This window comes from Nomascus leucogenys, chromosome 21 (assembly GCF_006542625.1).
Source record: "Nomascus leucogenys isolate Asia chromosome 21, Asia_NLE_v1, whole genome shotgun sequence".
Taxonomy (NCBI): Eukaryota; Metazoa; Chordata; class Mammalia; order Primates; family Hylobatidae; genus Nomascus; species Nomascus leucogenys.
The window spans coordinates 28,189,971-28,478,328 of NC_044401.1; positions in this window are offsets into that span (position 1 = coordinate 28,189,971).

Genomic DNA, 288,358 nt, shown 5'->3' on the forward strand with positions numbered 1-288,358 from the left:
ATGGGCCTTTAGGAGGTGATTAGGTCTTGGATGGAACCCTCATAAATGGGATTAGTGCCCTTATAAAAAGAAACGGAGAGAGCTTGTTTTGTCTCTCTCTGCTGTCTGCCATGTGAGAAGACAACCATCCGCAAACCAAGAAACAAGTCCTCACCAGACACCTCCAGATCTTCTGGCACCTTGGTCTTGGAATTCCTAGCCTCCAGAACTGTAAGAAATGAATGTTTGCTGTATAAGAAGCAGTATATTTTTTATAGCAGCAAAAATTGACTAAGACAGGTACCATCTAAAGAAATCTCCCTCCCAATTTTTATCTCTATTGGAGATTAAATAGACCAGTGTCCATGATTAAGGCATCAGACTGAAAGAGAATTTGAATGCAAGAGCAATAGACTGACATTTGTTTTTATTTGGTTCTGTTCCTAATAAACAGAGTTACTGACCTTCATTTTTGGTTTCTTCAAGAATGATGTTATCAAGTGCCAGATGGAACAAGGAAAGACATTGCCCACAACAGAGTTTTTTAAAAGGCAGAAAAGCAAAGTGATCACGTGCGTGTCCCAGTTTTGCTCCATCCAAGATGCCAGAATACTGTTAGATAAGTGTGGGTGATGTGAAGGTTGAGGGCTTGGGTTCCTACTCAATTTTAAGGACTCAAAGGATATGATCTCAAAGCCACCCCTGTATCAGCTTCAGGTGTGAGATTACCACCTTAATGGTACATTGTTGACAACAGCGGGAGACTTTGAGGCTTAGCAGTGCCCTGCCTCTTTTCATTCCTCAGGTCTTAGACAAACAGTTGTAGATATTTTGGCAAATAATATTCCAAGTAAGTCTGCAATGGTGATATGAAATTGCTGTGTGCCTGCAACAGACAATGTGAGCTGGGAGACATAAGTCACAGCCAGATTCCAGGGCCCTATAGCACCAGCAACAGCTGGTGTCTAGGAAAGCCACCTGGCTTTCATTGTCAAAGAACATAACCAGGTCAGAATTACATCAGCTACAGATTCAATCACAAGGAGCAACTGAGTTGGACCAGGGATTGCAGGAGGAGATGGGAAGACAGAGGTCCCTGATTCTCCTGTTGCAAAGAGGATGAATAAACTTCCTCTACTTCCTACTTCCATTTTCCATTTAGAGGATACAAGCAGGGCAGAGTGAGGCTATGTAAGAAAGACACTAAGCAGCGGAATGTTTATTTTCTATATCACACTGAACAATGTCTTTTAGAAGTTTTTCAGTTACAAGATTGAGCCATATTTACAACAGAGGATTAAAAGTTTTATTTTGTTTTTTCCTTTTCTGGTAAATCATGGCAAAAACTTCTGAAGATGACCAAATTAGCTACATATACTTAAAATATTGTTTTGTTTGCATCTCTGAATTGTTGTTTGAAGTTTATACCAGTGCTTTGCATTAAAGGATTAAACTGCATGTTTTTATTGAAAAACAAAATCTTGTAGTTTAGTCATTTTTGTCACAAATATTATCTGCATATAAAGTGTCAGATGCTCCTTTTCAGAAAAAAATTTTTCTTGATGGAGCTAGGCTCTAGAGTTTTAACCAGTTCTCATTCTTAGCAAGCATTAAATATAGGTTTTAAATCTACAAGGTCATAGAAGCCATACTGCTTGTCTATTTACATGCACAACTTCTCTCACTGCTGATTTTTTAGATGCACTTGCTCACTTACACTCATTGAGATCTCAGAGCTTGAGAGTAGATCCTTCTCTAGATGGGTATTGCAACTAGGTTTCCAACTATATTGCAACTAGCTTCACAACTATATTGCTTTACTTTTTTAAAATATAATTTAAGTTTTAGGGTACATGTGCCCAACGGGTGCAGGTTTGTTACATATGTATACATGTGTCATGTTGGTGTGCTGCACCAATTAACTCGTCGTTTAACATTAGGTATATCTCCTAATGCTATCCCTCCCCCCTTCCCCCACCCCACAACAGGCCCCAGAGTGTGATGTTCCCCTTTCTGTGTCCATGTGTTCTCATTGTTCAATTCCCACATATGAGTGAGAACATGCGGTGTTTGGTTTTTTGTCCTTGCGATAGTTTGCTGAGAATGATGGTTTCCATCTTCATCCATGTCCCTACAGAGGACATGAACTTATCATTTTTTATGGCTGCATAGTATTCCATTGTGTATATGTGCCACATTTTAATCCAATCTATCATTGTTGGATATTTGGGTTGGTTCCAAGTCTGCTATTGTGAATAGTGCCTCGATAAACATATGTGTGCATGTGTCTTTATAGCAGCATGTTTTATAATCCTTTGGGTATATACCCAGTAATGGGATGGCTGGGTCGAATGGTATTTCTAGTTCTAGATCCCTGAAGAATCACCACATGGACTTCCACAATGGTTGAACTAGTTTACAGTCCCACCAGCAGTGTAAAAGTGTTCCTATTTCTCCACATCCTCTCCAGCACCTGTTGTTTCCTGACTTTTTAATGATCGCCATTTTAACTGGTGTGAGATGGTATCTCATTGTGGTTTTGATTTGCATTTCTCTGATGGCCAGTGATGATGAGCATTTTTTCATGTGTCTTTTTGCTGAATAAATGTCTTCTTTTGAGAAGTGTCTGTTCACATCTTTTGCCCACTTGTTGATGGGTTTGTTTTTTTCTTGTAAATTTGTTTGAGTTCATTGTAGATTCTGGATATTGGCACTTTGTCAGATGAGTAGATTGCAAAAATTTGTTTACCTACTCAAGCCTAGGCAATGGTGGGCACCCCTCCCCCAGCCCCACTGCCTCCTTGCAGTTTGATCTCAGACTGCTGTGCTAGCAATGAGAGAGGCTCTGTGGGTGTAGGACCCTCCAAGCTAGGCACAGGATATAATCTCCTGGTGTGCCGTTTGCTAAGACCATTGGAAAAGTGCAGTATTAGGTTGAGAGTGACCCGATTTTCCAGGTGCCATCTGTCACCCCTTTCTTTGACTAGGAAAGGAAATTCCCTGACCCCTTGAGCTTCCTGGGTGAGGCAATGTCTCACCCTGCTTCAGCTCACGCTCGGTGCACTGCACCCACTGTCCTGCACACACTATCTGACACTCCCCAGTGAGATTAAACCGGTACCTCAGTTGGAAATGCAGAAATCACTCTTCTTCTGCATCGCTCACGCTGGGAGCTATAGACCGGAGCTGTTACTATTTGGCCATCTTGACTCCACCTCGCCAGTGTTGTTATATTGCTTTTCTAAACACTACTCAGGGACCTATCTTCTCGTGTATAACACACACACACACACGCACAGTCTATTCCTAAATTTGTGTAAATTATTATAAAACATAGTTATGTTTTAGAGATAAACCCTTTAAACATTAGAGGAAAAATATCATGTAATTTGAAAAAATAATATAAAGATTAATTTAGAAAAAATGGACTTACACTAAAACATTATGAAAGCAATTTTATTAATTGAAAAGTGTGCTTTTCTATAGAATAGACTTTTTTGCAATTTTTATAAAGGAAAAATATAAGGTTTAGCTCTTAAATCCATTTGAAACGCAGTTTTGATGGCTTTCTTGTTTTCTGCTGTGACACATAGCATGCTCACCATGGGCATTTCGTAACTCAGATTTGGCATCACACAACTTTTTAAGGATTATGATTCTTATTAGGAAAAATGTTGCCTAGATGGACTTTTCAGTGGTCTGAGCTACAAGATATGCATATTTTTAGAGAAAATATGTTATGAGTTCTTAGTAATACTTCTAGTTCAAATTAAGGGCCAGAAAGATGTTATTAAACTCATCCATCTTACAATTATATTCTCCCTTTTCTAGTTCTCAATGACACTGACAAAATTATTTATTCAGTTTGTCCCACAGCACATGCGCACACACACACACACAGACACACACAGAGTAGACTTAAAATAAAACTAACATCACCACCAGAAAAAACAAACTACAGAGAACAGTTTAATATTTTTTGAAGTTCTTTTTCTTGTTAGGGCATAGCTACAGTCAAATCCCTGTGTTTTAAAGTCATTGTGCAAGTATGCCACTAACTTGATAGGCAATTTGGTTCATTTGTTTCACTTTGCTTTCAGTATTTATGAATAGCTTTTTAAAAATATAATTTTTATGTGTTTAAGGTTCCAAGTCAAATTGACATACATAGTATATGCAGAGAATTCCAGCTTCCCTTTGTTTTCTTTCCTGTTTCTCCATATGTACCACACACCTCCCCCGACAACTGTAGGTAACTCTTTATTTTAATGGATTTTGTCCCAGCTATTTCTGAAAAATATATATTTTGGGATAATTTCAATTTACAAAATATTTAGGAACTGCCCACCACTTACCCAGAGAGCTCCATTCATGGTGTGTCAGTTACCTATGACTATCGTAATGCTCTCAATCTCGGATCATGCAGTGCATACTGTTATGCCTTGCTCATTTCCCAGGTCCTCAGCTTTACTTGAAGCTAATGATCTTGGCATTTTTCAATCTACCATCCAGTCCTTTTGTAGAATATCACTCAATTTATATTTGTCTGATGTTTCCCCATGCATAGCCTTACGTTACCAATTTTCGGCAACAATAGCATAAAATTTGATGCTGTATTCTCAAGTGGCAAAGAATGTGGACTTAATTAAAAGAGATGGTCAAGTTTCTCCAACATAAAATACCTTAGTTTATTTGTTATTTGTCTTCATTGTTACTAATAATTTGTGGAAAGATAGCTTGTGATTATGTAAATATTCATTATATTATTATTGCTGTGGTGGTTGCCATATAGAGGTTATATAATTCCATCATTCTCTCTGAATATATCTTTGACATTCTCTGTAAAGATGGGCTGTCCCTACCCATTTCATTCTTATTTGCTATTTGTTTCATCTGTATGAACCCATGAAATTATACTGTATTCATTGAGTTATAATACATGTCTGTTCATTTACCAATTTTAAGCATGCCTTTAGATGAAGTTTGGTAAGTTTGTTATGTATTTCGATGATCTACTTCTTCCAGACTTGGCTGGGAGCCCCTTCGTGCTGGCTTCTATATTGTTTTGATATGTACCACTGCCCTTTGAGCCCTTCCTTAATTTCTGGTACAACAAGATGTTCTAGAGTCATCTAACACTTTTTCCATCTCAACTTAGATCAGTCATTTCTTCCAGAAGCCCTTGTTCTTTTTAATAGATGGTGAAATTTGGATTCCAAGACATTGGTATTTAGAAATCAGTTTGTCCTCATTGATACCAGTGTGTTCAGCATTGATGTATCAGTAGAGAGAGCTAGAAAATCTGTGCGTGTATATATATATAATATATATACATATATAATACATATAATATATATAATAATATATATGTATTATATATATGCATGTGTGTGGATACATACACACATGTTATGTATGAAATATATATATATGTACATTTGCATCTGTATTTATTTCTATAAGTATTTTTATACACTTATAACCAGAGGTCACAACAATGTCTACAATTTCTAGCCATTTCACTAGGTTCATTCTAGCCTTTCCTTTTCCATATTCTCTGTCATTGAGAGATCTGGTTTTCATTATTCTTAATATATTTACACATTTGCTCTGCTACTTGTAGGTAGTTGATCTCCCACTTCACCTGCGTACCATTAGTGTCTCTTCAATCTAACCATACCAATTGACACTCTGCTATCTTGGCCATAATTATTACATCCACTATATTAATTCCCTTTGAATGGTCCTGGCACACATTTATTGTCCCATTTATCCTGTCTGGTGTCTGTTGGTAGAATTATTTTGGAATGAAGGAAAAAATGATACTGAAGAGAAAAAAATATTGTAAAGGCCAAGAAGAAAGGCAGAGAAAGAAAGTAATATCCACATCTCTGCCTGGCCGCCCCGTCTGGGATGTGGGGAGCGCCTCTGCCCGACCGCCCCGTCTGGGAGGTCTACCACGGAGGCCAGAAGCAATGTGGGGGCTGAACGTGGTGGCTCACACCTGTGGTCCCGGCACTCTGGGGGGCCGAGGCGGGTTGATCACTTCAGGCTAGCAGTTCGAGACCAGTCTGGCCAACATGGCGAAACATGAAAAATACAACAGACAAACCAACCAACCAACTCAGTGACAACAAAACAGGTCTACCCTGGAGTCATACTCTAATTTTTTCTATTTTCCTCCCTTTCTGATCCTTTATCCCACTTTCTTTTTCTTCCTCTTCCTTCTCCTTCTTCTTTGTCAAAAAGAGGATTGAGTTATTATCACTGATCCATATAAAGTCCCTCTCTCATTTATTTTAATTCCCACCCCCCATTTCTATTCCCCGACTTCCCATGTGCAACCTTCCTAATATGTTTGATATGCATCTTTTTGTTTGTATGTATTTTTAGAAAATGTTTATTGTTTTGTGTGCAAAAAAAAATTAATAAAAAAATATAAAATATAGGCAATTAAGTAGAGGTTACCACCTTTTTAAAGGCAAAGAAGAGCAATTATTTAGACTCTTATTGATGCCAGAGGTCATTTTAATAGAAAGGTCAATGGCATAAACCTTAAAAAAAAGAGTGTGATGCCTCAGAAAAAGGGAATCTAGCTTTGTAGAGTATTCATAAACTTGTTTCTTGACTCTGTAAGGATCTCATGGGACATGTATTATGGTTCTTTAGAAAAACATAAACAATAGGATAAGATTTATTATAAGGAATTGGTGTACATGATTATGGAGGCTTAGAAGTTCCACAATCTACCATCTACAAACTGGAGACTCAGGAAAGCCAATGGCATTCTAAGGCCTGGTTGCTGGAGAGCTGAAGTGTAGATTTTAGTCCTGGCCTGAAGGCCTGAGAACTAGAGTTGCAGAGTATGCAAGATCAACCTCCAAGCTCAGACAGGCAGAGGGTGAATTCAACCTTCCTCTGCCTTTTTTTGTTTTATTCAGGTCCTCAAGGGACTAGATGATGTCTGCCACACTGCGAAGGGCCATCTACTTTACTCGGTCCACCAGTTCAAGTGTTAATTTCTTCTAGAAACACTCTCATAGTCATACCCATAAATAATGCTTAAGCAGATATCTGGGCATCCTGCACGCAGTCAAGTTGACCCATCCCATACAATTAATCCTCACAGGGTACCTGTTCAAAATTGCATCACAGGTGATCATAAAAATAACATTCATTATTTTAAACAGTAAATATAGTATAAATTGGTGGGTCATAGTTATGAGGATGGAAAATTTATATTCTGCATATACTAGCTGCTGAATAAATACGAACTCAATTGATACAATCATAACATTTGCATCTTAGGCTAACATTTTGTGTGTTTAATCTCGTATGGTATTTACATAAATACTTCATTTTAAGTAAGTAAAAAAGTAATCAATAGAAATCTCTCGATTATCTTTATTACTTCATGTTTTGAAGAAAAGCAAATATGTCATCACTTTAGAAAGCAAGCAAGTATCAAAGAGTTTATGATAATATCTTCTGTTTTTCACTTTAGTTATAAAGGGTTCAAACTTTCTCTAGCAAAATAAAATAGAAGTCAAAATGTATACACCAATGATAAATGAATATTTCTGGTTGAAATTAGGTATTATTGACTAAAGATCTCATCTTTAATAAGAACATTGAAATTATAAGTAACCGACTTGATTTTGCAAATTTAAAGAATTTTTTCCCTTGAAGGTATTATTGATTACATAACAATTTGTGCCAGGTACTGTTACACACTATTAAAATATATTTAATTCTTTATTTTTGACAATAGCCTTATGAGGTAAGTACTATCATTTTGTCCATTTAAAGGTAAAGAAACTGAAACCCAGAAAAGCAGAGTAACTTGCTCAGGGTCATACTGCTAAGTGGGTGAACCAGGAAATGACCTGGCAGTGTTGGTTGCAATACTCTCCTCAACACACGCTACTATAATGCTTTATAAGCTATAAATTAATAAATTATTGTTTGCCAAATATTACTGTAGTTTCTTGTGTCCTTCAAAACAATATCATATTTTATCTGAAAAATACTTTCATGCAGTGACTTCAAAAATAAATTTTTAAAGATAAAATGTAACATTTCAGCTTACTAAATGAATTCTTCTAGCTGAAGATCAGATATTATTTTAAGGTTTTATTTATTTTTAAACTTTTCATTTTAATTTTTGTAGGTACATAGTAGGTGTATATATTTATGGGTTACATGTGATGTTTCAATACAGTCATGCGATTCATAATTTTGCTTCATAATCCTCATAGAGGTTCTAAGTGGCAAGAAATTTGGATTCACTTTTGAGGTAGTACCTAATCTTTGTAGGTAACCCTTCTATTTTTTGGTAAGTTATAAAGTAAATTGGCTGTAACTCAAAAGGGAGAGAATGACTATGGATAAGTAAAAAGAAAGTAGATGAAGTGACTACTGTGGCCTGGCTCAGATTCATCCCCTCTGTTACTATAGTAAGCATTAATATTCTCCATATTAAAGATTTGGATGGTTAAACACTGTGATAAAATTGTATTCTTTATAAAATGCATTAATCTTAATGATCAAATCTGCCTATAGTGACAAACCTTTTGGATAGCTGCCTATCTTTATTTTGCCTAATAACAAACAAGTGCGGTTACTATCATCTATCCTAGATGTTATGGTATGTAAGAATACATCTTTGGAAGCAGAAAATAAAAAGTATGTGGCATAATGTGTCATATATTTGTATTCTGAATGAAGATATGCTTTGAGACAGTCAAGGTATTAGAATAAATAACACCAAAGCATCTTTTAGATATTCAAACTGGGTTTGGTTCATTGCCTGCTCAAGGGCAAGGAAGAAAGGATGAAAGACATTTATAAATATATGCCCTAAAGGTAGAATGTCAGTTAATCGGGCCCTCCTATTTAACTTTGTAATTTTTAATGTTTAAAAATCCATTTTTACTGGAATTTTTCAATATTGAAAATATGGCCACGTTTTAAAACAATATAAACATTTCTGTGAAAAAGGAACAAAAGAAAACCTGCAGCAGGAATCAAAAAGTACCTGGACCTGGGGCATAAATGGCCATTGATTATCAAGATTCTATTCCTATGTGTTAACAGGGATAAAAGCTCCTCTGATATGGTGGGAGACACCTCACCATAAAGACACACTCAGCTCCTGAAACCAGGACCTGAGGAGCTTCCATACTCAGGCTGGGAGGATAAAATAAACTGAACCACTACAGAGTGTCGTGGCCCCCACTGATCTACTTCTAGGGCCAGCATGAGGAAACAGAAACACGGTGGCATATAACAGTATCTGGGCAAGGCCACATCAAGGTTCTTGAGGGAACCTGCCTTATTTTATAGATGAATACCCTCAAGGTACCAATATTAGACCTAGATCTGAGCTAGGGACCATGTTAGGCTAGATGAAGAATTGTCAAACCACGAAACTGGAAAGCTCATACATAGGGAGATAGAAAAAATCCCATCTGTGTCTGCATTCATAGAAACATTTAAAATAGAAGCACACTACTGGAGATAACTGTTCAAACTAAAGTTCCAGAGGGAGTGGAGGAATGTTAGTTTTGTGGAGGATAGGCAATAAATAAATAAATAAATAAATAAATAAAGACAAAGTTTAGGCAGTAAAACCATAGAATAGTTGCTTTACTGGACTTAGTTGAAGAAATAGTTAATAGGAAGGTTGTATTGAGACATCGACACAAAAATCTGTACAGAAAATGTAGAAAATAAGAGAATGCTAAAAGAATGAAGCTAGGACTAGAATATCAATATCTAATGAAGCAGAATTTAAAATGGAAAACATTTATGCTGAAAAAGGTACTATATAATGAAAAAAGTAAAAAGTAGAAAAATACTCCTAAGAAGATGACTGATCAGAGGCACCCAGCACTCACCGCCTCAACAAAGAATGCTAAAACAACAAATAGATAACCAAATGTGAAACAGAACATCCCTTCAACAGTTCAACAGAGTCATTGAGGTGGGGTGGCTGCTAGCCGCTCTGAGCTCATCCCAGGCCCCTAGGTCTCAGGGTCACTCCCATTCTGACTGCAATCACCAAAACACAAGGAGGACCCAACGCCCAGTGCTCAGCCCAGGACACATTCGAGTTCACGTCCAGCCAAACAACAGCCCACGACCCCATTCCCCAGACTTTGTCTGACCCTTCCAGCCCTGAGGTCCAAGTGCCTTGCATCCCAGTCCCCCAAGCCTCGCCCAGTCCCTCTTTCCCTCCACTCACCCCTCCTGCTGTCCATCTGCAGCCCCCGTCCCTGCAGAGTCAAGGCACAGGGAAGCACTCTGAGGCAAGGCCATAGGATTGTTTGGGGCTTCAGGCCCCTGGAGTGCATAGAGGGGCTCCCAGAGCCAGAGAAGGGGTTTCCTGCAGGGACAGCAGCTGCTGACCCTATCCCTGTGGCCTCGTCCAGCATCTGGCTTCAGTGGTCCTATTTCGTTTCCTTTGGGTTTCTTAGTAAAGTTCCTTTTCACACACATACACACAAGCACCCCCCACCGCCAAAAGAAAAGAAGAGAAGAGAAGAGAAGAGAAAGAAAAAAAGAGAAGAGAAGAGAAGAGAAGAGAAGAGAAGAGAAGAGAAAAAAAAGAAAAGAAAGAAAAGAAAAGAGAAAAGAACACTGGAACTGAGCAAGAAAGTGACATAGACGCTCTGAGGCATGGAAACTTGAGATGGCAGCATGGAGAGAGAAGTAAGGCAGCCAGCAGGGATCAACTCAGAGAAAAGAGGGGTCCTCATTGTGGGGCAGGGGTAAGCAAAAGATCCCCAGCTGTTCACATTGCCAGACCCAGTAGTGCAGTCGTGTCTCTGCCGCTCAAGCCCATGTAGTGCCCTATGCCCCAGGAAATAGACAGTCCAGCACATCAGGGAGGCTTCTCCCAGGACACAGAGAGATAAAATGATACCCAGATTACTGCTATTGACCCCATCCTTTGCAGAGGTGGAACCACTGTATGCCAGTGTGTACCAGCCAGGGACTCAAGGATCAGTTCTCAGTGGGGCCTGCTGCCATCGTGATTGGTGTGCATGTGCCACCCTGGGGCCTGAAAGACAGTACACCTGGGACCCACTATTCACTTCAGTGATGGGGCTTTTGTGCAACTGCATGTACTCCCTAAGGGCCGAAAGACTGGCCTGCTCAGAATCCTCATGCAAGGAAGACGATCCCACAGCCTCCATAAACAATTGCAGTCGAAGCCACTGGGGAACTTGCAGGCACCACTGATGTTGACAACAGCCACAAAAAAAAAAAAAAAAAGCCCTCATATTGAGAATGCACGACTGTGCCTACCTTGAACCAAAGCCAAAGCACCCTACTCAACTGACACTCTAGATATATCTACAGGAAAATGTCTTTCCCTATACAAGCTACTTTATAAAATTAAAAGAAGTGACTTTTAATTTGCAGATATAATTCAGGGACACAGAAACATGATAAAGCAAGGAAATGTGACACATCCAAAGGAACACAAAAATTCTCCAGTAACAGAACCCCCAAAGAAGGAAATAAATAAAATGACTGAAATTGAATTAAAAGTTAAAATTAAAATTAAGGAAACTCAGTGAGATACAAGAGAACACATATAAACAATACAAAGAAATCAGGAAAAGAGTTCAGCCTCTGAATTAGAAATTCAGTATAGTCCTCATTAGACTGAACTAGACATTTATTTTCTTTTAAGTTCTGAGATACATGTGCAGCATGTACAGGTTTGTTACACGGGTAAATGTGTGCCATGGTGGTTTGCTGCACCTATCAACCCATCACTTAGGTATTAAGCCTCATCTGCATTAGCTATTGATTCTGATGCTCTCCCTCCTCCTGCAATCCCCCCACTCTGGCAGGGCCCAGTATGTGTTGTTCCCCTCCCTGTGTATATGTGTTCTCACTGTTCAGCTTCCACTTATCAGTGAGAACATGTGGTGTTTGGTTTTCTGTTCCTGCGTTAGTTTGATGAGGATAAGGGCTTTGAGCTCCATCCATGTCCCTGCAAAGTACATGATCTCATTCCTTTTTATGGCAGCATAGTATTCAATGGTGTGTATGTACCACATTTTCTTTATTCAGTCTATCATTGATGGGCATTTGAGTTGATTCCATGTCTTTGCTATTACGAATACTGCTGCAATGAACATACACGTGCATGAATCTTTATAATATAATGATGCATATTCCTTTGGGTATATACCCAGTAATGAGATTGATGGGTCAAATGGTATTTCTGGTTCTAGGTCTTTGAGGAATTGCTACACTGTCTTTCACAATAGTTGTACTAATTTACATTCCCACCAACAGTGTAAAAGCATTTCTACTTCTCCACACAGCCTTGCCAGCATCTGTTGTTTCTTGACTTTTTAATAATCACCATTCTGACTGGCATGAGAGGGTATCTCAATGTGGTTTTGATTTGCATTTCTCTAATAATTAGTGATGTTGAGCTTTTTTTCATGTTTGTTGGCTGCATAAATGTCTTCTTTTGAGAAGTGTCTGTTCCTGTCCTTTGCCCACTTTTTAATTGGTTCTTTGTTGTAAATTTATTGAATTTCCTTGTAGATTCTGGCTATTAGATCTTTGTCAGATGGATAGATTGCAAAATTTTTCTCCCATTCTGTAGCTTGTCAGTTCACTCTGATGATAGTTTCTTTTGCTGCACAGAAGCTCTTTAGTTTAATTAGATCCCATTTGTCAATTTTGGCTTTTGTTGCAGTAGCTTTTGGCATTTTTGTCATGAAACCTTTGCCCATTCCTATGTCATGAATGGTATTGCCTACATTTTCTTCAAGGGTTTTGATAGCTTGGGGTTTTACATTTAAGTCTTTATTCCATCCTTATACATTTGGATTAGGTGTAAGGAAGGGATCTAGTTTCAATTTTCTGCATATGGTTAGCCAGTTCTCCCAGTGCCACTTATTAAATAGGGAATCCTTTCCTCATTGCTTGTTTTTGTCAGGTTTATAGAAGATCTAACGGTTGTAGATGTGCAGTCTTATTTCTGAGATCTGTATTCTGTTCCATTGGTCTATGTGTTTGTTTTTGTACTAGTACCATGCTGTTTTGGTTACTATAGTCTTGTAGTACAGTTTGAAGTTGGGTAGCGTGATGCCTCCAATTTTGTTCCTTTTGCTTAGGATTGTCTTGGCTATGTGGGGTCTTTTTGGTTCTATATGAATTTTAAAGTAGTTTTTTTCTAATTCTGTGAAGAATGTTGTTTTAATTTGGTAGGAATAGCATTGAATCTGTGAATGGCTTTGTGCAGTATAGCCATCTGAATGATATATGTTGGCATATAAAAATACTTCTGATTTTTGTACATTGATTTTATATACTGAAACTTTGCTGAAGTTGTCAGATCTAGGAGCTTTTAGGTACAGACTTTGGGGTTTTCTAGGTATGGAATCATATTACCTGCATACAGAGATAGTTTGACTTCCTTTCTTCCTGTCTGGATGTCTTTTATTTCTTTCTCTTACCTAATTGCTCTGGCTAGGGCTTCCAGTATTATGTTGAATAAGAGAGATGAGTGAACATCCTTGTCTTGTTCTGGTTCTCAAGGGGAATGCCAGCTTTTGCCTATTCAGCAGATTGTCAGCTGTGGTTTTGTTACAGATGGCTTTTTATTATTTTGAGGTATGTTTCTTCAATGCCTAGTTTGTTGAGGATTTTTAGATGAAAGCATGTTGAATTTAACTGAAAGCTTTTTCTGCATTTATTGAGATGACGATGTAGTTTTTGTTTTTAGTTCCATTTATGTAGTGAATAACATTTATTGATTTATGTACGTTGAACCAACCTTGCATCCCAGGTATAAAACCTGCTTGATGATAGTGGATTAGTCTTTTGATGGGCTGCAAGATTCGGTTTGCTAGTATTTTGTTGAGGATTTTTGCCTCTATGTTCATCAAGAATATTGGCCTGAAGTTTTCTTTTTTGTTATATCTTTGCCAGGGTTTAACAACTAGCTGGTGCTGGACTCATAGAAAGAGTTATGGATGAATCCCACCTCCTCAGATTTTGGAATAGTTTCAGTAGGAATGATACCAGCTCTTCTTTATATGTCTTGTAGCATTTGGCTGTGAATCCATCTGGACCTGGCATTTTTCTGATTGGTAGGCTTTTTATTACTGATTCAGTTTTGAAACTCATTATTAGTCTGTTTAGGGTTTGAATTTCTTTCTGTTCAGTCGTAGGAGGTTGTTTGTTTCCAGGAATGTATTCATTCTTCAGAAATTAAGGAGAAATAAAGTCTTTTCCAGACAAGCGAAAACTGGGGAAATTTATTAACACTAGGTTGGCCTTACAAGAAATACTTTAGGCAGTCCTACATCTGGAAGTGAAGGATAATATTTATCCTGAAAATGCACAAGAATATAAAAGTCACTGGTGGAGCAGATACACAAATGAGAAAGGAAAATGAATAAAATGTGATTACTACAGAAGACCACCAAACGACAAAAATAAATGATAATAGAGGAAGAAAGGAAAATGGATATATAAAACAATCAGAACACCATGAAAAAGATAAGAGGATTAAAAATTCTTATTCACCAATAGGAACCTTGCATATAAATGAATTTAATTTCCTAATTAAAGTTATAGATTGGTTGTATGTATTTAAAAAAAACACAATATTATATGCTGCTTACTACAAACTCACTAAACCTGTCAAACCTCACATTGGCTGAAAGCAAAGAGATGAAAAAAATGTATTTCATGCCAATAAAACCAAAAGTGTACATCAGTAGTTATATCACACAAAATAGGCATTAAGTTAGTAAAAAAGAGACAAAAAAGGTCATTCTATAAATATAAAGGTATCAATTCAGCAAGAAGATATCACAATTATAATTATGTGTGCACTCAACACCAGGAGAGAATGAAACCCTTTTATTTGTGGCATCATGAATCAGCCTGGAAGACATTAAGTTAAGCAAAATAAGTCAGACCCAGCTTGATCAATAATGCATGTTCTTGCTCATAGGTGAAAGCTAAAAACAGTTTAGCTCATATAAGTAGAGAGTAGAATTGTGGCTATTAGAGACAGGGAAGTGTAGAGGGGAAGGGTGAATAGGGAGAAGTTTGTTAATGGATACAAAGTTATAGCTAGATAGGAGGAAGAACTTCTAGTGCTCTACAGGACTATAGGCTGCATATAGTTAACAATGATTCACTATATATTTTGAAAAATCTAACAGAGGATTTTGAATGTTCCCAGCACAAAAAATGATAAATGTTTGAGATGGTGGATATGGTATTACCCTGATTTGATCATTGCACATTGTATATGTGTATTGAAATCTCACTATGTCATAAATATGTAAAATTAATGTGCCAAATAAAAATAAAATAAAAAATATATATCCCAAATATATCTGTGACTAAAAATCATATATTCATTAAATATAAAAAAATCAGAAATTTAATAATCAAAAATTTTAAAATAGTAATCCTTGATGACATTAAAGCGCAAAAGATAAGTTTGACCTAATAAATGTATAAAGAATATGTATAATATATATTCCATACTAATCTATAGAGAAATATTAACATTAAAACAATCAATGTAACACAGATTGTATTTTTCAGTCAGTTAGCAATTAGATTAGAAATGAATGACAAAGTAATAATTAAAAATACACACCAAGCACATTTGAATTTAAAAAGAAAAATTGTATGTGATTCATCTATTTAAACAAATAACACGAGGCATATCTGTCTTAGAGACATAGATCTGTAATGTTTAAGGACTTTCCAAACCCAAGGTAAGAATAATTTTAAAAACCCACCGCCCTTCTTAAATCCTGAATTCTAGATAAAAAGAGAATGTTTTAAATAGTATAGTTCAAAAAAGAATCAGTTTATTATGATAATTCTCTTCTGTGACTTTGGAAACTATATGATGGTACAATATCTGCAGACTACTGTTAGAAAATATTTATCTTAAAAATATTATATACTTAGTCAAGATAAGCTGACATTCTATGTGTTTTAAATATGCAAGCATTTTTTTAACATGTTTCATGTGCTACATATTAACTCTTTGAGATAGCTCATTTTATTTTTCCCAATTTACAAATGAAGAAACTGAGGTGCACTTCAAAGTGTCACAGGAAGCCGTAGAATCTAGTTTCAGATTCAACATTAAATATATTGGCTTTTGTTTAAAAAAAAATCACTCATGAAACAGTGCAAAAGAAAGATAAGAACAAATTAACAGAAAAACCACCTTATCTATGGAAAATAGTTGAAGGATTACTCTAAACAAATGTAAATTTAGTAGCCAATAGTAAACCTTGACTATTTTACTGGAATAGTCAATGTTAAGTTTATTTATTTATTTAATTTCCAACTTTAATTTTAAGTTCAGGGGTACGTGTGCAGGATGTGCAGTTTTGTTACATAGGTAAACGTATGCCATGGTGGTTTGCTGCATAGATCATCCCATGACCCAGGTATTAAGCCCAGCATCCATTAGCTATTCTTCCTGATCCTCTCCCTACTCCCATCCCCCCACCCTCCACAGGACCCGGTTTGTATTGTTCCCCACCATGTGTCCATGTGTTCTCATCGTCAATGTTAAATGTACAGGGATGATAATAATGTGACTAGACTTTTTGCTTTTGAGGATAAAGATTTTTGAAACACCAGAGCACACTCTAAATATAAATCTCAAAAATCTAGAATTGAGAATCAACTCAGCTAAACCTTTAAGAATGAACACTTGAGAGGGAAGGGTGACAAAATGGAGAAAGAAAATAAAGATTTTTTACTAGTGGGTTTGGAAAGAAGTAGGTAAATGAAGAATCTTAATTGAAAAAGTATTTTTATTTTATTTTCATATAATTATTAGAAAAATTTCATTCTAGATATGAGAAATGTAAATGTAATCATTTGCAGAAATAAAAAGCTAGCAGAAATTTCCAAACTAACATGGGAAAAAGCAATAAAAATAAATGTAATCAAGAAACAAAATGTAAAAAAAAAAATTGATATTAAAATAGGAGGCAAGTTAGGATAAAATTAATTTAAAAATGAAAAAGTAATAATATAAATAACTTACTTAGTATGAATGCTGAAAATAGAGACCATTAATCTTGATTTTTAAGTAGTAAAATAATTGTTATAAGAAGCACGTTTAAGTAAGTGTAAAAAGAGGAGTTTTAAAATAAAATAAATTATGCTAGGAGAACGCAAACAAAAAGAATTCTGAAGGGGAAAGATTAACGATAAAAAATTTGACAAAAAAGTATTGAGGAAGATAATATGGATCGTTATTTAGTATTAAATTATACACTCACAAAAGACATAATAGAGTTGTAGACCATTGTAGATTAAAAAAATCTAGTGATAAAATATTTAAAGTCAAATCCAAGGAAAATTTGATTAAATGCCATTTTAAATATACATTTTTTATGTACTTTTATCATTAGATGAGGTAATACAGAAGACAGATAAAAAGCAATCAAGAAAACAAGACCTTAAAAATATAATCATTGATTATATGTGTTTTTTTTCTTTTATTATTATTATACTTTAAGTTTTAGGGTACATGTGCACAATGTGCAGGTTTGTTGCATATGTATCCATGTGCCATCTTGGTGTGCTACACCCATTAACTCGTCATTTGGCATTAGGTATATCTCCTAATGCTGTCCCTCCCCGCTCCCACCACCCCACAACAGTCCCCGGAGTGTGATGTTCCCCTTTCTGTGTCTATGTGTTCTCATTGTTCAATTCCCACCTATGAGTGAGAACATGCGGTGTTTGGTTTTTTGTCCTTGCGATAGTTTACTGAGAATGATGGTTTCCAGTTTCATCCATGTCCCTACAAAGGACATGAACTCATCACTTTTTATGGCTGCATAGTATTCCATGGTGTATATGTGCCACATTTTCTTAATCCAGTCTTTCGTTGTTGGACATAAATTAGGTATCGATGGGACATATCTCAAAATCATAAGAGCTATCTATGACAAATCCACAGCCAATATCATACTGAATGGGCAAAAACTGAAGCATTCCCTTTGAAAACTGGCAGAAGACAGGGATGCCCTCTCTCACCACTCCTATTCAACATAGGGCTGGAAGTTCTGGCCAGGGCAATCAGGCAGGAGAAGGAAATAAAGGGTATTCAATTAGGAAAAGAGGAAGTCAAATTGTCCCTGTTTGCAGATGATACGATTGTATATCTAGAAAACCCCATTGTCTCAGCCCAAAATCTCCTTAAGCTGATAAGCAACTTCAGCAAAGTCTCAGGATTGTATGTGTTTTACATATGATTGTGTATGTATGCATATGTTTATATAAATCATTGTTGTTGAATATGGGACTTTCCTGTAGTTATAAGCTAATAAGTTAGCTTATTACTATTTAATGGACACTAGCAGAAGACATGAGACTCCTGGATCGGAGCTAAAAGATTTATTCCTGATATCACAGTAAACAATGCGAGCACATTTGCATCATTTTCTTTTACCCTCTAAATCTTATGCAGTTGAAGTAAAAGGGTCAGTTGCAGGCTTGCATTTGCAGTGGATTGCATTACAGATATCAATCACAAGTGGTAGGTCCCCAGGTTACCCACAACGCTGTCTGACTTGGTTGTAAATCTGGGTTCCCAATCCCCTTTCCTGGAGTTCAGTCATTTTTAGAATGATTCACAGATTTCAGGGAAATACTTCACTATTTTTATCCATATATCCATATATTATAAAATGACACAACTCAAGAACAGCCAGATGAAAGAGAAGCATAGGTCAAGGTGTAGGAGAAGGTACAGGAACCTCCATGTACTCTCTGGGTGCACCGCTCTTCAAGCACTTCCACGTGCAGGGTGACTCAGAAGCCCTGAATTTTGTCCTTTTGAGTTTTTATAGAGTCTTCATTACATAGGCATGATGGATTAAGTCATAGGCCATGGGTTATTGACTCAAACTTTAGCACCTCTCCCTCCCTGGAAGTTGGGGTTAAGCCAGAAGTTCCAACTCTCAAATCTTTCCCTGACACGCAGCTCCCATTCTGAGAATATTTAGGAGCCCCTAGTCATCAGTCATCTCATCAGCATACAGAATGACACCACTTCTGAGATTCCAAGGGTTTTAGGAGCTGTGTGTTAGGAATCCAGGAATAAAGACCAAAATAGATGTCTTCTTATTTCTGCTAATTCCTCATCAAAGAATGGTCAATCTATCTGCAGCTACTTGAGCCCAAATAGCTATTTCTGCTCTTCTGGAGTTGTTTCATTTGTTCCCAAATTGGCTTCAGGTGTTCTTAGATTGGGACAGTTGATGATTCCCTCCCTCTATGTGTGTGTTTATTCCTTCTAATAGGCTAGTCTTTGAGAAAATGGCTAAGCATCTGTCTATAGCACACTAAGCTCTTAAGACAAGGCTGCCCTGAAAACATGCCCCCCTATGCTCTAAGGTAGCTTTCAGCTCCATCTTGGGCACAGACACTTCGAACACATTAGATAGACTCTGAGGAAAGAACGCCTGTGAAAGGGAGGAGGAAGGCAGGAGACAAGTACTCAGAACTGAGTCAATCTGTAAGACAAGGTGTCCTCTAAATGCCAGAAGTCAAGGTAAAGCAGAAGTACAATCTCCAACTTATTTTCAACTTCACAATGGTGTAAAAGCAACAGGAAATCCTACTTGAAGTACTCATACAACCATTCTGTTTTTCACTTTTAGTACAGTATTCAATACATTATATGAGATACTCAACATTTTATTATAAAATAGGCTCTGTATTAGAAGGTTTTGACCCACAGTAGGTTAATGTAAATGTTCTGAGCATATTTAAGGTAGGCTAGGCTAAGCTTTGATGTTCAGTATGTTAGGCATATTAAATGCATTTTTGACTCACGATATTTTTAACTTATAATGGGTTTATTGGAACACAACCCCATCATAAGTTAAGGAGCATCTGTATATACTTTTGACTGGGTAATCACGAAAAGCAAGAAACTATGAAAAAGTGAAGTAGTTTGTAGAAGTTTCTTTCCCTGGAAGATATCTGGGACTTCTAGGTGTCCTGACTTGGGTTGATATCATAGAATGAAGCACAAGAATACATTCAGAGTGAAGGGGTCAAGGGACCAGAAGGCCAGAGGATGTCCTTCACCATTGTTATAAATGCAGGCTGTTATCTAAACAGAGCATGTTTTAGGTTGAGTTATTTATCTATCACCTGAGTTGTGCCAATGATGTATTGCTAAGAGAGAAAATCAAGCTAACAAGTAATTTCTATAGTATTAATACATTTTCCTAAAAGGATATATACATATATACATTTATACTTGTATACTTTTAGAGTAGGGAAAAGACAATATTAATGATCTATTGGGGAGACAGATTGCAATGAAAAAGGTTTGGGGAGAGTATATATTAACTTTCGTCAAATACCTTTGCGTTATTTTACTAGTTCTTATGTGGAAGTATTATTTTTGGTAATTTTGGAAAAGTAATTTAATTAAAAAAATAAAAGAATGGTATATCTTTATGCCTTTTGAAGGGTGGTAGAATATGCACCTCCAAATATGCTAATCTGGCATGAGGATTATTTTGAGCTAAAGACACTTGGAAAATAGCAGATATGAAAGGGACACTTTATCTTCCCTGTACCAGGAGAGAAGAAACATTCTTATCACCAGATGGGGAGTCACAGCTGAGAAGAATCCATACAAATAGATCTTGTTAACATAACTCTTATCTTCCTTTATCCTCTTCATACATTTTAGTTAGTCTTCCATAGTTGACACTCTTTGTTCAATCTACTACATAAGAATTTAAATTTTGCCACTTCTTTGGGCTTTCTTTTTTTATGGGGCTCTGATATACATTTAAAATTTTGTATGCTTTTTTCCTGTTATTCTCTCTTGTGTCAATTTAATTCTCAGGCCTAGCCAGAGACTCTAAGAGGATAAAGTTTTGCCTCTCCTACATTTTTCACACGTAGAAGGAACAGCATGATGATCAATGGTTGAAACTATGCTGAAAGAACTCCCTTTCCTGTTTCAGTTGTATGCAGTAGAAACAACCTATAATAAAATGAATAAAAAGCAAACCAAACCTTTGCATCAGTTTAGACTTTATCTTGTTCATGCAGTTAAACTATCCGAATTTTGTTTCCTTTACCTGTCATGGGAGAAGGGTACTTTAGTGAACCTACTGTGAGGAACAAAGGAAATGCTACGCTGTTCTGAAATTAGATTTTAAGCTGGATAATCTTACTACAATACTTTCAAGATGGTAAAAATGATTTCATATTTTATTTCCAATTAGACTATACAAAAGGGAAAGTACGGGTGAGGTGGAAGGAGTTGCTTTTGAAGAGACTAGAAATAAATTACCGTTATAATTTTAAAGGGTTGCCTTCTCAACAACCTTCTCAACAACCATGTTGTGTAGTGCACATATTTATCTAGCCACATAGACATGTAAATAAAAAGTTAAATCAAAATACTATTTTTTCTGTAGGTAAATTCCTTCAGAGTAAATAAAATACTGATGTCTAAAAATAAAATATGTTAAAATATGAAAAAAGTTTTTTAGGATATATAGTTTTATATAATATTTATTTCCATGGAACATGTGCATCTCTGGAGAAAGTTTCTGCCCTTTAAGACTATAGGAAATTGAAAGAAACAAAAGAAAAGAGAGGTCTGAAAAAGCATAGCATGCTGGTCAGTCCCACCATTTCAGGCACTGCTTAACAATCTATTGAGAAAGCAACTTGAACCAAACAAGCAGCCACATTTTACTCGCTTTCCAAGAGCGACAGGTGCAAAGAAGCTTGAGAAAAAAAAAGCATTCATTATGGGCAAGGTTAAAATTAGGTACTTAAAAATCATCATCTAATTTAGGTCATTTATCATTCTCCTCAAAGCCCCTTTTGTACAATTGAATACTGAAGTGCTTAGTTTACTATTAGATCATCACAGCTGCTACAGTATCACTCAAAGCAGATGTTTCACAGACAGAAAGAGCCCAGCTAATTTTAACAGAAACATGGTAACTGCAAGTCACTTTTTGGCAGTTCCAACAGTGAATGTGAATATACCATGCAGGTGCAACTGTATGTGGTGAATTGTAGGAGAAATGATTTGAGAACGGGAAAGTGATATTGGTGAGAGACCCCCAAAGGGTTTTATTCCTGATGCATTAGAAATCCAGAGCTGTAGACTGTGATTCACTGTGATGCAATTCAAACTATTTGTTTCCTTTTATAGAGAAAGAACAAAACAAAATGCTTGGGCTAATTATAGCGTATTCTCTCAATTATTTTCCAAACTAATTTGCTCTTGGAAATAGGATAGTGAGGGAATTTCTTACACATAAATTATTAGCTCACACATTAATTTACTCTCAACTTTTACCCCTGGTGATATCAGGATTTGAATTTGTGTTTCTACATATTTAAATGTATGTATATGTGTATGCAAAGATCAGAATAAAAGGGTGACACTCTGAAATACAGGACACATATCACAAATTCCTTACTATTATAATTAACGGCAGGAAATTTCTGAAAAAGAGAAAAAGTTGTTTCCACTTTAAAAAATATGGTAGAGATGTCTGTGATAAGACGCTAATTTAATTTTTAGTGTTTTCAAGACAATTAAATATACTTGAGCCAAATGGGAGATAATCCCTTGCTTGATTATTTTTGATTAAAATATGAATTGCAACCATTACTTTTCAATTCTTACTGAATCACTGTCCTTGAAATAGGTATATGTATGTAATATTCCCCAAATATACATTTCCAAAAAAGGTATGTGCTAATTTTTAGAAGTTATTGTAGCTATAAAAACCTAGGACATTGTATTAGTTTCCCAAGGCTGCTGTGAAAATTCACCACAAACTGGGTGGTTTAAACAATAGACATTTATGTTTGTATAATACTAGAGATTGGCTCTAGAGAAGAATCCTTTCTTGCCTTTTCTAGCTTCTGCTGGCTCTAGGAGTTCCTTGACTTATGGTCACATAACTCCAATATCTGCCTCTGTCCTCACAAGGTATTCTCCAATTTCTCCCTGTGTCACCTTTTCTGTCTCATATAAAAATACTTGGATTCAGAGTCCATCCAGATAATCCAGAGTGATGTCATCTCAATAACATATTTTTAAAATTTTTTTAAAATTTTACTTTAAGTTCTGGGATACATGTGCTGAACGTGCAGGTTTGTTACATAGATATACATGTGCCATGGTGATTTGCTGCACCCATTAACTCGTCATCTAGGTTTTAAGCCCCACGTGCATTAGGTATTTGTTCTAATGCTCTCCCTCCCCTTCCTCCCACCCCCCGCCAGGCCCTGGTATGTGATGTCCTCTCCCTGAGTCCATGTGTTCTCATTGTTCAATTCCCACTTATGAGTGAGAACATGCAGTGTTTGGTTTTCTGTTCCTGTGTTAGTTTGCTGTGGATGATGGTTTCCAGCTTCATCCATGTCCCTGCAAAGGACATGAACTCATTCTCTTTTTATGTCTGCATAGTATTCCATGGTGTATATGTACTACATTTTCTTTATCCAGTCTATCATTGATGGGCATTTGGGTTGGTTCCAAGTCTTTGCTATTGTGAATAGTGCCTCAATAAACATATGTGTGCATGTGTCTTTATAGTAGAATGATTTATAATCCTTTAGGTATATACCCAGTAACGGGGTTGCTGGGTCAAATGGTATTTCTTGTTCTAGATCCTTAAGGAATCACCATACTGTCTTCCACAATGGTTGAACTAATTTACACTCCCACCAACAGTGTAAAAGTGTTCCTATTTCTCTGCATCCTCTCCACCATCTGTTGTTTCCAGACTTTTTAATGATTGCCATTTTAACTAGTGTGAGATGGTATCTCATTGTGGTTTTGATTTGCATTTCTCTAATGACCCTAATGACCAGTGATGATGAGCTTTTTTTCATATGTTTGTTGGCTGCATAAATGTCTTCTTTTGAGAAATGTCTGTTCATATCCTTCCCCCACTTTTTGATGGTGTTGTTGTTTTTTTTCTTGTAAATTTGTTTCAGTTCCTTGTAGATTCTGAATATTAGACCTTTGTCAGGTGGATAGATTGCAAAGCTTTTCTCCCATTCTGTAGGTTGTGTGTTCACTCTGATGATAGTTTCTTTTGCTGTGTAGAAGCTCTTTACTTTAATTAGATCCCATTTGTCAATTTTGGCTTTTGTTGCAGTTGCTTTTGGCGTTTTAGTCATGAAGTCTTTGCCCACGCCTATGTCCTGAATGATATTTTAATTATACCTGTAAAAATCTTTTCCCCAAATAAAGTCACATTTGCAGGTTGAGGGTTAGGATGGGAACATAACTTTTTGGGGGCCATTATTGAACCCATATATAAAGATTCATTCATATATGTAAATGAATACTTTTAGCAGTGCTACTCAAAATCTAATTATGAGATGGCTGCCAAATTCATGAACTTTTTGTTACTGATCCATGATGAAATAAGGAACTTGCCCCAGAATGTAAATCAATTTCATTACAAAGTACACTATTAGATTCAGCTGACATTCTTTTGGAAAGACTTTTTTTGATGAAGAAAACAGCGCATTAATTTATTTTCTAGGGCAAGCTCCTTATTTCACCATGGACCAGCGCTTTTTGAGTTGTACAGTTTTAAAATATAATGACCAAATTGATGTTACGTTTGTGTGTCTAATGTAGTCCTATTGGAATATGAGTCCAATATAATCACTATGGAAAGATTTTGGTAGTTGAGAATGGGGTAGGTAGATGAGATTCCTGATCATCACAAGAATCACTGATTTATTAGTTCAAAGGGCAAGTACCAAATATCCTCTGGCATGAAGCAATGTGATGTAATTAAAATGGAGAAAAATGAACATCAAGTGTTTGGCAACACGCTGTTGCCTAAACATGCATGTATCTGTTTTCCCTTGTTTACTATATTGCATATTTTGCATAAATAGTAAATATAATATGCAATACAGTTTGTAAAGTTAGTTTTTATTGCTGTTACATAAAAATACGCTGTTAGAATCTCAGCCACTGGATTTTCACCTCACCTATAAAACTGATGTCTGTCACCATCTCCACAGCATCATTTGTGAGCACCATCGGCAGGACCTTTCAAATTCATAGGATTCTCTCCCCTCAGTTCCAGTCTGGCTTTTGAAGCATCACCATCATTTACAAGGATTTTCCTATTTAAAAGGATATACCAACTTCATGAAAGCATTCCTCACTGAATCCGTCTTTCACCGATTTTTCCAGAACAGACCAGTTTCTGTTGGCTAAGAAAATTTAATTTGTCCTCAGTGTGTGCAAAGCCTTCCTCTCTTGGATTATTTTAAAATCTGACATGTTTCTTAAAGTTTTATAGCTAAGATAATTATCAGAAACTGCAGTAGTATTTCTCCATGTGATTCCATCTTTACTATTCTGTATCAATCATCAGTTTTTATTTCCAAGCATCTATTGCTTTTGCTAACCAGAATGACTCAGAGACATCTCCCTGTTCCACTGGTTCTTCAGCTTCACTCATTTATGTTGTGCATTTCTGTATTTATCTTATGATATAATGTTTTTATTTTCAAAGTTAAGAGCAGAAAATAGTATTATCCAAGGATAAAAGGGTCTAAATAAATTTCTCTAAAATATATTCTGAGAGTACCATTAAGTGTGACATCTAGCCTTATTGCACTGCTAAACTACCATTTGTTGAATCGGGAAGTTAAGATGTTAATGTCAGTCTAAATCACAAAATTAAAGTCTTTGGTCATCACAGTCCATTCAGAGTCGTCACTTGAGTATACAGTATATAGCATGTCCTTGTAAAAATCCCAACATATTTGATAAATAATTTCCTCTCTTTTTTCTCTGTCCCTAGAGAACAGTTTTAAGCAAAGTGTTTCCATATGGAAAGAGTGAGGAGATTTAACGGGTTGTATAGCCTCACTCATGAATAGTATTTAAGCCTCAAGAGCATACCTGGGACCTGAAGATTAGGGTGTATACAAGCATTTCATTGCCGAGTATGTTCATATGTTGTCAGGCCAGGAAACTCCACAAACACAAATATAAACAACCCCCAAAGTCATGTAATCAAGCCTACCATTACGTGATCTTGTTAGACCATGAGTATTCCATCATAATGCTAAAAAGGAAATCAACACAGGAGCTTCCTGGGCAGTTACTTTTGTGACAGTCAGGGCAGAACATGTATGTCAATATTAATATTTCCACAAGTTGAAAAGAATAGCCTGGCAAAGATAACCATTTTTATCATTAACAATGCAATATAATTTCTAGATTATTGAAATCAGAAAGAATGTACTTCCCTTCTATGGCTTTCTGTGAACTCAAAGGCAGGCAGTGATTTGTAGGTCTGAGTGCATAGGCGGCATGAGGCAGCTGATGAGCTTTAACAATATCATATTCTCAGGCTCCATGCCCACCCAAGATTTGGATTCATTTGGTTCAACTTTTTTGAAGCTCCCAGGTTATTTGAATGTGTTAGTAGTTTGGAGAAGCAAAGACTTGTTCAGGAGCAGTGATAACTAAATTCTAGAATATAAGAATCACCTGGGAATTCATAAAACACATATACTGGTGCCAAACTTCCAAAGATTTTGATAGAGTAGGGTAAAGTAGAGATTCCATAACCACATGTTTTGTAAGCATTCCAGGGGTTCCTATTCCCATCGTCCATGTACTGGTACAGTTGCATGTAAGTGAGGCAGAATTCTTAGGGAGATGGTCTTCAATTCAAATATTACTTCATATAACAGTGTTTCTTAAAGGAGTTTAATTATCTTGGCTTACGTAATCACATTCATGCTTAGTTTCCATTTATGGTTGGGAAGCATATTATATGAAAACCCAAATTTTACAAATGAAGAGACCTAGCCACAGAGTGTTAAAATGGCTTCCCATGTCACACCTAGGATTAATTCTGGTTTATTGTTTGATCAGCCTACCTAAGCATATCAAAGGTACTTGAGAATTTGAGTAACCATATTTACACACCTAAAGTTTCAGATTAACTAATATCCAAAGAAGGTTATAATTGCCTAGTCAGATCAAAAACTGAGGATAAAATAGGTAACCTAATATGGTACTGAAAGATATGTTAACATAAAAACTTTACACCTCTCTGAGAGGCAGAATATCTAACGGATGAGATCATGGGCTCTGGACTCAGAATGCAGGGTGAATCCTGGCTCTGCCACTCACCAGCTGCGTGATTCTAAGCAAGTTATTTAATCTCTCAGTGGCTCAGTTTCCTTATTTGTCACACAGTGATAATTCCTACCATAGGTAGTTCCTACCTAGGATTTTTGCAAAGGTAAATACTTTCTGTAAACTGTTGGAACAGTGGCTGTCATAACATTATGTGCTATATGGTTGTGAATATTGTATAGTTGGCTATTACTATTTAATAGATGATAATGGATTTTTTTGTAGGGTCTATATTTGGATGAGGTGCTGTGATCAAAGCCACATGGATAAAGTTACAGTTTTGTTTTTAGTTAAAGTTTTATCAAATTTCTGTTGTATTTGATCACAAGGTACATTGAAAACATCTTTCCATTTAATCAAATGAGTTGAAATTGCATATTAGGAATTTATTCCTGAAATTGTTGAGGCATTGGTTCTGTTGTTAGAGCGTTTTCCCTACTCCTCCAAAAAAGGAAAAAAAAAACAAAAACCTCTTTTTAGTTATGCAGCAATATTAAGAATAAAGGCTTGAACCTGGGAGGCGGAGGTTGCAGTGAGCCGAGATTGCGCCATTGCACTCGAGACAAGAGCCTGGGGACAAGAGCGAGACTTCGTCTAAAAAAAAAGAGTAAAGCCTAACAGATATAAAAACAAAGACCCCATCTCTACCAAAGGAAAAAGAAATATTTTCAGGCCCATTAGTAAAAGCTTGGGGTTCTGAGCTGAATTTTGTGCAATTACTCTGTTTGCAATACCTTCAGACACATAAAGTGTGGGTTCTAGGAGGGAAGCCAATTTTAGGTGATGTGTTCTTTACATAGTTCCAAAGAGTAAAATGAGTCAATCATTTTAGGCCACCCTCCTACACACAGTCCTAAAAGCTATACTGACATTCCTCATCAGCAGGGACACCCAAGAGCAACATCCAATCATCTTGACAAACAAAGACTCTAATGACATCGAATGGTGGTCACAAAGAGTGGAAACACAGTCAGTGTGATGAACAGTTTTGAAATGATGATAATTATGGTCCTATGAGTCTGAGAAGAAAGGTTTTAGAGCTTATTTTTAGTCTCTTCTAATGGTTATCACTTTTAGCAATTTCACTGGACCACCTGGTATGGCTTATTGGGCCTGGTTTTATAATTTTCTTTTTTTTATTTTCTCTTCAACCTAAGTCACTCAACTATACACTCAATTTTTTAAATAATATGGGTATTACTTATTATGTATGCATACATGTGTGTATTTGCGTATGTGTCACTCTGGAACAACGCACAGTATAAAAAAATATATAAAGGAACAAATATATTAAGAGGGATGAAAGAGTAGAATTTTGGCAATAGTGTCTGGACATGAAATATCTTGGTGCCACATTTTATACTGCTGATGGTTTGATGATTTGCCCTGTAACAGTGAAACTAATTTAGAAAATACATATCTATAGTTGCAAATTTCCAGAGGTAACATTTTTTTTACCCACAAATAATTCTGTCTTTACTGAGATGGGGAATAAATACTGTTATCTGCTGTTCTCATAGGGTAAATAATTTATATTTTCTTCTTCACAAAAAGAAAGTTTTGTTTTGGCTCAGTGTTGGCTATTTTATTTACTTTTGTTTTTGTTATTGTAGTTGCTTTATGAGAACAATAAGGATTTGTAGCATCAACTTAATAAAATTACTTCCTGAACATTGAGTTGGCAAAATAAGCCAACTCTGTATATTTAGGAACAAGTGGCACATACCTCATTATTTGTCATCATTTCTTTCCACTCATTTCAAATTCTGCTTATATGTTGCCAGGTGTTTTATACTTCCAAGTGTTTACTGCGTGGGTTGATAGAAACACTAGCTGATCTAACACTACTCGTAATACTAATAAATGTTTTAAACTAATGTTGTGTTCATCCTTTAGATAAAAATGAAAAGCAAAGGCAAATAGCAGTCCACTAAGCCATTTTTAGTGTGTTGTCCATTTCTTCTCTCTTTTTTTCCTGCTTTCTTTTTGCTGTATCTCTGTTCATATTTATGAACCCCTGGCTTCTTTTACTTGTCCTCTGTCCAGAAGACTATGTGTGGAAAGAAACATTTAAAAATGAATATTTTTAAGGTTAGGAAATATCTGTTTCAATTCTAATCCTCAAGTTCTGTTAAAAAAAGAAATGGATTTTCCCTAAGAATTGGGGACCTTAATGATAAACACTGGCGCACGTTTTAAATTAAGCACACTACTTTTTATTGATTACCTTTAAAGTCTAACTCACTATGGTTTTACTTGTAGAGCAAAGCATTCTCTAACCCAGTCCAGCTCCTCCCGTAGGGGTTCTATGGCCACTTGGTGGCGATGTTGTAGAGGGGATGCATTAATGGGCTGGGGGTTAGAAACCCGAGGCCCTTTCCAGTCCCTGGGCTAGCACCATGATTTACTGAATCACAGCCCTCTAGTTATGTCTTAATTATTTAGAGGGCCTCATAGCACAGCGACTGGCTCAAATTTCCAATGACAGAGTGATAAAACATGTTACATATACTTACTTTTAACAAAAATAGCTACCATACAAATGTACCAAAAGCTAGCAGAATTAAAGAAAATACTTCAATTTTTTTATTTTTTCAAAGTAATTACAAAGCACATGAAATGTAAAATAAATAAGTGTTTGAACAAAAAAGAAGAAATCCAAAAACAAAAACAAAACTGAGTTCATCTCATGTAAACAAAGGTTATGACATACCAAGTCCTATGAGGTCTGGATCTAATTTACTACCATAGCTTTGTATGGTATTCAATTTTCCCTATGAACATAATATTGAAGCCAAAGTGAGCTCATTTTCCCCTGCAGATTCTATGTCTTTTAACGCCTCCATTTCTACGTTTATGTTGCTTCCTCTAACCGGAATACCCTCCCATCCGTAGTCCCCCAAACCGCTATGAGTCTCCCCATCTTTAGATAGCTATCCCTAGTCTTCATCTGTTACTTACTCCTCAAAAAAACATTGCAAGTGTACTTTAATCAACTGCATGCACATCTGCTTTCCTAATAAAATATGAGTTTCTTAAGGGGAGGAACCAATTTCATTCTTTTTCTTGTTGCTTTCTTTGTTTCTTTCCTTCCTCCTTCTCCTCTCTCCTACTCCATAACTATGACATGGCTATAGCAGATCTGAAATTGTGTAGGTATTGCAGGTATGATAAGTACAATATGGTACGTAATCTTACGGTGTTTACAATCTAGCAAGAAACAGAGTCAAACAAATAAACAATTATCTGTATGTGCTTTGTTGGAGAACAAGCGTATGGCACAGTAATTCAGGGCCTGGAAATAATGATAAAAGTTAAATATACTAAGTAGTCACTGTGACACAAACACTTCTTAAAGATCTTACATATGTTAACTTTTTAATCTTGATAACAATCCATGTAGTAGACGCAATTATTATGCTGATTTTACATGTGAGGTTTTAGAGGCCTAGAGAGACGAAAATCATTTATTCTGAGAAAAACAGCTGGATTTCAACTAAGGTGCTTTGGCTCCAGAGTGTATACTTTTAGCCACTGTATATAGCACCTTTCATTTTCTATATACATACAGCAGAAATATGGATTAATTAATTAATTATTGAAACAATTTCTATGGTACATATGAAAATCAGTTTCTAATGAACAAGTCATAATATGACATATTATTCTCAGATTAAATAACATTTTTATGTATATACCATGCTTTTAATCTGTATTCCATGTACTTATTTTTTTCTCTGAATTATGCTTATATTTTTATAATTCCAGTTACAATGCAAATTTTTACAAAACACAGATGTCATCTAAGATTTTTTTTTCTTCAAATTCTAGCATGGTACTGAACACACAAAAAGTTTACAATAGAGACTTAACTAGTAATTGTTGTCTTTCCAATGTGATTTAAGCTTAACAAAACTTTTTCAAATTCATTCTTTATTGAATTGTTTTTAACAAAGACTGTAAATCAAAATTATCTGCAGTTTTTTTAAACAATATACATAATTAAGATTAATATCAAGATTCTCATTGGTAATAAGTACAGCCTTGGATCCAAATACTCAATTAAGAATAACTGGGTCTTTCTGCAAGAATTGAGGCTTGAGGAATCAGCTCAAGAAAATACTGACACTCTTGCTACTGCTATTACTGTGAATTATAACGCACTTTATCTCTGGCCTAGGAGTTTCATATTTTCTGCCAGCATCTATGAAATCATGGCAGGTTAACTTGTTAACTTGAAAGTAGGGTAAATCTTTCACAGTTATTGATATAACTTTTTCTGGGAGAGGATCATCAGTAAGAAATGAACATTCACATCTGATTTTAATTTTAACAAGGCCCATATTGAGATTTCATTTAGAATGTAAAGACTGGCTGATCTATAATTAGTTTAGCTTCTGAGTTAGCATTTTACTCAAGGAAATCTCCTATTCCAACAACTCTATCATTCAATATTTGACATCAACAATTAGTCTATGGAATAGGCCTTTTTGAACTGCAATCCTCTCTCATAATATTGTTACCCAACCCCAGCAACTTGTCCATTCCTTAACTCCTTTCTTGGACATCATATCCAATTGTATTAGTCAGTTCTTGCACTGCTATAAAGAATACCTGGGACTAGATAATTTATCAAGAAAAGCCTGTAGCTTAGGGTTCCACAGGCTGTACAGGAAGCATGATGCTGGCCATTTGTTTGGCTTCTGGGGAGGCCTCAGAAAATTTAAAATCATAGCAGATGGCGAAGGGGAAGCAGGCACGTCTTACCTGGCCAAAGCAGGAGGAGGAGAGAGATGCGGGAGGTGCTACACACTTTTAAACGACCAGGTCTCATGAGAATTCTACCATTAGAACAACACCAGCAGGATGGTGCTAAACCATTTATGAGGGATCCACCCCCATGACCAAATTACCTCCCACCAGGACCTACCTCCAACATTGGAGATTACAACAGAATGTGAGATTCTGGTGGGAACACAGGCCCAAACCATATAACCCCTGTTCTCATAAGCCTTCCCTTCTAGTGACTAAACAAACATTCCACCTGAAACCTTCAAAAAATACCTAAAAAGTTTTATTTTCTCTTCATCTCTATATTTTTTTGTGTGTGAGGGGTTAATAGTGGGAATTTCAGAGCATTATTTTTTTCTTTATATATATATATGTATATATATATATTTATTATACTTTAAGTTCTAGGGTACATGTGCACAACGTGCAGGTTTGTTACATATGTATACATATGCCATGTTGGTGTGCTGCACCCATTAACTCATCATTTCCATTAGGTGTATCTCCTAATGCTATCCCTCCCACCTCCCCCCACCCCACAACAGGCCCCAGTGTGTGATGTTCCCATTCCTGTGTCCATGTGTTCTCATTGTTCAATTCCCATCTATGAGTGAGAACATGCGGTGTTTGTTTTTTTGTCCTTGCGATAGTTTGCTGAGAATGATGTTTTCCAGCTTCATCCATGTCCCTACAAAGGACATGAACTCACCATTTTTTATGGCTGCATAGTATTCCATGGTATATATGTGCCACATTTTCTTAATCCAGGCAGAGCATTATTTGCACAGTAGTTACTATTATGCGTTCTCCGTTTTTAAATTTCAATCTCTTTAAGAACAGTAATGCAATTTTATTCATTTTAATGCTCTCTGTCTCTGATAGCCTAGCATAGTGACTTGAATTTAATTATTAGTAAATTTTTAAAATTTATTATTATTATTATTATTATTATTTAGAGATAGGGTTTCACTCTGTCACCCATGTTGAAGTGCAGCGGCCTAATCATAGCTCACTGTGGATTTGAAATCTGGAGCTCAATTGATCCTCCCACCTCAGCCTCCGGAGTGGCTGGGACTACAGATATGTGTCACCACTCCTGGTTATTTATTTTTATTTTTTTTTATAGGGACAGGGTCTCTCTAGGTTTCCCAAGGTGGTCTCAAACTCCCAGCCTCAAGCAATCTTCCTGCCTTGGCCTCCCAAAATGTTAAGTTTATAGGCATGAGCCACTGTACCTGGCAGTAAATTTTTTTGAATGAAAGAATTTTGAGTATATAATTAACATGTATTTATTGCTCGTTCACCACATGTGCAATATGATTTCAGTATAGACATGTTATTACTTTTTATATGCCAAAAAAATTAGACTATTGGTTATGTACCAGATTGACTAGAAAAGAGTTTTTTCTACTTAAAACAGTTAGAATAAAATACCAATAGGTCTTTAATATAATGTCACATGTATCTATTTAGTTTATTTTAAAAGTTCCATGAAAAGTAAAATGAATACATACACATCGCAGTTAACCAGACGCAATTATGTCTTATTAAAGATATGCTCTTAGACTAAGGCTTTCAGTTGATGACTCACAAATGTTTGTGTTCCATTCATCATCAGAGTTATTTGAAATCAGTGGTAGTTGCACTCACTTGTTAAAGGCTTCAATAACAAGATATCAAATACATCAAAGAAGTATGCACTATGTATATAAGAAGGGTTTTCTTAGTGAGTTCCATGCATCCTAACTTTATTATACATTTCATGTCTACGTGAGATCTTAGTTTTTCTGAATGTTACTCAAGATATTAGAACTGGGATCCAAAACATCTGAATTCATGTGTCTGTCCCAAATGTGTAATATATGAATTTAGACAGTTCTGTAGATTAGTAGCTGAAGAAATGACACTTCATCTTTTAGAGCTATGTTTACTAATTTTATCTTCAAATATGAATTACATAACTAAAATTGAAAAAACACATTATTTATTAAGGCTCATTAAAGCCTGTTTTTGTTATTCCATGGCAATATTTTCTTCTTATATAATGTGTAATTATATAATTTTATGTGATATGGAAGATGTTCTACCTTCTTGGAACATAAAGTAAATCAATAACAAAGAAGGTGATTCATAAATGTACTGGACATTAAAACATCTTAGACTGGCCCATCACAGTGGCTCTCACACCTGTAATCCCAGCACTTTGGGAGGCTGAGGCAGGTGGATCACTTTAGGTCAGGAGTTCGAGACCAGCCTGGCCAACATGGTGGAACCCCATCTCTACTAAAACTATAAATATTAGCTGGTTGTGGTGGCACAAACCTGTTGTCCCAGCTACTCTGGAGGCTGAGGCATGAGAATGGTTTGAACCTGGGAGGCGGAAGATGAACCTGGTGAGCCGAGATGGTGCCACTGCACTCCAGCCTGGGTGGCAAAGTGAGATTCTGTCTCACAAAACAAAACAAAACCCTTAGACTTAGGGAGACAAATATTTGTAATAGAAATGGGATTAAATTTTTAGTCTGAAGATCTGAATTTGAATCTTAGATCTGTAGGCAATGTATAATCAATGAAAGATGTAATATTGTATGACTTATATTTTATGAAAAAATAACTTTCTAGGTTATGTGGATGATATTTTGGTGGGATAAATGATTGCTGGCAAGAAGATAGTTTGATAGCTGTTAGATGTGAACAGAACAAGATATTGTATAAGTTGTAGGAAAAAAAATTCAAGAAATCTAAAAAAGAAACAAAACTACAGAGAAGAATGATTCTCAAGTCTCTGGTTTGACCACTGGTTGGGTAGAGTTACTGGAATGCTACATAAATTTTCTTAAATTTGCAAATAGTAACACTTACATATAAAGAAAATCATAATAAATCACTATCGTCACGTGATGGGAGAGCATAGTGGAGGGGACAGGATGGAAATAATATTTCCCTGAATATTACTTGTTATTCAGGATTGACCTTGGAATAATAAAGTTTTTTAAATACTCAAAACTAAAATGAAATGGAAAAGAAAAATCTATTGAAAAAAATTCCTAAAAGTGAAAAGCCAACTGAACAAATGTAACTATTTTTCCAGTTGTTGACATGATGCATAAAGATAAATGTATAAATGCATAAAGATGAAGACTTCAGGTGGGTTTTTTTCAGCTTATAAATAATAGAAATTTATTTTTCATAGTTCTGGAGGCAGGGAAGCTCAAGATCAGGCTCCAGCAGATTTGATGTCTGATTAGGGCCTGTTTCCAGTTCATAGATGGCACCTTTTCACTGAGTCCTCACATGGCAGAAGGCACAAGTGCTTTTTAGAATAGATTTGGGTTTCCATACTTAATGGAATATATTCCAAAAGCAAATAAAGAACTTACAAATGCATTCAGGAGACTTATTACCGGTTACAATATGGTATTATTATTTTGAAAATATTCTGTATATGTTGAGAATAAAGTAAATAAGTAATTATAGGTTTATAAATGTTGTTAGGAACCATAATTCATAATGTATAAAAAGAGACATATAATTACAAAATCAAAACGTTAAGACTCTAGGATAGTAATATGAAATGGAAATACCAGCATGATCTCATAATCAATATTGTTTTTTAAGTTAAATCATTCCAAATTCTGTATGCTGACAAAGTTCAGATTATGTTTTATAACAACAATTTTCCACTAAAAAGAATGAGGACTTCTGAGCAATAACTATTAATAATATGAGGTCCAGAAATATGCAGATAAAAGGTCAAAGCAGTTTGAAAGAGGTGGAAAGAAAAGAGTCTTAGATCTATTGGTTTTGAATTCCTCTAGGACATGAAATTATTAGGGGTTGTCAGAGTTCTGATTTTGGGGTCTAGGTCTGATATTTAGTAAGTATTCATTACATTTCTGTAATTTTAAAGAATGAAATCTAATAACCTTTAGGATACTGGTAGTTCTCAAAATTTATATGATTCAATATTTTCCACTTAAAGGTAAGTGACTTTAAGTAAAGTGACTATATTTAAGAAAACTCAGAGCTAGAACACTGGTGCTTGATTACAGGCACTGGCATAACCTCTCAAAATTAACAGGATTCAATTCCAGAGTCACTTTGCTGAATGAGTGATTTATATTTAGTAGGTTAAAAAAGTTTATTTAGTAAAACTAGTACTGCCTCCCTCCCTTTCACCATTTTTCATAATTCAAAATTAGTTTGAATTGCATGCTTTATTGTTTATTTTGGACTTGTGTTATTACATGTAAAAATAAGCAAGTCAAACCGAAAAATAATTGTGTATTCCGTTATTTTATATTCCACATTTAAAATGTGTATTAAAATTTCTTGAATCTTTACAGTCAATAATTTCGCTTTACCTTTAGCTTTTCTATTTAGACTTCCTTCCCAAGTATTTGTGATTCTTTTTATGAAAAAGTATTTCCTGACATCTGCCTTGAATTTCCGTTGTCCCCCGGTCCCATTCATGAACTCTCATCTTGTTATCTTCTTTAAGTGGAAAATAGTCTGCTTGACATTATTTCTATCATATTCAGTTCTGTGTATTTCAGTGAAATCTTTCTTAATTATGTTCTTCCCAAGAGAGTACTTAATCTTTTTTAGCCTGTCTTTATAGATTTTTACCTGTTGGCCCCAGGATAAACCCTATAGCTTTCTAAAGTAACTTTGATAGTTTCAAAGTCTTGGGTACTTTATTAAAAGAAGGCCCATTAAAACAATATGCACAAAATATCAAAACTAAATTTTCATGCTTTGGAAGAATTTGTTTTCTTTGACAATAAGCAGAACATCCAGAGAACAAAGCAGCATCAAACACAGTGCTGTCGCTTGTACATTTTGATTTCATCTCTTTCCCTTTTGTTTATTACCTTTAGTACCTTGAGGGTTCACACTGAATGATGAAACAATATTTTTAAGTGTTCATTTTCCTTTAATGTTTTTACTTTATACTCAACAGAGCAGAAAGATCTAATACCTAGAAGACATTAAAATTAAATTAATCTTTCCATGTAAGTTATTTCCTGTATTTATTAACCTTAGGTCAAAATGATAAAAGGGACAAGTAAAAAAAAAGATGCATTACAATAAAATGGAAAACCAATTCCTACTCTCATTGAAATGAACAATTAAGATAATAGCTCAAAATTCACAATGGGGTGAAACATAAGAGACAATATATGTTTCGTCAATCAATATTATTCTACTAACACATAATGTGAATTAATGACTTTCTATATAAACAAGAAAGAAAAAAGCTTATTTTTACTTTGTGTAGTGCTAAGTATTTTCTATATTAAGACATTCCCAGTTAAATCGATATTTTAAGTGAATAAACATAATGAAGCAATATTCAGAGTACGTAACAGTTGGCAATTTATCAAAGATTGTCAAACTGTGTGTAGTTTTCTGTATAAATGGCAGAACAAGTACACTGAATAGAATTAATAATCTTTAAAATTTGAGCATCAAATATATTTTAGTGAATGCTTTGCATGACTAGCTGTTATAATATGTATGTAAATTGGTCAACTTTACCAATTATCTCTATCAATAATATCATTAGGCATTCAATAGAACTTGTAATACTGGTCACACAGTCAAGCAAAGCAATTCTAGAAATTGGAGCCTTTATTTCTTTTCCCAGGAGAATTGAATTCAGCAAAGAAATCTGACCAACTCAAAGGAGATTGTTGCAGTTATTTTGGATCTGTAAGTTGTGCAGGGAAAAAATAAAACTGGCTTTTAGACGACAGCAAAAACAAACTATTCACTAAATGCTTCTCTGCAAAATAGAGAATTTATGTTCCACCTTATGAAATGGCTTCTGAACACACGTATATGTGAATGTCCTTGCTATCTCTGTGTAGGTAAAAAAATGAAGCAGATAAATGCATTATGTCATAAAGCTATGGTTAACAGTCTTCTGCAAGTTTCCTAAGCAATGATCAAAAAGTCTAATTAGATATTACTAAGGAGTACAATACAAAGTAAAGTTGTGGATCCTTAGCAGGTTATAAAACAAAGAACCATCCTTTTCCCAACTTTCAATGTAGAATAATTGGTTTAAAAATATATCAATCAACTATTTGTTTGTATCATAAAATATGAGTTTTACTTTTTAAACAAATGATCTATTAATGAGTTACTCATTCCGAGTTATTTGCATCTTTTCAATACAGAATACTATACTTTACAAATTTTTATCTATATGTTCACAGTAGCAAAAATGTAAACCACTCACTGTTCTTTATTATAAATCTTTTATAACTATAAAAATGTTATGAAAACTAGAACTTTGGGCTGTGTCATTGCTCTATCAACAAAATAAACCAGAAAAAAATAGTATACTGTAAAATATTGCAAATGAAAAATAAATAAAAGTGAATTCTAGTCTTTCTGCATTTTCTTGAACAGTAGATTACAGTAATAACAACAGCTACCTGAGTAACCCTTTACATTTAACAAGAGACCCTCTCTACTTCTGCTGCATTCTGAGTCACCAATAATTAGTACATTCCTTCTGCCATAATTGTAGTCAACTATATAATTTATTTACAAGATTTAATACAAAGTCAGATACTTTTCAGGTGTGAATTTAAGTCTCTTAAAGCTCAAATTTCCCTTAGTATTGAGATAGGCACAAAATATGATTTCTAATTATTAAGCTTTCTATACATGCTTTTACTAATTTTAGTTTAAATTAAGCTGGATGTGGGCAGATAACTATATACTTATATTTTTATAATCAGAAATATAAATTGTTTATTTTTTCTTCCTAGCTTTACCTTTGAAAAATCTGAAAACAACCGTTCAGCCCTAAAATTCACTCAAAAGATAATTTTAAAAAGAGAGCTAGTTTTGTAAGTTCTTGCGCCCTACCCTCTGAGTAAATTATTTCTCTTCTAGGGAAATAACTTGTCACTTGGAAATTATTTAGCTCTAGTTCAGCTCAATCCATTAAAAACACGAAATGACAAGGCAAAAATGGAAACTTCAGTGATTAGTTTTTGAGTCGCTCTTCCAGTGCTGAGCACCGTAAGTCAGAGGTCCCTTCTGGACACGCCAAATAAAAGTCAGCCCAAATGCAAGACCACTCGGCATAGACCTATCCTTAATTTTAAACAGTCAGAAATAAAAGCTGACAATATAAGGCTAGACTGTGGCTTCCTCCTTCCTATTCCTTATGTTTCTTTCCCAGGTTATTATTCCATTAAACAATTTCTTTATCCCACTAAATGCTTTTAAATCCCAGTTCTCTTCACACATCTTTCAAACTGAACCAATCTGTTTTCTCAGGCATGAATTTCTTTAGGCTTCTGTCATTGTTGACAATTCCTTTTATGTAATGTTTTCTGGTTTTTTATGCATATCAGTTAGCCTCTTATTTTCAAATAGCATGTTAATATTTTAAAGTGGCTTTTAAAACACTCCAGGGTGAAATATATAAAAATTATGTTCTTATGATATGGAAAGGCATAACCTCAGAACTGCTTTTTAATGTCTATTAAACTTTGAACAAATAATTTAACTTTTTTTAACCCTCCTTATCTTCACGTGTAGAGTAAGACTTCCTTTACCAAGTATATGAAAACATTGTTACTATTACTATGCAAATATTAATTATTCTTTTTTTTTTTTTTTTTTGATACAGAGTCTCGCTTTTTCACCCAGGCTGGAGTGCAGTGGCTCAATCTCGGCTCACTGCAAGCTCTGCCTCCCGGGTTCACGCCGTTCTCCTGCCTCAGCCTCTCCGAGTAGCTGGGACCACAGGCACCCACCACCACGCCCGGCTAATTTTTTGTATTTTTAGTAGAGACGGGTTTTCACCGTGATCTCGATCTCCTGACCTCGTGATCCGCCCGCCTCGGCCTCCCAAAGTGCTGGGATTACAAGCGTGAGCCACCACGCCTGGCCAATTATTCTTATTCTTATCTTTCCTATATATCTTCTCTCCAAGTCAACCATTAAAATTAGCATTGACTACAGGAAAGGTGCCAACTAAAAACAAACATGAAATTAATCTATTTTGTTTTTTCTTTTTCTTCCAAAACTAAGTTGATAATACTACGTATGCATAGTGACCTTGATTTGTAATCTTTCTACAGCTATAAAATTATCAGAGAGCACCTTGAGCAGCTGAGGTTTATATTTAAAGTCAGCTTGACAGATACATACTCTTGTGGGAAAATGGCCAGAGTTATCAAAGTGCAATGACACAATTTTGTAAGAGAATCCAGTTCCCTTTATTCCAGTTTTTATTCATCATGTACTTTATGACATTAGCTAATTTCACAAGTGATTTCTCAATCGTCAAAAGAAAGTTTACTGGCTATCATGCATTTCCTTATATACTCTTGATTCCCCTTGTTCAGTACCAGTTACAAAATAGATTTTTATAATCTGTAATGTTGATAGTAGGTGAAATACTAAGAAGTGGATTTTTTTTTAATACAATAATGAAAAAATAATCCGATTCAATTTTATCATTAGTGACTAGAAAGAAATAATTAAAGACAAGATCAACCCTTCAAAACCTTTACTCTATTTTGGATGTGCTATTAAGATCTGGCTACAAAATTGATTGCCACATGTTGACCTTATAAACGATCAATTCAATTGAATATGAGGTCCACCTCTATTTTCCCTGTAAGTGTGTTATCACTCCAGTGAATAAGCTCTGACTCACTCTCTTGGCTGAGACTCAAACATAAATATATTTAATCAGGTAAAATTATAAAATGCTTTATGAATGCACTTAGTATACCAGAGACTATATCTTTGGCTAGTGAATACAAATCAGGGATAGTTTTAGTATCCCCTTGGAATAGCCAATTTCAACAGATGTCCCAAAGATTTCATGGTGCTTTTAACTCCCACAGCACTTTGAGATTTGTGAAGGACCAGTAACCTCGTGTTATCAACCTGATTTGAATGTCCTTTCTATTTCCTGTTCTTATGGAAATTTGACTGTTTATTGAGGACAATTAGTCCGCAGCTTTCTCAAGTGTAGCTTTGTTTCTGTTTTTGTTTTTTTCTCTCTCCCTTTCACATGTTACCTCAGGTCCTAGGGATGAGTGATATGCTTTTGGCTTTCATTTTCTCTTTTTCAGATAAGTTCTACATTGTCTTCAACAGATATTCAGTTTTTCTAAAGTACAAACTATCAGACTAAACCTTTTTATTGAAGTCATCTACTTATATCCATGTCAGTTTCCACCTTCACGCCACATTTATGCAAAGCTTTCATGTCTAGATCACTGTGTTCCTCTTCATCACTACTCTTACCTTGATTTTGGTGTCTTCTGTAGGTAATTATTTGACCAAAACATTGACCCCTCTGTTACTTGTCTTCCACTCCACTTTTTTACCACTCTTAAGGATTAACTCCAAATATTTTCATTAACAATAATTATATTGCAGCTCGCATCTCAAATTTAGCCATTCTACTCTAATTACCTACTTTCAAGCTCACCTACACTTTTAAAGCACTCGACAATTTTTCTGCGTCCAAATGCAGAATTCATTGGTTTCATCATCTTTTCACTGTGTAACTTCCATTTTGTTTCCTTTCTTATGCAGCTAATATACTGTGATATGCTACCAAAATGTGATGGAAAACAACTTTTGCTGCTGTGCTCTTCCCTTCCTTCCACCTTATGCTCTGTGTCTCTCCACAGAAGACTCTCGGTCCTATTTTAAAGAGTGTCTACAGTTAATGCAAAGTGCCTACTGAATTTGGAAATTCTCGATGCAGGAGAAAAAGTGAATATTTCAGGAACAAATTCTTAGAATAGGTCTGAAAACAGAATCTGGTGCACAAGTGAGCATTTGGCCCAATTAGGTTATAAACACTCCGTCCATTAAAATGACATCTTTAGCTAGTGAATATAAATTAAGAGAAATATGAGCAAAGGTGTTGTGGGCATATTCACAGAATGGTTATAACAATGGGCCATGGAATCTAAATTAAGAAGGTAAGTGAGAACTTGAAGTGAGATATGGTGAGTATGTGATATGTGAAATGGAGATCCAGGCGAGTTGAAAAATGTTTAGTATAAGAGCATTACAGTTGTCATGCTAGGAGGATAAGAGTCAAATAATTAGATGGCAATGTCAAGGGATTGGATGCATGAAATCAAAATTTTGATGATGGAACAGTTATTAATAATAAGGTCTAGGTACAATTATAAGAGATAATTTGTGAATCAACACATTCATGTTGATTAAAAAACTTGCCTTACGAGAGTTTTCTTCTATAAGAAATAATGTCATAAGTTATATGCTGTTTTATAATCTGATCAAAAATTATTTCTTAACATTTAAAGGTACCCTTAGGTTTAGTCATCTACTAATCTAGATTCTAGAATAACTGCACTTATAATATCCTCAACTCGTTTCCTTAAGCCATGAGAATCTGATCAAACCAATATAAACTTTTCCCAGAAAATATGCTTATGTGTTAAATAAGGACACACACAAAATTTCAGATGATTCATACTCCTTCTGAAATTTATCATGAGATCTCTTAAAGATAAACGTTAACTGTAGAAGTGTTTGGGGTCACATTTTTAGTGTGTGTAACTGCTGATGAACCTGCCATTTTGAATGGTCAGCATCACATGTAAGATGACAAAGGCACTCTAATAGCTAAATTGCTATAGTTAAGCCATATTTTACTGACAAGAATTCTCCTTAAATAGAGAGAGGTGCATACTAAAACAGATTTTTCTTCTTTGTTCCACATCATGGGATTCCAAACTAAACTGAACTGTTGAACATAGAAAATACTACTGTCATATCCAAGAGGGTTCATTTTGCCTAACTAAAGATATTTGGAATCTTTATACTTCAAATCCAAGGTATATATTTTCTTTACTTCTAGGCTAAGCTTTCCATGGGTCCTTCTCTATCTCCATGGGGTCTTATAAAGCAGGCCACTTACTTAAAAATGCTCTAGGCTATGGCCTAAGAGATCTAATTTTTAACATTAAGTCTTTCGTTTTGGGGTGTGTTTCTTTATGTGTGTGATGTGGGCAACATATATTTTGATTTATTTACAGCTGATATCGTGAATGTTTTTCCTTTCTGAAACTCATGTTGAAACTTAATCCCCAATGTAAGTGTCTTAAGAGTTGGGGCCTTTAACACGTGAATGAGCCACGAGGACTCTGCCCTCATGAACTGATTAATCTATTCGTGGATTAACGTATTATCATGGGAGTGGGTTGGTTATCATGAGAGTGAGTCCCTTGTAAAAGCCAACTTGGCTATCTTTCATGTGCCTCGCTTGTGCTATGATGGTTTCCATTGTGTTATAAGGCAGCATGAGACCTTCACCAGAAAGTGACCAGATGCAGCCTCTTGACCTTAGAGTTTCCAGCTTCCAGAACTATAAGAAATAAATTTCTTCTGTTTGTAAATTACTCAGTCTCAGGTATTCAGTTATAGCGTCAGAAAATGGACTCAGACAATAGCATACTACCTACCTTACCTAGGGAGTGTGAATGGTAATCAATGTGAATATTCACTCACAATATAAAATGCTATGCATAAGCGGAAAAAATAATGTTGTATAATCTATCCTAACATAGTAACATGTCAAATAGCCTTCTTGAGAACATAACATTTAGGGCCTGTATGTCATAAATAAAATGTGAGAATGTTATCAATGACACTCATATTGATACTCCAAACAATTCCAATAAATAATCTATTTAACACCAGAAGTGGATAATTTGCAAATGATGTAGCACAATCTACTTCTGCAATTGTATGTGACTACATTAAATATCAAACTTAATAAATCTGTGGATACATTTATTAGGTACTTATGATGTATTAAATGCTACACTTTGTAGACACAAAGGGTAATAAAGACTGGAAAAAAAGTCAGTGTCCTCAAGGAACATATGGTCTATTTGAAAATAAAAAATTAAATATAAAATTTACATTTTTAAATTTATTAAAAAAGACATTTTAGGAAATTGTTTTAAATTTTTTTTATTTTTATTTTTTGGTGTATAGTCCTTCTTTATGTTTTTTTCTTATTCTACTTTAAGTTTCAGGGTACATGTGCACAACGTGCAGGTTTGTTACATATGTATACATGTTTGTGCCATGTTGGTGTGCTGTACCCATTAACTCGTCATTTAGCATTAGGTATATCTCCTAATGCTATCCCTCCCCCCTACCCCCACCCCACAACAGGCCCTGGTGTGTGATGTTCCCCTTCCTGTGTCCATGTGTTCTCATTGTTCAATTCCCACCTGTGAGTGAGAACATGCGGTGCTTGGTTTTTTGTCCTTGCGATAGTTTGCCGAGAATGATGGTTTCCAGCTTCATCCATGTCCCTACAAAGGACATGAACTCACCATTTTTTATGGCTGCATAGTATTCCATGGTGTATATGTGCCACATTTTCTTAATCCAGTCTATCATTGTTGGACATTTGGGTTGGTTCCAAGTCTTTGCTATTGTGAATAGTGCCACAATAAACATACATGTGCATGTGTCTTTATAGCAGCATGTTTTATAATCCTTTGGGTATATACCCAGTAATGGGATGGCTGGGTCAAATGGTATTTCTAGTTCTAGATCCCTGAGGAGTCACCACACTGACTTCCACAATGGTTGAACTAAATTACAGTCCCAACAACAGTGTAAAAGTGTAATATTAATCCACATCCTCTCCAGCACCTGTTGTTTCCTGACTTTTTAATGATGGCCATTCTAACTGGTGTGAGATGGTATCTCATTGTGGTTTTGATTTGCATTTCTCTGATGACCAGTGATGATGAGCATTTTTTCATGTGTCTTTTGGTTGCATAAATGTCTTCTTTTGAGAAGTGTCTGTTCATGTCCTTCCCCCACTTTTTGATGGGGTTGTTTGTTTTTTTCTTGTAAATTTATTGGAGTTCATTGTAGATTCTGGATATTAGCCCTTTGTCAGATGAGTAGATTGCAAAAATGTTCTCCTATTCTGCAGGTTGCCTGTTCACTCTGATGGTAGTTTCTTTTTGCTGTGCAGAAGCTCTTTAGTTTAATTAGATCCCATTTGTCAATTTTGGCTTTTGTTGCTATTGCTTTTGGTGTTTTAGACATGAAGTCCTTGCCCATACCTATGTTCTGAGTGGTATTGCCTAGGTTTCCTTCTAGGGTTTTTATGGTTTTAGGTCTAACATTTAAGTTTTTAATCCATCTTGAATTAATTTTTTTATAAGGGGTAAGGAAGGGATCCAGTTTCAGCTTTCTACATATGGCTAGCCAGTTTTCCCAGCACCATTTATTAAATAGAGAATCCTTTTCCAATTTCTTGTTTTTGTCAGGTTTGTCAAAGATCAGATAGTTGCAGATATGCAGCATTATTTCTGAGGGCTCTGTTCTGTTCGATTGGTCTATATCTCTGTTTTGGTACCAGTACCATGCTGTTTTGGATACTGTAGCCTTGTAGTATAGTTTGAAGTCAGGTAGCAAGATGTCTCCAGCTTTGTTCTTTTGGCTTAGCATTGACTTGGCAATGCGGGCTCTTTTTTAGTTCCATATGAACTTTAAAGTAGTTATTTCCAATTCTGTGAAGAAAGTCATTGGTAGCTTGATGGGGATGGCATTGAATCATTATATTACCTTGGGCAGTGTGGCCATTTTCATGATATTGATTCTTCCAACCCATGAGCATGGAATGTTCTTCTGTTTGTTCGTATCCTCTTTTATTTCATTGAGCAGTGGCTTGTAGTTCTCCTTGAAGAGGTCCTTCACATCCCTTGTAAGTTGGATTCCTAGGTATTTTATTCTCTTTGAAGCAATTGTGAATGGGAGTTCACTCATGATTTGGCTCTCTGTTTGTCTGTTATTGGTGTATAAGAATGCTTGTGATTTTGGCACATTGATTTTGTATCCTGAGACTTTGCTAAAGTTGCTTATGAGCTTAAGGAGGTTTTGGACTGAGACGATGGGGTTTTTCTAGATATGTAATCATGTCATCTGCAAACAGGGACAATTTGACTTCGTCTTTCCCTAATTGAATACCCTTTATTTCCTTCTCCTGCCAGAACTTCCAACATTATGTTGAATAGGAGTGGTGAGAGAGGGCATCCCTGTCTTGTGCCAGTTGTCAAAGGGAATGCTTCCAGGTTTTGCCCATTCAGTATGATACTGGCTGTGGGTTTGTCATCAGTAGCTCTTATTATTTTGAGATATGTCCCATCAATACCTAATTTATTGAGAGTTTTTAGCATGAAGGGCTGTTGAATTTTGTCAAAGGCCTTTTCTGCATCTATTGAGATAATCATGTGGTTTTTGTCTTTGGTTCTCTTTATATGCTGGATTACGTTTATTGATTTGGGTGTGTTGAAACAGCCTTGCATCCCAGGGATGAAGCCCACTTGATCATGGTGGATAAGCTTTTTGATGTGTTGCTGGATTTGGTTTGCCAGTGTTTTATTGAGGATTTTTGCACCAATGTTCATCAGGGATATTGATCTAAAATTATCTTTTTTTTGTTGTGTCTCTGCCAGGCTTTGGTATCAGGATGATGCTGGCCTCATAAAATGAGTTAGGGAGGATTCCCTTTTTTTCTATCGATTGGAATAGTTTCAGAAGGAATGGTACCAGCTCCTCCTTATACCTCTGGTAGAATTCGGCTGTGAATCCATCTAGTCCTGGACTTTTTTTGGTTGGTAAGCTATTAATTATTGCCTCAATTTCAGAGCCTCTTATTGGTCTATTCAGAGATTCAACTTCTACCTGCTTTAGACTTGGGAGGGTGTATGTGTCAAGGAATTTATCCATTTCTTCTAGATTTTCTAGTTTATTTGTGTAGAGGTGTTTATAGTATTCTCTGATGGTAGTTTGTATTTCTGTGGGAAAGGTGTTGATGTCCCCTTTATCATTTTTTGTTGCATCTATTTGATTCTTCTCTCTTTTCTTCTTTATTAGTCTTGCTAGCAGTCTATCAATTTTGTTGATCTTTTTCAAAAAACCAGCTCCTGGATTCATTGATTTTTTGAAGGGTTTTTTGTGTCTCTATTTCCTTCAGTTCTGCTCTGATCTTAGTTATTTCTTGCCTTCTGATAGCTTTTGAATGAGTTTGCTCTTGCTTCTCTAGTTCTTTTAATTGTGATGTTAAGGTGTCAATTGTAGATCTTTCCTTCTTTCTCTTGTGGGCATTTAGTGCTATAAATTTCCCGCTACATACTGCTTTGAATGTGTCCCAGAGATTCTGGTATGTTGTGTCTTTGTTCTCATTGGTTTCCAAGAACATCTTTATTTCTGCCTTCATTGCGTTATGTACCCAGTAGTCATTCAGGAGCAGGTTGTTCAGTTTCCATGTAGTTGAGTGGTTTTGAGTGAGTTTCTTAATCCTGAGTTTTAGTTTGATTGCACTGTGGTCTGAGAGACAGTTTGTTATAATTTCTGTTCTTTTACATTTGCTGAGGAGTGCTTTACTTCCAACTATGTGGTCAATTTTGGAATAGGTGTGGTGTAGTGCTGAAAAGAATGTATATTCTGTTGATTTGGCTGGAGAGTTCTGTGGACATCTATTAGGTCCACTTGGTGCAGAGGTGAGTTTAATTCCTGGATATCCTTGTTAACTTTCTGTCTCGTGGATCTGTCTAGTGTTGACAGTGGGGTGTTAAAGTCTCCCATTATTATTGTGTGGGAGTCTAAGTCTCTTTGTAGGTCTCTAAGGACTTGTTTTATGAATCTGGGTGCTCCTGTATTGGGTGCATATATATTTATGATAGTTAGCTCTTCTCGTTGAATTGATCCGTTTACCATTATGTAACAGCCTTCTTTGTCTCTTTTTATCTTTGTTGGTTTAAAGTCTGTTTTATCAGAGACTAGGATTGCAACCCCTGCCTTTTTTCATTTTCCATTTGCTTGGTAGATCTTCCTCCATCCCTTTATTGTGAGCCTATGTGTGTCTCTGCACGTGAGATGGGTTTCCTGAATAAAGCACACTGATGGGGCTTGATTCTTTATCCAGTTTGCCAGTCTGTGTCTTTTAATTGGAGCATTTAGTCCATTTACATTTAAGGTTAATATTGTTATGTGTGAATTTGATCCTGTCATTATGATGTTAGCTGGTTATTTTGCTCATTAATTGATGCAGTTTCTTCCTAGCCTCGATGGTCTTTACAATTTGGCATGTTTTTGCAGGGGCTGGTACCGGTTGTTCCTTTCCATGTTTAGTGCTTCCTTCAGGAGCTCTTTTAGGGCAGGCCTGGTGGTGACAAAATCTCTCAGCATTTGTTTGTCTGTAAAGGATTTTATTTCACCTTCACTTATGAAGCTTAGTTTGGCTGGATATGAAATTCTGGGTTGAAAATTCTTCTCTTTAAGGATGTTGAATATTGTCCCACACTCTCTTCTGTCTTGTAGAGTTTCTGCTGAGAGATCCACTGTTAGTCTGATGGGCTTCCCTTTGTGGGTAACCCGACCTTTCTCTCTGGCTGCCCTTCCTTCATTTCAACTTTGGTGAATCTGGCAATTATGTGTCGTGGAGTTGCTCTTCTCGAGGAGTATCTTTGTGGTGTTCTCTGTATTTCCTGAATCTGAATGTTGGCCTGCCTTTCTTGATTGAGGAAGTTCTCCTGGATAATATCCTGCTGAGTGTTTTCCAACTTGGTTCCATTCTCCCTGTCACTTTCAGGAGCACCAACCAGATGTAGATTTGGTCTTTTCACATAGTCCCATATTTCTTGGATGCTTTGTTCATTTATTTTTATTCTTTTATCTCTAAACTTCTCTTCTTTCTTCATTTCATTCATTTGATCTTCCATCACTGATATCCTTTCTTCTGGATGATTGAATCGGCTACTGAGGCTTGTGCATTCATTGCGTAGTTCTCATGCTGTGGTTTTCAGCTCCATCAGGTCCTTTAAGGACTTCTCTGCATTGGTTGTTCTAGTTAGCCATTCATCTAATCTTTTTTCAATGTTTTTCACTTCTTTGCCATGGGTTTGAACTTCTTCTTGTAGCTCAGAGTAGTTTGATCATCTGAAGCCTTCTTCTCTCAACTTGTCAAAGTCATTCTCCAACCAGCTTTGTTCCGTTGCTGGTAAGGAGCTGCGTTCCTTTGGAGGAGGAGAGGCACTCTGATTTTTAGAATTTTCCATTTTTATGCTCTGTTTTTTCCCCATCTTTGTGGTTTTATCCACCTTTGGTCTTTGATGATGGTGACATACAGTGGGGTTTTTGGTGTGGATGTCCTTTCTGTTTGTTAGTTTTCCTTCTAACAGTCAGGACCCTCAGCTGCAGGTCTGTTGGAGTTTGCAGCTGGAGTGGACTTGCAGGTCCACTCCAGACCCTGTCTGCCTTGGTATCAGCAGCGGAGTTTGCAGAACAGCAGATATTGGTGAGCAGCAAATGCTGCTGCCTGATCGTTCCTCTGTAAGTTTTGTCTCAGAGGAGTACCCGGCCGTGTAAGGTGTCAGTCTGCCCCTACTGGAGAGTACCTCCCAGTTAGGCTACTCAGGGTTCAGGGACCCAGTTGAGGAGACAGTCTGTCCATTCTCAGATCTCAAGCTGCGTGCTGGGAGAACGACTACTCTCTTCAAAGCTGTCAGGCAGGGACATTTATGTCTGCAGAGGTTTCTGCTGCCTTTTGTTTGGCTATGCCCTGACCCCAGAGGTGGAGTCTACAGAGGCAGGCAGGCCTCCTTGAGCTGTGGTGGGCTCTACCCAGTTCGAGCTTCCTGGATGCTTTGTTTAACTACTCAAGCCTTGGCAATGGCGGGCGCCCCTCCCCCAGCCTTGCTGCCACTTTGCAGTTTGATCTCAGACTGCTGTGCTAGCAATGAGTGAGGCTCCATGGGCGTAGGATCCTCCAAGCCAGGCATGGGATATAATCTCCTAGTGTGCCATTTGCTAAGACCATTGGAAAAGCACAGTATTAGGGTGGGAGTGACCTGATTTTCCAGGTGCCATCTGTCACCCCCTTCCTGGGCTAGGAAAGGGAATTTCCTGACCCCTTATACTTCCCGGGTGAGGCAATGCGTCTCCCTGCTTTGGCTCACACTCAGTGCACTGCACCCACTGTCCTGCACCCACTGTCCAACACTCCCCAGTGAGATGAACCCGGTACCTCATTTGGAAATGCAGAAGTCACCTGTGTTCTGTGTCGCTCACTCTGGGAGCTGTAGACTGGAGCTGTTCCTATTTGGACATTTTGGCTCCACTCCATTTTAAATTTAATTATACAGATTATAAATGCCATACTAGGTTGTGAGAAGAAATTCCTTTAGGTTATAGTAGTTCTACTAAATCCATTAGTTTATTTATTACTTTAAATTGTTTTAATTGAGCACCTATTATATGTTAGACATTTTGCTAGCCTTATGTGAAAAATCAAAAGTGACTAAGAAACCCATTGTAAAGAACAATGAAGAATCTGATATTTTTACCCTGTTTGCAAGTTAACATGTCAGCTTGGCAGTTTCATGGATAGTGGTAGAGGATACAAGACTCCTGAGTCTAAGATAAAGGTCTTTATGCTTATGGCACATCAAGAAGTAGGAGCTTCAATCTGCTTGCCCTTTGTGCTGGAGGAAGACATTTATTTCACTGCTCAATGAGCAAACCTGCCCTCAAGTTTTCAGAGAAATACTAATATTCCAAGGCTATTTGCCATATTGTCATTCAGGAAAAGATAGCCCAAAACAAAAGCCATCAGAGCCTGTATTAGTTCTCTGTTTCTATGCAACAAATCATGATGCATTCAGTGGATTAAAACAATGTATTTATAATCTCATAGTTCCTGTGAGTCAGCAGTCTGGGCACGATAACAGAGTCCTCTGTTTTTAATCTTATGAGTCCAAATTTAAGGTGTCAGCGAGGTTGAATTCTTTTCTAGAGTGCAGCATCTTCTTCCAGCATCAGTTGGTGGTTAGCAGAATTCAGGTTCTGGTGATTGCAGAAATGAGAACTCCCTTTTCTTTCTGTTTTTCATCTGGGAGCCATGCTCACCTCCTAAATGTTACCCATAGTTCTTTGCTGTATTGCTTTCTCAAAGGCCTTTTCACAATATGGCAGCTCATTTTCTTTTTAAAGCTAACAGGAGAGTCTCTCACTCCAGTCTGCTGAAATAGTCCTATACAAAACCATGGGAGTACCTAGCTCATCATCTCTGCCATATAACGTAAGTTAATAAAGGGATTGAGTATTCCATACTTTTGCCATATTCTGTTGGCTAGAAGGAAGTCAAGAGTTTCTTTCACCCTCAGCAGGAGGAGATTATGTTGGAGTGTGACTCGTTGGAGGTTACATTACGATGCTTCTGATCATAAGACATGCAGAAAAGTGAAAGATGAATGGAAAATTATCTCCCAAAAAACATAGGCCTTGAGAAAGGGAAGCTTATGTTTTATAGATCTTCCTGGTATTCCTATACATAGATTATATATATTCATAAGTAAACACATATATAAATTTAGTAATTAAGGAGTGTGATAAGTGATACTCAAGAAATAAACAGTGTAATAGAATAATAGAAGCATTATTTTGGAAATTTAAGAGATTCTTTGAGAATGTTATGCTTTAGATAAATAATGAATTGGGAGAGGATTGTAATTGGAATAGTACACAGAAAAGAGAAAGAAAATTACAAGATTTCAAGGGTGCTCACAGTGAGTGCTCAAGTTAAACTGAAGCATAACCATTGAAATGATAAGTAGTTACAATAAGGATGGGGATATTTCTAAACAACAGAACAAAATGTTTTGATTTTATCGTATAGGCAGTAAGAGAGTTAGGGAAGCTGGAATGGAGGGAGGAAGTGTGATTGAGAGAATGATATTTAAACATTTACACATAGGCTCTGTTTTGTAGGGTAGTAAGTTAACCAACTGGAAAATATTCAGCAAGTAATTAGAAATGAGAGATGGTAACTCTGAAAGAAAGTAAAGCATAGATTTGAGCACTAGGTGAAGAGTGGAGATTTCTGATGTCATGGGATTGGTGGAGCTACATAGAGAAATGTATAAAGAGAGAGAAATAGAAAGCTAGCAGCTAACCTGCTGACCACAGGAGGAAGACGAGTAAGCAAAACTGTTGAAGGTACTAGGAGGACCAGGATAATATGTCATAAAATTAGAAAACAAATGAAAAAAACTAAAATATTTGGAGAATTTGTGATTATTTTTTAAAGCATTTTTTTAGTTTAGAACTTTTTTCTTGTACAAATTTAGGGGGTATGTGTGCAGACTGAGATTTCAGTGTAACCATCACCCCAATAGCGTACATTGTAAGAATAGGGTATAATTTTGATTAGAGACACTTCAAAAAAGAGTAGGCTGAGGAAATTGCAACAGTAGAAATAGACCACTTTTTAAAGAAAATTTTCAGGGACGTGAAGACAATGTTTGGCAGGTAGATAGCACCACCGAGATCAGTATGATTTTGGCTGGGGCTAAAATATTCAGAGCACTTGAAAGTGCTTTGTAGATATAAACCTGTTTCTAGTATTTCATAAACAGGATATTGTGCATAACTTGTTACCCCTGGATAGATGGTAATAGAAAACTACCTATTGTATAGCCCCCAATCCCATGGCATCAGAAAGCTCCACTTCTCACCTAGCATTAGAATCTGCATTTTACTTTCTTTCAGAATTCCCATTACTCATTTCTAATTACTTGCTGAATATTTTCCACTTGATTATTTTACTACCCTTCAAAACAGAGCTTATGTATAAACACTTAAATATCATTCTCTTAATCATAGTTCCTCCCTTCATTCCAGCTTCCCTAACTCTCTTACTACTTATACAACAGGTGGATGGAAATAGAAAACATCTAGTGTTACTAGTCCTAAAATAACTAATCCTTCTGGGAACTGTCTGGGAAAGGGTGGCCTGAAGCACATCACAGACACTTAAGGGAAAATTACTGGCCTTATTTGCATCCAGGTACAACCATACAGACCAATTCTGGCTCCCTTTTGGGTCCGCATAGCAAAACTATATGTCCATGCAAGGGAATGTGATTGGATGATATTATTCCCACTCTAAAATACCTTTATGCATATTTTCTCTGATGATATTATAGTTACCACAAGATGCAACTTTGAGGTACAGATGTAGCCTGCTTTAAACAATGCAAACTTTGGGGTATTTGCTTTCAAATTTGCCTAATCTCTGATTTGCAAATTTCCCTGTCTTATATGGATATAATAACTTTCAGGAACAAGGTAAAATTGCTTTGAAATTCTTCTAAATTTATTGATGAATATCTAAATGTGAAAATGGAATAATACTGTGTATGTTAATACCAAATAGGATAGTGTATTTTATCAGTTTATTCTTATGGAACCCGTATAGTAAAGTGGAAAAAAAAAACCAGGCCTTCAGATATTGTCTATTGACCATTTCTATATAAAAATTTTGAAGTTTTGCCTACTATTGATATTACTTCTTTTTAGTCTCTGATATTTAAATTAATTTTGAAATGTTGGATAAATATAACATGGAGGTACTGAATACAAGAATTTATCCAAAGATCTTAATAAAATTACAGCCCATTGTTAACACACACACACACACACAATTTAAACCAAGTCAAGAAACAGTAAGTATGAATTTATTTTTGTAAAAATTGAATACTTGAATATAAACATGCATATACTCACATGCATATTTGTACTTACATTGAAAATGTCTGTAAGGTTATGAACATGATTACACCTTATGGAACATTGGATGAGGAGGTTTTTTTCTTTATCAGTTAAGCTTTATATTTAATAATAAGCATAATAAGCCCAAATAAATGCATTAGTAAAAATAACTTTGATTTGAAGTTATGATAAGAATGAAATGATAAGGATCTGAATTAGAATAGAATGTTATGCAGATTGAAGGATAGTTGACGAAGAGACATTTTTTGATACCAATACTTAAGAAGTGGAGCTGGCAGGATTTGGTGCCTCTGTAGACAAGATAGGCAAGGAAGATTTAGAGTTCATGGCATGACTAATTTGCCTGGTTAAAATATATTTCACCCTAAACAATCAGGCTATTGTTATTAATAAAGATTAATCAATAATCAAACACTCCGTAACACCCTCTTATTTAATGCAAGAAAAGTACATGACCTAAACATTTCTACACTGTTATTGAGCTAACACTTTTTTTTTTACTTTGACTAAAGAAACTGGCATTAGCTTAAGTTAGTTTGGAAATAATATTGATGACTGTGATTTTAATCTATAATCTCCGCTAGAAAACTAGAGTAGAAGGGATTTCTGATTACCTGAGTGAGCTTTTTTCTTTTTTCTAATCTGCTCTATATGCCAGGATCAGTGTTAGAAGTTCCGTGGGGATAAGATCAATTTATTCAATATTAAATCCAGTTAAGATAAGATACCTCCTATTTGATAAAGGTATGTATTTACTCTCTTAGAGACTTTATTTTTTTCCATTCAAGAATAAGCAGGGTATAGATATTCTAGGCAGTAATAAAGCAATTTCAGTAAGCAACATCTACTCTTCTACCAAGTACCTTCAACTATTAAGTTTTTCAGTGCTCAGAAATTTATTTTAATGTTTGAACTGAGTATCTTTGATCCATAGTTTTTGCTGAATTCTGTGACTACAAAGTAGTGTAGTTGATTAGCCATATCTTTTTTTTTTTTTTTTTTTGTGATGGAGTTTTGCTCATGTCACCCAGGCTGGAGTGCAACGGCGTGATCTCGGCTCACTGCAACCTCCGCCTCCTGGGTTCAAGCAATTCTCCTGCCTCAGCCTCCTGAGTAGCTGGGACTACAGGCGCCCGCCAACTCGCCTGGCTAATTTTTGTATTTTTACAGAGATGGGGTTTCACTCTGCTGGCCAGGCTGGTCTCAAACTCTTCACCTCAGGTGATTCGCCCCCGTCAGCCTCCCAAAGTGCTGGGATTACAGGCGTGAGCCCCCGTGCCCAGCCATATCTTAAGAAATATATTACTTGCTTATGAAAGCCTAGTTGAAATTTATGACTAGGTACAATTTGTCTTGCTTTTTAAAAAAATTTGTCATATGTAGCCCATGGAATATAAATATTTGAAAATAATTTTGAGTTTACATACTGGAAAAAGCAAGGGAAATGTTGATGGCTTAACTTTGCCCATTAAAAAAAATCGTGGAAAATTGATACTAGATTTGAGAGTGCATGTAATATGTGTTTTTATATTAATTTGCATGTGATTCTGAACGTTTTATGATAAAGTCTCTTTTGGGTCAAATGTGCGGTAGCATTATTTTAAATTAAAGATGAGAGGGAGTTCTCATACTACTTTATATTTGTTTCTGAAGAACATCTTTTATTCATTTTCTATAACACATAATTATAGTGCATGTCCCATAGTTACTTTCAGAAGTGTAGGAGTGTATTAAAAAGTTCATCTTTAGAAAACTCATTGTTCTAGTTTCAAATATCCACTGCTAATATGCAACCCTATCTTCAATTGCATTGTTTTGTAATAATAACCATTTGTTTGTGAAGAGAAAATTAATGTATTCAAAATTTCCAGGTGACCTATAGTTCTGTAAAAATAATTCTAAAGCAGAACTGGAAAATTTGCATACATTTCAGGATAAGAGTTAAAACCATTGTTTTAGTCTTTTAAAACATGTAAGGACTTGGAAGTTAAAAAACTACAAAAATTATAAAATCAACATAAACATAGATAATACATGCTTGTTGCTTAAAGTATGCTTTCTATAACAAGCACAAATTTTGAGTAACCAAAGTGTTTCCTCTTTCTTGAAGAAGGAAATCAATTTTATGATTACATTATTTGCTTATTTTCTTGCAGATTTTGTTTCATGGGCATTTTCCAATAATCTTTAAAGGAGAAATTCAGTCTTTCAATTTTAGCAGAATCAACTAATTTTCCTTCTAAGAATGTTTAGAAGCCATTTATCCTTAACACGTGCAATAAGTACTGCATGGTGGCGAAGAGTTCAGAATCTGGATTCAGAGTAACCATGTTGTAGCCCACTCTCTCTAGAGCTACGTGACCTTGGGCAAATATGTAAACTGCTCTGTGACTGCCAGTGCTTTCATGTTTAAAATCTAATCATTGATAATACTACTGAGATTGAAGGTTTGTTGTAAGGATTAAATGACACATAAAGAGATAAACATAATTCCTAGAATATTTCAAGTGTTCAATTAATAGCTGGGATTATTTTTGAAGTGTTTGAAATACATAAAATAATCAAATGGCTATGAAAAATTTTAGTAAATTATCAGTTGTCATGTATTTATATATCTAATAATAGAATTCACGTCCGTTTACCCAAGTTCAAGCTCCTTCACCAGTTGCCAAATGAACATATCTTCTTGGGTGGATTTCATCACAATGAACTTAACAGACACCAAAGCAAATATATATTTCCTATCCTAAATTAGTGCTTCTTACCAAATCTTCTCTCTCCATTAAGTTCCCAGTCACTTATGGGTTATATCTTGGATTAATTTTTGACATTTATTTTCTTTATTTAATACTTTAGGAGAGATTTGTGGTCTATCTTTTCCAATGGGACCACTTACCACACCTAGCATCATTTGCCTCTTTTGTTTTAACAACATAACTGTTTTTTTTTTCCGTCTTTTTATATATTGCTCTCCCTGGCCTGCCTCTAAAATTTTACCATTTTTCATGACTGTTATTGGCACACTCTGTCATTAGTCCCATCTATGATTTACTTTTCCTTGCAAACACATTCAACCCTGAGGCTTCAGCTCCCACTAAGATTTGTATCTCTATCTCCAATTTCTGTTCTGCATTTTGGCTCCATATATCCAATACCTACTAGATTTTAACAGAGATTGTGCCTTCAAACATATTTGGACACAAATGTATAATTTTTTCTAACCTCCAAAAGGTTTGGTGAGGTAGCGGTTTTCTTCTCATCTAGTTTTTTAAATTAGAAACTTCTGAGTCATTTTTTCCCAACTTTATCTCCTCTCATTCTTGAAATATAATCAATTAGTTTTCAAATCTAATTGATCCTATTTCCTACGTCTCTCTAGCCTTCATATCTACTGCTGCTACAGAGATTCAGAGGTCCTTCAACTCAGACTCTTCCAATTGTGTGATAATTGTTCTTCTCTTTGTACCTTTTTTGTCCCTTTCTAATTCCTGATCAACACGCTGGCCAGATTTCTTGAGTACATGTCATGTTAGGTAACTTCCTTTCTGGGATTCTAATTTTGAGGCATGGATGATGATTCATATATATATATATATATAAAGTAACCACACCAGCATTTTGGGAGGCCAAGGCAGGCAGATCATTTGAGGCCAAGAGCTTGAGACCAGCCTGGCCAACATAGTGAAACCTCATCTCTACTACTAACACAAAAATTTAGCTGAGCATGGTGGCACATGCCTGTAATCCCAGCTACTTGGGAGGCTGAGGCAGGAGAATTGCTTGAACTAAGGAGGCAGAGGTTGCAGTGAGCTGAGATCATGACACTGTACTCCAGCCTGAGCAACACAGCATCTCCAAGTCATTCCTAAGCCAAAATAACAAAGCTGGAGGCATCACGCTACCTGACTTCAAACTATACTACAAGGCTACAGTAACCAAAACAGCATGGTACTGGTACCACGACAGAGACATAGATCAATGGAACAGAACAGAGCCCTCAGAAATGATGCCGCATATCTACAACTATCTGATCTTTGACAAACCTGACAAAAGCAAGAAATGGGGAAAGGATTCCCTATTTAATAAATGGTGCTGGGAAAACTGGCTAGCCATATGTAGAAAGCTGAAACTGGATCCCTTCCTTACACCTTATACAAAAATTAAGTCAAGATGGATTAAAGACTTAAATGTTAGACCTAAAACCATAAAAACCCTAGAAGAAAACCTAGGCAATACCACTCAGGACATAGGTATGGGCAAGGACTTCATATCTAAAACACCAAAAGCAATGGCAACAAAAGCCAAAATTGACAAATGGGATCTAATTAAACTAAAGAGCTTCTGCACAGCAAAAGAAACTACCATCAGAGTGAACAAGCAACCTGCAGAATAGGAGAAAATTTTTGCAACCTACTCATCTGACAAAGGGCTAATATCCAGAATCTACAATGGACTCAAACAAATTTACAAGAAAAAAACAAACAACCCCATCAAAAAGTGGGGGAAGGATATGAACAGACACTTCTCAAAAGAAGACATTTATGCAGCCAAAAAACACATGAAAAAATGGTCATCATCACCGGCCATCAGAGAAATGCAAATCAAAACTGCAGTGAGATACCATCTCACACCAGTTAGAATGGCCATCATTAAACAGTCAGGAAACAACAGGTGCTGGAGAGGATGTGGAGAAATAGGAACACTTTTACACTGTTGGTGGGACTGTAAACTAGTTCAACCATTGTGGAAGTCAGTGTGGCGATTCCTCAGGGATCTAGAACTAGAAATACCATTTGACCCAGCCATCCCATTACTGGGTATATACCCAAAAGACTATAAATCATGCTGCTATAAAGACACATGCACACGTATGTTTATTGCGGCACTATTCACAATAGCAAAGACTTGGAACCAACCCAAATGTCCAACAACGATAGACTGGATTAAGAAAATGTGGCACATATACACCATGGAATACTATGCAGCCATAAAAAATGATGAGTTCATGTCCTTTGTAGGGACATGGATGAAAGTGGAAAACATCATTCTCAGTAAACTATTGCAAGGACAAAAAAACCAAACACTGCATGTTCGCACTCATAGGTGGGAATTGAACAGTGAGAACACATGGACACAGGAAGGGGAACATCACACTCCGGGGACTGTTGTGGGGTGGGGGCAGGGGGGAGGGACAGCATTAGGAGATATACCTAATGCTAAATGACGAGTTAATGGGTGCTGCAAAGCAACATGGCACATGGATACATATGTAACAAACCTGCACATTGTGCACATGTACCCTAAAACATAAAGTATAATAATAATAAAAAAATATCTTTAGAAGTTATCTTTAAAAAGAAAAAAAAAAGTAACCACAGAATTGGTTCTTAATATCATTACACAGTTAACATTAACTTTTATCTAATTTGAAGTTATTAATTTTTTAAGAACGCTACATATTTCAAACTACTTCTGTGTGAATATATAAAGGACAATTGAGGAAAAGAGCATGTATCATTAAGTAGTAAATTGATGAGAAGGAACAATATTTTTGTATGATAAATCTAATAGACCTGAGATTCATTGCGAAAAGGAATAAATCTTCAAACAAAAAGCCAAAGTTGTAGTCACCAACAAATTAAAATATATAAACCTTTGATAGATTTGACAGATATTTCCTAACAAATCTGAAATGTTTACGTTTTGGTACAAGCCCAACATCTCTTTTGAAACACATACATAAAATGGCTAATTTTTAATTTTGAAGTTTTTCCTGTATATTGTATCTTTAACATATTTTATTAAAGACAAACTTTTCTATATTCATTTACGATAAATATGGATTCAATCATATAGATTCACAATTGTAAGGAGATATTTATGGGGATGATCTACATGATCACTCATCACTATCACTATAAAAATTAAAATATGAACAACCTTGTTAATTAGAAATATCACATTTCTGTCTCATGAAATTATTTTTATTTGTAAACTTGGTTACAGGGTTGGTTTTAATCTATTCTTTCTAAATACCTGGAACAAAGTTACTTTTTGCTGATTTAAGAATTTATAGTTTTTCTTCATTTTTAACTAAACTATTGACATATTTGCTTGTTTTATTGTATCCATGACCTATAGTTTGTAATGTGAATCTTGCTGTAATTGTGTGAAGGTATGAAATATTCTTAATGTTTTTACTTATACATCCTTTAAAGTAGTTATACATTTTTATCTTAGCATAAATTATAATAATGTGATTTTTATTTTATCTGAGTTGAAGTGTTTCTATGTAAGCTATTCTATAAATTTTCCAATATAACTTAGAGTACTGAAATGTTTTTATTTGATAATATTTTAGGACAGAATTTTCTCATCAGTGGTCCAATATTTTTTAAACATTTATTTTTAGCTTACTTATTACATGTATATCTATGCAACAACAATATTGAAAATTACATTTAAGTTAAAATATGGATCTACTTCCTTTCAATTTAATAAAAATTTGGAAATAAAATTATTAATAAAAACCTTACTTCTAATTATAAATAATTGGACTAAAGTCAGTGGGACAAAATTTGACCAAAGGAATACTTATTTTTATTCACAAAACAGCAGTAATCCAAATTTCTAACCCATAGCACAACCACCTTTCCTGTGCAGAAGCTTTTTGGCTTGATGTAATTTCATTTGTCTATTTTTGCTTTTATTTCCTAAGCTTCTAATGTCTTATTAAAAAATCCTTGCCAGGACCAATGTTCTAAAACATTCCCTCAATTTTTTATTCTAATAGTTTTATAGTTTATGGTATTATACTTAAGTCTTTAATACATTTTGAGTTGATTTTTGTAAGTGGTGAGAAATTAGGGTCTAATTTCTTTCTTCTGAATGTGGATATTCAATTTTCCCAGTGCCATTTATTGAAGCAACTGTACTTTCCCCAATGTGTGTCCTTGGCACCTTTATTGAAGATCAGTTGGCTGTAAATATATAGATTTATATACATATTTAATGTTTTAATATGTGATTGTTTTTCTGGTCTATTTTTCTATGTGTCTGTTTTTATGCCAGTACCATACTGTTTTGGTTGCTATTGCTTTGTAGTATATTTTAAAGTCAGTGTGATGCCTCTCGCTTTCTTCTTTTTACTCAAGATTTCTGTGGCTATTTGAAGTCTTTTGGGGTTAATTTTAATCTTTTTTCTACTTCTGTGAAGAATGTCATTGGTATTTTGATGAGGATTGCACAAACTCTCTGTAATTGCTCTGGGAATTATGGACGTTTTAGCAATATAAATTCTTTTAATTTATGGACATAGGATATCTTCTGATTTATATCTGTTCTCTTCCATTTCTTTCACCAATGTTTTGTAGTTTCATTGTGGAGATCTTTTATCTGCTTGGTTAAATTTATTGCTAGGTATTTTATTTGATTGGTAGCTGTTGTAAACAGGGTTACTTTCTTGATTTCTTATTCAGTTGTTCACCATGTGTATCTAGAAATGCTACTGATTTTTGCACGTTGGCTTTGTATCCTGTAAATTTACTGAATTTATGTATTAGTTCTAATAGTTTTTAATGTATTATTTTAGCATTTTCTGTATATAATTTAATCTGCCAATGGAACAATTTGAATTTAAAAATGACTATTTGGAATGAATAGATAGTAAAGATGTAGACAATTGCACTGACTCTCACCACTGACAATAGAGATTGTATTGTATAGGTTTGGAAATAGTAGAGCATATTTGTGTGATGTAACTATGACACAGGGATGTATCTGACAGGAGGTTGAAGATCTAAATGTATGAGTCTTTACAAAATTGTCAAATGAAAACACTTTTGCATGAAAAAAATGGACTCTGCCAGCCACATGATCTTTCTAGCCTTCTCAAATCTGCATCTTAGTCTTCTATACTTGTTCTTTGTGCTGCAAATTTTAAAAAATAATTAAAATATTTATTGTTACCTTTTTTATCACTGTCTATGAACAGCATGCTGTAATTACCACATAATGTGTTGAATACTGACATCCTTATGAAGTAGGTATCATTATTATTATTTGAATTATATGAAAGAGAAAACTGAATCACAAATAGATTACACAAAGTCACATAGCCATGAAAAGGCATAGAAGGATTTCTTTAAACTTGTATTTCAGGTTCAGGGATATACGTGCAGTTTTGGTAAATCAGTAAACTGTGTGTCATGGGGGTTTGGTGTAGAAGTTATTTTGTCACCCAAGTAATAAGCATAGTACCTAACAGACAGTCATTTGATACTCTCCCTCTTCCAAACTTGTACCTTCAAGTAGGCCCTGGTGTTTGGTATTCTTTTCTTTTTGTCCATGTATATGCAAAGTTTAGCTCCCATTTGTAAGTGAGAACATGTGGTATTTGGTTTTCTGTCCCTGCATTAGTTCACTTAGGATTATGTCCTCCAGCTCCATTCATGTTGTGGCAAAGAACACGATCTTGTTCTTTGCCTGTATGGCATTCCTTGATGTCTATATACCACATTTTCTTTATCCCGTCTATCATTGATGGGTATTTAAGTTAATTCCATGTTTTTGCTAGTGTGAATAGTGCAGTGATGAACATACAACTGCATGTGTCTTTATGGTAGAATGATTCATATTGCTTTGGGTATATACCCAATAACGGATTGCTGGGTCAAGTGGTACTTCTGTTTTAAGTTTTTTGAAAAGTTGCTACACTGTTTTCCGCAGTGGATGACCTAATTTACACTCTCACCAATAGTGTGCAAGCATTCCTGTTTCACCACAGCTACACATGCATCTGTTATTTTTTGACTTTTTAGTAATAGCCATTCTGACTTGTGTGAGATGGTATCTCACTGTGGTTTTGATTTGAATTTCTTTAATGATTAGTGATGTTGAGGTTTTTTCATATGCTTGTTGGCTGTGTGTACATCTTCTTCATTAAGTGTCTGTTTATGTCTGCTGCCCATTTTTTAGTAGGGCAATATGTTACTTGCTTATTAATTTAAGTTCCTTATACATTCTGGATATTAAACCTTTGTCAGATGCATAGTTTGCAAACATTTTCTCCCTTTTTGTAGGTTGTCTCTGTACTCTGTAGATAGTTTATTTTGCGGTGCAGAAGTTCTTTAGTTTACAGCTCGTTCATCAATTTTTATTTTTGTTACAATTGCTTTCAGTTTCTTCATCCTAAAGTCTTTGCTAGGGCCTATGTCCAGATGGTATTTTCTGGATTATCTTTCAGGGTTTTTATAGTGTGAGGTTTTGCATTTAAGTTTTAAATTCATCTTAAGTTGATTTTTGTGTATGGTGTTAGGAAGGGACCCAGTTTCAGTCTACTGCATATAGCTAGCCAGTTATCCCAGCATATTTACTGAATATGGAGTCCTTTCTCCATTGCTTTTTTGGTCAAATTTGTCAAAAATCAGATGGCTATAAGTGTGCAGCTATAGTTCTGGTCTCTCTACTCTGTTCCCTTGGTCTGTATGTCTATTTTTGTACCAGTACCATGCTCTTTTGGTCACTGTAGTCTTGTAGCACACTTGGCTATTTGGGCTGCTTTTTCGCTTCCATATTTATTTTAGAATAGTTTTTTTTCTAATTTTGTGAAGACTGTCATTGGTAGTTTGATAGGAATAGCACTTAATCTATAGATTGCTTTGAGCAGAATGGCTATTTTAACAATATTGAGCATAAGGCAAGAGAAAGACAACACAATCAAATAGGCAAAGAGAAAGTAAAACAATTTCTGTTTGTAGACGACATGATTCCAAACCAAGAAAATCCTATCCAAAAGGGTGTATCCATGAGCTCAATACATTCCATGAGCGTGGAATATTTTTCCATTTGCTTGTTTCATGTCTGACTTTATTGACTAGTAGAATTAGTTATAATTATAATTAGTTATTTTAATTATTGTTGTAGAGGTCTTTCACCTGTCTGGTCAGTGGTATTCCTAGGTATTTTTTCTTTTTGTGGCTATGGTTAATAGGATTGCATTCCTGATTTGTTTCTCAGCTTGGATATTGTTGGTGTATAGAAATGCTACTGATTTTGGTACTTTAATTTTGTATAGTGAAACTTGGCTGAAGTTGTTTGCCAGATCTAAGAACTTTTGGGCAGAGAATACGTACACTCTTTTGGATGGGATTTTCTTGGTATAGAATCATATCATCTACAAACAGAATTTTTTTTACTTTCTCTTGGCCTATTTGATTGTGTTTTCCTTCTCTTGAGTCATCATTCCGACCATGAATTCCAGCACCATGTTGAATAGGAGCAGTGAGAATGGGCATCCTTGTCCTTTTCCGGTTCTCTAGGAGAATGCTTCCAGCTTTTGCCCATTCAGTATGATGTTGGCTGTGGGTTTGTCATTATGATTGTGGTGGCGGCCTGTCTGGAGCAGCCACTGTGGGGATGCCAGCTGCAGCACAGGAGGTGTGGCCAGGGTTGTGTGCTCTGTGGAGTCAGAGGGGGCCTGGAACAGAAAAGAGCCCCTCCCCCTACTGAGTTGGGGCAGGAGCCCCATGCTCCCGGGCACAGCTGCAGCTGCCCAGCAGTGGCTCTGGACCCAAGCATTCCTGCATTTTCCGGGGCCTGGAAAAACCCCTGCCCCTGCAGGCTCAGAAGTGCCTTCTCCCACTCCCTGGCATCTCCCTGTTCCTGGCACCCATTCCAGTGTGGAGAAAATATGTCACCAAGCCCCGGCACTATTGAGATCTGGGTGGGTGTGCTCACACATGAGGTGGTGCTGACATGCCAGCCCCTGCTGCCTTGACCCCCTCCAGACTTTGGGTGTTGACAATCAAAAGAAGGGTGAAGGGGAGTGAGGGAAGCTCAGCATGGGCCTGCAGGTGCCCCTCAGCATAAACAGCCTGGGTGCTGTGGATGGCATGTTGATTGTGAGAGGGAGACAAGTTTCTGGAAGGAAAGGATGGGTCACTGGTGAAACCCCACCTTCAAGCCAGGGACAGCCTGAAGCCTGGGAGCTGGACTGCCAGTTCTGAGTGGAGTCCATGGTCTGGAGTGAGAAATTATAATACTTTTCCTGGGCCTGCCTGTGAACCCGTCAACACACACTTCCTCCCTTCTGGGCCCATAAAAACCCTGGACTCAGACAGACTCACAAGGATGTCAGGACTACCACCTCTGGGAAGAAGCTACCCATTTTTGGTCTCCTCAATTTATCAGGATGACCTGACTGTGGAAAGGAGCTACCCACTATGGGTCTCCTCTCCTCCAAGAGCTGGACACTCTTCAGAATGACCTGGCTCCAGAAAGGAGCACTGACTTTGGGTCTCCTGAGAGCTATTCTATTGCTCAATGAAGGAGCTCTGCCTTGCTTACCCTCCAGTTGTCCATGTACCTCATTGTTCCTGAACATGGGGCAAGAACTCAGGACCCACTGAATGGCAGGATTGAGAAAGCTATAACACAAACCAGACTGAAATGCCCCCTGCTCACCACATTGTAGATGACAAGAAGGAGAGAAGAGCTGTGGCTCTTTTGGGAGCCCAGACCTAGGGACTGCCTTAGCCAAGGCTGTGACACCATCTTTGGGGCTCTATGGTTCCTAGTGTCTCCAAGCTTTGGGGTGCCACCACATTCCCTAGTGCTCGCAGTGAAAGCTACTCGCAGTATGCCTGGTCCAGCTTCTGCCTCGCACAGAGCTGGCCCCTGCACCAATCCCTGAAGCTGTCCACCCTGCTGCAGCTGGCACATCTGGCTGTGTACAGTGGCTGGAACCAGTGCTAACTCAGAAACCCCTTGCCACTCCACACCTGGCTTGCCTTTGGCAGGCACAGTATCCGGGCCAGTAGCATAAGCTGAGTGCAGCCTGCTGGGCTGAGTGGGCAGAACAAACCCAGCAGGCCCAAGCAAAACTTGGGAAGGTACCACCAGCCACAGAGGTTTCCAGCTGGAAAAGTAACACTCTGAGGATCCCGTGACAATACATTGCTCTACATAGCTCTTAATTTTTTGAGGTATGTTCCTTTCATACCTAGTTTCTGGAAGGTTTTTAACATGAAGGGATTTGAAGGCCTTTTTCATCATGTGGGCTTTGTTTTTAGTTCTGTTTATGAGATGAATCACATTTATTGACTTTCGTATTTTAAGCCAACTTTGCACCTGAAGGATAAAAACTTGATCATGGTGGATTAACTTTTTGACATGCTGCAAGATTTGGTTTGCTAGTATTTTGTTGAGGATATTTGCATTAATGTTAATCCGGGATATTTGCCTGAAATTTTAATTTTTGTTTTTTTCTCTGCTAGGTTTTGGTGTCAGGATGATGCAGGCCTCCTAGGATGAGTTAGGGAGGAATCTCTCCTCCTCAGTGTTTTGTAATAGTTTCAGTAGAAATGGTTCTAACTCTTCTTTGTACATCTGGTATAATTTGGCTCTTATTCCATCTGGTCCTGAGCTTTCCCTGGTTGGAAGGCATTTTGTTACTGATTCAATTTTGAAATTCATTATTGGACTGTTCAGGGATTCAATTTCTTTCTGGTTCAATGTTGGAAGGTTGTGTGTTTCCAAAAATTTATTTGTTTCTTCTAGGTTTTCTTGTTTGTGTGCATAGTAGTCTCTGAAGGGTTTTTTTGTATTTCTTTGGGGTCAGTGGTAATGTACCCTTTGTCATTTCCAATTTTGTTTATTTGGGTCTTCTGTGTTTTTTCTCTCTATTAATCTAGCTAGTAATCTAGTAATCTTATTTATTCTTTCAATGGAACAACTCCTAAAATCATTGCTTTTTTATGTGTATTTCTGCATCTCAATTTCCCTCATCTGTGTGGATAGATATTCCTACAATCTTTAAAATTGCTGTCCTTTGGATTTTTTTTTTTAAGCCCCTGGGGATTTCATCATGGTAAAAGCTGGGTTCAGTAGACTGACTTAAATTCTACTCTCCTCTTGGCTCTTGGAGGAGTCCCCTTCAATTACTGTCTTTATCCTGCATTTCTTTTGTTGAGTGTACTTGTCCATGGGGCTCCCCCAGGTGGGACCCACAGTTTGCATATATGCCATATCTTTGCTGGGTCAGCCTAATCTGCTGTCTGAGTGCTTCCTGAGAGAACATTGGGTTGTGTCTGTATGCAGAGTTCAGGCACAAGAAGGATCACTGGGCTGGAAGTCTGTCCTACAGGAGTTGCCTGCCTGGCTCCCAATAGCAGAGGCAAGCAGGGTCACCTTCTCTGTCATCTGAGTGTTTCCTGGAACAACAGAAGGCTGTGCCTTCTGGCTGAGTTTGCATGGAAGTGGGATTGCTGGGCCAGAAGCTCTAGCAGGCATTGGCTGCCTGGCTACCAGCAATTGGAGTGGATGGGGTCTCCTGCCCTGCCCTCTGAGTGCTTCCAGGACAGCAGGAGGCTGTGGCTACACGAAGATCAGGCAGAAGTGGGACTGCTGGGCCAGAAGCTCTAGCAAGTGTTGCCTACCTGGTTACCAGTGGCAGGAGTGGGTGAGGTCTCCTTCCCTGCTCTCTGGGTGCTAATGGAAAAGCAGGAGACTGTGCCCACTGGCTGAGCTCACACAAAAGTGAGACTACTGAGCTGGAAGCTCTTGCAAGTATTGCCTGCCTGGCTACCAGTGGCACGGGTTGATAAGGTCTTCCATCATGCTGTTCAAGTGCTTCCTGGGACAGCAGGAAGCTGTGGCTACACCAAGTTCAGGCAGAAGTGGGAGAGCTGGGCCAGAAGCTCCAGCAAGCATTGCCCTCCTGGCTACCAGTGGCAGGGTTAGGTCGGATCTCCTGCCCTGCTGTCTGGGTGCTTCCCAGGGCAAAAAGAGACATTGCCCACTGCCTGAGTTCACAAAGAAGTGGGACTGCTGGGCTAGAAGCTCTAGCAAGCATTGCCCACCTGGCTACCAGTGGTGGGGGTGGGTGGGGCCTATCATTCTGCCATCCAAGTGCTTCCCAGGACAACAGGAGGCTGCAGCTGCCAACCAAGTTTAGGTCAAAGTGAGACCACTGGGCTGAAAGCTGTTTCAGAGCCCCATCCAGTGAGGGGGTGTGGAGCAATCTTACTCCTCTCAAGCCCTGCAACTGCAACCTCTACTGGAGCTATGATGCTGGTACTGGTGCTCCAGGGCACACACTCCATCCACACACATATACACAGATCACATTTCATTAATGACAGGGACACATAGAAAATATACAGAACAAACATTGTATTATAATCTTATGAGAACACAATCATATATGGTACTTGTCGTTGACTGAAAAGTTATGTGGCATTTGACTGTATATTACACATTTTTAAATGACAGAGATAAAATATAAATAAAAATTATAAAACAAACATATGTGTATTTACCACCCACTTTTAGAAACAGCTAAACTTTGAACCTGGTTTGTCTCTTGTTGATCCCAACAGCTAATAGAACTAACATCAGAATCGTCTGAATCATTGGAATCACCTATTTCAGAAATATCAGATTAGCCAAATCAATCTGTGGCTAACTGTTTGAGAATGATGTTAACACCACACTAAGAATGCTACATTTTCCAGGGTTTGACATTTTCAGCAAATGAGAATTATTATATATAGTAAGTGGAGATACCACTACTGAAAGCAGAATGGTATAAATAAAATAATGTCTTTTGTTTGCAAAGTTGATATATTACAGCAATGCAAAAATAATAATAAAAGTGACATATTTTGTGACAGAGTTATCTTGGGGTAAACACTGTAGTCACAAGGACCATGGGCAAGTATTTTTGGGGCAGGTGGGAACATATTTATTGTATATGATTAATGTGTACTGTACATTATTCTATACTTTTTCATGAAGTGCTTGTTAAATTTGTTGCTCACTCTTTTTTAAAAATTTTAGTCTTGTTTTTAATATTTAGGGTTTCAAAATATATATCCTAGATATGTGTTTTCCTGTAAATTTTATGCATTACAAATATTTTCTTATTTTGTGGCTTATCTTTCCATGTTGTTTGTGGGATTTTCCGATTAATAGAAATTCTTAGTTTTAGTTATTCAAATTCATGTCTTTTTCTATATATTTTGTACTTTTTATGTAGAAAACCTTTTTTTAACCACAGTTTACAGTTACATCGCATATTGTTTATAAAAGTTGAATAGTTTTGCTTTTTATACTTGCCCTTAATCCATGGGAAGTTTTTATGGTATGGAGGAGGAATTCGTTTTATTCACTCTTTATAAGTTATTATATAGTGATTTCCCCTTGAGCCAATACAATTTGTTGTAATATTAAGATGATTATACCTGCATACTTTTAACTAGAATTTATATGTTTTTGTATATTTCAAAAAGTCTGCCTGTATCTGTTTAATACAGGTATATTTCAGATAATGAACATATTTCCAATTTTTAAAAATATGGTCTTAAATTCTTGTATTTTAACTAAAGAGATTACTCACTTATATTTATAATAATTACTGAAATATTTGATTCATGCCTATTTTGTTTTTTGGTTTACCTTTGTGCTATAGCGTTGTTGATATGGTTTGGCTGTGTCCCCACTCAGATTTTGTCTTGAATTGCAGTTCCCACGATCCCCAGGTATCATGGGAGGGATCTGGTGAGAGGTAATTGAATCATGAAGGCAATTACTCTCATGCTGCTGTTCTCATGATAGTGAGTGAGTTCTCATGAGTTCTGATGGTTTTATAAGGGGTTTTTTCCCCTTTGTGCAGCACTCATTCTCTTTCCTGCCACAATGTGAAGATGGACATGTTTGCTTGCCCTTCTCCCATGATTGCAAGTTTTCTGAGACCTTCCCCAGCCATGAGGAAATGTGAGTCAATTAAATCTCTTTCCTTTATAAATTGCCCCATCTCATGTATTTCTTCATAGCAGTGTGAGAATAAACTATTACAGTAAGTTGGTACTGGGTAATAGGGTGCTTCTGTAAAGATACCTGACAAAGTGGAGGTGACATTGGAACTGGGTAACAGCCAGAGGTTGGAACAATTTTGAAGGTTCACAGGAAGACAGGAAAATATGGGAAAGTGTGAAACTTCTTAGAGACTTGGAGGGCTCAGAAGTCAGGAAGATGTGGGAAAGTTTGGATCTTCCTAGAGACTAGTTGAATGGCTTTGACCAAAATGCTGATAGTGATAGGGACAATGAAGTCCAGCCTGAGGTGGTTTCAGATGGAGATAAGAAACTTTTTGGCAACTGGAATAAAGGTGATTCCTTTTATGTTTTAGCAAAGAGACTGGTGATGTTTTGCCCCTGCCTTGGAGATCTGTGGAACATTGAACTTCAGGGAGATGATTTAGGGAATCTGATGGAAGAAATGTCTAAGTGACAAAGCATTTAAGAGGAAGCGAAGCAGAGCACACAAGTTTTGAAAATTTTCAGACTGATGATGAAATAGAAAAGTTGAAATTCAAGCTGACTATAAGAATTTGCATAAGTAACAAGGAGACAAATGCTAATCACCAAGACAATGGGGAAAATGTCTCCAGGGCATGTCAGAGACCTTTACAGCAGCCATTCTCAACACAGATGTCAGAGGCATAAGACCAAAAAATGGTTCTGTGAGCCTTTCCCAGGGACCTCTGCTCTGTGCTGCCTCGGGACATGGTGCCCTGCATCTCAGCTGCTTTACCTCCAGCCATGGCTAAATGGGGCCACAGTATATCTCCATGGGTGCAAGTTCTAAGCCTTGGTGACATACACATCCTGTTGAGCCTGTGGGTGCATAGAAGTCAAGAATTGAGATTTAGGAACCTCAGCCCAGATTTCAGAGGATGTATGGAAATGCCTGAATGTCCAGGTAGAAGTTTGTTACAGAGGTGGAGCCCACATGAAGAACCTCTACTAGGGCAATGTGGAAGGGAAATGTGGGGCTGGAGCCCCCTCATGGAATCCCCACTGGGGCACTGCCTAGCAGAGCTGTGAGAAGAGGGCCACCATCCTCCAGACCCCAGAATGGTAGATCAGCTGACAGCTTGAACTGTGTACCTGGGAAGACTGCAGACTCTCAACACCAGCTTGTTAAAGCAGCAAGGAAGGGGCTGTACCCTGAAAAGCCACAGGGGCAGAGCTGACCAAGGTCATGAGAGCATGCTTCTGGCATTAGAGTGACCTGGATGTGAGACATGGAGTCAAAGAGGTTGCTTTGGAACTTTAAGGTTTGGTGATTGTCCTGTTAGATTTTGGACTTGCATGGGGCCTGTAGCCTCTTTGTTTTGGCTAATTTCTCCCATTTGAAATGGGTATATTTACCTAATACCTGTACCCTCATTGTATCTGGTAAGTAACTAACTTGCTTTTGAGTTTGCTCACTCATAGGTGAAAGAGACTTGCCTTGTCTCAGATGAAACTTTGGACTTGGACTTTTGGGTTAATGCTGGAATGAGTTAAGACTTTCAGTTGAAAGTGCACGATTCTGTTTTGAAATGTGAGGACATGAGATTTTTGGAGGGGCCAGGGGGAAAGATATGCTTTGGCTGTGTCCTTACCCAAATCTCATCTTGAATTGTAGTTTTCCTAATCCCCAGGTGTCATAGGAGGGACCAGAGGGAGATAATTTAATCACTGGGGCAGTTTCCTTGATCCTGCTCTCATGATAGTGAGTGAGTTCTCACAAAATCCAACGGTTTTATAAGAGGCTTTTCCCCATTTACTTTGCATTCATTCTCTTTCCTACCATGATGTGAAGAAGGACATGCTTGCTTCTCCTTCTGCCATGATTTTAAGTTTACTGATGCCTGCCCAGCCATGCTAAACTGTGAGTCAATTAAACATCTTTCCTTTATAAATTACCCAGTCTCGGGTATGTCTTTATTAGCAGCATGAGAACAGATGAATAGAGTTACGTAGTTTTTCTTTGCTTTATTTTGGATTAATTTTATTATTTCTTTTTTTCTTATATCACTATTTTTCTTCTGCTAATTTGGACATTATATGTGGTATTTGTATTATTTTAAGGAAAAATATTTTATTATGCATAGTAATTTTAACAAAGTATAAATGGAGTTTAGCTTTTCTACGTGACAATAAAACTATGATGACTTTTCTCCTAATGTGTTTATTATTCAATAATGTATATATTACCAAATATTATATATATACATATATATACACACGCACACATTACCAGGGCTTTTTTGCCTCATTATTTTTTCTTGTATTGCAGACTTTCCCTCTTGGTCATTTTACTTCTGCCTTAATAACATCCTTTAGAATTTTGCTTAGTGAGGTCTTATTTCTGCTAAATCTCTTATTTGCTGTTTGTCTGAATATGTGCCTATTTTATTCTTGTTCCTGAAAGGTAGTTGTATTAAAAGTATATTCTAGATGCACAACTTTTTTTTTCTCAGCACCCTTAAAATACTGTTTCACCATCTTCTGTTTTTCATGGTTGTTAACAAATCAGTCTTATTGTTGCTTCTTTACAAATAATTTTTTCTATCTAGCTACTTTTAGAATATTCCCTTTGTTTTGGTAATAAGCTATTTCAGTCTAAGCTATTCAGATGTAGATTTCTTTATCCTTGCTGTGATTGAGACACTTTGGTCACTCCGAATCTAAAGACTCATAGTTTTTAAATCAGTTTTGAAATTTCCCCAACATTATGTTTTCATCTAACTGTTGCTACCTTATTGATTTATTGTATATGGTATTACAATAAGCCAGAAAGATGAAAAATATATAAAATTTAGTGGCGGACGCCTTGTGGAATTTAAGTTTAGGTAAAACATAGCAATTTTTGAAACAGCTAGAGTTGTATTGATAAAATAGGGAAATAAAATAGAGAGGGTCTATCTCCTATTTCCATAGACATTCATGCAAGATGTGGTAGTAGATTTTTTTTCTGTACTTGGGCTTCATGGCATTAAATAAATTAATTCTTTATTTTATGAAATGATGTTTAAGTTTCACTCTCTTCAAAAAGTTGCTTTCTCAACTCAGTACTCAAGTCACACACATTCTTTGTTTTAGTCTGGAACATTTCGTTGCCTACTACATAAACTGTAATCAAACTTTCCCAATTTCAAGGAATGGCCATATCTAGGATTCCACAATGCTTTTTCTGGTCCAAAATTGGATTTAAAATGATATGCAGAAATTTGGAAAGGAGACTACCCTATATTTTTATTATTTAGGCATCATTATTGCATGACACACCTACCTACACAGACCCATTTTTTCCTGTGTGGATCTTTACTCCATTATTGTATTGATTTACATTTGCAAAATATGTTAATGTACATGTATTTAGCTATACTATTTGAGGTTTCTCTCTTTCTGTGTGTGTATAAACTTAAAAATACAGGTCATATATGATAAGTATTATAATTGGTAGTTAAGTAGTAAAAATAACATTTAAAATGCATGTACCAAAATGTAGTGTCCAGGGTATTGCTCCTCTCATATCTCACTCTGGATTAGAAAACAATAGGATTCATATATATATATATATATATATATAGTTCATATATATGATTCGTATATTTATATATACATATATATACACAACATTGCTTTTTACTACATGAATTTTAAAAGTTTTTTGTTGTCCTTTTACATTAGTAGCTGTATTAGTTTAAAGACTGAATATTTGTTTTGATAGATAACAAATGTGAATTATTCTTAATATGGGAAATATGCAGTTATATTACAAATCTTTGGGAGTGCTTACAGAAAATCTTCGTCCTTACGTGCCATTCTGTACAAACAAGATTATTGGCATTACATACGAATTAGCTCAGTACACACAGAGCTAATTATAGAACTAAATACAGAATTACATCTGCAATTCAGACAAATTGAAATATTAAAACAGAATTGTAGATTTGTCAATTCCATTGTAAAGAAAATAATATTTGAATTCTTCGTTTGAATTTATGTGCCTTTTCATAGACGTATAGATTTGTATTCTGGTTTGGTTTTTGGGAGACAGATTATTTTATAGTCTTATTACATGATAAATTTCCACTCATAAAAATCTGGTGAGTTTAATAACATTTTTTAAAAAATCTTGCTTAAGAATATACCTGGAAAGTGTGGGATGGATTTTGTATAGAAACAGGTGTTAGACATTTTTCTAGAAGAATGTGAATACAACAATTTGCCTCTCAAACTTGTCATTGCTACTGGCTTCAGTTATTCTCTTTCTTCAATTATTTGTGGAAATAAAAGTTCAAGAGAATCAAATTAGTTTACGATGTGAAAAGTAAGAAGGCAGAGCAAAGTATAGGGTAAAACAAGGAGATGCTAGAAAAATATTTCCCACATGAATTTTTTTTTTAGGGGAAATTGGGCTTTATATATTTTGCCTTCTTGATTTCTTTATTTGCACATTCTGCAATTCAGAAATATTTGTTATCACCTTATATATGCCATATTCTATTAAAAGTATTGGTAGATATTGGTTCTTACCCTAGCAAAGAATTGTGGAAAATCAGATGCTACTGCTGATATTTTGCATACAATGACTGCCAATTTTCTTTGTGTCATTTGACATCCAGACGAAATCATTCTTATTTACAATTAAGAAAAGCTACCATCACCTGTTTTTGTCCCTCTATAGTCCAACTAGTTTCTCTCATTTGTTTAGCAGCTTTTGATGTATCAAAGAAAATTTGCATCAGATGGATTTAAACAGGCAGAGAATAATTTAAGACTATTGTAATAGGGGACAGAGATTGAATTCAACTCTCTTGAAAGAAAAGGCGGGAGAGTTTGAAGCACTGGAAAGTCTTAAGCACTAAGATGAGCTAATGAAAAGTGCCGGAGGACTTTAAGATGAGGTTGATCGATGTGATCATGCCATCAATGTTTGCTAATTGGCACTTGAAGAATGTAGGCTCCTACCTTCCCGCAGAGACTGGGAGACGGGGACCCTGTCTTTCTTGATGATTATATTTCAAACGGATGGCTCCCAGATCCTTTAAAAATACATTCCTGGGTTGTAAAACTGCCAAAAGGATGGGAGATTAATATCTCAAAGGAGCAAAGAAAGAATTTACGATTGCCAATTTTTTTTTTTAAAAGTAAATGCTCTAACAAGAGGGAGGTAGGGGGAGGGCTACAGTCAGAAAGAAATCTGTCTAAAGTTCAGTCAGAGCAGAATGTTAAGGCTGTCTTGATCATTTGTACTGAATTAAAGCAGTTGGTAGTGTTTATGGCACAGATAAAAATGAAGATCTGAATTTGAGTTGGCCTAGGAAGACTGAGTTCAAAAATAAATTAATGAAATTTAATAAGTTGCCCTGAAAATAAGACACTTATTCAATTAGTGTATACTAATTGGGAAATAAAGCAAAAAGGCCGTTTTGGAGAATCTTTCAGAGGCTTACATTTCTTTAGGAAAGGTTAAACTAACCCACGTGCCTCACCAAAATTATTCATTTCTGTCTCTGATGTGCACCCTGTAAAACACGGGTTTCCAGTGTTCTAGTTTCTCTGCACGTAATAAAGAGAATTTCCCATTGCCGTCTATTCAGCAACTTTATTTCCTATAATCCAGTCTTTATGTGGAGACAGTTAATTTTAATTAATCCCTGGAGGAATTCTGTGCTTTATTGTGCGTCTTCTACCACGTAGATCCACATGGTTTGGTTAGAGTAACATTGAGGTATGTGAGTTAATGTTAATAAGATTGGCGAATTGTTGCATGTTTTTGTTTTGTGATTGTCAACCCTGTCCTTAGGGTATATTTTGTTGTAGAATTTATTTGAAATGCTGACTTCAATCACTAGAGGTAAATGATCTTTTTTTTCCTTTGTTGGAATAAAATGAAGTATTTATTTTTTATTTTTATTATGCTAGAAAAAAATAGACTCTACAAGTGGCTTCAGATTTACTGCCTCTGGTAAAAATGGATGGGGTTGATGTGCTATGTTTTGATTCAATGTTAAAAATTCTCAATATATATTATTGCTGTAGGAAAAGATATATGAAACATCAAATGGCTAAAGAAGCTGATAAAGCAATTATTTTTATTGGTAAAGCAATTATTTTTATTTTCTTGGAAGTGATATTTCTTCCCAACAAATAGCATGCATTTTTTTCCTCTGATGACATCACTGGAATGAAAGATTCTTAATAGACGTGGTCTCCCTTGCCGTGACTAAAATGGTCTCCCAAGGAAATATATTTTATGATTTTAGTCTTATATTAAATATTTAAGGGTATTTTAAATAACCTTGCTAAACTCACAAGGAAATTGACATAAATGTAGAGCTAATGTTTTAAAAAGGACAAAATGTGAAAAGACTACAAGGACTTGGTGTTGTCTAGGAGTCTCAGAAACTCATCACTGCTTGTGTGTCATGCATTTTATTGCCTCCAGGAAAGCAGGGGCCTTTATCTGAAGGACATTCTTTTGTTCTTTAATAGATGTTGACTATTCAGAGCACTGGAGAAACTGAACACATTTTCTAATACTATTTTTTCCTTTAACTTGACTTAATTATATGATAACACTTCCTATGCCTAGTGAGTCAAATTTCTTCAATGAATTATTTCAAAGGTTGTTCTGGATTGTTATAATTTTATTCTTTTCCTTCTTTAATACTTAGCATGGGTGCTTCAAGTTCCTGATACTAGAAATAAAATTGTAGTAAAGGTGCTCAAGGAGTAACATATCCTAGCTGGTGTTCTGTAAGCTCATCTACATAGTGTAATGATGTAAATGATACAGAGTAACGTTGCAATTGCAGGTGTTACTCTGAGGTTGAAAAGTAGGTTAGTGTCATGTACATTAAGATCTTGGAGAAGTGAAGGGCCTTTGCTGAAATTAAGAAATAACTTTGTTGAGTGATTAAACATAAACAAAATCAGAGTTTATAATATCTTCTACCCAAATGAAATTTACTATTATACTAATGTTTAATTACCATGAAATATTGTTCCCCCGTGTTGATGTGGCTTGTTGAATCTTCAGTCACATGCAGAATCTGCACTTCCTATCAAATGGTAATTTCATATTTTATCTCAACCTTTTCTTGTAGGCTAAGATTCAAACTAGTTTTAAGAACAAATTCGTAATTAATAAAATTGGCATAACAAAAGGAACTATATTAACATTTCTTGTAGCTATGAAATTATTAGTTTTGATTATCATTATTAAATAGACTTCAAATAGCTAAAAATTAAAACTTCCTGCGCTTCAACTTATGTTACTTTTGATCCATTTTTATCATGCTATATTCTGTAGCAATTCTTTAAAACATGTGAGTTTTATTATTTTCTTATATAAAGAAAAGAATAAAATCCATGGCCTATACTGCCTCTTATGCTTCATTTGCATACCACATCTTCACATTATTAAATATATTTGAATTTGCAGGCTTCAAAATTAGCATCTGTTTCTCATTAATCAACTTTCGTTTCCTCAGGTGTTAGTGATGTAATTACAGTCAGGTGTACACTCCTGGCTTCATGTATTCTTATTAGTGTGACATCGTTATTATCAATTTTACTATTTGGATTTAACTGCATTTTCTCTGATATGTGGAATTTCTATAAGACTTTTTATTGCATCAGCATTATTATATACACTGCAGTTTGACAAAATATATAGATATTTTTTAAAAATGTTATTTTAATACATCTTCTGAAGGAAAAAAATACTTTCTTTTCTATTTCTCACTCTGTAACCCTCATTCTCACTATATTTTACTTAAAGAATAGAATGTTATATATTTATACTTGTTTACACAATTTATTAAGATATTCTTGTAGTTCTTAGGGTGATTCTTATAAATTGTTTTCTCAAAAGAAACTCTTTCTGGGTTCCATGTCAATGGATATGTTATCTTTTGATTCCAGTTATCTGTACCTCCAAACAACTCCAATTATCCATGAATCTCTCTCTCTCTTTCTCTCTCTCTTTCTCCGCCCCCACCCCGCCTTTCCATCTCTGTATCTATATGTCCTTTTAGAAGTAAAGGCAACTTGCTCATACTGTCTCATTTGTGTATACACCGATTCTTCTGCTTGGATATTTGAAAGGTCATAAATGATTCTTAGAAAAGACATTTCCTTATTAGTTGATTCCCACTACACATATGTCCTGAAAACTACTTTCAGGTGCACCCTTACTCAATATAATCTCTTATGAGTCCTATTTTCAATTAGGATATTGGAATAATGCCAATCTAGATCATTTCTTTTACAACCATCAGTATCTTCTTCATCATTCTTTTCCTTTCTTTGGAGTATAACCTGGAAAATGGAAATGAACTCACTGTTTGTGTCATGTTCTGAAATCTTTGTATTTATCCAAAAACCGACATTTAATTTTTGTTTTATGTTAGTAAAAAAATGTTAAAGGAAGTCTCCTAATCAGAAGAATATCTATTTTATTTGATTTGCTCAATGTTTTCTTTAATTTTATTTTAACTTTTTAAGTCAAGACACTTAATATCTACACCATTATATGCTATATTTATAAATGTATTTTATCATATTATGTGAATAATTTTAAATATTAGTTATCTTATTATAAATATAACAATTAGTTAAAAACTTGAGTCCTCAGAGAGGCAAGATTTTTAAAAATCTCCGGCAGCTAATTCCAGTAGAAAATAGTTATTAAATGCTTGGTATTGCCTTTCATTTTTAAATGAATAGAGTTTATTGACTCCTATATCCATACTGCAAGTACAATTTTCAATTTTACTTTTTTGATACTATGACAATTTTTTTCTCATTATCATATATTTATTTAAAATGCTTACATTATTGCATAACATAGTAGTAGTATTTCATTTAGAGGGCATACCAAGAAGCTTCTTCCTCCTTTACTAAACACACATTTCTAAAGGCAAAATACCAGTATTTTAAAATTAACTTGGCCGAGTGCAGTTGCTCATGTCTGTAATTCCAGCACTTTTGGAGGCCCAGCCAGGAGGACAGGTTGAGCACAGGAGTTTGAGACCAGCCTGGGCAACATAGGGGGAGCCCCTCTCTACAAAAAAATAAATAAAATTAGCCGGTCATGGTGGTGCTTGCCTGTAATCCTAGCTACTTGGGAGGCTGAGGTAGAAGGATCATTTGAGCTCAGAAAGTTGAGGCTGAAGTGATCCATGATCGTGCCACTGCACTCCAGGCTGGCTGACAGGGCAAGACTCTGTCTCAAAATAAATAAATTCATAAAATTAACTAACTGAGTCAGAAGTTGTAAACAGTTGACATCTCTTGTGCCAGTGTTCGAGTCAACTTATTTTGCTATTTGCAATCATTGAATATGATTTTTCTTAAGTCTTTAGTAAATTGATATAAGGCAAGTACTTCTTATTATTTTATTTGGCATTTTTGTGCTCTTCTTAGGTGTCTCTGTTTATCATTAGCCACCAATGGTAGTCTTAAGGAATACTACTGCAAAACGTCCCTCTGTTGAGATTTGTCTAATGTTTTTCTCATGTTTGCATTGAAGTTATGGGTTTTGGGAAAGAAGACCATAAGGGCAAAATGCTATTTTATAACATTTAAACAAGAGTTCATACTATCAGCACGACTTCTCTGTTGATGTTGACCTTGATCACTGAGCTAAAATAGTGTTTGTCAGGTTTGTTCCTTGTGAAATTACTCTTTTTGCTGCTGTTTCTACACTGTACTATTTGGAAAGATGTCACAATGCACAGCTCACACTTAAGGAGCTGGACGTTCTACTCAACCTTTTGGAGGATGGAGTATCTATATGAATTAGTGGGAATTCTTCTGCATGGGAAATTTGTCCTTTCTTCTGCTTTATATGTTTATTTATTATTAATTTATGTACTATTAATTCAGCTGTTTATGTTATCTAATTTTTTGCTCACATTTTTCTAGCTTTGGCCATTTGGGGCACTTTTAGTTAGTTTTTTCATCCCTTTGACACCTTTATCAGTGTGTGTGTTTGTGACAGTATTTTGAGAACTTCCTAATTTTATGGCACTATAAGATGCTCCAGGCTCATCTTTAATCTGTCCTAGTTCCACGCCTAGAATCAACTCTTTCTCCAAGGAGTCCCAGTTCCTCTTATCTGCCTAGGCTTATTGTTCATGAGACAATGCATTCATTCGTTAGTTTTATGCATATTCTGTGTAATGCTTGCTATGAATGATCAGAACTGCTTTTCCCAAAATTCTTTTGAATGGGAATGTTGTCGTCAATTCCAGGATACACAAATGTCTCCCAGAAGTACAGAAAGAATCTGCACAGCCATAAGTGTTTCTTCTCCTGAAACAAACCACTTGAAAATTCAAGGGAGACAAATATTTTTAGCCCAGGTGAAATGTTTTCCAAAAATTTAGTAAAAAATATTTTGAGAAATTGAATAATAAAAAAATATGCCTTTTAAGGTAAGGATAAAGAAAATAAGGTTTCACTTTAAGGATACTGTAAAGGAAAGAGAGCCCGTATACAAAGAAAGGATGGTTTCTAAGGGAGTTCTATTTTTTTTCTTTCTTTCTCTCTGTTTTTTGAGACGGAGTTTCGCTCTGTCGCCCAGGCTGGAGTGCAGTGGCGCGATCTCGGCTCATTGCAAGCTCCACCTCCCAGGTTCACGCCATTCTCCTGCCTCAGCCTCTGGTGTAGCTGAGATTACAGGCAACCGCCACCACGCCCGGCTAATTTTTTGTATTTTTAGTAGAGACGGGGTTTCACCATGTTGGCCAGGCGAGTCTTGAATTCCTGACCTCAGATGATCCACCCACTTCGGCCTCCCAAAGTGCTGGGATTCCAGGCGTGAGCCACCGCACCCTGAATGAGTTCTATTTTCTAGAGGTGGAGGCCCTTCCTTCTGTTTGTAAAATCAGGGCTCTAAATCACATGACAGCTTAATATTGAATTTATTTAAATATAAATCACAGATGTAGAAAAAAATTACTTGAATAAAATAAACCTTAGAAAAACAAAACTTTGTTTTGCATATTCTAAGGGAAGAATTTATTCTTCTCAAGCTGTCTAAAAGAAAAAATGCTGCAGAAATATCCCATGGCAACATCATTTAGTAAACAAAAATTTACAAAGTCTATTAGCCTTATAAATACAAATGCATCAAAATATGACTGTGGAGAGACAGTTATATTTAGCATATGGAGGTACATAGGAAAGTGTATTGATATTGGAATATTGATGTGTTTAGAGAATTTATATATAAAATTCAGAATTTTATAAATAATAACAGTATTGCTTATCTCATACGATTTTTGTGACAACTAAATGAAATGCTGGATATAAATGTTGGGTCCATACTAAACACTTGATAAATCTTAGCCATTATAATTACTAGTAGTACCATCAGTAGTAAAATTAGCATTCATACGAAAAGGCAGGTACTTACAGCCCTCTCCATCTAATAGAAAATGAAAAGTTTAGGTTTAAACCAAAAATTTGTTGTTAGATTTTAAGTGGTCTACTAGGAGCTACCATTTTGTGTGAGTTTTAGAAATGGATGGATATATTGTGTCATTTTTTAAAAATAGTGAGTTATAGTAGACTATCTAAAATGATAGCATCAATTACATATGGTTAGATAAGTAAATGAATTCACAAGTCTACTCTGGGTATATTAGTGTATGACTTTAATAAAAATAATATGGTGAAGAAGGAGAAAGAAAGCAAAAGCAAGCATGCATCAGGGCATCTAGAGATTTCCAGGTGCAGCTCTCGAGGTTTTTTTTTAGGAACTGTTTAAATATAAAATCAAGAGCATTATGAAGTTTAAAATAACATTAAAATCATAATTTAATTCTTGGTTTTTCTGTTTTATTTTAAATCTATTTCTCACATTTATTTTCACTGATTTATATAATATCTATAAACTTTTTTGTTCTTCTCAAAAGTTTCTAGTGCAGCTTTCTCTCTCTTTCACATACTTCGTTTCTGTACAGTAGACATACGTCAACATTCTATTTTTTGGTACATTTTCTATAGATAATTATTTTACATTATTTCTATAGATAATTATTTACATTATTGGAAATTCTCAGCCTACATGATTGTGTGAACCAATTACTTATAGTAAATCATATTTTTGGGGTCTGTTTTTCTGGAAAACCCTACTAGAATTATTTTCTGTTCTCAGCCTTTGCTAAGATATGTGCATATGTATCAAGGATTGCTATCACACATTCAGTTTAGACAAGGTCGGTTTTTTTCATATATGAAGTTTATCATATTTATATTTGATTTTCTGTCATGAAACTACTGAAACTTCTATTGAAGCCTGTGAATACCAAGCTATGAAGAATTTGTCACTTTTGTGATTTTGCAATTAAAAGAGAGATGACCAGATAAATAATTTTAAAGAGGAGTAAGGAATAATTCTATTTTTCTTATGGAAAAAGCAAAACAGTTCTAGAAGAAAAAAAATACATAGGAATATTAAAATTTTTTGGCTGGGCTCAGTGGCTCATGCCTGTAATCCCAACACTTTGGGAGGCCGAGGCGGGCAGATCACCTGAGGTGAGGAGTTCGAGACCAGCCTGACCAACATGGAGAAACCCCATCTCTACTAAAAATACAAAATTAGCCGGGTGTGGTGGCTCATGCCTGTAATCCCAGCTACTTGGGAGGCCGAGGCAGGAGAATCTCTTGAACCCGGGAGGCAGAGGTTGCAGTGAGCCAAGATCGTGCCATTGCACTCCAGCCTGGGCAACAAGAGCAAAACTTCATCCAAAATAAATAAAAAAAAACTTTCTAAGTGATACTAACAATGATTCTAGATGTAATGTCTTTCAAACAAACAAACAAAACCCACAAAATCCTCTACTCATGATTTTGGAATTTTAACTATAATGAGAAGAGTACTGTCTAGGAATTGAAACAGATTTCACAAGAAAAGAATTTGATGATACATTATCTTAGATCCTTTTCAAATACACATCACTTAGTGTATATCTATTTGGTTTGCCACAGAAACACTCACTGAGTGTATGTTAAATTTCTACAGAATATTAACAGGCACACTGGACTTTGAAATCTGGTTTTTGGTTTGAAATAATTCATTTTTCTGTTGCTCCTGGTGTTTCTTTGTGCATTGTTTCTGAGTTCTTACATGAATTCAATGACAACAGAATATTAAACATATAACCATAGAAATGTCTCTGCTTCTGTAGTACTATTTTATCATGATGGCATTTTGATACCAATACGGACTGATTATAGTTTAATAAATGAAACTAACAAATCAGTGCAAAGCCTCCATGACAACAGAAATTTTGGTCGTGGAATTATTTTTTCCCACATTTTTCAATATAGACACAACCTAATAGCTTCTCTGCTGTAGCAGCATAAGTATTTATATGGTTGTTCACATGTTTTAAAAACATCTCCAAAGTCTCCATGTTTACGTGAAGTTTAAATAGTATGTAAAAAAAGAGTAAGGGAAGATATATAATGTGTTTTACTCTCCTAAGGCATAAACTTAGCAAACACACACTGTGCAAGAATAATTCGTTCTTAAATCTCTTTCAAAATCTATACGGTAACCCATAAACCCAGAGTTTTTAAATAGAAAGTGGCATCTGCCCACCAGGATACTTCATTTGCATATCACTGGCTAAGTCCTGTGTGAATGAGGGCAGTGCAAGTGCTGAGCGTGATTTCTGGATGAAGGTGTCACCTGTGAAATGACAAAAATTGACCCTTTATGTGCCTACCTCCCTGCTGTGAGTAACTGAGCAATACTGTTACTTGGCTGATTTCCTAATAAACTACAGGTGGGAGGGTGTTGAGGTTGTGCCATTACAAATCATCATCTGTTAGATAAAAGTGCAGAGGAAAGAACGGAAGCTGTGCAGTATTAATAGTACATTTATCTCTCCAGTCACTTAATAATTGGTGACTGGAGAATACTGGAATAATTATCATTCATTTTGCTGTTCTGAGAACATATATTAAAATCTGCCTTTGTATTTTTAACATTTGAAAATAAAAGCTAGTATATTACTTCCATTTTTATAAATATTTTCTCATATTCCACAGTTGCTGATATTTATCAGGTGCTTTCTGTTTCACAGCCAAGGGACACTGATCTAGACTTTTGTATCCTTATAATTCTCACAGCAATCCTTTTGTGTAGATTACTTTATAACTATAATCAATGTAATTACTTTATAACTATAATCAAATGTTGAAAACTTACAGGTTAAAAATGTTTGCTGTTTCCTTCCTGAGAGTCTTAAATGGTTAGATTGTTCTACTGGATGAAGAAATGTTTTTATGGTAATAGGCAAACAGAAGACTGAGGACAGCGCTCAGTTTTGGAGTGTTCTGGTGGTTTTAGAGTCTTATGTGCAACAATATGTTAATTGCTGAATTTTCCAGTGTATATTTTGATTCTACTATAAAACTTGGACTGCATTTGACTGTGTGTGTGTGTGTTTGTATTTTATAAAACTAATGAAGGCCTGAGAGAAAAAAAAAATGGGACAAGGAAACATTGTGAGATCTTATTTGTCTTGTATATAATGCTATGCACAGACTTGTAACCCAGCACTCTGGAGATCTCGATGAACTTGAATGAATGATAAGCTGCTTTTATATTGCTTTGCAGCCCTTCTTTGCCTAGACAAGCCAGATGACAGGTATATTTATAATTATTTTTGGACTTGCATTTTGTTGTTTCAAAGATAATGACTTTCTTGGCTTCGAAAATGTGACTACATCTGTCTCACTCTTAGATCCCAAAATGTAAATATTGAAACATATGGAGTCAAAAATGGAAAATAAGAGATATTCTACGGTTTGGCATTTCTCACATGTATTAAGGTAAATAAAGTAGTCTCCCCTAGATGTTCCAACTCTCCCAGTGGATACCTGAAGCCGCCAAACCCTATATATGAGGTTTCTTCTTATCTGATAAGTAAAACAGCTGCCAAGTGACAAAGGGATGGGTAGCATATATGGCATGGACAAAGGGATGGTTTCCATCCCTGCTGAGATGCAGGAAACCTAGACATATGCAGAAAACTGAAACCGAACCCCTTCCTTACACTTTACACAAAAATTAACTCTAGATGGATTAAAGACTTAAATGTAAAATCTGAAACTATAAAAACCCTAGAAGAAAACCTAGGCAATAGCGTTCAGGACATAGGCATGGGCAAAGACTTCAGATGAGATAGAGTGGGACAGCGTGAGATTTCATCACACTACTCAGAATGGTATGAAATTTAAAACCTACAAATTATTTATTTCTGGAATTATTTTCATTTAATATTTTTGGAATGCAATTATCTATGGGCAACTGAAACTGCAGAAAGTGAAACTTTCTATAAGGGATGGGGACTATTGTATAAGGCATTTTTCTTTCCTTCAGATTTATTCCCATTGCAAGCAGTGATGGAACATCATTTACAATTTGTAAGTATGTAAAAAATGCAAAATATATTGTAAGTTATGGAAATAATAAGCTTCCTTGTTTTTATAAATGTCTAAATATTTTAGTGCAAATTTGGCAGTTTAATTTTTATATAATTTTTAGAAAATAATTGTTCCTCCCATCTATTCAAGTGTGAGATCCTGTGGCACAGTGAATATCAATATATTTCCCGAAATAAAAAGATTCATTTTTATTCTTATTTTTTGTGTATCTTGAAATATGTCCCTGTGCTTTCTTCTCAGTCATTCAAACCCTAAAACTACAAACACACTTCAATAAGATGGAGATGCAGTAGTCTTCTGAAATTAGTGCTTGCAATTCCAGCAACTGCCATCAGAGGACAGTGGTGCCTGTCACAGAGATTATTAACCACCCACCCAAGTTGTATCTCTCCTTCTGCAGTTACAATCTCTCAGGATTGCATTGGAGATCAAGGCTAAAATACCTTCACCAGGCTTTCTTAAAGTCGAGTCCTGACTAGACCTTATCAAGATAATGTGATAGGAAGTCATGTGAATCATTTCTGAGACAAAGGCTTTTGAGATAGATATTTGTTTCCTTTATGTTCTCTCTTCATTTTTGCTGTCTGGCTAAAGATGACAATGATGAAATAGCAATTGAGGGGGAGCCACAAAATGTAAGGTGGTTGGGTCATTGAATATTAATGTGGATCAATACCTTCTGCCAACCAAAAACAAACACCTTAGACTGTTGCATAAAAAGGAAAGAAACATCTATTGCATTCCAGCAACATACATTCCCGAGTTTATTCATTATAGCAGTGTAATCTACCCTAAATAACACAGTGCCGATATATGAAACATAGACTAAAGTGATGAAGCCTTCTTCAAGGCAAACAGAGATCCAGGAGAGTCAATTATTGACTCCAGTCCATAAATGGTAGATGCTTGGAACTATTCAATAATGTTGAATAGATTTTGAGATTTCCTTAGGATTCAGCCCTACAGACTGCTGTCATCAATGGGCATGGTTATCATGGCAAGTGTGTATAGTGTTGTGGCAAGTATTTCACATACTTCCCAAACCTGATGTAGAGAAATCAGTGACTGCCTTATCTATAAAGTTAAAACATTGTTAAGTATTAACACACAACATCATGCAATATGGGACAGCTTTAGGAATTTGGAGGCATCAGTTTTTCTGTTTCAATATATTTGATGATCTTTGCATTAACATGTCTATTAACATCTCCTCCCTCTAATATCAGGCTTTCTTTCTTCTCTTCTTCCTTTTCTCCAATCTGAGAGTTTGGTAATTCAACATATAAAACTTTTCCTTCTGTATAGATTTAGTAGTTTAAAACTTACAATTTTTAAAGGTTTTGCCTATATAATCTATCAACACTCATATAATTTAACATAATAATGTAATGTAAGCTTTGAAGATACATTTATTACATCACATGTCATAAGAGAAAAAATGAATTGAGTTTAATGCATCATTCCCCAACCACATTCTGGAAATAAGAGAAGAGCTTCAAGTTTATTTAGTGAGGGGACAGTTCTCAGTGGATGTTTCAGACGTGAGATATTTTCACTAAATAACATATATTGTACATTTTTACTTCATTTCATGTTTTTCTATAACATTCTTTAACTCCATAACTTGTCTTGACTTGATTTACTCAGACACTGCCTTCTTGTTTAACATTTTCCATTTTCTGAAATTGTAAACAATGTTGCTAGGGTATTCACAACACTTCTATAGTATCATGATAAAAGAGCAAATGCACTTTTTAAGAAAGAAAGGAAAAATGATGTGGGATATTTGTGAAAAGGAGAGAATGCAAGGGAATAATTGGAGAAGTAGAGGTGATGACAGGGGCTGGCCATGAGGGAGATGAAGAGCCTTTCCTTTGGTAAAAAGCCCAGGAGTTTAGTGAGCCCACATCATGAATAGCACTGCATCACCTCATGACACCCAGGTAAGAGGTGACAGGACTTTGAAGAACAATGGCTCTACAATGTATCTAGGGAATTTGCACATAGGTGATGATGCTCCCAATATTGGCAGTTACAGAGCTGAGCTGAGTGTCTTCAATGAACCCCTCAGGCATGGCCAATGGGCATAATAGACGCTCTCATGCTGCATTGAATTATAAAGGTCTTGCCTTTATTTCTTTTAATACCACAAATTTTTATTTAGATTTCTCCAGCACTCTAATAGCAAGGAAGAGGAGAGTAAGCTTAAAACATGCGTGAGATAATAATTATTATTAAAGAGTGGGAGTTGGGAGTTACTTGATTTTTCTGAAAAATTCAGAGTGTGTTGTGAAATTTACTCTTGGCCCACATAAAAAATGTACAACCTCTGAACTGATCATGCGTTTCATCCAAAATCACTTCTATAGTATCAGAAGAGATAACTGTACAGTATAAAAATTCTATATTAATCTTCTTTGTTTTAACATTATATATAATCATTATATTTAGTTACTCGTTTTATTTTTACAGAGAAACATATTTTTGGAACCAAATGGGGTTACAAATTATCACAATAGAGAACACCCTCCATGTTACCCCAAATTACCCCAATACTTAATCCCAGAAATATGCCCTTTTAACATTGGATTCTAATGAAACATTTTAGTATGACTATTGCTGCTGGATCATAAGTGTAAAAGTTCTTCAATTTAAAAATTATAAAATGTTAATTCTAAGGCTTTATAATAAAGCAACAACCACTTATGTATATTTTTAATTTTTACTGCATATTTATTGCTATTTTTGTTTGTATTAACTACAGCGAAATATGAACCAAGGGATGGATGATAAAAGTGACAAAAGTATTTTCTTTTATTCTTTTCTTTTTTTTTTTTTTTGAGACAGAATCTCACTCTGTTGCCTAGGCTGGAGTGCAGTGGCGTGATCTCAGCTCACCACAACCTCCACCTCCTGGGTTCAATTGATTCTTCTGTTTAGTTTTCCCCAAGTAGCTGGGACTAGAGGTGCACACCACCACACCCAGTTAATTTTTGTGTTTTTAGTAGAGATGGGGTTTTCCTGTGTTGGCCAGGCTGGTTTTGAACTCCTGACCTTGGGCAATCTGCTTGCCTTGCCCTCCCAAAGTGCTGGGATTACAGGCATGAGCCACCGCACCCGGTCACAAAATATTTTTCTGATATCAGCTATGGTAAGACCTATACTGGGCTCATTGTTTCTAGGTATTTCACCAAGCATATCATAGGTTTATCTAAAAGATAACTAGATTAGGTCTTGTTCTCTAGTCCTTTTTTTCTTTTTTTTTTGGAGACAGAATCTCACTTTATTTCCCAGGCTGGAGTGCAGTGGCACAATCGCAGCTCACTGCCACCTCTGCCTCCTGGGTTCAGGTGTTTCTCCTGCCTTAGCCTCCCAAGTAGCTGGGATTACCAGCATGCACCACCATACCCAGCTAATTTTTTTTAGGGGGGTTTTTAGTAGAGACAGGGTTTTGCCATGTTGGCCAAACTGGTCTCAAACTACTGATCTCAGGTGATCTGCCCACCTCGGCCTCCCAGAGGGCTGGGATTACAGACATGAGTCACTGCGCCTGGCCACAACCTTTCTCTTTGAGTCAGTTTGTCAACAGAACTCTGGTTAGTTTGTTAGTATTTGCACTTGGGTTTTCCTCACATCCACACTTGGGGTTCAGAAAGTGTCGAGGTTATGAAAAACAAGAAAAGTCTGAGGAGCTGTTAGAGATGGGACAGATACTAAGAAGTATCTATAAATGAAAACATTGTTAATTAAATGCAATGTGGGATCCTAGGCAGAGTGCTGGAAAAGATAAAGGACATTAGTGTAAAATTAATGAAATACAAATAAGAGATGAAATTCAGTTAAGACTATGATACCAATGTTAATTTCCTGTTCTTCATAATTATACTATGGTTATGTCAGATACTAACATTAGGAGAAGCAGGGTGAGAGACAGAAGAAGATTTTCTACTATCTTGCAACTTTCTTAAAGGTCTAACAGTAGTTCCAAATAAAACATTAAAAATTAAATGATCCATGTGGCCCAGAGCCATTGAGCATATTATTGTAAAAGTCTCGGGCCAGGCGCGGTGGCTCACGCTTGTAATCCCAGCACTTTGGGAGGCCGAGGTGGGCGGATCACGAGGTCAGGAGATCGAGACCACGGTGAAACCCCGTCTCTACTAAAAATACAAAAAATTAGCCGGGCGTGGTGGCGGGCGCCTGTAGTCCCAGCTACTCAGAGAGGCTGAGGGAGGAGAATGGCGTGAACCCGGGAGGCGGAGCTTGCGGTGAGCCGAGATAGCGCCACTGCACTCTAGCCTGGGCGACAGAGCGAGACTCCGTCTCAAAAAACAAAAAACAAAACAAAACAAAACAAAAAGTCTCAATGGTCTTTACAGTCCTTACCCTAAACCATAGAAATATAACAAACCACTAAAATACAGGTTTATTAGGATGAGAGCGAGTTATCAAGAAATGCTTTCAGTCAAACTTCCACATTAGTACAAAAGTTAGTATTAAAAACATTTTTTAGGCCGGGCGCAGTGGCTCATGCCTATAATCCCAGCACTTTGGGAGGCCGAGGTGGGCAGATCACCTGAGGTTAGGAGTTCGAGAGCAGCCTGGTCAACATGGCAAAAACTAGTTTCTACTAAAAATACAAACATTAGCTGGGCGTGGTGGCGGGCGCCCATAATCTGAGCTACTCAGGAGGCTGAGGCAGGAGAATTGCTTGAACCTGGGGGGTGGAGGTTGCAGTGAGCCAAGATTGCGCCATTGCATTCCAGTCTGGGTGATAAGCGTGAAACTCTGTCTCAAAAACAAAACAAAACAAACAAAAAACATTTTTTAAAGGAGCCTTCAACAACCAAGGAATTCATTAAGGCATCATCCTCAAAGACTCCAGGCAAATGAGGTGTTTGTGTATGCATGTATTGATAAAAGGTGGTGGTGGATTATTGAAGTAGAAACATGGGAAGTTAGTAAGAAAATATATCAGAGGTAGGTGTGTGTTGCCTGAGACCAGAGCAGAAGACACTCCTCTAGGGTGTAAATCTCACCTGAAAGATGTGAGTGAGGCTGAGAATTTACTCTGGAGAGTATACAAGTGAGAAGTTAATATTGTTTATGGTAGAAAATCAAACTAAATTGTAAGAAGAGACTTGCCTCTGGTGTTGATGTCTCTAGGCGTTTATGGGGTGCTACTGGAGTAGAATTGACTTTAATATGAAATCAATGAAAAGTCATTGAGTCATCAGAATAATTAATTATCAAACAAGCCACATCTGAAGAAAATCATGAATATAGCAATATAGACTTAGGGATAAGAAATAGGAGGACAGTTGCATCAAATAGGAGTCACCTTAAACTATCGTAGCATGAAACTGTGCCCCTTCATCTAAAGATGAATTTAGAATTAGAAGAAAGTGAACCTGTGCTATCATTGACAACTGGTTAGTAGTTTACTAGCATGGAAATCCAAGGAGCCTCTCTCTTAGTTATACACTCTGGGATTCTGACTTGATTTCCCCACTGTCTCTTACCACAGTAGTTCAGAATGTATGGTTCTCAGGCGCGCTCTGTGACCAGCACCTGGAAACTTGTATGAAATGCAAATCCCTGGGCTTCGCCCCACGTCTACTGGATCAGCGTCTTTGACTGGGGATTGGGGGACAGCAATGTGTGTGTTTCAACAAGCACTCAGGGGCTTTCTGATGCAGACGGTGTGAGAACTCCTGTCTCAGAAAGTCGCCTCCACTTACACCAATTAACTTTATTCCATAGACACTCTCCCACAGTCCACTACTTAACCCTTCCTTCTGTACATAAATGCATTGAAATTCTATTCTAAATCTTTATATCAGGAACTTTTCAATCTAATCTGTTCATTTCCCCCTTGCAAATCCTTTCAGAATGACAGAGAGCATTTTGACCTGTCAGTTGTTACATTAGAAAAGCCGATGGTTGAAAAATAATAAAATCGTCAGAGTTACTGGAGGATGCAAAAAACTAGGGCTATTTTCATCTGTTAAGTAACTGATTGAATTGACAGCACACCAAAGATCTTGCCACATAATCTTGTGCATTAGGTGAAGTGAATTAATTTAGGAAAGAGTTCAGTATATTGCCATATATAAGCATTTCTAGCAGGACCTGACTTGCACCTGTTACACTATTTCGAAGAATAAAAATGCCTGTGCACTCAACCCAGGAAATGCTACTCACTGCCAACTCTATAGTGGGGTAACATGCAATTGACAACTTTCAGAGAGGTAAGCAACTAATTCATTCCCCAGACTGCTACTTAAAATAACCTTTTTTTTTTTCTGGTAGGAAAATAAAATTCAACCAACAATTCGTCACTCTTTTTATTTGCTTTTGCCAAGCAGCTGTATTTACAGAAAACAATGTCCTGATTTTTTTTTTTTTTTTTTTTTTTAGGTCTTGATTTCTTATCAAGCAGTTTGGTGGTCTAATGATTTTGGTTTGTGAAACTCATAAAATGCATCGGCCAAAGTAGTTTGAACCTTTTCCCTCTTTCTTCTCTTCCCTGTTCCCATCATTTATAATGAGTCTTCCCAGAAACTTCCAGTGTGTTCCTTACTGACTACATGAACATTGGTAAAGCAAGAGAGATAATCAACTCCAGGCTGGAGCTGAGCAGCAGTGCCAACAACTACTCATGACTCCAGCAGATGTTTCTGCTTTGGGGACCAAAAGAAATTTTATAGGGTTTTTCCTCCTTCTCAGGGAAAATTGCCAGAACAGTCAAGAAATGGGAAATATATAGGCCTGCTCACATTTCCAAGTAGGGAGGGATATTATATTCAGTAAAAGGAATCTCAGAGAGAGGAATTTTTGAAGACACCATCTCATAATAGCTATGTAAAGTGTTCACTAGGAAAAAGAGGAACCAAGAAGAGCTCACTTGGCTTCAGATTTCTCTGTATATTGAAAACTGTGAATGTTAGAGTAGTTTGAAATAATATCCATTTATGGTAAAAATCCACCTGGTAGTCAGTAAGGACCCTCCACCACCACCACCACCAAGAAAAGAAAAAGAGAAAGAAAAAAGGCACAGATGACATACTCTGAATTTCACTGTTTCTGTCCGTCTTTAATGTAAATTGTGGGACTACGAAGGGAGAGGACATATGCAGGACTTGGAGTCTTTTTTATAGAAAATTAACTGTTTACCACATAGTATAATATTGCTCCCAAAATAAACAAAAATAACAAAAATTTTTGTTGAGTGGGAAAATATGAGAATTTCAGTTCTCTTGGATTACTTTACTTGATTTTCGGTATTTTGGCTCTCAAGAGACAATCTACGTGCAGTACCACAAGAATAATATCAGAGATAATTCGTTACATGAAATCCACGTGAAGGGAAATCAGAGAGCAGTCAGAGACCTAGTTCTGTGGGTTAAAAGCCTCTCTTTTGAAATTATGTCCAATATGAGGGAGAGAAAAGCCTACTAAGCCACTGGTCTTGTTTATGTAATGAGAGGTAAAGAGGATCAGTATGGAGAAGAGGGCTGCTGAAACTCTTTGCGACCTTTCTGTGTAGGATAGCTGTTTATGAAGAGCCAAAAACAAAGCCATTGCAATAACCCTTAACTGGATTTTTTAAATGTTATTGTATGTTCAAAGTCATGCATAAACAATTAACACAGGGAATATGATTGACTAGAAATAGTAGTCACGCCCATCTTTTTAGTCATTCAGATTTTCTTATAATTATTGTAGCTTATGTTTTGTATGTTTGACAGAACAAAAGTGACTGGAGATTATTCTATTAAGGAGTCATACTATCAGGGAAAGGTATCATCAACATACTAAAGTCCTGAAAGGATGGTGTCCACTTTAAAATCCATTAGCTATTTTATTGTTTAAAATGGGAGCGTTAATTAAGGTCTGAGAAAATCTTTAGGGGGCTATTTCTGATCTCTGAGAAGAGGCAATCTCTACGTGTTATATGCTCCATAAGTTATGGAGAGTCAAAATTACCTAGTAGAGTCCAAAGTACATAGTTAATTTAAACTCCATCTAAGTTAAGACTTGAAGAATGAGGAATACTTGGCTCAAATGGAGAAGGAATAGCCCACTAAGTTGGGGAAAACATGTAGAAAGATTCAAAGTTAAAACACAAGCATAATACATTTAGAAGTAAAATTAATACACATACATATCATATACATTGTAAGGGAATGGAAGAAGGTAGAACTGGAGAGTTATTCAGGGACAAGATTAAAAATGAACTTCCAAATGATGACAAATGGATTAAGGGAAACAAAATCATTTCAAGGCGGCCAGATGCAAGCTTGTTCCTGATATATATATTACCCTGAAGTGGGAAAGTAATAGGATTAGAGAGAAACTGATAAAGAGTATTTAAGAGTTTTAAATGATCAGATATGGTCGTTGATTACATATGGAAATGGTGGAGAAGGGAAGTCAAAGATTATTCCTAGTTCTTGGTTTGAACAATTTGTTGGATAAAAGCTTCATTCACTTAAATATTTTTAGGTATGAAGGGAAGGATGGATTCACTCTTAGAGCTCCACTGTAAGGCAGTTATTTCTAGGCATCCCAAGGGTGTATGTGTGCTCCCAAAGCAGTTCATGCATTTTTTTCTGTTCTAGTAATATCCCTTAAGTGCAATAATCAAAGGCTATCAAAGGAAGGCTCATTGCTAGTACCTCACTCATTGGTACACGCCATGACCGTGACTCCCTGATAGTCTTCTGGGCACAGCAGTTATTGGCTGCTGTTCCACAATAGCCACTGATGCTGCTACTGGCTATTACTGAAGAAACTGGGGAGGGTATCTCCGCACTGAATTGTTGACAAAGACCAAATCATCATGGGTTATAATGATGGTATTCAACTTCTGGTCATGTATTCTCTTTTAGAATTTAAAACTAGTTCATGAAGACAGACTGAGAATAAAGGTCATCTGACTCCCTCCATCGTCTTTGCCATGATCATCTTTTCTCCTGACAACTCTAATCTTCAGTCTTAACAAAAAACACCATACATGTAAATTCATGTGAAAAAACAAATGTCCTAAGTGTTCACCTGCATTCCAGTTCTGCAAAGAGCGAGAACACGAATCTCACTTTGAGCTAAATTGGGACGCCCTACCAAAATATCAATACCCTATGAGATTTTTATTCCATGAAATTAGGGATTGTTGAAGAAGAGGTCCTTGAAGTTAATTGACACACTGCTTCTTAAACTCTAATGTGCATATGAATAATAGGGAGAACTTGTTAAAATGCAGATTCTGAATCAGTGGCTCTGGGCTCTGTGGACAGGCTCCTGGTCTGCAGCCTATGCTTTGAAAAGCAAGGTTCCAGTCTAACAATTCTCTAAATTCTCTCAGTGAACAGTTGAAGAAAGTGAGTCACAGGCATTTATTTAGTACAAGGCAGTGAATTCAGTGCTGCCTACATATTAAACTGGAGATTGAATCAGGGTTAGAAGAATAAATTTCCCTGACTCTCAGTTCACTGTCCTTTCTAGCACAATCAGCAGCATTTTGCATGAGTAGATCTCCTAACATCAGTAATGTTACTCCTCATTTGGGAATCTAGAGAAATATCTACTGCTAATCACCAGAGGAAAAATCTCTCAAAAGAACATGATGAGATCCGGGAGAAAAGAAAGCCATATATATTAATTTTTTGAGGGTTTTTTTTGGCTAACAAAAATTAATTAGCTAATATTTTTCTAATCATCCATGACACTGTATGTGTTGTGATTTGTTAATGCTTTAGAAATGTACATGAAACAAGTTTCCATAGACAAAGTAAGTGCTTCATAGAATGGTTTCGTACTTTCATAGTGATTACTATAAAATGAAATACTGATATTTTTCTTTAAAAATGTTTTAATGCGAGTTTTTAGTGTGAAATTTATTTTAATAGAAAGATGGAATTTTCCTGGAAGAAAACCACTCTGATAGGGCAGGAAAATCTCTTCACTCACCTGATGTCCTCAAAATGTGCTTCTAAAGCAGGATGGTAATTAACCCTAAACCTGAGAGAACATAAAATACTGGGGTGCTGAAAACTAGTATAGTTAAGCAACACAGAAATAGGAATTTCTAACAATAGATTGGACATTGATCCCTCCAACTGAAACATCTGGTCACCAATTCATACCTGGATTTCTGTATGCTTCATCCCTTTCCTGACCCCTCCCATCTTAACGCTACTGCTCAAGTTTAAACGAGTACTGTCAGGAGAGCAGATGGACTCCACTGCAGGCTGGGGAAGAGCCAGCAAGACATAATGCAGAATGCTCCCTGCCGACCCTGAGGTGACTGTAAACTTGATCAAACGGGATCTTTCTCTCCAGGGAGAAGAGATAATGCAATCTTATTGCTGGATCAAAAGTCCTTACAAAGGCAGCCAGTTCAACTGTGGTATGTATAGAGAGTCCTCTGGAGGATGCACTGAAGCCATCAAACCCATACCCCCTGGAATGTCTCCTGGGATTCAAGCACTGGCCAGAGAACAGAAATGAAGTAGCTGTTTCCAGTGATTTACAGTTCTTCTAAATATGAGAAGGAAAATGTGTGGAGACATTTTAGCTCAGCAGGGTCCTCAACTGAGCATTAGAGAGGTTTCCATTGCTTCTGACTGTACCTTGTGATTTTGCATCTAAATGAATGTTCTACCATCTGAAACCTTTCAAGTTGCTAAATTCATTCAGAGAGAACAAATCCCTCTTCTGTGAAACAGCAACATGTAATATTTATTGAAAATATTAAACTGTCTTCTCAAATTAATATCTGATTCAAAAAAAGCCAAATGTAGAGCCAGCAAGTCAGGTTGTATACACATATATTCTATTCCTAAATCTCTCAAAGAGAAGGGATTAAACAGCCCTTCACTTCTATTTGAAAAGTTTAAGAGGGCTATAAAAATGGAAACGTATTAACTGTGTCCATGAAAATTTATATGTACATATAGCCCTAGGTTAAATCAAATGCTGGGCCTAAAGTAGAGTATAAAGTACTCGTCACTTACTTTCTCTTTTGTGAGAGAATATGTTTGGTAGAGAAATTCATTCAACACCTGATAAATATACTCCTTTGGCTGAGAAATACAAATAGCACAACAGGAAGGGAATTGATAGAGGCTATGGAAAAGCGAGATGTAATGTTAGTTTATGGGAATTGATCCGAAATGATTTTTTTTAACCATGTAGATCTCTGTAAATAATTGAAATAATAACCTGCTGCAGAACAATGGAGACATTTAAAAAATTGTCTGGGTAAAAAACAAAACTAGCCTACCATATGGATTCATGGACACATATAACACAATTGGGAAACAATTCAGAGGTTTACTACAATAGTTTTTATAACTAATAAGAGAGTCTAGAAATTGGTAAAGATTTCTATGTAGAATTACTCACGTGTTTTAAACCAGTGAAGACATTTTGAGATTGCTTAGATTACATTTCCATCTGGCAATGGTTTGATGGACAAAATGAACTGTTAGTTCTATGGTCTTTTCTCAGATCAGTCAGTGTCTACCACAAATGTTGCAGAATCTGTGCTATTCATTAGCCATTTGATTTCAATGATGTTTGTAGTTGATTTGTAAAATGATGCAACTGCATATCCTAAACAAAAGTCAAGAACTGACACATTGTGGTTCTAAGTAAATTCTCAGACATATTTCATTTAAAAGTACAGTGTTATTGCTGATTTTTAAAGAAAGTATAATTTGATTACCTTTAAGATTAATACTGATTTTCTAGTTAATAGAAGACCCCTATCATTCCTTATTTTCTTACTCATATCTGCTTCACACATTTAAATTACTTGCCTACCTCTTGAGGGCATTTTAATTTGCAATATGGCTTTATTATCTGACTTCAAATGCTGTAATCCTTCCCTTGATATTGCACACTCTTTGAAAGTAACACAACACTTCCTTGATTTTTCCCTAGCACTAATTATCACAGTTTCTTAAGTAAATGGATATTTCTTTCATTTATTCATCTAATTCACAAATGTTCACTATGTACCCATTCTGTTTTAGACAATATATTTGCCAATGGGAATAATGATGAAAATAGACCCAGTCCCCACTCTCATGAATCATATCAATGAAGTGTGGAAAGATCTTTTTTCAATTGATTGATGAAATGTGGCTATCTGAAATCCTTTATCATCATACTTTAGAATAATAAAAGGATTACTATTCACTTACTAGAAGAGATTATACAAAATTGTAAGTATTATGGAATGAATTATCTTCCCCAAATTCATATGTTGAAGTCCTAACCCTCATTACACCAGGACATGACTGTATTTGAAGATAAGGCCTTTAGAGAGGTAATTAATTTTAAAGGAGGTCATTAGAGTGAGCCCTAACCAATATGATGGGTATCCTTATAAGAAGAAGAAATTTAGACACAGACAGAATGGAAGGACCAAGTGAAGACAACAGAAAAAGATTGTCAGCTGCAAGTTAAGCAGAGAGGCCCTCAGAAGAAACCAACATTGCTGACACCTTGGTCTTGGACTTCTAGCCTTCAGAACTGTGAGGAAATAAGTTTCTGTTGTTTAAGCCTCTCAATATATAGGACTTGGTTGGTACAAGCAAACTAATACAGTCAGGTTTTCTTTGTTTAATTGAAAACAACTTAGCCTTAATGGTTGAGTCCAAATTCTGATAGAAAAGAAAAGAAGTACAACATTGGCAATTACTTAAACAGTGGCTTTCAGCCTCATAGGTAAGTGGACTGTCGGCACAATTTAGAGTCCTCTTTTTATTGTTTTGTATTAATTGATATGGTACCAAGGCTTCCAGTTATGAAATGATCCAGACAAGGAGTTTCTGGACAGAAACCGAGCCTTAAATAGACGCAAATAAATCCTCAAATGTGAAGATGTAGAGTAACAGGGACATTTGAAGCAACATTTCATTTCCAAGATCTTATCCTAGAAGATAATCAAACACTTATATAAAGATTTAGCCCAAATAATTAATTACCTAAAGCAGTAAAATAAATAAAATAAACCACATGCATTCTGTCATTAATATTATAGAAGTGTATTTATTTGTATTGAAAGCTATTTTAAATGGAAATTTCAGTGAAAAAGATGGTTTAAGTTATGTTTCTGATTTTGTGGGAAAAAAATAAAATTATACAAATATGCATAAAATAGCTAGAAATATATGCGCCAAAATATGTAATGATGATTTTCAGTGATTATGTTATAACGTTTTCTTAATCTTTTATATGTATTTTATAATTTTTGAATAAATGCATTACTTTGAAATAAAAAGTAGCTCCCAATTTTTTTTTTAAATAACTAAAGTCTTAAATATCATGAGTCAATGTTGTGATTGCATGTCTCGAGTAAGGCAACCACTGGAAATTTTTTTTTTAAAGGAAGGCAGTTTAGTTCTCAAAATACTATGGATGATATGGCTTTAAACATTTTAAGTAATAACATAAATTCTGAATAAAAGTTATTCATTATTGGTTAGTGCATGCTTAAATGTTTTTGAAAAGTCCAAGATGAATCCACCAATGATAATAAATCTTAAACATTGTTTAGTGATATAGTTAGCATGTATTTTTTATCTTGAGTGGAGAGGTACACACAGATAATACTACTTCCAGGTGGGGATATTATTGTGCTAATTTTTGAGTTCAAAATCTTGACTCACATCTCGATGACAGAAATCATACTGCAGCAGGATGTTATATACATTCATTAAATGTGTATTTACCTAACACCTTCCATATGCTAGGAAATGAATTTAAATATGGATGAAACATGATCTCTGCCCAATGCAATGCATACTTCTGAGGTAAAGAGCTAAGGATGTATCTGAAATTGGATGTGACTGTCCTAGCTTACATAATGGCCACATCCTCTGTAATCAAGTTGTATGTTCCTCCCCATTTCATTTAGGGATATTCATGATAAATATACCCATATATGTCTGTCATTTCTTTCCTTATACTATTCATTTAATGGTTCCACAAAAGCATCCTTGATCCTCAGTTAAATTCAGCAATATTTATTGAGCTCAATATTAAGTGAGCAAAATTCTCCACTACTTCTGTAGATTGAAGAAAGATGAGAAACTCTAATGCAAATATCTGTATAACCAAAGTAAATTGTAGAATGTGCAAATGGCATAAATGACTAATTAAGATAATTAATAGTGAGAAAAATTGAATCAAGTTTAAAAGTATGTGGAAAGACATTTGAGCTTTTGAAGAATGGATAATAAGTTGGCAGCAGAAGTAAGGAAATGGTATAAGAGTAGGTGGATTAGCATGGAAAAACAAGGGCAGGAAATTTGGGACGTATTCTAGGTAAAATGAGTAGCCTATTTTGGTGGAAGTACAGAATGAAAAAAGAAGCCTTGGGAAAGAAGAATGGAAATGTAAGTAGGGGATGCATGGCTGAGCATGATGAATTCCCCAAGAGTGTTCTTGGTATAGAACGTTTAAATAATGAAAATCCAATAAAGGAAGTTGAGGTATAAAGTGAATATTTAGACCCATGCTTTAGGAAGACTAATGTGGTATCATTTAAAGATGGATGAATTTGTGACAGAGACGCTGGAAGAGAACAATATGTAAACTCAATTTGACACACAACTGAAAACAAATTTGCACAAATTTTTAATATATAGAATCATATGTAATTTTCATATTTGTAACCATGCTAAGGTAATTGATACTAATGCAATTTGAGATTTCTTTTGTCAAGAAAATACCATTTAAATCTACTGTTTTTTATAGTATGGGTTTTTATGTAATAAATTTAAGGCAAATTAAAAGTACAGTGAAGTAATATCAATTCCACAGCTATTTATCATCTAATGTTTTGCAGCATTTTGAGAGATACAAAAAGATGAAGACACAAATCCCTATTGTTTAGTTCAGCTTTGTCTGTTTTAGGTTTTCTAGAGTGCATATAATTACACTGTGGAGCTGGAATTTAAAAATAAATATGTATCCTAATATTTTGGTTGATCAAATTTAAGTTCAATATAATCCGGGGACTAATGGTATCAGATGATACAAAATCTAAAAATCATGTTTTATCTCATTGGCTGCCTGTTCAAACTATAAGAGACATATATGACAAAGTCACAGCCAACATCACACTAAACAGGCAAAATCTAGAAGCATTCCCCTTGAGAGCTGGAACAAGACAAGGATGTTCGTTCTCACCACTCTTATTCAACATAGTACTGGAAGTCCTAACCAGAACTATCAGGTATCCAAAATAGGAAAGGAGGAAGCCAAACTATCTCTCTTCATAGGCCATATGATTCCATACATAGAAAGCCCTATAGACTTCAACAGAAGGCTCCTACAATTGATTAAAAAAAAAACACTTCTGTAATGTTTTAAGATACAAAATAAATGTACAAAAAATAAGTGGCATTTATATAACAACATTCAAGCTGAGCACCAAATCAAGAATGCAAACCCATTTACAAAAACCACAAAAAGAATACAATATGTAGAAATACAGCTTATTAAGGAAGTGGAAGATCTTTTAAGAATTACAAAACGTTGCTGAAAGAAATCTGAAACGAAACAAACAACTGAAGAACATTCCAAGCTCATAAATAGGAAGAATCACCATTGTTAAAATGGCCAGACTGCCCAAAGCAATCTGTAAAATCAACAATGTTCCTTTCAAACTACCAACCTCATTTTTCACAGAATTAGAAAAAACTATTCTAAATTCATATGGAACCAAAAAACCGCTCGGATAGCCAAAGCAATTCTAAGCCAAAGCAATTCTAAGCCAAAGGCATCATGCTACCGAACTTCAAGCTATACTACAGTAACCACAACAGTATGGTGGTACTGTTGTACTAAACAGACACATAAGCCAATGGAACAGGATAGAGAACCTAAAAATAAAGTCACACACTTAAAACCACCTGATTTTTGATGAAGTTGACAATAACAAACAATGGGCAAATAATTCCATTTTCAATAAAAGATGCTGGGATAACTGGCCAGCCATATGCAGAAGAATGAAACTGGACCCTTACCTTTCACTATGTACAAAAATTAAGTCAAGATGGATTAAATACTTAAATGCAAGACCTCAAACAATTAAACCCCAAATGAAATTTTAGGAAATACCATTCTGTACTTGGTCTTGGGAAAGAATTTATGACTAAGTGGCCAAAAGCAATTACGACAAGAAAAAATCAACCAAGGGGGACATTATTAAGCTGAAGAGATTCTTCACAGCAAAATAAACAATCAACAGAGTAAATAGACAACCTACAGAATAGGAGAAAATACTCACTAACCATGCATCCAGCAAAGGTCTAATATCCAGAATCTATAAGAAACTTAATTCAACAAACAAAAACAAACAATGCCATAAAAAATGGACAAAGGACACGTACAGACACTTCTCAAAAGAAGACATACAAATGGCTGGCAACTATATGAAAAAATGTTCACTATCACCAATCATCAGACAAGTACAAATCAAAATATGATTTGTATTTTGATTGAATGTAATACCATCTAACACCAGTCAGAATGGCTACTAAAAAGTGGAAAAAAAAAAGATTCTGGTGAGGCTGAAGAGAAAAGTGTATGCTCAGACACTGGTAGTGTGAATGTAAATTAGTTCAGCCACTGTGGAAAGCAGTTTGGAGATTTCTGAAAGAATTTAAAACAGAAGTATATACTGGGTATATACTCAAAGGAAAATAAATCATTCTAGCAAAAAGACATGCACTCATATGTTCATTGCAACGTTATTCACAATAGTGAAGACATGGAATCAACCAAGATGCCCATCAGTGCTGGACTGGATAAAGAAAATGTGTACAGTACACCTTGGATTGAAATTTGCATGACCATCTTGGTAATGGTAATGAAGTCATGTGTAATGAAGTATATTTGAAGATAGAACTGTTGTTTGTTGTTATCTACAGCTACCATTAAAGCTATTAAAATTCTTTTTAGATAGAGATGCAATGAACTTTTACATTGGACCTTTGCATCCTCATTTAATGCTCATTGGGCACAGTTGAGAGATATATACAACTTCTCATAAAATAACACACGAGACAAATATATATTTGACACAATTCCATAAAGACCAAAATATATCACCTACAATAAATATGCATTGGAAGAAAACTTACCATATTTTTTTAAAAAATTAGGTACTGTATATAATATTGTGCAGAAAGCAAAACATTAAAAAAAAAGAAAATGTGGTACATATACACCATGAAATGCTCTGCAGCCATAAAAAAGAACAAAATCATGTCCTTTGCAGAAACATGGATGGAGATGAAGGCCATTATCCTAAGCAAACTAACACAAAAACAGGAAACCAAATACTTCATGTTTTCACTTATAAGTGGGAGCTAAACATTAAATATTCATGGACACAAATATGGAAAAAATAAACATTGAGGACTGCTTGAAGCTCAAGAGTGGGAGGGAAGTGTGGGTTGGAAGGCTACCTGTTGAATATTATGCTCAGTACTTGGGATCATTCATACGCCAAACCTCAATGTCACACAACTTACCTATATAACAAACCTGCACATGTACCCCCAGAACCAAAATGAAAGCAAAGAAGAAGAAAGAAGGAAGAAGAAGGAAGAAGAGGAAGAAGAATAAGAAGAGGACGAAGAAGAAGAAGAAGAAGAAGAAGAAGAAGAAGAAGAAGAAGAAGAAGAAGAAGAAGAAAAAGAAGAAGAAGAAGGAGAAAGAGGAGGAGGGAAAGAAGAAAAGAAAGAAGAAGAGAAGAAGAAGAAGCACAAGAAGCAGCAGCAGCAGCAGCAGCAGCAGGAGGAGGAGGAGGAGGAGGAGGGGAGGAGGAGAAAGAGGAGGAGGAGTAGGAGGGAAAGAAGAAAAGAAAGAAGAAGAAGAGAAGAAGCAGCAGCACAAGAAGAAGCAGCAGCAGCAGAAGAAGAAGAAGAGGAAGAAGAAGAAGACAGGGGAAGGAAGGAAGGAAGGGAGGGAGGGACTCTGCAAAAATTCCAGTAAAGTATAAAGTGGTAAAGTAATGCCTCTTTCACTCTTTTTCAGTAGGAAAGCCATGAACTAGACAGAACTCAGAAGGAGAATGATGCAAACTTTACCTTTCTCTTTAGCAGATGATTGTGTGTAAGGATCCCTTAACGTTGTCCTAAGTGTGTTGATACTACATTTGCTGACTCTGTAAATTATGCACACAGAGCATGACGAATTTTATAGATAAATTATTTCATTTTATTAGTCAAATTTAATTCATACGCTTAATCCAATATATGAAGCCTGAATACTATAGAAAAAGAATTGGTAATTACAAATATAAAGAGTTATGAATTAGGTTTTAAATGAATTCCATACCATTCCTCAGCTTATCAACATATAAAATAAAACAGCATTACTTATTCCTGACTTGCATTTCAAGGATCTTTAAATTTTTCAGAGTAATCTTTTGATTGAAAAAATTAAATTGAACATTGAATCCATAAAGAATGCTTAAATCAACAGTTGGTCTGATCTGAGTTTTTTTTCTGTTTGCGATGGTAGAAAATGTTTAAGAGGAAAACAGGGTGTTTATGTTTTTTAATCTATTTCTTCAGACCTAATTTTATTCAAATCTCTAAGATATAAAATATTTTATTTATATAATAGTATAAATTTATTATAAGACAATTAGAAAATTGAGACAAGTATTAAAAACACACAGGATATTCTTACTATCTAAAAATTAAACCACCATTCACAATTTAGTTTTTGTGTTATACTTTGTGTTTTGTAAAACATTTTTCACAAAGTTTAATATACTCTACTTTGTTTTATAACTTTGCCATTTTCCATAACATATCATGTGTAATTTAAAAATTATTACTATGTATTATCATTATATATGTTATTATCTGTTATTTAAAGTCATGCTCTTTACTGAGCAAACAGAATGCCATAATGATGAAAATTTATTCCATTTTATTTTATTCTATCCAAAATTCTTGGTTTTTCTTATTAAAATTTTTTTCTGTTACAAGTAATAATGCTGTCTCTACTTACAAATAAGTAACTTGAGGCTTCTCTGTGTTCTAGGTTAAGTTATTAGGAACACAATTGCTAAAAAATTTAGACTTCTTAAAATCTTGTCAAAGGGAATTTTGGAAAGTTTTGCAAAAAAAAGTTGCAAAAAAATTTAGAAAGATGCAAAAAATTGTTTTCTCCTTATTCTAGTCTGCATTTTTTATTACTAATGAGACTAGAAACCTTTTATATTTACATGGCTCATTTAGTGAATTTCCTTGTAATTCCTTTAGCACATTTTTCTGTAGGGACTTCCTTTTTTTATCTTAAAGATTTATACATTCTTTTAAAAGATTAATACAGGTTGAGTATCATTTATCCAAAATACTTCGGAATAAAATGTTTCAGATTTTGGATATTTTTTAATTTTAGGATATTTGCATATACGTAAGAGATCTTGCAGGTGAAACTCGTAAATTCATTTATGTTTTATATATACCTTATACACATAGACTGAAGGTGATTTTTATAAGTTTTTAATAATTTTGTGCATGAAACAAAGTTTGTGTTAAGTACTTACGTGGAAAATTTTCCACTTGTGCCATGTCAGTGCTCAAAATGCTTCAGATTTTGGATCATATTGAATTTTAGATTTTCAGATTAGTCATGCTCAATCTGTTTTGCTCTTTGTCTGCCACATATATTGAATTCCTTTCCAGTTCACAATTGATTTTTTTATTTTTATTTTTTATTTATTTTATTTTTCTTTTTTGAGATGGAGTCTCACTCTCTCACCAGGCTGGAGTGCACTGGCAAGATCTCAGCTCACTGCAACTTCCGCCTCCCGGATTCAAGCAATTCTCCTGCCTCAGCCTCCCGAGTAGCTGGTACTACAGGCGCATGCTACCACGCCCAGCTAATTTTTGTATTTTTAATAGAAACGGGGTTTCACCATGTTGACTAGAATGGTCTCGATCTCTTGACCTCGTGATCCACCTGCCTCGGCCTCCCAAAGTGCTGGGATTACAGACGTGAGCCACCGTGCCCGGCCTATAATTGATTTTTAATGAAACTTGAGATTATTTTTATATAATCAGGTTTTAATTGTGGATAGTCAAATATATTTTTTTAATATTGTTGATTAATATCTTTACTTATATGCTCATAAAGACCTTTAGATAAATATTACCCTGAGTGTAGTACCTTCAATTTGACATGTATTTATGAGATCACTTCTAAGTGCATAGTAGTAATAAAAAAGTAGAGGTAATAATAACAGAGTGAAAACCAAATTAGAGATTCTAGGAGACTTAAAATGCTGCTTCTGCCCTTAATCCTCAAGTATTTTGTGATTCCTGTTGCATACTCATTACATTATATTAGGCATTGTAAGTTGTGTTCTCCTCCTAAAAAGTGTAAATCTAGTCTAAAGAAAATAAGTGTTTTTAAGTGAACCCAGAACTACCCTAGGCCTCTGTTGTTTTATAAACACTGCTTTGATAGGCTCAGATAATCCTAACAAGCTTTGGCAGTGTCCATGTGAATTCAAATATCCTGCCCTGTGAGCCTCCAAATTAATCATACTATTTTCACATTAACATCCTATATGTCAGGATTGAACCCTGAACTCATAAGCTCACTCAGATCCATAGCCTCAACCTAATTCACTGAGATGCATAGCCTCAACCCAATTCTCACAGCATTCTTACAATCTGTGTGTCTTGGTTGCACCCTGATTGGTATTTAGTTCCTCCACGAGGAAGGGAGTGCTGAATTAATTGATGACCTACTTTTTTAGGCTCCTGATACCTAGATAACTTTTGCTAATTCCTTCTAAATCAGCATTACCAGTGGGCGAAAGCCAATGACAGACAGATGGCAGTGCTGTGTTTTAGGCTGTCCAGCAAATGTTGCGCTGGCCCGTGTAGACCCCAGACACTGACTGGAACCTCCACATTGCTTGAGTTATCTGGAGCCACCATTGGTTACTGTCTGCCTCTGGGCTTTGACCAGTGTCTGCAGCCAGGCTCAGAAGCCTCAATCAGAAGCCCACCTTGAAAAACAGTATGTGTCTGATTCAGGGCCAAGCTTAGGTTGGCCCCTTGGAACAGAGTGCTAGCCATCTTCTTTCTTCAGAATGACTCAGATGGACAACCATTAATAACAGAATCTGAGTACATTAATAACAGTTTCAGAAGCACAACAGTATCAAGGTAGGGGTAGCTAATGGATTTTCAAGAAGAAGATTGCCAGAAAATGATATTTGAGCAGAGACCTGAAGGAAGTTAGTAATTAACTATGTGGATATCATGGGGAAAAGTATTCCAGGGAAAGAACAGCAAGTACAAAGGTCTTGAGGTGGAATGATGCTTAGAAAGTTTGAGGAACAGGAATGCTACTATGATTGGTCCTAAGTGAGTCAGAAGGAGGGACCCAGTGGGAGGTAATTGAATCATGGGGGCAGGACTTTCTCATGCTTTTCTAGCAATAGTGAATAAGTCTCATGAGATATAATGGTTGTAAAAAGGGGAGTTCCCCTGCATAAACTCTCTCTTTGTAGGAGCGAAGATTGCAAGATCAGGGAAAGAGCAGGGACAAACTATATCCAGCTTTGTAGGCCTTGGTGAGGACTTCTATTCTCATACTGAGTGAGTAAGGAAGTCAACAGAAACTTTTTAACCAAGTGGCAATACGATCTGATTTACATTTTACGAGGATCTCATTGACCACCACATAAAAAAAAGTCTCCAGAAAACTAAGGACAAAAGCAGGAAGAACCTTCACAAGACCAGAGCAACAATCCAGGTAAGAGATTATGATGGCAGGAAAAGGAGTAATGCTGTGCTTGGATAAAATAATTGGACTGTGGTTACCTTTTGACAATAAAACAGAAATTGTGACTAGTTTAGAGATACACCATGGACATCTCCAAGATGTTGAGAGTGAATAACTGGAAGAATGGAGTTTTCATTAACTATGATAAGAAAGAATGAAATGAGCAATTTTGAGAGAAAAAAAACAAAAAGTTTTATTTTATTTTTATTTCTTTTTATTAAAAACAATTATAATGTTTATTTTAGATTCAGGGGATACATGTGCACGTTTATTACATGGGTCTATTGTGTGGCAATGTTTGGAATATGAATGATGCCTTCACCCAAGTAGTGAGCATAGTAGGCAATAGTTAGTTTTTCAGCCCTGGCCCCATTCTCCAACTCCCCTGCTTTAGTGGTCCCCAGAGTCTATTGTTGGCATCTTTATGTCCAGGAGAACTTAGTGTTTAGCTCCCACTTATGAGTGAGAAAATGTGGTGTTTGGTTTTCTGTTCCTGCATTATTTGCTTAAGATAATCGCCTCCAGCTCCATCCAAGAACATCCATGAAAAGAACATGGTTTTGTTATTTTTTAATGGCTCCGTAGTATTCTATGGTGTATGTGTACCACATTTTCTTCATCCAATCCATCACTGATGGGCACCTAGGTTGATTTCATATCTTTGCTATTGTGAGTAATGCTGCAATGAACACGTGAGTGCAAGCATCTTTTTGGTAGAACAATTTATTTTCTTTTGAATATATGCCAGTAATGGAATTGATTGCTGGGCCGAATGGCAGCTCTGTTTTAACTTCTTTGAGAAATCTCCAAACTGTTTTCCACAGTGGCTGAACTAGTTTACATTTCCACCAATAGTGTATAAGCATTCGCTTTTCTCTGCAGCCTCACCAGTACCTGTTTATTTAGTTATTTTTTTTTCATTTTTTGATAACAGTCATTCTGACTGGTGTGAAATGGTATCTCATTGTGGTTTTGATTTGCATTTCTCTGATGATTAGTGATGTGGATAATTTTTTCATATGTTAATTGGCTGCTTGTATGTCTTTTTTTGAGAAGTCTCTGTATCTTTTGACCACTTTTTAATGGGGTTGTTTTTCCTTGTTGAATTATTTAAGTTCCTTATAGATTCTGGATATTAGATATCTCTCAGATACATAGTGATATGGTTTGGCTGTGTACCACACAAATTTCATGTTGAATTGTAACTCCTACAATTCCTACATGCCATGGGAGGGACCCAGTGGGAGGTAATTGAATCGTGGAGGTGGGTCTTTCTTAGGCTCTTCTAGCAATAGCTAGCACGTCTCAGGGGATCTGATGGTTTTAAGAAAGGGAGTTCCCCTGCATAAACTCTCTCTTTGTTTGCTGCCATCCATGTAAGATTTGACTTGCTCCTCCTTGCCTTATGCCATGATTGTGAGGCTTCCCCAGCCAAGTGAAACCGTAAGTCTGTTACATTTATTTTTCTTCCCAGTCTCAGGTATGTCTTTATCAGAAGCATGAAAAGGAACTAATATAGTAAATTGGTACCAGCAGAGTGGGGCTTGGCTGAAAAGATACCTGAAAATGTGGAAGCTACTTGGAAATGGGTAACATACAGAGGGTGGAACAGTTTGGAGGGCTCAGAAGAAGATAGGAAAGTGCGGGAAAGTCAGGACCTTCCTAGAGACTTGTTGAATGGCTTTGCCTAAAATGCTGATAGTGATATGAACAATAAAATTCAGGCTGAGGTGGTCTCAAATGGAATGAGGAACTTGTTGGGAACTGGAGCAAAGGTGACTCTTGCTATGTTTTAGCAAAGAGACTGGCAGCATTTTGCCCCTGCCCTAGAGATTTGTGGAATTTTGAACTTGAGATAAACGATTTAGGGTATCTGTCAGAAGAAATTTCTAAGCAGCAAAGCACTCAAGAGGTGACTTGGGAGTCGTTAAGAGCATTCAGTTTTATAAGGGAAACAGAGCATAAAAGTTCAGAACATTTGCAGCCTGACAATGTTATAGAAAAGAAAATCTCCTTTTTTGAGGAGAAATTCAAGCCAGCTACAGAGACATTTGCATAAGTAATGAGGAACCAAATGTTAATCACAATGGTAATGGGGAAAATGTCTCCAGGGTATGTCAGAGAACTTTGTCGCAGCCCTTCTCATCACATGCCTGTAGGCCTAAGAGGAAAAAATGGTTTCATGGTCCAGGCCCAGGGGCCCTCTGCTGTATGCAGCCTAAGGACTTGGTGCCCTGTGTTCCAGCTGATCCAGCCATGACTAGAAGGGGCCAAGGCACAGCTCGGGCCATGGCTTTGGAAGATGCAAGCCCCAAGTCTTGGCAGCTTCCACTTTGTGTTGAGCCTGTGAGTGCACAGAAGTCAAGGATTGAGGTTTGGGAACCTCTGTCTGGATTTCAGAAGGTGTATGGAAATGCCTGGATGTCCAGGAAGAAGTTTGCTCCTGGGGCAGGGCCCTCATGGACAACCTCTGCTAGGGCAGTGCAAAGGAGATATGTGGAGTGAGAACCCCCACAGCAGAGGCCACACTGGGGCACTGCCTAGTGTAGCTGTGAGAGAAGAGCCACTGTCCTCCAGACCCCAAAATGGTAGATCCACTGACAGCTTGCACCGTGTACCCAGAAAAGCTATAGACACTGAACACCAGCCAATGAAAGCAGCCAGGAGGGAGGCTGTATTCTCCCTCCCTGCAAAGCCACAGGGACAGAGCAGCCCAAAACCGTGGGAACCCACCTCTTGCATCAGTGTGAACTGCATGTGAGACATGAAGTAAAAGGAGATCATTTTGGAGCTTCAAGGTTTGACTGCCCCACCCGATTTTGGACTCATATGGGCCCTGTACCCCTTGGTTTTGGCCAATTTCTCCCATTTGGAATGGTTGTATTTACCCAATACCTGTACCCTCATTGTATCTAGGAAGTAACTAGCTTGTTTTTGGTTTTACAGGCTCATAGGCAGAAGGGACTTCTCTCAGATAACACTTTGGTCTTTGGACTTTTGAATTAATGCTGAAATTAGTTAAGACTTTTGGGGACTGTTGGGAAGGCATGACTGGTTTTGAAATACAAGGACATGACATTTGGTAGGGGCCAGGGGTAGAATGATATGGTTTTGGTGTGTCCCTACCAAAATTTTACCTTGAAATGTAACTCTCACAATTCTCCCATGTCATGGGAGGGACCCAGTGGGAGGTAATGGAATCATGGGTCATGTCTTTCTTGTGCTGCTCTCACAGTAGTGAATAAGTCTCACAAGATCTGATGGTTTTAAAAAGAGGAGTTCTCTTGCACAAACTCTCTCTTTGCCTGCTGCCATTCATGTAAGACTTGACTTGCTCCTCCTTGCCATCTGCCATGATTGTGAGGCCTCCCCAGCCATGTGGAACTATAAGTCTATTAAACTTACTTTTCTTCCCAGGCTTGGGCATGTCTTTATCAGCAGCATGAAAATGAACTAATATATGTAGTTGCAAATATTTTCTCCCATTCTGTAGGTTGTCTGTTTACTCTGTTGATAGTTTATTTTGTTGTGAATAGGCTCTTTGGTTTAGTTAGGTCACACTTGCAGACTTTTGGATTTTTTGCAGTTGCTTTTGAGGAGTTAGTCATAAAATCTTTGCCAATGCTGATGTTCAGAATTATATTTTTTAGGTTTTCTTCTAGGATTCTCATAGACTGAGGTGCCCCATTTAAATATTTAATCCATTTTCAGTTAGTTTTTGAATATGGTGTTAGAAAAGGTCCAGCTTCACACTTCTGCATATGAATAGCCCGCTATCACTACAACTTTTATTGAAAAGGGAGTTCTTTCCCTGTTGCTTATTTTTGTCAACTTTGTCTTAAATCAGATGGCTGTAGGTGTGCAGCTTTACCTCTGTGTTCTTGATTATGTTCCACTGGTCTGTGTGTCTGTTTTTTACTGGTACCATGTTGCTTGTGTTACTCTAGCTTTATTGCATGGTTTGAAGTTGTGTAATGTGATACTGCCATCATTGTGCTTTTTATTTAGGATTGTTTTGGCCAGTTGGGCTCTTTTTATATTCCATATGAATTTTAGAATGGTTTCTTTCTAATTTTGTGAAAAATGAGGTTGGTAGTTTGATAGGAATAGCACTAAATCTATAGATTGCTTCAGGCAGTATGGCCATTTTAACAATATTGATTCCTCCAATCCATAAGCATAGAATGTTTTTCCATTTGTTTGTATCCTGTGGTTTCCTTTAACAGTCTTTTGTAGTTTTCCTTTTAGAGATCTTTCACCTCCTTGGTTAGACATATTCTCTGGTATTTTTTTTTTCTTTTTGCAGCTACTGTAAATGAGTTTGCATTCTTGATTTGGCAGTCAGCTTGTCTGACAATAGAGCAGAATAGAGACTGCAATCTACAACCATCTAATCTTCTACAAACCTGACAAAAACAAGCAATGGGGAAAGGATTCCCTATTTAATAAATAGTGCTGGGAAAACTGGCAAGCCATTTGCAGAAAATTGAAACTGGATCCCTTCCTTACACCTTATATAAAGATTAACTCAGGATGGATTAATGACTTAAACATAAAACCCAAAGCTATAAAAATCCTAGAAGAAAATCTAGGCAATAAAATTCAGTACATAGGCACAAGTAAAGATTTCATGATGAAAATGTAAAAAGCAATTGCAACAAAAGCAAAAAGTGACAAATGCAATCTGATTAAACTAAAGAGCTTCTGCACAGCAAAGGAAACGATCACTGGAGTGATCATACAATGTACGGAAGGGGAAAAAAATTTTGCAATCTATCCAACTGACAAAGTCTAATTTCCAGGATCTACAAGGAACTTCAACAAATTTACAAGAAAGAAGCAAATAACCTCATTAAAAAGTGGTCAAAGGACATGAACAGACACTTCTCAAAAGAAAACATTTATGTGGCCAACAAACATAAGAAAAAAGCTCAACATCACTGATCATTACAGAAATGCATATTAAAACCACAATGAGATACCATCTCATGCCAGTCAGAATGGTGATTATTAAAAAGTCAGGAAACAACAGATGCTGGCAAGGATGTGGAGAAATAGGAACACTTTTACACTGATGGTGGGAGTGTAAATTAGTTCAACTATTGTGGAAGACAGTGTGGTGATTCCTCAAAGACCTAGAACCAGAAATACCATTTGGCCCAGCAATCCCATTAGTGGGTATATACCCAAAGGAATATAAATTATTCTTATATAAAGATACCTGCATGTGTATGTTCATTGCAGCACTATTCACAATAGCAAAGACATAGAATCAACCCAAATGCCCATCAACGATAGACTAGATAAAGAAAATGTGGTACATATACACTATGGAACACTATGAAACCATAAATGGGACCAAGATCTTGTCCTTTGCAGGGACATGGATAGAGTTGGAAGCCACTGTTCTCAGCAAACTAATGCAGGAACAGAAAACCAAATACTGCATGTTCTCCCTTATTGGGAGCTGAACAATGTGAACACATAAACACAGGGATGGGAACAACACACACTGAGGCCTGTGGTGGACAGAGTGCATCAGGAAAAATAGCTAATGAATGCTGGGCTTAATACCTTAGTGGTGGGTTGTTAGGTGCATCAAATCACCGTGGCACATGTTTACCTATGTAACAAATGTGCACATTCTGTACATGTATCCCAGAACATAAAATTAAAAAAAAAATGGACCAGGCATGGTGGCTCATGCCTGTAATCCTAGCACTTTGAGAGGCCGAGGTGGGTGGATCATGAGGTAAGGAGTTCGAGACCAGCCTGGCCAACATAGTGAAACCCTGTCTGTACTAAAAATACAAAAATTAGCTCAGCATGGTGGCATGTGCCTGTAGTCCTAGCTACTCGGGAGGCTGAGGCAGGAGAATTGCTTGAACCTGGGACACAGAGGTTGTGGTAAGCCGAGATCATGCCACTGCACTCCAGCCTGGGAAACAGAGCAAGACTCCGTCTGAAAAAAAAAAAAAAAAAAAAAAAATTGCATTTTTACTCAAATACTCAAATTATTTGAAAAACTTTTCTTGCTTACAGAGCCAGGAATTGGCCCTCTGAGACCTGATTCCAGTACCTGATGCTAAGCTCTTTAACCACACAATAGTCTCAGACCATTCTGTTGCATTTTTTTAATTTGTGCACTTTAGAAAAATCTGATTTGTTTTAAATGCTATAGGACTTCCAATCCTATAACTAGGTGAGCTAAGTGATTGGTGTGACCACAAAGAGATAGTATGAGAGAGATCTTCACGGTGATGGCATCGTTCTGTAACTTGATTGCATTGGTAATTATAGGATTCTACACATGAAATGAAATGACAGAATTTAACACATTTTTTAATAATGTCAATATCCTAATTTTTATTAGGCTATAATTAGATGTGATAAAACCACTGGGGGAAATTGAGTGAAAGATACACTAGACTTCTCTATACCATTTTTTAAACTTCCTATGAATCTATTATTGTTTCCAAACAAAAGACTTTAAAAAAAATTATCCTTTTCATCTTAGAGTCCCTGCAATTGAGGTCACAGTTAACTTCCAAGTCTCATGCCAGACACAACTCATTCTGACTTTTACCTTGCAGACATTCCCAGGGGACTTTTAATGTCTACCTAGGATGTGGATCAATCTGGAGGCTTCATGCATTCTGATTTTAACTGCTAAGAGAATATTAGTCCTACAACTGGCTCTCCATGTATTCAACAAGATCCATACTGTTATGGGCTCAATTGTTTCCCCCAAGTAGATATGTCCTAACTGCAGTACTTCTGAGTGTGACCTTATTAGCAAATAGGGTCTTTGTAGATGAAATCAAATTAAGATGAGATCATATTCAATTAAAGTGAGCTCTAATTTAATATCATTGGTGTCCTTGTTAGAAGAAGAGAAGAGACACCAAGAACACAGAGGGAGAATGCCATGTGATCATAGAAACAGACATTGGGGTGATGTAGCTGAAAGCTAAGTAACACTAGGGATCGAAAGCTACCACCTGAGGCTAGGAAGAGGTGAGGAAGGATCATTCCCTGGAGCCATCAGAGAAGCGTGGCTCTCCCTATGCCTTGACTTTGAACTTCCAGTCTCCAGAACTGAGTCAAATTTCTGCGGTTTAAACCACCCACTTTGTGGCTGTTTCTTATGGCAACCCTAGGAAACTAATATGCCAAGAGATCCATAACCTTTTCCAAAAATACCATATTATTGTGTACAGAAAGAGTATCAAAAATAAAAATAGAAAAGGAATAAAATAGTAGAACTTAAGACCTTCAGTAAAACAAATTCTTTGAAATATACTTGTAGAAAGAATCTTAAGTGTAAGTAACATGTGCCTTTTTCATGTAAAAAAAAATCAGAGGGGAAGCTATGTTTTTCATAATTAAACTGATAATTTTTTATATCTGGGTTGACATTTTGACTAATATAATGTGTATCATAAAATAATTTTGTAGCCTGAAATAATTAATGTAGTTTATGAGATGATAGTTTTTCAGTCAGGAGCTCTAATTGAATATTTGCTCTCCACACACACATATACGAAAAGAATTACATGCATCTATAACAATAAAATCACAATAATTTATTATATTATGAGAATGTATGTGTTATTCAAAGAAAACATATGGTTAATGTGCTGTGTTAATGTTTAGCTAATGGACACATTTTTTATTATGTGATCATCTGCTGTGAGGCTTTTGTTAAAGAACTTTTTCAAAGAACTGCTGATTAAAGCTACTGGGTTTGCTAGTTTCATGCAAATCTCTTAAAGGAAAAGGTATTCTAAGTAAAATCTAAATTCTTTCTTTAGCTCAAAGAAATGAATGAATGGCCTCCTGACAAAGCTTTGTGTCATAACATATTTTGATAGATATGTTTAAAGGTCAATGAAAACCAGCTTATAAAAAATAGCTACAATATATTATTTGGTTCATTCTGTAAAGAATTATTAATGACAATGCTAGGCATTTGATGGTGAAAAAATATCTCCTGATAACCCCTTATATTTGAATAATGTTTAATAGACTATCAAATGCTTTTGTGTAAATTGTCTCAATCATTGTCACCAATATGTGAATCCAAAGATAATCTTTTCCATGGCAAATGAAATTGTAGTAGACGAGCAATATGACTTATTGGGGGTAACTTAACTAGTGAATGACAGATAAATTGCACTCCATTGTTAATGTTCTTTTAAAATTCTGTATAGATGATTGTCAGTACATGACAAACTTACACTGTAAAATGTTATTAATACTTTCTGGCCCAAATATCCTCTATTTCTAACGTTCTCACTCCCTTTCTCCAATTACACTTGCTTTCCAGGGACATGTAGACAACATCCTTTGTTTGATAGTTGTCCCACTGTTTCAGCTATTCCACTTGCCAAATCCCCTGCCTAACTTAACTGCCCATAAATTCCTTAGCCTGGGTAAACTGTTAACATTCATCTCTGAAGGACAAAATTATACAACTTGGAAACTGGAATCCCTAAAAACGATAGATTTATATTCTTGATTGTATTTCCACCACTCTGTCAATTCTTTTTATTTTGGGTTTGTCCTCTCTCATGCTTCCTTTTAGGGGTTCTCCTTTGTGAAATGAATCTCTCCATAGGTGCCCTTTTTCTGGTAGGAGATAGGGAGCTGACAGCAGTGCTTTCTTCTATGGCTACTTACAGATTTTTCCTTTTTTTTTTGAGGTATAAATTTATCTATTATATAAAACACAGGTTTTATATAAAACATAGGTTTTAAGTGTTCAGTACAATTAGTTTTGACAATTGTAGACATATGAGTAACACAAAATAAGATATAGATCATTTACGTCCCTCCAGAAATTTCCTTTATATTACTTTCCAGTAAACATTCCTTTTCCAAAGTTTGATTGAAATGAGTTCAGGAGAGCATGCAAGACATATGTTTTGAGAGAGCAAGTTTATACAACTACTTTTTTCAATGCATATTAAATTGAATATTAAAGAGAATTCATTGTAAGATGAGCAAAATAGCTAGGTATATACCTGAAAATTATCACTAAAAAGAAATGTTGATGTAGGATACAGTGGGGATAATGGAAAAACTACTGTGTTAGAGAAAGCTAAAGGCACAGAATTTAGTACCTAGATGGATAGACTAGCTTAGGTAACAGAACACACATTAGTTTAATTGTGGCAAGATGTAAAACAGAGTATATGAGTATGTATGAATTTAAAATGGGTCATCTATCAGAGAAAAAATGTCATTGTATTTGTTTCTTTTTTTTTCCTGATTCTTAATGATGACTTGGTGAAATCAGAAGCCTTGCCATTGTCTGAAAATGAGGATGGAAAAGAAAATGAGAACAAATTAGATGAGTTACTCTTTTTGTATAGGGAAGTATATATAACAGGAAAACTTAACAGGATTATTTAGGTTACACTAATGACTCCTTTGGTGCAAGTGGTCATGAACTAAAAGGAAACAAATCAGTATAGTTGTGTGTTCTTCTAACAGTGTTCATTCAGTTTGGCAGATGCTGGTGCAAAATATGCAGAATTTTACATAACTAGAATTGATTTTTTTTTTCGGTGGACATGCTAAAGAGCAAAGAGGCCAGATAGTTTGAAAACCAAGGCAAAAGACTGATTGTGATGAGTCATCATTGACCTAAACTGGGTAAAAGAGCGGTGAGGATATCGTGTGAGGGAGGGAGAGTGAGATGATGGTTGGATCAATGTATGGTTACACGTTTGAAAGTCTTTTAAGTGATTGAGTGTGAGTGTGTGTATGTATTATACATAAACACAGCATTTTTTAAGTATCAGAGGGTATCTGCTAAGTGACATAATCAGGAATTTAGGAAAATACCATCATTTTCGTTTTCTTTTTTATTGCATATATTCAAATATGTTAGACATTTTTTTGTCTTCAATTTTTTAGACAAACATATTCTTATCTCAATTTACCATGAACTGTTTTGATCATTTAGCTGACTTTCTCTGAATGTTCACTGCTTCAGCAGTTATGTCTTTGATTAGTGGAACAACAGCTGTGCTGTGATTTCTCTACTTAAAGATTTTATTTGTTGTTTTATTTCTACCACCAACATAGGCCTAAGATAATTTCTTAAGATATATGCCTTCAGGTAAACATAAACAAAAGTAGTTTGTTCCTTCAATACAAAAATCTTAATTTTCCAATTTAAACTAAAATAAGCTTTTGCCAAGGTCAACAATAAGTTCCACTTTACCAAAAGCAATGGCTAATTTTCAGTCGAATATGTTGAATCATCGCAACATTTAATATATTTGGTTACTCATTCTCGAAGTGCCTCCTTCCCATAACTTCTTGATTCTATTCTTAGTTTGAAGGCCACTATTTCCTCACAGAGTATATAGCTCCTTTGCCCGAGGGTTTACTTATGAAACTTATTCTTGTAAGTGTTCTTCTACGCACTCTATAGATGATTTATCCATTCTCATGGATTTAAATACAATTTATATGATGATGTCTCCCAAATTTACTTCTCTTGACTCAGAGCTCTCCCCTGAACTCTGGGTGCATGTATCAAACTTATTTTTCAACATCTCCATTGGTGTATGCAATGAGTTATTGTCTTAGTCTGTTGGAACTTAAAATATCAAAAACTGGGTGGCTTATAAACAACAAAATTTATTTCTCACATTTCTGGAGACTGAGAAGTCTAAGACCAAGGCACTGGCAGATTTGATGTCTGGCAAGGGCCTGTTTTCTGGTTCATAGATGAGACATTCTAGCTTTGTCTTCCTTCATATGGTGGCAGGGCCAGGGAGCTCTCTGGGGCCTCTTCTATAAAGGTACTAACCCCATTCATGAGGGCTCTGCCCTGACGACTTAATCACCTCCCAAAGGCCCCACCTCCTAATACTATTGCCTGGCTGTTTAGGTTTCAACACATGAATTTGGGAGAGACACAAACATTCACATTATAGCAGTTATGGAAACAACATATATAAAATTAAATTTCTAGTATTTTTTTCCAAGATGGCAGATTAGAGGCTTTAGGATGCTTCGGCCAATTGGAAATAGCAAGATAGTGCATAAAGATAAACTCTGTGAGCTTTAATTCAAGAAGGAAAACAGGAATCCACTATAATCATGAAGGACACTTCAGATCTGAGGAGGAGAACTCTGGCAAACAGCATTGACATGCTAATTGACATCGGGCTAATAAAAGTGAGTGAAGCCCCAGTATGTGGGAGAGGCAGAGAGCCTCCCTCTGTGACTCACTTTTCCGCTTAGTATCAGAGCAACCCAGGCTGAGAATACTTTGTTCCTCCCAATCGCTGGAGCTAACTTGGGGAAAGCCTGGAGATACTGAGAGGAAAAGATATTGGGAAATGCTGCAGGCATTTTCCCACACCAGGACCCAGAGCAGGATGCCATTTTCAATTCAGGTACATACAAAGTCAGCCATTCTTTGGTGACCCTGCAGTGTGGCTGTGCAGACATTTTAGTCTGAGAACAAAGATTGGCCTACTTGCTCTGGAGTGGGGTAGGGCCTCCACAGCCAGAATTGTGGAAAGTCTTCAGCAGTAGGCACTGTAGTTGTGTCCTCCCCCATTACAGCCTGGGGTGAGAGGAGAGCTGCTGCAGCAGTGGTTACTTCTGGGTGCTGAGGCTTGCAACCTGGTCCGGTTTGATGACCTGGAACTGGTCTGCCTGTGTCAAGGCTGAGTGCTCCAGCCTGCTCCCCTGAGATCCTGGTGCAGTGTGCAGTGGGGCCCTCTCGGCTTCACCCCCAGACAGAATTGCAGGCATTCAGGGCACATGCTTGCCTAGACCAGCAGCCTGAGCAGCCCAATGATTTTGGGCATAGATCATGGTGCAGTGGAGCCCACTCACTTCATACCTAGGCAGATCTCCAAGCTTTTGTAGCACCTGCTCTCTTGGATTAGCAATCTAGGCTACACCATCCTTACTGGACATATATTATGGGGCAACAGGGCCTTCTCTGCTCCATACTCAAGCAGATCTTGAGGTATTCAAAGCAACTGCTTGCCCAGATTGGCAGCCTGGGCCATCCTAACCTTCCTGTATAAAAATCCTGGTGCAAGGAGATCCTCTCCACTTCACATCCAAATAGATCTCCAGGCATTCAGAGCACTTTCTTGCTTCATTTAGCAGCTTAAGTGACCTCATTCATCCTGTACAGAGATCCTGGTGCAGTGGGACCCTCTACACTTTACGTGCAGGCTGATCTCCAGGTATTTGGAGTACCCACTTGCTGAGATCATCAGCCTGAGCCACCTCACCCTTCCTGTGCAGACATCCGGGTCCAGTGGGGCCCTGTCTGCTTCATATCCAGACAGATCTCCAGGCAGTTAGAGCACCCACTTGCCCAGATGAGCAGCCTCAGCTGCCCCACCTTTTCTGTGCATATTGTGCTGAAGTGGGGCCCTCTGTGGTTTATACTCAGGCAGACCTTCAGGCATCTGGAGCACCCACTGTCTTGGATTAGGACTTTAGGCCACCCCCAATCCCTGTGCAGAGAATCTGGAGCCAAGGAGATTTCAGAGCTCCATGCCTAGGCACACCTCTGGGAGCTTTATGATCATCTACAGAACTTGCCCTCAACAGTGGTGCTTGTGTCTGCCATCAAGATACCCTCAGGTGGGCCTCTCTGGTCTGGGCCCACCCATTTTTACCCCACACCCCTCGGGTTGAGCAGGGAGACCACTGTGCACTCCACAGACCAGCCCATTGGCTGAGGCAACAGAGAGTTTCTCCTAGTAAGCAAGGATCAGGTAAACAACACAGTAAACCACACAGACAGCTAGCTCTTATCCATCAGCACCTCTTACCCATCATCGCCATCTACTGGCTCATGGGTTGAACAGCCCAGCCCAATGTAAAAACTGCTGTCGGAAATGCACAGAGGCAAAGCCAAAGCCCCTACCCAGGATTTGCTACAGTCACACACTTTGGCAGGAGGAAAGGGGAAGAAATAATAATAATACTAGTATAGGGAAAGAATAAAGAAAATCCTGTCCCACAAAATAATTAAAAAGTTAGAAGTGCCAGAGTCTCCAGATGAGAAGGAATCAGTGCAGAAAAACTGGCAGAATGAAAAATCTGAATTTTGTGATCTACCAAAGGATCACATTAGCTCTCCAGCAATGGTTCCTAATCAAAATGAAGACAGAAATGATAGATAAAGAATTGAGAGTGTGGATTGCAAGGAAGCTCAACAAGGTCCAAGACAAGGTTAAAAATCAACACAAAGAAACTTCTAAATCAATCTAAGAAATGAAGGAGGAGACAAACATCTTAAAATAAAATGAATTAGAGCTGCTGAAATTGAAAAACTTATTTAATAATTTTTAAAATATAACTGAAATCTTTATTAGTAGACTGGAGGAAGAAGAAAAAGTTCAGCGCTTGAAGCCCATTCTTTCAAACTAACTCAGTCAGAAAAAATGTAAAAGAAAAATAAATTTTTAAAATGGACAGTCTTTGATTATGTAAAGTGATCAAACCTATGAATCATTGACATTCCTGATATATTAGGAGAAAATAAAAGCCCTGAAAAACATATTTCAGAAAATAATTCAAGAAAATGTCCCTAATCTTGCTAGAGAGTTAGAAGAAAACCCAAGAACACCTACAAAATACTATACAAAATGAGTGCCATCAGGCGTATAGTCACCAGAATATCCAAGGTCAACGCTAAAGAAAACAATTTATTTTTCTTTTCTTTTTCTTTTTCTTTTCTTTTTTTTTTTTTTTTTTTTTGACAAAGTCTTTCTTGTTGCCCAGGTTGGAGTGCAGTGGCATGATCTTGGCTCACTGTAACCTCCACCTTCTGGGTTCAAGCAATTCTCATGCCTCACCCTCCCGAGTAGCTGGGACTACAGGAGTGTACCACCACACCAAACTAATTTTTATATTTTTGATAGAGACAGTATTTGCTGTGTTAGCCAGGCTGGCCTTAAACTCCTGGCCTCAAGTGATCCACCTGCCTTGGTCTCCCAAAGGGCTGGGATTACACGTGTGAGCCACTGTGCCTGGCCTGAAAAAAATCTTAAAGGCAGCTAAAGTAAAATGTCAGATGACATACAAAGGGAATACTTTCAGACTAACAGCAGACTTCTCAGAAGAACGTTTACAAGCCTGGGGAGAATGGAGGTTCAGTATCCATAAAGACAAGAAAATCCAACCAAGAATTTCATATTCTGCCAAACTAGGCTTCATAAATGAAACAGATATACAATCTTTTACAAACAGACAAGTACTAAGGGAATGGGAATTCATTACCACTAGACCACTAGATCAGCCTTACGAGAGAGCCTTAAGGGAGTTCTAACATGGAAATAAGAGAATAATATGTGCTACCACAAAAATACACTGAAGTACATAGTTCACAGACTCTATAAAGTAAGCACACACAATAGAAACTACAAAGCGGCCATCTAACAACTTTATGATAGGGTCAAAACCAAATATATCAATATTAATATTGAATATAAACAGTCAAAAAACCCCACTTAAAAGGCACAGAGTAGCAAGTTGTGTTAAAAAAATTAGACTTATCTATTTATTCATCTGCTGTCTTCAGGAGACCCATTTCACACATAATGACACCTGTAAATCAAATTAAAAGATTGAAGAAAGATTTATCATATAAATAGAAAACAAAAAACAACAGGTGTCACAATTCTTCTATCATATAAAACAGACATTGAACTAACAACAGTAAAAAGTGACAAAGAAGGGCGTTACATACTAATAAGGGGTTCAATTCAATAAGGTAATTAACCTAAATATATATGCACCCAACATTGGAGCACCTAGATTCATAAAACAACACTTCTAGACAAAAAAAAAGACTTAGAAAGCCACAGAATAAAAACGGAGGACTTCAGCAATCTACTTATAGCATTAAAGACATCATTAAGGAAAAAAACTAACAAAGAAATTCTGGATTTGAATTTGACACTTGAGCAATTGGACCTGATAGACAGCTACAGAATACTCCACCCATCAAACATACAATGCATATTCTTCTCTTCTGTACATGGCACATACTCCAGGATCAACCACATGCTCAGTGAAAAAGCAAATCTCAATAAATTCAATAAAATCAAAACATATCAACCACACTCTTGGACTATAGTGGAATAAAAATAGAACTCAATACCCAGAAGGTCTCCCCAAACCACACAATTACATTGAAATTAAACAACTTGTTCCTGAATGACTTTTAGGTGAACAATGAAATTAAGGCAGAAATAAAAAAAATTGAAATAATGAAAACAGAGATACAACATACCAAAATCTCGGGTGCAGCAAATGCAGTGTAAACAGGAGAGCTTATAGTGCCATACTCGCACCTCAAAAAGTTAGGGAAATCTCAAATAATGATCTCATATAACACGTAAAGGAGCTAGAAAAACAAGAACAAACCAACCTTAAAGCTAGTCGAAGAAAAGAAATAGCCAAAGTCAGGGCAGAACTGAACAAAATTTAGACCAAAAAATTCAAGCAAAGAATCAATAAAACCAAAAGTAACAACTTTTTGAAAGGATAAACAAGATCAATAGACCACTAGCTAGGTTAACAAATAAAAAAAAGACCCAAATAAGCACAATCAGAAAAAACAAAGATGACATTACAACAGATCTCACAGAAATACAAAAGAGTCCCAGAGACTATTATGAACGCCTCTATACACAAAAACAGGAAAAATCTAGAGGGAATGGATCAATTCCTAGAAACACACAACTTCCCAGGATTGAATCGGGAAGAAATTGAAACCCTGAACAGACCAATATTGAGTTCCAAAATTGAATCAGTAATAAAAAAAAATCTACCAACCAAAAAAAGCTCTGCATCAGATGGATTCAAAGCTGAATTCTATCAAATGTATAAAGAATAGCTGTCACCAATTGTATTGAAACTATTCTAAAGATTGAGGAGGAGAAACTCATCTCTAACTCATTCTATGAAGTCAGTAACAGGTTGGCAAAACCTGGCAAAGACATGGTGTTAAAAGGAAACAGCAGGCCAATTTCCCTGATGAACATAGAAGCCAAAATCCTCAGCAAAATACTAGCAAACCAAATCCAGCAGCACATCTAAAAGATAATTCACCACGACCAAGTAGACTTCATTTCTGGGATGCAGGTTGGTTGTACATATGCAAATCCATAAATGTGATTCAAGACATAACGAGAATTAAAAATAAAAACCACATGATCGTCTCAATAGATAACACAAAAAAGCCTTTGATAAAATTCAAATTTCTTTCATAATAAAAACGCTCAGAAAACTAGGCATCAAATAAACATATCTCAAAATAATACATGTCATCTATGTCAAATGCATAGCCAACATCATATTGAATAGACTAAGGCTGGAAACATTCTCCTCGAGAACTGGAGCAAGACAAAGATGCTCAGTCTCACTACTCCTATTCAACACAGTACTGGATGTCCTAGCCAGAGCCATCAGCTAAGAGAAAGAAAGAAAACACAACCAGGCCGGGCGCCGTGGCTCATGCCTTTAATCTCAGAACTTTGGGAGGCGAGGGCGGGCAGATCACCTGAGGTCAGGAGTTCAAGACCAGCCTAACCGACATGGCAAAACCCCATCTCTACTAAAAATACAAAAATTAGCCAGGCATGGTAGCGGGCACCTGTAATCCCAGCAACTTGGGAGGCTGAGGCAGGAGAATCGCTGGAACCTGTGAGGCAGAAGTTGCAGTGAGCAGAGATTGCGCCACTGCACCAGGCTGGTCAACAGAGCAAGACTCTGTCTCAGACAAACAAACAAACAAAAAGGAAAAGAGAAAGTCAAACTAACACTCTTCTCTGATTATACAATTATAGATCTAGAAAACCTCAAAGACCCTACCAAAAAACCTCCTGGAACTGATAAATGACTTCACTAAAGTTTTAGGGCATAAAATCAGTGTACAAAACTCAGTAGCATTTCTACACACCAATGCTGATGTACCATGCCAGTACCAAAACAGACACATAGACCAGTGGAACAGAGGCTACAGTTTTGGTTACTGTAGTCTTGTAGTATAGTTGGAAGTTGGGTAGCATGATCCCTCCAGCTTTGTTCATTTTGCTTAGGATTATCTTGCTATACAGGTGATTTTTTGGTTTCATATTAATTTTTAAATTTTTTTTAATTCTGGGAAGAATGTCAATAGTAGTTTAATGGGAATAGTATTGAATCTATAAATTACTTTGGGCAGCATGGCCATTTTTACAATATTGATTCTTTTTATCCACGACCATGGGATGTCTTTCCATTCGTTTGTGTTCCCTCTGACTTCCTTGGGCAGTGGTTTGTAGCTCTCCTTAAGGAGGTCTTTCACTTCCGTTGTTAGCTGTATTCCTAGGTATTTTCTTCCTTTGTAGCAAATGTGAATGGGAATTCATTCATGATTTGGCCCTCTGCTCCTCTGTCATTGGTGTGTAGGAATGCTTGTGATTTTTACACATTGATTTTGTATCTTGAGACTTGCTGAAGTTGCTTATCAGCTTAAGAAGCTTTTGGGCTGAGTCATTGGGGTTTTCTAGATATAGTATCATGTCATCTGCAAACAGAGACAATTTAACTTCCTCTTGTCCTATTTGAATACCCTTTATTTCTTTCTCTTGCCTGATTGCCCTGGCCAGAACTTCCAATATCATGTTGAATAGGAGTGGTGAGAGAGGGCATCCTTGTCTTGTGCAGGTTTTCAAGGGAAATGCTTCCAACTTTTGCCTATTCAGTATGATATCAGCTGTTTTTTGTCATGGAGGAGTCCCTCCTTTGCGATTGCTTGGAACAGTTTCAGAAGAAATGGTACCAGCTCCTCTTTGTACCTCTGGTAGAATTCAGCTGTAAATCCATCTGGCTCTAGGCTTTTTCTGGTTGATAGGCTATTTATTACTGCCTCAATTTCAGAACTTGTTATTGGTCTAATCAGGGTTTCCACTTCTTCCTGGTTCAGTCTTGGGAGGGTGTATGTATCCAGGAATTTATCCATTTTGTCTAAACTTTCTAGATTATTTGCATAAAGGTGTTTATAGTATTCTCTTTGGGGTACTCAATAATTCATGTTTCCCCAAAAATATATAAATTATTGAGTATAACCAAGAAAATACAGAGTTGAAGATTACCCTATGGTTTATTGATTTAAAACCTATTTCAGTAATTTAACCAGCCATGTATTATGGGGAAGAGAATACTTAATTTTAAACTGAAGAACTATAATTATTTTGTAATGCCCATATCATTGTCTTATAATTGTTTTTCTGCAAATATTTATTGTATCAAATAATACTATATTGATATATTCCTGATAGCTACCAAAGGGCAGAAAGATACTTTTACCCCCAAATTAAATTTTTTTAAGAAATTACAGGTCTCTAAAAATAGACATAGATAATCATTTTAGCCTTTAAAAAGCACTTCACACCCTACAAATCATTGATACTATATGCTTTCCCGGAGAGTTCATGGAGACCTGGGTATTCTCTTGCTGTGTCTAGGCCTGGCAGCATTCCTGCTTTTCTGGAAATGCCCTAAATATAGGGATGCCAGTTTTACCAAATGAAAATATAGAAAACCCAGTTAGAGTTTAATTTCAGATAAACAATGATAAATTTTTAATATCTGTATGTCTCAAATATTGCACGGGGCATATTTATACTAAGAAAGAAATTTTCCCTGAAATTAAAAAGTAACCGTGTGTCTCATATTTTACCAAGTAACCCTACCTGCATGGTCTCATTTCACGTCTCTTGCAAACTATTGTAATAAATTATCTTTTTGTAACGCAGAGCACATTGCCTCTCCCGAGCCAGCCTTCTCACCTAGCGTAGGTAAAGGCCCTAGAGCAGGCATATTTTCTTCATGCTCCTCCAGTGAAACTTCATTTTTCTCCTAGGTTGGTACCATCGTTGTCTCCTCACTCTGCCACATCCTTACCAACATGTAAAGTAGACAGAATTAGCTTAGGGCCAACTTAACAGTTCTGCCTACCACTAACTCCGTGACATTAAACAACAAGCACAATCAGCTGCATTTCCTCCAATTGTAATGTCAACATAATTGGACATTGAATTTTATGATCTCTGATGTTCCTTCTGCTCTAACATTTTGCAGCTCTAAGTCCCTCAGCACTGGGAGGTTTTGCAAATTAAACAACCTCTTAAAATAAATATGTGTGGGAAATAGCCTAAATATTTTTGCTGCTGTTGTTGCTTTTTAACCCCTAAGTTTTGAAAAATTGTATTTAATTGATCTGTGTTCACTTTTTATAATTGATATGCATGTAAGTACGTATGTAGGTAGGTGCATTTTTAAAGGCAGTGTATTCAGTTTTACTTGCAACCAGCCAGAACTGTATATAGATACAGATACAGAATTGTGTATAGATACATAATTATATCTGTAATGGAAGAAAGAAAAGCTGTTAACTTGATATTTCTACCACAGAGGCACTCAGATCAATCTATTCTTATTTGAAAAAAATAAAACTCTCTAAATGTTTGAAATGTACTCATCATTTGTCACAATCTCCTTCTGTTGTATTAGAATATTTTTTCTAGTTAATATTCAAAACTAAGCATTCACAGTTTCCTCCCTTTTTTTCTTTTCTAAGCACATAACTAAATAAAATTAAAGTTTCAAAAGCCACTGCCCCTCTGTCTCCTGTGCGGTTGATCATTGTGGTTGATTTCCGGTGCCTCTGTCAGCCGATATAGACCACATTGCCTTCCATTTCAATTACAGCATTAGAATTCCAAACGAAGGATTCTGAGGAAAAATAATTTCCTTTGACTATAGTGGTTCATCAGTGTGATTTCTTATCTCTCTAAGGATTGCAGAGTTCATTTGCTTTGCCCTCTAACTTACTATTTTTCTTTGTATTAAACACTGATTACATTTTCCTATTTTCTCCCTTCTCTCCCTTGCTCCATTTTCTCTTTGCTTTTATATAATTACTCCAAAGTAAAATAAAGTATCGTTTTTCAAGTACCACACTGAAATTAAAAGTAGGTTCATTAAAAATGGCACATCTAAATAATATTAAAAAAATGCATATACATACACACTCTTTGAATTCATTCTCCCCGATTTGTATTACAAAATGTGAGCCAAAAATCACCTTAGATTTTTTCCAACCGAAGCTGCTCACCGGTGTGGCCTGCTCCCACCTGCAGAGGAGTCACATCTAGCTCTCTGAGAGATGCTGTTAAAACCCATCTTATTAGGCTGGATGGAGGAGAAAGCACCCCTTTACTTTTCTACCCTGGAAGAAAAGGTAAACTCCCAGAATACAAAGAGCACCTTTGTAAATCTGTCTCCAAATCGCCGACATTTATACCCTAGCTCTGAGACAGGGGACTGAATGTCACCAAAGTGGTTTTTGGATATTTAATTTTTGGTAATTTTATATGTTAGTAATTGGAATGTCAAAATTTAGGGTCTCAGTCTCGATTTCTAATTTAACATATTATTAAAATCCTATTTGCAGCTTATCATAGTTGGAACTTAGGAAATATGAATTTATTGACTCACTTTTTAAAAAATTCAGACTAATTCTGATACTTCTTTGTCATAAACTGAAATAGTTATCAGATAACTATTGAGGCGTTTTAAGTTGGCTTTATGCAAATGAAACAAAATCCTGAAATAATTTTAGGGCAGTAGTTTAATAAAAATACAATGTGAAAGTTTTAAATATACCCAGTATCTACTTTTTAATTTTGTATACCTATACTAGGTTAGTTTTCATTAGCTATGAATAAACATTCTATCATTTTTATTTGTAAGTAGGAGATTTGAGAAAACAGTCCCTTTCTGCCTGTTTATTAGTATATTATGCAATATTGTTAATGTAATTTGAGGTTAGAGAATTCTTAATTTAGGATTCTGAAAAGAAATTTAGAATATGCTCCTTTAAGAACATGAGATGCAGAAACATCTGAGCTTGCAAAATAAATTTTTGAGATTAAAAAAATATATAACACATTCAAATAGTTAAAGCTTTCTTAGAGAATGCAGTACATAAGAGAAAATTGATAATTTTTTTTCTAGTTAGCTTATGATTGCATGTGCAACTACTTTATAATCATACATGTTAAAGTGTTTCATATATACTATATTATTTATTCTCATAATAATTTCATAAGGACAATATTAGCATCTGTGTCATACAGATGAGAACATGATTTCACGCCACAGAATACTATGCAGCCATAAAAAGGATGAGTTCATGTCCTTTATAGGGACATGGATGAAACTGGAAACCATTATTCTCAACAAAGTAACATAAGAAGAGAAAAGCAAACACCGCATGTTCTCACTCATAAGTGGGAGTTGAACAATAAGAACACATGGACACGGAGAGGGGAACATCACATACCAGGGCCTGTTGACAGGTCGGGGGCTGGGGAATGGACAGCATTTGGAGAAATACCTAATGTAAATGACGAGTTGATGGGTGCAGCACAGTTACGTGGCAGGATACAAAATCAACACATAAAAAATCAGTTGTGTTTTTATACAGTAACAATGAACTATTTGAAAAAGCCGTTTAAAAAGAAATCCCATTTGCAATAGCATCAGGAAGAAAAAAGTACCCAGGAATAAATTTAGCCAGGGAAGTGAAAGATCTGTACACCAAAAATTATAAGCATTGATGAAAGAAATGTAAAAAGATACAAATGAAAGGAAAGATATATGTTCTTGAATTAGAAGAATGAAAATTGTTAAAATGTCCAAACTGCCCAATGCAATCTACAGATTCAACACAATCCTTATCAAAATTCCTATGACATTCTTCACAGAAATGGAAAAAATATCCTAAAATTCATGTGGAACCACAAAAGCAATCTTGAGAAAGAAGAACAAAGCTGGGGACATGACATTTCCTGATTTCAAATAGTATTACAAAGCTGCAGTAATCAAAAGAGTTTGGTACTGGCATAAAAACAGACACATAGGCTGATGAAACAGAAAAGAGAGCTCAGAAATCACCCATGCATATATGGTCAACTAATCTTTGGCAACTGCACTAAGATCACACAATGGATAAAGAATAGTCTCTTCAATAAATGATGTTCAGAAATCTGGATAGCCACGGGGGTGTCGGGGGGTGGGGGGAGAAAATAAACACTTTTCTTATACTATACACAAAAGTCAATTCAAAATGGCATTAAGACAAATGTAAGACCTGAGACTGTAAAACTCCAAGAAAAAGTCTTATGGAAAAAGATTCTTGATATTGTCTTAGCACAGGCAACGAAAGTAAAAATAAATGAGTGGAATACATCAACTGAAAAAGTTTTTGCATGGCCAAAAAAAAAAGAAAGAAAAAGAAAAGGCAACCTACAGAATGGGGAAAACATTTGGACACCATGTATCTGGTAAGTTAATACATAAAAAATATAAAGGATTCATACAACTCAACAGTAAAAAATCTCAAATAATCTGATTTTTAAAATGGGCGTAGGACCTGAGTAAACATTTTTCCAAAGAAGATATATAAGTGTCCAATAGGTACATTAACCTCACTAATCAGCAGAGAAATGCAAATCAAAACCACAATGAGATATCACCTCATACCTGTTAATACAAATACTATCAAAAAGACAAAAGATAACAGATATTGGAAAGGATGTGGAGAAAAGGAAACTCTTGTACAGTGTTGGTGGGAATGTAAATTAATGCAGACATTATAAAAAGCAGTATGGTGGTTCCTCAAAAAATTTAAGGTAAAACTACCATATGATCCAGCAATTTCATTTTCAAATACATAAACAAAAGAAATAAAATCACTATCTTGAAGAGATATCTGTACTGCCTTATTCATTGAAGCATTATTTGCAATAGTCACAATATAGAAAAACCTAAGTGTCTATTGACAGATGAATAAATAAATAAAATTTGTCATGTATATACACACACATACACACACAAATATTATTTGGCTATAAAAAGGAGGATATTCTGCCATTTGCAGCAAGAGGGGTGAACCTATAGGTAATTATTCTAAGTGAAATAAACCAGACAGAGAAAGACAAATACTGTATGATATGACTTATATGTGAAATCTAAAACTTTTAAAAAGTCAAACTCATAGAAACAGAGTATAATGATGATCCCAGGGGCTGGGGTGTGAGGAAAATGGGGAGGTGTTGATCAAAGGATACAAACTTTCAGTTATATAATAATATGGTCTAAGGCTGTAATGTGCAGCCTGATGACTCTGGTAAATAAAACTGTATTCAGTACTTGAAATTTGCTAAAAGATTAGATCTTAAGCAGTCTCATCTAATGGAAAACAAAACAAGGTAACTGTAAGGTGATGGATGTGTTAATTAACTTGATGGTGTTAATCATTTCACAATGTATATATATATATGTCAAATGATCACATCGTACACATTAAGTGTATTAAATCTATACAACTTTGCTTGTTAATTATACCTCAACAAAACTAGAAAAAACAGAAATGGAATCAACCTAATTTAAAAAAGAACAACACCCCGCCTCCACCCCAGGCTAAAACAACATCTCCATTTGAGGCACTCTATCTCTCAGGGTTATATGATAAAATCTACTGAGATTATCTACTGATACTGTGCTCGTACATTGGCTGGGGGAAGCCCATTGGAAGCATGGAATCAACACAATCACAGAAATGGATCCAGGAGTGCTGGGGCATGCAGCCCTTCTATTATGCTCCCTACAGAAGGAAATCTCAACAGTATACATTTTAATGGACATCAGTGTGGTATCCTAGAAAGAAAGTGAAGAACAAAAAGGAGGAATATTATGTTGTGTAAAATGCTGATGATAGGTCAAAGAAGAGGAGGGATGAGAACTGATAATTGGATTTAACAACGTGGATGCCATGGATGTATTTGACCAGAAGTTTTGGTGGACTCGTGAGGACTAAACCCTAATAGGATTGGGTTTAAAAGCGAATAGGAAGAGAGATGGACTGTGAGAAGAGATTACTGTTTGAAGGTGATTTACCAAAACAAACAAAACTGAGTTATCTGTATTAGTCCATTTTCACCCTGAGACTGGATAATTTATAAAGAAAAGAGATTTAATTGACTCACAGTTCCACATGGCTGGGGTGGCCTCAGGAAACTCACAATCATGGCAGAAGGCAAAGGGGAAGCAAGCTTGGACCTTCTCACATGGCAGCAGAAGACAGTGTGTGAGTGCAGGAAAAACTGCCATTTATAAAATCGTCAGATCTCATGAGAACTCACTATCACAGGAGAGCGTGGGAAAACCACCCCCATGATATAATCATCTCCCACCAGGTCCCACCCACAACACGTGGTGATTACAATTCAGATTACAATCCAAGGTGAGATTTGGGTAGGGTCACAGAGCCAGACTCTACCATTATCTGAATGGGAAGTACAGAAAAAGTTCTTTAAAAAGTGGAAAATTGGCATCATGTTTGTATGCTGTTGGAATAATTCACTCATGATGCCAAACACTTAATTGGTCTGTTTGTTACATTAATGGCCCATCATGCATCATGCCTTTCTGTTTCTAGGCCTCTTAGTGATATAACTTTGCTCCCATCAAGAGGGGAAGTCTATTTTTCCCCAACTCTTACATCTGAGTTGGCATTGTAGCTCATCTTGACCAATATAATGCTACAGAAGTGACATCGTGTGCCTTCTATGGATAAGCTTTAAGAGGCATTGCAGCTGCTGATTTCACCAACTAGGAATATCTTCTACATCATTTTAAAAGTCCAATTTATCCTTGTGGTAGAAGAAAGCACATACAGAGGAGAACCAGGGTTGCCCAGCCAATAGCTGACACAACAGCGAACATGTGAGTGAAGCTACCTTGGGCAACCAGTCCTAGTCAAATGAACAGCTGCCTACAGAGTGACCTCAGACATGAGAAGAAGAAGACTGTCTGGCTAAACCTAAATGGTCAAACCACAAGTTTATAAGACAGTGAATGCTTGATTATATGTTCATCAACCTTAGGAGTGATTTATTAACAGTGATAGATAACTGATAGAGTCCCAAAACACCTTTTAAAAAGTCTTATCCTTTGCTTTTCTTCTATATGTTATAATGTTTACTTACATTAGGTAAAGTAAGGAACGTTCTATGCAATTGCAGTTTGCATTTTGTCATGTCCAAGTCTTAACTAGCTACACATATTTATCCTTTAAGGCCTACCTATATTACCTGGACTGGTATCTCTACATACTTTTTCTGCCTTTTGGTGTACTTACTGCTCAATTTATTTGTATCTTTCTTGTGCTCTATTACACCTCATTACACACATGTATGTATTGGTTTGATTTTCTAAGTGGCTATGGCAAGAGATATGCCTATCATGAACAACTCAAACGGTTTACTTTCACTATGTCTTCCTCCTTTCCGTACTTCCTCCTTTCTTTCCTTCTTTTTTCCTTCCTTTCTTCCTTCCTTTTTTCCTTCCTCCGTCCCTCCCTCCCTATGCTTTTCTTTCTCCATCCTTCCTTCCCTTTTATTTTTCATTCCTTCATTCCTCTTAGAATTTAAATAGAATTCCTACGGTATCTGCAAAAGTACACGTTATTGATGAGACAAAAATATTTTTTGATTTGCAATAATAAAGATGCTCTGAAATATAGTCTTTAGAGTTAAGAACTCCTAGACATAAAGTAATGAAGTAAAATCTTAAATTCTTCAATAAGCCCGTAAGTTGTTTAACATATGCTTTGATATATTATCTACATCATTTAACAATTAATTACGCAAAATATTTATTTTACACACATAAAATGATACACATATATTCTACCATTTAGCTATATCCACTTGAGCCACTTGCTAGCTTTATATCTTTGAACAAGATGTTTAATCTTTTTCTATGTAATTTTCTTCATTTTAAAACTTTCATAAATCTGCTGCCTATTTCACAGGGTTTTATTTGCTAAGATTAAATGATATCACATTTCTATATAGCCTTAGAACAGGACTCAGATATTTTAAGCACCGAATAACTATTAGCAAGTATGATGATATGACGATATATATTATGATATATATATATATATGCTATACTATCTAGCTTTTCTCATTATCACTTTTAAATATTAGGTTTGCCAAATTATTTTTGAGGCAAGCTGGCTTCTTATTAACCAATTTAAACATTTGTCCAAGGACACTCTTTGTCTACTTTACACCTACGTTATCTGGCATCAACTACTTCCTAAAATCTGTGATGATAAGTAGCCATTGGATTTATTCTCTGCAGTAAATTCGCTGGTTTCACTGAAGTGGATTTGATTAATTTAAACTATAAAAATGTAAATGAATTTGGGGAAGTACATTAAGAAATGAAAGATAAGGTGATCAGTAATAGGATCAGAGTTTATCATCTTCAAAACTAATGTTTCTTCCAGATTGTCCAAGAAAGAAATGAAGTCACCATCTACTGCTCTAGAAAGTTCTACTGAGATTTGGGGGAATGGGTATAAATAAATAATCATGACAAAACAGGTCCGTCAGAGCTCATGACTTCATGTTGTTCATATGTTAAGCTTGTACCACACGGACCACACGTGTTATTATAAGGCTTCTTGTGGATGGTGTACAAGATTGCAATTCATACTAACAGATGTTTCGGAAGGAAATTATTTGTTTAATTTGTTTATGAGTCAGAATTTTTGTCTGAATGTAATTATATGAAGAGACCACAATTTATGAATGGGTTGTATTCCAAAAGTGTATTTGTGAGTTAGTTGTTTGGGATGAAGAGCATATTTTTATGTACAAACTAGTTTAAATTTTAGTGTTTCCTAAGCAAAGCACAAATAGCTGCTTTTAACCCATTATTTGGCTGACATTATCCATATATTATTCCTGAGTCCCTGGAGAAAAAATTTGGAGAGAAAATGGCCCCTTCCTTTTCTGGCCAGGTTGTTTGTTTTGATTTTACTTATGGTGGCCTTTCCCACTGTCCAGCAATGCTTTTCCTGTGACTCTCATGAGACTTCATAAGCCCTAAAAGACCCTGAAGGACAGCTACGCTGGTCCAACCCATCCTTGGCAAAATTCACACTATTTTAAAGTTGTCTGCCTCCCTTTTCCCATTATCATCATGGCCTATCTTTCAATATTGCTGATCTCAGGTTATAATAAGAAAGCAATATAGCATCGTCTCCTTCCCCTCCTCCTCCTCCCCCACCCCCCTCCTCCCCCTCCTCCTCCTCCTCCTCCTCCTCATCCCAGGAGTATTTCTAATTTTAAAACAGGATGTTTGTTCATCCAAATTCTTGTATTTGGTAGACACTTTATGACTTTCAAAATGAGAGGAAAAAACTCAGACATTTTGGAGAGACGGCATTTTGTACTCAGGGCCAATATGTCGGTCTTTTCCCGCCGAGAAGTCTGAGTTTTTATCTCCTCTAATTAATTTTATTTCTTACAACCCTTCCCCTTTTGCCCTTCATAAATTAACACTTTCTCTAAAACTTTTACCCAGAAGTTCCTATTTTACAAACATTGATATATACTGAGCTAAGAAAAAAGAAAAACTTTGTATGTGCATACATTTTTTTCCAAATGTATTTTTCTATTTTAACAAATTAATAGCTGACTAATTATTAATTAATGTTGTTTGTTTCCCAGACTCAGTAGTGCACTCCCTCTGTGATTAGAAAAGCTATGTGTTATTTGGGACTCTACTGCATGTCTAGAGCTCAGCACGGTGCCTGAAACTTAAATTCCCAACAAGTACTTAATGAATAAAGTAAAAGTTTTAAAATTGGTTCGTATTTAATACATGCCAAAGGAGATACTTAAAAGTACTTGAATTAAGAAATAATAAGCTACACTCTATAGACTACAGATATCTGTTCAGGGAAATGAACAATGTGATATTTGATTTTTACTTTACATTTCTTCTCTCTTTTAGACAAGAATAAGGATTAACTTCATTTATTACAAACAATAAATACCATTTTCACCTGGAAAATAATTTTGATTTATTGATGTTATAGTAAAAAGAGTGAATAGAAAGTTGAAAGAGAAAACATTATTGTAGTTGTTCTCTGGTCAAACTACATATATATTTGAGATGTATTTGGCATTTATGCAAAAAGAGGAATTTAAATAGTGAGAATTACATAAAATGTGATTTTTGAACTTGCTTATCACATGTATGAATGAAACTGAAACACATAAAGTGTGGGAAACAAATCTGAATTTATATGTGCGACCTGAAATTGAGACAATTGAAAGTTTTATCTAGTGAGATAATGCCACATAATATAATAAACTTAAAAGTAATTCATATAAGAATGTCATGATGGATGCACTTTTATTTAGTTTAAACAACTCTGCAGTTTGCAAAGTATTTGGGTGGCCCTTTCTGATTTACACTGGAACATTGACATGTATTAATAAAACACGAGTCTGTGAGGTCTGCAGAGAACAGTCAACACACAACAGATGGAGATGCTTGTTTATTAACAGGTATGAGTTAATAACATGCAGCCATATGAAGACTTGCTCTTGACTCAACTCTAAGGCTGCCTGTTTAATGCTATTAAGTTCAAAAGACATTGATATCTTGGTAGATTCTTTTCTAATGGATCATCTGCTCTTTATTTTCAACTATTCTTAAATTAATTCTTTAATGAAGTTTTAACAGAAAATACTGTCCAAAAACTCATCAGGATTCAGTTCATTACAACAATCAATAGCTTCTTAGCTCCAAATACTTTCAAATAGTTCTAACTTTAGAAAATAGTATTTGTATACTCATACTTCAAATTTTAAAAATAGTATTAATCCACACAGTTTTAGAAACAAATACATTAATATTTGATGGAAACTCTAAAGTTATCCCCGGATAGTCACTCTTACAAATCACATTAACACAAAGAAAGATATCTTATTGGAAATATTTCTGCACACGGATTTTAAATCAACGAATTTCTGAGATAGTTAATTCTTTTGAGTCTCAGTTTTTAAGTTTATTATGAATTTTGTGTGCCAAGAAATACTCAAAGTTTTTGACCTAGAGCTATGGATAAGATTACATATATATATATATATAACACATATATAACATATATAGCATATGTAACATATATATAACATATATATGTGTGTGTGTATATTACACATATGTATATTTATTCTCTGCAGCATGCATACATATATATTACATGTATGTATATTTACCTACATGTTACATGTATTTATGTATACATGGGTATCATGTTAGATATATATTTTACATATGTTATATATGTATCGTTTACATATGTTACATATGTATGTGTATTACATATATGTATATGTATATATACTTATTCTCTGCAGTACGTATTACATATATGTATATATTACATATATATGTACACACAGTATACATATATGTGTGCATATGTATATATGTATGCATAAACATATATATAACTTGCATCTCACAGGAAAAGAGGAACTTGTATGTATGGATCACCTAATAGTAGCTGACACTTCAACATGCTTTTGTTCTTTCCATAGGAACATGTGGTTTGATTTGAAGAAATGACAATATGAAAGTTAGCTTGAACTCTGATCTTAAATTCAGAGAACATCTGATTTCAAATTCAGACTTTTGCACCCAAGACTCATGTGCTCCTAACTCTCCACTAACTTCAAATTAGATTCCATCTACTAAGCTCACCCTGTTTCCATGTATCTGATCATTCTACTTTCACCAGTATCAAAACTTCACTTCTGCAATTCCGTTATTTAAAATCCACCTATACTTCATTATGGGGCACAATGTCTAGATCTAGAAAGCTTTCCACCATAGCCTGAACCCTTATTAATCTCTTTTTTTGTGTGAGAATAATGTCACTACCATATTATTTTCCCTCTTGTGTTTTATTTGTCTAAAAAACAAAACCCACAACTCAACAGTTCATTCCCTACCTCATTGTCATGTTTCTAATTATTTTCAATATACGTTTATATCTAGTAACTAAATGGTAGTGTGATCATGGTTCAGACTCGTCAGGATATTATGATTACAGAATAACAACCAGAGGGGGCAAATTAATTGTCTTTGTGGAATTAGTGGAACCAATAAATTTAGGTTTGTTCTTTGATAATATACATTACAAAAGAAGAAGTGCTTTAAAGATTTTAGCATCACAAAAGGACTGGCTGGCAGTAACCTTTGTTTGCCTAACCAAAGTTATCTCTGCATCCATCTCCCCTATCTTTTGATAGCCAAAGCCAGATTTTATTCATTCATTGGCATTGATTTGACCAAGGAATCAGCAATTCACGAAAGTCTTTTCTCTTTGCTAGTGATTGCTTCAGTTGTGAGCATATGATGCAAACTTGACAAATACAAAGTAAGGAGATATTTGCTGAAGCACTTCCCATACGGTTTTCTTCATTTTAAAAAGATATAGATAAAGGATTCTCCCAATTGTTGTGCCTTTGGATGTTGCTGAGTAAAATAATGATGGCTAGAATTTCTGCAGCCATCATCCATCATATGACATTGACAGGAAACATAGAGATGCAAAATTAGCCAACCTGAATCCATCCTTTCTCCAGAATTCTTGTTATATAAACCAATAAATTTGATTATCTATAAGAATTAAATTTTACTGTTAAGGCTGTATTTGATTAGGTCTTTTGATATTTGCAGAAGAATCCAGCCTAACTGCTGTAAATAGCTTAACAGATAATCTTAGTAAATACTCTAAGTGATTAGAAAATATTTTCTTGTTAATACTTTTGAATATTTAATGAACTCATCATTTTTGGGAATTTGTATGTGCCATTCTTTCATTCGTTGACAAAAGTTACTAATTATTGAAGAAGTAAAATAAACTGTTAGCATGAAATAAATGAACTTGAAAGAGTTTAACTACAGAGGAAATGTCGAATGAGCAAGACTGTTTCTTCCTAACTAAAGAGGAGTTTACATCAGTTGTTTATTACAGACTGCTGTGAGTCATTGTAGGATTTACATAATAAAAAATGCGTGTTTCCTCCTCAGTTTGGTTAAAATTGTAACATATGTTTCCATACAGAATTCTGAAAATTTTTGATTGAACAAAGCAGTTACTATGATCACCAAACACATTTGTGACCAATAGAAAAAAATCATAAAGAATATCAAAGCAAGATGATGTTGATCTACTCTTCTGCTTTTACTTCCTTACAAATACCAACTTGAGTTTGCTTGTTCTATTAAAACGTGTGGGCTTTGAGGGGAAGGATGAGTAAAGCATTCCAGATTTGCTAATACATTTTTAAGCACATTTCGACAGGTTGCTGTGCATGACATGATTGATCATCAGGATGAAAATATAAATAAAAGCAGAAATGAAATAATGCCAACCTGAGGGAAATGAATGTTCTATTAAACTTTTAATTATTTTTGGAATAAATTTTGCTTTCTAGAGTTTGTTTTACCACTATGATATGTTTTAGCTATTCAGCAAAATAAAGTTGAAAAGTATTTAGTATACTATCATCAAGGTTACATGATATTGAATATGAAGTGAGCACATTATTATTTGAGATATGTAAGTAATTCAATTACATTTCTTCCTTTGTTGTAGGAAAAGAGATCTTGATTTCCTTGTCCTCATGTTTATTTCTTGACTTTACTTATAAAGAGGAACCTTTAGACAAGTAACTTAACATCTGAGTCTCACTTTCTTTCTCTTATGCAAAAAATGGAATATTGTCAACCTCACATAATTATTATAAAACTCTACTTAAATAACATGTAAAAAAGCACATACACAATAGTTGACTTAATCTCAGTTTAGAAAAATTGTTCTTAGTAAAAATATTAAATTTTCAAACTAATAAACATTATTTTAAAATGTAGTTGAGTAAGTGTTTGAATAAGTCTGAAATTAGTTTTATAAGTGAATTTTAAAAGAAACTGATACATTTAGAGAACTGATTATATCTTCCACCATGTATATGTTGCTTCAGGGAATTCATAAGAAATACACTTTAAAGAGTTAAATTGGTAAGACGCCTTCCCTAAGCAAAGAACTATTATGCATATGAAGCAAACACTAAAAACGGAAATTATACATATAAAGTAAAATAGCAAATAATATAGAGTATAGAAACAGAAGATATTTAAATTATTGGAACAAAGTTTCAGGTTATTTATGTAACTCAGAATATAATCCATTTTGCTCTTTATAAAAAACAACTATCATCATATTTAGTTCCTGTTGTTTAAAAAGTTCAGAGAAATTACAATATTGACTTAAAGATACTATGATCAATGAAAAAATAAAAGAATACTACCAAAACAGACATCCATGTTAACTTAATAATAAATATTAAAAAACACTAAATTACAATATAAATATAAGTGCTTTAAGCAAGACAGGACAAACGAGTTCATCGATTTTTTTCTTCATTCATTCAACGAATATTCTAACATTTTCCTCACGTGTTCCACCCTTAGCCAGATACCTTCCACAGTTTCTCTGCATACAGCTGACAGGTTACCATTTTTTTTCTTGCCAGTGTATCTATAATTCAAATAGTTGTTATCAGGTGAAAAGTGACAGTCATTAAAGAAAAAAAACCTTTTTTTGCCAAACGAAGAAAAAGAAAAGCATTTTATCTCTCAGTAATTTTTCCTTGTTGCTTTTTTAAGCAACAAAGAAAAATTAACTTACAATTAACTTACTTAAAAGTCAGTGAGGGCACAATTTCTTTTGCACGTCACTTTTACAGTATTTCTCTCAACATGAAAATACATTTCTTATCTTCTTTCTCAGTAATGGGTCACAGGAATTCTAATCCAAATTTCATGCATATATATAACAAATCAAATTTAGAAAAATCTAAACAACCATTTTTAAAATTTTTAATATCTTAAATTGTTCTTAGAGAAAACAAAATTTGTCTTTGGAACTATTAGGTATATTAGGTAGTATTAGAAATATTAGATCATATTGTGAGGTAATATAAATGAAAGTGAGAGTAAAAAAATTGTTCTTATTTCTTGAGTTGATTTTGAGTTTTCACTCTGTTAACACAAGAGGTGATATCTTTAGGGCTGCCCTCTTTATGCTTCTTTCCCTGATTTTTCATTATAACCTATGGTAATCATCTATAGAATAAAATCATAATATTGTCATCAATGCCATTTTCAATGACAGCTTATCCTAATAGCATGTATCTACTACTTCCTGAATACCAGTTAAACTTTTAGTTTCAATTGTGTATTTAAACCAGTGTTTGCATTTTTTATATCAATTCTCATTATTCAAAAAATAGTTTTCTTCAATCCAATTATTTCTACATAGTTTTCACATCTGTTGGGCAGTACATTTCTGAGAGTAGGGATTTGCTTCATTTAATTCTATAATTCACCTTGGAAATTAGCATTGTATCTGACAACTGGAAGGTAACCAATAATTATTTTTTTCAAAAAGTAAATAGATAATGTTCACACTCTTTCTGAGTTCATTTGTTCTCTCATGCCTAAAGCACTTATATTTCTATTACAATTTAGTATTTTTTTTTTTTTTTTTTTTGAGGCGGAGTCTTGCTCTGTCGCCCAGGCTGGAGTGCAGAGGCGCAATCTTGGCTCATTGCAAGCTCCGCCTCCCGGGTTCACGCCATTCTCCTGCCTCAGCCTCTCCGAGTAGCTGGGACTACAGGTGCCCGCCATGACGCCCGGCTAATTTTTTGTATTTTTTAGTAGAGACGGGGTTTCACTGTGGTCTTGATCTCCTGACCTCATGATCCCCCCACCTCGGCCTCCCAAAGTGCTGGGATTACAAGCGTGAGCCACCGCGCCCAGCCTACAATTTAGTATTTTTTAACATTTATTATTAGGTTAATATGGATGTCTGTTTCGGTGGTATTCTTTTATTTTTAATTGATCATAGTATCTTTAAATCAATATTGTAATTTCTCTGAACTTTTTAAACCAACAGGAACTAAATATGATGATAGTTGTTTTTGTAAAGAGCAAAATGGGTTATATTCTGAGTTATAAAATTAACTTGAAACTTTTTTCCAATAATGAAAATGTCTTTCTTCTGTTTCTATACTCTATATTATTTGCTATTTTACTTTTTATGTGTCATTTCCGTTTTTAACATTTGCTTCATATGCATAATAGCACCTTACTTATGGAAGGCTTCTTACCAATTTAACTCTTTAAAATATATTTCTTATGAATTCCCTGCAGCAACATATACATGATGGAAGATATAATCAATTCTCTAAATGTATCAGTTTCTTTTAAAATTCACTTATAAAATTAATTTCAGACTTACTAAGTACTCAAGACAATTACATTTTAAAATAATGTTTATTAGTTTGAAATTTTAACATTTTTTGTAAGAAAAATTTTTCTAAGTGCTTGTATTTCCATTTTATGAATATACTGTAATTTATTCCTTATTTATTAATTAATATTTAGATTGATAATATTTTTGTTATTAATAAATTGCCATAAAAAGTCTTATAATGTTTCTATATAGATACTTGTGAAAGGTTCTCCAGAGTGGAAATGACTAGGAATAGAATTTCTGGGTCATGTGAGATGGATTTCTTCTATTTTAATGTGGCAAAGCAAAAATCTAGAGATTTCCTTCACATTCAGCACACATTGCATTATTATATGCTATGATAGTGTAGAATTCACTATAATCATCTCAGGTGCAGTACCAAGTAGAGCTTAGATATTGGAGGATGTCTTAAAAATATTACCAAAAAAAGAGAGAATGGCAATTTGATGTGAGTTCTGAACATCATATTTATCTAGTGCATTGGGCAACAGTTTCCTACAATGTCTTAAGAATTTTTTAGCCATGATTAGGTTTTTATTATTTTAGAAAAGGTGTAAATCCCAAAAGTGTATTCTTTTTTCTTTCATTTTTAATTGACACATAATAATTTTACATGTTTATGAACACAGTGTGATATTTTGATATATGTACACAATGTTTAGTGATCCAATCAGGGTAATTGGCATATCTATCATTTCAGATACTTGTCATTTCTTTATGTTGGGAACATTCAAAATCTCTACAAGCTTTTGAAAATACGTAATAAATTATTATTAGCCCTACTTGTCTTATAGAGCCATGGAACACTAGAACTTATTCCTTCTATTTAGCCATAATTTTGAACCCATTTACCAACCTCTATCTTTTCCTTTCTCCTATCTTTTACATCCCATAGTAACCACAATTCTACTCTACTTTTAGGAGCTCAACTTTTTGTAGCTCTCACATATAAATGAGAAATTGTATTTATCTTTCTGCACCTGACTCATTTCATCTTAACATCATGTCTTTCAAGCTCATTCATGTTGCTGCAAATGACAGGATTTCATTATTTTTAATGGTGAAATATATACCATTGTGTATATATATCACATTTTATTTATTTATTTATTGTTTATTATTTTTTTTTGAGATGGAGTCTCGCTCTGTCGCCCAGGCTGGAGTGCATTTTATTTATTAATTCTTCTGTTGATGGACATTTATATTAATTTCATGTCTTGGCTATTGTGAATACTGCTGCAATAAACATGGGGGTGCAGATATCTATTTAATATGCTAGTTTCCTTTTCTTTGAATAAATAGCCAGTTGTGGGATATTTAGACCACATGATGGTAATTTATTTTTAGTTTTCTGGGAAACATTCATACTCTTTTCAGAATGGCACTATTAAATTAAAATTAATGACATTATTATAATTAATATATGATATGGTTTGGCTCTGTGTCCCCACCCAAATCTCACCCTGAATTGCAATAATCCCCACATCATGGGAGGAACCCAGTGGGAGATAACTGAATCATGGGGGTGGGATTTTACCATGCTGTTCTTGTGATAGTGTATAAGTCTCATGAGATCTGATGGTTTTATACAGGGCAGTTGCCCTGCACATGCTGTCTTGCCTGCCACCATGTAAGATGTGACTTTGCTCCTCATTTGCCTTCCATCATGATTGTGAGACCTCTCCAGCCATGTAGAACTGTGAGTCAATTAAATCTTTCCTTCATAAATTACCCAGCCTCGAGTATGTCTTTAATAGCAGTGTGAGAACAGACTAATAAAATATACTGTGTCTGACTTATTTCACTTAACGTACTCAAGTTCCATCCATGTTATTGCAAATGACAAGATCTCATTCTTTTTTGTGTCTGAATAATATTTCATCATGTATCTATACCATATTTCCTTTTTCATTTGTCTGTTGATGGACACGTAGGTTGCTTTCAAATCTTCTGTATTGTAAATAGTGCTTCAATAAACATGAGAGTGCAGATATCTCTTTGATATAATGGTTTCCTTTCTTTTGGGTATATACCCAGCAGTGGAATTGCTGGATCTTATGGTAGTTCTATTTTTAATTTTTGGAAGAATCTCTATGCTGTGTCCATAGTAGTTGTACTAATTTGCATTCTTACCAACAGTGTACAAGAATTCCTTTTTCTCCATATCCTCACCAGCATTTGTTACTGCCTGTCTTTTGTATAAAGGCCACAATAAATCAGGGTGAGATGATATCTCATCATAGTTTTGATTCGCATTTTTCTCATCATCAATGTTGTTGAACACCTTTTCATATGCCTGTTTGCTGTTTGTTATCTTCTTTTGAAAAATGTCTATTTTGCCCATTTTAATAATCAGATTATTAGATTTTTTCCTGTAGAATTATTTGAGTTCCTTATGTATTCCGCTTATTATTTAATCTTTGGTCAGTGGGGTTAGCTTGCAAATATTTTCTCCCATTCTATCAACTGTCTCTTCACTTTGTTGCTTAGTTTACTATGCAGAAGCTTTTTAACTCAATATGATCCCATTTGTCCATTTTGCTTTGGTTGCCAGTGACTGTAGAATATTACTCAAAAAATTTTTCCCAGACCAATGTCCTGGAGAGCTTCTCCAATGTTTTCTTTTAGTAGTTTCATTGTGTGAGGTTTCTGCTTAAAGTCTTTAGTCTATTTTGATTTTTGTATGTGGTGAGAGATAGGGATCTAGTTTCATTCTCCTGCAAATGGATATCCAGTTTTCCAGCACTATTTATTGAGGAGACTGTTTTGTTTTCAGTGTATATTCTTGGAAACTTTGTCAAAAATGAGTTCTTTGTAGACATTTATTTCTGGGTTCTCTCTTCTGTTTCATTGGTCTATGCATCTATTTTTATGCCAGTACCATGCTATTTTGTTGACTATAGTTTCTTAATATAATTTGAAGTTGGGTAACGTGATGCCTCTACTTTTGTTCTTTTTTGATCATGCGGTTTTGAATATACTGGGTCTTTTGCAATTTCATATAAATGTTAGGATTATTTTTTCTATTTCCTTGAAGAATGTGAGTGGTATTTTGATTTCAATTGCATTGAACATGCTTTGGATAGTAAGGAGATTTAAAAATATTGATTCTTCCAATCCATGAACATGGAATATCTTTCCATTTTTTGGTGTCCTCTTCAATTTTTTGCATCAATGTTTTATAATTTTCATTGTAAATATATTTCACTTCTTTGGTTAAGTATATTCCAAGGTATTCTATTTTATTTGTAGTTATTGTAAATTAGATTACTTTCTTAATTTTTTTCAGATTGTTCACTGTTTTGTAATGGTTATTTTATCTGGTTGTGTGTTTTAATTTCTTGCTTTTTATTTTTTGTGGTTTGCTTATGTGTTTTTTTGATTTTAGGTTACCATGAGGCTTGAAAGTTACATCTTATGTTTCATTATTTAAAAAGATGACAAATTCCAATTGATTGAAGAAACAAGGTAAACAAAAGAGCAAAGAGAAAACTAAGAAAACTCTACATTTTAACTTCATCGTTCTGCTTTTTAATTTTTTTTTTGGTTGTTTATTTTTGTGTGTGATTATACTGTCTATGTCTTGGAAAGTTGTAGTATTATTTTTGATAGGCTATTCTTTAGTCTTTCTACTCAACATATGAGTAGTTTACAGTCCACAATTATGGTATTATAATATTATATATTTGTCTGTGTATTTATTTTTATCAGTGAGTTCATACCCCCAGATGATTTCTCATTGCTCATTAACATCCTTTTCATTCAAATTAAAGAACTCCCTTTAGCATTTTTTGTAGGACAGGTCTGATGTTGAAGGAATCTCTCAGCTTTGGTTTGACTGGAAAAGTCTTTATTTCTCCGTCTTGTTTGAAGGATATTTTCACTGGATATACTGTTGAATAATAAAAGGTTTTTTTTTGGCATTTCAAATATGTCATGCCACTCTCTCCTGGCCCATAAGTTTCCCTTTGGGAAGGCTGCTGCTGGATGTGTTGGAGCTCCTTTGTACCTCTTTTGCTGCTTTGATGATCCTTTCTTTCTCTTTAACCTTTGGGAGTATTATTATTACATGCCTTAGAGGTAGTTATTTGGGTTAAATCTGCTTGGTGTACTCTAAAATTCTTGTACTTAAATATCAATATCTTTCTCTAGGTTTTGAAATTATTCTGTTTATATCCCTTTAATGAACTTTGTATGCTAATCTCTCTACATCCTCTATAAGGTCAAGAACTCTTAGATTTTGCCTTTTGAGGCTATTTGCTATGTTGTGTAGTTTTGCTTTATTATTTCTTATTAGTTTTTTTTTTGTCTCCTCTGACTGTGTGTTTTCCAACAGGCTGTGATATGATTTGGCTGTGGGACCACCCAAATCTCATCTTGACTCCCACAATTCCCACATTTTCCTGGGAGGAACCCAGTGGGAGGTGAATGAATTACGGGGGTGGGTCTATCCTGCGCTGTTCTCATAATAGTGAATTAGTCTCAAGAGATCTGATGGTTTTAAAAACAGGAATTTTCCTGCACAAGCTCTTTCTTTGCTTGCTGCCATCCATGTAAGATGTGACTTGCTCCTCCTTGCCATACACCATGATTGTGAGGCCTCTTCAGCCATGTGGAACTGTAAGTCCAATAAACCTCTTTCTTTTGTAAGTTGCCCAGTCTCAGATAGGTCTTTACTGGCTGCATGAAAATTGACTAATACAGCCTGTCTCCAAGCTCACCGTTTTTTTTTTTTTTAATCAATTCTGCTGTTTACAGACTGTAATGCATTCTTCATTATGCAGCTTCAGAAATCTCCTGGATTTTTAAAATTATCTAATCTCTTTGTTAAATTTACCTGATAAGATTCTAAATTCATTATCTGTGTTATCTTGAATTTTGTTAAGATTTCTCTAAACAGTTATTTTGAATTGCCTGTTCCAAATGGGAGAAATTGGCCAAAATTAAGAGGTTACAGGACCCACCCAAGTCCAAAATCCAGTGGGGTAGAGAAATCTTAAAGCTTTGAAATGATCTTCTGCTCCATGTCTCACATCCAGGTCATGTTGACGCAAGAGGCTGGCTCCCGTGGTATTGGGCAGATCTGTCCCTGTGGCTTTGCAGGGTACAGCCCCTCTCTCAGCTGCTTTCATGAGCTGCTGTTGAGTGTTTGTAGTTTTCCAGGTGCACAGTGCAATCTATCTGTGGATATACCATTCTGTGGTCTGGAGGATGGTGGCCCTCTTCTCACAGCTGTACTAGACACTGCCCCAGTGGGGACACTGTAGGGGCTCCCACTCCACATTTCCTTTCTGCACTGCCCTAGTAGAGGTTCTCCATGCAGGCTCCACCCCTGCAGCAAACATCTACCTGGACATCCAGGTGTTTCCATACATTCTCTGAAATCTAGGTTGAGGATCCCAAACTTCAATTCTCAAATAGAAGCTGCCAAGGCTTGAAGCTTGTACCTTCTGAAACCACGGGCCCGAGCTGTACCTTGGCCCCTTTAAGCCATGGCTGGAGCAGCTGAGTCTCAGGGCATCATGTCCCAAGGCTGCACAGAGCACTGGGGCCCTGGACTCAGCCTAGGAAACCATTTTTTCCTCCTACCTTGGGCTTCTGATAGAAGGGGCTTTCTTGAAGGTCTCTGACATGGCCTGGAGTCATTTTCCCCATTGTCTTTGTAATTAGCATTTGTCTCCTCATTACTTATGCAAATTTCTGCTGCCAAATTGAAATTCTTCTCAGAAAATGGGTTTTTCTTTTCTACTGTATTGACAGGCTGCTAATTTTCTGAACTTTTATGCTCTGTTTCCCTTTTAAACATAAGTTCTAATTCCAAATCATATCTTTGAGAATCAATAAAACTGAATGCTTTTAAGAGTACACAAGGGACCTCTTGAATGCTTTGCTTCTTAGAAATTTCTTCTGCCAGATACCCAAAGTCATCTCTCTCAAGTTCAAAGTTCCACAGATCTCTAGGGCAGTGGAAAGATGTCCCCAGTGTCTTTGATAAAGCATAGCAACAATTGCCAGCAATATCATCCCTGTCACATGGATAGTTTGCAAATACTTTTCCCACTCTGTGGGTTGTCTCTTAACTTTGTTGATTGTTTCCCTTGGTATGCAGAAGATTTTTAGATTGATGCAATCCCATTTGTCTATTTTTTATTTGGTTACCTACACTTCTAAGGTCTTGCACAGAATGTCCTGGAGTGTTTCCTCAATGTTTCCTTCCATTAGTTTCATAGTTTCAGGGCTTAGATCTTTAAGTATTTAATTCATTTTGATTCAATTTCTTGTGTATCATGAGAAATGGGGTCTAATTTTATTCTTCTGTACGCAGTTATCTAGTTTTCCCAGAACATTTATTGAAAAGACTGTCCTTACCTCAACGTATGTTCTTGGCAGCTTTGCTGAAGATGAGCTGGCTATAAATATGTAGATTTATATCTGGGTTCTTTATTCTGTTCTATTGGTCTATGTGTCTGTTTTTATGCCAGTACCATGCTGCTTTGGTTACTATTGCTTTGTAGTAAATTTTAAAGTCAGGTGGTGTGGTGCCTCCAACTACAAAAATTGTTCCTTTTTCTCGGGGTTGCTTTGGCTATTCAGGATCGTTTGTGGTTCCCTGTAAATTTTAGGATTTTTTTTCATTTTTGTGAACAATATCTTGGCATTTTGATAGGGATTACCTTGATTCTGTAAATTGCTTTTGGTATTATAGATGTTTCAACAATATTAATTTTTCCAATCCATGAATACAGAATATCTTTCATCTTTTTAGTGTCATCTTCAATTTACAATTTATTTCATCCATGTTTTACAGTTTTGCTTGTACAGATCTTTCACTTCCTGGGTTCGGTTCATTTTTAGACACCATATTTTTGTAGGTATTGTAAATGAAACTGCTTTTTTGATTTTTTTCAGATTATTTGTTATTAATGTGCCTAAATGCTACTGATTTTTTGTATCCTGCAACTTTATTGAATTTAGGAGTTCTAATAGTTTTTTGGTGGAGTCTTTAGGTCTATTTTCTTATGATCATGTTGCCTGTGAACAAGGCTAATTTGACTTACTGCTTTCCAGTTTGGATGCCCTGTATTTTTTTCTCTAGTCTAATTGGCTTGGTCAGGAGTTCCAAGTTTATATTGAATAAACGTGGGCGTCCTTGTCTTGCTCAAGTCCTCAGAGAAAAAGACTTCAATTTTCTGCATTCAGTACAATGTTAGTTATGGGTTGTCATGCAGTCTATATTATTTTAAGGTATATTTCTCCTATACTCATTTTGATAAGGGCCTTTATTACAAAGGGATGTTGAATTTTATCAAATGGATTTTTTGGCATCTATTGAAATAATCATATGGTTTTTGTTATTTATTCTGTTAGTGTGATATCATGTTTATTTATTTGGATATGTTGAACCATCCTTGCATCCCTGGGATGAATCTCACTTGATCATGGTGGATGATCTTTTTAATGTATTGTTGAATTCAGTCTGCGATATTTGTGTTGTTGTTGTTGGGGACCTTATCAGTGAGACTGGCCCATAGTTTTTTGGTTTTGTTTTGTTTGTTGTGTCCTATTTTGCTTTTGTTATTGGGGTAATGCTGGCTTTGCAGAATGAGTTTGGAAGTATTCTTGCCTCTTCAATTTTTGGAAGAATTTTGAGTAGGATTGATATTAGTTCTTTTTTTAATGCTTGGTGGAATTCAGCTTTGAAGACATCAGGTCCCAGGCTCTTCTTTGATGGGATACTTTTTATTAGAACTTTGATCTTGTTACTGGTTATTGGTTTATTTAGGTTTTCTATTTCTTCACTGTTCAATCTTTGTGGGCTGCTTTCATCCAGGCATTTATTAATTTCCTCTAGGTTTTTCAAATTTATTGGATGTAGTCATCCATAGTAGTCTCTAATGATCCTTTGTATTTTTGTGGTATCCATTGTGTTATGCCCTTTTTCATCTCTGAGTTTATATATTTGGGTCTTCTCTCTTTTTAGTCTAGCTAAATTTTATCAATTTTGCTTATCTTTTTGAATAAATAACTTCATTTCATTGATCTTCTGTATTTTTTAGTCTCAATTTCATATATGTTTTCTCTGATCTGTATTATTTCTTTTCTTCTACTAATTTGGGGTTTGGTTTATTCTTGTTTTTCTAGTTCCTTGAGGTGCAAAATCAAAATGTGGAGACACATGTGCTGTTGAGCCTTAGGGCAAGATGTAGTTTGGTTGTGGCTCTATTCTCAAAATGACTCTGTACTGCATCAGTGTCTGGGGGGGGCTTGAGGGTGACTCAGAGTGAATTCCCTGTCTATGAAAATGCACTACATTGATGCAAGGAAGTTCCTATATGAGTCTTAGAGCCAATGAGGCCTGAAGGGCTCTCCTGTAGTTAGGATTGCAAGTATCAGTGGTAAGAATGTGGAGTCCTAGGGATCGCCCACTTACTTTTACCAACACGCGGGAGTACCCTTGGCTTTCAGTGGATCTTAACCAGCTACTTCACTTCCATCTCTATCTTGCCATCTTGTGTTTCTCTGCCTCAGAGGGTATTTGTCATTTTCTTGCTGTATTCCAGTGTTCTCTCTTAGATGCTCTATTCAATGTTAGGCTACATCTTTATTGTTTTCATCCTCCTTTGTGAAGGAGGAAAGTATTAGATGCCTGTAATCAACTATTTTAATCCATGATTAAGTTTTGAAGGCAATTCTGTGATTCCGGATAACATCTATGGTTCTGGAAATTTGGGTACATGTAATAACTGTTTGCCATTCTATCAAATTATTCTATGATAGGATCAGAAAAAATGATGTCTGATTCCTAGAATTAAGCTATAGCTAAGATATCATTTTCTATTTCTCTTATACACAATGTTTTAGCTAGATTGCTATGTTTAAACAATAGTTATTTTAGCAGGAAACATCATTTATTTTTCTTTACATGTCAGTATACTCTTTTATTATCTCACATTACTAGCATAAAGAAAGTGAAATCTGTTCCATAAATATGCAGAAAAAAGAAGAGATATTAAGTTTAGTATTGACTTATTGAATATTTTCCAGTGGAACAACTTTCCTTTCATTTTGGGGAAAGATTATGGATACACAGAGTTTTTTATTTCCTCCAAGTAGCTGTTTTTAACAAACTATTAATTTCTCACCAAATAGACACATTGTCAGATATTTCAGACACATACACATACACACACACATACAGAGGCAATGTCTATTTTGCTTAACAATATATTAATAGTATGGCTTGGCTATAAAATGTTTTATTCCATTTTTGAAGGATATTTCCTCTTTTTTCTCATGAAGAAACAGTGATGTGTTAGGTATTAAATATCTACTATATTTCAGCTATGTGCTCTGTAAAGACTAAAATATCTTGGCGCAATTGTTTAGTTTTGTAGAATTTCACAGTTCTAATAAAGCTAAAAGTTTTATTTGAATAGATTTATTCGAAACTGTCAATAAAAATCATTGAATTCTGTTTTATAAAATTCACTAAGATATCCCTCAAATTAATGCACAAATTATGTAAATACAGCTATCAAACAAAAATAATTTGAAAGAGGATAATTTTATAGAAAGGGAAAATAGGTATGAATTTATTAAGCAATTATGACTATTGGCATTCAGCATATTTAAAATTAAAGATAATCATTAAAATTTTAATAATACCTAGGAGATGAATATTTTATATATAAAATTCACTTTTATTATTATTATATAGTACTAAAGAATTATTACTCCTGGAGTGCCCACTAATTAATACAAACAAAAGCAAGACGCAAAAGTAAAGGTATTCTCTGTCTACTTGGATAAAAAATATCATAGGGTTGCATCAAACTAAATTAGAAGCATTAACATTTATAAAATGTGAAGACTTTCTTGCAAGAAAAAACAGCTTACTTGGAGAACTTAGCAGGAAGACTTTTGACATTCCATCATATAAAATCATTTAAGCAAGTAGGCAGCAATACAAAAATAATTATTATATTTACTCATGTTTTTGATTTCCCTTTTTCATATCTGAGACCACTAGAACCACCTATATTTTTCACGTGTATTTTATTTTATTTTATTTTTTATTTTACTTTGAGTTCTGGGATATATTTGCTGAACATGCAGGTTTATTACATAGGTATACCTGTGCCATGGTGGTTTGCTGCACCTATCAACCTGACATCTAGGTTTAAGGCCCTCATGCGTTAGGTCCTCCCTTTCCCCCCAACCACTGACAGGCCCTGGCGTGCGATGTTGCCCTACCTGTGTCTATGTGCTCTCACTGTAGAACAACCTATTTATTTTCACTTAAGAAACCAAAAAGAGTCTGCAAAAGTTTCAAGTATATTCTAGAGACTTATTTCCAAATAGTACTCTTTGAGTTCTATATTTTAGAGAGAGAGTATAAATAAGGGTCACCTCCAGAACTTAGATTTTTTTTTGATGATTCATGTGAATTATTAGATGCAGCAGTTAGTCAACAGGGCGTGGTATTTGTCCAATGCATTCTTTTGTATCTTGCCCACATTAAGGAGACAATGTACTGAAGGCCTTCCTAACACTACCCTTGTGGTCGCCAAACAAGATACCTTGTTAAATCTGGGAAAGATTGGAAGTCTAGGTTCCTCATTCAGCCACTGCTGATGGGGACAGAGGTGGGGCCATGGTGTCCTTGGTTTTTATTCATGCTGTTTGACTGGAGTAGAGTGATTGTTGTCTAAACATCTATCTAGCTTTGCTACCCTTTTCCTGGTCCTTTGGCTGTATAGAATAGGCTTTTGTTAGGGCTTTTTTGTTGTGCTTGTTGGTGTTTCCGAATTGCCAAGTTTCCTAGTGCCCATTTTGTGATAGGTGAAGCCAAATGAAAATCCAGAGAACTCACTGACATGCCTTTCGTTGGGGCCTGGGGTCTCTAGCTGGTCTGCCCTTCTTCTCTGTGTCTTTTAGAGCCTCCTTATGTGTATAATATATGAGACACACAGGGTTTTGTTCACTGTAAGGATTGAAATATGAAGAAGTGTGTCCACTGTATCATTCTTCAGGATTAAAAGTCCATGATCAAAATATTTTGAGAAGTTGCTTTAGCTCCTTAAGCTTCTATGCTCTTACACATCTTGCAAAGAGATGGGGTTTGGTAGATATTAGGCTATCTTGAATGTTTGTGTCATAGAGAAAAGAGCCTACAATTTTGGTTTATAAATATTCAAGTTTGAATCTTGACTTTGCTATATACCAGCTGTATAAAACCAGACAAATAATTTAATCTCCACATGCTTCTCTACGTATAATATAAAGTAATGCCTACCTGCAGGGTTATTGTGAGGCTTTTATGTGAAGCTGTGGGGACACAATGGGCACTCAAAATTAGTTCTTTCCTCTCCTTACACTGGAGCTCTTTTAAACTATGTATCCTTTATTATCAACATGTAATGTGCAGAAGACTTTATATAAAAGCTTTTTGAGAAAAGAAAATAATTGCTGGTATAAGTTTTGCTACAATTTAACTACTGAACAGATTTCAGTATGGAAATCTTCTAGGTTTTCCTTCTTATGTCACTTTTAGAGTCCTGCACCATTTAGAGTAAAAATGTGTAAGTTCAAAAATAATTATAGTACATAGTTTATTAAACGTTTTAACCCTCATGGAGACTTTAATTTTCTATGTAAAGATAGACCTAGAAATGCCAACATTTGTTTAAGCAAGACATAAATATTATTGCACATATATTTTTTTAAAATTTGATTCAAAATCTAAGAAACTAAATATTATCCAATATTATAAATCCAAATATTCTAGCCCTAGTTAAGGTGATTTCCAAAATGTGATTCCTGCAGGATTCCTTTGTTGTTTGTCTTCTAAGAATATTTTGTATTTACTAAACAGATAATTAATCATTTTACTAGTTTCAGTAACTATAACTGCAAACCATTGCTTCTGATTGAGAAAATCAGTTGTTGATTTTAATTAAAATAATTCTAGTCATATACGTGGAAATTTAATAATTTAGATAACATGTATAGCTTTAATTCAAATAAATACTAATTTTTGGAATGTTTTAAAAATTAAAAATTCTTTCTGTTGAACAATTATTAATTTTTGTAACAATAACAAAATAGATTTGCTGAATCTTATATTTAACAAATCTTTTGCAGAAAGAAAAAAATAACCTAAATGTCTTTGATTCCACAGTTAGGCCAATGGCTATTCATTGAAAATTACTTTATGGTAAAAATTAATTTATAGTTCATCCAACTTAATAACCAAATGGATTAGGTTTTGAATATTACCTCCAGTCCCTGCCATTTAAATAATTTACTAAGTGGCAGTGATAGACTAGGACGGAAAACTGAAACAATATTTAAGACTCAATATAATGAGAGAGGAATCCTTGGATCCTTTTCATCTTACTCTGTGCTTCTCCAGTAGTTCATTGTGTGTATCATTTGTGATAAATTGTGGCTTCCTTGCACTATATCATCATCATTGTCATCTAAAGGCAGTCGGAACTTACCAAAGTATAAATTACTACTCAAGAGAAAGCCACACTGGATAATGCATTCATATATTTTTTGAGCTTCTGAAATATCTTCTGATAAAATAATTAACCAGATAGTACTGGGTTTGAATATTTATTGGGTCCAGGGTGAGTAGGTATCAATCTTCTATTACTCATTTCTTAAATAAAGATAAAAAGTTGCTTGGTCAATCTATACATTTAAAGGGAACAGAACACTATATTTTTAGGAATTTATTGAAGAAAGCATTTAACTCATCTTTGTTGTCAATATGTACTGTGAATGACAGGTATAAAAATGGACTCCAGGGATTCAAAAACACAAACAAAACAAAAAATACACAAACCTTTCACCTTCAACCAATAAAATTTAATCTCGTGATTGATCAGAAAAAAATTATACTTACTCTTTTGCATTTAACACTAGCATCTTTTCTGTGAATTGTCTTTCTGAATTCAGTGCAAAGATTACATGCTTACAGTACTTAAAACATATTTTTATGATATATGCATAAATTTTCTTACTACTCTAAAAACCTTGAGGACAGAGACAAATCTTTGTTAGAGTTCTATCTTCAAACACAATGCAGTGAATATCTAAATTTCAATAAATACTTGAGGAATAATGTAAGAAAGCATTGGTAAGGAATATTGTCATTCTGATTCAGTTAAAACCTGTCTGTGAATAATATTAAGGTTTATGCTTAAAAACTTTTATTTTGAAATTATTTATATATCTAGCCTTCCTTGTTAGTTTAATTTTAATGTTCAAGTATGGTGAAAAATGTGTGTGCCTGGGACTTTTATTGAATGTATATTATTGCTTTATTTTATCAGATAATATCTCTAAATAAATAAATCTTACCATGTTGCTTTAACATATACTCTACCTTCCCGTCAGTATTCATACCATCCTCTTGAATACACATATACAAACTCATAAAGTTAAAAGAGGCTGTAATCAAGACACAAAAATAGACATATATATTGATAAAATAGAAAAAATAGTCTGGTAATAGAACCACACATTTATTTTACAAAGGCCAGGCTCCAATGTAATTCAGTTGTAAAAGTCTAGTCTTCCAACAAACAGCACTTAAAAATTAGATGTTCATATATAAAAACCAACTTGATGGCCAGGCTCAGTGGCTCACTCCTGTAATCCCAGCACTCTGGGAGGCTGAGGTGGGCGGATCACGAGGTCAGGAGATCCAGACCATCCTGGCTAACATGGTGAAACCCTGTCTCTACTAAAAAAATACTACAAGAGCGTGGTGGCGGGCGCCTGTAGTCCCAGCTACTGGGGAGGCTGAGGCAGGAGAATGGCGTGAACCCAGGAGGCAGAGCTTGCAATGAGCCGAGATCACGCAACTGCACTCCAGCCTGGGCGACAGAGTGAGACTCTGCCTCAAAAAACAAACAAACAAAAAAATTGATATGAACCATCCACCCAAATGGAAGAGCTACAACTATAAAACTTCAGAAGTTAAAAAAAAAGATCATTTGTGTGTGTGTGTGTGTGATTTTGCACTAGGCAGATGTTATTTAGGACAAAAGCATAAGCCACACACACACACACATATATATATATTCACACATATACATATACATATATATATATATAAATCTCCATCTCATTAAAAACTTTTCTTCTTTGAAAGTTGCTGTTAGGTAAAGGGAAAAGAGAAGTCACAAACTGGAAAAACTATTTGTAAAACACATATCAAATGCCAGATTTGCGTCCAAAATATGTAAACATCTTTTATAACTCAAGAATAGAAGCACAGAAAAACAATAATAAAATGTGCAAAGTGTTTCAGCAGACATCTTTAGCAGGAAGAAAATGCAAATGGCTAAAAAGCACTTGAGAATATACTGAGAAAATGCAAATGAAAGTCATAACTGAAATATCATGTAACCACTGCAATGGCTAAAATTTTTAAAGATTGACATTGCTTAATGATGCTCAGAATTTGGAGCAACTAGATATTTCATACATTGGTGCTGGCAATGCAAAATTGTATACTCACGTTGGAAAACTCTTAGCAGTTTCTTATGGAGGTAAAACACTTATCTTATGACCCTTCTGTTTTGGCCCAAGATATTTTACCTGAAAGAAATGAAAACGTGCACATAAAGACCTGCATGCAACTGTTCATATAAGCTATATTCTTAACAGTAAAAAAAATGGAGAAACTTACACAACCCAAATATCCATCAACTGGTAAGTAGATAAACAAGTTGTGGTATATCCACTTAATAGGATATTATTCAGCTATAAAAAATAATGAATTGTTGATACATAAAATAGCATGGATGAATCTCAAAAGCATGTGTTAAGTGGTAGAAGACTACAAGGTTCCATTTACATGCATTCTGGAAAAGACAAAACTTCATAGGGAGAAAAAACATGACAGTGTCTGCCAAGGGCTTAGGATGGGTCAAAAGGATGGTCTACAGAGACAAAAGGCAATTTTGGCAGAGAGGAAATAATGGTTGTGTTCTGTATTTTAATTGTGATGGTATTTATACAACTGTATATAGTTATGAAAACACTTCAAACTACAGATTTGATATGTCAGTTTAATTGTATCTTTATAAAAATCACATACTTAACCATCTTAAAGATGTTTGCCCAACTATATTATTTAAGTGAAACCTATTTCCCATATCTGATCCTCCTTACTTTCCTCTACTCTCTATTTTTTCCAAAGCATCTATAACTTCATAATTATGTATGTATGTATGAATGTATTTATTTTTTGAGATGGAGTCTCACTCTGTTGCCCAGGCTGGAGTGCAATGGTGTGATCTCAGTTCATGGCAACCTCCACCTCCTGGGTTCAAGTGATTCTCCTGTCTCAGCCTCCCGAGTAGCTGGGATTACAGGCACTTGCCACTACGCCCAGCTAATTTTTTGTATTTTTAGTGGAGATGGAGTTTCACCATGTTTGCTAGGCTGGTCTCAAATTCCTGACCTTAAGTGATCCACCCCCCTCGGCCTCCCAAAATGCTGGGATTACAGGCATGAGCCACTACGCCCGGCCATAATTATGTACTGATTTATTTAATGGTCTCTTGTCTGTGTCTCTTGCTAGAATAGAGTTTTCATGGAGAGTATATTTAGTAATGTATCACGTAAATTCTCTAATCAAGATTGGGTCGCTCATTACCCACAGCTTCTATAAGTGTTGAAGACTGAACAACCAAGATGAGTCTTTGCCTAGGAATTTATCCAGCTTCACAAGAACCAAGTAACCCAATGTCACATCCCCTTCCTGAAGGAAGCACATACTTGTTGACTTTTCTCAGATAAGTAAAATATGGCCACAGACCAAATTTATAGGGTGCAAAAATAAATTTTATATTTTAAACTGTTGTCATACAGGAAGAAAGAAAAAGAAGAGGGAGAGAATATGTGACAGAGAATGAATGTGACCCCAAAAGCCTAAAATATTCACTACTTAGTCATTATAGAACAAAGCCTAAAATATTTATTACTTGGTTTTTACAGAAAAAAAGTTTGACAACACCTAGACTGGCGACACAGATATAAAATCTAGTCTACTATTCCTAGGGGTGTTACTCTAAAGGGACATTCATGAGATTGGCTGAGGCCTCTTTTCTGTTAATTCTGTGTACGTTTCTTCCTTAACTCCTCCAGAGTTGTTGATATCATTGACATCCCTAGGTAAAGGATCTGCATGAAAAACGTTTCAAAATCTATATCCCAGGAAATCCAATCTAAGACAACTAGTCCTAGATTGGTCCAAGAGAGTGTATTCTAAAGTGAGACGTAAGATGTGGACCAACCGCTGCTCAACTAGTAATGAAGACCCTTACTTTTGTAGTGGACAGAACACTAAGTGCTCCAGTATATTGTAGCAGTGCAATTGTTAAAATTTTACTGATAGCCAATTAGGATAGATTATCAGTAAAATTTCAGTAAGGTGAGGGTTTGGGAAAATGTGTTAATTATAACAACAATGGAATTAGACAGGCTTTGCTAAGTTTCATTGTCCCACTAGTGTAGTGAATGAAAGACTGAGGACGCAGTCACCAAGTAAATGGAAAATGTGACTGGTAGATGTCCTCCTCAGCAGGATTTTTAAAAGTTCTTTATCTCTTGCATGCAGAAAAAACTAAAGTCCAGGCTTAGGAGTTAATAATAAAAGTAATAGAGGGGCGTACAGAAGTTTAAATGATAAATTCCTCAAGTCTCCTATGCCAAGGCCAAGGCTTTAGTTGAGGCCTTAACGATACACAGAGAACTTCCAAATCAAAGCAGACAAAAATTAAAAAAAAATAAAAAGACACTTTGCTTTTAAAACTTTTCAATCCCCTAAACTCTCTGGAGATATAGTTCAGTCCTTATTAAAGGCTAGTATACTCTTGCTTGAAGAACATATACAACACGAACCTGCCTCAAAATCTATATTCACCTTCCCATGTTGTCATCAGATCAACAAGTAGGTCAAGTCATGCACCTTCAAGAATTTACAGGTGCAGGAAGTGGTGAACCTGCCCAGATAGGAAAGGAAATATACCCCAAAGAACTGTGCGGCCTAGCCAACATTCGTTGTCAAAGCTAGCAGAGTATGGATAGCAGTAGATAGATTCGAAGGTTGTAGGATGCTGAGGCAGAACATAATGTTTGTTAAAGGAATATTTATCATAGGGAATTCTCTGCTAGGATAAGCTTATCACCCTGGCAATGATTGTCAGAGAGGGCGCTAACATTTTGCCAAGATGGCGTTTGGAAATTTAAGAAGGTGATGGCCCACATTAAATAAAGTAGGAATGTCAGAACTACTGGTTGTGCTAAGGTAGATATAATACATGTGTTAGTCAGTGTTCCCCAGAGGAACAGAAACAATAGGTTATATATATAGAAAGAGATTTACAATAAAAAATTGGCTCCCATGATTATGAAGGCTGAGAAGTTCCAAGACTGGAAAACTACAGACACCTGGGAGAGCTGATGGTATAATTTTAATCTGAGTCCAAAGGCCTGAGAATCAAGAAAGCTGATGGTAAAAATTCTGGTCTGAGTCTAAGTTTCAAGGCAGGAGAAGATTGATGACCTGGCTGGAAGACATTTAAGACAGAGGAAATGAATTCTCCTTTATTCAGCCTTTTTGTTCTGTTTAGCCTTCAGTGGATTAGATGAAACTCACCCACATAGAGAGGGAAATTTGCTTTACTCAGTCCACCAATTCAAACATTTATCTTATCCAGAAACAGCCTCAGAGTCACACCCAGAATAACATAGCCAAATATCTTGGAACCCTCTGACTTAGTCAAGTTCACATAAAAATAACCATCCTAGCAAGTAATCACCCTTGTCAGTCTGTTATATTAGGTTTAGTTCTTTAAAAATATCAACAAAATTGACAAATCTTGAGCAAGATGGACTAAGAAAAAAAGAGAGAAGCCTCAAATTACTAAAATCAGAAATGAAGCTGGGGGCACTGCTGCAAATTATACAAAAATAAAAATTATTATTAGAGAGTACCATGAGCAATGGTATATTAAGAAATTGGATAACCTCTATGGAATGGACAAACTCCTAGAAACACACAACCTACCATGACTAAAAGAAATGAAAAATCTGAAAAGACCTATAAATAGTAAAATTAAATCAGTAAATAAAAAAAATCTCCTGACAAAAAATAAAATATAATAAAAGCCCTGGACCTAATGGCTTCAATTGTGAATCTACCACATTATTTAAAGAACAACTAACCCTAGTTCTTTTCATGCTTTTCCAAGAAAATTAGAAAAAAAAAAAAAAAAAGGAAGGAGTACTTTCTAACTCATCCTATGGAGCCAGCATTACCCTGATACCAAAGCCAGACAATGATACTATATGAAAAGAAAACTGTAAACTAATATCTCTTATAAACATTAATGCAAAAATCCTCTACAAAATACTAGCAAATGGAATTCAAAGCATACTGAAAGATTTATACACCATTACCAAGTGGGATTTATTCTTGGATTGTAAATACGGCTCAACATATGAAAATCAATTGACATAACAGACCACATTAACAGAATGAAGGACAAAAAAATACACATAATTATATCACGATACAGAGAAATAATTTGACAAAATTTAACTCCCTTTTATTAAAAAAAATCAACAAACCAAGAATAGAAGTAAACTACTTCAACATGAAAGAAATCATACATGAAAATCTCACTGTTGGTGAAAATGTAGAGAAGTTGAAACCCTTCAACCCTTCAAATGTGGATGTGCCCCAAGTGCCCAAGAAAATGTCACACTTTTTGGGGAAAGACTGAATGTTTTGTTCCTTTAAGATCAGGAACAAAGCAAGGATGTCAGCTTTCACCACTTCTATTCAACATAGTGTTGGAAGTCTAGCCAGAGCTACTGGGCAAGAAAAGGAAATAATAGGCATTCAAATTGAAAAGGAAGAAATAAAATCATTTCTGTTTGCAGATAATACGATCTTATGTGTTAAAGTCCTAAAGATTCCAGAATAATATTGGTTAGAACTAAAAAATTAATTGGCAAAGTAGCAGGATAAAAAGTCACCACAAAAAAAAAATCTATTGCATTTCTATACACTAACAATGAATAAGCTAAAAGGAAAATTATAAAAAAAAGCTCTCTTTATAATAGCATCAAAAAGAATAAAGTACTTAGGAATTAACCAAGAAGTTGTAAGACTTGTACAGTGAAAACTATAAAACATTGCTAAGAGATATTAAAGAAGATGTAAATAAATGAAAACACATTTGATTTTCATTGATTGGATGACTTTATATTATTAAGATGTAAACGCTACCTGAAGCAATCTATAAATTTAATGTAATATTTATCAAAGTCCCAATGACATTTTTTTGTAGAAATAGAAAAAGACCCCCTGAAACTTACATGGAATCTTAAGGAACCCTTAATATACAAAACAATACTGAAAAACAAGAGTAGAATTGGATGACTAACAACTTCTGATTTCAAAACTTATTACAAAGCTACAATAATCAAAACAGTATTGTACTGCCATAAAGAGGAACATATAGACCAACAAAAGAGGAAAGTGAGTCCTGAAAGAAACCTTTGCATAAATGGTCAAATGCTTTTCATCAAGGACTCCAAGACCATGCAATGGGGGGAAAGGATAGTCTTTTCAATAAAGGTGCAGGGAAAATTGTATATCTATATTCAAAAGAATAAAATTAGATCTTTATCTAACACCATATACAAAAATTAACTCAAAAATGGATTAAAAACCTAAACATGAGGCAAAAAACTAGAAAACTCAGAAGAAAATAAAGGGTAAAAGCTTCATGACATTGGATTTGAAAATGCTTTCTTATCTATGATAGCAAAGGTACATGTAACAAAAGAAAAAATAGACAAACTGGACTTCATGAAAATTTAAAACTTCTGTGCATTGAGGGATACTATCGACAGAGAAAAAGATCTACTGAATGGGAGAAAATATTTTAAAATCATACATCTGATAAGGGTTAATATTCAGAATATGAAGAGAACTCTACAACTTAGCAATAGAAAACAATCATTCAAAAATGGGCAAAAGATATGAATAGACATTTCTCTAGAGAAGATGTCAAATGACAAATAAGCACATGGAAAGATGCTTAGCATCCCATTAGGAAAAAGCAAATCAAAAACATAATGAAATACTACCTGAAACCTATTAGGCTGACTACTATAAAACGAACAATCATAAGACAAAAAACAAAACAAACAAACAAAAAACAAAATAAGTGTTGGTGAGGATGTAGAGAAATTGAAACCCTTTGCATTCCTGGTGGAGAAATACAATGATGTAGAAAACAGTATGGCCATTTATCAAAAACTTACAAATAGAATTATCATATGATCTGGCAATTACACTCCTGGGTAAATACCCAGAAGAACTGAAAGCGGGGTTACAAAGAGATATTTGTACATGCATGTTCATAGCAATGTTAGTCACAATGGCTAAAATGTAAAAGAAACCCAAATGTTCATCAATGGATGAAGGAATGAGCAAAATGTGGCATACATGTGCAATGGAATATTATTCGGCTTTGAAAAGGAAGGCAATTCTGGCCAGGCATGGTGGCTCATGCCTGTAATCCCAACGCTTTGGGAGGCCGAGGCTGGAGGATCACCTGACGTCAGGAGTTCAAGACCAGCCTGGCCAACATAGTGAAACCCTGTCTCTACTAAAATACAAAAGTTAGCTGGGCATGGTGGTAGATGCCTGTAATCCCAGCTACTTGGATGCCTGAGACAGGAGAATTGCTTGAACCTGGGAGGTGGAGGTAGCAGTGAGGTGAGATCGTGCCACTGCACTCCAAACTGGGTGACAGAGCAAAAGACCATCTCAAAAAAAAAAAAAAAAAAAAAAAGGGAAAGCAATTCTGACATTTGTTGTGAAAAGAATAAATCCTGAGGACTTTATGCTAAGTGAAATATAAGCCAAACCCCAAAAGACAAGTATTGTATGATTCCGCTTTTATCAAGTATGTAGAGTAATCAGAGTCATAGAAATAGAAAGTAAAATTGTGGTTGCCCCAGGCTGGAAAAAGACAGAAAGGGGCGGTATTGTTTATGGGTATAGAGTCTCAGTTTTACAAAATAAAGAGTTTTAGAAATAAATGGTTGTGATAGTTGCTCAAAATATGAATGTATTATATCACTGAATTGTAATTAAAATGGTTGAGATGACACATTTTATTTTATGTATACTTACCACAAAATTTGGAAAAAAAATGTTGTTTGGAATGATTATCAAGATAATAAAGAGAATATAAAAGAATTCATGAGGTCTTAATGTCCACATATATTAAATCTTTACAAAGAAACCTCCAGTAGCATGGTGTCCGATAATGGCCTTAAGGGATAATTGCTTATTAGTGACTTAAAGGAAATCATGTCATCTATTGAATTACTAGCATTATATCCTCTTGCACCTGGGTTTTCCTTGGAGGTCACCCTTCCAAACATTAACCAGATTTGACCCCACTGAGCTTGAGAGCTCTGATGAGCTCATAGCCCAAGGTGGTGTAGTTTTAAAGACTGCATTGCAATACGAATATATCTGCTATAGATGAAAATGCAGGAGCATATTTATGTCTTCATGTAATACATTCATTGCTTTTTATGAACCTAAAGTTCTCCAGGGAGTGAAACAAATTCATGTAACGTTTCTGTGTGTTACAATTTGATTTTGATCTCTGCTTTAGCTGACAGACTTTTTTTTTAGTAATAACCAGAGTACTCTCAAGTGAATGTACAGATGTAGATATTAAAAAAAAATTAGCTTAGTGATTCAAGTTAAAGGCAGTATTCACTTATCTGAATTTTTAAATTTAATTTTTCCCCATTTTCAGTTGAAAAATGCAATTTCAGATTGAAATTTGTATCAGCTCCAACACTGTAGTGCGTGCTGTTTCTCAGTGTGCCACTGAGGATTCCACTCCAGACATTCTTGGCTAGTTCTCTACAGGTATAAACAGAACAAATCTTTTTTTTTTTTAATGATTCAAAGAATATACATTAAGCATCCACTATTTGCAGGTATGAAGTTACAAAAATGAATAGGTATAATATATAAGAATAAATTATATAAGAATAGAATAAATCACAATCTTATTGTAGAGCCAACAAGTAGACAAATCAGACCAATAAGGGTGTCCAAATCCGATGGATAAGGGCATCTGGAAACAGATAAGACTCCACACTTTAGATCAATTACTTCTAACAGATATGCAAAAATTTTTATTAAAAAAATATTTCCAGATGTTAAAAATATTGTGATAGAGCCCACATGTCTGCTTTGACTCCTATCAAATGTATGGACCTGGGAAAATCATTTTAACAGCTTGGGCTGGTCCTGAGTTGCAGAGATGAATAGAACCTACTTGCCAAGTTGCAGAGCTTCCACATAGTTCCCAAGATCAAAAGTGATCTGAGGACTATATTTCATAAAATCCTGTTTCTTGTCATGGCTCTGACACCCTCTGCTAGGTCTCCTGAGACCTTGTAAGTTCTGCTGCGGTAGTTCTTCAATTATCTAATCAGCAGTGCTCTCTGAGGTTGGACTTTGGTGCCCCGGGGAATCATCTGACTCACTAACATAACCACTGGTTTTTCCTCAAGTCCTACATTGATTTGACACTGTCATTTTCTGTTTTTGGAGTCTGTCAGAGGAAGATCCTAGAGAAGATATTTAGATATCCTAATTCTCTGGCTTTACCACTTAGACTTTTTCTTTTCACTCAGGACTCACAAGTTGGAGGGCCTGAGAAGTTCTCTTGATTGTGGGAAAAAGAGGATTAAGTCAGAAGGATTTACACCCAGCCTCATCCTGTACTCTAAACGATAATTCAGCCAGTAAGTCTTTCAGATTAATTATGGGTATTTTCTGCCATGTCCTTCTTCTTCTGAAATCTAGCAGGAATCATATCTTATCCCTGCATGAATACCTCGTATTATAATGCCTGGCATTTGTCATATGAAAAAAAATGGCATTTTTGATTGTAAGAATAAATTATGACTGTCTCCTGGATTCTATACTATTTTGGTATTTCCTTTCTTTTATGACTTTTTCTTACATGTTTATTACTTCTAGTTGCCACCTTAACTTTGGTGTTATACAGAATTTCACACTTAACTTTCTTATCTTCGTGTGTCATCAACTTTCTATGTGATCTTAAGTGATTTTTAAGTGCTACCTATAAGAAATAGTTATCAAATCTCTGAGATTCTGTCTCTTTCCCAAAATCCAGACTTGCATATTGAATGTCCTATTGGACTTCTCTATTTGTAGTTTCCATAGGTGCTTAAACTCAGCATGATCAAAGATGAACTGGTAATACTCATGTCCACATTTCTTCTTCCTCTTGTGTTTACTATCTTATTTACTGCGTGCCTTAACAACCAAAGCTGGGAAACTGAGAGACCTCTTGGCTCTACCTACTCCTTTAGTGCCCATTTACCAAATCCATGTATTACAGGTCCCACTTAAATAAATTCATTTATTCAATTATTTCCACATGTCAAATTGTTATTGAATGCCACTGGTATCATGCAGTGCTCTAGGAGCTTGAGGCATGAGAACAAAACCAAATAAGTTCTTAAAGAGCTCACATTTCCAGAGAGAGACAAGAAATAGATAAGCAAATTTTAAAAAATATATTATCTCAGGTTGCGTTTAATTCTAGGAAGAAAAATAAAGCAAGGATGCAGATAGTTAATCACTAATTGTTAAGGAAGAACTGGTGGTTTCTGACGGCTTTTCTGAAAAATGAGTCTGAGCAAATGATATGTATTAGAATGAAATTCACAGATAGGTAGGGAGAATGTTCAACAAGCGATGAGATTTGTAAGTTGGAATATGCTTGGCATGTTGAAGGAAGAGCAAAGTAATCTAATATCATAATGTAGATGGTTTTAGAGAGGTAGACTAAAGGCAGATTATGTAGGATATTACAGGATTTTGTGGATTTTATTCTAATGAAAACCTACTAATTTTAGAAAATGGGAATAAACCAGTCTGATCTCTCAGATATCTGAACTCTAGTGATGTGCTGGTAAATATTTAACAATGTGTTCTGGAAGAGGAAAGGGAGCATGTGCTAATATTTATGTTGTAAATACGCTCATCATGACCAAATTCAAGCTATCAATATAACATTACTGAATACGGAATTGGGAAGAAATGTACACAATTGGCTCTCTTGAGTGATAAGAATTAAATAAGGACTGTCTCCCGATTTTTTCACTACCTCTTTGAGTATTTTTTGACTTATTGTTTACACTTTCTTACCTTAATGTACCATTTAAATGCTATAGCATAGCACTACTGTACTTGTTCCGACTCTTATCATCTATACCTGCAGTCTTCAATAGTCTAGTGTTCTTTTTTGGTTTCTGAGCACTTGAAATGTGGCTAACGCAACGGAGAAACCAAATATTTAATTTTGTTTAATTTTAATTGATTTAAACCCCCAAAAGTAAATTTGATTCAGTTATCACAAAAATTTTGAGTATGTTTGGATCAACTTGCATATGTAAGACTTTTTCAATGGTAAGTTTTATAAAATCAAAGTGCAAAATGCAGATCGAATATTCCCAATGAAAACTTAGAGTCTGAATTGAAATATGTTGTAAATATAAAAGATATGCTGGGTATCTAATAGTGAGTATGAAGAGAAGAATGCAAAATATCTGATTACCAATCTTTTAAAAACCGATAACATGTTTAAATGCTAATATTTTAAATATATTGGATAAAATAAAATCTATTTTTATATTAATTTTAATTTTTTACTTCTTTGGAACATGGCCACTAAAACGTGATATTTCTATTAGACAGTGCTGATCTTCATTCTTGCTACTCCATGTGTAATCCATAAACCAGCAGCACTGGCATTACCTGAGAGCTTTTTAGAAATGCAGAAGCTTAGGCGCTATCACAGCTCTACTAAATACAAAAACAAATTTTTACAAGTTCCCTGAGGTGGTTTATTTGTATGCACATTAAATCTAGAGAAGCATGGATCTAAACAAAGATGAAAGATTAGTTTTTGCAGTCTAGTTCCCTTCAGTGCTACCTTGTTCTCTACTGTTCTCTCTAAAACTGTATTCATCTTTATTTAAAATCCATAAACGGTACAAGTTAATATTTACATAAAGCCTAAACTTACTTAGCCAGGCACACGAGGAGCTTTTAAAATTCTTATTTATTTTACAAGTGGATTTTCGATATTAACTAACTATCCAATCTCCTCTTCTGCATCTAACATTTTGTGCACAATCATTAGTGAATTACTTGTTCTCCAAACACATTGCTGTTTTCTACTCCTTGGCTTTTCTCTGTCTTGCATATTTTTCTCTTTCTAGTCAACATGGGGACATATTTCTTGTAAGATGAATTATCCAAAACTTTAAAATAAGGCAAAAAGAGTGACTGCAGCTCCTTTCAGTAGCATACTGAAGAATTGTTTATTAGAGCCACTCAATGATTTTTTTCTTTTCTAGGACACTATGCCATTGTTTGACTGCTGTTACCTAACAATTAATGGCTTAGACTTTCGAAAGTTACATGTTAACCTGTATATTTGCCCCTTGTAAATATGCAAATAATTTTTATATGGTGAAAAGACAACTTAAGAGGTTATACTGTCTTGACATGAAGAACATTAATTGTATCTATTGATATTCTCTAACGATAGAGATATCTCTCTCTAATGAAATCTCTATTTAATTACTTTACTTTTTTAAAATTTTATTTTTATTTCAATAGTTTTGTGGGGGTATAGGTGGTTTTGGATTACAAAGATAATTTTTTTTTTTTTTTTGAGAAAAGAGTCTCACTCCATCACCCAGGCTGGAGTGCAGTAGTACAATCTCGCCTCACTGAAACCTCCACCTCCTGGATTCAAGTGACTCTTGTGCCTCAGGCTCTGGAGTAGCTGTGATTGCAGGTGTGTGCCACCACACCCAGATAATGTTTTTTGTATTTTTAGTACAGATGGGGTTTCACCATGTTGGCCAGGCTGGTCTTGAATTCCTGAACTCAAGTGATCTGCCTGCCTCAGCCTCCTAAAGTGCTGGTATTATAGGCCTCAGCCACCTTGCCCAGCACATGGATACTTTCTTCAGTGGTGAATTCTGAGATTTTAGTGCACCTGTCACCCAAGCAGCATACACTGTGCCCAATATGTAGTCTTTTATTTTTCACTTCCTTCCCAATCCCACCACTGATTCCTCTAAGTCCATGATATCATTTTTATGCCTTTGTGCCTTCATAGCTTAGCTTCCACTTATAAGTGAGAATATATAATATTTGGCTTTCCATTTCTAAGTTACTTCACTTAGGCTAATGGCCTCCAGCTCCATCCATGCTGCTGCAAAAAACATTATTTTATTTTTTTAATGGCTGAGTAACATGCCACAGTGTATATACACCACATTTGCTTTATTCACTCCTTGGTTGATGGGCACTTAGGTTGGTTCCATATCTTTGCAACTGTGAATTGTGCTGCCATAAACATGTGCGTGCATGTGTCTTTTTCTTTTTCTTTTTCTTTTTTTTGAGAAGGAGTCTCGCTCTTTCACCCAGGCTGGAGTGCAGTGGCTCAATCTCGGCTCACTGCAAGCTCCGCCCCCCGGGGTTCACGCCATTCTCCTGCCTCAGCCTCCTGCGTAGCTGGGACTACAGGCGCCCGCTACCTCGCCCGGCTAATTTTTTGTATTTTTAGTAGAGACGGGGTTTCACCATGTTAGCCAGGATGGTCTCGATCTCCTGACCTCGTGATCCGCCCGCCTCGGCCTCCTAAAGTGCTGGGATTACAGGCGTGAGCCACCGCGCCCAGCGCATGTGTCTTTTTCATATAATGACTTCTTTTCCTTTTGGTAGATACCCAGTAGTGAGAATTGCTGAACTGAACGGTAGTTCTATTTTTAGTTATTTAAGAAATCTCCATACAGTTTACCACAGTGGTTTCATGAATTTACATTTGCACCAGCAGAGTAAAGTGTTCCCTTTTCACCACATCCACTCTAACATCCATTGCTTTTTGATTCTTTAATTATGGACATTCTTACAGTAGTAAAGTCGTATCTCATTGTGGTTTTAACTTGCATTTCCCTGATGATTAGTGATGTTAAGCATTTTTTCATATATTTGTTAGCTATATATATATATATATATGATTAGATATATATATTATATATAAGATATATATAAGATATATAGATATAAATTAGATATATATAAGAGATATATATATATAAATTAGATATATATATATATATATATCTTCTTTTGAGAATTGTCTATTCATGTACTTAGCCCACTTTTTGATGGGATTGTTTTTTTGTTGCTGATTTGAGTTCCTTGTACATTCTGGATATTAGTCCTTTGTCAGATGCATAGTTTGCAAAGATTTTCTCCCATTCTGTGGGTTGTCTGTTTTCTCTGCTGATTATTTCTTTTGCTGTGCAGATGCTTTTTAGTTTAATTAAGTCCCATCTATTTATCTCTGTTTTATTGTATTTGCTTTTGGGTTCTTGGTAATGAAGTCTTTGACCTAAGCCAATGTTTAGAAGGGTTTTTCTGATGTTATCTTCTAGAGTTATATGGTTTAATGTCTTAGATTTAAGTCTTTGATCCATCTTGGTTTGATTTTTGTATAAGGTGAGAGATGAGGATCCAGTTTCATTCTCCTATTGTGGCTACCCAGTTTTCCCAGCACCATTGATTGAGTAGGGTATAATTTCCCCAACTTATGTTTTTGTGTGCTTTGTTAAAGATCAGTTAGCTGTATGTATTTGACTTTATTTCTGGGTTCTCTATTCTGTTCCATTGGTCTATGTGTCTATTTTTATACCAGTCCCATGCTGTTTTGGTAATTATAGCCTCATAGCATAATTTGATGTCAGGTAATACAATGCCTCCAGATATATTCTTTTTGCTTTGTATTGCTTTGGCTATACAGGCTCTTTTTTGGTTCCATATGAATCTTAGCGTTTTTTTGTTTTGTTTTTTTTTGGTTCTGTGAAGAACAATGATGGTATTTTGATGGGAATTGCATTCAGTCTTTAGATTGCTTTTGGCAGTATGGTCATTTTCACAATTTTGATTCTTCCCATCCAGGAGCATAGGATGTGTTTCCACTTGTTTGTGTCGTCTATGATTACTTTTAGCAATGTTTTGTAGTTTTCCTTGTAAAGATCTTTCACCTCCTTGATTAGGCATATACCTAAGTATTTTATTTTATTTTTTGCAGCTATTATAAAAACAATTGTGTTCGTGATTGGATTCTCAGCTTAGTCATTGTTGATGTATAGCCATACTACTGATTTGCGCACATTGATTTTGAAACCTGAGACTATACTGAATTCATTCATCAGATCTAGGAGCCTTAGGATTTTTCTAGGCATACTATCATATCATTTGTAACCAGTGATGGTTTGACTTTCTCTTTTCCAATCTGGATGCCCTTTATTTCTTTCTCATGTCTGATTGCTTTGGCAGGATGTCAAGTACTATTTTGAATAGACATGGTGAAAGTGAATATCCTTATTTTGTTCCAGTTCTCATGTGGAATGCTATCAAATTTTTCCTATTCAGTATGATGTAGGCTGTGGGTTTGTCATGTATAGCTTTTATTACTTTAGGTATGTCCCTTTATGCCAATTTTGTTTTGGATTTTTATTATAAAGTGATGCTGGATTTTGTCAAATGCTTTTTCTGCATCTATTGAGATGATCATATCATTTTGTTTTTAATTCTGCTTATGTGATGTATCACATTTATTGACTTGTATATGTTAAATCATCCCAGAATTTGTGGTATGAAATCCGCTTGATCATGATGTGGATATAGTGTTAGAATTGGTTAGTTAGTATTTTCTTGAGGATTTTTGCATCAATGTTCATAGGAAATATTGGTCTGTAGTTTTCTTTTTTTTTGTTATGTCCTTTTCTGGTTTTGTTATTAGCATGATACTAGCTTCATAGAATAATTTAGGGAGGATTCTCTCTTTCTCTATTTGTTGGAATAGTTTCTGTAGGATTGGTATCAATTCTTCTCTGAATGTCTGGTAAATTCCAGCTGTGAATCCATCTGGTCCAGGAATTTATGCATTTCCTTTAGATTTTCTAGTTTGTGTACATAAAGGTATTCATAGTACCTCGAATGAACTTTTTTATTTTTGTGGTATCAGTTGTAATATCTACGGTTTCATTTCTAATTGAGTTTATTTGGATGGTCCCCCTTCTTTTCTTGGTTAATCTCACTAGTGTTCTATCAGTTTTGCTTATCTTTCCAAATAACTAGGTTTTGTTTTTTTTTTCATTTATCTTTTGTATTTCCTTTGTTGGTTTGTTTCATTTTCATTGAGTTCTGCTCTGAGCTTTGTTATTTCTTTTCTTCTCCTGGGTTTGGGTTAAGTTTGTCCTTGTTTCTCTAGTTCCTTGTGGTGTGACATTAGGTTGCCTATTTGTGATCTTTCAGACTTTTTGATGTTGGCATTTAATGATATGAACTTTCCTCTTAGCACCACTTTTGCTATATTCCAAAGATTTTGATAAACTTTATCTCTATTGTGAAATATTCTATTTCAAATACTTTTCGAATATTCCTCTTGATTTCATTGTTAACCCAAAAATCATTCAAGAGCAGATTATTTAATTTCCATGTATCTGTATAGCTTTGAGTGTTCCTTTTGGAGTTGATTTCCAGCATTATTCTGTTGTGGTCTGAGAAGGTACTCAATATGATTTTGATATTCTTAAATGTATTGAGACTTGGTTTTTGGCCTATCACATGGTCTATCTGGGAAAACGTTCCATGTGCTGATTAGAAGAATCTCTATTCTGCAGTTGTTGGGAAGAATGTTCTGTAAATATCCACAACTTTCATTTGTTTTAGGGTATAGTTAAATCCATTGTTTTTTTGTTTACTTTCTGTATTAATGGCCTTTCTAGTGCTGTCAGTGGATTATTGAAATCCCCCACTATTATTGTGTTCCTGTCTATCTCATTTCTTAGATCTAGTAATAATTGTTTTCTAAATCTAGGAGCTCCATTGTTACATGCATATGAAGTCAGGATTGCAATTTCTTTCTGGTAGCCTGATCCTTTTATTATTATATAATGTCCTTCTTTTTTTTTCTTTTTACTGTTATTACTTTAAAGTCTGTTTTGTCTGATATAAGAGTAGCTACTCCTGCTTGCTTTGGTTTCCAGTTGCATGAAATAGCTTTTTCCAATTCTTTATCTTAAGTTTATGCAAGTCCTTATGTGTCAGGTGAGTCTCCTGAAGACAGCTCATATATTTTATTTACTGAGGTGATGATTCAGGCTTCAGGCCAATAGGAAAGGTATCCATGGTAGGCATTGGTTATAGCTAAAACAGGTGAGTAGCTGTAATACCCAATGGTGAGCAGAGGTCTCAGCCTTGATGAAGGTGGTTGAGGGAGCTCTCAATTAGATATGCTGAGGTTTTATCAGGATGAAGGATGTGAGCTACCTCGGTTCCCCTCTTAGGCCAGCAGGAAAGCTCTCCAACTCACAGCCTCACTCCTGTCCCAGTGTTGCAATCTCATCTTGAATTGTAGCTCCCACAATTCCCACCTGTGGTGGGAGGAACCAGGTGGGAAGTAATTGAATCATGGGGGTGAGTGTTTCTCATGGTATTCTCACAATAGTGAATAAGTCTCATGATATCTGATGGTTTTATAAAGGGAAATATCCCTGCACAAGCTTGCGTCTCTTTCTGCCACCAGGTTTGCTGTGCCTTTCACCTTCTGCCATGATTGTGAGGCCTCCCCAGCCACATGAAACTATGAGTCCAATAAACCTATTTCTTTTGTAAATTGCCCATTCTCAGGTATGTCTTTACCAACAGCGTGAAAACAGACTAATACAGTAAATTGGTACCAGTAGAGTGGGGTGCTGCTGAAAAGATACCTGAAATGTGGAAGTGATGTTGGAATTGGGTAGCAGGCAGAGTTGCAAACAGTTTGGAAGGCTCAGAAGAGCGGAAATTGTGGGAAAGTTTGGAACTCCCTAGAGACTTGTTGAATGGTTTTGATTAAAATGCTGATAATGATATGGACAATGAAATCCAGGCTGAGGTGGTCTCAAATGAAGATGAAGGACTTTTTGGGAACTGGAGCTAAGGTGACACTTGTTATGTTTTAGCCAAAAGACTGGCAACATTTTGCCTCTGCCCTGGAGATTTGTTAAACTTTAAACTTGAGAGAGATGATTTAGGGTATCTGGCAGGATACCCTACCGTTTGCTAAGGAGCAAAGCATTCAAGAAGTGACTTGGGTACTGTTGAAAGCTGATATGGTTTGGCTCTGTATCCCCACACAACTCTCGTCTTGAATTGTACTCCTATAATTCCTACGTGTTGGGGGAGGGACCTGTTGGGATCTGGTGGGAGAAAATTGAATCATGGAGGCAGTTTCCCCCATACTTTTCTCATGGTAGTGAATAAGTCTCATGAGAACTGATGGTTTTATAAGAGGTTTCTGCTTTTGCTTCTTTCTCATCCTCTCTTGCTGCTACCATGTAAGAAGGGCCTTTTGTCTTCCACCATAATTTTGAGGCTTTCTGAGCCATGTGGAACTATGAGTCATTAAACCTATTTTTCTTCCCAGTCTAGGGTATGTCTTTATCAGCAGCATGAAAATGGACTAATACAAAAGCATTCCATTTTAAAAGGGAAACAGAGAATAAAAGTTTGGAAAATATGCAGCCTGACAATGCAATAATAAAGAAAATCCCATTTTCTGAGGAGAATTTCAAGCCAGCTGCATAAATTTGCATAAGTAATGAGGAGCCAAATGTTAGTCACCAAGACAATGGAGAATATGTCTCCAGGGCATGTCAGAGACCTTTGTGGCAGCCCCTCTCATCACAGGCCCAGAGGCCCAGGAGGAAAAAATTGTTTCATGAGCAATACTCAGAGTCCCTCTGCTGTGTGCAGTGTAGGGTCTTGGTGCCCTGCATATCAGCTGTTCCAGCTGTGACTAAAAGGGGCCAAGGTACAGCTCAGGCTGTGAATTCAGATGGTGTAAGCCCCAAACCATGGCAGCTTCCACATGGTGTTGAGCCTGTGGGTGCAAGAATTGAGGTTTGGGGACCTCTGCCTAGGTTTCAGAGGATGTATAAAAATCCCCGAACGTCCAAGCAGAAGTTTGCTGCAGGGGTGGGGCACTAATGGAGAACCTCTGCTAGGGTGGTGTGGAAGGAAAATTTGGTGTGGCTGCCCCCACACAGCATCCCCACTGAGTGCTGTCTAGTGGAGCTGTGAGAAGAGAGCCACCATCCTCCAGACCCCAGAATTGTAGATCCACTGACAGCTTGCATTGTTTGCCTGGAAAAGCCACAGACACTCAACACTAGCCAGTGCAAAATCAAAGGCATAACGGTGAAGCTGCCCAAGACCATGGCAACCTATGTCTTGCATCAGCATGGCCTGGATGTGAGACATGGAGTCAAAGGAGATCTTTCTTTTCTTTTTTTTTTTTGGACCTTTAAGATTTGACTGTCCCTCTGGATTTCAGATTTGGATGGGTCATTTAGCCCCTTCATTTTTGCCAATTTCCCCCATTTGGAATGGGTGTATTTTCCAATCCTGTAACCTCATTATATATAGGGAGTAACTAACTTGCTTTTGATTTTACTGGCTCACAGGCAGAAAGGATTTGCCTTGTCTAAGATGCAACTTTAGACTGTGGACTTTCAAATTAATGCTGAAATGAGTTAAGACTTTGGAGGACTGTTAGGAAGGCATGATTGGTTTTGAAATGTAAAGACATCATATTTGGGAGGGGCCAGTGGCAGAATGATATGATTTGGCTGTGTCCCAACCCAAATCACATCTTGAATTATAGCTGCCACAATTCCCACATGTTGTCAGAGGGATGCAGTGGGAGGTAATTGTATCATGGGGGTGAGTCTTTTCCGTGCTATTCTCGTGATAGTGAATAAGTATCATGAGATCTGATGGTTGAGATCTGATCATGAGATCTAAAGGGAAGTTTCCCTGCACAAGGTCTCTTCTCTTTCTGACACCATGTGAGATGTGCCTTTCACCTTCTGCCATGATTATGAGGCCTCTCCAGCCATGTGGAACTGTGAGTCCCCTAAACCTCTTTCTTTTGTAAATTGCCCAGTTTGGGTATGCCTTTATCAGCAGCACAAAAACAGACTAATACATGCAGCTATTCAGATCGGACAGATATCTCTTTTTATCTGTAGGAATGTTTATATTCCAAGTGTAAAAAATTATGACTGCCTTTTGTGCAGGCATGAATCTGGGGAGTGCTCCTTCTGTGAGACTGCAATCACCCTGTATTATTCTGGAAAGGCTATCTTTAGGTACATCCACACTATGTTCCCATGGGAGAAGCCCCAGTTGTGTCTCCAGTGGTGTATTAGGGGCAAGAAGGACCCCGTCTTTAATACCCTTCACGATTTTGGAGGACACCTGCTTATTGGGGTAAGGGTACAGACTTTCCCTACTACACCCATCAGTGCAATTGTGTCTCTGCTGTAAGAAACTTCCCAACATTAGAAAGATCTAAAGAACTACCATTCAGATTCTTTGGTCCCCTGGGGTATTCCCTTGATGTGGTGTTCTCTCCCTTCCCCTATGAATGACACTTCCTGAGAACCAGACTACAGTGATTATTATTGCTCTTCTGTGCTAGCCATCTACAGGGGCGATCAGACTCTAGGCTGGTGATGGGAAATGACTACAAGGGATCCAGTGATGGAACATACCTTCAAGTCTCCTAGCAGAGGATACCAGCACCTGGTCTAATGGAGGTAGCAGAAGAGTGACGCAGACTATGTGAGATTTCTTGGTTTTAGATAGGCTTAGTGTGCTGACTTTCTCAAATGCTGATTATACTAGTCGTGAACTTCTCAGGTGGAGAGGCTCAGGACCTCTGGTTTGCCAGAGTGTTACAGTCAGGGGTGATAGCTGAGATCACACAGGTATTTTCTCCTTCCTGGGTGCAGTGTTATTCTACAGAGAGTTGCTGTAATGGCTTGTGTTGATTGGTGATATGGTTTGGCTGTGTTCCACCAAAATCTTATCTTGAATTGTAGTTCCCATAATCCTCACACATCCTGGGAGGGACCAGACAGATATAATTGAATCATGGGGGTGGTTTTCCCCATCCTGTTCTCATGATAATGAGTTAGGTCCCATGAAAACCAATGATTTCATAAGGGGATCCCCCCTTTGCTGAGCACTCTTTCTTCTTCCTGCTGCCTTGTGAAGAAAGGCATGTTTACTTCCCCTCCACCATGATTGTAAGTTTCCTGAGGTCTCCCAAGCCCTGCAGAACTGTGAGTCAACTAAACCTTTTCCTTTATAAATTACCCAGTCTTGGGTATGTACTTATTAGTAGCATGAGAACAAACTAATAAAGTAAATTGATACCAGTAAAGTGGGGTGCTGCTATAAACATACCCAAAACTGTGGAAGCAACTTTGGAACTGAGTAACAGGCAGAGGTTGGAACAGTTTGGAGGCCTCAGAAAAAGACAGGAAGATGTGGGAAAGTTTGGAACTTACTGGAGACTTGTTGAAAGGCTTTAACCAAAATGCTGATAGTGATATGGACAATGAAGTCCAGGCTGAGACTTGTTGGGAACTGGAGTAAAGGTCACTCTTGCTATGCAAAATGACTGGCCACATTTTGCAAATGCCCTAGAGATCTGTGGAACTTTCAACTTGAGAGATGACTTCGGGTTTGGCGGAAGAAATTTTTAAGTGGCAAAAAGTTCAAAAGGAAACAGACCATAAAAGTTTGGAAAATTTGCAGCTTCATGATGTGATAGAAAAGAAAAACCCATTTTCTGAGGATAAATTCAAGCCAACTGCAGAAATTTGCATAAGTAACGAGGAGCAAAATGTTAATCACAAAGACAATGGGAAAAATGTCTCCAGAGCATGTCAAAGACCTTCACAGCCACCCCTCCCATTAGAGGCCAGAGGCCTAGCAGGAAAAAACTGATTTTGTGGGCTGGGCCCAGGGTCACCTGCTCTATGCAGCCTCAGGACATGGCATCATGTGTTCTAGCTGCTTCAGCTCCATCCATAGCTACAAGAAGCCGACATACATTGCAGGCCTTTGCATCAGAGGGTGCAAGCCTCGAGTCTTGGCAACTTATGTGTGGTGTTGGCCTGCAGGTACACAGAAGACAAGAATCAAGGTTTGGGAACCTCTCCATAGATTTCAGAGGCTACTTGGATACACCTGGATGTCCAGGCAGAAGTTTGCTAAAGGAGCAGAGCTCTCATAGAGAACCTCTCTGCTGGGGCAGTGCAGAAGAAAAATGTGAGTTGAAGCCTCCACACAGAGTCTCCCCTGAGGCACTTCCTAGTAAAGCTGTGAGAAGAAGGCCACTATCCTCCAGATCCCAAAATGGTTGATCCACTGACAGCTTGCATCATGCACCTGGAAAAGCCAGGCGGGAGGGAGTCTGTACACTGCAAAGTCACAGGGGCAAAGCTGCCCTAGGCTGTGGGAACCCACCTCTTGCATCAGCATGACCTGGATGTGAGACATGGAGTCAAAGGAGATCTTTTGAACTTTAAGCTTTAATGACTGCCCTATTGGCTTTCAGAGTTGCATGGGGCCTGTAGCCACTTTGCTTTGGCCAATTTCTCCCATTTGGAGTCGGTGAATTTACCCGATGGCTGTACCCCCATTGTATCTTGGAGGTAACTTACTTGCTTTTGATTTTACAGGCTCACAGATGGAAGGGACTTGCCTTGTCTCAGATGAGAATTTGGACTTGGAATTTTGTGTTAATGCTGAAATGAGTTAAGAGTTTTGAGGACTGTTGGAAGGGCATGATTGTGTTTTGAAATGTGAGGACATGAGATTTGGGAGGAGCCATAAGTGAAATAATATGGTTTGGCTGTGTCCCCAATGAAATCTCATCTTGAATTGTGGTTCCCATAATCCCATGTGTCAGGAAGGACTAGGTATAGATAACTGAATCATGTGGGCAGTTTCCCCCATCCTGTTCTTGTGATAGTGAGTGGATTCTCATGAGATCTGATGGTTTTATAAGGGGTTTCTCACTTTGTTGGGCAGTCATTCTTCTCCTTCCTGCCACCATGTTAAAATGATGTGTTTATTTCTCCTTCCACCTTAATTGTAAGTTTCCCCAAGGCCTCCCCAGCCCTGCAGAACTGTGATTTAATTAAACCTCTTTTCTTTATAAATCACCCAGTGTTGGGCAGTTCTTTATAGCAGCATAAGAATGAATCAATACAGTTGGCCTCCAGCCAGGAGGTGGCACTTTCAAGAGAGCACCAGTTGTGGTAGTAGCAGTGGGATTTTAAACTTGCCCTAAGCTGCCCAGGGGAAGTATTCTGGTTACTCATGTAATGGGTGAGAACACAAAGCTCCCAAAAGTTTATGTCCTTTGTGTTAAGATACCAGGGTGGGTGAAGAAATATCACCAGGTAGGGGTAGGTTTAGGTTGGTCTGAACTCAGATTCTCCTTGGGCAAGACAGGGTGCAGCTCCTGTTGGAGATAGGGGGTGGTTCTCAGGCCACGGGGTAATGTTCCGGAAGGAAATATAACTGCCTCTGCTGTACAGAAAAGTTAGCAAAAGGAGTGGAGAGTAGCAGGCAGCAGTAATCCTCACCCAGCTCCCATGCAGTTGGTGAGGCCGGTCTTGGTCCCACAGTCCTCCACCAACAACAATGAGCTTAGATTCTGGCAGTCTGCACACAGAACTCAGACCTGCCCAGGCCAGAAACTTCCCTGAAGAGACAGCAATCAGGGCTCTCAGGCCACGCCTCTCCCTGTCTGCTTATGAGGCCAGGTGCCCAGCTCTGTGCTTGTGTCTGCAGCACATTTCCCACTCATCCGCCTGGTTTTGTTCAAGGGAGTTTGTCCCCACTCAAGATTATATCCCAAAATTCATCTGGGAGCTTCTTTCACCCTGTGACCCCTCCCTGAACTCATTGACTGACTTCCCCAAGGGCCCATAGTCAGGAATGGCTTTCCTCCGTTCACTCTGGAGACTGCAAATGCCTACAATGCACTTCCCGCTGCTGCTTCTACTAGTATATTTCACACCACTTCCTGAATCCACGCCAGCTCTGGGTAAGGTTAAGGCCTTCTCCCATGATCTGGATTTTCAGATTATTTGATAGGGATGTGTGCTCGGAGGCGGACTCTCCACCTCTCACACTCTGGGAATGCACAGTGTTCTGCTTGTCTCATGGAGGAGGCTGTAGCCTGTCGCTTCTTTCAAAGGGTCTGTGGATTCTTTTGGTTTTCCTTCTATGTTCCTGTGGTGCTTCTAGGGGAAAAATTTCTCAGTGTGAATCTGTACCCACTATTCTGTGCATCCAAGTGGGAGAGGCATGCTAACACTGCCTCCAATCTGTCATCTTGATAAAAAAAACCCTCAAAACCAAAACTTCCTTTACTTTTGTAGAGCGTGATTCCCTTTCCTTTCTTGAACACATTTACCACTGGTGTTTTGAAGTTTTTGAGCGTTTACTTCAGCGTCTGGCCTTTCTTACTGGTATTTCCCCCTGTGTATTAGTCATAGTCCTCCGCCCTTGCGGGTCTCATATTTTTGTTGTTATTGTTAAAAACTAGACATTTGAGAGTATGTATTTTAGCAACTCTGGATACTAATTTTTTACCCTCACTTGAACTTGCTTATTTGTTTAGTAACTTGGCCAAAATAACTTAGTGAAATCTATTTTCCCTACAATGTGAAGCTTCTGGTGTCACTTCTAAGAAGGTGCTGCCTTGGGCATGAATACAATCACCCTAGGATGACTGTGGTTTTAGCAAGGCTTTTCTTTGTTTGTCTACCTGCTTGCTCTGCTCAGACTTCCATTAGCATCACATCCTGCAGCTAGGTTCCACTAATATCAGCTGATTATTCTATTGTCTTCAACAAAAACCTAAAGTAAAAATTGCTCCACAGTCTGATCCATTAAATATGAGTCATTTTGTAGGGAAAGATTTTGAAGCTGTTAGTGGTGGTGAATCCACAAGGGTCTGCAGCAACCTCAATTCTTACCTCCTCAGAAGAAAGAAATAGACCAAGGGACAGAGTGAGAGACCAAGGCCAGTTTTAGAGACAAGGTGAAAGCTTATTAAAAAGCTTTAGAGTGAAAGTGCCTTTGCAAAATTATGACTGAGATAGGGAAAGAGATCTAACTTAACCGACTCCATCTTGCTTCTAACCTCCAAGCTGTCCTTGTTCATTCCTGGGTATAGGCTGAACTAATTTTGGAAGAAACATAGTTTGTAGTTTATCGTTTAAACAAAGATGGTAACAGCCCTTTCCCAAAGCAGACCTCCTCCTTCCCCGGGGACTAGACTAACAATAGCCAGAAGATTAAAAATTACAGTTTAGGAGTCATGTAGCTGGAGACTACAAGATTCTGAGCCTCCCTAAACAGCTGCTGCAATCAGTGCTTGAAATATTTTGCAGACCCTGCACTTGATGGATCAGCTGGTACCACTCAGATCAATAAACTAGCTCATCTGATCTTGTGGCCTCCTAACCCAGAAACTGATTCAGCTCAAGAAGACAGCTTTGATTCCCTGTGATTTTGTCCTGACCAGTCAGCACTCTTGGCTCACTGGCTCACCCCCACACACCAAATTATCCTTAAAAACTCTGCTCCCCGAATGCTCAGGGAGACTGATTTGAGTAATAATAAAACTCCAGTCTCCTGCACAGCTGCCTTTGCATGAGTTACTCTATTGCAATTCCCTTGTCTTGATGAATCAGCTCTGGCTAGGCAGCGGGCAAGGTAAACCCCTTGGTCAGTTACAAGAGCAGGAATGAAAGAAAGTAAAGTACAATTGGAAGAGGGCCAAGTGGGCAACTTGAGAGATTAGGTGCATGGTTTGACCTTTTGACTTGGGGTTTTATATGCCAGCATGCTTCTGGGGTCTTGCATTACTTCTCCCCTGATTCTTCCCTTAGGGTAGGCTGTCTGCATGCGCAGTGGCCTGCTAGCACTTGGGAGGGGCTGCATGCACAGTGTGTTTACTGGAGTTGTATGTATGCATGCTTGGAGTATTCTTCCCTTACCAGTCGAGTGTTCCTAGAAGGTCATACACCAGTTAAACTCTGCCATTTTGCCTCTTAATATGCATGCTTGAGCCCACTTGCCCAACTCCTGAGATCTTAATAGGAAGTTTCTGATCACCAGTCTTAGGTTTTTTCTGTTGGAGGACTGCCGTTTCCTGGCACCAGCTACGACCCATTATTATTTTAGAGAAACAGTATAACAACAACCTGTCCATCATCTGATGGTCATCTGACATTCCTGATGGTGGGGGGTGGGGAGATATGGTGGGATGGAGGGGAGGCCCTTTCCTGCCCATTCATGGTTGATAAGCTACCCACTGTTAACAAGGCCAGTTTTGAGGTTTGTTCTGACCCCATGAAGACCTTCTTAGCCATTCATTTTCCTACTTCTCTTTGGTAAACTAGCTGATGTATAGTTTTTCTTCTTCTTGTGCAACCAAAGCACAGGTTCAGTACCTCACCAATTGCAGAGTCCAACTAACAAGAGCAAGGTCTGGTATAAAGAAAGTGACTTTTTCTTTCAAAGCTTGCTTAGGGGAAGAAGTAGAGGCTTTCTGCCTTAAGGATACTGCTTTGTTTTTGAAGCAGAAGGTGGGCACTTTTAAAGTGGGGGGGACTACACAGAGGCAGAAGTGAGCAGGTGTGGAGCCTGCATACTTGCTTTAGTGCCTTATTTACCAAGCAGTTGGGTTGGTGTCTTCTTGGGCAGATATACACTGTAAAGGCAGCCAAAGAAATCTCTAGCAGGTAACTTGGAGCTGTAAATGGACTATCTCTCAAGGCAACCTCCTGGTATGTAAGAGTTTGGCTCTGGAACTTCTAAACACATAGATGAACTTGCCCTGTAGAGAGTGTCTGGTGAAAAGGAGGTAGAAGGCTATAATTGCATTTCTAAAGAGCTAAGTGGGAGTGGAAAAAAGGATGAAAAAGAAAAGAAAGAAGAAAGAGGAAAATAAACTATCTCTTAGAAAAATCTGGGGACTCAGTTACACTACTAGCCTTCTTTTCATTGCAAACCACCAGAATCTCTATTGATTCAAGAGGACTTTTAGTTGTAAACTTTCCTATACCCTGTTCTGAATAAAGTCATTTTGTTGGTGGGAGGGAGAGTTTTGGATCTCTCCATTCCTATGGTTTGTCTTTCCTGTGTATAATCTCTGAGCTGGGGATCCGGAGCAGTGGGCAAGGCCAGTGGCACACTTCTCCTGGAATGAAGCTTCTCATTTATGAGCAGGGTGCTGGACAGGGAAAGTAGACTCTGGTTGTCTTGGTTGCCCTTTCCCAGTGTGGAATCTTGTGAGTTTGGGAACCTTGTGAGTTTGCTAGGGTGTAGGTGATTGAGGCCTCAGTATTCCCTGCCTACCATTCCTGGCATCAAACTTCCATCTATGAGGGAGAGCTGGGAAAATGAAGAGAGACCCCAATATCAGCCTTACTCACCTGAAATTTAGCTTTTGCAAAGCCAAGCTGCAGGGGGCTAGGGAGAGGAATTTATACGAAATACTGGTAACTTGCTTCTGCCAGGGAGATACGGTAGCCTCTGACTGGGAACTGAGCGTAGTTACTTGCCTAGAATAGAACTTCACTCTCATTGAGCTGTGTGTAGGGAGAGGGGCAGGGAAAGGATTGGATAATGACTCAAGTATCACAGATTTTCACTGCTCTTACTGAAATTTAAATAGTTGTTATTTTTCAAAAATAATTTTTACAAGTTGTGATGGTTTTGTTGTGGAGCAAGTGGACATGAAGATCTCACACCACGATTTGGAAAGTGGATCTCTAACTTTGTATCTACACTCATGTTCTTATCTTGACATTTTTGAAAAATAAGAATGTCTTTTGTGATGGTCTATATAAAACTCTGCTTTTTGAATGTCCTTGGAGATAGCATGACTATTTTACTGGTTTCTTCATTAATTAATAATTTGAATAAAATCTTTTACACATGCTTACTTTACACAAGTCAGAGACCCATGAGAGAATCATATGGCGATGCTCTAATGCCTGTTCATGACAGCTTTCCTTTCAGAGAATTCTTGATTGCCCCATACAGAATTAAACATTTCCTCTGATTCACCACTTTACTGTACACATATTTTTACTGCATTTTTCACTCACTATTATAATTATCTACTTGGATTTATATTAATGCAGTAGGATGTGTTAGTCAATGCTTCAGTCATTTCACTTTATTTATTTAATCTAAGTTTCCCATTTTATCTATATTGTCATATTTGCCCTTTCTATGAACTGTCTACATAATATTTGAAAGAGTTATAAGCAAACAATATTAAATTAAATTGAACTAGCACATGCCCTTTCTGGGACTTGGTTTCCTCATTTAAAAAGTGAAGGAGGTAAGCTAGGTCAGAGATCAGTCTCTCCACCTATACTTTTGCATAATTTTGATAGGCTGCTTGCTATTAAAAAATAGTCTCTCTCTTTCTTATATTATCAGAACACAAATTCTGTTTTCTCTAAGCATGAGGAAAAGAAAGCAGAAGAAGTTGAAGAAGAAAACATTTTATTCTATGACACAACCACATGAAGAACAGCTGAGGCACAGAAAAGTGCACACGACAGAAACACAGCACTTCAAATTCAAATCATGTGATTATCAAACACACAGTATAGTCTCATGGACAAATCCTAGTTCAATTCCTACTTCTGCTACTTACTTTGATTTAGTGTCTTGCTCTCAACCACCACGGCTCAATTTCCTTATAGGTACAATTGGAATATTAACATCTAGAAGAAAGAAATATAGTAAGAATATGATGTAAAGAAACTCTCTGCTAAGCAGGCTATCTGCTGCAGAGACAGGTAAGGAAGCATGACTCAGTCTGGAAACAGTTTAGAAATCCATCACCTACTATTAAATGTATATGGACCTTTTTATAAGTCTAAGAGTTTCTACTTTATGGCTGAATAATATGGATACCGTTTTTAAAGATAATTAATATATTTAAGGCACATTTTTAATTTAATATATACGTCATATTGCTATTTAATGAAAAAAGAATGGAAGGCTTGTAATGTGTCCCTGTTTACTTCCTTCATTTAGCATGTGGTCATTCTTTCCCCAATTATATCAAAGTGCTCCTATGCATATAGCAGTCTATGAGGCATTAGCATAACCTTAACATGTTTATGGTATCCACCTGCAAGGAAATCAACTTTTTACACACTAGATCTGGTCCTTTGAAAGACAAACAGTTCTGGTTTCATTTTAATGCAGGTTTAGCTAGTATGACATAATAGCTGGAACTCTGCATCTCTTGCAAAAGACTTTCAAGTAAGTTGTCTATTTCAAATTTTATGTTCATGTTTTAAGTCATTTGGTTTTACTTCAAATTAATTATATTCGAGTCATCATTAAAATTAAATTTCAAAAGGTGTTGAGTTTCATGGATGGCTCTTTAAAATCATCTAATGCACTAAATCTAATGCATTATATACATATTGAGAGATGTGATAAACTGTTTACATTAATGTTATGATTATAATACTTCATAATGTAATTTGAAATAATATTTTCGAGATATCAATTGATGTCCTTTCCTCCAATATGCCTTCTTTTCCTTGATCTCCCAGAAGCAACTAATTGATCTGTGCTCATTGCCCCCAGGAAGGGATATGACAAGATAGGAAAAAAGAAAAACAAAAAAAGCCTCCCAGAATCGCTGTATCTGTTTCCAAAAGCTTAAGCCTTTTTCCCTAGATGCAAAACCAAATGCAGATTAGATCTGAGGCAGGTCCTGTGAAGAGTAAAATGGAGTGAAAGATCACTGATGAAAGGCAACTGAAAGTCCACAATTTTCAGAAATGCTGAAAACAAAATAGGGAAAATGAGCTTCTTCTTAGATGATCAGTGTGAACTCAGCACGAGTTTTTGAGATGAAGGAAAGAAAATCTTCTGAATTCCAAGTTTTAAAATTTTTAGGAGAAGCTGGAAATCAAAATTTTAAAGTATTGGCAAGTAATTTTTTTCTTTTAATAAAACTATGTAAGTAAACATTTAATGTCATACACTGAAATATTTGGGTTTTTTTGTTTGTTTGCTTGTTTTTTCCCATTGTCTGTGAACTTGCCGCATTAGTTTTGGCTTTGGAGAAACAGATTAGGGATAAATAACTTTGAAAAATATTATAAGGAGAAGTATTTTTATACTTCGTCAAACCATTTTGTTTAGACTGGATGGAGAGTCTGGAATTTGAGTGAAGAGAAACAAATAGGAGGCCACAAAAATAAAAAATTACATGAGTTTCCCCAAGGGGGCCATGTGCAATGGGGAGGTGGGAACGCTGAAGAGAAAGAATGGCTTCTCTTTGTGGTTTTGAAGTGTGGCAACAGCCTGTCAAAGTCTTTTTGGCCTTCTGGAATATTGTGAAATACTGACTGGACTCCAGGATTTCTGAGAGACAGGCACAGATAAGGCAGGCAGAAAACACAGGAAGAAAAGACATCTTGGTGGTGAGCTGTGTGGACGACCATCTGAGAAAGACGCTCCCCTGCCTCAGAAAGTCTGAATACTCCACAGTCCTCTCCTCAGCTCCCCTCTGCCCGTTAGTCCTACATGCATTCACCAGAAACATCGCTGAGGAGACAAATATAAATGTTTCCTAGAAGTTAAGTGGGATTGGGGCTCAAAGTAGGAAGAGTTAATTATAACAAAATGAAGTTATAGTTCTGTAAACTTAAATTTAAATGTGTTACACCTGAGGTAAGTAGTTATTATTTCTTGCTTTTATAACTGTTGTTCTTATATCTCTCCTCCTACATGTATAACTACTCTGATTAATTTTTTCATTCTAAATATACTAACGGAAGTTCATAGTAAATTTAAAGGCACATGTGTTGAGATAATGCTATTATGATAAAAGCCTACAAAGTCCAAATTCAAGATCAAAAACTTTGATAAGGGATGTGAACAAAGTTAGAGAAATTAACACAAGGAACACTTCTGATGGAAAACTCCATGCTACGTTATAAATAAGATCTGGAAAAAATCCAGAAATATACATTTAAAAAATCATAGACATGACTAAAAGTGCAATTTATCCTGGGAATGCAAGATTGCTACTCTATATTTGGAAATGAGTCCATATAATCCACCATAAAAGACAAAATGCAACATAACGTAAAACAAAAACAAGCAGAACACAAATGCAGAAGGCTGACAACTATTGTTTTCTGTCTTCCTCGCACAAATTGATGGTGGGTTGAGAAATCCAAAATTCCTAATACTATAATATTTTGTCAATTAGTTTACAGCATTCATTAATTATTTTTGTAATTTGCCTGAACTCTCTTATATTGGGTACAAAAAACTTTTTGTTTTGCAATCTTGCTAAGACGGTTTGGTTGAATAATCTCAATGCATAAAAATCAGGCAAATATTTACTAACATTAATTTATAGGATTGGCATTATAGTTAGATACCTGAAAATGATCAACTACAACACAGGAGCCTGCTCACTAAAAAAGTTCCAACATTTTAGTCATAATTAATGTATATATATCCTTTACTGTGAAATAACAAATATTTCAGCAAAATGATGTATGTTACACGAATTCTGTGAAAGTGAAGAAAGATAAGTAATGGCTGAGCTAGTCAAATTTATCATGACACGTAGAAGGTGAAGAAGTCATAATTTTTCTTTTCCTTTAGACAATTTTCTCAACATAATTTATTAGAATTCATTTATTTCACATTGCTTTATGACACTTCTTTATTACATATTACTTCTGTGTATATATATATATATTTTATTAAACGGATCTTTGGTCATTTTTATTTGTACAAATTCTATGTTATTTTAATTAGCATTGCTCTGATATTGGTTTTAATATCTCCTTCTCTCTTTAATAATTCTTAAATTTTAGCTTAGGTTTTCTAAATATTAATTTTAGGTGTCCTTCATGTATTATTCTCTGGATCATTAACATAAAAATACTTCCTTTAGGCTGCTAAATATTAGGTATCTAAAACATAACTACAATCACATTATATCAGCAGAAACAGCGAAAGAATGGATAGAATAAATGTAAATGTAAAAATACAAAATGCTTTGCCTATCTGTAGGAAATGTGAAAACTAGTAGTGTGTGTGTGTGCGTGTGTGTGTTCAAGCAAGTGCCATTTAATAATCTATAGTTTCAGGTTTCTCGATACTAAATTTTAGTGAACCCGTAGAGGTACCAACATTTTGTTTGTTGCCAAGGAATTACTTAATTGGTAGAAAGTGCTTGGTTCAATGAGTCATCAAGTTTACTCCATTCCAACTTCAAGCAAAGGATCCAGATGGGGCATGAACTGCTGTGGAAACCTGATGCTCCTCATGGTGGCAATGCCAAGCTTAGAGACTAGGCTGCTCTCATAGTTAAAGATGATCTCATGGCATATTTAGTAGTAAAAGCTGCCAAGAAGTCAAGAGTTTGGCTTTCTTTAAACTTCTGTGCTCTGCCTCACATGTAGGTCCAGTTTGTTGAAATCAATTTCAGGTGGATGTTTCTGAGATTAGATTGAGGATATGAGCTTTTAAAAAGTAGAAGTGGTGTGTTTCTTCTCTGACTAAATGTAATGCCCAGAGAATGGACTCAGAGTTTGCTTTATAAAGATCAAGCAATTGATCTTTATAACCAAACATCTGACAAATTCTGAAAATACATAAAACAATGCTGAATCAAACATAGGCAAAGTAAGTGGATGCTTCCTTTGAGGTAATTTAATTAATTAATTAAGTCAAAAGGATTGGATTAATAAATAAATTCTCTATTATTTGTGAGCAAGCTTTAGGTCTTACATAAATTATAATCAGATTAGGGCAACAAAATTCCACTAATGTGGCAAAGTAGGTTTTATTCTTAGTTTATAGTTACAGTTTAATGATTCTTTTTCCACTTATGAAGTTTATATACCAGCCATTTTATTTTAAGTATGACTAAACTTGCTTAGCCTAGTGATTTAATCGTTTAATGTAATTACCTTCATAACAAACATATTGTTACATTTAAGTCACTTAAGCCTATAGTTTCACAAATGTGTTCTAAATATTGAGTCTAAATTAAAAATAAAAATAAATTTCTGATTTAAACAACAATACAGAATTCATAAAGGACAAACATTTATGAAACTTGTTCAAGGAAAGAAAAATTATAACTTTGATTGTAGAGCAATTGTAATTAAAAATTATTTTTGGTGGTGGGTAGGAGGAGGCTCCTTTTGACCCAACAAATACATCTACCATGTTTTTCCTCTATCTTTCTCATTATTTCAAAAGCAGAAGACATGCTTGAACATTCTGATTCTATTTCAGAATTGTTTGTACACTTTTCTTAGTTTAATAAGTATTAGAATATTATTCAGGAACTGCGGGGTAATTGTCATGTAACTCATGTGAGATTTTCTCCTCAATTTTTTTGTCACTTTTGCTTTTTGTTGTGTGTGGGTAATGTCCTCAAATACTCTTTTTTCAGGGTGTCACTTATGAGCCTTACTACCTTCATACAATGCATTAAAGGAGACACGGTACTTATTAATTCTGACAATTTATGTCTTTATTTCTTGGCACTTTGTCATAAGTTTTAAAATGTATTTTAGTTGCTTAAAATTTATTCTAAGAAGGAAGATAGAAATGATGAAACTATTGTTTTTTGAAACTGCTTATTGTTATTATTATTATTACTGTTGAGACTGGGCTCTGCTCTGTCGCACAGGTTAGAGTGTAATGGTGCAATCTCAGCTGACTGCAGCCTTACCTTCTGGGTTCTGGTGATCCTCCGCTCTCCTTTTCTGAGAAGCTGAGACAAACAGGTGTGTGCCACAACACCCGGCTAATTTTTGTGTTTTATTTTGCGGAGACAATGTTTCTCCACGTTGCCCAGGCTAGTCTCCAACTCCTGGGCTCAAGTGATCCACCTGCCTCGGCCTCCCAAAGTGCTGGGATTACAGGGGTGAGCCACTGCTCCTAGACACTTCATTATTTATTTATTTATATTTTGAGACAGAGTCTGCTTTGTTGCCCAGGCTGGAGTACAGTGGAGCGATCTCGGCTCCCTGGAGCTTCAACCTCCTGGGTTCCAGCAAATCACCTGCCTCAGCCTCCCAAGTACCTGGGATTACAGGCATGCACCACCACACCCAGCTAATTTTTGTATTTTTAGTAAAGACAGGGTTTCACCATGTTGGCCAGGCTGGTCTTGAACTCCAGACCTCAAGTGATCTACCTGCCTCGGCCTCCCAAAGTGCTGGGATTACAGGCGCCTGGCCGGCTTCATTATTTTCTTAAGAAGAAAAGGAATATTACAAACTTAAGTTCAATTAGGATGTGAACTTTATAACATGAACAAAAGCATTAGGAAAACAAAAATATATTGAATGTACAAGTAAGATAAAATTGCTAGAACCTCTGTTGTAGCACTGAATATATCTGCACTTTTATCAAAGTTATTGAATCGAGAAAATAATATTATATCTCAAAAATGTAGATTAATTTGTTAGAATAATAAACTCATTGAGTAGTCTATCTAGTAAGAGGAGTAGATTTGTACAAATTCAAAACACTTCTGTAGTCCTCCAGTTATCGTTTTTAGGTTAATTGGCCACATAAATGATATAATCTATAGCAATTGTTTACAACAAAGATAGTGACATTGGTTTATACAGTTTTCTATAATTTTATTAGAAATGCACTGTAGCTAAGCTCTAAGCTGTATAATACCCAGATCATTTCTTTACTGAACTGGTCTCATAGCAAAAAACAGAACTGTGAAAATATAGATGCCACACTGCGAAGGGTACAACAGTAACCGGAAAATATGTTAGTGCCAATGGAAAGATAAGTCCATCATACAAGGTTCTCAAAAAAAAGAAAAAGAAAAAAAGTGAAATTTTACATTTCTACTTTTCACTATCAAAAGTAATTTCAACTATTTAAACGGTATAAATAATAATAATGACAATATACTTTCAGTTACATTTCCTCTGTTAAGCACTTTGCATATCTAATATATACCTAGTGCTATTATTTTACCAATTATGAAACTATGCTTAGGAAAATTAAATTTCTTATAAAAGTTAAAAAACTAGCAGTGGTGGATCAAAGATTCAAACCCAAGTTTAATTATAATGATTAGAAAAATAATAAAGTTTAGAATCGTATGCTTTCTAAAACCTATATAAATTTACATGCTGTAATGATTCACGTTTGGGCAGGGGAATATCCAATAACCATCAATTCAAATGCAACTATCCAAATTCAAGCTTACTTTTAAGTCTGCTATATAATACCCTGAAGAATTTGTAGGCCATTTTTTAGGGATTTGAGAAGTTTCCAGATTAGTTTGTTAAAACCAGTGGTTCCCACTTGACTTCTTAAACATTTTAACAGTAGATATGTATGGTTCTGCCTCTTTCTCCCAATATTAACTTAATAATTAAAAAAATCTCATTTTAAATAAATATTTTATTTTTTATAAGCTAGACAACTATTAACAAAATGCCATCAATGTTTCTCAAGAAAAATATTTTTGGAAGAATTATTTTAAGCATGTCTACTCACTTTTTAAAGATATATTTGGGAAATTTTTAACACTGTGTTTCAGAAGCCATTGTAATTTTTTTCTGTCTCATTATCATTATTCTAGTTGGAGTTTATTTGTACCAATTTAACCACCTTTAAAATTATATAACTTTATGTATGTTTATTATTTAGATTTTATTTTTATTATTATGTTGCCAGACCCTGAGACAAGAAATTTTCCCTGAACCATGGAAAAATATGTATATATATATATGTGTGTGTATATATATATACATGTGTGTATATATATGTGTGTATATATGTGTGTATATATATACGTGTATATATGTATATATGTGTATATATGTATATATACGTATATGCATATGTGTGTATATATATATACATATATACACATATATGTATATTTATATTATATTATGTATGTATATACACATATGTATGTATATTTATATATATATATTTCTCTATGGACCTCAAAATGGGAAATCAAGATATGATGACTGCCCACTGACAATCCGTTGTACGTTTATACAGTACAGCAACACTCTTGACAGACGGTCTTTTCAACTTCCTGTTAAGTGACGTCTCATTGGTGGCTTGAGATCAACAAATCCTGCAACTCAGAGTATATGTTTTCCTCATCTGAGTGCTGGTTATTAAATATTTATCAGCATGCCCTTGATTTTGAATTTCCTTCAGTCTGATCATTGTGTAATACCGCAAAGCTGAGAACCAGGACTTTCATTCTAATAGAAGTACCAGGGAAATACAGTAAAACTCTTGAGAGCTGGCTAGTCATCTTTTTCCTAGACACTATTCTGACTTCTTGGTAATCTCCTATTTTTAAAATGCAACAAGAATATACCTATTTTAAATATCATTTTATAAAGGAAGGGGAGAACAAATAAAATATTTATTTTTCAAATGACTAAATATGGTAGTATCACCATCTGTGGGCTATGCCAATAAGAAAGCATGGGAAATATTGTACAGAAGGCATGGGTGAAGATTAGAGAGCCTCTGTTTACTAATAGGATGTAAGGGAAGTAAATTAACTGGCTCTTTGCCTGGCTAGAGAGCTAGTCAATGAAATTTGATAGGAGTTCAGGCCTTCTTTAAAGAACAACAACAAAAATTTGGTGTCAGAAATCTAGGATGGCTTTCTTCAGGCTGAAAAAAAGTTAACCCCAGAAAAATTACAGGTGATATTTGGCTTTAGAGTATGAACTGATTTCTGCAACTTATTATTTCACAGGGCAAGTGAGTACACAACCTTCATTAGACATACTTTCCATGCCTTTAGAATTAAAGGTTAATGTTTGTGAACATTGATGGCACACATCTATTCATTAACTTATAATCAACTTGTGGGAAGAGAAAAGGAGGCATTAAGTACTTTAAATCATATGTGGCATGATCTTCCCTTGGAGGCAGGTGATGGAAATTGTGCATGGAAGGAAAATGGAACAAGAAGAACACTAGCACCAAGACAGATACAACTAAACAAACGTTATTATGGAAAATGGCGATTAAGATTCTCTTAATTAGCCTGTCATTTTGTATTTATCATCATAATGTTTGTTTTACAATGCTTTATTAGATCTGACTTTATGACAAACAGTCTGTTGGCAATGCACCCTGCTGTGCAACATATGGTGTTTCACCTAATGAATATTAATGCTGTGAGGTATAAATGGTCTTCAGGGACAGTGCTGATGGCTGGGAAACTCCTGCATATGATATTATTAGTCACAAATTTAATGTACATGTTTCTCATCAGTCTTTTTTCTCTCTCACAGTGGCTTACTATTTTGCCTACGAAACCTTAAGTGCACATTCAAAAGTTAAACATAGTTGTCCTTTGCTATTACTTATTCCCGCTCTTCCAAGTAGTCTTGCTCTGCTGCTTCTTCCCACCAGCTGACTGCTCATGAGGATTCTCCTCAGATGCACGCTTCCCACCTATGTGAGTCTGCTGTTGCAAGTAATCCTCTTTGAATTGGGCCAGATGTCTTATTCCTATAACTGTAGAGTGTCCCCCATGCTGTAATGTTTCCAAACTCATTCCATCCAAATAACAGGTTATTATGGATGGAAATGTTTGTGTTCCACTTGCAGATTCATAGTTGAAGTCCTAATCCTCAGTGTAATAGTATTAGGACATGGGACCTTTGGGAAATAATTAGCTCATGAGTGGAGAACCCTCATGAATGGGATTAGTGCGCTTATAAAAGAGACCCCAGGGAGCTCTCTGCTCTTTTTCTGCCATGTGAGGAAAACAGCTGTCTGGAAACCAGGAAATGGGCCCTCACCAAAACTGCTGGTGCATTGATCTTGGTTTTCTGAGTGTCCAGACTGTGAGAAATAAATTTCTGTTGTTTATAAGCTACCCAGCCTATAATACTTAGTTATAGCAGCCGAAACTGACTAAGATGATGATCAATCTTTTTAAACATTGTAATATATATAATCTACTAACTGTAACATCTTTCTCCCACACTGCCCATAAAATAAAATTTTCAATAATTTTTATATTAAATGAAAATGTCCTTAGTCAAAGAAATGAAAGGGAAGCAAAAACAGAAATTTTAGAATATGAAGAGTATTTTGTTCCACATCATTATTTCAAAGTATGCCATGGAATTCAATTTGTGTCATAAAGCATGACCATCCCAGAATACATCAAAACAACACCAAAAAATACTATCATAAGTTTTTTTTTTTCTCTACCAACTTGTAAAATTATGGATAGGAAATTGAAAAAAAAAACTTATCTTTTGTCTTTTATGACTGTAGAGAGAAGTAAGAAAATCAATCAAGAAATTGTATGATCATGTTTAGGGGAATAATTCTACAAACATTTGAAAATGTGTAGGCTGAAAATAAATGACTGCAGATGGAATTGTGTATGTCACTATATAAATACCGTCTCTGAATAACATTGCCTTAAACGTACTCTATTGTATATCACGTAAAGTAAGTAGATGCAAATCTCACCTACAAATCAGTTTAAGAATACTGGAGGCCGGGAGCGGTGGCTCACGCCTGTAATCCCAGCACTTTGGGAGGCCAAGATGGGCGAATCACGAGGTCAGGAGATCGAGACCATCCTGGCTAAGACAGTGAAACCCCGTCTCTACTAAAACAAAAATACAAAAAAACAAAAATAGCTGGGCATGGTTGCGGGTGCCTGTAGTCCCAGCTGCTCTGGAAGCTGAGGCAGGAGAATGGCGTGAACCCCGGGAGGCGGAGCTTGTAGTGAGCCGAGATCGCGCCACTGCACTCTAGCCTGAGTGAGATGAGTGAGATTCCGTCTCAAAAAAAAAAAAAAAAAAAAAATTATACTGGAAATATTATTAAATAGCCTACAAGTGTTTTGAAGATTTCTTCCCTTATCTTCAAGATAATCATAGGCACATCCCCATTCAGTAAGATGCAAATTAGCTTATTTCAGACACACTAGAAGTAGGAAGGAAAAGGAGTTGGTTTGCAAAATGATTTCAGCAGCCAGCTGTCTTTCAACCCAAAATAACACAGAAATAGATTTCATCTAATGATGAATAATGATGCTTTTACTATTTGTTGGTCTTTTACTATTTGCATAGTATTTTATATACACTAATTAAATTTTAACAGTCATATAAAGTACATTTTTAAAAGCACTTCAAAATGAAGATGCATCTATATGATGCAGCCACCGTAATATTGTCTAGTGTCTAGACCACTGAACTATGCTTTTAGGGAGCTTTCTTACTTCACAATATCTTTATTTCTATCCAGTTAGGGAGGTGGTTAGTTTTTTCAGATGGAATCTTCATCCGAAAGTTACTAGTTCTACTATAAGGACCCTCATACATTTATTCTACAAAATTTGTATAGAGTTTCCCATATCAGTAGGTGGTACACAAGAGACAGAAACTCAAAGTCATGAAACAGATGGAGAGAAGCTATTCTTGAATTAATACATTAAAAAGCCACAGATTTCACACGAAGTATATGGGGAAATGCCTTTTTAACAAATAAAGTTATGTCCTGCAAATTATAGTATGGAGGGTTAATTACATGAAAGTGGTTGCCTATGGTAGATAAACCTAGAACAGCAGCAGGATTAATCGAATTTAGAAAGTGAAAGAAGAGCAAATTCAAAGATTATTCTCCTAGCCATACGTGTGCAAGGAATTCTTTTCCTTTTCTACTACATTCTTAGCATAGAGCAATAAATTATATATAGGACAATATGTACAGAACAATTATATAATATATAAGAAGAAACTTTATATGAGCTATAAAATTATATCAGAATCTATTGAATCTCGGTTTTTATCTGTTATTCTATGTGAAATTTACAGTAAAATGTATATTAACCTCATCTCAGAGTGTGAATTTAGTAATCTTTTCTATAAATATACATATGGAAATATGTATATTTCCATATACATACTCTTCATAGATAGTATCTGGATTGGTATACCACATCTGATAGTAGTGTTCTGATATCTGAATCAGTAAAATTAGCAAAACAATACCTTTTACTCAATTGAGTTAAGAAAATTTCTGCCTAGTATTTTATTTATTATAGTAGTTGTAGTACTCATATTATTCAATGTTTGACTGTAAAACATTGAGTTACTATCTCATGGTCAGGCCAATACTAGCAGTATAAAACAGAGGTAATTCCTTCAGAGCCTGTATGTGGAAAAGAAAGTAACATGAGGCAGCACATAGCTAAAGGCCGAATTAAGAAACAGAGTTTGTGCGTGCAGCAGAGGGGGAGAGGGCAAAAGCCTCTGGAGTATTAAGGATTGTAGACAGGAAAAACTCAAAGACGATTCAAAGCCATCAAACAGTATGTTCACTGTTCAATGTGTAAGTGCAGTCCGGCATTTATAGTCATTGCTGAGGGAAGCATCTGAGTCTTTTCCAGTAAAAGAAGTCCTGTTTGTATGTGCTTTAGAGAAAAAGAAAGAAATTTTATTATTTTTTTTTTTTGTATTTTCTACATAGTCCGAAACAAAAAATGGCTATAAAATCATTCCTGGGTAAATGTACGTAAATGTACTGATGCCACATTCCAATAAAAAACAAAATAAATATTTTTGAGTGTTTCTTTTGTTTAGAAACCACTACTCTTATCTTCTTTTTAGAAACAGAATAGCTTGCAAATAATGGCACATAGCTGCTTAAATGTTGAGTGTTACTTTCTTTTCCACTTTTGCATTGAATTGGTGACAGTGTTTTATGTTTAGCAGTAGTAAGTTCAAATACTTTTTAAGAAAATAAACTATGTGGTAAAGTATTGGGAAATTGTATTTTGAACATCTCTATACGTGATCATACATAACAATTCAAATATTTTACTGGTGGAAATGGAAGAGTGTAAAAATATTTAGGAGGTAAAAATTGCTGACAATTGTTGGATCTTTAATAATAAATCCAAGAGTCTTGTCATATTGTAGGCTCATTACATTTCTAAGCAAATTGAAAAAAGAATGAGATAAATCCATGAATAAGGCAAATAACTAGTAACAGTTGCATCATTATTGTAAATTACTAAATTCTTTGTTTCTGCAGCTTCTAGAACAGAGCACTTTGGGGTTAGAAGAGCCAATTCTAATCAGTGCAAATTATTTTATACCCTTTGGGGAAAACAAATATTATTCATATTTCCTTCTTAAAGGAAAAATTAACAATATAAGAAATGCACATTCCTGAAGCTCAATGTATTTCTCTCCAAATATAATCGCTATTGTACAAAGTTTGATTTTCCACCCAGAAATTCTCAAATATAAACAATATGATGTGAAGACAGCTTTGTTTTATTATGTTTTGCTTTGCTCTTCAAATAAATTAATTATACATAGTAATGTTTGACAATAAACATTTTATAGAACACTTGCTTTTTTTAATTGAAGGAAATCCATTTGAACAAACTTAGGCCAAAATGGGGAGTACATTTGTTGATGAAAACAAACCACCAAAAGTCATAGGGGCTACTGACTCCAGGGACAGCCATAAATTTAAAAAGGAACATAGGAACATGTCTAGGTTCTCTCTCCATTCCCTATTGTCAAGTTTAGACCCTCCTTGTGCAGTTAAACTTCTGCCCTGTGGACATCATTGACTACCAGATGCTTCTGTATTCATATTCCTTCCCTCACTATCTGAGAAGAACTACTTTTCTTTCTTAAATTTCAATCTCAAAATTCCTGAAGAAGGTATTTGAATATGCAACTCTTTATAATTAATCAGGGACAGAGGGTGAGACTTATAAGATGTCAGCCTTATTCAAACCACAAGGTTGAAGCAGTGGATGGGGATGGTAGATAGGAGAGGAGCAATTGCCCAAAACAGTGGAAAAATGACACATTCTACTGTCGTATATAACTCTGAGTCTATTAGAAAACTTTTCTCATTTTGTGCATTTATCTATGTTGATAATTCCTATGATTTTGAAGGAATTTGTATATTTTTTGGTATAGTTGTTGTTTACAATCATGGAAGAAAAATACTTACATGGTATGTAATGTGGAAAGTCTGTATCACAGACACAAGTTTTGAAAACAGTGTCGGACATTTTTAAAGTGGGTATAATAATGTCTTTCCACCTGGGAATAATTTACCTTTCAAATAAATCAAAACTTCTATATATTTAGCATTGCTGTGTGGTACTAGGCAATGTTTCCATAGCTTTAGACATATTACATCACTTATTTTTACAACAACAATACAAAGTAACATAGATCCATTTGCAAGTGAGAAAATTTGGACTTAAGAAGATTTTATTGCTTTCCCAATGTCACACTGTTAATACACAACAGTTAGGATTTTGAACTCAATTGCTCTCTCTTAATCACTTCACTATAAGGACATGCAGTAGTGAATTACAATATCCCTGTGTGCTTTTAAAACTTAAGGTGAAGAATACTATTAAAATGTATTTATCTTATTAAAAAGTCAAACTACAAAATTTGAACTGAGGTTTCATCAAGTATGACAGACAAGGAAACAATTGCTGAATAGGTAATGTTTAATATATTGTCTTACATGCTTACCATTTAATTAATATCTCACTAAAAATAGTTCAAGGCTTTAGAAAACTGGGGTAACATCACAAATCAATATTCTCATTTGATATTAATTACATCTCAGTAGTTAACTTCTAAAAATCTTGTAACAACATAAATTAGCTAGGTTTGGTAACTGAAGCATGTCTATCCATATACAAGTATAAAGTTAATTACAAACACTTTGCTCTTTCTTCCACTCTGAGATTATACACTATTCTGTCCTCCTGACTTTCTTTCTCATGTCATCAATTTATTTTACTATGCTAGTTCCTCTTCTCTTTAGAATTTTCTCTATTGTCTGTATTTCAAAAGCTACTAAACTACATGAGTCTCAAATTTATATCTCTCATCCATAATCATAATAACCAACTAATAACATAATTTTCTTTTTTTAACAATGAATTTTCCTTTCTAACAAGTTTCTGATTTCTGTGCATACACTGAGATGGGTTTGGGAGAAGAGATTGTATATAAGAAGACTTTATAAAAATTACTTTTTTATAAAGTAATAAATATATACTTTTATATATACTTTTTTGTAAAAGGCAAAAGCATTTGTTTTTGCCTTTTTTCCCTATTAAACACACAAAGATATTCCGCAATGATTCACTATATGACTTAATAAGCATTCACTTAAGATATTCAGTCAACCATTGAACGAATATTTATCAAGTGTCTACTATGTGCTATACACAATTCAAAATGTTGAGAAATGACAGTGAACATGACAGGCAAGGAACTTTTATTTTAGAGAAGAGAAACATGGACTAAACAATAAATACATTGGGAAATAAAGAATAAATTAATAATACAAAAACTGCAAAATATTAAATTAATAGTGATTGGGCGCCTACTTTAGTTTGGAGCATCAGAGAAAAACCTTAAGGATATAACCATTAGGCTAAGCTCTAAGTGATGAGAAGGAACCAACCACCAGAGAGTGAGATGTAAACATGTTAGGAAAAATGGGAGGCCTAAACCACAGTTTCTTATATGGGGTGATGCATCAAGTATCTCTAAAATGACAGAAGATGAGCTTGGATACACAAACAAGATATTGATTAAGTCGAACTAATCAGGCAAAGATTTTATGCTAGGAAGCAACATGTTCTGATTTACAATTTTACTTCGGCTGCTATATGTATTGTCGTATAGAAGACATTGTATTGAGGAAAGAGTAGCTAAAAAGAAGACAGAAGGTTATTAAAGTTATCTGGAGAAGTTATGATGGTTACTTGCACTAGATTGGTATTAGGGATCAGCCAGCATGTCTTCTTTATGCAGTTTGAAAAGTATAATTCTTTCAGTGCCAAGCTTTCAAAGTAGGAAAAATATTTATATAAAAATAATGCATATAATAATCAAAAATACACAACTCAACACTGGGATAGCAAGTGAAGTATAAGCTAAATTTTCCCAGAGACTTAACCTATGGCTAGAAACCCTTGATCAGTGCACAATCCACATAGTATACACTGTGGCCATGTTGGTAGTAATTGAAATGTTGAGAAGTGAATGAATTTAGAATATATTCTGAAAGTGGATTGAAAGAATTGCTATTTGATTGGTGAAAAATTTGAAGAAGGGATTTCTGACTTAACTTAGTAGATATTTACTAAAATTAAAAAAAAAAACAACAGGAAAATATTTGGGGGTAAAAGACAGCTATATTTGGAAAAAATTATATGATATCTTTTAGAATTATAAGTGGAAATATCATGAAGTCATGTGGAATAACCAATTTAGTGTTTCGGAAGGATGGCTATCACATGATAGTATTTGAAGTTGCAGAATTTCAGATGAGATTATATAGAGATAGTGACTAAATTCTAGACAGTGGAAACAGGGTTCAGAACCAGGCTTAGAACATGTCAACCTTAGGGATTGAACAGGGAAGGGGAGAGCTATGTAAGGAGACCAAGGGGTGTAGTGAGAGGAACACCAGGTGATTCAAAGGAAGAAAGTATTTCAAGAAGGAGATAACTATGAGTTTGGTAACATGGATCATTGATAACTTTGCAAAGAATAGACTCAATAAAGTTATATGCCTGAGAGCGCAACCTAGGTGGTGTGAAGAAAAAACATAGGTAAGAAAGTGGAGATATTGTCCATGAAAGACCTTTTCTGTAAATTTTGTTGTTGAGGGCAACAGAGGGAAGATTGTAGCTGGGGTGGAGGTTGAGTGAGATGTGGAGGTCAAGTTTTATTTGTTGTTTTTTGAAGAAGATGGAATGATTACTAGCAATTGAGGATCTGTATGCAGAGAAAGGGTCGTGGTGGGGGGGGTGGAAATTTTGGTTGTAATTGAAATTTGCTTAAGGAAATTAAAGTCCTTAAGAGGCCAAAAATGTGTCATGAAAGAGCTGTAGGGGAAGTGATGTTGTCATGGAATAGCCAGATTTCAGTTACAGGAAGAGAATGAAGGGAACATTTAGAGCAGAGTTAGAGTATATCAGTGCTTCGCTGTTGACAGAAGTTACTTTGCAAAGGACAGACTTGAAGGATTTGGGAGTTAAGAGATTAGAAGAGATTAATGAGCATACAGTATTGTGTGGGAATGCATGTTCACTTGATGATTGATGGCAGAGATGTTTTGGGCCTCTCCAAATGACCAAGGAGAATTGGAAAGTGAGGAATGACAGGATTAACCCTGATAGGTATTGAGAGAAGGTGAGTAAACAGTTTAAGCCAGAAAACGCAAGACTGCCTTGTATATTCATCTTCAGCAGCTCCTAAACTTTGGTGGCCAAAGGGTGATTGAAACGCCATCAGAAACTTTCTTCCTTAAGTGGGCTGAACACTGAGTCTCAGAGTAATATTATGGTGGGCTGGGCATGAAAAGGAAAAGCTAGAGATTGTGTCTTCTCTGCAGCAGCATGAACATGTGGCTACTAGGAAACAAAGGGAAGACTGTGAAAACATAATTTAAGTCATTGAATAAATGAAGAGATGAATGAATGAAATAAGTAATTAACAATAATTAATATCCCTTGTGAACAAACAAGGTATTTCTCAAAGCTGGAAGATCATAATGGGTTTCTTTCTACTTTTTTAAATTTCAGTGATAAATCTATTTTTTGCAGTGATAGAGTATAAAGCTATAGCTTTGTAATGTACAAAGAAGTAGAATTTTCTACTGCTTTCAAAATTCATCTGATTGCCTATTTGTACAAAAACTATGAAATCTTTCCCCCAAAAAGGAAGAAAATTAATTTTTTTCCATCCATACCCCTACTTACAGCATCATTTCCAGTATTCACCTTCCTTTTCTACCTTAATTATTGACATTATACAGATGCGATTTTTCAGTCAAAAATATTGAAATATAAATTTTTTCTTTGCTTCAGACATCTTACTTTTTGCTGATAAAATTACAACAGATTATAATTTCACATTATTGAAAGCAGTTTAAAATATAATTATAATAATCACTGTTAATTGTCTCCACACTATTCATCTATCATAGATCAATTTCTGTATTAATTAGAAATGTTTTGTGAAAGAAACAGAAGTCTGGTTTCCATAGTTTAAAGAAATATAAGTGTACTTTTTCACACAGCAAGGATTCTCTTTGAATTGTGTTCCTGAAAATCGATTTCATAAATCAATTTATTTGTTATTTTCAAAACAATTTTTCTTACAAATACCATTTATTCTAAATTTTGTTTTTTGTTTTCCATAGCTTCTGTTCACATAACACATTTAAGACAAAATGTTTATACCTGAAATAGTTCCTTAAATAAAAATATGGTTTCTTCATCTTTGTTTGAACAGTCTACCAATTTTGCACTGAAATTATGTATCACAAAAACAAATTACATCTTCTAAAAATAAAAATATTATCTATATATCTGAATTTTAAATTTTCCATCATAACAGGTGAAAATTATGATATTAATTAAAGCCAAATGTCAATGAAACAATTTTAATAATTTTTATAAATCATTAGAGTTTGAAATTATATCATTTAAGCCTAAAAAGGATTTTAAAAAAACTTCCAGGTGTTTTAAAATATGAAATAGTCACTACATCCTAGTATTTTCATGATATTAATTTTCCATTTTTCTGCTAATTTGGAAATGAGTTTCCCTCCTTAGCTATAATAAAGATTATTCAGAAAATCAGTATTTTACATTATTCAAAATAGAAGTAAAAGTCATCAAGGGATTAAAATAACTATATATTTTTATCAATAATATTTACTTCTAATAATTAACTGGCAGAAATAATCTGAGATAAATAATGATGTTGAGATAAAAAAAAAAGTTATTATATAGCCAAAAAGCATCATTATAAAATTAAACATGCAAAAATGAGAACTAATTAAATAAATCAAGGCACATCTAAACAAAGTTTTATTTGTATTAAATGCATTACACCATGAAAAGTAATCCCATAAATGACTTAATGAAAGCCTTGCCATCTGGCCAAGATAAAGTAACAATGACTGGGTTTATCCTACTGAAGGATACAACTTAAAATCAGACACGATATGTGAAAACACACAGTTTTTGGCCATGGATTTTAGTCAGTGCACAGCAGTAACTTCTGAATGAGGGAATGCAAAACAGGTAAACCTACAATTGTCCCGGCCTACTATCTAGAAAGAATTTTCAGCCCATAGGGCAAGGAGAGGTAACCAGCAGAGACTGGCAGTCTTCCCAAGTTAAAAAGATAGAGTTGAGACGGAGACCAAGGTAACCATAGGTGCATAAACTGCATGTGTAAAAAAGAAAGAGCCTCAAAGGGATAGAGCCCCATACATGGTCAGAGACTTCCGTTGAATACCAGTTGTACATATACGTAAGGAAAATCCCTAAGTCTGGAGAATGAATTACATAAAAGATTTGGAGGGAATATTTCTTGAAACACACATACAACTGAGAATGTATGTCTCCCCACTAGTCAAAGTAGAAAAGCCTCAAAATTCACAAGACATCAGGTAGAGTGCTAAAAAAGATAGTGTCTTAGTAGCAGGACAAAATTAACTCTAGACAAATTGCTGCTCTGATTCCACCAAACAAAACTAATTTTAAACAAGCCTCAGAAGAATCAAGCTATTTACAAGTAATTTAAGTTCATCCTAACACAAAGCTGAGAATGTTTATAGGAAATACATGTGTATGTGTTTATACACTCAACTAAGTAAAATTCACAATGAAAAATTATCAGTACCATGCTGTTTTGGTTACTGTAGCCTTGTAGTATAGTTTGAAGTCAGGTAGCGTGATGCCTCCAGCTTTGTTCTTTTGGCTTAGGATTGACTTGGCAATGCGGGCTCTTTTTTGGTTCCATATGAACTTTAAAGTAGTTTTTTCAAATTCTGTGAAGAAACTCATTGGTACCACAACAGAGACATAAATCAATAGAACAGAACAGAGCCCTCAGAAATAATGCCGCATATCTACAACTATCTGATCTTTGACAAACTTGACAAAAACAAGCAATGGGGAAAGGATCCCTTATTTAATAAATGGTGCTGGGAAAACTGGCTAGCCATATGTAGAAAGCTGAAACTGGATCCCTTCCTTACACCTCATACAAAAATTAATTCAAGATAGATTAAAGACTTACATGTTAGACCTAAAACCATAAAAACCATAGAAGAAAACCTAGGCAATACCATTCAGGACATAGGCGTGGGCAAGGACTTCATATCTAAAACACCAAAAGCAATGGCAACAAAAGCCAAAATTGACAAATGGGATCTAATTAAACTAAAGAGCTTCTGCACAGCAAAAGAAACTACCATCAGAGTGAGCAAGCAACCTACAGAATGGGAGAAAATTTTTGCAACCTACTCATCTGACAAAGGGCTAATATCCAGAATCTACAGTGAACTCAAACAAATGTACAAGAAAAAAACAAACAACCCCATCAAAAAGTGGGCAAAGGACATGAACAGACACTTCTCAAGAGAAGACATTTATGAAGCCAAAAAACACATGAAAAAATGCTCATCATCACTGGCCATCAGAGAAATGCAAATCAAAACCACAATGAGATACCATCTCACACCAGTTAGAATGGCCATCATTAAAAAGTCAGGAAACAACAGGTGCTGGAGAGGATGTGGAGAAATAGGAACATTTTACACTGTTGGTGGGACTGTAAACTAGTTCAACCATTGTGGAAGTCAGTGTGGTGATTCCTCAGGGATCTAGAGCTAGAAATACTATTTGGCCCAGCCATCCCATTACTGGGTATATACCCAAAGGATTATAAATCATGCTGCTATAAAGACACATGCACACGTATGTTTATTGTGGCACTATTCACAATAGCAAAGACTTGGAACCAACCCAAATGTCCAACAAAGATAGACTGGATTAAGAATATGTGGCACATATACACCATGGAATACTATGCAGCCATAAAAAATGATGAATTCATGTCCTTTGTAGGGACATGGATGAAACTGGAAAACATCATTCTTAGTAAACTATTCCAAGGACATAAGACCAAACACCGCATGTTCTCACTCATAGGTGGGAACTGAACAATGAGAACTCATGGACACAGGAAGGGGAACATCACACTCTGGGGACTGTTGTGGGGTGGGGGGAGGGGGAAGGGACAGCATTAGGAGATATACCTAATACTAAATGACGAGTTAATGGGTGCAGCAAACCAACATGGCACATGGATACATATGTAACAAACCTGCACATTGTGCACATGTACCCTAAAACCTAAAGTATAATATAAAATAAAATAAAATAAAATAATAAAATAAAATAAAATTTAAAAAGACCAAAAAAAAAGAAAAATTATCAGATACACAAATAAGCAGAAAAATGGAATCCATAATGTGGATAAAAATTAACCCAGGAATAAAACAAATGATAAGAATTAGTAATCATTAAGATTAAAAGTCATATATATATCTATACACAACTTGTTCAAGAATGTAAATGAAACGCTAAGCATGGCAAGTAGCAAAATGACAGATAAAAAGAGATCTAAATGAAAATTATAGAGAATAAAACTATTGTGTTTGAGATGACAATTGCAATGATACAATTAACTGTGTTAGAAATTTTAGAAAAAAAGATTAAGTGGACTTCAAGACATGGAAATAGAAACTGTCTAAATTGAAACAGACACAAATATACTGAGCTATGGGATGACTTCAAGCACCCTAATGTAAGTAAGTATAATTGGGGTTCATGAAAAAGAGGAGAGGATAGCTAAGTTCAATAAAGCCAAAAAAGGCATGATATATGCATCATGCTTAAAATTAGCTAGAGTATTTGGAGTAGACTGTGTACAGAGGAACAAAGAGAAGAATAACAACAAACAATGGAAGAAAAAAGAAGTCGGTAGGTAAACATTTTTAAAGTACTAAAACAATAGAAACCCTAAAGGAGCTACTGAAAATTAAAATAAAAGTTGTTTTATTATGTATTATTAAAATAAATGAGTTATAACTAATAAGAAAACAATGGAGATAAAATGGATTGTGAAAATTCTCAATCCAAAAGAAAGCAGATAAAGAGGAAAAAGTAACAAAATACAAATGGGGCAAATGTAAAACAAACTTTAAAACTATAGATATAAAGCTACCCTTTTCAGGAATCACTTTAAAAAAATGATTTAAATACCTCAAAATACAGAGATAGGATTAAAACAGCAACATTCAAATATATGTTAGTATAACAAACCCTCTTCAACTATACAGATACAGATAGGTTAAAGGTAAAGTAAAATGATTGACTATATATATAAAAGGATATATATTTTTGTATACTAGTGATATTATTAGCTAATGTAATTCTAACGTATATATATGTATAATGCTAATGATATCACTAATCCAAAGAAAGTGGATGTGTCTATATTGTTATCAGACAATATACTATTCAGCCCTAAAAGGGAACAAAATAAGTTACTGCAACTTGGATGGAGTTGGAGGTAATTATCTTAAGTAAAGTAACTCAGCAATGGAAAACCAAATATCGTATGTTATTACTTATAAGTGGGAGCTAAATTATGAGGATGCAAAGCATAAGAATGATATAATGGATTTTTGGGGACTCATATAGCAGTGCTTCTGATTTGTATACATTGATTTTGTACCCTGAATTGTTACTGAATTCATTTATGAGATTTAGGAGCTTTTCAGATGAGTCTTTAGGATTTTTCTAGGTATATGATCATATCGTCAGCGAACAGAGACAGTTTGATTTCCTCTTTTCCAATTTAGATGCCCTTTATTTCTTTCTCTTGTCTGATTGCTCTGGCTAGGACTTTAAGTACTTTGTTGAATATGAGTGGTTAAAGTGAGGATTCTTGTCTTGTTCCAGTTCTCAGGGGGAATGCTTTCAACTTTTCCCTATCCAGTATGATGTTGGCTGTGAGTTTGTCATACATGGTTTTTATTACTTTGAGGTATGACCCTTCTATGCCAATTTTGTTGAGGGTTTTTTTATCATAAAGCGATGACAGATTTTTTCAAATGCTTTTTCAGTGTCTATTGAGATGATCACATGATTTTTGTTTTTCATTCTGTTCATGTGATATGTCATATTTATTAACTCGTGTGTGTTAAATCTTTCCTGCATCCCTGGTATGAAACCCACTTGATCATGATGTATTATCTTTTTGATACACTGTTGGATTTTGTTAGCTAGTATTTTGTTGAAGATTTTTGCATCTATGTTCATTAGGGATCTGTAGTTTTTGTTTGTTTGTTATGCCCTTTCCTGGTTTGGGTGTGAGCATGTTACTGGCTTCACAGAATGATTTAGGGAGGATTCCCTCATTCTCTATCTTTTGAATAGTTTCCACAGGATTGATATCACTTCTTGTTTGAATGTCTGATAGAATTCATCTGTGAATCCATCTTGTCATGGACTTTTCTTTTTGTTGACAATTTTTTAAATTTGTGATTCAATCTCACTGTTTGTTGTTGGTCTGTTTAGGGTTTCTATTTCTTCCTGATTTAATCTAGGAGGTTGTATATTTTTTGGAATTTATCCATTTCCACTAGATTTTCTAGTTTGTGCATATAAAGGTGTTCACGGTAGCCTACAATGACCCTTGGTATTTCTGAGGTATCAGTTGTATTATCTCCCATTTCATTTCTAATTGAGCTTATTTAGATATTCTTTCTTCTTTTCTTGGTGAATCTCACTAATGATTGATCAATTTTGTTTATCTTTTCAAATAACCAGGTTTTCATCATTTATCTTTTGTGTTTTTTAATTCAATTTCATTTAGTTTTTCTCTGATTTTATAACTTATTTTCTTTTGCTGGGTTTGGATTAAGTTTGTTCTTGTTCTCTAGTTTTTGGAGGTGTGACATTAGGTTGTATATTTGTGATCTTTCAGACTTTGTGATGTAGGGATTTAATGCTTTGAAATTTCCTCTTAGTACCACTTTTGCTGTATCCCAGAGGTCTTGATAAGTTGTGTCACTATTATCATTGAGTTCAAATAAATTTTAAATTTTCTTCTTGATTTCATTGTTAACCCAAAGATAATTCAAGGTAGATTATTTAATTTTCATGTATTTGTAAAGTTTTGAGGGGTTTTTTGTAGTTAATTTCCAGTTGTATTCCACTGTGGTCTGAGAAGATACTTAATATGATCTTCAAGTTCTTAAATTTACTAGGAATTGTCTTGTGGCCTGTCATGTGGTCTATCTTGGAGAATGTTCCATGTGCTGATGAGAAAAATGTATATTCTTCAGTTGTTGAGTAAAATGTTTTGTAAATATTTGTTAAGTCCATTTGTTTTAGGGTATAGTTTAAGTCCAGTGTTTCTTTGTTGACTCCCTGTCTTCATGACTTGTCTAGTGCTGTCAGTGGATTATTGAAGTCCCTCACTATTATTGTCTTCCTGTCTATCTCATTTCTTAGGTCTAGTAGTAATTGTTTTATAAATTTGGAAGCCCAGTGTTAGGAAAATAGATATTTAATATTGCAATATCTTCCTTTTGGACTGATCTTTTTATCATTATATAAAGGATATATTCTTCTTTGACTTTTTTTTACTGTTATTGTTTTAAAGTTTGTTTTGTCTGACCTAAAAATAGTTATTCCTGCTCACTTTTGGTTTTCATTTGTGTGGAATATCTTTTTTTACTCTTTTATCTTAAGTTTATATGAGTCCTCATGTGTTAGTTGAGTCACTTGAAGACAGCAGATACTTGATTGGTGTGTTTTTACCCATTCTACTTCTCTGTATCTTTTAGGTGGAGCCTTTAGGCCATTTTACATTCAACATTAGTATTGAGATGTGGGGTATTCTTCCGTATTAGCCCATTTTCACACTGCTAACACATTCCTGAGACTAGGCAATTTACAAAAGAAAGAGGTTTATTGAACTCACAAACATGGCAGAAAGCAAGGAGGAGCAAGTCGCATCTTACTTGGATGGCAGCAAGCAAGAGAGAGCTTATGCAGAGAAACTCCTGTTTCTAAAATCATTGGTTCTCACTAGACCCATTCACTATCATGAGAACAACATGAGGAAGACCTGACCCCATGATTCAATCATCTCCCACTGGGTCCCTCCCAAAACATGTGGGAATTATGGGAGCTACAAGATGAAATTTGTGTGGGGACACAGAACCAAATCTCATCATTCCACCCCAGCCCCTCCCAAATCTCATATCCTCATATTTCAAAATCACTCATGCCTTGCCAACAGTCCCTCAATGTCTCAACTCATTTCAGCATTAACTCAAAAGTCCACGGTTCAAAGTCTCAGCCAAGACAAGGGAAGCCCCTTTTTGTATGAGCCTGTAAAATCCAGAGGAAGTTAGTTCCTTCCTAGATACAATGGGGGACAGGCATTGGGTAAATGCAGCCACTCCAAATGGGAGAAACTGGCCAAAACAATGGGGCTACAGGCCCCATGAAAGTCCAAAATCTACTGGGGCAATCAAATCTTAAAGCTCCAAAATGTTCTCCTTTGACTCCATGTCTCACATCCAGGTCATGCTGATGATGCAGAAGATGGGTTCCCATGATCTGAGGCAGCTCTGCCCTTGTGGCTTTGCAGGGTACAGCTTCCTTCCTGGCTGCCTTCATGGCTGGCATTGAGTGTTTGTGGCTTTTCCAGGTGCACAGTGCAAGCTGTCAGTGGATCTGTCATACTGGGGTCTGGAGGATGGTGGCCCTTCTCTCACAGGTACACTAGGCATGGGCCCAGTAGGGACTCTTTGTGGGAGCTCTGACCCCACATTTCTCTTCTGCCCTGCCCCAGCAGAGGTTCTCCATGAGGATTCTGCCCTTACAGCAACCTTCTTCCTGGGCATCTAGGTATTTCCATACTTCTTCTGAAATCTTGGTGAAGGTTCCCAAACCTCAATTCTTGACATCTGTGCACCTGCAGGCTCAACAACATGTAGAAGCTGCCAATGCTTTAGGCTTGTATCCTCTAAAGCCACAGCCCAACTTCTACGCTGTCCCCTTTCAGCCATGGCTAGAGCAGCTAGGACACAGGACATTAAGGTCCTAGGCTGCACACAGCACAAGGAACCTGGGGCTGGCCCACTAAACCACTTTTTCCCCCTTGTCATCTAGGCTTGTGATGGGAGGGCCTTCTGCAAAGGTCTCTGACATGGCCTGGAGACATTTTCCCCATTGTCTTGGTGGTTAACATTTGACTCCTCATTACTTATGCAAATTTCTGTAGCCAGATTGAATTTCTTCTCAGAAAATGGGATTTTCTTTTGTATTGCATTGTCAGGCTGCAAATTTTCCAAACTTTTATGCTCTGTTTTCCTTTGAAACTAAATGCCTTTAACAGCACCCAAGTCACAAGTTGAATGCTTTGCTGCTTAGACATTTCTTCCACTAGATACCCTAAATCATCCTCTCATAAGTTCAACGTTTCACAAATCTCTAGGGCAGGGGCAAAATGCCACCATTCTCTTTACTAAAACATAACAAGAATCACCTTTGCTCCAATTCCCAACAAGTTCTTCATCTCCATCTGAGACCACCTCAGCCTGGACCTTATTGTTTATATCACTATCAGCATTTTTGTCAAAGACATTCAACAAGTCTCTAGGAACGGCCAAACTTTCCCACATTTTCCTGTCTTGTTTTTGAGCCCTCCAAGCTGTTCCAACCTCTGCCTGTTACCCAGTTCCAAAGTAACTTCCACATTTTTGGGTATCTCTTTGGCAGCACTCCACTCTACTGGTACCAATTTACTGTATTAGTCTGTTTTCACACTGCGGATAAAGACATACCCAAGACTGGGCAATTTACAAAATAAAAGAGGTTTATTGGACTTACAGTTCCACATAAACTGTTGAGGGAGACCTCACAACTATGGTGAAAGGCCAGGAGGGGCACATCACATCTTACGTGGATGGCAGCAGGGAAAGAGAGAAATTACGCAAAGAAACTTTCATTTTTAAAACCAGCAGATCTCATGAGACCCCTTCACTATCATGAGAACACCATGGGAAAGACCTGCCACCATGATTCAACCATCTGTCACTGGGTCCCTCCCACAACATGTGGGAATTATGGGAGTAACAAGATGAGATTTGGGTGGGAACCCAGAGCCAAACCATATCATCTTCTATTTATCATATTAGTTATTGCTTAAATACTTTGGTTTTTGGTTTTTATTTCATTGTGTTATTCTTTTATAGGCTCCATGAGATTTATGCATTAAGGAAACTCTATTTTGGTATATTTCAAGGTTTTGTTTCAAAATTTAGAGCTCCTTTTATCATTTCTTGTAGTGCTGATTTTGTACTGACAAATTTCTTCAACATTTGTTTGTCTGAAAAAGACTATCTCTCCTTGATTTATGAAGCTTAGCTTTGCTGAATACAAAATTATTGCCTGACAATTATTTTGTTCAGGAATCTCCTGTTAATCTAATAGGTTTTCCTTTATAGCTTACCTGATGCTTTTGTGTCACAGCTCTTAAGATTATTTCTGTTATCATGATTTTGGATAATCTTATGACTATGTGCCTTGGTGATAATATTTTTGCAATCAGTTTCCCAGGAGTTCTTCGAGCTTCTTGTGTCCGGATGTCTAGATCTCTAACAAGGCCAGGACATTTTTCCTCAAGTATTCTTTCAAATAAGTTTTCCAAACTTTAAGATTTCTTTTCTTCCTCAGGAACACTTACTATTCTTAGGTTAGGCCATTTAACATAATCACTAATTTCTTAGAGGCTTTGTTCATTTTTTAAAATTCTCCTTTCGTTGTCTTTTTCTGATTGGGTTAATTTGAAAGCCTTATCTTCGAGCTCTGAAGTTCTTTGTTCTACATGTTCTAGTCAATTGCTGAAACTTTCCACTGCATTTTGTATTTCCCTAAATAAGTTTTTTATTTCCAGAAGTTGTGATTCGTTTTTCTTTATGATATCTCTTTCTCTCAAAAATTTTTCATTCATATCGTTTGTGTTTTTTAAACTTTTTAAGTTGGTTTTCACCTTTCTCTGGCATCTCCTTGAGTAGCTCAATAATCAACCTTCTGTGTATTTTCTCTGGCAACTCAGAAGTTTCTTCTCAGTTTGGATCCATTGCTGGAGAGCTAATGTGATCCTTAGGGGCTGCTGTGGAAATATTTTTTGTCATAAGACCAGAATTACTTTTCTGGTTCTTTCTCATGTGCATAGATGATTTTTTCAAATGGTTCTTGAATTTATTTTTGATTAGACTGTGTTTTTGCGTTTGTTTTGTTTAGAATTTCTTATTTTTCCCTCTTGAGGATCAGGCTTCAATGTTTGTTTTAATCTAATCTTTCTTTCTCTCTCTCTTTTTTTTTTTTGAAGACAGAGTCTGGCTCATTCACACTGGCTGGAGTGCAGTGGTGTGATCTTGGCTCACTGCAACCTCTGTCTCCTGGGTTCAAGTAATTGTCCTGCCTCAGCCTTCTAAGTATCTGGAATTATAGGCACCCGCCACCAGGCCTGACTAATTTGTGTATTCTTAGTGGAGATGGGGTTTCGCCATGTTGGCCAGGCTGGTCTCAAACTCCTGACCTCAAGTGATCCACCCGCTTCAGCCTCCCAAAGTGCTGGGTTTACATGTGTGAGCCACTGCGCCTGGCTCTAATTTGATTATTGATGCCTGTATGGGTAAAGACTCTGTATGAATTTTTTAGTTATAGAGAGTCTTTGAATCCTGGCTTTCTCTAATAATGGTTGTAATAGTAATATTCTTGGTGTGTGGGCGAGTTTACTGACTTTTATGTAATTGGAATGGCAGAAATCTCTTGGAACTTGTACTCTCATGGTGTACACTTTATTTATTTAGTTAGTTTTTTCTCAGTTTTTTTATTTTTTAAAACATTTTCTGAGTTGATAATTCGGGATTCAGGCCAATGGGGGGTAAGCACTAGTGTGGCTAAGGCAGGTGAGTATATGTGATACTCAATGGTGGGGCAACGTCCCAGCCTTGATGTGGGTAGCTGGGGTCACTCTCAATTAGATGTGCTGAGGGTTTAGCAGGATGAATACTGGGAGTGATCTCAGCTTCCTGTCCTGGAAGAAACTTTTCAATAATTATTTCACAGTAATTGATAGAAGTAGTTGGCAATATCAGTGAGGATTTAGAAGACTAGAAAAACGCTACCAATAAACATGACCTAATTAGGTAGAGTTATGGAACACTCCACCCAACAGCAGCATAAAAAACATGCAAGTGCATAAAAACATTTGCCATGATACATCATATTACAGGTAATATAACAAGTCTCAATATAGTTAAGTTAATTTAAATTATACAAGGCATGCTATTGAATAACAATTTACACTACAAATCAAGAATAGAAAATATCTAGAAATTACCCAAATATTTAAATATTAAATAGCAGACTTTTAAATGATCTATGGTTTGTAGAAGAAACCAAAAGGAAATTAGTATTTTAAACTGAATGAAAACAACAGAGCATATAAAAATTTGTCAGATGCATTTAAGGTAGTGCTTAGAGGATGATTTATAGCAATAAATATAAGTATGCTAAAAAGAAGAAAGGTCTCAAATCAACAAGTTTAGCATCCACTCTAAGGATTTAGAAAAAGAAGATAAAAAATTAAGTCTAAACAAAGCAGAAAAAATTAAATGATAAAAACAAGTGATAAAGATAAAAACAAAAGTCATTGAAATATAACACAGAAAAAATAATATTAAAGTCACTACATCCCAAACTTGTGTTTTTTGTGTGGGTTTTTGTGTGTGTGAGTGTGAAGGTCATTAAAGGTGAAAATATTCTAGCAAGGCTGATGAAAACAAAAGGAACACCGTGAATCAATATTTGGAAAAAGAGAGGTGACATAATTAAATATCTTACAGATATAAAAATGATAATTCAGAAATATTATGAATCAATAACACTAATATCTTTGATGACTTAGAGAGAAAAGGCAAATTTCTCGAAATACTGAAGTATCAAAGACCACTCAAGCTCAATTCACTTCCCCCGTCTTCTTCAAACCCTTCTAAATTAAAAAAATAAAGTTAAAAAAGATCACTCAAGAAGAAATAGATAATGTGAAATCCTCTACATCATTTAAAAATGAACTTTTAGCTAAAACATTACTACACTATAAGAAAACTCCAGGCTTGATGGTTTTATGGTATGTTACACTAAACAGTGAATGAATATTTTCTACATAAACTCTTGGAGATAATATAAAAGAAAGAAATTCTTCCCAATCCATTCTGAGACCAGCATCACCCAGTGCCACAAACAGCTAGACACAATGTAAGAACGCTACAGACATATACTTCTCATATACACAGATGCAAATATTCTTAACAAAATTTTAGCAAATGAATCTACCCTTTAGTGTTCATCCCATGAATGCTGTTTTAACATTTTAAAGTAGATCAATACAATTTGTCATCAACAGGCTAAATAATGATAATCATATGATCATATTCATAGGTACAGAAAAAACATTTGAGAAATGCAAAATCCACTCATCAAAATTTGTAGCAAACCAGAAATAGAAAACTGTCTCAACTTGATAAAGGTTGTTAATGAAAAACCTGCAGCAAACCTTATACTTTGCAGTTATAGACTGAATGTTTTCTCCACAGCATTAAAAACAAAGCAAAGACATCCGTTATTACTTTTATTCAAAATTGTTCTGTAAGTTCCAGTTAGTTGAGTAAGAAAAGAAAAACAAATAAAAGGCATCAAGATAGGAAAGGAATACATAAAACTGTCTTTATTCAAATAACGTATAATTCTATAGCAAATTTATAGTGTATATAAAGGAGCTACTAGAAATAGTAAGTGTGTCTAGCAAAGTTTACAGGACATAGTCAATATTTAAAAAGTTATAATTCTGTGTACTAGCAACAATTATAAATTGAAATTACAAATATGTTACCCTTTACACTAGCAATAGAATATAAAATACTTAGCAATAAAGTTAACCAAAGAGTATAAGACCTCTACTTTGAAAATGGCAAATATTGCTGAGAGAAATTAAATAAGACTTGAATGAATGGAGATCTGTACAGTGATTGTGTATCATGCAACTATCGCTAAATGTCAGTGTCAGTTCTCCCAATGTAGGTACGTAGGTTCAATGCAATGCCAATGAAAATCCAAACAGGCTTTTTTTTTTTTTTTTGGAGATTAACAAGTTGGTTCCAAAATTCATGTGGAATAGTAAAGGAACTTAAATAGCTTCATATCTTTGTAAGAGAAAAACAGAATTGGAGGATTTATACTTTCTGATTTCAAGACTTAACACAAAGCTACAATAATCATGATATGTTTGTGTTGGTAACCAGATAGATATAGTAAAGAAATCAATAGAAAAGAACAGAGTTCAAAATAGACTCACATAAATATAGCTAGTTAATCTTCTGCCAGAATACAATAACAAAGCAATGAATAAAGGCTAGTCTTTTCTACAAATGGTGCTGAAATAATTTGATATCTATGTGCAAAGATAAAGGAAAGTTTATCCATCTCTTGCAGCAAATGTAAAAATTAATTTCAAATCAATCATAGACCTAACTGTAAGACCTAGTACTATAAATTTTTAATGGAAAATATTGGAGAAAATCTTTGTGATTTGGGGTTAAGCCAATATTTTTTAGATACCACATTGAAAGCAGAATAGATACAAAAATTAGTAAATTGGGCTTCATTTAAGAATTAAGAATTTTTCCCCTCAAAACACATGTTTGGGGATAGGGAAAGGTTGGTCAATGAGTAAAAACTAATGAAAAAATAATTTTGATGTTCTATTGCATAATTGGGTGATTATAGTTAAAATAGTAAGTTGTATTTTATTTATTTATTATTTATTTATTTATTTATTTCGAGACAATCTCACTCTGTCACCTAGGCTGGAGTGCAGTGGCACAGTCTTGGCTCACTGCATCCTCTGCCTCCACGGTTCAAGAGATTCTCCTGCTTCAGCCACCTGAGTAGCTCGGATTACAGGCGTGCGCCACCATGCCTGGCTAATTTTTGTATTTTTAGTATAGACAGGGTCTCACCATGTTGACCAGGCTGGTCTTGAATAGGTGAAATTAATATAAGACAGCCTTACCATGAAAAATGAGACGTTTAGAAGAACAGAACTATAATGAATGTTCATAATAGTGGGGTTGAATTACAATAAAATCTTTAATCCTATCAATATGAATTTGTTAATAATAGTTACAAGTAAATTGTTTGGCTATGAGAAAAAATAAGCAATGAAATATCTGCAAGAGTCATTTCCAGCAAAAGGTTCCAGAGGACTTTTGATTAAAAGGAAGACCTTCTCAAATATCACTGTAGCAGTTTAGAAAAGTAACAGATTGGCCTTTGTGCTCAAATGTATGTTACATAATATTCATTTTAAACTCACATTTGTTTTCTTTAGGAAAATAATACCCTTAAAATTAAGAAACATTAGCTAAGATACATTTCATTATGCATTTTTATTTATTTTAAGAAAATTTGTTCCGTTTAAGAGAGTTGAAAAATTGTGTTTGGTGATTGATCATTACCATCAAAGGACTTAGTGATCTTTTGCAGAGAATTTCAACAGAAAAATCTATTCTCAAAGTACTTGGTAAGTACTAAAAAAAAAAAAAAAACACATAACTATAATAAAAGAACATTTGAGGCCGAGTCAAAATTAATGAAAAATTAATAGAAGAGTAGATAGAATTTGTACATGACCACACAATTTGTAGAAGTTCCTCAAAGTAAGAACACTTCATATTCATCAGTGCATTCACAGCCCGGTCATGGTGCCTCCTTAATGGTGAGTTCACTAAAGAAGATATAATAAGTAAATTATAAAAGTCTTGTCTTGATTTCCATTTTAGTTTCCTCAGTGATAGTAGTAGTGTTTTTACCTGAGTTCATCATAGCCCTAAAGGAGTAAAATCACCCAAGTAAATTCAAAAAGAAAAAAGTCTCTCCTGATGCAATTTATAGAACAAAGGGTAAATGACTGACAGAGCAGGTGCAGTCTGTAGGTCAGAAAAGCTTTATAGGCAAAAAGCCACAACAGGAAAAAGAAAAAATAAAACATATTGTGTGTTATTCTGATGGCTTTGCTAATCCAAGGCTCAACAGTCTCTTCTCAAAAGCATATAAAAGGAGTAACTTATTCTGAGTAAGAATGCACAAAGTAGCATGATTGATTAAAAGCTGTCTGCACATTCTTTCCAAATAAGTAACTCAAAGGAATAAAGGCTTTACTCCCACTTTCGTCTCATCACTATCAAAACCTTCCCTTCTAAGAATGAAGTTCTCTTGAAAAGTCTATCCAAGGCAGGCGATGATATTATGACTTAAAATCACACGCAAATTTTCGAGAGAATATTTGTCTAAACTACCAGAAAAAAATAGCCAGAAAAACACCTTCAGGTGAAGATCAGAGGATTCAAAATAGCAGATTTGTAAGACAAACAACTCTAGAGTTCTAAGGCACAACATGGGGGCTATAGGTAATAAAAGTGCACTGCATATGGGATTCATGCTAAATGAGTAGATTTTAGTGGCTCTTGCTACCAGAATAAAATAAATGGTTAAATATGTTGAAGATGATTGATGTGGTTTGGCTGTGTCCCAACCCAAATCTCATCTTAAATTGTAGCTCCCATAATTCCCATGTGTTGTGAGAGGCTCTGGGTGGGAGGTAATTGAATCATGAGGGTGGGTCTTTGCCATGCTGTTCTCCCGAGTGAATAAGTCTCATGAGATCTAATGGTTTTACACAAGGTGAGTTCCCCTACACAAGTTCTCTCTTGCCGGCTGCCATGTAAGATGTGCCCTTTGCCTTCCACCATAATTGTGAGGCCTCTCCAGCCATGTGGAACTGTGAGTCCATTAGACCTTTTTTTCTTTATAAATTGCCCAATCTCAGGTATGTCTTTATTAGCAGCATGATAACAGATTAATACAATGATTGGTATATTAATTTGCTTCACTATAGTAACCTTTTAATATCTATATGTAACCTACAGCAATATGTTGTATATCTTAAATAAACCCAACAAAATACAATAAGAAATAAAATCAACAAAACATATACTTTATTAAATATTTTGGAATATAAATTGTCTGTTATTTAAAACATAAAAATGGGAACATCCCTTTTTCAAATGTCATGGTAACTGTATTTGTTACAAACAAGTGATCTCTTCATGAAAAAGACAGTTTTTCAGAATCGACTTACAATTATGCTACTGAATACAGAAAAATGCAAATAGGTACTATTAAGAAATATGGGATCAAAAATTTTCTCTTACTGTCAGGATGGAAAGTTTATTTATTATGAGCTTTTAGTTTTTTCCAGGGGCTTATTTTTTTCTTAAAAATAGATAATAAATGCATATTCCTGAAAAAAATTTTAAAACTTTTCTATGAGACTTTTAGGTTTACATAAAAATCCAGTGTGCATTGCCAATGGTAGGGGAAGCACATTCTTGATCAACATCATGATCTGGCTGGCCTGAATGAAGCTGTGTAAGTAGCCAACTCTCTAGTTGAGCTTTACCAGAAAATGTTAAACCTATTTTTTATCGCCTATATTATGCTCATTTTAACATTAAAATGATTTATCTTTAAGGTTCTTCTTAGTCAATGGCCAAGAAAGTTCATACCTGACGAACTCTCTTTCAGCTGACAAGTATAAGTCTTTTACAAAATATCAAAAACAGTGGAAAGCAACCAAAAGCTAACAGAAAGGGGACTAGATAGCTAGAACAGAGAATGCACTGGGTAATTTTATTCTTTATGTATGTATGTTCACATGTATGTATGTATGTATGTGTGTATGTGGCCTTTAAAGAGAAGCCTCCTCTGTGCCATTCAGGACTCCATAAACTCTAAGAGGAAACTTTAGACTTTCCGACTTAAAAACCTAGATGCTGTAGTTTGAGTCAGTTCCAAGACTGGAAAACAAGGGAGGGATCTTAGAAATAAAAGAGAGGGAGAGTCTCAATTCTCAGTTTAAGCCCTGCCACTTCCGTTCTGCCTCCCGGACTACACATTCATGAAACATTCTGAACAGCTCAGTCAAAGCTGAAAGAACTGAAATGAGATAGACTGTATGCCCGAGAGACAGAACTGTAGTTAGAATCCAACTAGGTTAAATATCTCATGAAACAGCAATCCACTTTGGAAGGGTATAATGAGATGCTTAACAAGGTCTATGATGCAATCCAAGCTATTTGACATATGAAGAAATTGGAAAATATGATGTATTGTCAAAGAAAAATATAATAAACATAAACATGTTTAATGTGAACCAAATATTAAAGCAAGAAGATAAAGGGCATGAAAGAAAAAAGCTTATAATAAATGCATGTATAGGAAACCTCAGTAGAGAAACAGAAATCCTAACAAATAACTAAATGGACATTCTAGAACTGAAAAATAAAATATTTTAAAAATAACACACTAAGTGTGCTTGACAGAACAATGGAAATTACAAAAGAAGGAGTTAGAAAACTTGAATATGAGCAAATAGAATTTAGTCAATCCAGAAAATAGTGGGAAATAAAAAAGACAATTAAAAATTTTGACAAAACCCCAAAACCTGTGAGATAATATCAAAAAGCATTACCCCATAAAAGTAGAAAATAAAGAATTGTATTAAAAATTGAAAATGTTTAAAGAAATAATGGCTGAAAATTTTTAAAATACGGTAATGTACATATGTTTATATACATAAGTTCAGTGAAACCCAAGTAATGAGCCTTTAAGATCCTAACAGTAAGTGATTAAAATATAAGAATTTTTTTAAGCCATCAGACAAAACAACACATAGCTACATAAAAATATGAATGATTACTAACCTCACCATAAACAATGGGTGCCAAAAGACAATGAAAAAAAATCTTCTTTTTTTTTTTTTTGGAAGAAGTCTTGCTCTGTTGCCCAGGCTGAAGTGCAGTGGTGCCACCTTGGCTCCCTACAGCCTCTGCCTCCCGGGTTCCAGCAATTCTCCTGCCTCAGCCTCCCAAGTAGCTGGATTACAGGCACGTGCAACCACACCTGGCTAATTTTTGTATTTTTAGTAGAGATGGGGTTTCACCATGTTGGCCAGGCTGTTCTCAAACTCCTGACCTCAGGTGATCCACCTGCCTTGGCCTCCTAAAGTGCTAGGATTACAGGCGTTAGCCACCTCGTAAAGTGCTAAGGAAAAAAATATTATCACCCCAAGATACTACTATATCCAGGAAAAATATAATTCCAAAATAAAGGGGAATCTAATAGATTTTTAGGTTTAAAAAGATCAAAGATAATTCATTAGCACTTAATATTCAATTCCAGCAGACCTGTCCCACAAGAAATTCTAAAGATTTATTCAGAGTAGAGGAAACAACGCAGGATGGAGCCTTGTATATTCAGGAATAAATAAAAAGCACTGAAAATGGTAATTTCGTTAAAATACAAACTAAGATCTTTTATTTATAATTCATGGATTTTAATTAATGAATTTTATACTATATAAAATACAATATATGGATTATTATTTACAAAACATTGGCATTTGGTATTCATAAAATACACGATATGTACATTTAGAAACTCTAACATAAAGGAGTGTGGTCAGTGGACCTCTGTGATTGCAAGTGGTATAACATTACATAGAAGCAAACACTTGAGGCATTAAGAATGCGTATTGTAATCTTAAAATGAACACTAAAAAGCAATGCAGAAAGGTTTACTAAAAAACCACTTGATACATTAATATAGAATTCTAAAAAATCCCAAAATAATTCAAAATAAGGCAGGAAAGAAGAGAGAAACAAACAAAAGTAACAACTGGGGAAAGTAAACAAGTTTTACAATGTTTATTTTAAATGCAAACCATAATTACACTAAATATTAGTAGGGTAAACATGCATATTCAAAATCAGAGTTTGTCAGAATATATATAAAAGCAAGATGTTCACTGTAGTAGCCTTTCAACATGTTTAAATGGTTACTTTTTAATAATAGTATGTGGGAAAATATTTTTTCTTACCCACCATCTCATATGACAGATGCTTTAGAATCCTTTTCCGTGATACTCTATAGTTTTCATTTCCTTCTGTCCACAGCATATCTCTGCTTCCTGAAGATCTGCAACCCAGTTTCAGAAGGGCAAACTGTTTTATATTAATTTTAGTGGGGTAAGAAACATGACTTAAATTTTCATCTAACCAACATGAAAATGTCAATTAACTTTTAAGCTTGAGTTACAGCCTCCCATAAGAGGAAAACCCTGAGTATAAGATTCTATGTTTTATAGAAAAATATATTGAAAAAAACTGGCATTGTATTTTTGATTTGATTCATAGAGAAATCTAATAACTAGGTTGATACACAATAATGAAAACTCAGTTCCAGGTGATTACTCTTTAATGGAGATATTCATAGACAATAATAATTAGTATTAGAGAAGTCTTGGTATTCCATACAAATATATTAATTTTAGGAAACATCTGTTAATATATTTCCCATTATCGCTTAATGACCATCTTTCTCTTCAAAGATCTAATATACTTGAAATAGTCATGTTCTTTGATTGTATATCTAGAAATTGTCTCAGCCCAAAATCTCCTTAAGCTGATAAGCAACTTCAGCAAAGTCTCAGGATACAAAATCAATGTACAAAAATCACAAGCATTCTTATACACCAATAACAGACAAACAGAGCCAAATCATGAGTGAACTCCCATTCACAATTGCTTCAAAGAGAATAAAATACCGAGGAATCCAACTTACAAGGGATGTGAAGGACCTCTTCAAGGAGAACTACAAACCACTGCTCAATGAAATAAAAGAGGATACAAACAAACGGAAGAACATTCCATGCTCATGGATTGGAAGAATCAATATCGTGAAAATGGCCACACTGCCCAAGGTAATATATAGATTCAATGCCATCCCCATCAAGCTACCAATGACTTTCTTCACAGAATTGGAAAAAACTACTTTAAAGTTCCTATGGAACCAAAAAAGAACCGCATCCCCAAGTCAATCCTAAGCCAAAAGAACAAAGCCGGAGGCATCACACTACCTGACTTCAAACTATACTACAAGGCTACAGTAACCAAAACAGCATGATACTGGTACCAAAACAGAGATATAGATCAATGGAACAGAACAGAGCTCTCAGAAATAATGCCGCATATCTACAACTATCTGATCTTTGACAAACCTGACAAAAAGAAGAAATGGGGAAAGGATTCCCTATTTAATAAATGGTTCTGGGAAAACTGGCTAGCCATATGTAGAAAGCTGAAACTGGATCCCTTCCTTACACCTTATACAAAAATTAATTCAAGATGGATTAAAGACTTAAATGTTAGACCTAAAACCATAAAAACCCTAGAAGAAAACCTAGGCAATACCACTCAGGTGTAGGCATGGGCAAGGACTTCATGTCTAAAACACCAAAAGCAATGGCAACAAAAGCCAAAATTGACAAATGGGATCTAATTAAAGAGTTTCTGCACAGCAAAAGAAACTACCAGCAGAGTGAACAGGCAACCTACAAAATGGGAGAAAATTTTCACAACTACTCATCTGACAAAGGGCTAATATCCAGAATCTACAAGGAACTCAAACAAATTTACAAGAACAAAACAAACAACCCCATCAAAAAGTGGGCAAAGGACATGAACAGACACTTCTCAAAAGAACAGATTTATGCAGCCAAAAAACACATGCAAAAATGCTCATCATCACTGGCCATCAGAGAAATGCAAATCAAAACCACAATGAGACACCATCTCACACCAGTTAGAATGGCCATCATTAAAAAGTCAGGAAACAACAGGTGCTGGAGAGGATATGGAGAAATAGGAACACTTTTACACTGTTGATAGGACTGTAAACTAGTTCAACCATTGTGGAAGTCAGTGTGGCGATTCCTCAGGGATCTTGAACTAGAAATACCATTTGACTCAGTGACCCCATTACTGTGCATATACCCAAAGGACTATAAATCATGCTGCTATAAAGACACATGCACATGTATGTTTTTTGTGGCACTATTCACAATAGCAAAGAATTGGAACCAACCCAAATGTCCAACAACGATAGGCTGGATTAAGAAAATGTGGCACATATACACCATGGAATACTATGCAGCCATAAAAATGATGAGTTCGTGTCCTTTGTAGGGACATGGATGAAACTGGAAATCATCATTCTCAGCAAACTATCGCAAGGACAAAAAACCAAACACCGCATGTTCTCACTCATAGTTGGGAATTGAACAATAAGAACACATGGACACAGGAAGGGGAACATCACACACTGGGGACTGTTGTGGGGTGAGGGGAGCGGGGAGGGATAGCATTAGGAGATATACCTAATGCTAAATGATGAGTTAATGGATGCAGTACACCAACATGGCACATGTATACATATGTAACAAACCTGCACATTGTGCACATGTACCCTAAAACTTAAAGTATAATAATAATAAAAAAAAGAAATAGGCATATTCTTTTATTTCTACTGTAAATTTTTTCTAGCTGCCAGAGGACCAGAATCCCAGCAGTTCAGTTCAAACAAACAGTCATCTGACTGTCTCACAGTGTGTAAACTGTTATGATTCTGGGCAGACCTGCCCACTCTGTGCAAGAATATTTAATGTTTTGAACAATAAAACTACCTTTTTAAAGGACTGCACTCACATAAAAGACGTACAAATGGCCAGTAAACATATAAAAAAAGATAACATTACTAAATATTGGGGAAATGCAAATTAAAACCACAATGGGATGTCATCTTTCACTGGTTCACATGGCTATCACTGAGAAGTCAAATAATAACATATATTGGCAAAGAAGCAGAGAAAAAGGAGCTCCTACAAGCTCCTGGTGGGAATTTAAATTAGTAAAAACTCTATGAAAAATAGTATGGAGATTTCCCAAATAGCTAAAAATAGAACTACCATTTGATCCAGCAATCCTGCTACCTACTGGGTATCTTCTCAAAGAAAAAAATATATATAAAAAAGATACTTGCACTCAGATGTTTATCACAGCACTATTCACAACAGCAAATGTATGAAATCAACCTTTGTGTCTATCAATGAATAATTGGATATAGAAAATGTGGTAGTTCTGCAGCCTTAGCCTTTGATGCCTTTAAGCTCCAAGGAATCCAAGGTGACCCTGGACTGGAGCAGTCCCCTGGCACAATACAGCAGCACTAAGAAAAGGTGGCCAGACTGCATTTTCACCTGGGTCCCAGATCCCATTTTTCTTCACTGAGCAGAATCTCCTGACTGAGGTCTAGACGACACCTACCAGCCTATTCCAGCTGGCAGCAGTTGCAAACCTCCCTGGGATATAGTTCCCAGAGGGAGAGGCAGGCTGTCATCTTTGCTGTTTTGCAGCCTTAGCCATTGTCACCTTTGGATTTTGGAGAGTCCAAGATGACTGAGTGCTAGAGTAGACCTCCAACACAGCACATCTGCTCTACAAAGAAGTGGCCAGACTGCTATTTTACACAGGTCCCTGATCCCCTTCCTCCTTACTGAGTGGGACCTCCCAACCCAAGTCCCCAACTACCAACTTCAGTGTGTTCTGGCCAGCAACAGGTCCATACCTCCCTGGGATGGAGCTCCCAGAGGGACGGGCAGACCATATTTTTGCTGTCTTGCAGCCTTCACTATTGACACCTGCAGGCACTGGAAAATCCAAGGTGACTAGGAACTGGAGTGGACCCCCAGGTTACTGCAGCAGCCCTAGCAAAAAGTGGCCAGACTGTTGCGTGGGTCTCATATCTCCTCACTGAGTGGATACTCCCAGCCCGGGTCTCCAGCCACCTTTTTCTGGGACTACTGAGCCAGTAGGAGCCCTGTAACTTCCAGAGCTTCCAGTGGAAGGGGTGTGTTGCCATCTTTGCTGTCTTCCAGCTCTCATCCTTGCTGTCTCCACACTCTGGAGAGTCTGCTGGACCAAATGGTCTTTTGGACCTCCAGCATAGAGCATGAAACTCAGAGAAAAGTGGCTGGATTATTCTCCACCCAGGTCTCCATCATCACTTCTCCTTACTGGGCAGGGGTCCCTGACCTGGGACTCCAGCACAACCACTCTGCCTCTGCCCACTTTAATTAGAGATAGCCAAGCAGTTAAAGGAACACTCACACGCAGAGATGAGAAAAAACCAACACAGGAATTGCAGCAACTCAAATGGCCAGAGTGTCTTACATCCTCCAAACAACTGCACTGGCTCTTCAATAAAGGCTCTTAACCAGACTTTGTTTGCTGAAATCACTGAAATAGAATTCAGAATATGGATAGAAATGAAGATCACTGAGATTCAGGAGAATGGCAAAACCTGATCCAAGGAAAGTAAGAATCACAATAAAATGATACACAAACTGACAGACAAAATAGCCAGTATTAAAACAAAACAAAACAAAAACCTAACTTATCTGATAGAGCTGAAAAACACACAAGAATTAGCAAGTTTTAACAGCAGAATAGACCAAACTGAGAAAAGAATATCAGAAATGAAAGATTGGCTTTCTGAAATAAGACAGAGACTGGCATTCTGAAATAAGGCAGTCAGACAAAAATAAATAAATAAATAAAAGTAAAAACAACAAAAAAGAATGAACAAAATCTCCAAGAAATGTGATTATGTAAATAAGCCAAATCTATAAATCACTGGTATCCCTGAAAGGGATGAGGAGAAAGTAAACAACTTGGGATGCATATTTTAGGGTATCATCCCTGAAAACATTCCTAACCTTGCTACAGAGGCCAACAGTCAAATTCAGGAAATACAGAGAACTCCTATAGGAGTCAACAAAAGACTATCCACAAGACATATAATCATCAGATTTTCCAAGGTTGAAATAAAAGAAAGCATGTTAAAGACAGCTAGAGAGAAAGGGAAGGTCACTAAAAAGAAAGCCCATCAGGTTAACAGTGGACATCTCAGCAGAAACCCTACAAGCCAGAAGAGATTGGTAGCTTATATTCAACAATCTTAAATAAAAAAACTTCAACCAAGAATATCATATCCAGCCAAACTAAGTTTCCTCAGCAAAGGAGAAATAAGATCCTTTTCAGATAAGCACATGCTGAGGGAGCACATTACCACCAGACCCACCTTACAAGAAATCTTGAAAGGAGCACTAAATATGGAAAGGAAAGACTGTTACCAGACAATACAAAAACACACTTAAGTACACAGGCCTGTGACACTATAAAGCAGCCACACTAACAAGCTGGCAAAATTACCAGCTAACAACACAATGAGAGGATAAAATTCACACATATCAATACTAATCTTGAATGTAAATAGGCTAAATAATCCATTTAAAAGGCACAACGTGGCAAGCTAGGTGAAAAGGTAAGACCCAATGGTATGTTGTGTTCAAGAGACCCATCTTACATGCGGTGACACCTATAAGCTCAAAATAAAGGGATGGAGGAAAATCTACTAAGCAAATAGAAATGAGAAAAAAAAACAGGAGTTACAATTCTAATTTCAGACAAAAAAATTTTAAACCAATGATGATCAAAAAAACACAATAAAGGGCATACATAATGGTAAAGCATTCAATTAAACAAGAAGACTTAACTATCCTAAATATAGCTGCACCCAACACAGGAATACCCAGATTCATGAAGCAAGTTCTTAGAGATCTACAATGAAACATAGACTCCCATACAATAGTCATGGGAGAATTCAACACTCCACTGACAGTATTAGACAGTTTATTGAGGCAGAAAATTAAGAAAGATCTTCAGGACCTGAAGTCAACATTGGACCAGATGAATCTGATAGGCCTCTGCAGAACTCTATACCTCAAACAACAGAATATACATCCTTCTCATCACCACATGGCACATACTTTAAAACTGATTACACAATTGGACATAAAACAATACTTAGCAAATAAGAAAGAACCGAAATCATAGCAAACACACTCTTGGACCACAGCACAGTACAAATACAAATCAAAACTTAAAAACCACTCAAAACTATGCAATCACAAGGAAAGTAAACAACCTGGTCCAGAATGACTTTTGGGTAAATAATAAAATGAAGGTAGAAATCAAGAAGTTATTTGAAATTAATGAGAAAAAAGATACTACATATCAGAATGCCTGGAACACAGCTAAGGTAATGTTAACAGGGAAATTTATAGCACTAAAAGCCCACATTAAAAAATTGGAAACATCTTACATTAGTCTGTTCTCACACTGCTATAAAGATACTACCTGTACTTGAGTAATTAATAAATAAAAGAGGTCTAATTGACTCACAGTTCCGCGTGTTTAGGGAGGTCTTAGGAAATGTACAATCATGGCAGAAGGTGAAGGGAAAGCAAGACATGTCTTACATGGCAGCAGGAGAGAGAGAGCGCAAGCGAGCAGGGGAAGCTACCACTTTAATTTCAATTTTGAAGCTTGTTATTGATCTGTTCAGGGAATTAACGTCTTCCTGGTTCAGTCTTGAGAGGGTGTTAAGTGAAATAACTTAGAAACTGAAGTCAAACACCACATGTTCTCACTTACAAGTGAGAGCTAAACAATGTACACATATGGACATAGAATGTAGAAAAATAGACACTGCAAACACTGCAGAACAATAGACACTAGAGAAGGAGGGGGAAGGAATGAGAAATTACCTATTGGGCACAATGTACATTGTTAGGGTGATGGTTACACTAAAAGCCTAGACTTTACCACTGTTTTATATATATGTATATATATGTATGTAAATCACTAAACTACATATACTATATATATATATACACACAATATATCCATGTAACAAAACTGTACTTGTACTCCTTAAATTTATACAAATTAAAAACATCAAAAACCAGACTTAATGACCTATAGTGTCAGCAAATAAACATTTTACATATAATGCAGTTATATTGAGTAGAGATTACTTAGGCATTTCTTGATTATCCAGCAAAACTTTTCCAGGGTTTAACTTTCTCTTAATTGTGTTTTATTTTCTTATCACTTTTTGTGTGTGTATGACTACAAAACCCAGGCCAGGTAAATAAAGGTACAACCCCTTTGGTGAACACACATGTGGTGATGGTGAGAACATAATTAGAGTTTAATAAAGGTTATCTAGTTTATCTGTCATTTCCCATATCCAAAACTTCGCCATATTTTCCAGCAGCCCATGTGACAGCTGTACCTAAATCCAGATTCAGTCAATGCTTCATGTTAATTAACACAATCCCTTAAGCACAGCTTATATGTGAGTTTTTATTACTTCACTACTGACAGACAAAAGCATATTTTCCACCAATGATAAAACACTTTGAGAAGATCCGGGCCACAGACAAAAGGTACTTTCCTGTTCAATGGCTGTTTTTATGAGAGCATTACTCTCACAAATACACATAAAATTACAAGTCGGATTAATCATTTATTCTAGAATAGGCAGTAAAATTTAGGGCATCCTTGTAAAACATTAGGTCTAGAAGATAAACTTTTTGCAATATGTACTTTAAAAAGTTGTCTTTTATAATTTATTTGCCTTCCAGTGCTTATGAACAATATCAGGGCAAATAATTTTCTGTGTGGTTAAAAATCATTGGCATGCAAATAGGGTATGATATAAATTTAGTCAAGCAGAATGAGGCTATACTCATTAATCAAAGCAGATTGTGAAAATTTGGCAAAGAGCTTGAAGCTGGGGATATTCTTAGTACAGTATGTTTTCCCTTAATTACAGAGAATGCAAACAATTTTACCTTTATATCTCCCTGGCCCATTTATATTCAAAAACCTAATTTTCTACCACTCTCACCCTCCTTTTTCTTGCTTGCCACGTTATCTCATGGTTGGCAAACACAGGTTGCACACTCACCTCTCAGAGTTTTCGCACTACTCTTTTCTCTGATAGAATGTTTCTCCCTACACACCTCAGTCACTGGCTCTTTTTAGTTCTCTGCTCAAATGTCCAAGTATCAGTCATTACTTTCTTGAATACTCTATAAAATAGCAACCCCCAACTTTCCCTTTCCTGTCTTCCGTCTCTCTCTTGTATTGCTTTACAAAGGCTTTATCCTTTGCCATTGTGGCATATTCCATATTCATCAGCATATTTGTTTATTTTCTCTCTCTTTTTTTTTATCTGCTGCATAACATACCGATCTGAAACAATAGCCTAAAACAGTAAGAATAATTTATTTCGCTCACGAATCTGGGAGTTGACTGGACTTAGCTATCAGGCTCTTATCGGAGTTTTGCATGCAGTTACGCAGCTCTGCAGTGGCTGGGGTTCAAGTCATTAGAATGCTCACTTCCTCACATTTCCCACACCTGGAATAAGAAGACACAAACATCTGAGAGCTGGGAGAACTAGAGTTCTTCCGGCATATTTCTATACATCTATATGTTCTCTTCGCAGTTTGTCAATTGTAGGGTAGCCAGGAGTGGTACATAGAGACTCAGAATTTCCAAACAACTGGAGAAAGATGGGAGCTATTTTGTCTTTTATGACATTGACTTGTACCTCATGTGGCACATACTTCTGTGGAATTTTACTCACTGAGTAACAAAGTCCTGCGTGTTTCAAGCAGAAGAGGAAAAAATTCCAGGTGCCAATGCAGGTATGGCAAAGCTCTGCAAGTACAGTTAGGACCAGAAATATTATGGTCAATTTTGGAAAATGCAGTCTATTACATCCCACTAGAAAGTAATGTCCCCAGGGGGCAGAGGCTTTGTTTAGATCACTGCTGTAACCCCATTACCTAGAAGGGTGCCTGGCACTTCCCAAGAGCTTAATAAATAATTTTTGAATGACTAAATAAATAAAGACAAAACCTAAATAATATAGGTAAAAAACTATTGCACATGACCAGTATTTCTGATATTTTCATAACAATAGAGAAAATGTTATGTAAATGTCTATGACCATGTGCTTAAAAGGTATTGTGATTCTTTTTTTAGTAGAATCCCACTTATTTTTTTCCTTTTTTATTAACTCGATGTAAATTGACCAAATCCAGCATGAGCTCGTAATTTCTAGCTTGAAGTTGATATTTGAAATCTTGATTTTATGAATAATTTGAAAACTAGACAGATCACAAAAAGAATATGCTACAACTTTTTTTGTCTCCAATTTCTTTAAATTTTAAATGTTTTTATGGGAGGCTTAGGAATATTACATAATCACTTACTAGGAGGTAAGTTCATGGCATGGTCAGTTTTGCTTCATGATTATCTCTTTCATGTTTAGTACAAGCCCTAGCACATAAAAGGTCCCTTAAATTTGGTAGAGAGGGTCAATAGGTCAAAACTATTACCAAGTTTATAGGTATAAGTTGCAGAAATTTTGAAAATCTTAACTTTATTCAATTTTAAAATTATTTTAAAAAACTTTAATTAATAGAGAAAGTAGATATATACTCTCATAGTTTGCATACACTCATTTATCTATTAAACTGTACTAAATGTAAGAGTTTTACACTATAATGTCTATTCTCATTTATTATTTATTGGTGACATCTTAAAAACAATTAAATCACAAAAAGGCATAGAATGGAAAGGTCAACTTAAAACTAGATAATTTACCATCCGGGGGTGGGGGGTCTGGGGGAGGCACACAGTTATAGACTATTATTTTCAAAGTGTATTACTGCAGCCTTGTTTTTTATTTTGTCTTGTATTTTGCTCCATAATACTGTCCATATCTTGAAATAGCTTAATTAAATTATTTTAAATGCTTTTTTATTACAAAATGCATTTTCTTTTAAAGTACTTATGTTTCTTGTCACTGGTACATTTTAATCAAGTTGATTTATCTCAGTCAAAAAGCTAGTAAGTGGTATAATCCACATGAAGTCTAACTATGAACACTAATCAAGATCTGGATGTATAAAGCATGCCTTGGTCTGATTGTGTGATTTGTGTGTGTTTCATGAACATCTGGTGAATTAAAAACATGTCAAAATGTAAGACTTACTTCTGTGTATATCTGCATTTCACAGAGACAATAGGTTTGTTATCTCTGACATGCCTTTAAAATGCCAAAGACTAAAACTGGAAGAGATTATTCAAAGTAAATTGCGCAAGTGCCATTCATAGTGCTATATCACATGTCATACACAACTTTACCTTTTGAGGAAAAATCCACTTTGCCTTTTTATTAGTCTATGATAGTTTAGAAAATAAATTATCTAAAAGACCAGAAAATGGAAACATAAACTATGGTTTTGTCAGAATAATATAACCTGAAAAATCTAGAATAAAGCATAGCAATCTACAGAATAAATTGATAGCAATTCCAGTTTATTGAAAATTAAAATGCATTGGAGAAACTTTTTTTGGATATGCTACTTTTCATAGGACTTTTTCTTTCCATCTTGCATGTGTGTATGTGTGATACCCAGACATATATGGCCTATCCATGTGTGTGTACCTGTGCATAAGCATAGTTTACAAGATGTGTATTATAAGGTCATAAAAAAACCCAGAAACATGGAGAATAAGGACTGGAATCTTGAGATGTATGGAAATGACCAGTTCAGTGATCTTAGATAAGTCTTCTGAGCTTCACTGTGATTAATTTTAAAAGTTTAATGTATCGTCATTTTCTCAAAAGTTAAGCTGATTTCAAATACAAAGTGGGAGGAAAATCCTTCAAAGTCACAAGAAATCAAGTAGTTATCCATTTCAAAATAGGATAGAATAACATAAACTCTCATAATGGTCAATGTTACTCTTGAAGTTTTCAACAATTAAATTTTGGTTTTATGTTTTCAGCACTTTGGTTGTGGGAAAATAATTTTAAAAGTTAAGACATAAAATTTAAATACAATGGTGTTTCTCTTTTCAATCTCCCTTTTCTCTCCCATTCCTCTATTTCCCTGTTTTCTTTCTTCGCTTCTCTCCCTTTCCAAGTTCCAGTAATCTTTACAGAGCATTTAGTTACAAATAAACATACTATAATTACACTAAACATAATTTAAACTCCATGGTGATGTAGCATTTAGCTCTAGTGACTGCAGTGCATCAGAGTCCATCTCTATGAAAATCAATTCTCAGTATTTGGTGCTGTTTAAAAGAAAATAATTATATTCCATACTTTTCCATTATATAAATGTTGGCCAAATAGAGCTCGAATATATCATATCAGCATTATGAATGCTTGAATGATTTTCAACATAATATCTGTCGTTGTTTTTAAAAACTATTCTGACTTGTTCCCCTCCATCTTATTATTTTTTAAACTGGCAATTCAATTTTCCTAATGTTACTAGTTTCAGCAAACTTAACACTGCAATTAATTTCAATATCTTCGGGAAACTAAGTAAGGTTAAAACCCTATTACTGCTGGTGGCTAATGTAAGGACTTTTCCTTGACATCTGAGGTATATAATTCAACATCATGTTCCAAGTTCAATAATGGGATTAGACAGTTATCCTGCACAATTGAATAACAACTTGATTGTTTGGGTTAACTATAATTGGGAATGTGATGGGGTTAATTTCAAGGAAGATGAGAACAAACAAAAGCTCTTCAGGATATGAATGTGAGTATCTGTTAATAGAAATGATAATTAAAATATTTGTAGATATTTATAGTTTAAAAATTGGTTCTATATCAGTAACTTCTGTTGTAGAGCTACCCAACGAAGTATTATTGTTACCATTTATAGATGAAGAAAGTGAGATTCAGGAAAGTTAAGTGTTGAACCCAAGGTCACACGTTAAAGTAGTAGAAGAGCTAGAGCATAAACTCCCTCTTCTGATGGCAAACCTGTATACAGATCACTCCTTGGGAAAAATAACGTAGAATAATAAAAATAAATAAATATTCGCCTTTTGTCCCTGGTTCCCCTCACAGAGCTTCGAATACCCTGAGATTCCTGGGTAGGATTCCAAGGGAAAAGTTTGCACAGCTTCACACTGGGGACCAACTGCCAGAAAGACCAAGTTATGACGAGAGGGTTGGAACTTTCAGCTCCACTCCTGTCCTCCTGTAAGGGTAAATGAACTGGAGATTGAGTTCAATTGCTAAGAGCCCAAGGATTTAAACAGTCATGCTTATGCAACCCTCTAACCACAAGATGCCGGGAGCTTCTAGGTTGTTGAATACATCATCTTGTGCCCAGAGAAGGCATGAAAGCTCTGCACTCACCTTCACCCTCAGCTTTGCCCCATGCATCTCTTTCCTTTGCCTGTTCCTGCGTAGTTTCCTTTACAATAAACTGGTAATGGTACATAAAATATTTTTTCTGATTTCTGTAGGGTGTTCTAGAAAAATTATTAAACATGAGAATAGGTTAATGAGAACCCTTGAATTTGTAGTCAGTTGGGCAGAAGTGTGGATAATCTGAGTACCCCATCGTGGCTAGCATCTGAAATGCAGGTAATCATGTAGGACTGAGCCTTAACCTGTGGGTTCTGCACTAACTCCAGGAGTTAGAGTCAGAACTGAGTTGAACTATTGGATACTCTGTTGGCGTTGGAAAATTGGAGAATTGGTGTGGAAAAAAGACAAGTATTAGGATTTGGTGTCAAAATAGCTATATGTCTATATCACTATAAATAAATATATACATATAGATAGATGCATATACATAAAAACATGATAATAGGGGAGAGGGAACCCTTGAATTAGTAGTCAGTTGAGCAGAAGTGTGGGTAGTCTGAGTATCTCATTGTGGGTATAAATATATACATATATATTTGTATATATATATTTACCTAAGAAAGAGAGACATTATGTAACATGATGGTAGGAACTATGCATTTTGGAGTAATAACTTCAGTGACAAAATCCAATGCCATTGCTTTATGGCTATATAAACCTCCCTGAACCTGTGTTAATCTAAATATAAATAGGAAAAATTGGGATAACTATTGTATTTCTCAGGAGACGCCTTCAGTAATGCATTTAGCGTTGTGCTTGGGACAAGGTTATCACTTAATAATAATAGTAGTCTTGAGGGAAAGGAGGAGGAGAAAAATCAGAATTTATCCCTCTGCTTAACAGTTTCAAAGTTATCTAGCATCTCTTCAGGTCATTGATTTTGTTGCAATATCTAGAAAATAAAAGATTAATCACACATATTATATTTTATATGTCAAAAATATGGAATTAACAAGAACTAGAAGAGCTAAAATTACATAGTGGGAAGAGCCCCCTACCTAAACGATCTGACAAACACTGTCATGCCTGGGGACGTTTACTAATTCAGAGAATGAGCAGATAATTGGGTTTAAACTAAGGAGATGGATTCTCCTTAAGTAAAAGAAAGTCAGAGAAGCTTTTGACTGTTGCAGAGGCTGGTGTGATGGAGTAGAATCTAGAAGAGCTCAAGCACATGGCCATTTTTCCTGATGAGACACTTGTTGAGTGACTTGTGTGTGCAGGGGGCTGCTGGTAGTGGTTAGGGGTTTGGCTTATAAATGTTTAAAAGCCAGAATGAAATCCTTTGCCATCTCTTGACACTTAGGAGACAAAATCCCACTAAAGTCATGGGGAGGAGGTTTTGGGGTGAGACTTGCTTCAAATACACGGGCCGTCTCCAGGTCAAGGCATTTGCCAGATTTTGAAGTTACAGGGTAGGTCAAGAAAGAATATAGCTTAAAACAAAGCAAAACAAACAAAAAAACAGAAACAGAACCCTCCAATAAAATACCTATAGTCTTTCAGCTTTCAATCAAATGCCTGCAAGATCATGCATGAGGAACAGGATGAAAAAAAATTGGCTAAGGCTTACTAAATTCTAAACTATACCTACTATACAGATCATTGATTCGTTGAATTGAGACAATCATTTGATTGCCTAATCTACTGAAGAGAGGAGAAACAAAATCCTTTCCACAGAGGAATAAAAAGAAAAATACCACATATAGCTTGTAATTATTTTAGGCACATTTTCTGATATACAATAAAAACATTAAAAAGATATGAAAAAAGAGGAAAAGGTGACAGATAATGAAGAGAGAAACAGTGGATAGAAGAAGACTCTAAATAATCTTACTGAAATTAACAGACAATAATTTTAATATAACTATTATGTATATGCTAAAAGAAGTAGAGGGAAAAAACAAAACAAATAAATAATGGAATATTTCTGTAGAACTGGAGTCTATATAATTAAAATGGTAGTCTAGAAATTTTAAAATTATAATATTTGAAATTAGGAAATCATTTTATGAGTTTAATAGCAGAATGAACATAGAATATAAGGTTAATAAACTTGAAGCTACAGCCATAAAAATATTCAAACTTAGGTAAATATAGAAACAATAAGGAAATGAATAAGGCTAGTTATTAAAGACATCTGGCATATAGTGAAATAATAAAGCATATAGTCAGTCCTTTGTAACCATGGGTTCTGTATCTGGGGATTCAATCAAATTTAGATTGAAAATATTCAAAATTACCACAATAAGAAGAATAATACAACATTTAAAAAATGCAGTATAACATCTATTTACACAGTTTTTACATTGTATTTGGTACTATAAGTAATCTAGAGGTGACAAGGCATATGAGAGGATATGCATAGATTAAGTGCAAATACCACATCATTTTATATAAAGAACTTGAGCATCTGCATATTTTGGTAACTGCAGTGGGCCTAAAACCAATCCCACACGGATACCAAGGGATGACTGTAAGTGTAATTGCAGTTCCCATTGGAAAGAGCAGATAATGGGATAAAAGCAACATTTCAAGAGATAATATTAGGGGATATTTCTTCAAATTAATGAAACATATCAATTCACAGAGTCAAGGAACTCATGAAACTTTTTCAAGCAGTGTAAATATAAAACCATACATTATAGACTCAATGACACATTATAGATGATCTGCTCAAATAAATGAGAAAGTAGCCTGAGGAAAAAACTACATCGTATTTCTCAAAAGATAAAGAAAAATAGGGATTACTGTCTTTTAAACAAAAGTCATGGAAGCCAGAGGAAAATGAAACATTATACTTTCTTTAATATTTTGGGGCAGGGGATGGAGGATAGGGGGATGAAATCCTAGCAATCTACAATTTAAAATCCAGAGAAAGTGTCCTTAAAAATTAAAGGCACAATAAAGATGCCTTATAAAGTGGCATCTCACTCTGTCACCCAGGCTGGAGTGCGGTGGTGCAATCTTGGCTCACTGCGACCTCTGCCTCCCAGGTTCAAGCAATTCTCCTGCCTCAGCCTCCTGAGTGGCTGGGATTACAGGCACCTGCCATCACGCCCAGGTAATTTTTTCTATTTTTAGTAGAGACAGAGTTTCGCCAAGTTGACCAGGCTGGTCTCGAACTCCTGACCTCAGGTGATCCACCCAAGATGAGATAATTTCTAAAGGCAAATCTTCACTATAAGAAATAAAAATAATTCCCCAATGTAAAGGCAAATGATACCAGATGAAAGTATAAAACTGCAGGAAGAAGTGAAACATACAGGACATGATAAGTATACGTAAAAAATTTAAAATAGCTAACTACTTGGAAATGATAATAATACTGTCTTTTAATATTTATAAATCTACAATGTCAAAGCAATGAGGAGAGGCTCCAACTGTAAACTTCTCTCACTATTCAAAAAGGTTAAAGTCGTATTTTTACATATATGGTAAGAAGTCAAGGATGCATAATGTAACCTCTAGTATCACTCCTAAGAGAACAATATAAAAGCAGTTTACCTAAAAAGTTAAAGAGGTCATTAAAAAGTCCAGAAAATAGTAATAAATAAAATAGTAACAAATAAAAAATCAAAGAACAGATAAGATAAATCAAAATCAAATAGCAGAAGGGCAGAAAAACCCAAATATATCTGTAATTTCATTAAATATATATAAATTAAATCCTCCATTCAAAAGATCAAGATTGGCTGGGATTTTTTAAAAGATCCAAATATATGCTGCTCAAAAGCAACACACTTTATGTAAAAAATAGACTAAATTAAAACACTAATATAAAGATAGTGGTTGTGTCTATATTGATTTCAGATTAATCAGATTTTAAGACAAGCAATATTATAAGAGATAAAGTGAAACACTTTATAATGATCAAGGTCAAACAAAGGGAGGATACAAAGATACAAAGCTGTATGCACCTAAAACAAAAACTGACAGGACCCAAAGAATAATCATGTATATTCATAATTATAGTTAAAGAATTTAATACACTTCTTTCAACATCTGTAGAAAAAGCAGGCAAAAATAAATTTAACTTACGCCTTTTGTAAGAACACTGTATGGAAATTGTGTTTCTATATCACAGCAGCAAATAATAGAAAATGAAATTAAAAATTATAAATAATTTACCTTATTATCAAAAGTGTAAATATCTAGAAATAAAATTAAATGAGAAAATGTGCAATATCTCTAAAATGAAAACCATAAACATTGAGGCGTATTGAAGAAGACAAAATAAATATAAAGGCATATTATGTTTATGAGTTAGAAGAGTTTCTATTTTGAAGGTATCAGTTACCATTAAGATGATCTATGTATTCAACACAAGGACAATTCCAATTCCAACTCCTTTTTGCTTTGTTTTGTTTTGGGTGTGAAATTTGATAAGCTGTTTTGAAAATTTAGATGAAAATAAAATAGATTATGAATAGCTGATTCACTATTTGTATTAGTCCATTTCACACTGCTTATAAAGACATATCGGAGAGTGGGTAATTTATAAGAGAAAGAGGTTTAATTGACTCATAGTTCAGCATGGCCGGGAGGCCTCAGGAAATTTATGGCAGAAGGGGAAGCAAACATTTCCTTTTTCACACGGTGGCAGCAAGCAGAAATTGCCAGCAAAAGGGGGAAAAGCACCTTATAAAGACATTAGATCTTATGAAAACTCACTCACTATCATGAGAACAGCAGCATGGAGGTAGCCACCCCCATAATTCAATTACCTCCCACCGGGTTCCTACTATGCTATGTTGGGATTATGGGAACTACAATTCAAGATGAGGTTTGGGTAGGGACACAGCCAAACCATACCACTATCAGAGAAGAAAACTGTTGGAAAGCTTCCTTATAATGTTTCAAGACTTAGTGAAAATCCACAGCTAATAAAGGCATTAGTATGGTATTAATAGTACAAAACAGAGCTATAGAACAGAAAAGAGTCCAGAACAAAACCTATGTATTTGTGGTGAGCTAATTAATGTAAAGTGTACCACCAGAATGTAAGAGGAAAAGACTGCCTTTTCAATAGATGATACTGAGTCAATTAGATATTTATAACTTTAATTTTATCTTTTTCCATGCACAAGAACAATGTCTGTTGGATTATAAGACTAAATTCAATAAAAAATTAAAATTTCTAAAGGCCACATAGGATAATATCTTTGAAGTGAGCAAAAATATGTGAAATACGTCACAAAGAAAGTACTCACCATAAAAATCAAATAACTTCATTAGACTACATTAAAGTTTAAAAATTTTGGTAATTAGATGACACCATTAAGACAGTGAATAAGCCAAACAAGAGATTTGGAATGATGCAACTATATATACAATATATATGATTTAATAGATTTGAGAGGGTCATCTATTTTTTATTTTGGGGGTACATAGTAGGTATATATAGCTATGGGGTACATGAGATATTTTGGTACAGGCATACAATGTGTAACGATCACATCGAGGTAAACGGGGCACCCATCACTTTAAGCATTTATCTTTATGTTACAAACAATCTAATTATAGTATTCTAGTTATTCTAAAACATACAATAAATTACTATTGTTTCTAATCACTCTGTTTTGCTATCAAGTACTAGATCATATGCATTATATCTAGCTATAATTTTTTACCCATTAACCATCTTCAACCCCCACTTACACTACCTTTCCCAGCCCCTGGTAACTGTAATTCTACTCTTTATCTTCCTGAGTTCAATTGTTACAAATTTTTTAGCTCCCACAAATAAGTCAGAACATATGAAGTTTGTCTTTCTGTGCCTGGGTTATTTTACTTAACACAATTACCTCCAGTTCATCATGTTGTTGCAAATAACAGGATCTCATTCTTTTTCTGGCTGCATAGTACTCCATTGTGTATATGTACCACATTTTATCTATCCATTCACCTGTTGATGGACTATTAGGTTGCTTCCAAATCTTGCATAATGTGAATAGTGCTGCAGTAAATATGGGAGTGCGGGTATTTCTTCAATATACTGATTTCCTTTCTTCTGAGTATATAACTGGCGGCAGGATCATATGGTAGTTCTATTTTTAGTTTTTTTGAGGAACCTTCAAACTGTTCTCCATAGTGTTTTTACTCGTTTACATTCCTAGCGACAGTGTATGAGGGTTCCTTTTTCTCTGTGTCCTTGCTAGCATTTATTACTTCCTGTCTTTTGGATAAAAACCATATTAACTATGGTGAGATGATATCTCATTGTAGTGTTCATTTGCATTTCTCTGGTCATCAGTGATGCTGAGTGCCTTTTCATATACCCGTTTGTCATTTGTGTGTCTTCTTTTGAGAAATGTCTATTCAGATCCTTGCCCATTTTAAAATTGAATTTATTAGATTTTTTCCTACAGTCGTTTTAGCTCCTTATATATTTTTCTTATTAAACCTTTGACAAGTGGAGAGTTTGCAAATATTTTGTCCCCTTCAGTGAGTTGTCTCTTCGCTTTGTTTATTGTTTCTTTTGCTGTGCAGAGGCTTTTCGACTTGACATAATCTCATTTGTCCATTTCTGCTTGGGTTGCCTGTGCTTGAATGGTATTACTCAATAAATCTCTCCCCAGTCCAATGTTCTAGAGAGTTTCCCCCCAATATTTTCTTTTAGTAGTTTCATAGTTTCAGATCTTAAACTTAAGTCTTTAATCCATTTTAATTTTTTATTTTATTTTATTTTATTTTTATTTTTTATATGGCGAGAAATAGCGGTTTAGTTTCATTCTTCTGCATATGAATACAAGTTTTCATTCATTGGGTCTTTAGGTTTTTTAAATCCATTCAGAGCCTATGTCTTTTGATTGCATAGTTTAGTCCATGTACATTCACCGTTATATTGGTAAGTAAAGACTTGCTCCTGCCATTTCGTTTTTTTTGTTTTTTTTTTCTGGTTGTTTTGTGAGCTCCTCTTTCATCTTTACTTCCTTTCTGTCTTCCTTTAAATGAAGGTTATTTTCTCCGGTGGTATGTTTTAATTTCTTACTTTTTATTTCTTTTATATCTTTTGTAAGTTTTTAGATTTGAAGTTAATATCAGTCTTGCAAATAATATTTTATAACCTATTATTTTAAACCAATGACAACTTAACACTGATTGCATAAACAAAAGAACATATAAGCAAAAAGAAAACTAATAAAACTCTATAATTTAACTTTGCCTCCCACCTTTTAACTTTTTAAAAATGTATATGTTATTGCACTGCCTGTGTCTTAAAATGCTTTTGTAGTTGTTATTTTTTATTGGTTTATCTTCACTTTTCTACTTAGGACATGAGTAGTTCATATATCAAAATAGAGTTATAATATTCTGTGTTTTTCTGTATATTTACTATTATCAGTGAGTTTGTGCTTTCAGATTATTTCTTATTGCTCATTAAGATACTTATTTTTCAAACTGAAGATCTCCCTTTAGTATTTCATGTAGAACAGGTCTAGTGTTGAAGAAATTCCTCAGCTTTTGTTTGTCTTGGAAAGTCTTTATTTTTTCTTCATGTTTGAAGTACATTTTCACTGGATTACTATTCTGTGATAAAAGTTTATTTCCTTCAACACTTTAAATGTGTCATGCCATTGTCTCCTGGCCTGTAAGGTTTCCACTGAAAAGTCTGCTTCCAGTTGTATTGGAGGTCCATTGTGTGTTATTTATTTCTTTTCTCTTGCTGCTTTGAGGATTCCTTCTTTATCCTTGACCTTTGGGAGTTTGATTATTAAATATCTTGAGGTAATTTTATTTGGGTTAAATCTGCTTGTTGTTCATTAACCTTCCTGTACTCAAATATTAATATCTTTCTCTAGTTTTGGGATGTTTGCTGTTAATGTACCTTAGAGTAAATAGATAGAAAAAAACTTTCTATCCTGATCTTCCTACCTCCTTTTGAAAGCCAATAACTCTTAGATTTGTTCTTTTGATGCTATTTTATAGACCTTGTAGGCATGCTTCTTTTTTATTCTTTTTTTCCTTTACTAACTGTGTATTTTCAAATAGCCTGTCATGAAGCTCACTAATACTTTTCTTCTGCTTGATCAATTCTCCTGTTTAAAGACTCTAATTTGTTCTTTGATATGTCCACTGAATTTTTCAGCTCCAGAACTTCTGTTTGATTTCTTAAAAAATATCTTAATCTCTTTGTTAAATTTACCTGATAAGATTCTAAATTCCTCCTCTGTGTTGTCTTGAAATTTGTTCAGATTTCTCAAAACAGCTATTCTCTGTTTGAAAAGTCACATATCTCTGTCACTCTCAGATTAGTCACTGAGATTAGTTCACTTGGTCACTGAGTCACTGAGATTAGTTCACCTGGTGAAGTCATATTTTTCTCAATGGTCTTGATCCTTGTGGATATTCATCAACATCTGGAAATTGAGGAGTGAGGTATTTATTGTAGTCTTTGTAGTTGGTGCTTGTTTGTATCCATTTTTCTTGGGAAGGCTTGCCAGGTATTCAAAGGGACTTGGGTGTTGTGATCTAAATCTTCGGTCACTGCAGCAATATCTGCTTTAGAAGCCAGGAATGCTGCGGCTCTTACAAACTTAAAGAGATACCACTTTGGTGGTCTTGGGTAAGATCTGGGATAATTCCCTGGATTATTAGGCAGAGACTCTTATTCTCTTCTCTTTCTTTCCCCCAAACAGTCTCTCTCTCTGTGCTGAGCTGCCTGGAATTGGAGGAAGGGGTGACACAAGCACCCTTGTGGTTACCAACATTGAGACTTCATTGGGTCGGACCTGAAGCCAGCACAGCACTGGGTCTCACCCAAAGCTTGCAGTGACCACTATATGGCTACTTACTGCCTATGTCCACTCAAGGCCGAGGGCTTTCCAATTAGCAGGTAGCAAATATTACTAGGCTTTTTCCTTCCTTTCAGAATGGTGACTTTCTCTAGCCTCAGGGCTGGTCCAGACATGCTGTCTGGGAGCCAGGGCTTGAAGTCAGGGTCCTTATGAATCTACCTTGTGCTCTATTCTCCTGCAGTTGAGCTGGCACTCAAGAAGGAGGATAAATTTCTCATCACTCTTCCCTCCTTCTTCCTCAAGCAGAGAAATCTCTCCCCGTGGCCACCACTGCTCCAGGCCTGCAGTGAGTACTGCCTGTCTACCACTGATACTCAAGGCTGAAGGGCTCTTCAGTCACCTTGTGGTGAACGCTGCTGGTCCTTAGTCTCTCACTTCAAAGCAATAGGCTCCCCTCTGGCCCAGGGCAGGTCCAGAAATGCTGTCCAGGAGCCAAGGCCTGGAATTGGGGACCCCCACCAGCCCACTTGGTGCTCTACTTGACTGTGGCCAAGCTGGTATCCATGCTGCAAGACAATGTCTTCTTTATTCTCCCTACTCTTTCCTCAAATATCGGGATCTTTTCCCTTAGCCACCACAATTGCGAACGTGCTAGGTCACACTGAAAGCCAGCACATCACTAGGTCTCACCCAAGGCCTCTGCTGAGTAGTTCCAGGCTACCATTGCTGATTATTTAAGGCCCAAGGACTCTTTAACCAGTTGGTGATGAATTCTGCCAGAATTCATCATGAAGGTCTTTCCCTTCAAGGCAGTGGGTTGTCTTCTGGCCCAGGTGTGTTTAGAAATGTCGTTTGGGAGCTGTGGCCTGAAATTGGAGCTTCAGGACTCTGCCTGGTGCCCTCTTCTACTATATCTACACTGGCATCCATGTTGTAGGAGAAAGTCCTATTTACTTGCCCCTCTTCTCTCTTCAAGTGGAAGGAAGGAGTCTCCCAGAGCTGGGCTGCCTTGGGTTGGCAGCACTCCCTGGGCTGCATGCATTCCTTTGGCTCACAGATCAAAAAGTTGAATCTTAGTGCCACTCCCTTGCCTACCCCAGCTGATGTCACACTAGAACATGTGCACCCCAAGCCCGCTGGCTTTAGGCCTAGCAGAGCACCAGGCCTTGCCCGGGAACTGCGGTCCTAGTGGCCTAGACTCCCTTTCAGGTTTCTTTGGTACCCCAGAGCTTTTTACCCATGGTGGCATGACTTGCCAGAACTCAGTTTCTGACCCCTGGGATGAATGATTTTCCTCTGGCTAGGGCTGGTCTAAATGCTCCCTCTGTGGATGCTGACTGAGTTCTGCCCTGTGTTTCTTTCCTCTGTGATAGGGCAGCACTGAGTTCCAGTGCAAAGTCCCACACTCACTGTATTCTTTCTCCCCCAATACCATAGATTCTCTTTGCATCACATGTTTTCTGCCAGGGAATGGTGACGGGGTAAAATAGGTGATTCAAGACTGTCTTTCCTGCCCTTTTCATTACCTCTTTCCTTAATATGAAGTTAAAACCAGGTACGTGATCACTCACCTGGTTTTTAGTTCTTATGAACATGCTTTTTGGAGTGAGGATAGTTGTGCAATTTGGTGTTTCTGCAGGGTGGACAACAGCTGGAGGCTTCCTTTTGGCCATCTTGCACTCAGGTTTTCCTAGATACTTTAGTATTTATAAGTTTGTATGAATAAATAAGATATATATTAAGTATAATTTTAGTATATACAACTTACATTGAGTATATATATTTTTATGTATTTAGACAATGTACTGTATATATTCAGTATATTTTTTTAAAATTCATATATATAAAATTTAAGTATTTATAAATTTAAGTATAATTATATATAGCTATATACAAAATTCCCACTTTATGGGAATTATATATTAATTTCACATATACACACATATACTTTTCAAAAATAGATTCATGTATAATATATACTCTAAAAATTAGTGAGAAAATATAGGTAATTCAACAAAAATACTTCAGAAAATATTTACATAGGTTATATACATGAATAAAAGTTTCAACATTATTATTCATCAGAGAAATACAAATTAAAACCACAATGATATTCAACCATACATTCTAGAATGGATAAATTTAAAAATACAAATGACATTTATGTCTTTTTCATAGAAATTAATTGGAATTCTCACCACAACCACTTTGTAGAACTTTTTATTGAGCATTAAGGATTAACATATGCAGACTCCATATCCCAGCAACTCCACTTTTAGGCATACACCCAATAGGAAGGCATGCATCTGTTCATTTAAAAAATATGTAAGAATATTCACATGATTATTTGGAATAGCTCCAAACTGAAATCAACTGAAATGTTCACTAAGAATAGAAAGGGTAAATAAATTAGCATATATCCATGGAAAGAAACACTACATAGCAAAGAGAATGAGCAACTATGACTGTGAAGATGGATCTCACAAGTCTAATGCCAAGCCATTCACATAAAAAGGTAGATACTGTATAGTTCCATTTACAGAAAGTTTAAAAGCAGGCAAAAATACTACTTTTGGTGTTACAAATTATAATAGCTCTAAGCATTAGGTGGGGAAAGCTGTGATGGAAGAGCTAAAGGGAACTCTGTGGTGTTAAGATTCCATTTTTTTGATCTATGAGCTCATGATACAAAAATTCATTATTATGTATTTGTGATTTGTCCACTTTTACCTGTATTTTGCAAATGATGAGAGAGAGTAAAGAGGAGGAGGTACAGGTGAATCTGAAGAAAAATGTGCTAGACTACTATTGCTTGCAGGCGGGTGAGTTTGACAGGTATTACTGGTATATTCCTTATATCTTTCACTGAGTTGTAGAACTTAAGAAAAAAAAAAAAAAACTAGATCTGGGTAGAATGTGGAAAAGTTGGGCCAGTACCTTTAAATCTTCTAGAAAGTCAGGTTCCATGGCATATAGTATTTGGGTGTATCATTTTTAAAAAATATTATAGGTGATCGAAATAAATCGAAAAGTATCTACCAGTGGGGGCTTTCTCTGAACTATGGGGAGATTGCTCATTGGAATGGAATATAAAAATTATGGTTTCTTATACCACTTCTGCTTTATATACTGTAATTTTGATACAGCCATATAACATGTCTATCTTTAGATAAATAATCTCCAGCTGTAGAATATGTGGGTTTGGCCCGATTACAAGGATTGTCCTTTCTAGATCTGAAGTCTACAATTCTCATGACTTTCAACTTGACTCACTACTAAAAACATACCCAAACCCAATTCCCCACTTAATTTAGTAAGCCACATCTTCCATCAAATTTTCACTTCCCTTTGATTTCCTTTTTTTCTCCCCCAGAAAATTCCTATTTAAAAACTTTTCCTAATAATGGAACAACAATTTATATCAATCTTACTTATTTCCCACACAAACTTACATTCCTATTTCCAGTCTATGCACAAACTGTTTATTCACAGGTCTGTTCCATCACAAGATCCCCATTGACTCAGCTCTGAAAGGAAAAGTGATTGAAAATAATTTTTTTCTTAGCTCCAGGTATTTTCTAGTAGCTTAGTGGTCATTAATATTCCTGTCGGAAATAATTTTATTATACTCTGACAATATTGAAAACCATCTTGCCTGAAGTAAAAAAAAACCCTTAATAATGTCTAGAATTTATTTTATGCTTTACATTTTGTAATGTTTTATTATGTAGTCTTTGATATTTAATTCTTATAAGAATGCTATGTTAACATGTATCAAGACAGGCAGTATAAGAAACACATGCCATAGGGCAACTAATAATTTTATCCTCTTCTTCACTCATATTCTTTATATTTGAAATTGATTTTAATTATACAAGTAGTACATGAATATCCTCATCATAAAACATTAGAATATTATTAATAAAACTAAAATTTATTTTGATGATTAACCTTAATTCCACTTCTTTTATGAGAAATAGATCGATTTATGAGTTCAAAGTATACCTTTAGGCAATTCAGAGCAAATAAATAAACCCATTCATCCATAAAATATATAACATATTTTTGGTTGAATAAATAATACATATATAAATCTACAATATATAATATTTGGGGCTGTATATATATTATATGCAATAATATATAACAATAAAATAATATTAATATATTCAAACTGTTGATATAAATTGATATTTAGCATTAATAAAATTGTATATGATTTGCTGCTTAATAGTAATATAATATATGCTATTTTGGATGAATATCTATTACATTAATCATTAATTATACTGATATATAATTAATTCAGTATGCATTATGTAACTATTAATTATATTATTATTATATTAATAGTAATTAATATTAATATAATATATATTTGACCAAAATATAATATCATATACATATATAGTAATATAATATATTAACATATATTATAATATATATTCAACCAAAATACACATTTTACATGTCATATAATATATTTTCACACTGTAGGTGTTATTTACCTATTTCTTTTGGTGTTTGTTAGCTATTTTTTAGTGATTTGCTTTCCTTACACATCAGTACTTATTCATCTGTACTACTCATCTTAACTAGAGTATAACATTGCATTGTATGGGCATATAAATGTTTATTTAATTATTCCCTATATGAATGGATATTTCGATTGCCTCAATTTATACTAGTTGAGTCAGTGACTATTCTTTAAATATTTGTTCATGTGCAGATATAAGTACTTCTCTTGGTAGGTCTTAAGAACTTGATGCTTTGCTTAAAATTTTAATAGTTACTACCAAAATGACTTTCAAAGTATCTGTCTTATATTAAATCCTTACAAATCATGTATATATCAAATATGTTTCACCAATATTTTTATTCTATATGTACCAGTCTAATGGGTAAAATGGTGTTTTTTGTTGCTTTAATTTCCATTTTTCTGTTGACTTCTGAGATTAGACCTCTCATTTTTAATTGCATATTTTTTCTCTACAAAATGCACATCTTATGCCTAGATTTCTATTGGATATTTTTCATTTTCCTAATGATTTGAATTGTTCATATATTCTACATACAAATATTTTGCTGTAATGATATATATACTTTTCCTGAGTCTTTTAGCCTTATTTATGTTGTCTTTTGATATTGTTTTACATTTAGATGTATATAATTTTTTATTTTATTGCTTTATCTTTTTCAAAAAATCTCTTCATACATCAGCATTATGAGCATATTCCAGATTTTTCTGAATGAAATATTTAGGAATTTACTGAGACTTTATTCAATGTTGTGAATTAGGCTTTTTTTTTTTTCAAAATTAATTTCCAGTTTCCTAGGGGTAATTTGCAAAATAGTCTATCCTTTCAACTCTACTTTGAAATACCACCCACATCATTTATGTTCCACTGGTATGTTCTCTTCTGGCATTAGAACTATACTTTTAAATTGCTATTATTTTGAGTTTTGATACCTGACAAAGACAATTGGCTTTGTTTCCCTTTAGAGACCCCTGACCAATACAATGATATTTATATCTCTTTACTTAATTTTTTTTCTTTCTTATTGCAAGTTTGTCTTTGTAAATAACATATTATGTATTATTTTTTGGCTTATTCTTGACTCTTTGTCTTTTAGTAGATAAATTTCAGGTAGATTTTTATTTACCTAAATTGTGATTATTGCCTTGTGTGACCCTATAGTTTTGCTATTGTAATGTTTTCTGTATATTTCCAATTCTCTATCCCACTTTTTATCTTTTGTGATTGTGATATTTTTTCCATTGATTTTATTCGGCCGCTTTTAAGTTATGTCTCTACTTCTATTCCAATAATCGCTCTCAAACTTGTATTAGATCTGTTTAAACCTACTTTTGTAAAAAATTAGAGTTATCATCATCTGTTATCTTCTCACTGAACAAAAATGAAACCATATTGTTAATTTTGTTCTGTTTTTTACTATCTCATCTATATCTTGATACATTAAAAGTTTTCTGTGTTCAAGAGTGTAGTATGTGATTCACAGCATATTCCACTCCCCAAATTTTGTTCTGTCATATTTTTATCTTACGTATAAGGGACAATCACCGAAGAGACGCCGAATGACAAAACACAGTGATAAAATATTAGAAGATATTCAAATATCGTACTCCACTGTTATTTTCTTAACAAAATAGCAAGTCATCTTACATAGTCAATTAAAGATTCAGTGGGGTTGTTCCTTTTATAGTTTATACTTAAATGTATTTCTAGTATAATTTTACTATGTGACAAAATTTTCTGATAACAATGCATTTTTTTTAGCTCAGTTTTAGAGTGTTTCAAGATCAATAGACTATTCCTGCTACTCAGAACTTGTGATTTTTCTATTCAGTTCTAGCATAGAATATACTAGAATAAACAAAATGACCTTTTACATACAAAATTAGTTTCACTACAAGCATAATGAACATATTTTTCCTAAAATTATGTTGTTAAAATTAGATTATGTTATGTATTCCTGAAGTTCTATATGCTGATCAATATTATTTATAGAATCCCTTCTTTTTTGCTCAGCAAATCATTGCAAGTATTTTCTATTTTCACATTCTCAAAATCTAATTAGATATCAGAACTTCTAGGTTTTATTCAATGTCTTGCCTTTTCAAACTTTGGTTTTGTTTTCTGGGAGAATGTCTCTGCCTAAATTTGCAACTCACTGATCGTCTCTCTCTGCAGATTCTTTTGTTTGCTAAGAAGGCAATTCACATGATAGAAATGTTAATCGTTATGATACCTTTTCATGGCTATATCATTCTGCTAACATCTTTCAGAGGATTAAAATTAAAGTTATTTTAAAGTTATATTTTCCTTACTCTGTTTCTACAGAGATAAGTTATTTCATTTGTTGAGTTGTTTGCCTCTTGATTATCAGAATTTCTCCCTCAATGGTATTCTTTGTTAGATTTGATACTGTCTTTCTGCATTATATTTTTCTGTACAGCGTTTGATTGAGGACAGGAGAAGCTGCTGTGGATTAGGTGAAGGCTGTTTTCAGTGAATTCAGGGAATTCAGGAGACGTGCTATGTTCCTGAGCATGGATGCTCCCCGTGTCTCCCAGAAGTCTCCATTTACTCCTCTATCCTTAATAAACTGTTCCTGCCTAGGGTTGCCACCTTGTCCAATGGAGTTGGGAAATAAATGTACCAGAATTAATCTACTTGGCTGCACCTACTCTGAATCGAACTTACTATTCTATTGCTTTCTCCTTACTCCACATTTTCTTGTACCTTTCACCACTGTATTAGTTTGCTTTCACACTGCTGATAAAGACATACGTGAGACTGGGAAGAAAAAGAGGTTTAATTGGACTTACAGTTCCACATGGCTGAGGAGGCCTCAGAATCATGGTGAGAGGTGAAAGGCACTTTATACATGGTGGTAGCAAGAGAAAATAAGGAAGAAGCAAAAACAGAAACCCCTGATAAACCCACCAAATCTCGTAAGACTTATTCACTATCACAAGAATAACATGGAAAGACCAGCCTGCATGATTTAATTACCTCACCCTGGGACCCTCCCACAGCACATGGGAATTCTGGGAGATAAAATTCAAGTTGGGATTTTGGTGGAGACACAGCCAAACCATATCATTCTGCCCCTGGTCCCTCCAAATCTCATGTTCTCACACTTCAAAACCAATCATGTCTCCCCAATAGTCCCCCAAAGTCTTTATTCATTTCAGCACTAACCCAAAAGCCCACAGTCCAAAGTCTCATCTGAGACAAGGCAAGTCCCTTCTGCCTATGAGCCTATAAAATCAAAAGCAAGCTAGTTACTTCCTAGATCCAATGAGGGTACAGGTATTGGGTAAATACAGCCATCCCAAATGGGAGAAATTGGCAAGAATAAAGGGGTTACAGGGCCCATGCAAGTCTGAAATCCTGTGGGGCAGTCAAATTTTAAAATTCCAAAATGATCTCCTTTGACTCCAAGTCTCACATCCAGGTCATGCTGATGCAAAAGGTGGGTTCCTATGGTCTTGCACAGCTCTGCCCCTGTGGCTTTGCAGGGTACAGCTTCCCTCCTGGCTGTTTTCGCAGGCTGGCGTTGAGTGTTTCTGGCTTTTCCAGGAGCACAGTGCAAGCTGTCGATTGATCTACCATTCTGGGGTCTGGAAGATGATGGCCCTCTTCTCACAGCTTCACTAGGTATTCCCTAGTAGGGACGCTATGTGGGGGCTCTGACTCCACATTTCCCTTCTGCACTGCCTTAGCAGAAGTTTTCCATGAGGGCCCCGGCCTTACAGCAAACTTTTGCCTGGGCATCCAGGTGTTTCCATACATCTTCTGAAATATAGGCAGAGGTTCCCAAACCCTAATTCTTGACTCCTGTGCACCTGCACATTCAACACCATGTGGAAGCTGCCAAGGCTTGGGGCCTCAGCCCTTTGAAGACACAGCCCGAGCTGTACATTGGCCCCTTTCAGGAATGACTAGAGGGGCTGTGACACAGGGCACCAAGTCCCTAGGCCGCACACAGCATGGGGACCCTGGGCCAAGCCCATAAAACCACTTTATCCTCCTGGGCCTCTATGCCTGTGATGGGAGGGGTTGCCGGGGAGTTCTCTGACATGGCCTGGAGACATTTTCCCTATGGTGTTGGGGATTACCATTAGGCCACTTGCTATTTCTGCAGCCAGCTTGAATTGCTCCCCAGAAAATAAATTTTTCTTTTTCTTTTTCTTTTTCTCTCTTTTCTTTACTTTCTTTTTTTTTTTTTTTTTTTTTTTTTTTGAGAAGGAGTCTCACTCTGTTGCCTGGGCTGGAGTACAATGGCCTGATCTCAGCTCACTGCGACCTCCACCTCCCGGGTTCAAGTGATACTTCTGCCTCAGCCTCCCAAGTAACTCGGATTACAGGCACCCAACATCATGCCTGGCTAAATTTTGTATTTTTGTAGAGATGGGGTTTCGCCATGTTGGCCAGGCTGGTCTTGAACTCCTGACCTCAGGTGATCCACCCTCCTAGGCCTCTCAAAGCACTGGGATTACAGGCTTGAGCCATTGTGCCTGGCTGGGCTTCTCTTTTCTATCACATTGTCAGCCTGCAAATTTTCTGAAGTTTAATGCTCTGTATTCCTTTTAAAACTGAATGCCTTTAACAGTGCCCAAACCACCTCTTGAATGCTTTGCTGCTTAAAAATTTCTTCCACCAGACACCCCAAATCATCTCTCTCAAGTTCAAAGTTCCACAAATCTATAGGGCAGGGGCATTCCTCATCTTCATCTGAGACCACCTCAACCTGAATTTTATTGTCCATATTGCTATCAGCATTTTTAGCAAAGCCATTCAACAAGTCTCTCAGAAGTTCCAAAGTTTCCCACATTTCCCTGTCTTCTCAGGAGCCTTTCAAACTGTTCCAACCTCTGCCTGTTACCCAGTTCCAAACCTGCTTCCACAATTTCAGGTATCTTTTCAGCAATGCCCCACTCTACTGGTACCAATTTAGTGTATCAGTTTTTCATGCTGCTGATAAAGACATACCTGAGACTGGGAAGAAAAAGAGGTTTAATTGGACTTACAGTTCCACATGGCTGGGGAGGCCTCAGAATCATGGCAGGAGGTGAAAGGCACTTCTTACATGGCAGTGGCAAGAGAAGATGAGGAAGAAGCAAAAGCGGAAAGCCCTGGTAAACCCATCAGATCATGTGAGACTTATTCACTATCATGAGAATAGCACGGGGAAGATAGGCCCCCATGATTCAATTACCTTCCCCTGGGTCCCTCCCACAACATGTGGGAATTCTGGGAGATACAATTCAAATTGAGATTTCAGTGGGAACACAACCAAACCATATCAACCACTATGTGGGAAGTACTCTTACAGCAATCCAAAATTAGTGTAAGAATTACTCTTTTATTTTGGGCTGTGGTTTTCATTTTCAATGCAATATGATTTCTGTCTTCCTAAGATTTCTCATAGTCTATGATATTATGAAATGAAGACTGATAAAAAGAAGTGATAAAATGAGATGTTTATACACGAGTATAAAATAATGGTGGATTAGAGGTTCCATAGTGATTCTTTCTAAATAGCCCATTAAACATCCATGAAAATTACAGGAAAAGTAGCACCATAGGCTCATGCTTTAAAAAATATATGCTAAAACCAAGTTGGGAATTATACTGACTACTTGTTGAAACAGAATAGGCTTACACAGTTTGGGGTTTCTCTCTCTCTGTCTCTGTCTCTGTCTCTCTCTCTCTCTCACACACACACACACACACACACCTCACATGGTCTTAGTACTGATTCTTCTGAATACAGGGCCTAGGGCAAAAACTAACAGGTTAATGTTTTATTGGGAGATACATTCCCAGGGAAGCAAGAGTCAAGGATATAGGAGAGTGAAGGCAGGAATGTGGAAGAGCAAACACAAGATGGTGCATTTCAGAGCTGGCCACAGCTTTGCCTCGAAACACACTGTTGCTAAGTTACATAGGACATATTCAGAGAAGCGACATGGAAACCCCTGAGTTGGAAACAGTCAGCTGGGGAGGAGAGGGAGCAACTTATTTGCTGAATCTTTCCTGCTTTGTTTCTGCCTTTGGTCAAAGTCTTACCCTCAGGACATCCATATCCCAGAAGGTTTTTTTGTTTCTTTGTTTAACCTGGCCAATTCTCTAGGAAGCATCCAGGGAAACCCAAGCTTTATTGGCCATAAGCCAGCCACTGTGTAGGCATAGGGGTCTCTTTCTGTCAGTAGGCACCAAGCAAAGGGGGCTTCAGTCTGCAGTGTTGGTATCAGCAGTGGCTATCAGAACTCTACAACTCTCGGAATAGCTTCTGCTACAGCTGATCTGGCCAAGAAACCAGGCAAGTGGCCAAGGCATGAAGAGACATGGCTGAATTGATCTAGAGTGGCAGGTAAGCTTGTGTCTTGCAAAAGTTTCTGAACCAGAAAGAGGGGAAAATGCCAATGAAGACAGTGAGGAATGAATTTAACTCATATCCATTCTCTGTGTATAAATTGAGAGTGGAGGGATTGAGTTGACCAGAAAGAAAACTTGGTAGTTATTACATGCAATGGCCAGTTTTGCACCTACTCCAACAACTACAATATTTTAAAATATATTCAAACAATGCAAATTTTAAGGATCAAAATGGAAAGAATAAAGGAATGGATGAAAGCATTATATAGCCTATGATTCTTAACAATCATTTAAAAAATTGATTCACAGACCACTGAATTAGATTCTGGAAGTAATGGATGCTTTCACTAGGGGAATATTATCTGGAATGTTCTGGAAAAAAAGAAAGACAAAATCCAGGAATGGTTTAGGTGGTTATGTAGCATGACCAAAAGGGGAGCAGAATAATGTTGAGCAATATGACTTAAATGGATGCCATTTTGCTCCCCCATATGAAGCTAGGTATTATGGCAGAGCAATAGCTTGATATAAGGTTAAAGTCTGAAAGGGATAAGCTATAATCATCTAAACAAAGAATGAGAAGAGCTATGCAACTTTACTTTTCCTTCTGCTTTTTTGCAAATAGGAGACAAATAAATCTCCCCATACAATGCTGAGAAAGAATAGGACAGAAAACACAGTTTGATAATATTGAAACATAATTGAAAGGAAGCATCATCTTGAAAACTCACAAAAATATATTTCAAACAATTTTTTTAAAAATCATAAGCTTTATTTTTTAGAGCAGTTTTAGGTTTACAGAAAAATTGAAAAGAAGTATGTAGTTCCCACATACCATTCCCCTATTTTCCCCCACTGTTAACATCCCCCACCAGAATGGTACATTTGTTATAACTGATGTACCTACATTAACATATAATTATCACACAAAATCCATAATTTACATTAGCGTTTATTCTTGGTAGTGTACATTCTATGAGTTTTTAACAATGTATAATGATATATAATGATACCAGTACTGTAATATCATACAGAATAGTTTCATTGCCCTAAACATCATCTGTGTTCCACTCATATAACCCTCCCTCTCACAACTCTTAACAATCACTGATCTTTTTACCTTCTGCATAGTTTTCCAGAATATCAAATAGTTGCAGTCCCACAGTAAGCAGCCTTTTCAGATTGGCTTCTTTCGTTTAGTAGTATGCATTGAAGTTTTCTGTGTCTTTTCATGGTTTGATAGCTCATCTCTTTTTGGACTAAATACTTGAATAATATTCAGTTGTGTGGATGTACAACAGTTTATTTGTCCATTTACCTACTGAAGGATATATTGGTTGCTTTCAGTTTTTGGAAATTATAAATAAAGCTGCTTTAAATATCTGTATGCAAGTTTTTGTTTGGATATACGTTTCAACCATTTTGGCAAATACTAGAGTGTGATTGCTGGATCATATGATAAGAGTATATTTAGTTTTTGTAAGAAAGTATCAAATTGTCTTCCAAAGTGGCTGTAACATATTACCTTCCCACCAGGAATGAATGAGAGTTACTGCTGCTCCTTATCATTGCCAGTATTTGGTGTTGTCATTGTTAGAGGTTTTGGCCATTCTAATTGGTATGCAGTGGTGTCTCATTGTTGTTTTAATTTTAAATTCCCTAATGATATATGATGTTGAAAATATTTTTATATACTTACTTGCCATCTATATATCTTTGATGAGGTATACATTTAGGTATTCGCTCATTTTTTAATCTGAGTGTTTATTTTATTGTGGAGATTAAATAGTTCTTTCTATATTTTGGGCAACTGTCCTTTATCAGATTTGTGTTTTGCAAATATTTCCTCTCAGTCTGTAGTTTGTATTCTCACTCTCTTGAGATGTCTTTTGTAGAGCAAAAGTTCTTAATTTTATGGAAGTCCAGCTAAACAATACTTTTTACAATAAAAATATTTTAGAGGATGTGTTCTTGTTGTCACAAAATAATAAAATTACGGTGTTGCAATAAATAGAAGCAAGGATATTTAACCATAAGATTTAAAAAATAAAAAAAAATAGTCGATTGAAATTAGTTAAATTATCCCACTGCTATCATACTTTTAGACTGCTACTCTAGATCATTCAATTACAGAAAACAGGATTTTGAAAGAGAAACTATTTAGAAACATTACCTATTTTAATTATACTCCTGCTTATGACTGGAGACTTCAATTATAAAATCAATTTACTCCACGTATGAAAGGGTATGTAAAAGGCCAACTCACTAACTTTGTACTTCAGTTATTCTTACAATAAATAATAGTTCTACCATCTCCATTTAGTACTTTCATGGTTAGGTACACAGATATTTGTTTTTCACATAGAATAAACTGCTCATAAAGTAAGAATTTGGTACAAAGGCCGAAAACTTAAACATGAGGATTTTCTCAACTGTTTTGCATTTAAACTTATGACTAAGAGTAATGTGATTCACTTGCTTTTTGTACTATCCGGCAAAGTTCACTTTCCATTATAAATTGGAAGACATCAAAAAAGTTTTGTCAACAAACTTCTGGATTGCATAACTCTTTTTCCTCTAACTTCAACTTCACTTTATCTTAAGGTTACTTTAAAAAGATAAAAACAAAACATTAGAAAATCAAGAAATCTCCAAACATTGGTTTTAATTTCTTATAAAAAATATGTTGCTGATTAGAGAAATCAATTCACTCTGATGAGAACCTGATCTGTACCAGGACCAATCTCTTCATCTTTATTCTACTCGTCAGAAGTACAAAAAAGTGGGTAATAGGCTGAAAGCAGTTATGTAGCATGTTGGGACATTTTAACAATGTGCTTTTATCTGGGAGTTGGGTTATCAAAGGTAAACAAACTTGGTATGCACCTTAACATGGTAGTGATAGAGATAAATCCCAGTTTTGATGTCAGTTGTGTTTACTGTTGTCAGTAACTAGACAGCAATTCAAAAAAAAGTGAATATTTTGAGTGAAACTAAGAGGTAAATCTTTAGACTCCACCATTATATATTTTCTCATTTTGTATGATTATTCAGCAAGTGAAGGAAACATTATTCAAGTATATTGTGGAAGCTATGAAAGCTCGCATGTGCGTTTCCCTGTGAAGAAGCACATATATTTTCCATAAAGATCCATCAGCCTAACATTTTACCAACTTAAGCCCTGTGCAATATGATTCATATTTCTTCTGCATATTCCATTAGAATGAGATTGTAAGGCCAGTTTTTCTTTTAATAATAATTTTGTTTCTCAAATTTATTCATATTGCTTTTGGGGATTTATGGAACAAACGGAGAATCATATACATTCATTCTGGTTTGTGATCTCATTAGATGTCTGCCTTGTAATACAGTCCTTTATTTTTGGGATACATTGTAGGACAGCAAGTCAATTAGACTTTCATACTAGAAAGTAAAGGGGAGCAGCAAATGTGTCAAAATAATGTAGAAATTCATTGCATAGAATGGTATAAATAGAATCAAATTGTATAAATGTTTGTTTTTCCAAGGCAGAAAATTAACCTTATGCCAGACGAGGAGGATTGTTTTTATCTCTAATGTCCTGTGTGAAGGTGTTAGAGAAATGGACTTAGTGTCTCCATTATTAAGGTTTTATTAATACATATGTTTAATTAGGAAAATTTATTCACACTGCAGATAAAACATAGACAAGAATTAGGTCCCTTTGGTTCTATAGAGTGTTTTTTTATGCCAAAAGGAAGGAATGGATCTTGTCATTCAATAGAATGGTAACTCTCATGATATATGACCATTTTCATTATCATCATTCCCCTGAGGCCAAATCTCCATTATGTTCATTAACTAAAAAGTCTTTTTTTAATGTTTTGTTTTATGTTTCATAGTAGAATTATTATTTTTTATACAAAATGTATTTGGAAATCATAGGTATCCACCAAATGTGCAACAGTTCTAATATAGATTCAAAATACAATATAGGGAAATCTCTTATTTTCAGAATACATTATAACATAGCTTTAGTTTTATTATTCATTTAACTTGCATTTGGTTGTATTTTTAACTTATGTTTTGATTACTAAAAAGCACAGGACCTGTAACTTAAGATGTAAAAGATTTATGGGTTCTTAATTCTCCTCCTTTTACTGTTGAAGTAGCTGAAGTCAATTTTATTTTTGTGATAGTTATTGAGAGAGGGGACCTATGGCAGCACAAAGGGAGTGGAACGTTCCCTCACTGCCACATAACCATTTGTTTGCTCAAGCCATTGCAAACAAAAAAGCTCTATGTCACAGCAATGAGGTTGCTGTATTTCCACCTTATAAAGATATATTTTTGTACTCCTTTCCAGAAAACCAAGTCCTAGAATTTTCCTGGAATAGAAATTCTGGAGCTACAACTGGGAGAGAATCTAAGGCTTTTAAATTATAATCATTTAGAAATAATTAACATAGATAAGCAGATTTTCTTTTGAAAAGCAACTGTTTACATTATGGTATGAAACAAAAATAGTCTTATTCAAAAAACTATATATTTAAGTTTTAATTGTATTAATGATATATTTACAATGTTTTCTGTGTTAACATATCCTTGGACTACCTTCTGGAATAAAAAAATGCAAGTAAATACAGAAAATATACTCAATTTTATTACAAATGCTTATTCTTACCAAAAAAATCGACTCAAAGTAAAAACGAAGGGAATTACACTAGATTTCATTATCTTATATTGCATGTTTTTCAGACCAATGCCTGTGTTCTATGAAGTCTACTTTCTATTAGTTATTGAGCAATGTACCAGTGATGACTTCCAGAAATGTTTAGAAGTAGATATAGGTAAAATTAAGATGAACTAATTCCCTTACAATTCTTCTAAATGAAGTCAGATCAGTATACTGACAGTATTTGATGTGGTTTGGCTGTGTCCTCACCCAAATCTCATCTTGAATTGTAGCTCCAATAATTCCCATGTGTTGGGGTGACGTGGTGGTAGATAATTGAATGGAAGGCGGGTAGTTTCTCCCATACTGTTCTCATGGTAGTGAATAAGTCTCACCAGATCTGATGGTTTTATAAGGGGAAACTCCTTTTGCTTGGCTTTCATTCTGTCTTGTCTGCCGCCATGTAAGACATGCCTTTTGCCTTTCACTATGATGGTAGACCTCCCCAGCCATGTGGAACTGTGAGTCCATTAAACATCTTTTTCTTTATAAATTACCCAGCCTCAGGTATGTCTTTAACAGCAACATGAAAACAGACTAATACAGTATTATTTTCATTAAAATTATTCTCAATTGAGTTACAATTTATAAAATTCTCAGCTGGGCGCAGTGGCTCACGCCTGTTATCCCAGCACTTTGGGAGGCTGAGGCGGGCAGATAATGAGATCAAGAGATCGAGACCATCCCGGCCAACATGGTGAAACCCCGTCTCCACTAAAAATACAACAATTAGCTGTGCATGGTGGTGCATGCCTGTAGTCCCAGCTACTTGGGAGACTGAGGCAGGAGAATCACTTGGACCTGAGAGGCGGAGGTTGCAGTGAGCCAAGATGGCGCCACTGCACTCCAGCCTGGTGACAGAGTGAGACTCCATCTCAAAAAATAAATAAATAAAATAAATAAGTAAATAAATAAATAAATAAATAAATAAAATTCTCTAATATTTTATATTCGTAGAATAGGTTTTCATTGCAGCAGTTTATGTTTTTAGTCTAAAGTTTCCCCTTACATTGATTTGTACACAGTTCATTTAGAAAGTAACTGTTCATAACAGAAATTGTCAAGGACTCTTTTTTGCCTACAGTAAATTTTTCAGGATATTAGTCCCAGACAAATTTTGTAATCTTTTGAGATTCTCTAACTTAAGCAGAAATAGCTTGTCAAATACATTCTTAAGTTATTGCAAATATTTTGTGAATATAAACATGATAGCCCAATTGATAGCTAAATCATAAGAGGGTGATTTTTTTTTTTTTACTTTAAAGGAGCAGACCTCTTCATGACAACCTAAGAAACAATGAGAAAATTCCCACCCGCCACCATCTCCCTGCCCCACCAAAAAAGAGAAAAACTTTTATGATAGCTCTTATGTAATTACTATGGACAGAAAATGTATATTGGTACATGCCTTAACTTAGGTTATAGAACTTACCCAGGAAAAAGTTCTACCTAAAGCTCCCTACTTCATATATTTACTCCTGAAAATTATAGTAGTGCCAGTAATAATTATATTAGGAAGAGTTAGTTGTGTCTTGAATCCTTACAAAGTGATAAGCACTACATTAAGTGCTTAATGTACATTGTCTTAATTAACATTCAAGACAACCCCATAATATAGGTCCAGCTAGCATTTCTGCTCTGGTGAGGTGAAACTAGACCTTAGAGTCTAAGCATTTTATCTCTGCCACCCTGTTAGAATGTGTCATTGCCAGGACTTGAATCCAAATGGCTCTGCCTCAGCGAGTAAGCTTCACTACCATCATACTTTCCTCCTCTCTCTAGATAACATTATATTTCCAGAAGCATTAGCCAAATCTAAAGATATTTTTCTTAGATTAATGTTCTAATATTTGTCTTTATCTCTAATAACGTTCTTTTCCCACAGAAATTTTATGAGTAACTGTAATTTGGCTGAGTTAAAAATGATATTCATTTAATTTCCTGGGTTTAGAGACTACCACCCACTGAAGTTTCTCTCTGTTATCCATACACATCATCCTTTGTAGTTTTAGTAAACATTGAGAGAAACTTGTTGCTATTGTGAAATGCTGGTCTCGGCCTAGGGATATAAAAATATAAACCATAAGTTTGAAATTTGTGAAGCACTGTGAGAATGAACTTGAACTTATCTACAATTAGGGTTTGGTATATTCAAACTCTCTTGACGAACAATAAATCCACATATGGGGTCTGATAGATGGAAAAGAAAATTGGGGTCTTGAAACAACCAAGCCAAAACCAAACACATAAATGAGTTTGCCAGGGTGGGTGAAACTGTGAAGCAGGGTCCAGATTGGAAGGGATTAACGGGTCCAAGTGAAATATGAGGCTGCGCTTCACACTATCAGAATCCTCTGAGAAGTTTCGTTTTATTTTCTTTCTTTTCTCTTAGTTTAGAGGTTGTTGGGTTCTGCCACCAATTACTGTAATTCAATAGAATAAGAAGTAGAACCAGAGAATCAATGTATATATATATTTTTTAAACATCTCACTAATTGATTCTGATTCACAGCCAAGGTTAGGAACAACTGACATAAATGGAAGAACTGTGTTATAAAGGTAGAAGAGCTCAGTTGTGATAAATACCTTTGAAAGAGCTTGTCCCAGAGCACAAAAGAAATTTATCTGCTGACCTGAGAAGAACAGCCAGGTGAGCAGTCAAAAAAATACCTACAGCCTCAAAAAGGTGACTGATGGGCAACATGGAGGTAATTAATTTTATGTGTCAACCTGACTGGATTAAGCGACACTGAGATATCTGGTACAATATTATTTCTGAGTAAGTCGTGAAGGTGCTTCCAGAAGAGATTAGAATTTATGTTGGTAGACTGAGCAAAGAAGATTATCCTTACCAATGTGGGCAGATATCATTCAATCCCTTGAGCACCCAACTAGAACAAAAAGGTGGAGGAAGGGCAAATTTGTTCTCTCTCTTTATGATCTGGACCATCCATCTTCTCCTGTTCTTAGACATCAGCATTCCTGGTTCTTGGGTCTTTGAACTTGCATATGGAGTTAGACCACTGGCTCCCATTGTTCTCAGGCCTTTGGGTTTGGACTGAGAACTACACCCATGGCTTTCCTACGTCTCCACGTTACAGAGAGCAGATAGTGGGACTTCTTAGCCTCCGTAATCGTGTGAGCCAATTCCTCATAATAAATCTGTGCTTGCATATCTATATCATTCTCTATATCCTATTGGTTCTGCTTCTCTGGAGAACTCATACTATTTTAAGGCCCAAAAAGTTGAGCAGCAGTAAGAGCAACAGACCAATAGTATCAATGACCTAGGAAAAAAGTGAAAGTAATGATGCTAGAAAGCTGCCCCCAGGAAGCCTGAGATCTCCACTATCTTGTTTATTTATGTTCAGTATTTAGACTTATGTCTTGCTTATAGTAGTTGCTCAATTAATATTTGCTAAATAAATTAGTAAATAACACTAGGGTAAAGAACCTAGAATATTTCATCACAATAACATCACAAAATATCAAATGCTAATCAAACTCTTACTTATCTACACATATACTACTCCCCAGAAACCTAAAATAATTGATGAGGAAGATATCTGATAAAGATTGGCTTTTTGTTAGTCATGCAAGTGAAAGCTCAGTGCTTTGAGATTTGTAGAACAATGCATTTAAAATATAATACATTTGTATTCACAGGTGTAGCAAGGGACATACATTTCAAATGAAAATATTTGATATGTATTTCTTCCTCTCTTTGAGATCTGTCCTAAACCACCTGGCAAATGAGAACTCTAGACAATTCTAGTTAATGCTAGACCTGTCTTCACCTAGTTGGTTAATTTAGCTTAAACCTGAGATTATTAAAATCCATGTTTCTAAAATATGGTCTCATTTGACTGGTTCCTTGGAGAAATATATATTTGCCAGTGTAATCATAGATGGCCAAATTCCTGGTAGGCATTTAATATTACCTGCTGCAACAAAGCCGAAGCAGCTGTTCTGTCTTCATTTGTCTTTAGAACCCCAAATTAAAGGGAAATAAAACATAAAAAGTTCAAAATTAAATAGTTCTTGCATATAAGATAATTAAATATACTGCCCAAAGCAAACGTGTCAAGGAAATTCTCATTTCTACTCTAAATGAAACTACATCCTTCTATTTCAAACTAAGTAAAATATCTGATTGCTATTTCCCCACTAGTATGAAGATGAAGTTTCTAAGTGGAGCTTTGAAAATTCTTGATTTTTATACTAAACTTTCTACTTCTCTTGAATATATTCCTTAAGCAATCAGAAAAACTAAGAGATTTCTTTATTCACCAGGACACATAGAACTACAATAATTCATTAATTAATACAAAGACATATACCTCAAAAATTTCTTTTCAGTTTCAGTATGTATAATTAGATGTGACTGCTTCTACCAATAGCTTTCTGTAGTTAGTATTAGACATTACACTCTCTTAATGTGTCCAGTCTACAAAGTGAATCTATGAAAGTATTTAAAATTAAAACTAAAACACAGCCTCTGAACAAGGTGATATGTTCAGGTTTGTGATTGACAGCTTTTCTGATATGAGTAAAATGAAATCGTTTGCCCCAAATGCAATAGTAATTATCAAATTATAAACTTCAATGTTTCTACCTTAAAAATATATGTGTATATGACATCAGTATCTTTTCTTGCCAGCTCTCGGATTTTTTCAATATTTTGTGAAAGATTTTACTTAATGAAACTCAGTCTTTCCAGACAGAAACTCCATGAGGCTAATGCCACTTTTTCAAAATGGCATGACAGAAGTACAGAAAATTTCTATTATGCATGAGATTTAACTGTCATATGATAGAAAGTAAGACAGACGCAACTCGGTTTTTCAACATATGAAACTATCATCAAGCTCTCGAACCCATCTTGAAGAGCATTTCCATCTGATTTAAAGTGAGTATAATGACTATTACTTTAATAAAAATAACTTAGACTAAAATATCATAATCTCTTTTAGATTTGGATGTTTTTCCTCACTTGTTTTAATAATTGGAAATCATCATTTAGATTTAACTTCTTTTTAGTCTAACATTTACCTTATAAAGCTAGTATGTTAGAGGAAATAAGAATTGTTCTCATGAACAATTCTTAGTTCTAAATATAAAACCATATTTTAAAATATTATAAGAATCATTAGAAAAAGGGTATTTTAAACAGATCATATGGGATGAATTGTCTTACTATGTGTAAAAAGTGAAATTAGATATCTCCCTCACACTAGTCCTAAAACTGCAAAAATAAATTCCAGATTGATTAAAGCCTTTAATGTAAAAAATACATTGGAGAGAAATATTTAATATATTCATGGATTTTTTAAGTGCTACTAAAAAGCTGTATTCCATGTGTCTAGCAAGTCCATAGCTTTTCTGTCTAGTATGAGTCCATTTATTCTGATTAAATTTAGTAAAATTTTTAACAATATTGTATTTTAAAGAATCTGATTTCTGGAGACCTGTAAAGTCGGGGATGGAGCTGAGTGCTTAACAAGATGCAGCCTTTATTTAAATTATCTGTTATTATAAAAAATGCATTATCAGGTATAAACCAGGAAAATAAGGCAAAAACCCCACATCTCAAACTGATTATTTTCTTATTACCATGTTCAGCATTGACATGATAGAAATGACTCCCAGTATCTGTTGACCAGCAAGTCAAAATGATATTCTTTCAAGTTACTTTAAGAATATGTTTTATGATAATAAGATATTAAAGTGATACGGTCTCAACTACTGGATGGTGATGGTGGAAAGTGGGGCTTGGCAATCCAGAAACAAAAATGTTCGAAGACTAGATGCTGGAAGCAAAGCTAGTTTGGATGTGGGAACACATGTGGTGTGGTTTCTCAGATGCTACTCATCTACCCCTTACACAATACTCATTCCCCAACATGTTTATCAGTTGAGAGGAGATGTTATAGGTATGAGTGGTAGGAGCAGATGCATAAAAATATAAAGGCAAAAAGGGGTGAGTGGGAGGAAGATCAGTGTTAAAACTGAATCCATACTGCTGAATCCATATGTGCTTATTTAACATTTTGTTTGTGGATAATCAGGAAAATAAGAAAAATAATTAAAAATATCAAAAAGAAAATAAATTCACAATATTGATTATTAAGGTAATCTATGGGAAATTCTGGGAAGCTGATGAGCTGCAGGAAGCTTCTTTTCACTTTATTCCTACATATAATGAGTTTTCTTCCCCATAGAGCAGGAAGCAAGTAAGACTAGAGCTTTTCTCCCTTGTGAGCTGGGCAAGCCTGAACATGAGCCTCAGGAAGGGGCAGGCATCTCTGCAAAGACCTAGAAATTATTGGAGGCAAGGACGACATCTGTTCCTTGTTAAGTGTGCTGGATTTTTGGCCCCAAGTGGCCAAGCAGAAGCTGAAGGGATGAGGTAAATCCTCTGACACTCTGAAGATGGACAAGGATCCTCTTTAGTGGTACAGCAATCTGCCTGTTTCTATATCACTGCCTACTTCCACCACTTGTAGAATGGAAGACAAGTGAGATAGTTCAGCAACTAGCTTGAGTGAGATGATAAGGAAAATTGACATCTTATCTGAAGGGCGCAGCAACTAAAAGAAAAAGTGCAGTCAGAGCAAACACAGCACATGTTCAGCCAAATAGAGATAAAGAGAAGTAACAAACTGAATAAGAATTGAATTGTATATATATTACATAGTATATGAATTATATATGTACTACATATATAATGAATGAATTATATATACTATATATGTAGTATATTATATACGTATGATATATATAATAAGACATATCATTTATATATATGAGTTTTTAAGGAAATTGAGGCCCAGCCCAAAAACGACTTCAAGACTTCTAAAAAAATGCCTTCCCAATAGCAGCAATAACAATAAGATCAGTAGCTATACTGAAGGAAAGAAAATAAAGATTCAAACTCAAATTCGAGGTTTCAGAAGACATCTCAGAGCATGGAATGAATGCACAAGATAATGAAGGAAAAAAACACAGACTTGAAGGACATAGTCAAGAGAAATTATATATGAAAAAACAGAAGTTATAGAAAGTGAAATACAAACTGATGATGGAAGGACAAAAATTGGGCAATCAGAAGAAATTTTTCCTGACCTGAAGAAAGGCTTCCCTTTGACAAAGCTCAAATTCAAAAATGAGGAGATCAGAATGGACACACAAAACCAGGTATTTCCTGATAAAACCTCTGAACACTAAGAACCAACACAATCATAACTTGTAAGATTCAAAGCAGGAAGAAGAAGGTACCTACAAAGGGAAAACATTATCTGCAACCCTGTATTTAGAAAAAACGTAGAACAGCACCTGCATGATGCTGAACTGAGAGGGCAGTGAAACAGAAATACTGTACTCAGCTAAGTTATCATTTGGCACATTTATTTAATGATAACCAGAGACTTAGGGAGTTTATTACCCATCGACATACTCTCAGGAAAAAGAGTCAAGAAAAGCAACAGTGTCATTCAGGGCTCTTATTGCTAATGATAGAATATATCCTGGAAGTTTAAACAGGAAAAATAATTTATTAAAGGGTATTTGAGGGGTCACAGAATTTCCAAAAAACTGAGATTGTCAGGCTTAAATACTATGTGCTATATTTTTTTTTCAGGGATTACCCTAGGGAAAAAAAAAACATAAAAATTTCATTTATTATCTGGTAAATTGTGTATAGAAATGAAGTGAAAGTCCTGTACAAAAATATAATAGCTAATGGGAAAGGTTACCTCTGGGAATAAAAGAAAGAGTGAAAATAGAAGAGGAAAGTGAACGATCTTACTTTGCTCTGTAAATATGGATACTTGATTTTATAACCAAGATGTTCAAATGTTGTATTATAACAATGTAAAGTATAGTAGAATTTTCTATTCATGATTTCAAAAAAAGAGAAAATAAGATAAAAATGAACACAATATTAGACACTTGTTTTGCCTTTTGTGACATTCATGGCTTTTACTTACGTTAAAAAGTGGAACTTCTAAGCAAGGTATTTAGCTTGGTCTAACAAAGCAAGAGGCTGTCAGGTAGATTTGATCAGTGTGACTTAAAACATCCTGTGTATTAGTATTTGAGAGATAAAAAGTTAGATGTGATGTGACCTTAACTTGGCTGTCTTCTGCACAGGCTAGAAAAAAGGACTGACATTGTTTTAATAGAAAATACATCCACTAGTATGCCAAGGTCATTACAACTTAATTGCTTCAGATTTCAATCAGTGATTTATCAAATATGAATACTCTTTAGGGAGAAATGTATAAAAACCTGAGCTCTGTGTGTAAACTATATCTTGTGATTTGTATAACAAAATATTTCACCAGTGTCTTTATAAAATACATGAGTACCCATGAGGTCAAGAACCAAAATACCTTCCTCATTTTGCAGAATTTATAGAGATAATAAATAAAATGTAGTGGAAATGTGGCCGCATTATATTTTAGACTGAATTTATTTATTTGTCACTTTTTAGTTTTGCTAATCTTTCAAGCAAAATGTTGTTAAATGTGTAAGGTGATTTCTTAGGAAAACAAAAGAAAAAATAAACCCTTAAAATTCTGTAAAATGATATTATTAGCTCTTTTTCTTGGTGGACAGAGCAAGTCACCTTGGAAGATAACTTTTTTGTTCAGGGAAGAATCACTGGAAAGGTCCTTTTAACATATGTAAATAAAACACAGATAAGAAGCAATTGTGTTTGGAGAATTGTGTAGTAAGATGATTGTGACCTTGAATTTCTCCCAAAGGTCCTTGGAATGCAGAGCTGCTCAGAAGGTAGGAGGTAGAGATATTTGAATTGGGGTAAATAAACTTTCTAAAGGGAAAGGATTAAGACCATAATCCTTTTCTTTCCCTTTCCTTTTTTCTTTTCTTTTCTTTTCTTTTCTTTTTTTTCTTTCTTTTCTTTTCTTTCTTTTCTCTTCTTTTTTCCTTTCCTTTCCTTTCCTCATTTCCTTTCTTTTCTTTTCTTTCTTTTTTTTTCTTTTGAGATGGAGTCTCACTCTGTTGCCCAGGCTGGAGTGCAGTAGCGCAATTTTGGCTCACTGCAACCTCCACCTCCTGGGTTCGGGCAATTTTCCTGCCTCAGCCTCCCAAGTAGCTGGGACTACAGGCACATGCCACCATACCTGGCTAATTTTTTGTATTTTTAGTAGAGATGGGGTTTCACCATTTTAGCCAGGATGGTCTTGATCTCCTACCTCATGATCTTTCTGCCTCAGCCTCCCAAAGTGCTAGAATTACAGGCATGAGCCACCATATCCGGCCCATAATCTTTTTCTTTTGAGATTTAATATAACTAAAATTTTTCTCACAGAGGATCATTGATCAAACTGATGTTGACTGGAAGGAAATTTATTGAGGACACCCAAAAAGCTCAACATGAGAGAGAAGGAATCTGCATCGCTAACTCAGGCTTACCACTAGAGCTGGACATTTTAATTGGAAAGTCTAGTCTCAGGAAATATGTCACTATAGCTGGCAGTCTTTTCTAGAGTCAATTTCACTGCTGTGGGAGTATGAGCTGAGCATTTGAGAGTGAAATGTAATGAGCTATAACGTTGAAACCCAATGCCAGGATTGGTGTAGTGATCTGGGTCACCAGGAATAGAAATCCTGCTATGAACAGGTATTCCTCAGAATATGTGGGAGTAGTGTTCAATAGCAGTATTATAGGCTAAGAACAAAAGCAGAAGTGCCAGTGTCTAATCAGCTGCCACACAAAATACCATAGACTAGGTGGATGTAACGGCAGGAATTTATTTTTCCAAAGTTCTGGAGTCTGGAAGTTTGAGGTTAGGATGCCAGCATGGTGTGGTGAGGGCTCTCTTCTGGGCTTGCAGACAGCTTCCTCCTTGCTGTGTCCTCACATCGCAGAGAGAGAAAGATTGGGTTGAAGGGAGGAAGGCAAGGAGGGAGGGAGTGGGAGAGAGAGAGAGAGTGTGTGTGTGTGTGTTTCTTCTTATAAGGGTACTAAATCCCATCATTAGAGAGCCACCCTTATGACCTTATCTGAAACTATTATCTCCCAAAAGCCACATCTTCATCTTCTAATGGCATCATATTGAGGGTTGGAGCTTCAACATTTGAATTTTGGGATGACACAATTCAATGCATAGCAACCAGGAATTAAGCAGACTTTGCCTGTTTCTTCATTTGTATTTTGTGAATAAGAACGGTCCTCTTTACTGAGTAAACCTCTGGTTTTAATGAAATATCAGCTAAGGTTCTAGAGATATTTTAGTCTTCCAACTAATCAGAAAGGAGAGTTTCCAAGAAATTAATTGGAATTAAAAGCAGTGTGAACAATGGTAATGGCTGCGTGAGGAGCTCCATGTACCCACTCCCCAGCAAGCAACAATAAATGTGGAAAATTAATAAAACTGCAATCGGTTAAAGTCTTAAAATTGTACTATGAGCAAACAGCACACGAAGATGCTTTTTTCAAGAAAAATTATTAAATTAGGTAAGAATGAGTCTGTGGCCTTTCAGAAAGAACCTGCTCCTTCCCTCTCACTCCCTAACTCAGCCTGACAGAAGCCACATTCCTAGTGGGTATGGCGAAGAAGTTCAGATTCCTTCTTCCTTTAGCTCCCAGTCAAAGGCTGCAGTATCTTCACAAGAAAGGCAGCTGCCAGCATTTCTCACCCACTCTCCCGTTCTGTGTTACAGAGGCTGATTCTGGGAGAGTGCAGCCAAGAGCTTGGGTTTCCCTACCTCCAGCCAGCCACGACTCACAGGACAGAGGTTTTAATTCAGGCACGGCAGACTGAGAATTCTGGGAGGTCTGTTGCTTTCATCTGAGCTCACTAATAATGTAAAGATTCCTTGCATTCCAGAAAAAGCAAGCCAAGAAGACCAGAGGCTACCACTGATGCTGAACGACCATCTCATAAACCACTCATGTCATTCTGAGAGAAGCAGGCCCATGTCCTTACTCCCGTCTCTGGAGCAGTAGCTTAGAGATTTGCTAAGGGAGTAAGGCAAGCATACGAATTATAGGTTGAAAAAGTACAATAAATGAAATAAAAAATATAGTAGTAGATTAGAACTAAAAGATGAAACATTCAGCAAACATGAAACTAGGTTGCAAGAAATTATGCAATCTAAAGAACTGAGATAAAAGAATAAAGAAAATGAATAATGCTACAGAGGAATATAGGACATCATTTACCACCATCATATGCCTAATAGGACTACTAGGAGGAGAGATAAGAGAGAAAGCAGTAGAAAAACTACTTAATGAGCTAATGGTTAAAAACTTTTCAAATTTGATGTAAAACATGAATCTATATATCCAAAAAGCTCCAAAATCTCCAAGGGCCAAACCATCAGAAAGATATGATTATAAACATACATGCACCAAACATAGCCTCAGGATACATGAAATGAAGACTAGAAATAGAAGGGAACTTCCTCAACCCAATAAAGGACAGCTGAGAAAAATCCATAGCCAACATCATGGTGAAAGATTAAATGTCATCCACCTAAAATCAGGAAAAAGACAAGATTCTCCATTCCTGTCACTTCTGTTCAAAACTTTACTGGAGATTTTATCCAGTAGAGTTAGATAAGAAGGAGAAAAAAAAGGAAGGGAGGAAGGAAGGAAGGAAGGAATGAAGGAAGGAAGGAAGATAGGAAGGAAGGAAGGAAGGAAGGAAAGGAGGGAGGGAGGGAGGGACAGAGGGAGGGAGGGGATGGTGAGAATCAGAGAGAGAAAGAGAAAGAAGGAAGGAGGGATAAAAAGAGAAGGAAGGAAAGGAAGGAAGGAAAGGAGGGAAGGAAGGAAGGTAGGAAGGAAGGAAGGAGGGAAGGAAGGAGGGAAGGAAGGAAGGAGGGAAGGAAGGAAGGAAAGGAGGGAAGGAAGGAAGGTAGGAAGGAAGGAAGGAAGGAAGGAAGGAGGGAAGGAAGGAAGGAAGGAAGGAAGGAAGGAAAGGAAGGAAGGAAGGAAGGAAGGAAGGAAGGAAAGGAGGGAAGGAAGGAAGAAAGGAAGGAAGGAAGGAAAGGAGGGAAGGAAGGAAGGGTGAGGGAGAGAGGGAAGGAGGGAGGGAAGGAGGGACAGAGGGAGGGAGGGGATGGTGAGAATCAGAGAGAGAAAGAGAGAGAAGGAAGGAGGATAAAAAGAGAAGGAAGGAAAGGAAGGAAGGAAGGAAGGAAGGAAGGAAGGAAGGAAGGAAGGGAAGGAAGGAAGGAAAGGAAGGAGGGAAGGAAGGAAAGGAGGGAAGGAGGGAAGGAAGGAAGGAAGGGAAGGAAGGGAGAGGGAGACAGGGAGAGAGGGACGGAGGGAGGGAGGGAGGGGTTGGTGAGAGGCAGAGAGAGAACGAGAAAGAGAGGAAGGAGGGAAAAAAAGAGAAAAGGAAGGAAGGAAGGGAAGGAGGGAAGGAAGGAGGGAGGGGATGATGAGAGGCAGAGAGAGAGAAAGAGACAGAGGGAAGGAAAGAGGGAGAAAAAGAGAAGGGAAGAAGGAATGAAGGAAGGAGGGAAGGGAGGGAAAGAGGGAAGAAGGAAGGAAGGAAAGGAAGGAAGGAAGGAAGGAAGGAAGGAAGGAAGAGAGGGGCACCCAGACTAGAGGAAAGATGTAAGCTATCTCTTTTTTGAAATTATAATATTTTGTATCTAGAAATTTTTACAGAGTTCTCTAGAATGTTATGGGAGTAAGTGAACTAATTTAGCAAGTTCTCAGGAAATAAGATCAATATACAAAAAATTGTATTTCTATACACCAGCAATGAAAAATCCCTAAACTTAGGGAAATAATTACACTTGCAATAGTAGAAAATATAATAAAATACTTAGGAATACATCTAACAGAATACGTTCAAAAATAAACCATGAAAATAAAATATTAATAAGTACTGAAATAAATAAATGGAAACACCTCTCATATTAATGGATTGGCATACTTAATATTATTATAATGGGAATACTCTTCAAAGTGATCTACATATTTAATAAACTTTATTAAAATCCCAGGTATTGTTTAAAAACTTCACAGAAAATTTCTTTGCAGAAATTGACAAGCTAAAATTTTCATGGAAATTCAAGGAACCCGGAAAAACTAACATAATCTTGACAAAGAACAACAAATTTGGAAGACTCACAGTTTCTATATCAAAGTTTGCTACAAAGCTACAGGAAAGAAAACATTGTGAGACTGTCATGAAAAGAGACATTATAGATCAATTAAATAGAATTTAGATTCTAGAACGATACTGTTATATTTATGATCAATCGACTTTCAACAAAAGAGTCCAGAAAATTCAATGAGAAAGCAGTAGTCTTTTCAAAAAATGGTGCTGGGACCACTGGTTATTCACATGCAATAGAAAGAAGTTGGACTCCTTCCTTGCAATATATATATATTGCATATATATATATTGCATATATAATGTATGTGTATATATACATACATACATACACACACACCACACACACACAAACATATGTGTATGTATATACATATACATACGTGTATGTATACATACACATACGTGTATGTATATACATACACGTATGTATACATACACATGCGTGTATGTATACATACATACGTGTATGTATACATACATGCGTGTATGTATATACACATACATACGTGTATGTATACATACATACATATGTATATACACATATGTATATGTGTATATATATATGTCTCAAGTGGGTCATAAACCTAAATGTAAGAGCTAAAGTTTTAAAAATATTCAATGGAAATGTAGGAAGACTGTAACCCTGGATGAGAGATAGCCTTCTTAGATGTAAGAAAAAATAACAAATGACAAAAGTAAAAATAAATTAGAATCAAAATGAAAGGTTTCTATTCTTCAATGGATACCATAAGGAAAGTTAAATGACAACCGATAGAATGGGAGAAAATATTTACAAATCATGTTTCTAATAAGGGACTTGTATACAGGATATACACAGAATACTACCACTCAATGCTAAAAGGATAAATATCCCAATTGAAAATTGAACAAAGGATGTGAAAATACATTTCCCCAAAGATATATGAATGACCAATATACACACGAAACGTTGTCCAAAATCTTTAGTTATTAAGGAAATGCAAACTGCAATGAAGTACTACTTCACTTCTAGTAGGATGATTATAATAAAAAGTTATGGCGGGAGATGGAGAAATTGTCACCCCTTTATAATGATTAGTGGGAATGTAAAGTGGTACAGATACTTTGGAAAACAGTATGGCAGTTTCTCTAAAGGTTAAGCATAAGAGTTCTTACGTAAGCCAGAAGTTAGGTATATATAAGAGAGATGAAAACATAAGTCTACACAAACTTGTACAAGAATGTTCATAGCAGCATTATTCTGAAGGGCCAAAAAGTGGAAACAATCCAAATGTCCAACAACTGATGAAGGAACAAACAAAATGTGTTATATCCACACGATGGAATATTATTTGGCAATTAAAAGGAATAAAGCATTGATATATGCTAAATATGTCTGAATCTTAAAAAAACATTATGTTAATTGAAAGAAGCCAGTCAAAGAAGTCATATTGTCTGGGTCCATTTATATGAAATGTCCACAATAGGCAAATATACAGAAACACAAAATGGATTAATGGTTGCCTACAAGGTTACATTGGGACAAATAAGGAGGGATTGCTAATGGATATCGGCATGATGAAAATACTCTAAAATTGAACGTGGCAATGATTGCACAGCTCTGTAGACATACCCAAAACAACTGAATTTTACTACCTAAATGGGTGAATGTTATGGCATGTGAATTATCTTGCGATAAAACCGTTATACGTTAAAAACAAAAAAGTGCATTTATTTAATAGGAAAGTTAGTGAAAAGGCTTGTACAAGTTGTACATGGCATGTTTTTTTCCATGTTGCCTTTTCTTATAATTTATCCTTTCCATGGTGAATGAAAACCATCTCTGTGGAGAGTGTTTAAAGATATGCTGTGTTTTACCATGTTACCCAGATTTCCTTGCATTGGGTTGGGCCTATGCCTTATTTTTACTTTTATTTTTTTGACAAATGGCAATCATCAGAATCTTTCACTTCTTGGCCAAAGCATTTATAGGAGAGGCTGTCTCCCATCGTTCTCTGTCTTTGACGTGGAGCCACGGAATTAATGACGTCACTGTCTAGAAGAGGGCTTCCCTCTCTCATCAATTTTTGTGTAAGGAAAAACAAACTTTTTATTGTGTTAAACCAACCACTGAGCTATTATAATTTGTTACTGCTGCATACCTTACACTAATCTGGTTTCTTAGAGCCAGTGTCACTTAACAATAAGTACAAGGAAATGAATTTTTTGGATTTAGATGTAGTTTTTTTAAACACACTTTAAGTATGTTTGAGTAATTATCTATTATACATTTAATAGAGGATATTTTAAAAGTAACAACATGAAACACTGCATGTTGATTACATTATGATAGTCGAAGTAAGTTTGTCAGTGCCCCTATGGGTGATAGGTGGCACATTCACATTAGGAAGTGAGGCGCGCCTCTGCCCGGCCACCCATCGTCTGGGGAGTGAGGAGCGCCTCTGCCCGGCCGCAGCGTCTGGGAAGAAGTGAGGAGCGTCTCTGCCCGGCCGCCCCGTCCGGGAAGAAATGAGCAACGCATCTACCCGGTCGCCCCGTCTGGGAAGTGAGGAGCGCCTCCGCCCAGCCGCCCCGTCTGGGAAGAAATGAGGAGCACCTCTGCCCGGCTGCCCCGTCTGGGAAGAAGTGAGGATCGTCTCTGCCCGGCCGCCCAGTCTGGGAAGTGAGGAGCGCCTCTGCCTGGCCGCCCCGTCTGGGATGTGGGGAGCGCCTCTGCCCGACCGCCCCGTCTGGGAGGTATACCACGGAGGCCAGAAGCAATCTAGGGGCTGGACGTGGTGGCTCACGCCTGTGGTCCCAGCACTCTGGGGGGCCGAGGTGGGTTGATCACTTCGGGCTAGGAGTTCCAGACCAGTCTGGCCAACATGGCGAAACATATGAAAAATACAACAGACAAACCAACCAACCAACTCAGTGACAACAAAACAGGTCTATCCTGGAGTCATACTCTAATTTTTTCTATTTTCCTCCCTTTCTGATCCTTTATCCCACTTTCTTTTTCTTCCTCTTCCTTCTCCTTCTTCGTCAAATAGAGGATTGAGTTATTATCACTGATCCATATAAAGTCCCTCTCTCATTTATTTTGATTCCCACTCCCCATTTCTATTCCCCGTCTTCCCATGTGCAACCTTCCTAATATGTTTGATACGCATCTTTTTGTTTGTATGTATTTTTAGAAAATGTTTATTGTTTTTGTGTGCAAAAAAAATTAAAAAAAAAAAGAAAATTTGAAAAAGGTATAACAAGAATGTGTAGTTATGGTGTACGAAAACCACAATGGATAGAAGCCAGGGGTAGTGTAAGTGCGGCATCATTTCTATCTCTGGTAAGGAAGACACAGGTCAAGAGACAGTTACCCTATACTAGAGAAAGAACTCTGTGAGGATTGTTGCTCAAATGGAGCAGTTAAAATGGAGGGATAAAGCCAGCCCAAAGCAACATGACATGAAAAGAACTGGAGTAGTGAGCACACTGAAATCCTTGTTTTTCCTTCTTAAATCCCCTGCCATTGCCACCTAATAATTGAGGGAACCTAACTAGAAGTCCTCAAGGTGGAGGAATACTTCTGTGGTCCATAAAGGTCATTCACAAAGCATACAGTCAGATGCAGAAGGGTCAGCTGGATCTGGAGATGCTCGTGTAAGAACTAGAGCCCGTGAAGATTTTGTGGCTAAAATTTCACTCAATTACGGGAGTTGCATGATACAGAGAAGGAAGCATTGACACTTACGTGATTCTCAAACTTTAGCTTAAATCAGAATCACTTGGAAGGATAAAATATAGATTGCAGGACCAGCTCCCAAAGTTTGTGATCAGTAAATCTGGGGTGGAGCCACAAAATTTGCATCTCTAACAAATTCTAAGAGGTTACTAATGGTTATTGGCCAGGTGGACCACACTTTGAAAATGACAAACTATAGAATCAGAATAATCAGGTTTTAAATCCTGACTTTGCCTTTTAGTAGCTTGAAACTGTCAGTGAGTCTTCCGACTTCTCTGATGTTCAGAGATTTTATTTATTCAAATATTCAGATTAGTCCTTTATTAATTAATTCACCTAATTTTCAAAAGAGAATGTTTGTGTTTATCTCAAATGACTTTGTAGACATTATTGTAAAATTGCATGAGAAAATAAATTCCTTGCACATTTTTTGGCACTTGATAAATATGAATACACAGTACTTGTTTCTATTCTGATATGCTTTAAATAATCAATTAAATTTATTGAGACACAAATGAAAATCTAATGGAAATGTATAAGAAGCTATATCTAATACTCTAAAGTAATGACAAATGTATATTTTTACTTATAAAACTTAAATTATTTGTGCTCATAATTCTTACATAAAGTAGCAAATGTACATATAATAGCTATATGTTATTTTGTGCATATTAACTCTATATGAATATACTGCAGCCATGTTTTAATTATCTGTTGACAAATGACTCTCATATTTTACTTGGAGGCAAATGGTAAATGCAATTAATAGTAATTTGCTGTATTACTAATTAGTAACAGGCAATAATGGATCACCCATTGTAATAGGCTAGTAACATTTCATTTATACTATACCCTCTGGGAAATTAAATGTTCAGAATCAGTAAAACTTTCCAGATAATTAAGGTTTAATTCCCTGAAATAAAATATTTACTCTTCATCATGGCTTTGTAAAACACTCTGAGATGTGTAGCCTTTTAATTTATTTATTTTAATTTTTAAAAATGATTATATCAAGTTAGGAACATTAGTGTTCCACCATGCTTGAATACCAGGATGTGTGCATGGGCCTTTGAGGAAAATCGGACTTAATGTCCCCTTTGTTTATTTTGCCATAGCTATTTTTTGCTTTTCTATTTCTTTTGTCCAATAGCAGGGCAAACTCTAGAATATGTAATATAACTGTTTACTCAAAATGGTCCCATGTTGGCTTGTCTTCATATTTGCAGCTCTTCTTGTAGTCCTGCAGTCACTTTGCAGTAATGTGTCCACTCACTTATCACTATGCCTCATAGGCTCTGGTGTATACTCTACAACTAGGGAATATCTGGAAACCAAGAGGTTGTTTTCAACAGAATGAAATATATTCTGTGTCACAGGTGTAATACAGGAACGAAGGCTGAAAATTCTGATTTGGAAACGGTGGTGTTATGATTTAGTTATTTACTTATAGGCTTAAGACTATTCCAAGATGATATTGCCTGGAGTAATGACTGCCAAAGAAGATGTGGGTTTTTTTTTTAATTATACGATTTAGTTGTTTTGTATATAATTATGTCACAATGTGTTATTAACTATTATTTACCTAAATTTTAGAACATTTGAATTTGCATAGCAACTATTTCTGACTTCCTGCCTTTGTTTCTATCTGGCTCCCACAAGTCTTTGCCTGTAAGTCCCACAAAATGAGGTACTATGGCTCTCCAGTTTTTTGCAGTATACCCACCCCCTGGAATAGTAGCTCTCAACCCCAGAGAGTGGAAACAATTTGTTGAATGTCACTCGCCTTGCACTTTATAATCACCTGTGTTCTGGGCTAAGATATTTCGATACAAGAGTTCCAGATAGGGGCCAGGTTTGGGGATTTTATTGTTTTATTTATTTATTTATTTATTTATTTATTTATTTATTTTTGAGGCAGAGTCTCCCTCTGTCACCCAGGCTGGAGTGCCATGGGACGATCATAGCTCACTGCAGCCTTGAGTTCCTGGGCTCAACTGATCCTCCCACCTCGGCCTCCCAAAGTGCTGTGATTATAGGACTGAGTCAGCATGCCTGGCATCTGAATGCCTCTTGTGTTAGCTCTATGATAGCATTAGAAATATAAAGATGATATGGAAAGTTACTATCTTTGAGGCATTCACAGTGATATTGAACTGGATGTAGTTTTAAGTATTTTGTACTGAAATATCATAATCACTCTCATGCATAAATATGGCATAGAACGAATAGTAATTATCCCATTCAACAACGCACCTTGCGTTTTTGCCGTGCTCTCTGACTTGAAGACCAGCTATGTGTCCTGCTCTGTTGTCCTGTCCAGGAATTCTTGGGTAATTCTAAATACTGCTCTTTTTCACTCTCATATCAAGATGATCTCCAGGTCTTATGTTTTTTTAATTTCCTATTTAATGTCAGAGGATTTTTATTTTTTAACTTTCTTTTACACTACTACTGCCAAAATGAAATCTATTATCATCTATATTCTGTTTACTGAAACAGTATCCTAACAGGTCTCCTAGCTTCCAGTTTTGATCCCCTGTAATCCATTCTCAAATTGTTTTAAAGCACAAAATTAAACATATCAGTCATTTCCATGCTTAAAACCCCTCAGTGTCTCCTCATTTTATTAAAAATATAATTCATATCCTTATATTTTATAATGCCCTACATAATGAGCCCCTTCTTGCCCTTCTATGCTTATTTCTTAAGTATAGTTTATTTGCTTCCCATAAGCCAGTTCTAATAAACTACATACTGTGCCCTGAAATCAACTTCTTAGTCTCTCTCTTTTTCTTTCTCTGTGTTTCTCTCTTTCTCTGGATTTATATTTTGTTATTTTTCTCTGCTTATGAAGTTTATCTTCTCTTCAATCTCAACCTCATTTTAATAGTTAATACTCTTCATCTCTTAGTATTTATCTTAAACCCTAAATTCTTTAGGAAACTTTTATTGATCCCCAAGGAACATTTGTTTAGCAACATTTGAATACATAAAAATGGTGATCCTTCTATTTAAATATCTTACCTTTCCTGGAGCACAATTTTAGGAGGAGGCAAGACTAGGAGAACATCTCTCTAGTTTGATCCTGCACCTGTATTCGAAATGAGAGGGAGAGGAACTCTCAAAACCTGTGCTAGGGCTCCCATTGAAATAGGGGCTATCTGGGGTCCCTGGAATCTCTACAGTAAGTTTCTAATTCTCTACACTTGAGTAATTGCTCCAAAACCTGTGTTACATCTTCTAGTCCACATTTCTGGGTCTCTTAATCTCCCTTAATTCTGTCAGCACCCCATACATACAATCACTTGGTCCGTTTCCGATACACTCGTGGCAATACATTTTTACAGGATTCTTAAACATTATCATTTGATTATTATCCTTCCTCCACACTATTAAGGTGACCACTAGAGAGGACTGGTTTTATAACAAACACGTGTAGTTCAAAAAACTAGCTTTGCATAGTCAGAAAGAAAGGAAATGGAAATCAGTATTTACTAGTGCTACCCATATGGTGGTACTATGTTGTCTGCTTTGCAGATTTTACCTTTTCTAGAATACTTTAAGATATTAAAGAATTTAATTAAGGAAGGTGATTACCATACCTTAGATACATAATTATTTAAGGTACGTGAGCTTATATCTATTTTATACATGATGATGGTAAAATTAAGAATGGAATAGATTCTGGGATTAAAACCCTTAGATGTGTTGACTCCAGTGCCTAATGGCAAATTCGCATAGTGCTTCATAAAACAATAATTTTTACTGCATGCGAAATCCTTCAGACTTTATCTATCCCACAAGATATATGAGAATCTTCCCTATGTGAAACTATTTAACATTAAGGAATTAAATCTAAAATGGACCACTGATGGGAATTCCAGTGATAATGAGGTAAGTGGAAATTTGATACACCATTAAGCTTTCAATGTTATGAGCAAGAAAACATGGATTTGTCTAACAATACAGTAATTATTACCAACTTCCTTTATCTATAATAAAGGAGTACCTGTGTAGGAAGACTGGGTTACATTAATTACGGTATTATTTGCCTCAAAGAATAGATCCTATAATCAAACTCTTTGCTTAAGCCCTCTGCTTCTTATTGATCTCTGACAATAAGAGCAGGAGGGTTAAAAATCATAGAAACCACATGGACTGCTTTATGGAAAAATAATAAATTCCAGTCTGATTTTGTTTCATAGAAAAATCTTTACTTTTAAGTCATGTAATAAATGTATTTTCATAGAATGGTATTATGTTCACCCCGCTCCCCAACACAAAAGAAGATATGTCCTCTTCTTTCTCTCTGTCTCTGTCTCTCTCTATCTGTAACTCTCTCTCTCTCTCTCATCACTTATTTTAGGACATTTTCCCAACATTTCTTCCCTTTCTTTCCTGCACTATTAATTTTCCTTTCTTTAAATTCCTTTCAGCATTCAGAAACTGATACTAATTCTTTCATTTTAAAACAACAACAACAAAAAACTATTCCTCCATTTTGCCACCAGATTTCTATTTATACCATCTGTCTGTCCTTCTCTCTGCAACAAAACTGGTAGAATAAGGATTCTCCAATGTACTTCCTCTCAGTTTGTCTTGAACCCACTTTTATCAGACTTACATCCCCACAACTACACTTAAGCTACACTTGTTGTCTTACCTGCATGTTCTAAAGATAATGGTCAACTCTTCAACTTCATCTTGACTTTTCAGTCAAAATTTTTCCAGGTGATCCCTTTCTTTTCCTCAAATATTTTTTTCTCTTGGCTATGAAACACCACTCTCTTGTTTTTCTGCAATATTTGACCTTTCCTTCTCAGTGTCATTTGATGATTTTCCTCATCTCCCTTATCTCTAAATTTCAGAATATGCAGAGTTCCACTTTTTGATGGACTTCTCTTTTAAATCTACATTCATTTTTTAATTGTGTCATCTGATTTGGGAGTTTTAAGTCCCAACTCCAGGCTGGCAATTCCCATGTCTATATTTTCTTTTACATCTGGAGCTTAAACTTCTCCCCAAACTGCTAGATATTGTCTCTCAGGTGCCAAGGGGCATTTCAAACTCAGAGTCCAAGTCTGAGCTTTACATTACTCTTCAAACCAAGACCCTTTTCAGTGATCCTATTTCACCTAGTAGCAGCTCCATTTTTCAGTTCCTCAAAAACCCAAGAGTTATCCTTGAGTTCTCTCTTTTTTTACATCATATCTTCCAGAAAGTCCTGCTGTTTCAACTTTCGAAACATTATCAGAATTTGAGGATTGTTCATTATATCTCCAACTGGTACCATTCTGGTTCAAGCTACTGTTACTTCTTGTTGGTTCAGAAGACAAAATCCGAATTGTCTAATGAATAATACAAGAAGATTTGGCTGAGCAACAATTAAAGGAGCCTGGGAGTGGGTGTGCTTCTTCTGCCCCACTTAAAGGGGCTTTTCCAGAACTCAACTTTCTTAAGAAAGGCTCTACTCACCCTGACACCTGAGTGCCACTCCCCAAAAGACTTCTGGTGGCTAGTAACTGGTGTTTTTTTTTTGTTTGTTTGTTTGTTTTGTTTTGTTTTGTTTTGACAGAGTTTTGCTCTTGTTGTCCAGGCTGGAGTGCAATGGCGCAATCTCAGCTCACCACAACCTCCACCTCCTGGTTTCAAGCGATTGTCCCACCTCAGTCTCCCGAGTAGCTGGGATTACAGGCATGCGCCACCACGCCTGGCTAATTTTTGCATTTGTACTAGTGATGGGGTTTCTCCATGTTGGTCAGGCTGGTCTCATGTTTTTAGACAAGCTTTTGAACACCTGGTTTATAAATTTAATCAGATTAATGTCTCAATCATAACTGTTATCTACACACGAGGTTGTTCCAATATTGAAATCTAACAAGAGGAGATCAGAGGGCAGAGAACATGCAGGTCACTGGTGACTTAACAAGAGTTGTTTAAGTGGGATTTGGGGGTAGAAATTTGATTGGAGTGAGATTAGAGAGAATGTTAGAGTTGATTATCTATTGTTATCCCTTAGTTGAAAAATTCTCCACTGCAACCTTAATCCCATACTGAGTGAAATGTCTTTGTCCTCAACCACCTAGCTGTCTACCTGGTTACTCTACATTATCGCAATAATCTCCCAACTTTCTGCTTTCATGGAGTCCCTCCAACCACCTCTGTCTCAATCTCTTGCAGCTGGCTGAGATTAAAGCAAAGTTCTTAAAATAATTTACAAGGCTCTTTAGATCTGCCCCTTCACGACTCTTCCCCCACACTCGCACTACTCCCGAATACTCTGGCTTTCTCATTGTTCACTGAGCCCGTCAGTTGCACTATGGCTTCAAGGGCTTTACCCTTGAGGTTTTCTCCACCTGATATGCTCAGTTCCCTGAAGTCTAAACGGATTGCTTCTTCATGCTTTATGGCCCTCACCTTTTATGTCACCTTCTCAGTGAGAACCCCATCTGAACACCTACCTCAGTTGCAATTCAACTATCACTGACATGTTCTATCCAGAGGCCCTTTCTGTATGAATTTTCTTTTTAGAAGTAACTACTAACAAACTTTTATATTTTATTTACCACATTATTTGCTTTTCCTACTCATATGAACATGAGGATAGGAATTTGTGTGTGTTTATTTTCTCACTGATGTATTTATAGAGATAAGGTGTTCGTAACTATTTGTTGAATGAATGAATGACCTTGTGGGGACTCGAGCCAACTTAGAGTAAATTGAATAATGTCAGATGAAAATTTGAAAAGGGCTGAGAGAATTGAACCCTCAATTTCCCTTGAAACTTCCTTACCAGCAAAATCAGACCTTCCCCCAAATCTAAGGAAACCAAATATTAATTTAAATAAACACTTTTAATTACTTAACATTAGAGGGAATTTCCTCCTGTCCTTTATAGGAAAGGATCTTAATAATGTAATAAAAAGGAAGATGGTATATAAAGTTGTTTTAGGCTAAATGTATCAATATGTGGTCTGTTACTTGAAATTTAGGAATTAAAATGTTAGCCCCAGTCCCTAGAATGGAACTTAACAGTTTGGTTTGTTGGTTAATGAAAACCTGTACTTAATAATGGCCTACAGTTAATGAGGTTAAGATGGCAGAAGGTCCCTGTCATACTATATAGAGAAAAGACTCTGAAAGTTTAAAAAATGGAAATGTTGGAGCAAATGTATCATGTTCATCCTGCTCAGAATCCCTAACCATATGAACATTTAACTAACTAACCTGGTGAAGAGGATGTAGTAAGCTCTCTTTATACTTTAATGAGATATATTTATACCAGACTGCAAGAAGTAAAGCCTGAGAAAGTTTAGGGGCTGCCATATCAGTGACTTCCTCCAGTGCTTGGGGAATGTGGGGCTATTCCTCCAAAATGAAAGACAACTTAATATATCTTGTATTGCCATTTGGGAAGAAAGAAGCCAAACTGTAATACATTGGGGTTTTATTGAATTTAAATTGTTCTGTTCTGTCTCATTTACTGGGAAACCCATAAAGCTGTCAGTTTTGAGTGAAACTCAGAGCAAGAAAAGGGTCTGCAGCAGACCAAGTAAGAGATGCAAGCTGCTCTGCCATTATACCTAATGACACAGCACAGTTAATACTGAAGGCTGTGTGGCAGATAGCGATGCTGAATGGGGTCTCTACCAAGCCCCAATTGAACAACTGAGTACAAAGCCCATGCCTCTTCCTCCCGTACATACTGGGCCTATATTATTCATAAAATCATTATGTTGGATATTAGCAGCAGCATGTCATTGTAAAATAAAAATGCTGTATGTGGGACCAGCCTCCAGAGTTTTAGAATGCACAAGTAATTAACGTAAGCAGACAGCTCAAACTCCCAAATACTCTTACAGTTTCACCACTTCTTACTTAATCCACACACAGGCACTCATAATGAGTTCTTACATACGAGTAAACTGAAAAGGAAAAAATATAGGCCTGGTTGACAGATGTATTCGCACAGTAGCATGTTCCATCTTGCAGTGCATAGTTGCTACATTACAACCCAACTTGCAGGGAGGTAGTAGAAGACAGTGGAGAAGAGAAATCTTTTCTTAAGCAGAATATCAAGCAGTACATCTAGTAATTCTCTTACACATATATTTTTTAAGTTGATGTATAGTATTGATCTAGGTAGTGACTAAGTCTTATCTTGCCGGTAAATGAAATAATAATATTAGAATATTTGCAATAAGAAGGATTGGAAGATATATATGGATGGGCATTCTAGGATGACGAAAAAGGAAGAATTCATGTATTGACTAGATATTTTCCAGAAGTACCTATCACAGAAGAGACTTTCAATAATCTGGTAGACAAGATGAACCATCCTGTTGATGTTATTCAACTTCATTCTTCAAGTATTCCATTGCTTTCTCAATAGACCCAGGTATAAAGAGGACATACAGGTAGAGATATGAGACAGGCATAGTCTCCAAAACATGAGCTTTCCCTCCTTAAGGCCAGTTTGGCTACGACCTGTCAACCTGTCAACAGATGTTACAATTAGATTACTCTTGATCCTTTCCCGCAGGTGTGGGGCAGTAATGTGTCTTCATGGAAATAAGTATATATAAACTTGCCTTCCGTGTCTAAAATATTTTTGCCAGAACATTCATTAGTAGATTTACAGAATGCCTTATTTATCACCATGTTATCTTGCACATCATAGTCCAAACAGAAAACTTATTTTACAGTCGCAGAAATACAACAATGAGCTCATGTGCAAGGGATTCACTGGTTTTAAAACAAACTTCTCACTCAGAGGAGAAAAAGTTAATAAAAGAGTGTATTAGCCCACTGAAGTTTCACTTACACCCTGCACTTACACTGTACTCTATGATTCCAATCTCTCTTTAGCCAGTATAAATTTAGGAACCAAGAAGAAGATGGGCTTCTTTTACTGATGTATTGAACAACCTATTGGGACAATTTACTGCTCATCCCTGCAGCCTTGGGCTTGGTGGGTTTGGAGGTATAAATGGCCTAAAGGAGGCCATTTTTCAATCATAAAGAAAAAATTAGTATGTGTCTGCACCACAATGGCAAAGGAAGATGAATCCAGAGGATTCACTAGGGTGCCTCTAATTATTCTCATGTCATCAATGGAAAAGTGCATCAATGCAATAAAGACAGATCCACTGAAGATATGGATCCTAAAGAAATTCATATTTGGATTACTATACTAGGTAGAGATGCTGTCAGAGGGCAAGATGTGCTGCTTTTTACAGATGAGATGCAGTCGGAGGTTAAGAAGAACATGGAATGGTTGTTCTAAGAATAAAGATATAATTATTTGTTTAGGTCTAGTGACCAGGCACACAGTTGAACAATTTAGCAACCATGACTTAAGCTAATCATTCTCTTTTCCTTTAATTCTCTGTTACATTATCTGAGAAACACAGATAGTTGTTTGTGTTACACTTTTGGTTCCATGGGGAAGTATAAATAAATTGAGATTATCCCTCAATGACAGTATGTCTTCCCTGGGCTGATGGTAGCATTTTTTTTTCCTCTGAGCAAAGATTGGGAACAGATGAAGACTGGAAAAAAAAAGTGGAATGTGGTTGATAATCTCCATTTGTTCTTCTCCATCTTTAGGCTGTTTGCTGCATTTTGCTACTTGCTGTATGTCCTTAGAGGATTGCCCTTACAGTTCAACCTCGACTCCCTAAACTCTAGCTTTTAGTGGAGTTTGGCCAGTGTCGACAGTAACAGGTGAGATGGGAGGGTTGATGGTAAAAACAATTGGGTTGCAATCCTTGTAGTTACTGCTTCTCTCTACAAACGGGGTTCCTGCTGTGTGGGTCTAAATCAGACTAGGCTTTCGTTTTTTACTCCTTGCTTTTTCGTGGATGGTAAAAGGTTACAAAGATCCGAGTAGCTGGGTACCTCAATATTACCTTCTCCTTAATACCTGGCACACTCTTTAGGAGTTTATTCATTACATTGACTTCAAAATCCCATGAGTATGCCTCCTGTTTTCAATAGACTGTGACTAATAACTCTAGTTTTATCAGAGAAGGAAGAATAAGAGACTTCTTTTGCTTCCAAAGGAGCTGCAGAAAAATTTAGGGATAAAAGGTTCTCAGGCTCACTTGAGTACATAGATATACCCACCCCATTCCTTGCAGTTCTACTTTTTCCCCATTAATACCCTCATTTTACATAATATACTTGGTGCAATTTCATTTCCATCTTGACTGGTGATTCTGCCACCTGTGCAATTAGATTTTAGGACTAATTAACAACAATGTTTTCCCTGCAGCTTCAATAATTAAAATATTATTTTAAATTATTATTGTCTTGTTGCTTGCTGCCTGTGCCTTGAATGTGGAGTTCAATGATCTGAACTTCCTTTTCTGTAATTTCTCCAGTGTCAACAGAAGTGGTCATTCCACCTTGCAGTTTAAGTAAGTATCATGATTGTCATAGTGAATGATCAAGTGAATCTATTCCTGGATTTTCTGAAGTCTTCCTTTTGATTGGCACTTTATTCCAAGCAAACATAGGTGATAATTCATATAATCATAACACCCCTGCAAATCTTTGATTAACAATATCCCACTCATACAGGCAAGCAATTCATCTCAGAAATCTGACTTGAGGATTTTTATCTTGGGACTACCCCTGGTTTCAAGAATGTAATTAGTTAATTCAGACCAGGAAAGCAAATGCTACTCCGAATATTTAAAAGAAATGATTTAATTCAGGGAATCAGTTACATTGTTAATGGAATAGCCAAGAAACAAACAGGGAAATATGAAAGAGAGTCCAAGGTGAGCAATAGCAGGAATCTTTTGCCATTGCTAAGCTAGAGGGACAAAGAAAAACAGTGTTGTTTTCAAAGCTCAGGAGCCTGGATCATTCACTGGAACCAATACTCACAGGAGACCAGTCTTGGGGAAGCAGTTGCCAGGGATGGCAGCTGATACTGCTTAAATTCCTCGTGGCCAAATTCAGCCAGAAGCCACTTGACTCAGACGTCTAGAAAATGCAGCCTTGAGTAGGTCAGTGTTTGTTTGATACTAATCTGAGCAGGAGAAAAGAGAGGAATCCACTTGAGGTCAAAGAAGCCAAGGGATGGCAGAATGTTAATGGGCTTTGTAAAATTCCGGCTCACTTAGAAGATAATTGAGATCTTATTTCCTAACACTTGTCAGAATAGATCGCGACCCAAGTCTTGACTTACTTCTTCCTTCCCAATGTAATTTCACTTTTATCCAGTGTGGGTTTGTAGAAAGTAAAGGTAACAATCCTAAACAACTCATGTAAATATAAAACTTGTTACTTTTAAGCAGGTGGAAAAATTGTTAAAACATCTATGTTATTCAACAAAAAAAATTACTACCAGTTTCTAAATATACACAAATGTTTTCCACAAGTACTTCCCCATCTACAGATTTGCAAGTTCTTACAAGAAATTGCATACTACTGCTTTCAATCATAAGAAAGGATTCAGAATCCATTCTCTGCTGGTTAGATGATATATGAATCTACAAGTAAATAATTCTGTGGGTCATTTCTTAGGCATCTATAAAACTGGAACCCTGACAAAGTGGCCATAATTCAGTCCAATATGTGATGTCCCTTCAATCAATAACTAACAAAGAATAGATTACATAAGTAACCCTTAGCTGAAAGTCTCAGATAGATGTTGTCATTGTGGCCTTTGAGTAGAATTAATACCATCAGAAACAGAAGGGGTTTATATCTATCATCAGAACAACATATGTGTCTTCCATTTGTTGTTAAGACAATTTCCTATTATCTCTTTTGACTAATAATCAGGACCTTTCCCCTGCTTAATAAGATGACCTTATGCCAGAAACCTGAAGGTAGCATTGTTGTCTTGTGCATAACAATGTCACAGTCAGATTTGGTGTATGTTTTTCTTTAAGCTTATAGACTGCTACATGTGGCCATTCATAGCAGTAAAATTTGAATGTTAGTGCTCAGCCTTGGAAGCATTCTGCCAATGGTTAATTTAGCTTATTTTATGTGAATATATATGATATTTTCCTTCTCTCTCCAAGAAATAATCTCTAGTTTTTACTGGCAAATACTCAAAAATAGTGATTCCTTAACCTTTCTGCAGTTTATCCCAGTACCGTGAGAGAATTCTTTCTAATCTGGTGCCTTAGACTAGATTTCTCTTGCACTATTTTCGGTAAAAAGAAAATTACAATTCATTGTTTTCTCATAAGCCAGAGTCAGTTATTGTTCCTTATCCCTTTTTCCTTTATTTTTGTAGTGTCGATTCTACTTTCAATCAAATGTGTCTTCTACTATTACTTTTATGTTAGGAAATATAACATTCTTACATAGACTTTGTGTGTTTCATAAGTTTTGTGTTTTACACATGTATTTACATTCTTCAAATTTTCTTCAAAATCTAAAATGTTACTTCTTTTTATTTCTCTTTTTCCTACAGAACTTTGCTCGTATCTTTATTATAAATAAACTTAGGTTCTGTTTATATATCTACTTCCTCACCTCTCTCAAAGAGGAAGGATGAGAATTTCTTCTCAGTGCCTTGGTTCAAAGTGCTTCTCAGAGCCTGGCACAGGGAAGAACTCAACAACTATTTGATTCACTAGATGAATGACTATAAGCATAAATGTAGTGCTTACAGGTAGGCAGTATGAAATTGCTAGACAGAAACTGCCAGCTTCTCTATCTGACCCAAATGTAGCTCTATACGAAATAATTAGTCTACAGGTAGACTCAGACCAGTGAGTTGATGTTTTCTACATATGGAAACTCATTATACATATATGTGTTTTTTCAACTAAAAATGAGGTGGTGATTTTCTTATTATAATAGAAACTCCCTCCTATGTTTACCTAAATCCTCCCATAAAATACTATGAGATGCAAGTAAACAGTGAAAAACCTTATTTTGCCACTATTATTTTGTTAGAGACTAACAGTGCTTAAAACATTGTAAATGTTCAGTATTTGTTGCATTATTTAATATATGAATTCTTATTTTTATAGATTATAGCTTATGTCCTTTCTAACAGATAAAATAACAGAGTGAATAGAACAATACCTTTTAGTAGCCAAAATGTAACTAAAAATATATTTAGTAAACTTATATTCAGCTTCTGTTCTTAGTAATAAAGAAGATACTAGCTAATTATTTTTGATCATTTATAATGGAACCAGAAACAGTAATAAGAACTTTATATAGATTGTGTTTTTAATCTCTAAACAAGTCTTAAGGTAGAGAGTCTCCTATTTTATAGATAAGAAATCTGAAACATATAGAGACTGAGAAAATTACCCTAAATTATATACCTCATAACTGACCTTGTCAGGATTTAAACAATGTTTGACTCAGTGTCCATGATTTGTACTATGCTATGTTAATTCTCAAAGCATAAGGGGAACTTAATATTTTCAGTGGATGTTAATGTACTGCAGGCAAAAATACAGGCTCAACTATTTGCATTAGCAAGGTGAGTCAAGTTGAAGATGTTCTTTCATTTTATTTTATACAAAAATATGTTTATTATGCTTTGAAATAAGTTGTATTCTTCCAATATGCAAGGATGCCTTCTCAACCAAAGCAATATGTGCACTTTCAACAAGCCTGCTGTAGGATGGTACTGAACATCTATAACACACTCAGCCAAAACTAGGGCACAAAAGGAATCCTACCCTCAGAAATTACCCATTGTTTTAAAAGATGTGTTTGTGTATTTTCTTTCTTGAGGAAAAGCCTTACCAGGTTGTTTTGCAACTTTAATTTTCCACAAAGAATCAGTCAGAATTTCATTTCGGTTCACAGCTATGTTATATAACTTTAAATTATTAAAAATCATTAACACATATAATGGGTACATATTTTAAGAAAATTTGACTTATAATAGGCCATTAACTCAACATGTGACATTTACTATTTCCTCCCCAAATACTATTATTGTAGAAGTTAGATTATTTGTGAAATAATATGCAGTTATATTGATAGCATAAATCTGCAATAGACTAAAGAACATAGTCCGACTTTGCTTCAGTGAGAACAATAAATTTATCAATTGTCTTGTTTTATTTAATGCTTATTCCTTCATTTCTTGATGTTAAGTTATATACTTGGTTGTCTCCTCTCTCTCTCCCTCTCTCTCTCTCTCATTTACTCATTGTCTTTTTTAAAATAAGACTAAAGTTGTGATTTTTTTAATGCAAAATCTGCAGATTTTACCTTGAACCTGCTTTTATCCTTAGAAAATACATGCCTTTCTTTAAATTCGAGGATAAAATGTTTCTTTATGGACTAAGAAAAGTATTACAGAACCAAATGTTTTAGGGAAGGGGTATAATTTAGAAAGGTTTCTTAAAATGCACTGAAATCACAGCAGAGGAAAGTAGGTCTCCACATTCTCAGCAGGTTGCTTGTAAATCCAAATGACATGCACAGTGTATTGAAATATTCCGTGACGGACTCGCCACATTTACTGCAGCATTAATATAAGAAGCTCTTCCAATGGTTCACCTTCTTGCTTACTGATGAGTGGAATTGTTTGTGTCTCCACTGGGACTATAATTGGCACTCACCCTTCTCTCAGCCTTTCAGAATATTGGCATTTCTTTTGAGGAAATTCTAAAACAAAGGAGGAACTAAATGAGGGCAGGAAGATCTTTTAAATAGGTGAGATCATCCATCAAGTACCAACTCTTCCACATTCTCAAGATTTATTTGGGTAGCAACTATTATCTCTTGCACAATGGAAGTGAAAGAAGTTATAATAATATTTTTGCATATTGCTTCCTATATTACCTATATAAATTAGAGTCAATTTACAGCTTTTTCCTAAAGCAATGCTTTCTGCCTCTAAATTCATATGCTGTGAATGATGAATCAATCTGTTTTGACCCATACACAAACTGCATTTATAGATCATTTTAATGATATAATAAGATTTTATTTTAACAAATTCTTTCTTGAATAGTCAAGTTTTCTTATACATAATAATTTTCTACTTAAAACAAACTCTAACAGTATATAATAATACCAAAATTGTTTATTGAACATTCAGGCGCCAGTCACTATGCTCAGCATTCTATACATATTACCTCTTAATCCTAATATTCATTTATTTTAATATTATTTCCTCATTTTACTAATAAAGTAATTGAGAATCAGGGAAGCCAGGTGATAGTTTCAATAATCCATTTCTTAAAAAGTAATTGGGCAGGATTTCAATCTAGGTTACTTTGGCTCAAGTATTTGATCTCTTAGCCTGCATCTTGTTTTATTAAGGAGAGTATTTTTCACCTACGTATTTGCCAATTGAGAAGAAACATATTTCACAAAGGAATCTTGTTGTTTTAAAAATATATTCTGCAGTGTTGCATCTTATATGTCAAATATATTTTCCTTAAAAACATTTTTAGTTTGCTTTGCATTCCACTGCACACTATTAAATACCCATAAAGTTGTTTATATTTCATTTTAACCCTTGAAATTATTATAAGGTCAGTAATGATGATGCCTCTTTTACTCCTGATTTTATTAAACTATATCTTCTCTCTTACTTTCTTCATCTACCAATTTTGACTATTATGTTGATCTGTTTCAAAGAAAAAAAACCAACATTTGGTTCATTGTTTTGTTCGTTTCGATTTGTTTTTTATTTTATTGATTTCCACTGCAATATTTATGATTTCCTTTCTTCTTCTTGCTTGGAGTATAGTTTGTTTATAATTTTGTTCAAGAATACTACATATACTTGC